The 243,793-nt window shown below is 44.1% G+C and overlaps 3 protein-coding genes across 3 annotated transcripts; all 3 read right to left on the bottom strand.

The window, feature by feature from the left end:
* Positions 1–1,548: 1,548 nt before the first annotated feature.
* On the bottom strand, positions 1,549–137,846 carry NECAB2 (N-terminal EF-hand calcium binding protein 2). The gene is made up of 13 exons (XM_033157236.1): positions 137,498–137,846; positions 123,862–123,886; positions 92,110–92,218; positions 72,866–72,891; positions 67,627–67,724; positions 32,254–32,390; positions 23,754–23,872; positions 22,903–22,982; positions 15,669–15,725; positions 7,255–7,367; positions 6,680–6,757; positions 3,134–3,225; positions 1,549–1,872 (listed from the first exon to the last, which is right to left on the bottom strand). Exons 1-13 carry the CDS (start codon positions 137,720–137,722, stop codon positions 1,844–1,846), a joined length of 1,188 nt encoding a protein of 395 aa, XP_033013127.1. The 5' UTR covers positions 137,723–137,846; the 3' UTR covers positions 1,549–1,843.
* A 33,646-nt stretch (positions 137,847–171,492) lies between these two features.
* OSGIN1 (oxidative stress induced growth inhibitor 1) lies at positions 171,493–185,991 on the bottom strand. Its single transcript, XM_033157234.1, has 6 exons — positions 185,859–185,991; positions 179,544–179,655; positions 176,084–176,220; positions 175,081–175,272; positions 174,089–174,180; positions 171,493–172,888 (listed from the first exon to the last, which is right to left on the bottom strand). Exons 2-6 carry the CDS (start codon positions 179,599–179,601, stop codon positions 171,889–171,891), a joined length of 1,479 nt encoding a protein of 492 aa, XP_033013125.1. The 5' UTR covers positions 179,602–179,655; positions 185,859–185,991; the 3' UTR covers positions 171,493–171,888.
* Positions 185,992–233,416: 47,425 nt separating this feature from the next.
* On the bottom strand, positions 233,417–234,894 carry TMEM30B (transmembrane protein 30B). Its single transcript, XM_033157233.1, has one exon. The coding sequence runs from the start codon at positions 234,563–234,565 to the stop codon at positions 233,483–233,485; it is 1,083 nt and encodes a 360-aa protein (XP_033013124.1). The 5' UTR covers positions 234,566–234,894; the 3' UTR covers positions 233,417–233,482.
* Positions 234,895–243,793: the final 8,899 nt, after the last annotated feature.

Raw genomic sequence — 243,793 nt, 5'->3', positions numbered from 1 at the left:
ATATAATAATCTTATTTCTAAAACAGTACATGTAAACTATCAAAGGTTATAGTCAAAAGTGAGGATAAGTAAGCTTGCTTCCTGAAGATTTTATTATTATTATTTAAATTTTGCCTGCTTCAATCCTGGTTAGAAATGGTTCTTTCAAAAGAAAAAGAAAAAAAGAAGTATGTTTAAGTTAGTGAAGTAACTCAGTGCTGCTACTTACAGCTAAAATTAAAAATAAATCTAAGTACATTGAGGCTTTTTATTATTCATGCACTAGCATTAAAGTGAAGGCAACAGAGGGAAAACCAAAAGGATGGGGATAGGGAAAAATCTGAAATGAAAGGGAACTTTATGGGTGTTTCCATACTATGTATTTCAATCATTTCCTTGCACCCTGGATATGATAGCTTGTCTTGGGGTGGGCTTATGCCAAGAACATCGGGCAGAAAAATCTTGGCATCACAACCAAAATATGGTTCCCAAACTTCTGTGGGAAGCCATGATGGCTATTAGTGCTATAAAACAGATGCTACTTATGCTATATAGAGACCAGTCTTCCCCAATCTGGTACCCTCCAGGTGTTCTGAACTACAGCTCCATCAGCCCAGATGGATCTTCTGAGAAAATGCCAGAACATTTTCCCATCCAGAAACCCTGTCGGTAAGGACATTTGTGTGCAAGGCAGTTTTTCCCCGAGGTTATTCTTTCTCTTATCAGAGAAACTGTAGGTTTCAGTTTCTCTTGTTTGTCTCTTCCCTTTTCCAGAAGTGGTATTGCTGTCATATTTGAACTATTTTAGTGTTTGGGTTAGTGATATTACTAAGTATTTGTGTGGAGAACTGAAGCTCAGTGGTAGAACACCTGCTTGGCATGCAGAAGGAGCCCCATCCCTTCCACATAATTCTGGGGAAGAATCTTGCCTGAAACCCCAGAAAGCTGCTGCCAGCCAGTGTAAGCAATGCTGAGCTAGGTTGACGCCTGACTCAGTCTGAGGCAGCTTCCCATGGAGGAAACAGTATTTCAATTCTTTGTGCCCCACAAATGCTATTGTCACTCATTTGCTGCCTATGTGCTAGTGGGGAGCAATCTGGTGTGTTGGATCTGTGGTACTGGGAGGCAGAGAGAATCCCTCTGCACCAGTTTCTACCAACAAGATGACTACTGTAAATGTTAAATGGTGATTGATTTCTGCCTCCACACATGCCAGGTGCAGAACTAGCAGCAAGGTGCATGTGGGGCAATTCCTGCAGGAGTTGCTGAACTCTCCCCACACACATCCCCCCCCCCCAATTTGGCTTCAAGAATAAAAATGTGCCTGGCTTGAGGGGGGAAACTACTAGGCAGTCAGGGTCACAGAAAGTAAACAGAGGGAAGCGGTGGGGATCCTTTTCCCTTTTGGCAGTCTCTCTCCCCCCCCCCCAATACTTTTCTAGAGGGGCTTCCTTCTGTTCAAGTTACTGGACAGGGCATTAGTTTGAAAACATAGCCCATGCACGAAAACTTTCAATTTATCAACATACTTTAACAGCAGTGTATACTACTGATAGCAGTAACTTGCAGAGTGGTGGCGGCTGCAACAAATGGCAGAGAGCTTTGAGCTCAGAAGGGGAAATGTGTGCCTGGCAGGGTCAGAAGTTAGGCTTTTGGTTTGTTTTGTTTTTCCTTCACTTCAGATAGCAAGCAAGTAAACAACAGTTCCAGGTAGAAACGTTTTTTGGGATGGCGTGGGGGGGGGGAGAGAAAGACAACACCTGTTAACAAAGTCATTAGAAAAGACAGGAGTTTTGTTCTCTGCAAAACAGCGGAAACTTCCAAGAGTGCCTGGTGAAGAGGGAACAATGCCAGCCTCCCCTGATCAGTCTTGGTTGAGGGTGCACCAAGCAGCTGCAAAGGGGGGGAAAAGGTTTTGTTTTGTTTCATCACAAATATAAAAGGACCCAACCCTAACCTCTACTTGTGTTAATGGACTTTTCTGCAATCTGGTGCTACATTGCAGTGTTGAAAACCTGAGCAAGTGGTTGGCTTGGAGTGGCAATTGTGGCATTTAATGCGAGGCAGCAGGGGCGGAGGAAAGAGGGGTGGGGGGCGGGCCACCCCACGTAGCGCCCTGGGGGGGTGACACTCGGGGCGGGGCTCCGCCCCCGCAATCCCCGCCTTCAGCCGGCGGTTTAAAAAGCCGCTGAAAGAGGGGGCTTTCCCCCTTTCAGCAGCTTTTTTCGCCCCTGCGCTCCCTGAGCGGAGCCGGCGGAGAAAGGAGAGGGGAGTGACACCCCCCTTGCTGGCCCAACCCCTCTCCATCCCCCGGGACAGCTCTGCTCAGGGAGTGCAGCGGCAAAAACCCTGCTGCATTCCCTGAGCGGAGCCCACGGGGAATGGAGAGGGGCGGGCCAGCTGGCCCGTGCAGAGCGATGCTCCGCCCCCAGAGGTGCCGCTTGGCTTGCCACCCCCGGCAGCCCAGCGGTTTGCTATGCCCCTGCAAGGCAGTAACTCCACTCTGGTGTTCACCTCTGTGTTATATCCACACAGGTGGCAAGCTGTTCAGTGGCAGAGCCTTTGCTTTGCATACAAAAGGTCCCAGGTTCAAAGTCAATGTAGACAATTCTGAGCTTGGGGAAACCTAAGGCCGCTTTCTAGGTTCCCTACACAAGAGGGGTGGAGGAAGACTGGAGAGAGGCTTGCTAGCTCTGCTCTTGCCTCCCTTTTGGAGAGAAGAGACCTGGAGGTTGACCATCTGCAGTGGGGAGCTTGCTGTCCTCATGCAGGTTCCCCATGTGATGTTCAACCCTGGGGTCCCTATGTGAATAGAGCAGGCTTCCCTCTCGTGGGGGAGAAGGAGAAGCAGATCGAGTGTGCTCATTCCTTCTGTCCCCCTTCGTAAGAGTAGCTGAATCAGGCTAGCGTCACAGTCTGTTGGGATAAAACAACAGGAATGGGAACACCAATACCACTTGGTGGTGGTGGTGTTTTTAAAAGGGGAGATCCCTTTAGAAGGGTGGCTCTTCCCCCAACCCAGAAGGAAGCAGCTTAGTTGCTCCCATCCTGAATTGGCATTCTGCTCTGAGTTGCAGACACAGAACTGCTCGCCAGAAAATCTGTCTCCCAGTTCATTCTCCTCCCTCCTATATATCACATTCTGGATCTGTACCTGGCACTGACACACTGGACACTGCTTCCGGTTGGGTGAGCGTATCCACTTTCACATGCTGGAAGCTTTTGCAAGCAGGACTCTGGAGGTGCCTGCAGGAGAGGGAGAGAAAGAGAGAGAGCGAGAGAGAGAGAAGGTGGCCTTGTTTTTTTCAGAGCCAGTCTCACTTTTACCTGAGCAATGAGCTGATGAAATAAGGGCCGAGCCTGTGAAAGAGGAGCCCTACACTGCACCAGCCCACACCCCAAGTTGGCTGAGGTTTTGGTTTGACCATAAATGTTTCCCCACAGAACAAGTCACAGAACTGAGCTTGGGGGGGTGGGAACCAGTGGCTTTAGCACAAAAAAATCCCAACCACTCAGTGGTAATTTATATCTGTCATGTTTGGCTAGCTAGAATGTGAATTTCTTTAATACTTTCGCCAAAGGAAGAACATTTATCTTTTGAAGTGCCTTGGGAGGTTTTGAAACCAGCTTGTTAACACTTTTCTTGTCTCCACCTCCTTCCTATTTTGCTATGGGGCGAGCAAGACTCTCCCTCTGGCTGATTTTTTTTTTTTTGGGTAGTGCAACAGGAGCTGCGGAAGAAAGGACTATTTGGCACTGTAGTTGATCTGTACAGTGCAGTCCATTAACCAGTGGAGGCAACTCTAGTAGGGCAAAAGGGGCACTGCCTGGCTGCTTACATACTACCAGTCCAGTGGGTGTCAATGCCCACCATTTCCCTCTTCCTTTGTCTTAGTTGTAGCCCTTTCAGAACCTGGCAGGAAAGAGGAGAATGGCATAAAACTAGAATTAGCTGGCTCTGCCTGTTAACGGCTCCATCTACTGTGTTTGGGGACACAAAGCTGGGAGCCTAATGGGCACAGCCATCGCTGCTGCTAGCCAGCAATGATGGCAGGTGAAATGCAAAACACAGCATGCGGCAGCTGCGAAAAAGGTGAATTACATGTTAGGAATCATTAGGAAAGGGACTAGATTTCAAACTTGTTAATATCACCATGCCGTTATCCAAATTTACGGCGTGGAACACACTACAATTTTAGTTGCTCTACCTCAAAAAGGATATTGTAGAGCTGGAAAAAGGGTAGAAAGGAAAAGTAACCAAAAATGCTCAAGAAGCTGAAGCAACTCTTCTATGAGGGAATGTTATAACAACTGGGGCCTTTTAGTTTAGGGAAAAAAGACAAGTAATGGGGGAGGTGAGATCATGCATGGAGTGAAGTCATATATAAAACAGTTTTTCCTCCGTTTCCTAATAAGCTACAGGGAACCAGGCAGAGGGCCTTCTCGGTAGTGGCGCCCGCCCTGTGGAACGCCCTCCCATCAGAAGTCAAAGAGATAAACAACTACCTGACATTTAGAAAATACCCGAAGGCAGCCCTGTTTAGGGAAGTTTTTGATGTATTTTAATTTTTGTTGGAAGCCGCCCAGAGTGGCTTGGGAAACCAAGCCGGATGGGCGGGGTACAAATAAATTGTTGTTGTTGTTTTATTATAACAACCCAAATTGTTGCCATGCAGCTAAACTGAATGTTGGAAGATTCAAGGTAGACACAAGAACAGGGCATGGTTAAACTATGGAACTTGCTGCAACTAGATATGGTGATTGCCACCAATTTGTGGCTTTTAAAAAGAGGTTTAGACAAATTCATGGCTACTAACCACAACCCAAAATTTCGGAGAATCACAGGTGGGAAGAGTGCTGTTGTACTCCAGGTGTGCTTCCCACAGGCATCTGGTTGGCCACTGTGAGAACAGGATGCTGGGCTGGTCCAGCAGACCCTTCTTCTGCTCTTTTGCACCAAACCTTTGACTTACAGGTTGGCAAACTAGTCCCTCATGCATGCTTCAGGAAGGCTGCTTGCTGTTGCAGAATTTTATTTTAAAAAGAACAAACAGCAGCATGCAAACTTTTTAAACTGTGCAATCCTACACACGTCTACTTAGAAGGTAAGTCCCACTGAGATCCAATCGGACTTACACCTACATGAGGTTAAGATTGCAAAAAGTGCTGAGGGGATTTAGGCACCAGCCATTCAATCCATCCTTTCCAGGTGTACCATCACTGCTGCAACTTATATACAGTGGTACCCCGCTAGACGAATGCCTCGCTAGACGAAAAACTCGCTAGACGAAAGCATTCGTCTAGCGGGAGGCAGCCCCGCTAGACGAAAAAGTCTATGGGGCTGCCTCGCAAGACGAAAAAATTTCATTTTTTTTTTTTTCGTTTTGCGGAGCGCGGCTCCCATTGCCGCTCCGCAAGACGAAAACCCCGCTAGACGAAAATTTTCGCGGAACGAATTATTTTCGTCTAGCGGGGTACCACTGTACTTGCAGAGCCAGTTTTTTAAACAAACAAACAAACAAACAAACAAATAAATAAATAAATAAATAAATAGGGAGTTTGCATCAGAGTTGCAGAAACGCACAAGTCCACAAAGCAGTCAAAGTGCCTTGCTGCTCTCAAAATTCTGTGGCTGTACTGTGCCCCAAGAGGGGGCTCCCTTTTTAGCTTTGCTCATCTCCTTCCTTCCCCCGGCACTCTCTCTGATCAGCTGCCTTTGGTGCCACAGAGCTTTGCCCTGCTGCTGACCAGTGATGAGCACATTCAGGGCCTTGTGCTCAGGTGGGCGGCTATGATGAACTGCAGGGCACAAGGCCAGGGGGTGAGGGGAGCAGTGGTGCCCATCCCAACAGATGGCCAAGGAGTTTCATGTTCAGAAGGCTCTGCAGGGAACTGAATGGAGTCATCATGCAGGTGAGACTGTTGGCACAGATCTAAGGCAGATGTGTGCGTGTTTTTAAAAAGTGGAAGCCAAGAGAGCCCGCAGTGGACCCCTGCAACTCCCCTCCTGCCTTTTGCATTTTGAATGACAGCTTTACTAGAAACCAGTGCACTAAGCACTCCTTCAAGCTGTCAAGCTTTGCTTCCCCCATTTTGCTGCTGTTACGCTGGCTGCCTTAAAAATTAAATCATTGTACTGGTTTATGCTGTCGTCTTTTTCCTCATTGATTTTTAGACACATGGAAACAATTTTCTAAGTGCAAAACTTTCTCCGGGGTTTGGGGGAGAGGCCCCTTAGTGACACCGTGTATCATGACACCCTTTTTGTTTCTGGAATTCAGCCCAAAGGAACATTTCATTTAATGCAGAAAAGTTCCTTCCCAAATTGGCCCCAGCACCTAAAAATGTTATATCCTCCTAGGATAGATACACACGTGTACAAGGTTAAACTTTTGTGAATATACAGGTATGTAGGTGTGTGTGTGTGTGTGTGTGTGTGTGTATCTATCTCCCCAACTGTGGAGGAAGAGCATAACCTATGATAGCCCACTCCTCTATGAATTTGTCTAATCCTCTTTTTAAACCATCCAGTGGCCATGACTGAGTTTCATAGTTGAAATATGTGCAGCAAAAAAGTAACAGCTATTGGCTGTTACATGGTGAGCTGCTGCTTATGAATGATTTGCTGCATTGTTTGGGCAGTTTCCTTGTAGTTGCATTCCAAATGGCTGCTAAGAGTCTACTTGCTGTTTTGCCTTACCTCTTCCAGTCATCCTCTGTCTCCCAGAACTCGTAGACGATGAAAGTGACCCCATCAGGAAGCCTGACTGCAGTTACACTGCAAAACAGAGAGAGAGAGAGAGAAATGTGGGCAGCAGTTGAAAAAACTTTGTGGTTAAGGGATACAGCGTGAATGGCCATATATTCTTTGCAGCATTTTGGATGGTCCCCATAAAACTATTTCTTGATGGTGGATATTAGAATTCTTCTTACAATTATTTCCCCCTTAGTGCTCCCACTTGTCATGAAAACAGAAACTATTCAGCAATTATCTCTGTGGTTGATGAACCACAGCAATTCTCGTGAACTGTCTGCCTCTTACAAGAATGTGAAATTAAGAAAAGAATGTGACAGCCACTCTTTAATTGGATCTATTTATAACATTTTATGGGAGCGCATTGGCCCACGATCACAACTAGCATTGGGCTCTTCTCACAATCCCATCCCAGTAGGATATCTGTAAGAAATGACATAGAAAAGGAGGTTGTGGGAACCAGACTCAATCATGCCCCACCATATCCAACATTCCTGCAGGAGCACAGAAGTGGTACTTACTGAAAGCAGTCCCGTTCTCCTGCCACAGTCTTCAAGTACTGCTTAAGGGAGCCACAGAACTCCCCCAGATGCTTCTGGGAAGCTGTCATCTCAGTTCGTACCAAAAGAAGATACTAGAGTGAGAGGAGAGAAAGAAAACCAAAGTGAAGTGAATCTTCACGTAGTTGAACCTTGACTTTGATAGATATACTTTGCTTTGGAAAACTGGTGCAGTAGTGAATAAGAGACTAACAGTGCAATCCTAACCATGCTTACACAGGAGTAAGTCTCACTGAATTCAGTGGTGTGTTCTTTCCAGGTAAGTGGGGTTAGGATTTCAGCCTTGGCCACAATTACAAATCAGGAAGACCTTGGTTCCCCCCCCCCCCGCTCTTAGCTCACTAGAAAGTTTAAAGGAACTGGCCTTCTGTCTGACTTGCCTTTACAGGGTTGTTGTAAGGCTTACAACTAGATAATGTTTGATTGCCTGAAAGTGCTACACAAATGCTGCATACCAGCATTCATTTGGTACATAGGGTTGTATTCCATTTGAATAAATGGTTCTACATTAGTCATATCCATTCCTTTCAATGGGTTCACTCTTGGTCTTACTAGCATTGGATACAACCCACAGTGCTCACTTCCTGGTTGCTACAGGAAGTGTTCTGTCTCTGTTTCTAGCTACCTCTGTCTCCGCAGCCAGCTAGCAAGACCCCAGGTAAATAGGGTGGGGGCCCAACTCTTCTACGATGCATGCCTGGGACATGGAGAATAATCAAAGCTGACAAACGAGTCCATCTCATGCAGCTATGTGCCAAGCAGTGTCACTGTGACTATATCCTGCAATACAAATGAGTTGCAGGCAAGGAAATAAGAAGGCAGTGATTTCCTTTCTGACATAGATGCATCACAATTAGCAATGCTTCCATGCCACTGCAGCTCAGTTTCTGCAAAATACATCCCACTGTAACATAAGATACATAATCGTTTACATAACTTACATTCGCTTTAATGTAAAGGGAATGTGAAAATGTCATTAATTATGAGTTGTTTGTAGGCTTAAAACACAACAATGAAGTAAATGAATACTGATTGTTATTTGCTCAACCGATTTCTTTTCCTGACTACAAAAAATATGCAAACTGGAGGGATTTCTGCTTCTTTTTCTATTTTTGTTGGAATTCCTCAACATCCCTATTTGTAGGTTAACATATTTGCCATCACTCAACCCCTGAGTCCACCCTGTCACTCCTTCTGCCCCCTCCCTCTGGAAGAAAGAGCCACCTGCTGTCAAGAAGACTTAACATACTGGGTACCTACCTTGGAAGAAAACTGGTGACATAAATATGAAAGGAGGAAGAGAATATATGGAGAGATAAAATAGATACATTCTGGGTTCTCATTGTCTTGTGTAATTTTATTATGCAGATTTGCCTTAAAATTGCTGGCTTTGTATTTTAATGCATTTTGTCACTTTGTTTTATTGATACGTTATATTGTTTTATGTAAAATGCTTATATCTTTCTTTCTCCACAAGTTACCCTCTGTTCTCGTTCAGTTTACAAGTAAAAGTATTATCACTTTCTTTGATCTCTGGACTCTGTCTGTGTTACTCAAGTTAATAACAACAACCTTGTGGTGTAGGTTAGCCCAAGAGAGAAAGACTGTTCCAAGCAAGCTTCATACCAGTGTGGGAAATTTGAACCCTGGTGGCTCAGGTAATGGTCACAAATACCATACTAGCTCAGAAATTCCAAATGTTCAAAAACTACGCAATATAGGAAAGAGGATTCCTTCCTCCCCCCTTGACAACAACTGCCTCCAAACATCAAGCAGCGATGAAGCGAAAAGTCATTCTTCAAATACCACCATTTTGTATTAGAGAGCTACAGCCCACCCCCATCTGCAAGATGAAGGTAGATGGATTTTGAATCTTCCCTTACGAAGTCAAAATACTCCTCCACCCCGCCATGAGACACCATACGAAGGCACCCTTGTCAAATGCAGGCAAGCTATTTTCAGGCCCTATTTTCATACTCGAGTTGCTTTTTTAATCACAAGTGGCTGGATTTGATTAGAAAAGCAATCGCCCTGGTTAACCTTGCTCACAACTGGAACCAAACAGCAAAGCTTGACAATGAATGCAGCTTGAAACCACGTCGCTTGTTAATATGGAGGGAATGTGGGGCCCTTGATAGGGCCCGCAGGGTGAAGGAGAGGCAAATGTGGCCCAAGACATTTTGCTGTCTGGGGCAAAAGACAAAATGGCACCCATTCCACACACAGAAGAGAAACAGATTGGCAGCTGACTCTTGCAATACGACACACAGATCTGACCACATGGCTCCCTGTCCACTACCTGCCGCAGGTGGTTGCCTTGCTTTACCTTATGGTGGGCCTGGGGAGATAGAAGGCAATAAAAGGAGGTCTGTTTTCTTTTTGCCCTCCCTCCTTCTACCCCCACACTGCAAATTCCTCACCAAAGGGAGGATTGGAACTCAGCTACATATCAACTCAGAAATGTTTTTTTTTTTTTATAAGAATTTATTGACCTTTTTCTTATAACAACATATACCCACACCCACACCTACAATTAAACAAATACAAAACAAATACATTGATAAAACAAATACAAACAGTGTCAAGTTTTCTTGTTGCATCTTTTCTTTAAAAAGAAAATTTCTATTTCCATATCTTGACCATTGACTTCCCCTGCCCTTTCTCCTTCGAGTTCATATCCTTAATCTATTTTATAACCATTTCTCCTGAAATTCAAATTCAATTATATAGTTACACACAATTATATATTCAACATTTAACTAACAATGCATCATCGTAGTAATATCTCATCATAATTCTTCTTCCATTGAAATCTTCACCAATCATTTATATCATATCTATCTCTTCTATCCTTTAAACTGCTGCTAATAACATAGTAACTCAAAATATCTCCTTTCATATTCAAACAAAAAATAAAACAGAAAGATTGTTGACAGTATTCACCCTCCGATTTCAAAATTCCATGACAGGCTACTTCAAATTTTACTTAGTGTTTCACCCCACACCCCCTCTGTCCATTATTCTTCTCCTGGTGGCATCAACACTGAATTTCCCTGTGGCTTCCCTCTCCAAGCGTCCACAGATCCAGGCACAGTCCAAAACTCTCCTTGCCACGAGCTCCAGGATGTCCATCTCGTCGTCTCTCAGCTTCTCCGGTTCTTTGTAGCATTCCTTTTCTTCTTGTAAAAACCATAATTCTCTGTCCCTGGCCCCCGAGCTCACACCTCGGGGACTGGATATAACAAATCTTACCGTCGCCTTGGGACTGCCACCCCCAAAAGGCGAGTTTCTTCTCCGAAGTAGCTCACTCATTTCTCTCCATCTTCCCAGACACCCTCTCAGCTCTTTGGCAAGACTTTCTTCCAAAGTGTTAAAAGTTTTAAAAGCCTCCTCTGTGGGCAATTGGTTCTCTTTCAGACCCCCACACAAGACTTTGACTTTCCTGTACAGCAGTTCCACCTTCAAAGCAGTGAGCCTCTGTTCGTCCGTTAGTCCAGAGTTCAGTACCAGTTCAAGGACGAAGCCCAGCATACTGGTAGAGGGGGAGGAAGTGAGTATCAAATTTCTACTCCTGCCTCTCTGTTCATCGCCATTTTCCTAAACTGGAGCGCAGATACCGCAACTTTAAATGGAGATATTTTCCACTAATTTACTTCCCAAGAAAAAAGTTTGCCAGTCTCATGTATCAATTTTAAGCACATTGTAGCAGTCCTGTAGCAGCAGTTGCTCAAATTGGTTAGCTTCTTTAACTCGAAGGGAAGAAGGCAGGCTGCCTTTCTCCTTCCCCCCGGATCGTTCCAAAAGCTCGATTTCTGGTCAAATTAGTTACTCACGACCACCGGGTTCCTTTGGCTCCATTCTTCAAAGGTAGAACTAAGACGCTCACCGCGGGCTTTGTCGCCGCATTTGCATCCCGGTTGGGGCATATCCCCGTAAGCCCGGCTCCGTTGTCCCTTCACCCCCACTCCCCCTTTACAGGGGGGGCAAGGGAAGGGTTCGGAGCCTCCGTGGGCGCAGCCGGGGAGCCCAGGGTGCGGGACGCTCTTCCCGCACCCCAACCGGAGCCCCGCTTTGCGGTTGCGGGGCTCCTAACCCCCGGGATGGATCGGGCGCCTCGCAGCCGAAGCAGCCCCGACCACCCGCTATGGCGTCGCCAGCCGGAAGTCATCAACTCAGAAATGTTAAATGCCTTAATTTAGGAAAGAAAAAAACAAAACCCTAAATTTCTATTATCTTTTCCCCTGTTTATTTCTTAGGATTGTTGTTACATTAATCTTGAAAATTAATTTAAAAAATAATATAATTAAGAAAGCATAAGCTAGGCTTACCCTCTGTTAATTTGTCTATCAACAGCTACTAGCCCAAGTGGCTATGTTCTACCTCTGTAGTCAGAGGCAGTATGCCTCTGAATACCAGTTGCTGGGAATTTGTAGAGTTGGAAGGGACCCCTAGGGTCATCTAGTCCAACCCCTTGCAGTGCTGGAATCCAGATCGGCGGAGTGCTGTTGTGCTCAGGTCCTGCTTGCAGGTTGTCCAGGGGCACCCAGTTAGCCACTGCCAGAACAGGATGCTGGACTAGATGGGCCATTGGCCGGATCCAGCAGGGCCCTTCTCACATTCTTAGTTTGATCAAGTGCCAGAAAACTGGAGCAGAGTTAAATCTCCTGCTCAGTGATGCCTAGCATCATTATGAATCTGCTTCTAGCCCATACAAATGCAGATTTTGTTCTAGAGGTGTATGAGTATTAAGATGTCTGCTTGTATGCAGGGGTGATAGGTGTCCAGACTGTCTACACTTTGCGGGAGGGATTTCTGCACATAAAGGAAGGTTAGGTTTGCACACGTAAAGTGGGTTAAAGGGCTCAGTTGCTCTAGTGCGCCAAATCCACTTTCGCAAGGAGCAGGCATTTTGCAATTTGGAATGCGGTGGTGGAATGGACTCAAAGCATAGGACGAACAAATGGCTAATAGGCAGACATATAAGACTCTGTAAGCAAATCAGGACAAATGCCTCATGTCATGTAACTGTCCTGCAAGCAGAATGAATACTTAGTGAAGACTGGATATAATCTAACCATTGAATAAGCTTTGTGCAAGCAAATCAGGATGCTTGATTAACAGATTGTCCGGAGGGAATCAGGAACAGGGACTTGCTTAAATCTTTGGCACAAGACTTTCAATGGCAGCGCATTCTCCAGGCAACAGATCGGTTCACACAACAACAAAAACAGGATCTCAGAGCTAATCTTTTCAAACACATCAGGGACCTGTCACAAGGAATCAGCGGGGAGTCCCTGGCAGGTAGAGGTTGCATTTTCAAGGCATTTTATGCATTCAGCGTGCAATCAAGGCTTAGCCAAGTGTGACAAACATGTCTCTTATTTGTACTGCTCTGCTCTGCAGAGTCAACCAGTCCTGAGCTATAAAGCATGACCCTTCAAAGAAAAACATTAATACATATTGTGTGCATTCTGCAAATAAAGCAAGAATGAATCTTTTTTCTCAAGTTGAAAATCTGCCCGATTAATACCACCCATCAATAATGTGGCGGATCCACTCCTACTACCTGCCCCCAATTAAAGATGGTGCACCCACCTCACGGTACACCAATTGCACAAATTTCTACAATTTACCACAGATTATCTTGCGGGGGACTTAGGTGAGGGAAAATTTAATGTTTTAGAGTTTCAGGCAGGAGATGATTAAACCAGTGTTTTTCAACCACTGTTCCGCGGCACACTAGTGTGCCGCGAGATGGTGCCTGGTGTGCCGTGGGAAAAATTGAAAAATTCAAGAGAATTACTTTATATATAGTCAATATAGGCACAGAGCTAATTTTTTTAACATTTTCTAATGGTGGTGTGCCTCGTGATTTTTTTCATGAAACAAGTGTGCCTTTGCCAAAAAAAGGTTGAAAAACACTGGATTAAACAAACGAGAAAAGTTGTATTAAACAAAAAGAAGTTTATGAAACAAAATGGGTAAGGAAACATGTCCTTTCAGGTAGAAGTTACCGGTAACTTATTTACTTTAACTAACTATAAGATGCCTCAGGCTTAAACAAAGTATTATAGGCACAACTCTTCTTAAACTTCAGTTAGTAAAAATCAGTTGGTACACGTCAGGTAGATAAATATTCAGGTTTCCAGAATAGATGGTAAAATGCCTAGCTTAGTTTCTGTCACTTAGATATTACGGTTAAATACTTTCAACACCATACCGCTTCCTTCACAACTTAATACTTTGGTTCATGAGCAAGGGGCACTTCTCCTCAGTTACTCACTCTCTTAACCATCCCACACCTGAGGTCTTCTAAATGGTATAACAGATCCAGGGGTTCACTGCACCCCTGGTTACTGGGTTGGGAGCCTTCAGGACCTAGAAGAACTCCCCCCTCCTGGCTATACTGAGACCCAGGTAGCTTGTATCCCCACAAGATCTACCTCTCCTGGTTCAGTCACAGCCCTCCCAGAACACTCCTGTCTGTGTACCTTTCCCAGACACTCAACTTGGTCTCCCAATCCAAGCTCCAAGGCCCTGTCCTCTCGCTATGGATAGTCCTCTCAGTGTGGATGTTTAACTTAACTCCGAACCAGTTCTCCCTATCTCCCGGCCTGAAACCTGTCTAACATCTCAAATCAAATCCTAATCCAGCCCTAACTTGCTCCCTTCAGAAACTGCTCCCTTCAGAAACTGCTGTTCCTCCCCCTCTGTGGCTGACAGACTCTATAGCAAATCAGAGAGAGGCTCCAGCACTCTGGTGAAATTTCAGGGGGACGGCATCACCAGACTCTGGTCTGGCTCTGCCGTCTGTCACAGCATCTTTTTTTCTTAAGTTGAAATAATGATTTTGCAGTATTTACCATTTTATAAAATTTAGCTGTGTTTTGCTTGTAGCAGAGACCAGCTGCCAAAGCCCTAGATCTGATCCAGCCACCTCTCTATAGTTTGTGAGGTTTCAAAAGGCATTTCCCGCAGGCTTCAAAACACATATTTGCCACCGGGCTGCAATATTTAGCTGACTCATCCATTTGGCGATTGCACCCGCATATGTTTGCAGGCTGGCCACTGTCATAAAAGGATGTTTTGGCTTGATCCAGCGGGGCTTATATTTTTATGATTAAAAATCTTTAGATCAACTAATAGTTGTGTTCACAATCACAATAACAGAACCATAGACTTTTTAGAGCTGGCAACTGCAGGGTCAAACCAGAACACAGTATTATGAACTGACCTTGATGTTTGTTTATTTACCAGGCTACTGCTAGGTGTGGAGGAGAAATGTGATTCATTTCTCATTTACAGGCAAATCTACCTAAGTGGCACTTTCTGCAATAATATGTGAACTGAGAGACAGTCACCCTGGGAAAGTCACATTCCTCTGAATTTTGCAATGCAGTTTTCCAGCCAAGTAATGTGTACAAAAATGCAGGTACCAAGGTAAAGTGTGCATAAAAAGCATATAGTGGTGGAAATATGCTTTGCAATAATGGGTATGTATGCTAAGGAAAATTGCACATAAAAATGTGTAGTGGGATCATATGACATCTGCACTGGCTGCCAATTGGTTAGCAGGCCAAGTTAAAGGTTTTGCTATTAGTCTATAAAGCCCTTAACAGCGTGAGACCAGTTTACTTTGAAGATCACCTTCCTCCATCTGTGTCTACTCAGCTACTTTGATATGCAGAACCGGCACTTTTACAAGTGTCACACAACATTCATTCTGCAGGGGAAAGAATCGATTTTTCAGTGTGGCAGCACCTATCCTGTGGAACTCCCTGTCCATTGACATTGGGCCTCTGCCGTCCTGTTTTCAGTGTCTGCTGGAAATATTTTTGTTTAGACAAGATGACATGTATTTTAACATGCAATTTTATTTTCCATGTGCGTTTTTAACTGCTCATTTCATCTGTTTTTAGTTTTTTAGGCGAACTTTTTCTTTAACTATTGACTTTTATCAACAATTTTATTGTCTACTTTATGTCAACAGCTTAGAGGTTTTTACAATTAAGTGGTATACAAATTCTGTTAAAGAAAATAAGTCTCTCCTCCAGTTTTAAGCAAGTTGGGACGTGCTTCCTTTCTCGAGGGGTTGCAAAAACAGCGAATGGACCATATGGCTGAGATGGCGTTTCATGTTGATATAAGAGGGGACAGCATGTGTTGGACAACCTAGGATTCCACAGGAGGGGGATGCTCATTAGACCTTCCTCCTGGCTTGCATAAAGAAGAAATGACCTTTCGAGTCATATTTGCGGCAGATGGAGGTCTAAGATGAAGGGGTGGGGGCAAACGCCCCTCCCCATTCCGGTGATTTGCATATGTAAATGTATTTTATTTCCTGAATTGAGACAGGAACTTTTTTGAGTACTCACTGTGCAAGCTGTGTTTTCACTATCTGACAGTCGCTGATGCAGGTCAAACCAGAGAGTCTGTAGTGGGGGAAAACAATTTTTAGAAAGGTTAGAAGCTGCAGTAGTGAAAACCCCCACCAGAAACAACAAAAATCAGTAAAAGCCCCCATTAGTTCACATGAAACAGAGCTTATTTCATATACACACTAGCTAACCAAAAGATATTGCAGCTAAGGACACCCATTGCAAGAGCCAGTGTGGTACAGATGGGCTAATCTATCTATTTTGTTTTTCTAGGTGCCTTATCGTTCCTCTATTAGCTTCAGTTCTCCACATTTCTGCAGCAATTTGATTTTTAAAAAAACACATAACAAAAATCCCTATGGCAATTATTCACAATTGTACTAATTTTGCCTAATAAACACATTTTTTGTATGCACTTTTGACTAAAATACAAATTTTCTGTATTTCTCTAATATAATGCATGTACATTATAGTTCTTTTAACTAATATATGCCTTTTCAGAATAAGGTAAAGGTAAAGGGACCCCTGACCATTAGGTCCAGTCGTGTCCGACTCTGGGGTTGCGGCGCTCATCTCGCGTTACTGGCTGAGGGAGCCAGCATACAGCTTCTGGGTCATGTGGTCAGCATGACAAAGTCGCTTCTGGCAAACCAGAGCAGTGCACGGAAACGGCGTTTACCTTCCTGCTGGAGCGGTACCTATTTATCTACTTGCACTTTTGATGTGCTTTCGTACTGCTAGGTGGGCAGGAGCTGGGACTGAACAACTGAAGCTCACCCCATCGCAGGGATTCAAACCGCTGACCTTCTGATCAGCAAGCCCTAGGCTCAGAATACTTCCACCCAATTATGCGCATTTTCATACACAAGGTTTGCTTGGAAAACTGCACCACAAAATCCAGAGAGCTGAGCTTTGAAGGATAAGTGTGTTTCAGATCACAAGTCAATTTGAAAAGTGTGAATTAGGTAGTTTCTCATTAAAAGGCAAACAAAATCAAATTTCTCCCCCAAGCCCTAGGTAGAACAGATCATATTTCATACACAAAGTATCTAATCAGAATTCACCAAGACATTGCGACTGAAGATTATTTATTTGATATCCATTGCAGCAATCAGTGTCATCTAGGACCGAGGCTCTGTGCTTTTTCTCCATTCCCCATGCAGTCTGAAATGGCACAGATCACTCCGCCAGTGTAGGACTTTACCACTTCATTTTGCTGTGTTTATAGGCTAAGCCTCAGCTGACATGCAGAGGCAGAAAGTTCTGCCTCCTCTTTAATCTGTGTGATTCACACACACATGCAAAATTCACCACTTAGCGAACATTTCACTCTGGTTTGATTAAATGTGTGTATGCCACTTTTCCAAAAACAAAGTTGAGCTCAAAGCAAGAACAAAGCATTAGAAAATAACATCTGCATCAATTAACAGTATGTTCACCAAAATACATGGGAACATATCAAACAAAAACCAAACCATGCACCTGTGGCCTTCCAGAGGTTGTTGGAGTCCATCTCCCATCAGCCACAGCCAGCATGACCAGTGGGCAGGGGCAATAAACAATTTCACAAGTAAAAGAACCTTAGGGCACAATTAAACTAACCAAGCTCCAGAAGTTCCACCCCATCTTTTGATGCTACACAAGGCAAGCCTGCTGGAACAGGCCAGTGGCCCAGCCAGTCCACCATACTGCTCCAACCAGATGCTTGAGGGAAACCTGCAAGCTGGAGTTGAGCTCAACAGCACTCTGCCCACCTGTGATTCCTAGCAACTGGTACTCATAGGCATAAAGCCTCTGACATTGGAGACAGAACATAGACATTGTGGCCAGTAGCCACTGATAGCATAATCTTCCATGAATTTGTCTAACCCTCTTTTAAAACCATCAAATTGAGGAATGAGTACCATAGTTTAAGGGTGTCCATCTGGCTGGGTTTCCCCAGACACTCTGGGCGGCTCCCAACAGAACATTAAAAACGTGATAAAAGATCAAACATTAAAAACTTCCCTAAACAGGGCTGCTTTCAGATGTCTTCTAAAAGTTGGATAGCTGTTTATTCTCTTGACATCTGATGGGAGGGCGCCACCACCGAGGAGGCCCTCTGCCTGGTTCCCTGTAACCTCACTTCTCGCAGGGAGGGAACCGCTAGAAGGCCCTTGGAGTTGGACCTCAGTGTCTAGGCAGAACGATGGGGGTGGATCCAGCGATATGGCAGAGGGAGAAAAACTTCCCTATCCATCTTCTCCAGCCTATGTATAATTCTATGAATTTCTATTGTGTTGCTTCTTCCTTAACTTTTCTGCAAAGTGAAACATCCCATATACTAGAACTTCTTCTCTCAGAGGAGCTGCTTCATCTCCTTGGTTGCCCTTTTCTGAACCTTTTCCAACTTTACAATATCCTTTTTGGGGCGAGGCAACCAAAACTATACCACTATGCTTAAAAACAACAACCCCATATTCCTGGGGTTTTTTTGGGGGGGGGACACCCCCCCCAAAATCCCTGCTTTCTCTCACACACATGGACCCCAAATGTGTCATGCTACTGCATAACCTGAGTCCATTTCTTAATTAGTGGCTCCTGTAAGGGTTCCTATTTCTCCTGTGGTGTTGAGATAGATTAAACGCCTTCATTTGCTGTGTGATGTGCATCAGAGGAAGGGAAATTCTCCCTCCTCCCCATGAATTGTTAATGTGAGAAGGAAGAAGGCTAGCATGTTTTCCTATCCAAATTCCCTAAGCTATAGGTAATGCTGCAGGAAGGGTTAGCCACGGACAGCGCCAGTCTCCCCGTGAGCAGGGAGGGCTGCGGATGAGTGGCTAGGGATTGGGGGTGGGGGAGCATGGAAATTCAGGGTGCTTTGGATTTTAATGTGATCCATACTTTCTGATACAATATTTCAACTGAAACTCTGTAATCCTCTGAAATTTACATTTCTCCAGATTCTGCACTGTAGCTCAGTTCTGTCTGCTCTGATGGCCAGCAGCTCTCTGGGGTTTCAGGCTGACTATTGCTATGCCTATTGAACAATGTGAACAATTCAAGGAGACCTAAGAATATCGGTCACCAAGTATTGTCTATCTTCACTTTAGCAAGGTTCACGTATGCAAAAAATAAAAGAAAAGAAAAGGAAGCCAGGAAAGATGGAGGAGCAAATGACAAATGTTAACAATTAGACTGGACAATGGGAGACAGAAGGAACTGTGATTGATTACATGTTACTATAAAATAAGTTAAGGAGGAACTAAATTTTACTATTTTTCACTGATTTGCTCTATATGCAACATGAATATTTTTGTCCTTAACTTTTTTTCTAAAATGTAGTTAGATAATTGTTTTGTATTGCTTATAAATTGAATTTATAAACATTTTTTTGCATTTTTTTTAAAAAAATCTCCATACAGGACTAGGCAGAGAACCATATTCGTCCCGTCTATCACCACTTCTGAACTGGTAGCTGCAGTTCCACCCTGTCACCACTCACAATGGTGGCACTAAAGTGCAGTCACAAAGAGACAAGGTTCTCCTTGCTCTGCCAAGCCTCAGGGTCCTCCTACTTCAGCCCTTAGTTGGTAACTTCTGGCACTTTACAGGAGCAGAACAGTCAGCAAGTGTCTAGGGCTGAAGCTCCCTTAAATCCCTTGTGTGGCTACGTTGGGGTGGCTTTCTGGATAACCAGCTAGGCCAGGGATCTCCAAACCCCACTAAGTGCAAATATTGCCTGCTTGTTACAGAGACTCCTTTGGAAGAGTCATATACTGGAGACCTCACAGTTATTCTTTTGTGTTGTCATAACAACCCAGGGAAAGGGGCACCTCTATAAAATAATAATCATCTTGGCCACATTTTTAGAAGCTGGTTGTCAAGGTAACTGTGTGTGTGTGCGTGTGTGTGTGTGTGCGTGTGTGTGTGTGTGAATACCAGTCCATATTTGTGAGCTTTAGAATGTGTGTACATTTCTATGAATTATTTTTGGAACAAAATCCACATCCTTTGCTCCTGTTGGCAGAAAGCAAATCCAGGTACCAGCATTAGAATTCGTAAGGTAGACTTAGAACAGCAGGGAAGACCTCTAGCCTGCTGCCTTCATTGCACCCAAAAGGTCACGCCTACCCGCCCTACACAGGATGTGATGCATGATATCAGGGGTGCAGCAGGAGAGGATGGTGCTCAGCAGAAAAGATGCTTGCGGGCACTGCAAATCAGCTGCTTGTGGTGTCTATAAAGTCCCTTTCAAAGTGCAGGGCAAGACAGTGCTTTGACCTGGCTTCTGGAGACATCTTCAAAAACCCCAATTAAGAGTGCTATTATCCAACAACCAACTGATGGTGTAGGTGGAGATGAAACTCAGCCAAAAGTGAGCTTGCAGGCACTCCTGATGAATGGCACCTGCAAAGCGCTGTTCACAAAACCCAACCTTCAGCTGATCATCAGGCCTTGCAAAGCCCATGTGCACAGTGCTTTGTTAGACCTGGCGATCCCATGGCCATCAGCACTTTGTAGGCTATGCCTATGATTGTGACATGGGGTGATTGGACCTGTCAAACTTTCCCTGCGGGGGTGGGGGACATAACCAACTGGCCCACCAGTCAGATCCAGCTCCACAACTCTGAATTTGAAGGACTTCATAGAATCATATAATTTAGATTTAGAAGCAACCCTGAAGGTCATCTAGGCCAACCCTCTGCAATGCAGGAATCTTGACATGTGGTCCACCATCCAGTTTGAAACTATACCAGGCCCTGCTCAGCTTTCCAGATGTGCTAGCAGTTTTATTGCTGCGCCATCCATAAAACATAGCTTCAATACATGGCCCAAGTGAATGCAAGGATTAAAATACTGAGGGCTGCAAATAATATACTATGGATTCTAAGATAAGTTATGGTGCAGTCCTAACCCCACTTACCTGAGAGTAAGCCCCACTGCATTGAATAGGATAGCAGCAGCATGCCATGGTTCACCACTGGCAAACTCCCAAGGTGTGTGTGTGTGTGTGGGGGGGGAGAGGTTGGGTACTTCCCAACTCTAAGCAGAATACCATTCCACCAGGAAGGGCTGAGTGGAAGAAGAAATTGATCCTCGCTCTACTGCCATGCCAACACTGCTTACCTGCTGTTTAGCCAATGAAGTTGTGGCCTGATTTCACCCAATGAAGTTGTGGCCTGATTTCACTGGTGTCTGATTTGAGTTATTTCCACTGCACTTGTGAGCCACAAGTATGCACCTGCCTAGGCAAATGTTCCTACATCTACCTCATCATCCCTGTCTTCCCCCACCCCCCATCTTCACATTACAGCATGGAAGGAAGGATTTCCCCAGTTATGATCCCCAATTGCTTCTCCAGTTCATTCTGCCTAGTGTTTCACTTATCTTAAATTTTGGTTTAAGAAGTAGAACCTGCAACAAAATATTGAAGCATGGAGGGTTCCCCTTCAGGATACTCCATCCCCTCCCTCCCACTCAGTTTCCTATCCCTCCCTCTGCTCCCCTGGAAATTTCAGAGTACACAATCACCAGGGAGAAATTCGTCATGACTGTTGTTGTTGTTCAGTCGTTCAGTCGTGTCCGACTCTTCGTGACCCCATGGACCAGAGTACGCCAGGCACGCCTATCCTTCACTGCCTCTCGCAGTTTGGCCAAACTCATGTTAGTAGCTTCAAGAACACTGTCCAACCATCTCATCCTCTGTCGTCCCCTTCTCCTTGTGCCCTCCATCTTTCCCAACATCAGGGTCTTTTCTAGGGATTCTTCTCTTCTCATGAGGTGGCCAAAGTACTGGAGCCTCAACTTCAGGATCTGTCCTTCTAGTGAGTACTCCGGGCTGATTTCTTTGAGAATGGATAGGTTTGATCTTCTTGCAGTCCACGGGACTCTCAAGAGTCTCCTCCAGCACCATAATTCAAAAGCATCAATTCTACGGTCATGACTATTTGCATTTTATTCATCACTTACAACACGAAATGCCTCAAAGCTACTTAAAACTATAAAAGCATCCAGAGCACAGAATCCAGAATACAAAACATAAAAATAACATAAAAAGGTGATTGACAAAAAAATGCTCATTCTTGTCCCACCCCGCAAAAAGATGAAAACCATTGATTATATTATTTAATAAAATGCTCATCCTGTAATACAACCGAATGTCAGGAGCACACTGTCCTTTTTATTCTGAGCAGAATATAGGACCTTCATGATATCCTCCAGCTTTCCATGATCTTCTGTGCTCTCTCTCTCTTTTATTTTCACAGCTTTTAGTTCTAGCTTGTTGTTTTGTATCACATTTGGGTCTTCCTGTTCACCTCTCACTTTAAGAATTCAAGGGTGATATGCTTCTACTGCATTATGCATTATTTACTCTGAGGTTTCCTCTATGCTCCATTTCCATTCCACGAGTTCCTACTTAGCTTGTCAACAAGCAGGGTGGGTCAAGTGTCCTATTTTTTCAGAGATGGGTTGCTAGAGGAGCTTTCTCTTTGAAAGTCAGCCTGGCCCAAATCTGCTTTAAAGAAAAAGAACTCTAAGGAAGGGGGGTGGGGGTGGGAATTCTTCAAGTTCTCCATCAACAGTTAGCCCCTGGGCAGCAGACTGAGCATGGGCACAATTCATCCCACTATGGTGAGATGAACTGAATTTATAAATCTTACAGTGACCACTGGTACAACAGAGGTGCAGGCGCAGGGCAGAGTTACTGGGAAGGAAAGCAAACAAGACAACTGTGTGCTTACTCTTCACCCAGTCCATCTTCCAACCTTTATTACCTAGGGTCCAAACCTAAAGTCCTCTCAGTTTTTTGGATGCTATTGCTAACCTGGCTTGTGTCACTAAAACCTGGTTGGGGAAAGCAGGAGGGACTTGCTTCTCCCAAATGTGTCCTCCAGGTTTCATGGTTCAACACCAGCTGAGATTTAAGGTTAGAGAGACAGAGACAGCATTGATCTTTAGGGTCCAAACCTCCTCCTCATCTGCTGGCTGAGTTAAGATCTACCTGTACCTGGTGTTGGGAACCTGATGGATTCTGCTGGTGCACCCTACTGTCTAGCCGCCACCCTGACAGAGCTCTTGGAGGGGATATCAGCTGCAGTGTTGGATCACAAGGCTGATCAATCTGGTGTACTTTAATGTCCGAGTGGTATTGTTACGAGTGTCTAATAAAACTGATGGAATCACAATGTTGTTTTCGTCATGATGACACTGTCAAAATAGATTTTTAAAAATACAAGGTCCTCCTTACCTTGTTTTCCAGCCTCCCAATCAACTCTGCTAACCTGTTGATCTGAGCTTCCAAGCCTTCCTCCTTGGTGTCTGAAGAGGCTGCAGAAAGAAAGGTAGTTATGGGGCAAGAAAAGGACATTGGGCAAGAGATTGCAGACATTCTGGACCAGGCTGCAAAAGAAAAAAGTAGCATTGGCCAGAAGGGACAGCAACACAAAAAGGTTTCACAGCACTTGGCAGTCTTCCTTAGCTGAATAGCTGACCTTGTATATCTCCCTTGGCATCTACAAAATTGCCTTATACTAAGGTCAGATTGTTGTACCATCTAACTCAGTGTTGTCTGTGCCAGGGACAGGGGCTGTGGCCTTCCAGAGTGACACCAGCTCTCATCAGTCCCACCCCATCAGCCAGCATGGCCAGTGGTCAAGGATGATGGGAACTATAGCCCAATGGCACCTGGGGACTGCAGGTTCCCCACATCAGGTCCTGGCACAGTGCTCTAGGCTCTTCTCCTAAAACAGAACATTGTGATTTCTGTGTATCTCCATGTTTTTATGCTTTGTTCCTCGTTATGTTTATGTTTATGTCTATATGGGCTTATAGCTGCAATAAAATTTCTGTCTGTCCTAAAACAGAACTGGCCTCTGTGAGCCATGTTTGACAGGGGGGCAGGAGTGTCCAGGGAATAATCAGGAACACATTCTAGGGCCCCTCTGGAGTCTTCCTTCACAGCTGCAGCTTGAATTCAGATTGTGGTTGCAAAGAGTACCCCTTTTTATAGAAAAAAAGCACTGCTTAGCTCCAATTGATGGTCATGCAATCCACCAACCTACTCAAGGCTGGCTTTCCAGCATCTGGAACAACACTCACCAGTCTGGAAGCTTTTCCTGCGTTCTTTGGTTACAATTCTGTTGTTGGGGGGATAATTAGGCACAGGGTTGTCATACCAGGTGTCCATGACACCATGGCCAGATTTACTGTGGAACTGTCTGCAATTGGAGGAAAGAAACAGATTAACACAAAAGAACACATATTCCCGCCTTTTAGATAATAAATAGCTTTTCATGTTGTGAACCGCCTTGAGATCTATCAGTAGAGGGCGGTATACAAATTTTAATGATGATGATGTAATGAAATGCAGCACTTGCACAGCAACTGGGCCACCAATTCTTTCCAGTTCTCATTTTTACCCCCAATCTTAAATTGAGTTCCCCACATTTCCACATCAGTTTGCAAATTTATTTTTAAAGCACCTTATGAAAATTCACAAACATTTGAGTGCAAGTTTCTCTTAATAGACACATTTTTGTAAACAACTTTACCTAATATATACATATTTTTTTTACAAAGCATTTCCCATGACATAATACATATCTGTATGTTATTTCAGCCAATGCACACTTTCCACCAGCATATCCACTTTGTACATATTACTTGTCTGGAGAACTGTGCTACACCTCACCATTGAGAGAAGATTGCACCCCGTCTATGGAATGCCCTCCTCTTCCAGACTTGGTTGTCTTATTCCTTTATTTATTTATTTATTGCATCAATAAACCACCTTTTCCTCCAAGGAGCTCAAAGTGGTGTATGTGTTTCACATTTTATCCTCAAAAGAAACCTGTGAGGCGGGTTAGGCTAAGAGAAAGTGACCGGCTCAAAGTCTCCCTGTGAGCTTCATGGCTGAGTGGGGATTCAAACCCTGCTCTCCCAGGTCACATAACCCAACACCCTAACCATTATGCCACACTGGATGCTGACTGTTTTGGGCCAAGTTAAGACTGATTTGCTCAGGCCATTTAAATTTTGCAAGTTGGTTAGTGCATTTTACAGTATAGGTTTAGGTTTTGGGATTTATTTTTTTTTGGTGCTTTATACTTTCCCATGGCATTTGTTTTGAGAGAGGATGGGTTGTAAATAGTCTGAATAAACAGCCTGCATCAAGAGGTTAGGGCCAGATTATCAAATCCCTAAATAGATAATTTAGCACAGAGTAGCCAAAATGGTGCCCTACAACTCCCATCAACACCCAGCTAACATGCCCAATGGTCAGGGACGATGGGATTCATGGTCTAACAAGACTTGGGAGGGTACCACATTGACTTCTCCCAATTTAACCAATATACATGAAGAACATAGGAAGAGCCCTGCTGGATTGGACTAAATTCCCATCTAATCCAGCAGCATCCTGTTCTTACATTGGCCAACTAGATTTCTGTGGGAAGCCTGCAAGCAGGACCTGAGCACAGCATCCCTCTCCACCCTTGTGACTCCTGGCAACTGAATATCAGCACACTGCCCCCCCCCCCACAGTGGAGACAGAACATAGCCCACCATGGCTAGTTGCCATTGATAGGATTTTATCAATATGGAGGACAAGGATAAGCCTTTCTTGCTTATTCTTGTTAACTTATCATATTGATGAGAGATGCACGTTTTCACATGGACTGGCCCAGCAGATACTGAATTATGTTTTGTTTCAGGTTTGCAGTAGCTCAGAGGCAATCTGCTAGCGGGTGCATAACTTGCCGTTCAGTACTGTTAATTGCCAAGGGAACAATTTCCTATCTATTCTCATCACCGAGATGAGTTGGTACCCTTGACAACCTGTGGAAGATTGGAAAGTTGTAGGAAAGGTTAAAAAAAAAGTGTCTGTGGGATAAGCTGAAAAATAAGAAATGGAAAAGTGGGTGGAGGGGTAGGTAAAAGTATGGTTATAATGGTACTGAGAGGATATTTCATAACAGTGAAGCCACTCACTCCAGCTGATACGCCTGATGCTCACAAATAACAGTGCTTTGTTTGGTATATAAAAGCAGCATGTTGTGGGGGTGGGGGTGGATGTGGGTCTCTTGGCAGCTACCCCAGGGTCTCTGCAGGAAAGCCCACTCCTCCAGAAGCAATCATCTGCTTCTATCTTGTTTATTCAGAGTTTCATAGAATGCAAGTGGAAAGCAAGCAGTCATTGATTATTTCATCTGGAGGCCCATGAGCAGAGAAATAAATCTTTAGCTGCTCCATCCAACGACTAATTGCTTCTTGATTGTTTCCTCTTCTGCTGATTTGGCACCTGCTCAGTACAACTCTGCCAATGTATTAAACATATATTTACTTTACTTTCAAACAGAAGAAAGCTTGGCATCTAAAGCCAGGCCACATCACACACACACACACACACACACACACACACACACACCTCTTTAAAAAAAAAGTTGTCACTGCAATCATAACCCAACTTAACTTAGGAGTAAGCCCGATTGAATTGACTTCTGAGCAGACACATGATTTATACTTTATGGGTATTTATAAACCACCAACTCATAAGAAAATATCGCAGCTGTGTAGTATAAATCATTATTACAATTGCTCTCTTAGGGCTCTTCCACACTTCCACTTGTCTCACCGCTTTCTGGGGGGGACGGGACTGGTTTTCCATGGATCAGAGTTTGTTCCGATTCAATGGCAGAGTGGGTTTTCCTGGTGGTGCAAACTGAAAACTGCTCAGACCTGTGCTTTCTAGGCTTGGGACAAAGCGGAATTGTGAACACGCCCTTTGTCTCCTAATGCAGGACAATGTCTAGGTGCCTTACAAGCGAATGTAAAAACCTGCAACATTTTAACAACCACCAACATTTGACAAATCAATAAATAAAGCTTAAAACACCAGCTCACATTGGCGTGGGAAAAACATACCAGCAACCCAGAGCTTGATAGTTTAATAGGTTAAAGGCAGCACCCAGGAAATAGAAATGGGTAGGTAGCCAATGCATAGATGCATAGGTGCCACCCTGTAGACCAGAAGAAAACAAGCTTCCATGTGACAGCTTTTCAGATATTTGAAGATGGCTATCCTATCACCTCTCACTCTTCTCCAGGCTGAACACACCCAAGTCTCTGAACCATTCCTCATAAGACTTGGTTTCCAGACCCTTTATCCATGCAGTTCTGCTATAGTGTACTAACAGGAGTGGACTTATTTTAGTCTGAGGGCCAAAATGGCTTCCATACAACCTTCCGGGGGGCCACATCCCAGTGGACCTGAAGCAAAAGTGAGTGGTAAATTTTACTTCCTTCTATAGTAGGCTTGCTTCTATACACACACCCCACCCCTACCCTTCTCTACCCTCCATCCAGGCAAGCAGAGTTCACTTTTCAGAGTTCCAAGGACAGATTTCAGCCAGGTCAAAACACCCACAGGAGAGTGCAGAGCAGGCCTGGGGATATGGGGTGTGACTGGAGAGAGCCTGACACAGAGGCATGGAGGGCTGCATTGAGGTCCCTGGCCTGAGGCTCCACACCCTTGCATTATAATACATAAGGTCTGGGGGTGGGTGGGGGGTAAGGCTGCCTGTACAGTAAAAAAGAAGTAATTGATGTGAATGCTAAACCTTCCTTTGATCACTTAACCTGAGAGCAGCAGCTGGATATAGAATCCACCGTCCAGCCTCCATCTGGGCCATGTGCTAGAGTGAAGCAGTTTTAGGCTACTTCTCTGAATCCTTCAGCAAGGGCAATGCTATTCAGAATGAAATACTACATAGAGGCCGCAAGTGAAAGAATCAACACAGGTCCCAAAATGCAGCATACCAGGTGGCTTTGCATCTATATTTAGCACCAAACCCAATTCAAAATAAACACTTACATCAGGTATAGCCAGCACGGTACCCTCCAAACTCATCCTCCTTCACCACTGTCCATGCTGGTCAGGACTCATGGGAACGGGTTCCAACAGCATCATGTTGGTGACCCCTAACCTGGATCCATATGCACAGCTCCTATTTATTCCACTGGCCTGGCAGACCAATCTGATGGGTGTAAAGGACTTTTTTCTTTAGGGAAAGGGCCACAACATTTTGGAAAAGTGGGACAACTATGCCTTGTCTGCATAGTGTAGTTTGGCTACTACATGGCTTCATCGTGATCCAGCACAGCAGTCGCTCAGCAGGTACCTGTCTCATTCACTCCCACATCTCCTTTAGATCACCTTTTAATTCAACATTCATCATGATTTGCTTGCACAAAACATATGTGAAGTCTTTATGCCCAGTCTTTACTGAGAAGTTGCTCTGATTAGTTTGCAGGAAAGTTGTATGACAATCTTCCATTCATCCTGATTTACTTGAGCAGTGTTTTTACACCTCCCTACGGTATTAATCATTCGTTTGTCCTATGGTTTTCAGTGCATTTACCCGCCACTTTTTAAACCACAAAAGTCAGTTTTTTAGAAAAGAAAACCAGATTTGTTGTAGCCACAGCAACAGAGCACTTTAATCCACTTTAATTGGGCAAGCCTAAAATTTCCTTCTTGCAAATGAATCCCTCCCCCCAAATGCTGAGAGTCTGGAGGTAACTGCAGATTGTCACCAAATACAATGCACTGCCTCTTCCTGAGGACTGTGTCTCCCCTGTCCCCCAAACACTGCCAAATACACACAGGCAGAAGAACATAGCTTGCTTGGATATTGCTTGTCCAAGCTTTGTAGGCAGACACCCTGACCCATTTTGGGGGGGCTGGGGGGGGCGGGGCAGGGTTAGACTTGATAATAGCACACTTGCTAAAAATGAAACTGTGGCACCAAAGTGATGGCCATACTCAGAGAGGAGAGAGTTGATGCATCATATCCACCTGCAATGCAGGGAGATCCATTCTGCTCTGTTAAGTAATTCTCATGAATATACATTGGCTGCTGAGGCTGCTGAATATACTGATGCAAAATAAATCAAAAGCAGCAGAAGCAGAGTGAGAACAGAAAAGGAGGAGAAGCTCCAGAAACACTCCTGACTCCAGCATCATGCAGAGGAAGAAGAGGAAGCAGGAAGTCAAGCTGGCGACTGAAAAACATGAACATGAGCTCGGCCTTTTGCTCCTCAGAGCTAAGAACTTAGTGACTGCCTCTCTTTGCTGCATCCTCTCACATGGCACATAGAAACACAGGAAGTTGCCTTATATTGACCACTGGGTCCATGTGGCTCAGAATTGTCTACACCAGGGTTTCCCAAACTTGCGTCTCCAGCTGTTTTTGGACTAAACTCTCATCATCCCTAGCTAGCAGGAGCAGTAGTCAGGGATTATGGGGATTGTAGTCCAAAAACAGCTGGGGACCCAAGTTTGGGAAACCCTGGTCTACACTGACTGGCAGTGGCTCTCCACTGTTTCAGGCAAGGGACATTTCCAGTCCTACCTGGAGCTGCATGGCATTGAATCTTGGGAGATTCTACATTTCAAGCAGATTCGCTGCCACTGAACTACAGCCTTTCATCCTGGAATTGCCTTCCACAAAATGCGATGACCACAAACTTAGAAGATTTTAGAAGGCGGTCAGGCAAACACATGGAGGATAAGCCAGTGGCCAGGACGGCTGTCTTCTACCTCCAGGGTCAGAGGCAGTAGGCCTCTGAATACGAATAGCTGGGAAACAATGGGAGGGCAGGGGCCTTTCATTCATCACCATCTTGTAGACTTCCCAGGGGCATCTGATTGGTGATCGTGAAAAAGGGTGCTAGACTAGATTGGCCATTGGTCTGATCCAGCAGGGTTCTTCACAGGTTCTTTCTTAACATTCATATCTGTCATTTCAAAAGTTAACCTGATGGAACATACCTCACCCATAACAGGTACTTCTGTTTAAGTTTTCTGGATATTAAAAAAGTGGTGTCATCATAGCAGAACTTGGTGTTCCAACCCTGATGATAGCAGTGAAGTTAGAGTGGGAAAGTAGTCTTGTTTCTTGTAGATCCTCTCCCAATCTGATCCTCAAGGCCAATCTAGTCTAGAGTTTTGCAACTGAAATACAATTGCTGGAGATAGTAAATTTAACCAGAGGTGAGCTGGTGCTTAACCCTTTTGCCATATGCATTTCCCCCCCGATTAATCGTCCCCTGCCCTTAGTGTCCACAGGAATCATTTCCCCCTGTGGCTGGGAAAGGAGAGGGTAATATATTTTAATGCTGCAATCCTCTACCCTCTAACCAGGCAGTAAACCTCACTGAACTTAATAGCGCTAAGTAGATATGTAAGGCACACCTGTAAGACGTATTTTCAGAGCCAGGAAATCAGATCCACACCATGTATTCAAAGCACTCTGATACCACCTTAACAGGCATCTGCCCCCCCCCCAAATTCCTGGGAACTGTAGCTCAGCACCTTAAACTTCCGAGACATAAATTTTTGACTTGTGTAAGTTCCCTAGCACCCTGTGGAAGTTGACCTGATACCACATTAACCAAGTCTGTGTTGTGTTTTTGAAGGTGGTTCCTCTATGTATCCCTGGGAATTGGTTTAGAATTTATATAGTAGTCACAAAATTTATCCGTATTTTTAAATTTTTGTTCACTCACACTTACTCCGATTTTTAAATAGAATGTAGGGTATTCATGTATTGGACTTAACAGAGAGATGGTGAGCATTCAGGCTTGATTTCTGCATTTCCCAACCTTCTGGGTCACTTTCAATATGTTGCATTGCATCCGCAGACTTTTATTCGCTTCTTTTTCAATAAATGAAATGCGGTGTGGATTAGACTGTTGTAATTAAGAACGCTCTACTGGTTTCCAGGGTTTGTCACTTGAGTCATTAATATAGGATAGTAAGTGCCTGAGCTGGTAAGTCTCATAATACAGTTTCAAAAAGGGAATACCCCATGCATTGGTTTTTTTTAAAAAAATGTATCTGAGAATCTTAGCAGTACATGGGCATTTTTCTTTTAAAATGAAAGTTTCCATTTAAAACGTTGGACAGGAATTTCAGTGGGGAGAACATCACAAGGTAAGAAGAAGAAGAGTTTGGATTTGATATCCCGCTTTTCACTACCCGAAGGAGTCTCAAAGCAGCTAACATTCTCCTTTCCCTTCCTCCCCCACAACAAACACTCTGTGAGGTGAGTGGGGCTGAGAGACTTCAGAGAAGTGTGACTAGCCCAAGCAGCAGCTGCATGTGGAGGAGTGGAGACACGAACCCGGTTCCCCAGATTACGAGTCTACCGCTCTTAATCACTACACCACACTAGACGAACTTCGGTAAAACCATCATTTCTATCAAGGAGATCCTATCAAATGAAGACAGAGTCAAGCAATTCCAATGTGCTACATTTGTGCAAACATGGAAATAATTAGCAGTAAAAGTCTCGTTTGGATTTTTTGGTCACTTGGACTCCTAAATATCTAAAGGCAAAGTGTACTAGGGAGACACCCACAGATTAGAGACTTTCAGTTGTTCTCATTGGTCTATCTTGTACCATAACCAATCAGGATTCTTTGTGGAACGCCACATGCTTTAAATGTATGGTGTGCATGTAGCCTACGTCAATTCACATGTCAAACTGGTTCACACAGAGCCACTAATTTGCATGTTGCAACTCATATGCATATATGCAAAAACAACAACTAGAATTTATAGAGAAATACAATACAGGGGGAGAGTTTAATACAGGGCTGCTGTTTAGGATCTTGATGAAATCTTCTCCCACAAGACCCCAACAAATGGAAAGATCTTCCCTGACAAGCTGCCTGCTGGAACTTTGTAGCCTGCTGTTTTTTTTCTTTAATTTAGAACACCGGGTGGTGGGTGCAGAGGTCTCTTGATATGAGCTTCTGATTTCCCCCATTTCCATGGCAACCATTTTTGGGTTCTGGTCAACAAGCTCTGTAGAGCTGTGCGACATTTTAACTCCTTGTTGCTGAATCCAGGGTGTGATTCATGGCAACCCTTTTATTTTGGTGGTTTCCCTGCTGCTTCTAGCTTTTTGCAAAGGCTCAGGGGGGTGGGGGGAACAGAAGCCATGGGATTTTCCTGTTCCTGCATTAATCTGCAACTTCCCCCATTTTCTGAAACTTCTGTTGACAAGACAGCACAACTCTGGGAGGGAAATGTTTTGGCTTCTCCAGTGCCATCCCTCCAATAGGAACAATCCCTCACAAGGAGCGGAAGAGTTAAGGCACCAGGGCTCAAAGGACCCACCAATTATGCCTGTCCCAAGGTTCCCTTTAAAATATTTCCCAGAATACAGTGGCTGAGGATCTGAGAGCTGCCATTTTAATTTCCCACAATACCCACAATATCCCATCAGCTTAGGGCAGTGTGGGAACTTAAAATGGCAGCCTTTGGCTGCTTAGCACTGATTAGAGTTAGCCACCAGGTGAACCTACCACTGCTCCAGCCACAAAGCTGGGACTGGCCAGATGGCCTCAGACCTGGCACTGGCCCCGGGGTTTAAGGTATTACGTTGCTAGAGACAGCATGTAGAATGTTTGTCTTAAGAGGGCACCAAAAACAACCATCTTGTGAAGATTCCAGAGCACAACAGTAGACAGAAAACAGTAGTCAGGCTGCTGAACAGGTTAAATTCAATACAGGACAAATGAAAGACCTGACCTTATCTGACTGGTTTGCTCATCAATAGCATCAACGGCACTTTCCACCGAGCTGAGCAAGGACTGAATCTGATTGGCTGTCTCCTTCAGCAGGAAACGGGTCACAAACTGGTCCACATTGGTTCCTCTTTCATACACCTGGGGAGGAAGAAGAAAATAGAATTTTCCCAAGCTGCCTGAATGAACAACATCACCCAAAGAACATTTCCTCCATGAACTGCTGTTTTCTTTTAAGAAAGGTAAATGTGGAAATCTGCAGCCTTAGAAGGAATTTTTTTTTACTCCTATCACAGTGAAAAATAGTTCTGTCCCACATTGCTATGTGTTGTATTCTGTCCAAACAATCATGTGATATTACTATGTGAAGATGCACCATCTTTATGTAACTTCCTCCAGCTTTTAGGATACGTGTGTGTCCATGTGGGGTGCTCTTGCTATTTATACCTCCATCATATTTAGTTCTCACTTTGCTATCAAGACGACAAAGTCACTCTGCAATGACCTTTCCCATCTGGTATATTCCAGGTGATTTGGGCTGCAGCTCCCATCATCCCTGACCATTGGCAATGCTGGCTGGGGCAAATGGGAGTTGCAATCCCAAAACAGCTAGGGGGCACCAGGTTGCGGGAAAGCTGCTCTAGAGATGGTAGCAGTGGGTCTGGCAGCCCTGCCCTGAATAAAGAGCAGCCCCCCCCCACCTCCCTGGGAAGAAGCAGAGTTGGTAACAATGTCCAGGCCAGGAGGAAAGGGCAGCTCCTGGCACACAGTTCCTTTGAGGACAAAGCATTGGAGAGACTTGTGGTGTTTTTGTCATATCTGGCTCTTTACAAATGCACAAGTAAAGCAGACGAGGGAGGCCAGCAGAAACAGCGGCGGTTGGCATCCATAAGTCCCCACTGAAACAAATGCACATGTCTCCAGCTCTCCAAGACTGCATCTTGCCAGCCAGCTCCAACGTTCACCCTTGCTTTGGCTTCAATAATATGTAATCTCAGGCTGTAACTCTATATGCCAGCGGTGGGGAGACCTCTGGCCCAGGGTACAAATGCAGCCCTGCAGGTTCCTTTATCTGATCCTGCCCAAAACCAAATCCTGCTGCTCGCCCCCACAAGTGCCTTTGCCTAGCTGGAATGTGTTCTTGGTGCCTCTCGCTTGTCGGGATGGAAGGAGGTGTTTGTGTCTATATACAGGTCTGATTCACGCTGCACAAAGGTAAAATGCGTTGCTCCACCCACTTCTTCCTCTGGCCCCACCTACCACTTGCATGTGGCCAGGGAATGTTGAAGAAAGGTTCCCCCACCCCTGCTATACACACTTGCCTAGTAGTAAGTGCTCCAGTGAACTCAATGGAACTTACTTCTGAATAGAGGGCACTGTGGAGCCTCCCTGCACCCCATGTGTTTCCCACTGCAGTACTGTTTCTGTCCCTCCTTGGGTCAAAACCTAAAGCCACTTCAGCTCCCTCCCGGACAAGTGGGCTTGGCATTGCCCAGCACTTAGGGGCCATTAGCACGCAGTGGCCAAGCCCAGGGCAAAAGGATCATTGGAATGGCAGGACAGCATAACGGGCCAGAGGAGGAGGTAGGCAGGTCATATGTCATTTTGTTTAGCTGTAAGCCACAACAAAACAAAAAAAAGCAGAAAGAACGTTCAGATTTGAGCCACAAATGCAGCTCTTAATTTCATGGTTGCCAACACAAATAAAGAAAAATGCAAAGTAACACTACTGAACAGCAAGAAGCATGCAAGGTGTGACAATGTTCTTCTCGCAACAAAACTCAACAAATAGTTTCCAAAGGGACATCATGGACAATACCCTCTGTAAGTTTCACAAAATACACAAAGGCACTGTTTCAAGGTTAATTCCTTAGAACTTGAACTTCTTACTCATCCCTGTTATATTCTGTTTCATCTTACTGGGATGCAGAGGAATTCAATTTTGTTTGTACTTTAATCCACATTTCTTGAATCAACGCGCAAACTAAAAAATGGTTGTCCTTCAAAATTTGCACTCCATCAGATTTCGCAATGCCGTTCTCCAACTGATGCATACAAGCGTGCAAATGTTATGGGGGCAATGTGCACAACAATGCCTTAGTTCATAAATGTAACATACAAAAAAATGCTTTGTGTCAGTTAAAACGGCTTGCAAAACTGTATATTAATCAAAACTGCACACAAAAATGTGTTTACTAGGAGAAATTTGCACTAAAATGCTCATGAAGCTTCATGGAAAAAAATTAAAGAGAGGAAAAAAATCAGATTGATTTGGAAATGTGGGTGACTGAGTTTAAGGTTGAAAAACTGAGAAGCAGAGAAAACAAACTTGACAGACCCATCTATCCTTAATCCACTACATGGCAGTTATTTGGCCCTTTCTACAAGGCAACGCCAGATTCCAGCAGGCATCACGAGACCCCCTTGTTCTCTGGCCTCTAGGGCAGGAACCAGGTGTGCATGATCTGTGTAGCACCGAGCCTGAAATGAAAGCCCATCTCTTCTTCTCTTCCTGCCAAGAGATCTGTCTCCTTGCTTTCCCCGAGGAGCTGTTTCTCTGACGGATTTTTCCGTGTGCATATCTGATTATATTTACATGCTGCCCATTCTGCTCGGTAAAGCCAAGATCATCAAAGTTGGGAGGCTGCTGACTCTTGACAAGTTCTCGAGACTTGGCTACCCACAACAACATTGTTTGATCGATCAATGTTGTGTCAGGCTTCTGCTTCCCTTTGCGTTTTCACTCTCTGTCAGGAAGTCACTGTCAACCTTCCAGTTCTTTGCTTCTTTGTGGTTTGCTACTTGATGTATGTGCAGTAAGAAAAGTTTCTGCACAGGTGCAAAGTAATAATACTTTTTGCCGAGATGTTATGACCCATAGCAGAAAAGGGTAGGATCTAAGGTTGCATAAAACTACAAACCTACCGAAACTAAGCAGTTTAGGTCTGGTGAGTGTTTGATTTGGGCAAATTAAGATGATGGCCAGCCACCATGGATGGCAGCCAAGCTTGGCTACTGTCCACTGCCCATTGCTAAAATACCACCTGGAATGTCCCAGCTCTAATATTTTTTAAAGCAAGTTGGAATCCATTTATTGAATACCACTGAGTGAATTTGTTACATGCCCAGAGTTGGCTTTATTTATTTGATCTCATAATGAATCACATTATTTGCATTATTATAATATCTATAGTGGCCTAGTTTGTAAAATGCCAACATTTTATCACAGGGCGATTCCCAGTGTTCATCATACTTGATTAGACCCACTGATTTCAATTAATCTCCTCTAAATATAACTAAATATAACCTAAATTCAGGGATGGGGGTGGCGCTGTGGGTTAAACCACAGAGCTTAGGGCTTGCTGATCAGAAGGTCGGCGGTTCAAATCCCCGTGATGGGATGAGCTCCTGTTGCTCGGTCCCTGCTCCTGCCCACCTAGCAGTTCAAAAGCACATCAAAGTGCAAGTAGATAAATAGGTACCACTCCAGCGGGAAGGTAAACGGCGTTTCTGCGTGCTGCTCTGGTTTGCCAGAAGCGGCTTAGTCATGCTGGCCACATGACCTGGAAGCTGTACACCGGCTCCCTCGGCCAGTAATGCGAGATGAGTGCCGCAACCCCAGAGTCCGACACAACTGGACCTAATGGTCAGGGGTCTCTTTACCTTTACCTTTTAAATATAACTAACACTGAGCATTACTCATAATATCTGCTCGCTTAGAGGCCGAGTCAAACATATAAACAGATCCACAAAGTAATATACACAGAAAAGTTAAACTTAGTAGTTACCAAACTAGGGAAAGTGGAGACTAGGAAACAGGAGACAGAGATCAAGTCACTAAAATTGTGCTTTATATCTGTCAATGGAAGTATCAATTCTGGCAATTAATACTTGTCATGGATGCTTTAGTTGAGATCCCTGCCTTGCGGGGGTTGGGCTAAATGACCCCCAGAGTCCCTTCCAACTCTACAATTCTATGATTCTAAAATATACTGTAATATGCTTTTTGTTGTATTTGATTTGTTACGTGTTTGGAATGTATCAAATAATACTGAGGAGGAAAGATGATGATAATGATAAAACCCAATTCCATTTTGGGGAAATTTTGTTTTAAAATAATGTCATGCAATAAAAAAAACTTTTGAGCACATAAACATACAAGGATTGCTTTGATTTTTGCTTTTTTGTTTTGTTTTAAAGCAGCAGGTAGCTTAGTGGAACTAGAACTTGTACCTGAATCAGGAGGAGACTTGAAAGCAAGTGTGTGTGGACTGTGGTAAAGGCATTGTGATGGCCAGAGGGGGGCAGCTGGATTTGCTTGCTGTGTGGATTGCTGAGAAGCACTATCCAACTCCTGTTTATACATATTTTTATGCAACTTCAGTTACGGATGGGGCAGGGGAACTGGATTTTGTTTGCATTTCAATAAGTAACTACCTAATTCATACTTATTGAATCAGTCCAGGAACCAAAACATAGCTATCCTTCAAAATCCACACTCTTGCGAATTTTGTAATGCAGTTGCAAGACTAAAAAATATGTACAAAAATGCAGGTATTTAGGGGGAAGTGTGCATTAAAGTGCATACATTAAAAAAATACAAAAATGCTTTTTGTTGGGGGGGGAAATGCTTGTAAAAATATTTATGTAGATCAAAACTGCATATAAAAAGTGTATATTGGGAGATATTAAAAGAAAACTCATTAATACTCAATTAAAATTGTGTTATCTGCAGAGCTCCAGGGCAAGCTGCCTGACCTGTTGCCAAGTCTATTGGGAGATACTACTTTGCACTAAAACACTGGTGAATTTTCATGATTTAGTTAATTATCATTTTTCAAATTGCTACAGAACTGACTTTAAGACTGAAAAATCTAGACACCAAGAGAAACCGAAACTAACAATCCCTTCCTGCTTTCTGCCTCACAGCTATTGTTACAAAATGAACAGAATATTTGCAATGCACCTTCAGCTTTAATGCAAACAGGGAGTTTGGATGAGGGAGAGAAACTCTCTAAGAGATTCAACGAGCAGGATTTTAGTCCAAATTAAATATTAACATCCTGCTCAGTGGATGGCTGGAGTGCGATATAGACACATTGTCCTCCCTGCCAGCTGCAGCAAATAGTTCATTATTAGCAGGCATTTTTACAACACCCTCCCCCCTCAGGCTTTTCAGCAAACTCCCCGTTCCAGATTTAGGACAACATATGTGATGAATCTGAGCAGTTCTTTTGAAGTGGAAAACAGAGAGACCATGTTTATTGCAAATTAGCAATGCTTTCCCCTTTGTGCATTGAGATACAGAAGCTGCCTTGCCTTCACCACAGTGGAACAAATCCCTTTGAGTCACTGTGTTTCATCCACCCACTGTCGCCCAGCCTGGTGTAAATTATATTACAATATTTCACATCATTAAATGTTCATATATTTGATTAGGGCTTGGCTGGGGCTCAACCCGCAGGTTACTGCAGCAAACCAATCAGAGCCGAGTGGATCAGAGCCAGAGTGGGTTGGATAGCGACCCATTGACCAGGGAAACAAGACCCACCAATTGCTTTTGAAGCAAAAGCGCCATAGGAAAGAATCACCTGCCTGAACCCACTCCTCTGCTTTTCCCTCCCTTGTGAGTCTTTTTCTTGTTGTTGTTTTGTATGCCCAATGGCAGAACCCTCCACTCCACTCATTACATTTTTTTAAAAAAATGGTGTGAACAGCTTTGGGAAACAATGAAAAGGAAAATAAATATATATATATTAAAATAATAAATGAATGACTGAGTAAGTGAGGTAGACCTCGATTGCATTCCCTATGAAAGAGATGAAGGGCCATCGTTCAGTGATAGGGCACAGGCTTTGCACACAAAATATCCCAGGTTCAATCTGCAGTATAAGCTGGGAAAGTAGCTCACCTGAAATCCACTGCCAGTCAGGGCTCGCCTACACGACCGTTTGCCCGGTGATTTCTAGGCACAGATTTGAGAGGTTTCTCTTTTGTCCCACCGCTTTCTCTGGGAAAACTGTGGGTTTTGCCGAGGAAAGTGGTGGGACAAAACAAAAACCTATCAAATCCATGCCTAGAAATCATGGGACAAACGGAAGTGCTGATGAGGCCTCAGTGTAGACAATATACTGTGACAATACTGTCTCTCCTCCTTCTCCTTCTCCTTCTTTTTCAAGCCTATTTTTGTAAAAGTGTGTCTATTTTCCAGTACAACCCACCATAGTGACCTCTCTGCTAGGGGGTAGCATAGGAGGCAACAATTTTTGTGGTGGCCACCATTTTGAATTTTCCCAGAATGTGCCTCAGACATGAGAAAAGGACTTTCTGGGTACAAAATGGCTGTGATTCAACTCCCTCACACCAAAACAAACAAATAAATAATGCTGATTGCAAACTAATCTCTGTCAGTTTGGTAGAGCCCTAGATTCTGGTTTGTTTGTTTAAACCGAGAAGCTGAATATCCCAACCATTTCACCTTGATCTGTGCATGAAGACCTGTCGATGCTGCCACATGCTTTCAGTCTCCTGTCTCTTCCAGATTTCTTGTCCCTTAGAAGTGAATCAACCCCACAGCATCCTACACTTCAGTACAAATACAGTATCAAACTGCAAATGTGCCACTACATAGATAATTGAATTTGCTCTTGCTGCACAAATGCAACTGGATTTTTTAATATGTCATTTATGTCAGAATAAATTGAAAGGAAAAGCGTTCCTTAGATCTCCAAGATTCACTTAGACAGGAAAGACTTTTCTGATGTGTTCTGGATGCCTCCTTGCAGAAGACTTGTACACTCATACAAGAAAGATGAAATAAGCAAAAGAAAATGGAGGTGACTGAAGACCTACAGATTCTTCAGCAATTAAATGGAAGCTTTTTTGAATTCACACTCTGTTGTTATTAATTTGATGTCCCTCTGGATTCATCTGTGCTTTTGAATTAATCCTAGCCCGTATAACTAAGCAGACAAAAATCCCTGCCCTTCTGCTATTCTGCTACAGCAAAAGCATTTACTGTATCTAACATGCTTTATTTGTCAACTTAGTTATATAGGCTAATATCAGTTCAAAGGCACAGCAGCCCTCAGTGATCCAGAGACATCAATTCAGAGGAGCAGGTAATAAGCCACAGAGTGTGGATTTAAAAATTATTATTATTGTAATATATTTATTTATACCCTACCTTTTTCCCTGACAGGGACTCAAAGTGGCTTACAGATAAAAATGAGAACAGCTAAAGAAATAAACAAAAACCCCAATCATTAAAATACAATTAAACATTGATGGAATTAAAACTACATATAGACACAGAAATATATTAAAACCATACAAATATTTACAATAAAAACAGCACCAGCCCTTTCATTAAAAAGCAGTCAATTTCCCAAAGCCTGTTGGAACAAAAAAGTCATCATAAATTGGTGGAAGTACAACGAGGAGGGAGCCTGTCTAATTTCTCTAGGGAGGGAGTTCTAAAGTCTTGGAGCAGCCACTGAAAAGACCCTCCTCTCAGTTCTGCTATAATTTTTGTTTACCTGTTTATGAATCTGTGGGGCTAGCACTCCAACTGCCTCGAATTATTCCACATTTCTTGCAGGAGTCTGTAGTTCTCCTGCAAGGGTACATTGCCAGCAAACCCTTAAAAAAATCTCCAGAAACCACAACTGGTAGAAAATGTTGTATTTGTTCAAATGTAGCAACATATAGGATCTGAAAACAACCAAATAAATATATTTAGCTGAAAGGACAGAGAAGTTCCCCAAGATGGAAGGGACAGGGTCCCTCCCCAAACCGGGATGGATTTCCAGGCTCCACCTGTGAGCCCGCAGCATAGAATTGGAAGACATTCTTTCTCCCTGCTATGAGAACCATGGCTTTGTCAACCTGCTGTGGTATTGCTGGGTTGGCATTCACCCTGGTGTTCTTGCCAAGCATAAAGGGACCCAATGTCAAGGCATCATAGCGGAATGAAGAACGCTCTTAACCCAAAATTAACTCAGGTACTTACCCCAACAGATCTTAACTCGTCTTTCCTGCTGGGATTGACAGCCAATCAAACCAATAAAAAAATGCCACTCCAAAAACAAGACTCTTAGAAATATGGAGTAGGTAAAATAAAGAGCTCCAAGGGCAATCAGGGACTCTCCCCAAAATCACTACTCAGCTCCCAAACAGGCAACTAGCAATGCCCACACTGAGCAGAGAAAAAAGCAGGAGGGCACTGCAAAGAGCAGGGAGGAGCGTTTGGGGGCGGGACCAATTTATAAATCCTGGCCTTCCCCCCACCCTGATTGGCCTGTTGGCCCACCTGACCCTTGCCCAACTCTTCCCCCATTTTGAGTCACCTTCCCAGGGGAGTTGGGGTGTGGCAAATTTGCCCCCACTTGAGGGTGCGAGTGGCATTGTTGTCAATTCCTTTTTGCAGAACAGCCTTTCTTTTCCCTGTAAATCTAGGAGATCTAAGGAGTGCTATTCCTTTCCATTTAATTTAACCAATATAGTGTGCTGCTGGGGAAGGTATCCAGTGCTAAACAGATATTTTGGACTCCATCACCCTTGACCACTGGCCGCATTGGCTGGGACTGATGGGAGTTAAAATTCAACAAAATTTAATAATATTAAAACTACTACTACTACTTACTACTACTACTGCTACTACTAGTAATAATAATAATCATCATCATCATAGTAATAATAATAATAATAATAATAATAATAATAATAATAATAATAATCTGGAAGGCCACAAGTTCCCTACCCCTGAGCTGAGCTTCTTGGAGAAATATCAGATGTTGTATTCTTTTTTAAAAAAATTACATTGATTATAATTCCCCAGCTTTCTCATGTGTAGCTAATATGATTAAAGATTAACACCTTCAACCCAGATTCCAAAATTGGGGAGAAGAGGCAATTTATTTTGACTGCAATACTTCAGGTTCCAGGGAGCTGTAAGCAGGAAAGGCAGGGGCTTCAGACTAGTCATAGGGAACATTTATTTAAAAGTTTGACTGGGGTGGAGGGTGAGCAGGGAGAAAGTGCAAAGATGGAGGAGAGACGTATGTTTTTATCCTTAGCTATTTTTAATAACTAAACTAAGAGAGATAATAACAGGACAGAGATATCACTCATTATAATTTATTTGAACACATGCACAGGCAATTTGAATAATCAAAGCTTCATACATGCAAATTGCTCTTGGTTTATGACAGAAAAGATTAACGGAGGTCTGTTGCCATGGTAACCTGTGGAGGCACACAGATCTCAGAAGAGCCAAGGCTGCACTTCCACCTTTCTATTTAAAACAAAGCCAGAGAAGAAAGGGAGGGAAAGAAAAAAAAGGCAAGGAGGCGACTGGAAGCTTGCTGAGGAGCACATTCCACATACAAAATAATTCAGACAATTAATTGCACATTCTTTTAGCACTTTAATATCTTGTTGCGGTGGGGGGGGGGAGAGGAGAACTAACCCAACTTTTTCTCTGTGGCGTTAGGTTGTGTGTGGTGGCCTCTTTGGGCGGATGATGCCATCTCAGGAAGTCCATTCTGTACAATGTAGGAATCAGGGCTTAAATGTGGTAGCACAATAACATTTTTCCCCAATGTACACAAACTTTGCAAGCAACCTTCCCTAATTTGATTCATTTTTGTATTTTATTCTCACCAATGTAAGCGTTTATATGCATGTTCTCCTCAAATACATGCATTTTTTTGTAACTGGGGGAAGGTAGCTGGGGAACTACTGTTGCCTCAAGTTCTTCCATGCTTCCTGCCTTTGTAACCTCTAGCTTGACTTATGTTTGGTTGCTGTAGCTTGGAATAAAGTTGTTAATCCTAACAACCAAGTGAGTCCAAGTAGAGAGTCTGAGATAGGGAGTCAGGACAGTACTGAGCATCTGACAACTTAGAAAATGGTTGGGGATTTTGTGACCCTCCAGATGTTGCTGGACTCCAGTTTCTTTCATCCCCAGCTATTGTGGGGAATGGTCAAGAATGATGGGTAGTCTAGGGACATCTGGGTGGCCACAGGTTTCCCATCATTGACTTAGGACATTGATGCCCTGTGACAATCAAAGCAACTGAGTCTGAAATTATATTTTCCCCTGCTGCAGCAGAATGAAATGTAATTCCGATAGTTGCCTTTGGATACTTTTCAGAATTTCAAATATTTGCAATTAATAATATACATAAATGATTAATATGTATTCTGGGAGCTGACTTGGATATCTGAAGATGGATATCTGCATCAGAAAGTTTTAAGCTTCTCATTGCAGTGACCAAACTTCCAACTTTCAGCTCTGCATAACAATATGTATTTCACCATCCTGATTGTATCTCTGAGCCCTGGTCTTTGTTTTGAATTATATTTACTGACTCAAGCAGGAAACTGGCAATGTTGCTAGGAGAGGAAAAACAAATCAACTCTTTTCCCTTTCTAGGAGCAAGATACAATATGCTGCTGTCAAAGGCAATGAGATGCTTTATGCAAAGAAAGATATTTGTGAGAGAATGATGCCCTAAATGTTTTTTTTTTTGAAGGAAGATAGTTTCCATGCATTCAAGGAATGCTCAACAGAGACTAGGGATGGAGCTAGAGATAATCTCGAAACTTAGTTTACCTACATGATTTCCCCCCCTAATTCCTGTTTTGCTCCTTGATCTTGACAAGAAGCAAAGTTTTCCCTTGAGTTCCACTAAAAATACAACCAATTCTTGCATATTATATGCATCATTATAAATATCATGATATACAAATATTCCACGCATATACCGGTACATGCCAGGTTTCCTAAAGTAACTGGCATATAACCAGATACATACAACAATGCATATAACACACACACTCTCTTTCTCTCTGTATCTATATCTATATCTATATCTATATCTATTTCTAAATCTATATATCTAATATTCTTTAATTGTGTGTGTGTGTGTGTGTGTGTGTTTATCATTATACTGCAGAAATATATAACAGCATGGCACTTGAATCATAGAATTAAAGAATTGCAATGTGGGTCATGTGGTCCAACTGCCTGCAATGCAGGACTCTCAACTAAAGCACACATTTGTCCTTACTGAAATTTATCTTGTTAGTTTTTGCCCAGTTCTCCAATCTGTTAAGTCAGCATGAATCCTGTTTCTGTCTTATTATTATTATTATTATTATTATTATTATTATTATTATTATTATTATTATTTATACCCCAGCCACTCAGGGCGGCTTCCAACAAAAGATTAAAAATACATTAAAACACCACTCATTAAAAACTTCCCTAAACATTAGCTACCCCTTTTATACGTATTATACTTAGAATATACTGGGGTGCTTGCATATAATTTGGGGAAAAAAACACAAAACCTGACAATGCCAAGTGGCTCAGACATAAGTAGACTCTTGATGCAGAGAGGCGGCCTAATGTGAACAAAGCGCAACTAAAATAGCTGTATAAATCTGCTTAAAATACACTCCTCTTCCACCTCTAATTAAGCCTAGAGAAATAATTCCAAGCAAGTGAACTGGTGCAGTGGATAGTGAGTGGGATTTGTAACCAGAGGAACCTGCATTCAGATCTTGCTGCTGTGCAATCAAGGGTAGAGTGTGATGACAGCAGAGTGGGGCAAGGAAAGGGGGTGTCTGCAGAGAGAAAACCGAGGATGGAGCTCAGAGTGCTCTTGAACTCCAATGCCTATCAGCCCTGGCCAGTACAGTTGTAGACCAGCAACACAGAAGGTTACAGTTTCCCTATCCTTGTAATAGAGTTACCTCCAAACATTTAACTGTGGTGTCTAAAAGAATATAGGGTTGGGATGAGGCCCACTTCAGTGGGTAAGTCATTCCATGATTGTGGTGCCACCATTGAAAAAGAGATTTAAATGTCATTTCAGGGTATTCCAGGAAAACTTCAAAGATGAAAAATAAATAAATGATGAATTCTTCCCTCTGTTCCCAAGGTTTACGGTCTTGACTCATTACAAATACCACGAAGTAGTAGATGTTAAGCAGGTATTAACATGCAGACAGAAATGAACTGAAATAGTAGAAGGGAGCAGAGAAATGCTCATGTTAGTCCTCAATCAAATTTCAGGCATATTTATAAATTGACAGCACATCCACATCCCAGGAACTAATCTTCTTCATTAGAATGCACATGATAAATGTTTGGAAACAAGGCCAATCTGCTAGGGAGGAAAAAAACATTTGAATAAAATTCATGATTCTCTAAAATCATATCACTGTGGGAATGTTTATCAGGTGCAACTTGAGATAATGAATCGTTTGTATGAATCAGCAAGCAAGAGAATACCAATATCCCTCTACTGCACAGAGAGTGAGAATACACTGAAATATACTTCAAGATTCTTTTTTTCTCATAGAGGCTGGGTTATCTTTGGGAGTTAAAGAAAAATAATATGGATCTCCACCTGATTTTTCTGTTATATTTTTCACATTTCCTTTATGGGAGCTGACCATCAAAGGAAAGAGTGTTTTCTCTACAGTGTTTGAAGTGCCCTGTCCATGGTGCTGAACCTCCACTCAGTAAACAGACCTTTTAGTACATATACTGTACTAGGCTTGCATGAAGCCCTCCAGCAAATTCAGTGTGGATGGCAATGAGAAGGGAATGGGGGGGGGGGTGCTGGAGGGGAGAGAGAAAGGAGTGGCAGAAATTGAGATAGAAAGTGAAAGGGTGTAGCAGAATCAAAGAGGGAAAAGGTGGCCCCATCCATTTTTTGCTCCAGTCGTGTCTATTATTATTATTATTATTATTATTATTATTATTATTATTTTGTTGTATACCACCCTATACCCACAGATCTCAGGGCAGTTCACAATTACAATTTTAAAAACACAAAACAAAACAAAACAAAACAAAACAAAACAACAACAACAACAACAACAACAACAACAACAACAACATGAAGTGGTGCCCAAACACATCGTCCCTGAAGGAAGTCTGCCCTCAGCAGAAAAGAAATTGCTCACTCCTCCCTTATATGATAATAGACTGACAAGGAAGGGAGAGGGCAGATGAATGAAAGAATTTCACAAGTTCTCATCTCTTGCCCCTTCAATTTTGTTGCCAAGGAATGTATGTGGCAAAATTGCCAAGGGAAACATATGGGAGAATTATCATTTATCATCCTGGGAACCTGTGACACTTGAGAGAATTTACATCGTCATCAGAGCTGGAAGGAGATAACTGGCAATCATTCTGCAGAGTAGCACATGTGGTGTTCATGCCGTACTCACTGTATTTCAGATAAAATATTTTAATAACAAGGAACCAAGCCATTTAAAGGTCCAGAACATTGGATACTTGGTTTTTTTTAAAAAAAGTTCATTTTTAAAACAAATATTGAGATGTAATATTGAAATGAAATGAGATAAAATACATTTATGCAAGTTTGGATTAAATTATGTAAAAGCTAAATGACTAAAAGCATAAAACAGACTTAAAATTCTGAAACTCCTTGGCAGATCACAATATTTTCTCCTCAGAAGGTTTCCCCTCTCATTCACACAGAAAACATGCTGTTTTCAGAATTCTCCACTGCACCAACACTCCTCTGAACCCATGTGAAAAATACACTGGCCCAGAAGTTGATGTCATTTCTATCCCTCCCTTTGGGAATAATGGTAATGAAATGTATTTTTAAAAAAATAAAAAGTGGAAGAGGGTGGAGGACTGCAAGTTCACTCCTCTGCTTTCACTTCTGCCTTGCTGGGATAAACCTGGCATGGCACCACAGAAGGATGTTTATCCCCCTGGGTCTCTCAGCCTTCCACTCCCCTTCTGAATATTGCTTCCAAAGAGCAAATGTATATGAAAAGAGCCATACTTTCCATGAAATGGACACATACAAATATGCAACAGAACTGATATTATAACCATATATCTTTTTTTTACTTTCCTCAAAATATTTCATACTCACTTTCTAGAGTTAGTTTTTCCCCTCTAAATCTCACTGTAAGCCTATTTTTCCTCTTGTTCTGTTTTACAGTGTTCCCAATGAATAATAAATCTTGTATTTAAAGGACATTTTTTTTCACATAAAGCTTTTGCTTCCCTGCTTGTCTTTCCTAGTTCTAGAAATATTGGTAAGTTTCCATAAAAGCACCAGACCCCAGACCCTCCTTACCTGTTCTCTCTCAAACGTCTTTATTTGTTCCTTTATTCAAGTTTGTTATGTATTTCTTATACATAATAGGTAATGTAGCAGATTTCTTAGGACTGTAGATTGATAGATTTATGGAAAAGTTGGTATTTTTAAATCTGGACATTACAAAAAAAAGTATGTTCTATCTGCCCCCATACATCCACACATACAAAATTGGCCTTCTCTTCCTGGATATGTATGATGCACTGTGCAATCCTGTGGTGAGCATCCCTTGTGTGCTGGGGAGGTGTCTTAGAAAGCATCAGATCTCTTTCTCCAACAGCAGAGAGTTCTGTCATTGAATTTCTCTTCCCAGCTTCCACAGCAACTTCTACAGCTTTTGTTCTACCAATACTGGAGTTCTGACATCAGTAGAGCCAATAGGTCGGTTGGGAGGCATGAGGTCAAAGAACAGACTTCAAATACAAATGATTAATTGCCTCCTCAATTCCCCTGCATGCCTCCAAACCAGGAGTAAACTAAAGCAAATACATGGTGTGGGCGAACTACCTTTGGTTTTCCATCCATCCCAGACTTTCTCAATCTTTGAGGTGTTAAATACCATCTCTCCATTTCTGGGCCTGCTAGTTATATACAGTCAGTGGTGATATTAAATCTACCCTTTTAATAATGCAAATAAATAAATAAATAAATGTTCAAGCGTTGAGTGCTGTTGTACTTTGCTTTGCAATGCTCTTTAGTCTGCATGATTGCACCCAACCCACCCTCTTTTAAAAATAATAATGAGAAGGCAGATACATCTTTGCAGAGCAGCAGCAAGATCAATCTCTGACAAAAGGAAATGGGCAAATGAACAGAACATATGGTGGGTAGGGGAGGAGAGATTCATTAAGAGCTCACTTCTAACAAAAAGCCAGCTTGCAGGGAAAGGCAAGCAGGGATAAATTTGAAGTTAACAAGGGTGTTCACACATTGCATACAACTACTGTAGAATATTCGGCTAGTTGAGCTGTACACTTGTACAGCTATCCATATGTAATTGTCAATTAGTGCACAACCTGTTCAGCTTTGTGCATAATAGTTGAGCTGTGCAAATCAAGAAATCCACACTCTTTCGCACAAACACTTGTGCATGTGTCGAAACAGCTTCTATCTGTTTAGGCTTGTTCAGTGTAACGTGTGAACAAGTCAAAACTGAGACCTTGGAATTCAGGATGTCTTTTGAATTATGGTGCTGGAGGAGACTCTTGAGAGTCCCATGGACTGCAAAAAGATCAAATTTATCCATCCTTAAAGTAATCAGCCCTGAGTGCTCACTGGAAGGACAGATCCTGAAGTTGAGGCTCCAGTACTTTGGCCACCTCATGAGAAGAGAAGACTCCCTAGAAAAGACCGTGATGTTGGGAAAGATGGAGGGCACAGGGAGAAGGGGACGACAGAGGAAGAGATGGTTGGACAGTGTTCTCGAAGCAACTAGCATGAGTTTGGCCAAACTGAGGGAGGCAGTGGAGGATAGGGGTGCCTGGCGTGCTCTGGTATATGGGGTCACGAAGAGTCGGACACGACTGAACGACTGAACAACAACAACAACTCATTCAATAAAATTAACAGAATGGGGATAGTCAATGTCCAGAGCTCAATGTGCCCCCAAGGCCCCCAACATTCAATGGATTCCAAGGACAACCCCAACTCATGCACTTCACCCACTCTCCTCATATAATGATGTTCTCTAGCATATGCTGGAATCAGCAGTCTGACTGGAGAGACACTGGCACATAGGCGTTTGAATGTAGAGGTGGCTGCAATGCATCCAGACATTTCGTCCCTTTTACAAGAGCGCAGGGATTGTAAAGCTGATTTATTCAGGATGCAGGGAGCAGGGAGACTCTTTGACCTAATTAGTGAGAAATAAACTCAGCTCACGTTCTGCAGGGTAGGAAGAACCAACAAAATAAAGTGTTCAGATGTTAAGGTTACACAAATTTGCCCTCTTTGAATAACACATTCTAGGGACAGGGCAGACTGCAGAAGGGTTTTTTTTTAAAGTGTTATAAAGAGCTCTGTAAGCATGCCTATCATATACCATATTAAGGCATGGGGGCATTTAGGACCCAAGAAGAGCCCTGCTGGTTCAGACCAATGGTCATTCTAATCAAGATGGCCCAAGATATTTTGGTGCCTGAGCAAAAGGCACTGATGCTTTCCTACTCTTCCATGTACAGAAGCCAACTAGGTTGGCAGCTGATTGGCACACCTGAGCTAGTTTAGGGGATGCAAAGCAAGCCATATGGCACACACAGCTTTGTTATCAAACTTCTTGCTTGTGCTCCTTACCCTTCTGCATCTGCTACCCGAGGTAGCTGCCTCACTGTCTAATGGTAGAGCAGCCCTGTTGGCAACTGTCTAATAGCAGGACTGGTCCTGTCAGCAACTGCCTTCTCCATTGTGGTCCCTAAAGCCCATGAGGTCACATCTGTTGCTCAAGCTAAGCAGGTCTAGGTCAGATCAGTGCTTGTGTGGATGACCACCTAGGAACCTCATGCACACCACCTGACATTCCATGGTGGAAGATGGCAGGGGATATAACTGGAATGCAATAAATAATCTACTTTCTCTTGGACCCCAATTCCCATTAACCCTGCTGAGCGGATTTTGGAAGTTGTAGTCCAGCAAAATCTGAGAACTGTGAGTTCTCCATCCATGCTTTGGAAGGGTCAATGTGCTTCACATCACAAACACACATGTAAATTTGCTTGACTGAATCAGTTGTTGGCATTCATCTGTCTTGAGAGACAATGGAGTGCACCTCTAAAGAAATACTGCCTTAGAAAAAGAAAACACAATTTAATTTTACAATATGTGTGTGTGTGCATATATGCTGGGAATAAGCATGTAGCTGTCCCCCAAAGAACTCATTATGCTTAACTGCTTCCAAAAGACACAGCCCATAGTTACAAAATGTGTTTTCCTCCTCAGTTGGATTTGGATCATACACTTACAATTCAGTTGGGTTTGACTATAATTTCCATGCCTAATTGTGCAGATTAACAGCACATTAATGGGGAGGGTGGTAAAAGCATTGACCATAAAAGAAATCTATTATGTTAAGAAATCCTCCATTTTACAAAGAATTATGCTATTGATTTCCTTTCTTATCTGCATTTTAGAAAGTCCACCAAAACAAAACAAAATGCCCTAATAAGGAAGTGAATTTAAATCAGACGTTGCATACAAACTCAGACTTTGTGTGCCTCTTTGTCTGCATGGAGAAACAGTTCTTAAAACTGCAATTAAGATGGGTAATATGAAATTGAAATTCTTTGGCAGACTCGGCTTTTGAAAGCCACTATTGATGGAGGCACAGTAGGGAATGAAACAGAAAAGCAAGTCCCCCCCAGTGAAAGGTGGCAAAGAAAGCGTTTTCTGGCATCTTTCAAGAGAAATATCAAGCATATATTTTGTTCTAAGCAGAGGTGCTCTTTGGTTTTGAATCACCTGTTGTTGTTGTTTTCTAGAATGACTTCAAAATCTGCCCTTCTTCCATTCTGATTTCTTTAACTATGTAAATACAAAACACACCTCCACAATTTTCTGTAGCTGTGGTGTGGTTTCTGAACCTGTGTCCCACCATAAGATGATGTTGGACTCTGACTCCCATCAGCCCCAGTCAGCACGGCCAATCGCAACCACAGTGGGAAAGCCAGTTGTTGACACAGCCAGTGCTGCTATTAGACAGTTGCCAGCAGGGCTGCCCCTACCATTGGACAGTGAGGCAGCTAACTCAGGCAGCAGATGCTGAAGAATGGGGAGCACAGGCAAGGAGTCTGATGACAGAGCAAGAGTGATGGGGACTGGAATCCAACAACAGGTTTGGGGGGGAGGGTGTCACAGGGGCACCATCCTCTGTCCTATAGCTTTAATTTCCATCCTGCATTTTAATCTTTTCCCTCTTCTGCCTTACTAAGTTCCACTCATTTGCAAGGAAGAAGGGGGATGAGAATTGGAAGTTGAGAACAACCGAAAGGCAACACACTGTGGCAAACTGTGCAGGTACCATTCCTGGGATTTTAGATAATCTCCCTCTTAAATTGGAAATAAAAAGGAAGGAAGTTTTAATTTTTATCTGAAAGACAAAACCAACCATGTTATGGAAATGGCAACTACATGTTCCCCTGCCTGCTTTCTCATTAAAAAAAGTCACTCCAATTTTTGAGCAATTGCCTGTATTATATGAATCAACCCCAATGATTTATATACTAATATACATGGTGAATCATATGCAGATATGTGTGTTTTTATAATAATCTGTCTGAATTTCTGTTGCCTTATATCGTTAACTTGTTTTTGCAAAGAGCAGGCCATTAAGATGACAATGATCAAAAAGTGTTTCAGCCCTCAGCCTTATTAACAGATTTGTCAGCCTGTCCTAGGGAGATTTAATGAGGTTTGCTCTGATTAATTCTGCCCTGAATAGTTATTTCCTGTTCAGTTTCTTAAAAACAAGTTAAAATATTTATGCCAGAGGCAGTGTATAATAACTGTTGGTCAATTAAGCCATTTTTAAATAGGAAATCGAGGAGGAACATATTTACATCATCTTTATAACTGATGCCAGTCTTAAGATTGGAGAAAAGCTAAAGAAAGCATTACCATATATCTTGTTAGTGATCCTGTTCAGGTTATTTGCCTCAGAAAACAAAACTCTGCAAGAATAAAGCGGACCAAGTTCTTCCTTCCTTCCTACACTTTCATACACACCAAAACTCTTATCTCCTTTCTGGTGAAACAAAATAAAAAAGATCACCTTATCTCCTTTCTGGTGATTCTTCAACTTTCCATGTGAAGATCTTGACGTGACCTTCATCTTAAAATTTCCCTCACTTGCCTTTAGCATGATAATAACCATGTAGCTGCCACAATTCACCATTTATGGTATTATCATTTGAGACTGTTTAGTTTAGAGAAAAAGCGGGCAAGAAGTGACATGATAGAAGTTCATAAAATTATGCATGACAACCCGAAAGTGGGTAGAGAAGCCATTTTTATCCCCCTCTCGCAGCACTAGAACTTATGGACATCCAATGAAGCTGAATGTTGCAACATTCAAGACCAGGCATAGGCAAACTTGGCCCTCCAGAGGTTTTGGGACTACAACTCCCATCATCCCTACCTAACAGGACCAGTGGTCTGGGATGATGGGAGTTGTAGTCCCAAAACATCTGGAGGGCCGAGTTTGCCTATGCCTGTTCAAGACAGATAAAAGAAAGCTATTCACACAGCACATAGTTCAGCTATGGAACTCACTCCCACTGGAGGCAGGGATGGCCACCAACTTTAAAAGGGGATCATTAGACAATTTCAGGAAGGATAAATCTATCAAAAGCTGCTAGCCACAAGGACTTTGTTCTACTCCATAGTTGGAGGCAGACTACCGCTGAATGCCAGCTGCTGGGAATCATAGGTAGGGGAAGGGTCCTTATTGTGGGCTTCCCATAGGCATGTGGTTGGCCACCTGAAGAACAGGATGCTGGACTAGATGGGCCATTGGCCTGAGACAGCAAAGCTTTTTTTTATTTTTTAGGTTCAGTGTTTTTTTTCTGGGGGGAATACACCGGCATCAGCACACTTCAGGATCAGCAGAGTATAGGCAGCCAGCGTTCAGACTCAGCAGCCCAGCAATTCGGCTAAACTACGTTTATTTCCATATACAGTACACACTCGGAGCATCGCAACTCAGCTCCTTCCTCTTTAGCATCAGACAGCAAAGAGAGAGGACAAAGGACAAAAAAAAATCCTACATCACAGAAACACAGTAATAAAAACATCCTGTCTCCATCACTTCCCACAATGTGGAATGAAAACATACACTGTCATGTGATATAAACAATCCCATGACTGCAACATGGGGAATGAATCCTAACAACACATACCCCTAAACATTTTGTGAATCTTCGTACTTTTGTCCATTGACTGTATTTATTTTCCCCTGATTTGAACTATAAAATGGTGATTTTCTTGAGTCAAAATGAAGTACCCCTAAACATTTTTTAAAAGTAAAAAAGCACTGTTTAGGTTATTATAAAGGCACCAGATTAGGAAAGTTTGTTCCAGCACTCAGTGTTTGAACAGATGCCCTCTGCAGCCTTTCCCAAAACCATGTAAAAACACCCAGTGTCTTTCCATCTTGCTAAAGTAATAAAGAACCCAGCACACTTGGTTCTCACTTTGGACTTTTTCAAGGCCACCCCCCCCTTGTCTTTGCATGGGGAAATGGAAGAGACTTAACAGCCCTCCATTAAAACCTAGGGGTCTGGAGGTGCTAATGTGGCCTCAGGATGCAGCTCTTAAAGGCTTTAGCTTGCTTTTGCTAAGTCCTCTAGAAGTCCACATGCTGGGCAATTAAAAGTGTTTTCTGCCAAGAGTTTAAAGCTCCAGCACAGGGGAGGAAAAATACCCTGGAGACTTTTAATGAGCATTGGATTCAAAAGGCAGCCCGGACCTGAAGTCAACGAGACATTTATTTCTCTTCTTTTTGTCCCTCTAAATTGTTACGCTCAGCATCATTTTAGGTTGCATTCTGCTGAGGCACATTCAGAGGCTAACTATAAAGGTGCCAGTTGAGGGCCTGCTTGTATTCCCAGGTCTCAGGATTTGAGCTGAAGCATTTTGGGTTTTTTTTTAAGCTTTTGGGTTTCTTTGCTCTTCTCCTGGCATGTCCATTAGGAATTCAAAGTGAGGAGCGTGGTAGGGGCAGAAATTTGATTCCATGTGAATAGGATTCCTAGCTCTCCCCTTGACTTATTCGCAGTTGTTTTTTTTTTACATTTAATCTTCTCCTCATCTGCAGTCGAAAGTGGTACAGTCCAGTAACAGGTTCTCCTTCTCACCCCCAGGAAGCACAAGCAGAGAATGGGGCACAGTTACTACATGCAGAAGAATCAAGCTTTCCTTAGAGTCTATTATTTCAGGCAGAGCACAGGTGGGAGTTTGCATGCTGGAAGGGGAAAAAAGCTCCCTACACGCAGAATTAAAAGCAACACAGGGAGAAAGCTAGGCAGAACTGTACTCCCTGGCACACTAGTACAGATTGAAATGAAATGAAGTTTATTACAGTCCCAGATCAGATTCACATACCATACTAAACAAACACAAAACACAATAGAATTAAGTTTGAATTTACAGTCAAACATAACAATAAACAATACAAATATGACAGCCATTGGAAATGTGGTTTAGGTCTTAGTCTCTAAAATGTTATCTAGGGTTTGCATCTGAGGCCTTAGTCTTTGTAATGCACAGCTTGTTCCCTGAGTTTATGGCAGCCGCACAAAATTTGGCACACCCTTAGCATGATCTCTAGGGATGTGGGTGGCGCTGTGGGTTAAACCACAGAGCCTAGGGCTTGCTAATAAGAAGGTCGACGGTTCAAATTCCCGCGATGGGGTGAGCTCCCGTTGCCCGGTCCCAGCTCCTGCCAACCTAGCAGTTCGAAAGCACCTCAAAAGTGCAAGTAGATAAATAGGTACCGCTCTGGCGGGAAGGTAAACGGCGTTTCCGTGCGCTGCTCTGGTTCGCCAGAAGTGGCTTTGTCATGCTGACCACATGACCCAGAAGCTGTATGCCAGCTGCCTCGGCCAGTAACGCGAGATGAGCGCTGCAACCCCAGAGTCGGACACGACTGCACCTAATGGTCAGGGGTCCCATTACCTTTACCTTTAGCATGATCTCTGGATCCTTATCCTCTATCACTAGTACAGATTTGAAAAATAAATAAAAGAGCATTCAGTCATTCAGTTCCTCACTTTCTTTATGAAGTGGTGCAATAAAGGAAAATGTTTATTTTATTCTGCTGCATTGTAAATAAGATCCAGCTAGGTACCTCACTGAGGTCCATAAAGAGTTATCAACATTGTCATAATGATTACCCTTATTTAATTTACATAATGCCCTTCTTCCCAAAGGGTCCCAGGGCAGCAAACATCTCAATAACAATATTGTTAAAAGAGGAGTGTTTTTAAATTTCTCCTGAGCATAATAAGGGAGGCAGACACACTTCACTAGGGATCACCACCAATAAGTCCCTGTCAGAAGTCAATGCCAATCGAGCAGCTACTAGTATCACCACCACCAAGAAGGCATCATTTACCAATTGTAGCAACCAACACGTTTGGTATGGGAGAAAGCGCTCTTTTAGATACTTGGGTCCCATGCCATTTAGGGCTTTGTATGCTAATACCAACACCTTTAACTGGGCATTGTAGCTCACTGGCAGGCAGTGCAGTGATTTCAGGACACGGTCCCTAGTTACCAGCCTAGCATACACTAGCTTCAGCCTGGAGACTGTCTTAAAGGGCAGCCCCATGTGAGATGACCTCAGAGAAACAGCATAACATTTACATCTGCGTACAATTACATTTATATGGGTGCATGCAAATTTAGAAATAATTATTATAATTTAAATAGGTTATGGTGCATCTCACCATATTGGGGAAGGCTGTAACTAGGTGTCCTGTCTGTTCGCTCAGTGCACAGCTAGTTGCTTAATCTCAGAACTCTTGCAGGTCCCTGGACTTAGATTGGACACCCCTTCAGATAGAGGACTATTCTCTGTAAAGTTGGACACAAATGAGCCAAACAAATGCTTAACATCCCCCCCCCCTGCCCCACTGGCGTGTGGAAGTGAATCCATTTCTCATTAAATGGGAAATCTCAAGACCTCCTCTTGCTTCCGTTATTAAGAAACCCTGCAGTTAGAGAACATTAGAGGAATCGAATTCTAAAATGCCCACGGGCCACTTTTGCTTACTCACAATCTAGTTATCAAGACTGCCTACCAAATCAACTTCTGTCGTATCAAAAACAAGACGAGTGCAGATGAATTAAATTCCCAATCCCTTACTGGCCTTTTCAATAAGTATGACTGAACCCAAAGTATTCTGGAGAACTTTTTTTAAAAAAAGAATTGAATTGGAAGGGGGAAGATTCCATTAAAATTCCCCCTTGTCTTTTCCACCAGAGGCAGCTGCCACCTTGCTCTTATTTTTATCTGTCAGAAGAGTTTGGATTTGATATCCCGCTTTATCACTACCCGAAGGAGTCTCAAAGCGGCTAACATTCTCCTTTCCCTTCCTCCCCCACAACAAACACTCTGTGAGGTGAGTGGGGCTGAGAGACTTCAAAGAAGTGTGACTAGCCCAAGGTCACCCAGCAGCTGCATGTGGAGGAGCAGGGAAGCGAATCCGGTTCACCAGATTACGAGTCCAACGCTCTTAACCACTACAAAAACTCAGTTGCAAAAAGGGAGTTCCTGTCTTCACTATAGTAAATTTAGGGTCTTAAAATCTTTTTGTGTCAAAAAGTAGAACATTGTAGCATTTCAGCTTGGCTCAAGATATTTTGGGAGGTGCAGGAGTCACTAAAGCTATTCCAGCAAGTGTACATCAGGAAACAGAATTTGCATAGTAGGTAATCAGCATCAAGGTGATGAGTAAACAATCAAATAGTTGATAAAGGAGACGTATTAACATATGAAAGACGCTTTATTTTTGTGCAAAATGGTTTTTGTTGTTGTTTAGTCGTTTGTGTCCGACTCTTCGTGACCCCATGGACCCGAGCACGCCAGGCACTCCCACAAAAGAAAATGTAAGACACCTGGATCTAAAGAAAAGGAACTGCTACATACATTTATTCAAGAAAGAAGCCCCCCGCCCCTTTTGCCAGAAATCTTTCTTTAGAGCAGTCTGGGATGTTGATTATTTTGTATGTGTGACAGGTTTCATTCTTTATAAAGATATTTCAAAGATTATTTTTAAACGGAAGAGGAAGTTCACAATTTTAAAAATAATTACTCATTCCTGAGTGTCAAATGCAAGATCTCCAGAAACACCCAGGACTGAAGAGGTTTTCTTTTTGTATTTGAAATGAGGATGGATGGCTAAACTTGACCATGAAGATCATGGACCAAACTTGAAATGAAGATGGATGGCTAAATCTAGAAGATGGCTCTTTACCCCCCAAAATCAGAGTAGTGTTGGTATCAAGTTTAATAGAAAATACCAAGTACTTGATTGTGCATTCCAGCTCAGACAGTCTTAATTCATTACTTGCATTGTCAGGTGGGATTCTTAATGAACTCAACAAGAACCTACACCCCATGACTTGCCCCAATTTTAGCCAAATCATACCCCCTGGAGCCTTAAAAAAAACAGCAAAGGGGGCTATCACAAAAGGTAATAGAGAGACAGGCCCCTTCTGTAATTCAAGCATTGTCTTGATAGGGGATGTGGTGGATATTTTTAAAAGTGGAAGGAGAAAGGTTCCTTGTTCAGGTGCTTAAATTTGATCTTTGCAAATTCCTAAACAAAATGACTTGACCCACCTCTTGCATCAGATCAGAAATCAGGAACCCACTGGATTTCGCCCTTCAAATGTTGCAACCCACTTCTCAGCAGTTTAAACATGTGAAAATATGCATTGAAGTACACATTTTCAAGAGAACAAACACATTGAAATGCATACTTTGAGAAAAATGTGTTTGTATGTATTCAAATGAAGGCAGGATGAATCATTCTGGTTCCAGTCATACCAGTTTCTCAGGTATTCATAAGTTCCTTCTTTCTGCATTAATCTGTGGTTTGAAAACAAACTAAACTGTACCTAAATCCATTTTAAGTATTTAGTTATATAAATAAAAATGGTTTTCAATACATATTTAATAATGCTTTTAAATATGCATTTTACCTTAATGCATACCTTTCTAAATATATTTTATTGAAAATATGAATGTTGGTACATTTTGTGAGCCTAGAACTGTATAGCAGAATTCAGAGAAGAGTGAAATCTGAAGGGTAATTATTTTCTGATCAGCTCATTAGCTTAGATGTGAAAAAGTGAGTTCACATAGAATTCACAGAAATCAAATTCCTTAAACATTTCTAATTAAAATAAGTGTTTATATATATATATATATATATATATATATATATATATATATATATATATATACACACACACACAGATTGTTTTTTGTTTTAATTACAAATCAGTTTTGGTTGTTGAGACATTGGGGAGAGAAGGGGGAAAGAGGTGGGGGGGTGGGGGGGATGGGTGAGGTGGGGTGACGATGTTTCTATTTTCCTTAATATATGTAGGGTTTGGTGTCAGTGTTGATTGTGTAGGTTCTCGAGATATATATTTTGAGGTTTTTTTGTAAAATAGGAGTACAGTAGTATGGAAATGGGTTAAAATAGTGAAAAATGGGCAAAAAGGTATTTAAAAGAGAAAAAAATATATCAGTTCTAGATGTTGGACAGATGGCCTGTTTTAGAGGTGGGGCGGGTTATGCTCCCCTTGAAGAAAGAGAAATATAGTCCAAACAGCCTCTGAAACCTGGCCAAGGCACGGATCAGGGCTGACTCCCAAATGTAAGAAAGTCTGCCTTTCCCAACCTGCCTGAGTAGTTCTAGTGTTGTGAGAGAGGGAGAAAAACTGTTCTTTCTCCACATTCTCCATGGGACTACAACTCCCATCATCTCTTACCATTGACCATGTTAGCTGGGCTAATGGGACCTGTAAGGAACAACGTCTGGAGAACGTAAGGTTGGAGAAGGCTTATCAAAGCTTGTAGTCACTTGTGCTCAGTTCATGCTGGAGCTAGTTCCCAGCTGCCCTTCAGAGCTCTTCAGCTGTCCTGGCCTTAAATCAAAAGACAAATGAAGCACTACACAGGAGAGCCAAGGCCAAACGAACTGTTGTTGTCTAAGGGACCACTACATCCTGGAACGGGCACTGCCTCTGGAACAACCCTTCCCCCATTTGTCTCAGCATGCTGAACAGGTGAGTCCATGCCCCTAGTCCAAGGGAGTCTACATCCCACCTCCAGATATTTTGGACTGCGACTCTCATCATTCCCAATCAGCACAGGGCAAAGGCACAAGACTTTTGTGGCCTAGTCTTTATACTGCAGAAGTTATTTAAAAGATAGCAGTTACAGGTGGGTAGCCGTGTTGGTCTGCCATAGTCAAAACAAAATCGAAAATTCTTTCTAGTAGCACCTTAGAGACCAACTGAGTTTGTTCCTGGTATGAGCTTTCGTGTGCATGCACACTTCTTCAGATACCCTGGTATGAGCTTTCGTGTGCATGCACACTTCTTCAGATACTTCTTCAGGTATCTGAAGAAGTGTGCATGCACACGAAAGCTCATACCAGGAACAAACTCAGTTGGTCTCTAAGGTGCTACTAGAAAGAATTTTCGATTTTGTTTTTAAAAGATAGCACTTCACCCTGGAAAGCAAAGGTATTGATTATGGAAAAAAGGAAAGCGGTTTGTCTACTGAAGGAGGGGAGGAAACGTTGCTGTATAGATTCATGCTGCTATGCTGACCAAGACATTTATTGCCCACTCAGCAGCTCATGGATGCCAACAGAGCAGTAAGGCAATGCCACCAAGGCATCCTCCTTTTCATCCAGCCACCTGCACAGTTTGGTTTTGCTCGGCCACTTACTTTCAACTACAATGCACACACAGAAACTAGAGTGTTTCACTGGGCTGGTTCATTTCCTCCTCCACAGATCTTCAGCTAAATCTTGAAAACTGCAGACAGCCCTTGCCTCTTTCTCCTTCCCTGGATTCAGGTTCCCTTTCTTCAGGGGATAAGGATGTTGAGGGCTCTGATGTCTCTGTAGGCAGCTCAGGCAACTCGCTGCAATGGCAAAGGATCCTACTCAAGAGTATGCAGGTCACCACCTGCATACTTACACCACATAGTTACATCCAAAGGCAAGCAATTGCTGTTCAGACTGAACAACCAAAAGAAGAGGACCAGTAGGTTTGCACAGGGTATTCCACACAAACAACTGCTTTCAAACAGAACTGTCTGCCATGTCACCACATTTTCATACTGGGACAGTAGGCTGAAGTTTTCATTGACACAGGTGCATCTGTGAATTTGATGGCTGGGTGTGCATATGGTACGTTCCTTCAGAAGCCACCACTACAGAACACAGCAGTCAAGATATATGCCCGGGGAAGTCCAGAACCATCAATAAAAGTTTCAAAGAATTGGAAAACTAAAAAGAAAGCAAACACATTGATGACACTGTTCAGCCAGTGTGCCTAACACATGGGTGCATTCTCTTACACATCAGAAAGCTAGCTGAGGAAGAGTTAAAACATCTGTAAGAGTTTGACTTCATGAGCAAGTAGAAGGACCTACCCCTTGGGTCTCTCCAGTTGTAGTTTTCCCCAAACCCATGCACTTATATCCTTGGGATCTACTGTAACTGCAATAAATAAAATAAATTAAATAAGAACTTAGAGCGATTTCTTCCCCTGCCAGTGGATTTAAAAGAGTCCACATTGAATGCATTATATGATGTGCATGATTGGTCATCTGCCACACAAGTTGAGCATCAGCTCCAATGGGTGTATGAACTGGGGCGCAGAAGACAACATTGCCAAATGCTTGCTTTCATTCCAGAACTGTAGAAATATAAGAAGCGACATTTGGGCAGAGCAGGTCTGTTAAGGTAACTGAAGTATCTGCAACCTGTCCTACTTGTTCAAAGTGAATATTTATGAATGTTTCTGGCAGGTTACCCAAAGCTCTTTGCTCCTGAAATATATATGAGCAAGGTGCAAACGGCCAGAATCTATTTGCTCCACAGAACTTGGATCCAGTTCTTAAAAGCAGCAAGGGGAATACAGCATTGTTGCCAGCATTAAAATGCAAAATCTAGCTTGATCTGACATTCTCGGTTTGGGTTCTACAGAGCCATGGGGAATCTTCCCCAACTGCTCAAATCCTTTGATTACTTTGCATGCTCTGCTTTTAAAAAGCTTCTAAATGTTTATTCCATTGCCTGCAACATATATTTCCATTCAGAAACATATTTCTCCCCTGTTGTCCCACTATCACAGATCTCCTCCCCAATCCTTCTGAAGATGTCTTTAATTGGAACCTAGCCCACCCAATATCTTGGCTCTGGAAAAGCCTTTGTCTGCAGTTATGTGTTCTTCCTCTCTTGCATTTGCATGGCCCCTATTTACAAATGGGCAAGAGCAACTGGCTTGCCACCATTCATTGCACTGTGCTGCTCAACAGGCTTGGGGGCTGGGGTCTATGCATTGCAGGGATTCTGCTGAGTGAAGCTGCTGAAGCTCAGCATAGCTCACCCAATTTGAAATATAGCTGGTGTTGGGGAACCGGGAGCCCTCCAGCTGTTGTTGGACTACAACTCCTGTCATCATTCTGACAATATAAATGTGGGGTGAACAACCAGAGATCAGACTATCTCCCCCCCAAAAACCTGTGTTTATACTTCAGGATTTAGTAAGGCAAGAAGTTACAAAGATATGATTTTTTTTTTAAAGAAAAAAGATAATTTCAGTCTGAGCAGTTACCCATAAGAACAAAGGATGAAACACATGCAGCTACAGCTGTTTTAGATAGTTTCCCTAACCAAGCCAACACCTTTCAATTTGCATTCCACTGTTCAGCTTTTCGGTCCCTTCATGGTCCTCTTTTCCTTCTCGACATTGTTCAACTAAGCTCCTTAACACTTTCCAGTGCTTCTTTACGATGTTCTCTTGCACAGCTCTTCACCTTTTCAGATTTGTGACTTCACGCTAACTTTGACTCCTCGACTTTCTTCACTAACTTATTTCCCCACACTCCAAGTTATATACAATATTTTCATTCCTCCTCCTAACCTTTCAGCCAATCAGGAGGAAAATAAACCTCTGGTTGCATCACTCTTTCTCCTTAATTGGCTGAATCTTTGACCCTCTTGTTGCACAACTTCCTGAGCAAAGCATCCTCTCATACATCTTACCTTCCTGTGAACCTTGAGCCTTCCTGTGCAGGAGAGCCTTCAAAGCAAAAGGCAACTATTTGACAACCCATGTTTCACGCACAAATTCTGTTCCTTCACACAGTGTTTTTGGGTCAGAATGAGACACGGTCTATTTAAAGGAAATACTTGTAGGAGAACAGGCTTAGTAAAAACCATTTTTGAAATGTGAGTGACAACTATGAATTATTTTCTCCCACTACCCAGCTGAGGTGGGTCTTGTGTGTGAAAGTAACTATAGTTTTGGACAGAAAGAACGTTGATGGCTGTGAGATCTGAAGGCACATTGGGATGTGCATACCTCTCTGGTTGATATGGTGGGCATCAGTGGTTTTGCTATGAGTGCTTATCCTCCACTTATGGTATGTCATACTTGTGAACATATCATGCACAACAAAATGCCACAACTCCCTAATCACCTCTCCTCCAAAACTCTCTGCAGGGAAGTGGAGACCACAAAATAATAATATTCTGGTGGGTGGTAGGGCTGGTGTCCATTGGTGCAAAAAGCCGAGAGACTAACTGTAGGTGACCAATAGAGCACCCCCCATGGGCTAGTTGTAACTAAGAAGGCAGGCAGGTGGGGGCTGGCTAAGGACAGACTGAGCTTGGTGGGGAAGTGCCCCATTTGACTTAAAGGGCAAGCCTCCAATAATAATAATTTGCTTCTGTAAACTTGTACAGTAGATGTTATGGTAGATGCATAGTAGATACCAGTCCAGCACTCTAACCACTACACCACACAGTAGATACCAGTGTGGTGTAGTGGTCAAAGTGCTGGACTAGGACCTAGGAGACCAGGGTTTGAATCCCCACTCAGCCATGAAGCTCGCTGGGTGACCTTGGGCCAGTTGCTGCCTCTCAGCCTAACCTACCTCACAGGGTTGTTGTGTGGATTAAATGAGGAGGGAGAACCATGGAAGCCACCTTGAGCTCCTTGGAGATAAAGGTGGAATAAAAATGCAACAAACCAATAAAATAAATCAATAGATGGCTGTCTTGGGACAGGAGCTGGGGAACTGAAAACACCACCAGGGTTGGTTCTGTGCATGAGAGGATCACAGAGCAACACATGTAAAAGAAATCTGGGGATACATTTGCTATACTTAACAGCAATGCTAGTTAAGTATAGAAGATTAACGACCCCTTTGCCACAATGCAGTACTCTTCAAGGGAACGCATCATATAAAACCTGCTCTCTGCAGGAATGGGTGTGAAAACGAGTTATTACGGAGCTTGCTCAGCAGATTTGAAGGAAAATATATCTATATAAGGGAGAGAAAAGGTAATCATCCAAGGTGAATACAATTTGAAGGGTTATTGCATTCCCCATTCTCCCAGAGTTGAGTCTCATCTTTCTGAGGGAAAGTGCAATACAGGGTGGTTACATGTCCTGCTTTGCAGGGGACAGACATTTCTCTGAAGGGCTGGCCTGCAAGACTATGCACTGGATTTGGGTCTATACAGAGGGATCCAGGCATTGCTCAAGTTGGCTCAGTCTAATGAAAAACAGGTTGACATTCTCATCTGCTGTTGTTTGTGAGCGCCCAAACCAATTCTGCAAGGAAATGAAAAACAGAGCAGTATACAAACACATTGAAACAAGTGCTTGTGATAAAGTCAAGTTTACCAGCTTAGCAGTTTTCCTTTTGAAGTCTATGGGCAGATGGTGAGAATTTTCAGAGGCATAATGAGGACATTATAAAGTTAGCCACCCCACAGTTTTCTGGTGGAATTTCAAGAGCAGAAATTCTTAGCAGAATCAAGAATAACAGAACACACCAGCCAACAGGAGACACTTTCAACTCAACACAAGCTTATCAGGTGGCTCAATCATCATGAGGATAGTTTGGGCTTAAAGGTAAAGGGACCCCTGACCATTAGGTCCAGCCGTGTCTGACTCTGGGGATGCGGCGCTCATCTTGCATTACTGGCCAAGGGAGCCGGTGTACAGCTTCCGGGTCATGTGGCCAGCATGACTGAGCCACTTCTGGTGAACCAGAGCAGCTGGAACGGTACCTATTTATCTATTTGCACTTTTGACGTGCTTTCGAACTGCTAGCTTGGCAGGAGCAGGGACTGAGCAACGGGAGCTCACCCCGGCGTGGGGATTCAAACCACCAACCGTCTGGTCAGCAAGCCCTAGGCTCAGTGGTTTAACCCACAGCGCCACCCGCATCCCTAGTTTGGGCTTACAGAAGTGTGAAATCTCTGTAGATCTTAGGCGCCATTTTCAAAAAGTGCTTCAGCATAGCATTTAAATAGCTGGCATATGTTGTCCAGTCACAGGATCACAAAGCCAAAGGAACACAAAGCCCTTTGGCTCAGTTTGGTCTTGGCAAATCTAGCTATTTTGGCTCCAAGTATGAAAAATACCTTTCCACCCCCCAAAAATTACCTCCATAATTCTGTAATTTGACGAGTGTGTTCCAAAGTCACCTTATTCCTACCTCTTACAGAAACTGCCTGACCTCTGTGCCAAGGTCATATTACCTCACCCTGCAGGGTTTGTGTGTGTGTGTGTGTGTGTGTGTGTGTGTGTGTGATGGAAGCTAGTTTGCACTATGCATGCTACCGTACTCATTCAAACTTCAAGTCCTCAAATATTCCCACACTGTTCTCTTCCATCAGTGTCTCCAGGTCTGACTGCTTTGTCTGCAGCCTGATCCTCTGCCAGCTGCCTTATTTGCTGGCGGCCTGTCACATTCCGCCTTCCCCAGAGGTTGGTGTGTGAAGGCCCCTAGCCACTGCTCACCCCTCCTTGGCAAACTTCTCACCTCCCATAAGAACTGTGAGCTTGATTGGGCAGAAATAGTCTCTCCTCCAAATAAACACTGGCAATTTCCACTGATTTCTGTTTTCTTCAGAATTCTCCAACCTCCTTACTAAGTGCTATGCAGCACTAATGCTATTCAGGGAGTTTTTCTCCATTGCTGCTCACCAAAGAGGCCACCCCTCCACCTTTCTGGCATTAATGCAAGCAGATGGCTCCAGCTGCAGTATAATTACTGCTGTAGGCGAAGTCCACTGGCTCCACAGCTCTCTTCAATTATTCAGTGGTCCACCATCTCAGCCACGGTCATAAATATAATGGGAAGCCATCGAAAGTCACCAGGTAGCTCCCTCCCTTGTTTTCAGACCATCTTATGGCAAACCTGCTTTTGACAATCCATTAGTCCCCCAGACTTATGGGAGCCGCCCTTTTGCTGTTTTTAAGAGTTTCTTATTGAAGATGTGAGACATCAGCAGGAAAGCTTCTTTCCAGTCATGAAAGCAATTAAGAGAACTGCATGGGTTACATTAAGACCAAGTATTTCTTATTCAATATAGCCTTTAAAAATAAAAAAAATTAACAGAAATGCCCTATTTTTAGATCTTCTTCCTACAAATAAGAAAGGATTTGCAAAGTGAGCTTAAGCCCAATAAATTGTAGTTTGACTACAAAGTTAAGTCTGATCTCTCCCGAGGCTGCTTTCAGCCACACACAATGCAGGAAGGAAACAGATGCAAAGTTTTAATACAAATGTTGTCACTAGTTGTTTCCCAAAGTATGTGCAAGTTATTATAGCAGGATATGTATTCTGGGACATTGTTTTGATCTAGGAATTGGGAGTAGTAATACTAAGGGGTGTGAAATCCTTTTGCTTCTCATCATTTGTATATGGTCAAAATCCTGACTCTGGTTTCCCTTTCCCCCACCTCCTCCCTCCTAATCCCTTTTTCCTTTTGTGTCGTGTCTTTTAGATTATAAACCTGAGGGCAGGGACTGTCTTATCACTGTAAACCACTCTGGGAATCTTTCATGGCTGAAGAACATATAAAAAAATTACAAACAAACAAATAAATAATCATGAAGCCCAAGTTGCTTTTCTCCCCGCATAAGTAAATAAATAGGTCCCCAGATCTTGGGAAGAATTATTTTGAGCAAACACATGGTGCATGGTGGGAATAATTCAGCAGCCAACCACCCACCACCTGCCACTCCTTTAATCTGAACAGCAGCCTCCTACAGCTGCTTTTCAATAATACAAAACCTGTCACTGGATACTTCATGGATTTCCCACATAACGTCTAATTCAGTCCTTAGAATTTTGGACATGACTTACATTTTCCTCCTGCAGGAGTGAAGAATTATAGCTGAGAGAACATCAGTTTTCAAGGAGGGAACCAGAGCGCAAGGCCATGCTTATTGACTCAAAAAGATTTCCCTGTAACATTACTTGTCGTTTATATTATTTAACAAAAATTCTATTATCACTTGATAAGGAAACCTCTCAGCTGTCCACAAAAATATAACATGTAACTTAAAAATTATGTTGATGAAAACAGTTAAAACAAGTATTTAAAAATATTTAAAAGATAATTAAAATCAACTGTAGCTAAAAGGAATGGGCCCTCCCCCAGGCCTCTCTACCTGGCCCGCAAGACTCTCCTCAGGCCACACACCCTCTACACATGCCATGTCTCACCAGTCCTACTTTGCACCCTTCACAAGTGTTTTTGCCTGGCTGGAATATGTCCTTGAACCCCCACAATGAAGAAAGAGGGTACTGTTTGGCATTGCTGCCCAGGTCTGTGTTGCAGCTATTCCCAAGGGGTTTCAGACAGGTTGCAATACAATTATCAAAGTTTTTAGGCAAAAAAAGAGATGATTTCTGACCATTTACTCAGTATAAACTGAAACATCATCTGATGCTGTTCACCAGCTCATCCTTTGAAACACCATTTCTAGCCTTACACTGAAAAACTGCACAGATGGCAACACAGAAGTACCATATACTGAACAATCATGACTTGGCTTCCACCACTTCCAGGCAGATTTTATTTAAACACCACCATTTATGAGTAAACACAACAGCTGGGACAATTTTAAGCCATCAGTGGTTCGGGCCCAATATGAAATATAACTTCATACATGGAAGAGAACTGATTATTATTTTAACAATTTTCTGAACTTTCTGCTTCACCTACCAGTTGGATGCGACAGCAGCAGATCTCCCTAAATCAGAAAGTAATTACAGTCCCACACTTTGTTTAGCTTGTATACTTTAGTGCCTAATTACCAGAGATAGTTTACGAGCTTCCCCCACAGAAAATAATTGCCACATGTCTCCTTAAAAGAAACAAACTATCAGCGTTCTTTTCAAGACACAAAGTATAAACACCAATTAAAATGGGTTATACAAGCACTTCACAAGTAAAACAGGCCTATAGCAAAAATGTTAATAAAACGAATCCAATATGCCACATTTAGAACCTCGCACCTGCATTTGCTTTAAAAGTTTCTTTTTAAAAAACAAATTGTGTGTGGGGGGGGGATTACAACAAATAGTGTCTGTAGAGGATTTTCCTTCTAATAGATTAGTTTAGCCTATTTGGTTGGCAATTGAGGAAGCAGGGCTAGAAACACATCTGCACTCAAGGGCATATCAGAGTCTTCCTTTGAAATGAAAAGCAATTTATTTCTTCAAGAATAGGAGAGACCAGAAGGGGGAAAACATATTACACAAACTTTAATGAAAGTCACTCTACACAGAAAGTCTGTTTCTGAGGAGTAAGTAGCCAAAGGAACTTAAAGCAGAACATATTCTTGGCCTTCATTTCCATCTCTCTCTGCCTCATAAGGAACTTGTTCTACCTCCACTGACAGAGGCAGCAAGCCTCTGAAACTCAGTTGCTGGGAATCACAAGTAGGGAGACTGCTCTTGAGCACAGATCTTGCTCACAGGCTATCCAGGGTCATCTGGTTGGCCCTGCAGGGACAGGGACAAGCTGGAGAAGGCAGCAGTAACAGGCTTCTGCCATGGCCATTGGATGGTGGGAGGGCATCTGAATGTCAAATACTGACAAACTAAGCTTGAAAACAGCAGTTGCTGGGGTTTTTCATCCTGCTATCTGAGGAGGGCACACCTTGCTTAAGGGGCTCATCTTTGCCTTGAGGACAGAGGATGAGATGGTTGGACAGTGTTCTCGAAGCAACTAGCATGAGTTTGGCCAAACTGTGGGAGGCAGTGAAAGATAGGGGTGCCTGGCGTGCTCTGGTCCATGGGGTCACGAAGAGTCAGACACAACTGAATGGCTGAACAACAACAACAACAACAACAACAACATATTGCCAGCTGCAAACAGTTGGCATGCCATCTTATTCTCACACGGGCTTACAGTTACCCACGCCATTCATCGTGCCCTCTTTCACTCCTTTGTCTTTTTTCATTTAAAAAACCTATTTCCCTCTAGCATCTGGGCTAGTATAATTCAGCCCCCAGTTTTCATGTTCTGCCACATTTTGGCCGGAATTACCCCAAAATAAAGCAGTCACACACTCCAAGAATCCAGCTTTGACCCACCCAGAACTTTACCAGCTATAGATGTATTGTGTATATATATGACATAATGAACACTCACCCGTTTGGTGTAATCCATGGCCTTTAGAATGGAGAGGTTGAGGGTCTCCAGGGAAGCCAAAACATCTTCATAATCTCCCATGTGGTCGGTAAAATAATCTGGACCCCGAGGATATTGCAGGATTAAAGGAGAAGGGAGGGGAAAAAATAAAGGATGACATTTTAATTATACTTGCTTGCCTCAAGGTAACTGTCCAAATTGATAACTTGCTGTCTCAAAGTGTATCGGCCAGGAAATATTCCAACTTCTAAAAACACTGCACTCCATCGTGTTTAGTAGGTGAAAGGGGTTAAAATCATAGAGCTGGGCAGCGGCGATGGGCTTGTAGGAAATGCAATGCTAGTCCCAACAGGTGGTTGTCCAGCCTCTGCTTGAAGACCTATTCAAAGGGTTGTTAATAGTTGAAGGCAAGTTCTTATTGTGCTGCTACATTTATTTTTGAGGGATAATTTGCATGACCTTTTCTGTACACCAAAATACTGTAGTAGTTGAAGAGATTTGTTTTGTGGCTGGGCCAGAACACCATTAAGCTGAAGGTGTGTTCCACATATTCATTCAATATGCAGAGGAAAGAGGGAGACCACAACCATTTGTCAACCCCCTAACACGTTTTATCAGGAATGTTAGCAGATCTTGCCTGCATCATCTCCTGCCTGTGCTTCCTCTCTTTTGACAGACCCAGATTAGTCCATGTGGACCTGGCTCAAGGTGATCCAGGGCTACCTTGACCTAGTCCAGGCAAATCCCAGATCAGCCTGAGTCATGCTGATTTCGTTCGGGACCTGAAATTTGTCTGGACCAAATGCACAGCCCTCGTAAATATCTGTAAACGAAATAATCCAATAAAACAATGGGATGGCACTAGGTTTAGGAAAGCAGATCTTGATGTCATGGACTGGCTGGATGTAGAGGAGATGTGGGAGGCATCAATTGGGGAACCCCTAAGGAAAACCTCAGGGAAAGAAGGCTCAGAGTGAGGGGATTGGTGGTGGGATGACAGGAGAAGAGGAAGAAGGTATGGTGGAAGCTGAAGTGGTAACAGGGTTTAGTGAGCAGGGAGAGTCTGTGGCAGAGGGCAGTTCAGAGTCAGAGCCAGAAGCAGAGGATGGTGAGGAGGGGAGCCAAGAGGCTGATATGAGTTAGGCTGGTGAAGAAACCAGGATGTCTTCTCCTCCTGCTGTGACCAGTTCCCCTCCCACCCGTCTCACAGGGCCAGAAGAGGTATGAAGAGGGAGGCGCAGAGAAAGACATGGCAATGGAGTATCAGATTGCTTGGGAAGTACCCAGGGGAGGAGGAGACTTAGGCAACTGTGGGGAGGCGGGGACCTTCAGTCCCCACAACTGCCTCAAAGGGGCAAGATCTACTGGGGTGTGTGAGGCTATGAACCTCCACCAGCAGATCTAGATCTAAGTAAGTTTTCTGCCTTTATTATTATTTTTTAGTGCAGAAATTGGTGCTACCATAATCTCTATTAGAAAAGAAGAAGCAATTCATATTGAATTGACATTTCTTACAGAACTCTCCTATAAATAACCTCAAAAGACAGTCCATTAATTAGCCTCCCTTGGCTTAATTAAAATGCCATATATCTCTCTGAACAGCATGCAGGATGAAGGGAACGATAGCAACTGCTGGAAGAGCAGTGAGGAGTCCTTCTACTGTGATCTACAGCGGCTTGAGCCTGATTTTTTTTTTTTTAAAAAAACCCAGCCACCTAATTTCCAGCAGCTGCAGATATTTCCTCACCATACAAGGGAGTGAATAAATAAATAAATAAATAAATAAATCACTTGGCAGAGTTGGCTTTTAGAAGTGAGGAATGGAAGAAGTAAATCCTTTTCTGCAGATGATAAAGCAAAACTTGTGACACAGTCCATAAAACCTGAGAAGAAGAAAAATACGGTTGCGATTTTGGCAAGGGCAGGCACTGAAAAGCTGCACTTGCAAAACAGGATTAAATTGTAATTTTGATTAAAACGCCTTTGCAACCACAAGAGAGAGATTTCACCTGGACCAACGGGAGATTTGAGGCACTTGCAAATAAGTGCTGAGGGTAAGCCTAACGCAAGCCCAATGGCTGCTTGCTGGACAGTAGAAGGTTGGTTTATTTATGCCGTGGCCTTTCAACTGAGAGATTCTCAAGATGACTTAGAAGAGGTTGTAATAGTTAGGGGGCCACCAATGTGACACATGTAGGCACAGTGTTACCCTTGTAGTCTTCCTCCAGCAGCAACAAAGCCTGACAGCACCCGTCCCATTCAGGGGCCTCTTAGAGCTGAAGGAGGAAGTTGGAAGAGTGACACTAAAAGAACATGCACAGAAGTGTGCATTCTAGACAGGGATTGGCAAATCCCTGAATTCTCTCTCTCTCTCTCCCTCATTTCCTCATTTCTCCAGTCTTAAGTTCAGTTCTCCACATTTCCATGTCAGCGTATCTTTTTATTTTAAAAAGTCCTAATGAAAATGAACCAGCATGTTAGTGTGGATTTCACTAATGTACACATTTATATCTCTGCTTAGCATATGAATTTTTGCACATATTACTCAGCGAGAGAAGTCCATCGCAAAATCTGGGAGGGTTGCAAATGGTGCCTGCGTTTCAGTTTGTGCATTGTTTCAGGGAGTGCAAATTAGGCAGCTTCATCTTTAAATGATGACTGAATCTAATTCCATTTTTCATCCCCACCTGGAATACAACAGCTGAACAGGGGTTATGTGTGTTGACATATTGGTAAGAGGAGTTTAATCCTGAGTGGGCTATGTGATCCCTAGGTCGCTGTAGGTCCAATTACTATCAAGTGCAGGTAAGCATTTGCCAGATGTTTCTGTTGTGCCTTTGGGCCAAGAGTTTATTTTTAGCAAAGTACATAAACATCTAAAGATAAAGTATGTATCCACTACCTCTCTCAACTTGATCTCAATCACGATGTCCTAGTTAAGAAAATTGTCTAGCAACATTAATTTCCCCACTTCTGTTTCCTACCTCAGTGTAACAGTCTGAGAAGCACAATCTAATCTACTTGTGACTTGGGGGGTTGGGGTTGGACAAGCACTCCATCTGTTAACTGAAAGCCTCCATGTGTCACAAAGAGGGGCAAGCCAGCCTCACCCCTGCAATGTGAGTCTTTACATGACCCCCATTCATTCATACAATCAACCAACTTGTGAAAGGGCTGTGTGTGAATGGAATTGACTAATGGGGTGCCCAAAGGGTTCATCAACCTGGCCCAACAAGTTCTGCTATTGTATATTCTCTATGCGTTGTGCATAGAGCCCTATCAAACCCTGGGGGAATGGCATTCCAGCCACATATACTTTTTATGAGTGTGGAACTCACCTGAACCCATTTCCCCTCTTTTCTCAGAGATGAGGAGGGGCTTCAGCAAGAAGGGAAGGACAGGAGTCTAGAGGTTAAATCCCTGGCATTTCAAGGTAGAACTGGTAAGGACCCCTGTCAGAAATCATGGAGAGCCACTGCTGGTCAATGTAGGCCAGGGGCAGGGAACCTTCAGCCTGTAGGCCAGTCTCAGACCACAGAGGGGGTCAAAATTGGCCTGCGAGGCTATTTCTCAAAAAACATGCCCAACTGCCAATCAACTGATGTCACTTTGATGAGGGGCACAGACATTCTTCATTGGCTGAGGGTCAGCAGGATTTAATCCCTGCTCATCAGCTAATGAGCAGGGGTTCAATTCTACAAAGTTACAAGGCCAGAGAGGGCTCTTATTCTTGGATTCATGCCAGGATCCAGAGAAATTCCTTCTCAAGAGCAGGATGACACAATCTGGAGCAAACTATGTGAACATACAGAACTGCTGCCAGAGGCTGAGAACAGGAACACACAGCTAAAGCACAGCACAGGGCTGATTGAAAGCCGTTTTGAAAACAGCCCTGTGCTGCTCTTTGAAGCTCATTTTTGGAGGTTTAAAGAGCAGTGCAGGGCTGCTTGCAAAAGGGCTTTCAAACAGCTCATACTGTGCTTTGAAATCCCAGCAATCATGGCTTCAGAGCACAGCAGCACCTGATGTCATAGTGATGTCACATTTGGCCTGCAAGGGGTCGGGAGATAATAATCTGGTCTGCCTGCTAGGAAAGATTCTCCATGCCAGATTTAGGCAATACAGTGGAACCTCGGAAGCTGAACGTAATCCATTCTGGAAAGATGTTTGACTTCCAAAACGTTCAAATTCTGAGGCACAGCTTCCGATTGGCTGATAGCTAGGCTTTTTGCAGATCGGAAGCCATGTTGGACGTTCAGGTTCCAAGGAACGTTCGAAAACCGGAATACTTACTTCTGGGTTTTTGACATTCAGGAGTCGAAACGTTTGGGAATGGAGTGATTTGAGAACCCAGGTTCCACTGTACTGAGCTAGGTGAAGCACTGGTCTGCCTACCTTAGGCAATTATATATTTTTTATTTTTGTCTGGATGAAATCTCAGACACTGCAGCTGGGGTTGCCTGGATAGGTAGCTCAGTGGTAGAGCATCTGCTTTGCATGTAGAAAGTCCCAGGTTTAACCCCTGGCATTGTCTCGTTAGTGTGGACAATAGTGAGCTAGATGGACGGATGGTTTGATTCAGGATAAGGCAGTTTCCTGGGTTCATTTAGGGCTGAAGTGCTGCTGCTGCTGTGCATGTGGGGACACTCTCCTATAGCAACCCACTTTCTTTTCACTTACCATCAACAAACAAGGATAAAATGTGTGACCTTGCTTTTGCTGGAGGTACTTGAACAGGGTCTGATCAGCACTGCTGTTAGAAAATGTGCTCTGCATGCAAAAGACCCCAGGCTGGGGGAAGCCCCTATCTAAAACTCGGGGACAATTCAGAGCAACATGGCCTGATTCCATGTAAGGCTGCTTCCTGTGACTGATTTTAAATAAGGAGGTCTCTTTTTAGGCATGGGGTGTAACTCAGCAGTAGAGGACACACTTTGCAAGTATGAGGTTCCAAATTCAATGTCTGGCCTCTCTAGGTAAGGCTGGGAAGGACAACTGTCTGAATCGCTGGAGATGCTGCCAATATGTCAGTGAAATACTGAGCCAGATGCGTCAATGGTCTTGCTCACTTTCAAATTCTTATTCTTATTAAATATGTACACCACTCTATACCATAGATCTCAGGGCCGTTGACTACATACCTAAAAATGTTCCTACTGAACAGAGGCATGCCAGTGCTGTTATGACCAACAAAGCTGATTGGGGAATTTGCTGAGCTGCCAAAAGATAAGATACTCACCACATAGTTCCTTCGTATCCACGTTGCTTTGAAAGAAAGAAAAGAAAGAGAGGAAAGAAAAAGAATACACAAAGTTAGAAGGAGGGAAAGCGGGAGCATAACTGCAAGAAACAGAGAAAACGTGGAGCCAGAACAAGATCACTACCAATGTTCAAAGATGTTATATATTGCTGTTCTCAATAAAACGTACATTTCAAAAGCCACTCGCCAGGACTTTCACATCAAGCATTCCTGAACCAATTGTAATTAAATACACTGAATTGCACTTTGCACACAGTGCATTTTGCTTTTGTTGTTGTTAACAAATGAATGCAATGAAAGGTAATTAGTGTATAGTAAAATCTCATTTATGCAGATCATGGTAGGGACAAATAGTACTTTCAGGGTTATGTTTTAGCTGTGCATTCCCTGCCTTAACACAAATTAAATTCTGCAGACAGAATCACACAACTTGATCATATCTACATAGTTTCTCTCATTTTGCATAATATTGCAACTTTGCTAAATTTATTGGTATATTAGGTAGTCACAATGTGGGCTAAATATAAGGAAGAACTTTTTGATGCTAAGAGCTTTTCAACAGTGGAATGGACGATCTTGGAAGGTAGCAGGCTCTCATTTGAGTTTTTTAAATGGAGGTAGGCTGACCATCATTCAGGGTTTTGTTTTGTTTTTTTTGTTGTGATTCCTGCATTGCAGGTGGTTGGACTGACAATTCTATGTTCTTAAGAATTGTCTGAAATGCCTTATCCAGCTGCCTCCTTGACTTCTGAAATTTCATCAAGCCTTGTCCACATCCTTTCAAGCCTCTTTTTGCAGCCAGAGGGTGAAAACACGCACTCTGGAATGCAGAGGCAGCAATGACCTTTAAAGGGCTCTTAAAAGCATATATATCTACCCAGGCTTTCCTGGACTCTGCCTCTTAATTTTTAATTCTGTTTTGAACACTGCTGATTTTATCTGTGGAATATATGTTTTCTGTTTTTTCTTACATTTTGGGGAAATTTTATTGCTTCTTATCTGTGCTTTTAAATGTAAACCACAGAGATCCTTTTATTATTATTATTATTATATTAAGCTGTATGTTTTTAAATGAATAAACCTTTTCTAAAAAAGAAAAGAAAGCTGAGATTCTTAGGAAGCTGGTTTATGGCTTTTGACGAATTTCATCTTTGTTTTTCCTGCGCCACTGCAGAATTATGTCATATATGCGCCTCAGGGTTATGGGTGCTGCTGAAACAACATTCGAGCTTTGCTCTTATGCTGGTTCTATCCTGAGCCCTGCATGGAGCTGTCCAAGGTCCTATTAAAATCTTGCCTTTCTACTGCTGTAATCATCTCTCAAAACAGCAAGCAATGAGTCACAATACAGAAATGCCTCTCTTGCTGCACTGTTTTAGAGTTCCTTAGTTCATTTGGTCATTCATTTAGTCATCCTTCATCATCAAGATCTTAAGGTAGCCTATAGCAACTAAACAATAAATACAACAAAACCACATAAGCATTAATGGGAATATTGAAGCCAAACTATTACATTAAAACCACAGTAGTGCATCTGATGTTGAGCAACATCAAACATTCCCAAACGCTTAAGGAGAAGAGATGTATCTTAAGGCTCCATTGAAAGCTCAGCAGTTTTGACTGCAATCAAAATTCCTGGGGGATTCCTTGCTGAAGCGCCACTACTAAGAAGACCTCATACTGCACCACCCATGTGTTTCATCTGTCAACCAGGGTCCCTCAGCAGACATTAAGGCTGTGAGTGGCAAGCACTGGAGGGGTATCCTTCAGGTTTCTGGATCTAAAGTCATAACTACATGATTAAGAAACACTCAAGGAGCTATAGTTTCTGGAATGGACAAATTATTCCAGAAAGGTTGTATGTCTGCTGTTCCTTCTAAACAGCATTGGTCAGAGGCTGAAAGAGGGTCTCCACTATACCACTGTCTGACATGTGCAATGTATATATCCTCTTGTCTTTAATTTGCGCTTCCTCTTGCACATCTACCATATGCTCATATATGCAGAACAAACCTTCTATGGATGTGCTAACCAGTCTATTTGTCACTGAGAGTCTTACAGCTTTATTGCAAATGCTGCCATTGCCTTGTAAGGCAATAAAAAAAAACCACAACCTCCTGTCCTATAATTTTTATTTTACTGGTTTTATTTATATGCCAGAGAACTGTTTTATTAACTCAGATTCATTCTTGATTTGACTGATGGGTCAAATTTTAAGTGGATTATGGAGAAAGAATAATTAAAAAGCCTTTCATTGCTGAAATTCTTAAATTCATAAATAGCTTATGGTGCATTCTTTCAGACTTCTGGCATGGGGTCAATTCCTAGATGCTTCCCCATGTAAAAAATCCCCAGCAGATGAAAACCTTCCTCATCAGGGAAAGAGGTAGCCTAAATTCCTTCTCTCTGTGAGTGGTTGTAGAACTGAAGCCTAAATGTATTTTTTCCATAAAGCACAGATTTTTTAATGTGCTGTCTCTCAAAACATGCATTTTAAAATTAATTTTGTTACATGTTTTTGAGACAAGAACTGTGTTAGAACATTCAGGGAAGTGAGGAAGCTGGCAGATAACCAAGTTCTGATTTTCACATCAGTCTGCAGGTGCTGATAATGTCAACTCATTCACAAAAATCAAATTACTCAAGTATTTCTAAAGCTAAAGGATTATAGAAAAAGGCTTAACTGTGACTTGAATGTGCCCAGCCCAACAGACTCAAAAGCCTTGTGTTTAGGTTTTTATTTTATTTTATTTTATTTTAAATACCACTCTTCACCCAAATATTTGTTTTGCTGCAAATTAGGCACAACATCTTTGGCTTCAAAAGAAGTACTATAGGGCCTGATTTAGCAGTAAGTTTACAACAGGGAGGCAGAATTTCTGGTCTGTGGGCTTACTTTGGCCCACAGGCTGTTTTACTCAAACCACACCCATGTTTCCTGAGCCCTAGGTCACATATGACCACTCCCTCTTGGAACTCAAGCTTGGCTGGAAAGGAAAAACATTCAAGCTGCATTTGTAAAAGAAGAAAGGAAGAATTGAGTGTGTACGTAGAGGGCACTCCTAATTAGTTTATGTCACCTGATATCATGGTGATGTCAGGTGATGGACAGGTGGGTAGCCTGCCCACTTGCCATAGTGGCCAACATGGGGTAGGCAAATTCAGGATTCAGCATGCTTGCCAGATCCTGTTCACCACTCCTGGTTTTCAAGATGCAAGTTACAAAGTTTAAAACAATCCAAGTTTTTTAAACGACTAAGCCAGCATAAAAGTGGATAATAACCTTCCCAATTTTCTGTTTTCACCTTAAATGCATGCCAGCCTTCCTCAAGTACTGTGCAGGTAGATTTGCCCAACATGGTGGCCTCCAGATATTGTTACGACTCCAACTCTCATCAGTCCCAGCCAGCATGTGCAATGGCCAGGGGTGATGGGAGCTGGAGTCTAGTAACATCTGGTGGGCCACAAGTTCTTTGCCCTTGATTTAGATGGTCCACTACATCCAGGGAACCATAGTCTATCTTCTGACCATACTGAAATATTAGAATCTGAGAACAGAAGGTTCATTGAAATTGCAGTCCCAGTCTAGATATTTGTGCATGTCCTGTTTCAAACTGAATTCAAGGTATATTTTTCTCAGAATGAGGCCAACAAACTGCTTCCCTTGGCACTGGGTTTTGGATTAGCAGATGTTCCTTATCAGCTAGCTGAGCAGCAAGGCTATTCTCACCCGCCTTTGGATTTTCTTCACATTTTTAAAATATCGTTTTCATCCTGATAAGGCTTCCAGAATAGTATGTGATTGACAGCACTCTATTGTTGAATCAGTTCCAAGCCATATATCTCATTTTTACACACACACACACACACACACACACACACACATGATTTGGCTTTAAACAGGGGTGGCTAACCTATATGTAGCCTTTCAGTTGTAGTTGGACTCTAGTTCTCAAGAGCCGCAACCAGCATGACTATGATCAGGAATGATGGAAGCTGCAGTCCAGCAACACCTGGCAGGCCAAAAGGTCAACCATCCATGGCGTAAAAGTTATGTCTTTGAGATCTAGCTAATATTTACAGTAATAATTTCTCCTGAGCCTGTTCTGGTTTCCCAAAGCCTGATTTATTTATTTTTTGCAGGACTACTGAGAGTTAATTTCCATGAGCATATGTTACTCTCAAATTGATGCCATTGAAATGCTAAACATGCAAATGCAAAACTTCCTAAATAAAATCTAGCCCACTTTAGCTGAGAACAGTTCAGAGCACATCAGGAGCAAGTAATTGCTTAATCAGAATCCTAACCAAATTTATGAGGAGGAGGACAGTGTAGGCAGAAAACAGAACACTACTTTCTGAAGAGCAGGAGTAATTGAATGTAGATGCAAGTTAATTAATTGGACTTTTGGTTACAGAATTTCCCCTGCAGTTTAGTGTACATCACTAAACTGCATGAAGCAAGGGACTTTTCTACTTGGTTTTATGATGGATGGAACCACTAATTTCTGTATGTATATTGATCATATGTGCAATAATCCCCTGGAAACACCTGGCTCAGGTGTCAAAGGCCAGGGTAGAGAAGTATGTCTTTAACATTTGCTGAAAGCTGTATAGCAGGGGTCAGCAACCTTTTTTCAGCCATGGGCTGGTCCACCATCCCTCAGACCATGTGGTGGGCTGGACTATATTTTGAAGGGGGAGGAATGAACGAATTCCTATGTCCCACAAATAACCTAGAGATTCATTTTAAATAAAAGGACACATTCTACTTATGTAAAAACACACTGATTCCTGGACTGTCCGCGGGCTGGATTTAGAAGGCGATGGGGCCGCATCTGGCCCACGGGCCTTAGGTTACCTACCCCTGCTGTAATGTAAGCCCTACACATCTCTGTGGGGAGAAAATTCCATGATAAGGGCTGCCACAGAGAATGTCTCCTTCTGGGCCACCACACCCTGAGTTTCTGAGGGTGGTGGAATAACCAAGAGGGCTCACTCTGCTAATCTTAACACCCAGGAGGGTCTGTGGGGAAGGAGGCAGTCTTTAAGATATTTGGGGGAAACTGGCAGCCATCTTCCTAGGAATACTAGGTTCCATTTGAACCAGTGTCTATAGACTTGGGCTGTGAGCTCTCCCAACCAAACAAGAGACCCCATCCAGAAAGACTGAGGAACCTCATATGAACAGGGACTTTAAAACCACAATGGAGCAAAAACTGCACAATGAAGCACCCCTATTGAAAAAAGCTTCCTGGTTCAGAGATAGGTCTGCACCCTTAAAAAAGGAACAAGGAACGTTAAACATTAAAGTTTAATATATAAGTGTATATTAGGTGTATTAAATGTATATTAGGCTAGCACTCAGCATGACTACAAATTCACTTTCAATTTAATCAGCATTCCTGTTAGCATACCTAATTAAAGCATTTACTGAAATCATAACTGTGATTTAATGGAGAGAATTATAAAGACCTTTAGAAAAACACATTGTTAAAAACAACTGTTATATAATTCTGGAGTTCTGTAACTTCTCAGCAAGGAAAAATATATCCCCCCAAGGTCACTGACTGAACCTTGATGTTTCTTCTGAAGATACATACTCTCAGGACCATACTTCATCTATTAAATTGTGAAATTAAAGTTCCCATTTCCCAAATATATCCCCCCCCACCTCACACATTCTATTGTCAAATTTCAAAAAATTTGGTGTCAATGGCCACATTCACACCATACATTTTAAAGCATTATGATGTCACTTTAAACAGTCATGATATTTCCCCCCAAAGAATCACGGGAACTGTAGTGTGTTAAGAGTGCTGATATTCCAAACACCACCAGTCTCACCTAGCATGGCCAATGGTCAAGAAGTCATAAGACAGGAGTCATATTCAGCAGCGGCAGTAGGGCCAAAAGTTCCCCAGCATTTCAAGACTTAAGTTCTCCATAAATTTTCCTAGGCCTTTTCATTCATAAAATCGAGCTGTGCTGGATTTTTGTTTTGCTGGTTTTAAAGTGGTTCTGGAGTATTTGACTCTCGTTTTATGTTATTGGTTTACACTGTTTTGATTTACCCCTCTCCAATAGCATTTTATATTAGTATTTAAAAACTGCTAACATTGATGGGTAATAAAGGAAGAAGCAAATAAGCAAGTTAATAAACAAGCAAGCAAAGAGATGATAGATAGACAGATAGATGATGGATGGATAGATAGATAGATAGATAGATAGATAGATAGATAGATAGATACTGATAGATAGCAGCCTAGGGAACAGAATGACAATTAAAAACAAAACAAAAAAAACTACAAAGGTTTTACAAGAGGAAAGCCCATCAAAGGCTCTTCTTTAATATGTGTGAATCTCACATGGATTATGTTCCCAGAGGGCTGTTCAAAATGCCAATCATCACCAGATCAGCATCAGCTGAATCTAATAAGCTTTCACTGCAACGCCCCCCCCCCCCCAAACCCAGCAGCTTCACTGCAGCAGTTGCTGCTGTTGCAGGAGGCTGGTTCCACTGTGCAAAAGAGCCCCTCCACCACTATTGCTTTCCATAAGGGATGTCAGAGCAGGGGCGGAGGAAGGGGGCGGGGGGGCGGGCCATCCCGGGTACCACCCTGGGGGTGACACTCAGGGCGGTGTCCCGCCCCTGTGATCGGCGCCGCCGGCACACGGCAAGTTTTAAGGCTCCTGTGCGTGAACAGTAGCACAGCGTCTGTGCTGCTGTTCGCGCGCTGCAGCCTTAAAACTTGCCGTGCCGTCACACGGTCGGAAGGGGTGCCGGCCGCTGCACCTGCCATCTTGGGTGGACATGCGCAGTCCACCCAAGATGGTAGGTGCGAGTGGCCAGCACCCCTTCCGACCGGGCGGCGGCAGTGCAGCCACTTGCCCCACCGCAGCCGCAAGGTCAGAAGGGGTGCCAGCCGCTTGCGGCTCGCTATGCTCCTGTGTCAGAGAATTCCAACAAAAACAGAAACAGGATGGAAATTAATCTCATGAATATGATTGATATTTTTATTGTTACTTACAATCTGCAAATGATGTGTAATGGATTATAGCCCTCCCTAACACACACACACACACACACACACACACACTCTTGTATTGTTTTTCTTTTGTATTGAAATGAATGGGGTTGAATAACTTAATGACAACGTGAGTACATAAGTTAATTGATTTGCCTGATTAAACACATAAGTTATGTAATTTCACCACAGTGCACAGTGAGATGAATAACTGGGCGAAAGAAAAGGCTTGCCACAATTCCCCCCCCCCATTGTTAACAATCTACTATATACAGTATTTTGGAAAGTGCTTTGCTTGTCTGCCTGTTGATTTGTTATCTATGAGTTCAGCCACCTCTTGAGAAATTGTCATACCTGAGGGGAAGGTGGTGGGCACTGTCCACCATTTTGAATTAAGATGGAGAACTGACACATTCTTTTGGTGTGACTTCACCCTTTGTTTGTCTTTGCTTGTCTCTTGAGATTTTGTCACCAAACTTGGTACAAGGGTTCCTGAGGTGGGGCAACAGAATATGTCACCAGGCACCATTTTGAATCAAGATGGCAGAATGAAATGCCATTTTGGTGTGACATAGGTTTGGCCTCTTCTTGAGATGTTGTCCCCAAACTTGGCATGAGGGTTCACAAGGAAGGAGTGGTGGTCTCCATCAATGTTTGGATGACACATGCCATTTTTATTAAAGATGGCAGACTAAAATGTGAAAAATAAAACTATGTCCCCTATTATGCCTTGATACACATTGTTTAAGATCACTAAATAAAGTATTCCAAATCCCTCAGCAAGGCATTATCTTTATTAGGACCAATCAAATAGTAGCAGACAAGTGAGCAAGCTTTTGAATTGTTCCAATCTCTTCATCAGAAGTTGATTGGAGAACTTGAAAGCTAGTACACTATTTTGGTTGCCCTTAATAAAGTATTGCCTGGCTGAGAGTTTTTGGGCAAACCTAGCTACCTGTGATTTTTGTGTGCACCATTCGATCGCAGTCAGAAATGTATGTTTAAAAAAATAACTTATCAACCTCCAAAACGATGAAAATTGTGCATAAAATAGTTTATGAGTAGCAAGAAAAAGCTACATATAAAATAAATGTATCCGTAGGCAAAAGTGGTAGCCAATATTGTGAAACAGTTGCAACATTTGTGCTAGACACCTTAAATTGTCCTGGATTGCATCCAGTTTTGTACTTCCTGAGAACACAAATGGAGAATTTCTCACAGATGGCAGCTGCAGATCCCCTTATAGGCTCTTGGTTGATTTTTCAAAACTATGCTAATATTGTTCATCTGGTATAGCTCTTCTACAAGAATGTAATCAATGGTGCTCTGCCACAAAGGTTTTGTTGCTCCCATTGTTTCAAAATATAAAAAGGCAAATATAAAGGGATGGTTCCAAAAGATAAAAGGAGGTGACTGCATGTTACTGCTGTAGCAACATTTTTTTAACACAACTTTAGCCACAGCCACACAACTACATATAGGCAGTTTTTTGTTTGATATTCATACATCATTTTTAGGCACGATTTTCACACTTTTGGGGGTCCCTGTGGTTTTTGTTTGTTCCTCTTCCTTATTCGGGGGACCTACTCCTCTCTTTGGCTTGGGCGGTGGAATGTAACCTATTACCATGTCACATAAAATAACTGTGTCAGGTGTGTGTTTGCTGTCTGCTATGTTTGTAATTTATCATTTACCTTTTTGCAAGAAAGCTCTTTCAGCAACAGAGCCGCAGCTGTTAAGCAGCCTAGCAGAGGAGCTTAATTCTGGGAAGTCATTCTAGTTTGATCTAACAGATGAGCTCTGGCAAAGGACCCAAAGCCAATTTGTTCCTCCACTATGGTGATTTTTCTTCCCATTCATGATGGGGGGGGGGCAAGACTCTCCCTTATCCCCCACCTGCTGGGCTTATGAAGTGGCAGTTCTGCTATCACACCTCTGTTATCTACTCTTGCATCAACTTTCGTTTGCTCAGGCTGTCCATGGCACACAGCACAGCAATATATCTGCTCCTTTCCTGCTCCTAAGTGTAATGCAAATTGAAGTTTTATAATCTCGGTTAATAGTTGCTCGAGGGCTTCCTTAAATAGTTTCTGTGCCCTCAGGGCCATCTCAAAGCCGAAACTCTATCATTCAAAACCAAGAGTAATTGCATTTTCTTCACTTGAAATGCACAAGCGTTTCACATTATTAAATATACAGGACTGGTGAGAGGGAGGGAAGCCTTGAGCTGGGGTGGGTGGGCAGTAGCAAACCTCAGATCCCAGGGCCAAACATGGATCTCCAGCCTTTCTTTTTCTGGCTCTCAGGACTCCCACCAAGCTGCTCCTCAGCCTGGCCTCTCCCCTCAAAGTTTTCCCTTTTGCACACCCCCCTTGAATGTTTTTCTCCGGCTGGAATGTGCCCTAGTAATGCTTGCTGGGTGAAGGATGTGTGTTAGCACGTGTAGAAGCTAATCTACCACATAAAGGTAACATTTACATTTGTTGCGCCACCTACTGGTCAAACCAAGCACTGGCAGGGTCTATAAAAGGCGCCACACACCTGGCCAAGGCATATCTGAGGAATCAAAATATTCCTAAAACAAAATTTATATCCTCCTTCCTTGACTGAAAGCCTTCTAAGCAGTCTACAAAGGCAAACTAAAAGATTCATTAAAAATACCAGTAAAAACAAACACCAAAAACAAATGAACATAAAGTTAAAATGCCAATAAAATACGCAATTTAAAAACAATTATACCTTACAAAATTACATGCCGAAATAGAAGTCATGAGTAGGCTTGCTGAAACAAAAAAAAAAAAATAGCTTTTAGCAGGTGTGGAAAATAATGCAGTGGAGGTACCTGCCTAATACCAATACATAGAGAGTTTCTAAGAGTTGGTACCTTCACCACAATGAGGAATCAATTCGGTGCAGGTACAGAATCATTATTATTAGGTGGCAGTTGTAAAGTACCACTTCAGTTGCCACTTCAAGTGAAGCAGTTGAATGGGCACATATAGGCTAGTAAATTTGTCCCACGCTGCTGAAGGCTTTATATAGTACAGTGGTACCTTGGTTCTTGAACGGCTTGGCTCCTGAACAAATCGGCTCCTGAATACCACAAACCCGGAAGTAAGTGTTCCAGTTTGTGAATGTTTTTCAGAAGCTGAGCGTCCGACACGGCTTCCGCTTGAGTGCAGGAAGCTCCAGCAGCCAATCGGAAGCCGTGCCTTGGTTTTCAAACCGTTTTGGGAGTCGAACAGACTCCTGGAATAGATTAAGTTTGAGAACGAAGGTACCACTGTAATAGTACAACCTTGAATCTGGCCCAATAACAAATTGGCAGCCAGGACAGATCTCTGAGCAGGGGTGCAATATGCTGACAAGATCTCACTCCTGTCAGCACCTGTACTGCAGCATTCTGCACTAACTGCAGTTTCTGGATCAAATGCAGGGGAAGTCCCACATAGTATGCACTGCAGTAATTCATCCTTGAAGTTACCAATGTCTGGTCTATTGCTGTCAACCTACCCTGATGGACGAATGGCTGCCGCTAATAAAACGTGCTCCTGGCCACCAAAGCCACTTGGGTCTCCAGTGACCAAGTTGGATCCAGAAGCACCTCAGAACCAGCTCCTTCAGGGATAGTACAACCAAGCAACTGGCCAGCTTCTCAGAAATAGAAGCCACTCAGCCACAAGATTCCTTGAAGTCATACCGTTTATTAAGCTTATCATCCAGATAGTTTCTGTAGGAACAGCACTGACGAGTATTAGAGGTTAGCTGACCTTCATAGCATTCTCTGTGTGAATAATGTCAGCCTGGTTTACATCTACCAGAGTGTAATGAAAGCAAATGGCATCTCTCAGCTTAGGCTGGAAGTATAGATTTTCTTTTTGGTGCATCAGGAGTTCATTCCTTTGCAAGCCAATAAAAAATATTTAACTGCATTCAGCTTGTATGCCAGCTTCTCGCTCCTTGCAGGATATATTTCCCCCAGGAGATCAATTCCACTTATTATCAAGCTGAAGGTCAAACTACACTACGCCTTTGGAGGGTTCTGAAATGAGAAAATGGACCCAAACAGTCCAGAATTTGGGATTAACTCATTGTGGCCTTCAAGAATTTCAGATGGTATTTTACAGGTAATGATGGGTAGATTCCTTTAACAGCTAGAGTCATGGAATAAAGTATTGTGCTAAAGTCCCCATTTAACTGTCAGGCTGGCTAGCCAATCTTAAAGCAACCAGTGTCCTGTTTTAGGGAAAACAAACAAACAAACAAACAAACAATATATTACTTATACCCCACCCATCTGGCTGGGCCTCCCCAGACATACTGGGAGGCTCCCAACAGAATATTAAAAACACAATAAAACATCAAGCATTAAAAACTTCCCTAAATATGTCATAGTTCAGTAGTAGAGCATCATGCAGGAAGTCCCAGGTTCCATCGTTATCATTTCTAGATAGGAATGGGAGAGAACCCTGCCTGAAACCCAGGAGAGCTGCTGCCAGTCAGTGTAGGCAATACTGGGCTAGATAGATCAATGATCTGACTCAGTATAAGGCAGCTCCTTTTGTTCTTCCAGCTTAGGTTCCCAGGAGAGGGTAGATTGATGGTGGGGCACTCAAGAATAGGACAGCAGTGACATGCTGGAGAGCAGGGGCAGAGCAAGGCAAGACCAGCCAAATCCAGGAGACCCTGTCAGCTCCCAGCCAGGGGTGGCAGGGCAAAGAGGCAGCTTTTCAGCACCTTGGAGAGCATACATTGACCTGACACCAGGTGCAGGCTTGCCAATGGGCAATGCTGGTTGGGGCTGATAGGAATTGTCTAAAACAACCGGAGGGCACCATGTTGGAAGGGGGACTGCTTTAAACTAATGGTGCAATCATATACATGTTTATTCAGAATTAAGCCCCACCATCTTCAATGGGGCTTACTCCCTTGTAAGTGAGGATTGTAGTCTTATAGACCAAGTTACAGTAGATACTTCTGATGTAATTTTCATATTAATCATTCAAGAATAAATTACCCTTTTCTTTGAGAATAACTGCTTGATATACAGAAGTTTGAAACGAGTTAATTTGATGCCCAATGAGAGTAATTGGTTTAGCTGATGAAAAACAGTTAGCTCAACGATTCCCCCCGCCCCCAGTATAGCATAAGATGCGGGAAGTGATAATTAGCTAAGCAAATTGATTATTAAAGGATTGAGGATCAGAAAGATTTGTAGTTAACTTGTTAAATTGACTTTGACCCAAGCTTAGCTTAATAAGGGTGGGGAGAATTTATTCATAGCAGCATCAAATAAAGAACGAATGTATGAAATAATTAAAGCAGCGGTAATCAATGTAGGGCCTTCAGGTGTAGCAAGAATCCAACTCTCATCAGCCCCAGCCAGCATGACCAATGGTGGATGGAAAATATAAAAGTGTTATAAATTTTATTTTATTTTAGTAAATTTTATTAAAAGATTTCTATACTGCTTTTCATTTACATAAAAAATGCAACACTGGTTCACATCATAAAACATAACAATACCCACTAAAAAATAAGCTTTGATAAAATCAGTAAAATCCTCAGAATGACCAAGGACCCGCCTTCGTAATACAGTGGTACCTCAGGTTACATACGCCTCAGGTTACAGACTCCGCTAACCCAGAAATAGCGCTTCAGGTTAAGAACTTTGCTTCAGGATAAGAACAGAAATCGTGCTCTGGCGGCACAGTGGCAGCAGGAGGTCCCATTAGCTAACATGGTGCTTCAGGTTAAGAACAGTTTCAGGTTAAGAACGGACCTCCAGAACAAATTAAGTACGTAACCCGAGGTACCACTGTACTAAGGGTCACAGAAAACCTAGGTAAAAAGGTAACTTTTCAGCAGGTAAGGGAAGACCCCCCATGGTAGGTGTTCATTCAAGGGGGAGAGCACTCAGCATGGTAGGTATCACAACAAGAAGGCCCTGTCCACACACTCCCCACCCCACCCCGGAAAGGACCTCTGTAGGTCATGGTATAGGCAGGAGGGTTCCCCCTGCAGACTGCTGTGACCTGGGAGAAAGTGGTCCCTCAGACAACCTGGTCCTGAGTTATCTAAGAATTTATACATCAAAAGTTAACTTCTTAAAAGTTGGCACAGTAGCTAATTGGCCACCAGCACAGCTCCTTCAGCACAGACATCAATTACAGGACAGAAGACAGGCTACTGAGCACATCAGCATTTTAGTGTGAATTTCTCCTAGTAAGCACACTTCTGTATGGAAGTTTCCATAATATACACATTTTTGCAAATGGTATAATGCACCTTTGCATTTTATTTCCAGTAATATATTTCCTTGGCTGGAGAACGGCATTGCAAATTTTTGAGAAGAATGAATGTGCAAGGAAGGCTGTGTTTCAGTTGTGGATTGCTTCAGAAGTGCAAATTAGGTAGTTTCAGCTTTAAAAAGGAACGGAATCAGATTTCTTCCCCATCCTTGGGCAGCCCCACGGCATGTTGCAGTAATGGAGTCTTGGAAGTTACCAGTTAATGGAACTTGGTGGCTAGGCTACCCCCGTCCATGTTTGAATGAATATGATGGAGGCTGCAGAGCTCATTCTCCAAGCTGTCCGCCAGAAAATCTCTTCGTTACAGCCACCATGCCTCACCTATTAAATGGCAGCCAGAGGACTATGAGGCTCTCAAAGGATTTGGCCCTTGGTCCCTAGCTGCAGGTCTCTAATGCGCTTATTTTAAATGCTTTATACACTGCTTAATAGTTTCTAAACGGTGTACAGCTGGGACACAAAAGGGATATAGCATTCAATCAATTAAAATCAACTATAAATTTGTGGCGGGGGGCACACCCCTCTTTAAATGCCTGCTGACATTACCTGTATTTTTTTTTTTAAAGTCTTCACCATGCACTGGAAGCTCAACTGAGGTGTGTGTGTGTGTGTGTGTGTGTGTGTGTGAGAGAGAGAGAGAGAGAGAGAGAGAGAGAGAGAGAGTCCTACAACACTGAACACACAGCTGCAGTTTGATACAAGCCATGTGTCTGAGTCATGGAGGACCACTAAGAGTGAGTCCCCTATGGACCACATTGATAGGGCAGAGTTAAAGGATATCATGCAGTCCTCAAGCTATCATGGACTCAAGTTGTTAAGGGCCTTGTAAATTAATGCCTGGCCTCTTAGAAGAACTAGGGCTTCTCTGATTCAGAATTTATATTTCATTTCTGTAGCTGCACACACATTCTCATTCTTTTTTTATGTAGACCAAAAAAAAAAAAAAAATGCTAGCGCGAGGCAGGCAACACAGCTGCCCCAATTTTCTTTAAACTGATGTCTCTATTTCAAGTCGCTTCCACTTTTGTTTTGCCCGCTCTGCATTTGGGAAAAAAGGGGGATTGTCAATATTATCTGGGTTCACCTCTGGCCAACATGCGATTGTGAAACATGTCAGATGGCTTCCTACAAATTAGATCACTTAATAGCTTGGAGCTTCATTTGTCTGGGGAATGTGTGCACGACTAGTGTACATCAGCAGGTTTCGTTTAGGATGCTGAGTAGCAATTTATTTCCTCTCCTTTTTTTCTGCAGGGGGGGGGGGACCATGTTCCACAGAACCTGAGACACTGAAAGTGTTCCTTGAACAGCTTTATTTTTAGGTTGACGATAGCTATGGATGAATCAAGGCGGCAGAGATATCAGAATGATAAATATACCGGATGATGATACGCCGGAGGATGTTGCTACAGGCAACAATGTGGGGGGAATGTAGAACAAAGTGAAGAAATAAATAAGGGAAAGGGGATCTCTACCCTTGATACTCCCCTCCCTCATATTTTGAAAGTAAACGTATTTTTATGGGTCATAAAAACGGCTAGCAGTATTTCAGTTCATGTATTTTTTCAGGATGCATGAAGTATGAAAGAGAGGGGGAGAGGCAGGATGGTGGGGAGTACAGCACGGTGCAAACACACTAGCACCAGGTTTGCTCCACTGCTGCATTTGTACCACGCACCCTTCCCTGCCGCCTCCCACTCTATCCCAGTAAGAAACAGTGATCCACCTGCTGGGAACCTAGCATTGCAGCTGCACCTCAGCCAGTGAGGGTGCTTATGCATATGACAGATGGACTGTCTTCATTAGCTTGGTAGGTTACCATTTTTTCCACTTCTGTGCTAGGTGGTTTTGGTAACCCTAACACAATATAGTCTTGGATTTGCTAGCTGAGAATTGCAGCTGTTACCTTATGTGTTTAGAGGGCACTGTCTCCTGGGCATTGGCAAGCGAAGTCTAACAAAGCAAGGGTATGCTTGAAGCAGATCTGATGACAAAAATGCCCTTTCAACATACTTTTGTGTTACACCCAGGGTGGTGTGTGTGTGTGTGTAAAAAAAAGAAAAAAAGCAACTCCGAAAAGCAACAACGTAGAAAGATGCCAATTTTGCAAGCCTTAAAGGTAAAGCCTAAAGGGACCCCTGACCATTAGGTCCAGTCACGGACGCCTTTGGGGTTGCGGCGCTCATCTCGCTTTACTGGCCGAGGGAGCTGGTGTACAGCTTCCGGGTCATGTGGCCAGCATGACTAAGCCGCTTCTGGCGAACCAGAGCAGCGCATGGAAACGCCGTTTACCTTCCTGCTGGAGCGGTACCGATTTATCTACTTGCACTTTGACCTGCTTTCGAACTGCTAGGTTGGCAGGAGCAGGGACCGAGCAACGGGAGCTCACCCCGTTGCAGGGATTCGAACCACAACCTCCCGATCGGCAAGTCCTAGGCTCTGTGGTTTAACCCACAGCGCCACCTGCAAGCCTTAGTGGGGCAGAAATGTCATTTTTGAAACAGCCTCAGGTAGATGAAGCTGATCACTGAGGAGATATCATGTCGTCGTCCCCCCCACCCCACCCAAGGACTGATCTTGTTAGATTGTCAAGAAGCAATTTTGTCTGGGCCACTGGTTGCTTTCAAAGTGTCACTTACAGCTTTTGATAGTGCTTTCCATATTTATTCCCCAAGAGTGGGTAGGCGACCTAGGGTTGTCTCCAACGCTTACTCAGCAATCTGGGTGAATTGTAGTGAATTGTGGTGGTGGTGGTTTTCCCTCCAAACTTGGATCTCTCTGTATATTTGGATCTCTTCAGTTTAACCTCCAAGACCAATTTACTGTATTTTGTAGTAGAGTTTACGATGCACCAGCATCTCTTAACCTTATGTATACCATGTGTTTTAATTGTTTTGTGCCCTGAGTCAATAAAGCACTTTACACTGAACCGTGTGGACAAAGGAGTTTTCTTCACCGTCAAATCTGGAAAGGCTGACAACTGAAAAAGGAGAAGACTCTGAAGCTTTGCTGGGCTATTCTGCTGGTCAAACTGGTAGAGGTGCAATATCAAAATGCAATCACCATTATACATTTTTTCTAGTTTCCCTAACTGAGCACTAACTTTGAGGTAGAAGGCACCAACTATGCTTTGAACTGAGGGTTCACTGTTTCGTGTGTTGTTGTTTTTTTTAAAGGATAGAATTGCAAGTTCAAAAGACAGATGGGTAGCCTGCATGCATGGCTGCACTTGAAACTGTTAAATCCTAGGAGGCTGCTAAGTTCAGAGAATTCAGTCAGCTATCTATTCATCAAAACCTTCTGATGTATTATTGAAATTTTAGGCATTCCTTAAGAACACATAAGACATAGCTATTTACTTGGGGTGATGTACTATATCTAGATATCTATCTATCCATATCTATCATTATCATATACACACACATACATACATTTCTCTTTTTAGGATTCTCTAATGCCATTGTTCTTCCTGTCTTTGTTTTATTGAACTTGCCTGTCCCATCTCCAAAGCTTTGCTCCGGTAAGCCCAGCAGAGCAAATTCCCAAGGACTAGCAGCTTTGTTTACCCCAAATGGTATGGGATTTCTCTTCAGGTCTCAGTGGGTCTGGCCAAATACACTATTTTGCTTGGGGAAATTTATGCACCCTGGTTTGCAAGGTGATTCAATGCCTCTTTGCTTTTGAAAGAAGGAACTTAGTAAGATGCCAACAACAACAATGCCATGTATCTAAAAGCTTCATACATGTAGTGGTTAGAGTATGAGACTAGGACCTGGGGCACCATGATTCAAATCCCCACTCACAAATTTTTGACTGGGTGACCAATCGGGGGGTGGGGGGTGGAGAGGCATGTATGCCACCTTCAGCTCCTTGAAGAACAGGGTGGGATGTAAATGCAAAAAATGAAATGAAATGAAATATAGACAAGATTCTCCAGCTCAGCACTTGTACAGAAATAGAATCAAAATAAGAAAAACAAATGTCCCCTAGTTATCCTCAGGTTCTGGTGCCATGTCCCTTGGCATTACCCCTTTCCCTGTTCTTCTTTCGCTAGATTCAACCCAGTTCTTAAAATTCAGGCACTCCACTAGCATAAGCTTCCGTTTGGCTCTTTTTCACATCCTCCTCCAAGCAGTTGAACTCCAGAGGGATGTAAAATCCAGCAGCCTTTATTGATATTCAAGGCAGAATAGAAGGTTCTGTTTATCTAGGGCAGAGTCACGCATACCACCACGACATTCACTCATAGCAAGTAAAGGTGTGTGTGTGTGCTTGTAGGGAAGATGCAGAATTTTTGTTTTTAAAGCAGTTTAAAAAAAAAACAACCCAGTCATGAAAGCCGTTTCTGTTAACAACACAAGAGAATCTACCGTAACACCATACTGCTTTCACAAAACAATATGTACCCAGCGCAAACTCCCACACTGCAAAAATGGAGGGGTGCTTTGAACACCGACACAGCAACTCTGTACCCCGGCAGGAATAATTGGCTTTTCCAATAAAACAGAACTTCAGCAAGTATTCTTGCAGCTGACATTACTGATCAGAACAACAGAAATCTCTCTTGCTTCTGACAAAGCTTTTTATAAAAGAAAAGGCAAATGTGTGGGAGAACTGCATGCTAAAGAGATGTCAGGACTCCTTCAGCTTCTTATTTTGGTGTACACCTCAAAAAGTTACTATTACAGCACAATCAGTAAGCAGCAACAAATGTTTATTGCTTTTGGGGGGGGGAACTGGTGCAGCTGTAAAACTGTCACTGCCCATCCATATGTCTGCATACTTTCCATCTGATCTACCTGTATTATTGTTAAGGAAAAGATATTGCAAAAGCATCAATTTTCAGGACGCTACACTAAAAGTCTTCAGTACTGTCTCATCATGAGGAGCCTGAGCCTGTGACATCCTACTGCTTGGGATACAGGGGCTCAGGAAACAATACAATATTCTAACAACTGCCAACTTTCTTTGATCTGGAATTTTATTTCCATGAAGTGTTTGTGTGTGTGTGTGTGTGTGTGTGTGTGTGTTGGATGCTACATATCATAATACACATTGGGATTCCAGCAAGACGTTCTTGCCATTGTGTACCTCTGCCAACTGGGTGCCTCCAGATGTTTGGATAATAATAATAATAATAATAATAATAATAATAATAATAATAATTTATTATTTATACCCCGCCCATCTGGCCGGGTCTCCCCAGCCACTCTGGGCGGCCTCCAACAAATATCAAAATACAATACAGAGTCACAAATTAAAAACTTCCCTAAACAGGGCTGCCTTTAGGTGTTTTCTGAATGTCAGGTAGTTGTTTATTCCCTTGACTTCTGACGGGAGGGCGTTCCACAGGGCAGGCGCCACTACCGAGAAGGCCCTCTGCCTGGTTCCCTGTAGTTTTGCTTCTCGCAGTGAGGGAACCGCCAGAAGGCCCTCGGCGCTGGATCTCAGTGTCCGGGCTGAATGATGGGGGTGGAGACGCTCCTTCAGGTATACAGGACCGAGGCCGTTTAGGGCTTTAAAGGTCAACACCAACACTTTGAATTGTGCTCGGAAACGTACTGGGAGCCAATGCAGATCTCTCAGGACTCCCTTCAGCCCAGTGGTTGGTGAACTGGCCTACACAGTCACTTACGAACTCACTGTTAAGACAATCTTACTTGGCTATGAGTGACCGCCAAAGAGGAAGAATAAGAATAGTGATTTCTTAATCCACTAACTTTGCACAGATAATTTCAGGTAGTTGCTCTCCTATCATTCCCATGGCCAATTAGCCCATGAAGAAAACCAATGTGAACAAGAGGAATCTTTAAGAGGGCTTAAAGAATTGTTTGTTTCTGTGTGTGTGTGTGTGTGTGTGTGTGTGTGTGAAAGAGAGACTTACTTGGTGTTGTCTGAATCAATGGTATGGAAAAGCTTTTCAAGTTCTTCCTCATTAAGAGTTCCATCGGAGAAGAAGGCCTGGAATTCCTCCAAGGACAATTTCCCATCATCTGTAAGCAAACAGAAGGTATCACAAGCAAGTTAAACACACATACACACACACATCCTAAGGAGGGAAACACATCCAATAAGACCCTAAGAAGGAGCCTACTGGATCGGGCCAATGACCTAACTGGTCAAGTATCCTGTTCTAAGAGTGGCCATCCACATGCTAACCTGCAAATAGGCCTCAAGCACAAGATCTCTCTCCCTTTCTGTGGTTTCCAGCAACTGGTATTCAGAAGGATATTGCCTCCGACCATGGAGGCAGAGCACTGCCTCCACAGCCCATGGAGCATAGCCTCCATTGCTGCTAGTAGCCATTGAAATTAAGTTATCCCATCGTCTTTTAAAGTCATTCAAGCTGGTAGCCATCACTGCCTCCTGATCTCATGATCTGTCCATGACAACTGAGTGAACACAATCTCCTCCACCCTCCAGACCACTCCCGAAACCCATCTGGATGAAACACTGAATTAAGGGTGTGATTTTCCTAATCGGTGGGCCCCTGTAAAACTCAGCATGGATAATGCATGTCTAGGACACCCATTGCAGCACTCAATAGTCCACTCAACATCTCCTAAAACAAAATGAAATGGTTGCCAATTGCAATAATTCACACATTCAGCTGCGAGTCATCAAAAGACAAGATGCTGAGCAATGAGCTTCTACAGATAACTGGAAATCACATGTAATTTGATTTAATTTAAAAGTATTTCTAAACTGCTTAATACTTTAAAAATCTCTAAGCAGTGTACACTATAAAAAATGTCATCCATTAACGCAAAAATACCGGTACAACCTAAAAAAACAAATCAATAAAAGATCATTTGCCTTTACCCTTTTTACCTTATGGAAAACAGGGACAGTCATTAGAAGATATCAGAAGCAAACAATGGTTGCTGCTACATATATGACACAGGGAAATGGTAGTTTTGTGCAAGTAAGATCGGATTTTCATTGAGAAATCAGCATGAAAACAAAGCATTAAACTCTCTTCTACCTCACCACAGTTCCAATCCAATCAACATGCATTTCTATATCAATGCATTAAAGATTCCCTCCCTTCCCATGCAAGTAATGGGTCCTTTAGTTCAGTGTTTTTCAACCTTTTTTGGGCAAAGGCACACTTGTTTCATGAAAAAAATCAGGAGGCACACCACCATTAGAAAATGTTAAAAAATTTAACTCTGTGCCTATATTGACTATATATAAAGTAATTCTCTTGAATAGGAATCAAATAAACACAATTTTTCCCACGGCACACCAGGCAACATCTCGCGGCACACTAGTGTGCCGCGGAACAGTGGTTGAAAAACACTGCTTTAGTTTTTAAAGAAAACATCATCAATAGCTATTCTGAAAACATCAGTACAGAAAAATCACCAACACTTAACACTGATTTAAAAGCAAGTCAGGAAATGGATGGAGAAAACCCTAAAAGCCATTTCCCGTCTGCATCAGTCCAAGATAATTCGAAAGAAATAGAACCAATCCACCCAATGCCTGTGTTTTTAAAAGTGCATTGCGAAGGCAGGCATGTGAGTGTGTGTGTTTGTGTGTGTGTGTGTGTGTGTGTGTGTGCACGTGCATGTGTCTGTTCTAGTGATTCTTCAACATCAACTTTGTTGGACTGGTCATGTTGTGCGGATGCCTGATTATCATTTTCCAAAGCAACTACTCTATTCCCAACTTAAAAATGGAAAGTATAATGCTGGTGGTCAACAGAAGAGATTTAAAGACTGTTTTAAGGCAAATTTTAAAAAATGTAGTATAAACACCAACAACTGGGCAACACTGGCCCGCGAGCACTCCAATTGGAGAACAGCCTTTACCAAAGGTGTCATGGGCTTTGAAGACACTTGTACTCAGGATGCAAGGGAGAAACGTGCTAAGAGGAAGGCACGTTTGGCAAATCCACAACGTGATCAACTCCCGCCCAGAAACCAATGTCCTCACTGTGGAAGAAGATGTGGATCCAGAATTGCCTCCACAGTCACTTACGGCAGGAGTGTCCAAAGTCCATTTCGCAGCCCACTGGTCAATGTAATCTGCCCCCCATGGCAGCATATGACCTGGTGTCAAATCCTTAAAAAACCTCAACAACTCTGGTCGGCCCTCATGCATGTTCACTTCATCAAATCCGGCCCTCTTTGAAAAAAGTTCGGGCAACCCTGACTTACAAACTCATTGTTTAAAACCGTGTTTATGGAAGACAATCTTATTTGGCTACGAGTGATCACCAAAGATTCATAGATTGCCTAGAAATACTTATGTCAATGTATGAGAAACGTCATTTATTTAATCAGATCAAAGGCATGTTTTTCACTCAGAAAATGCTACCTTGTTTCATGCATGTTACTGACTTTGCAGAAAAACATTCAAAAAATGTATAGACAGTTCCTTCAGAGACCTAAGCCTGCAGTGCTCACCCTTTCTTTCATGTGGTGGCATTGTGGGATGGAGGAGGCTTCTCTGGGGCCCTGACGAAGGAATTCAAACTGGCTGGGCCCTTCCTGATAGGCAGAGAGGGCATAATCCCCTTCCGCCTATCAGGAACCGGATCCTGGCCTGCACCCTGCTTTGGCAAATGGGGATGCAGGCTGGGACTTGGACTGTGCTGGGGGGTGGGGCCAATGGTGGGCTTCCCTCGGATCCTCCCCTCGCCCATTTAAGCAGCCAGCACCTGGGGCTCAGCCAGTTTGTTCCTGCGCCAGGTTTTCCCTGCCCAGCCACCTAACCAACTTTCCATGCTCCACCTGAATGCTGCCTTTAACACAGCCCAAATGACTTGATAGGATTGCAGGGTGTCTCCTCAGACTGATCATTTGATGAGCAGACAGGGGGTGATAACGTCCTCTCCTCAACTAATCTTCATAAATCACTGTGTGTGTGTCCCCGGAATGTGGGCGCATTTGAGACTGTGTGTGCGAGAATGTGAGATGACCACATTCTTTTTGAACTTCCATTGTAGCTCTGAAGTCCCTCGATGTTTGGGCAAGTGTGAACCTGTCTCTAAGGCACCAAAAAAGAAAAGTGAGGCTAGCCTCCCCTACATGGAAAAAAACAACAACCCACAATGACTGAGAACATTGTCTCCAATTAAGACCAGCCCAATGTTAACTAACAACAATAACTACCTAAGCTGATCTCAAGTCCTTAAAAGTTTTACCCAGAAGGTTAAATCTTATCACAAAGCATCCTTCACAGCCGACAACGAAGTTTGTACTGCATGCTAAGACAGACATTGCATAAACCTGTTCGTTCAAGCTATATATCTATAATAGATTTTTAAAAAAACATGCACACATCACAGCATTAAGCCAGGTATTGACACAATAGAGAACCAGGACTAAGACCCGAGCAGTTTGGGGAGATAAGACTAGCCAATATCATAGAAACTTGGAAATTGCGATTAAGAGACTTAAAAAAAAAAATCCTTTCCCCTCCCCAAACGACTGGCTGAACAGATGTAATACCCTGCTTACCCAGCCAGTACAAGTTAAGATAAGTGATGCTGAATATGGAAGTCTTTGTATGCTAGCAGCCTTATCAGGAAGGGCACAGAAATGTACGGTGGAAGTAGAGTCACATGGCTGGGCTATGGGTAGGATAAGGTAGGTAATTCTGCTCAAGATATAATTTGATGTCCAAGGGTGCTCAGATGTGCTAAGACCTGATGGCTGAATCATATTAGGCACACATTGATTTAAGGATCAAAATGCACTTTAAAATGAGAAGTGCCAACCTGCTTGGAGGGTGTGTAGCAGGGGTAGCCAACAAGGTGCCCTCTGGATGTTGCCGGACTCTCACTCTCATCGTCCCTAACCATAGGCTATCCTAACTAGGACTGAGGTAGAGCTAGAAACACCGACCTACCCCATGATTGACTTCTCTCTTCTCTCAGTCAGGAGGGGGAGATGGATATGCAATGTCTCCTTCCCCCTCCCAACCATGTGTTTAATCAGAATCTTTAAAAACCCCAATGAAGCATTAGCATCCCTCAAAAATTGATTCAGGGCCAGATTCAGAGTGGGTGGTCCCCAGGCAAGCCTGGATTAGGGTGGGGGGGGGGAGGCTGTGTACAACCCTCATTGAAAGTGATTCTCACTGAGAAGTTTTCAAATACCTGTTTCATAACATACCTGGTACGAACATCCATATTGCAATGTTCTGCTGCATGATGAAGTGAGTGCCATCTCCCTAAAAGAAGCTGAAATTTCACAGCTGAACTTGGGGGCGGGGGGAGAGACACCAAGCGATTTCCAGATATTTTGGAAAACAGCATTGATTGCTGAGCCCAATCCAAGCGACAGAAGGTGATGCCTGAGCTGACCAAGCACATTCATTTGGCCCTTGCATTCAATCACTAAAGTGCCTCTTGTGTCCTGGGTGAGAAGCGATCAGGACACAAACAAGTTCATCTCTATAAAGTGATTATCTTTTTCTGCTCAACACTAAACACACAAAACTCCCCATGATCTCTCTCCAGTAGACTTCAAGATCTTGCTTACGACAAAAAGCCTAACTAGGCACTTCAACAGGAAATTAGAATTCTCTGCCATGGAGTGTGTTCCCACTCCCAATTCTTGAACGAAGTGAGCAGTCCAATTAAAGTTTTACAGAGTTATTCACAGGGTGGGGGGGGGAACTGTGTTGGGAGTCAGCTACATTAATTGTCATTGGATGTACGCTTGCCCAATTATTAGAAGTAGCTGCAAAGTGCTATATGTGACACTTGTAACATGAATTCCCTAGATTGGAAACATCATCAGCGAATTATCTTTATGTCTAGTTGGTGCTTTTCAAAGCCACTCTCCTTCTCAAAAACAGCCACTGCAGCTAATGTTAGTCCTACTCAGAGCACAGCCACTGAAATTAAGGCACAAGCCTAACTTGGGCCTCTTAATTTGAATAGGTCTACTCTAGGTAGGGGTTGCCAACAAGGTGGGGGTGAAGGAATGGCTACCACCAGAAAGATATAGGAAGCTGCCCTTATCAAACCACTGGCACATCTAGCTTAGTTATTGTCTACACTAACTGGTGGTGGCTCTCAAGGGTTTCAGGCAGGGGTATTTTCCAGCCCTACCTGGAGATGCTGGGGATTGAACATGGGGCCTTCTCCATGCAAAGTGGGTGTTCTATCACAGAGTTACAGCCCTTCAAATTTGCAGGTTAGTTACCTCCAAAATGACCTGGCTTTCAGGCCATTGTCTGAAACAAAATTGTGGCCACAAGCAGCCCACCATTATCCGTCTCCCCTAGTGCTCCCACAGGAATCTTAGATTCTGTAAGAAGGGCCCCATGGGGCAGCACTTTGTGAAAGGCCCCCTCAACCCTAAAGCCATCATTACTCCATATAACACTCACAGTATGTGCAAAATTCCATGTTGGGCAAAAGAATTCTATACTGATCTCCTGAAAGTACTGAGCCTTTTATGTGCAGAGAATCTTTTCATGGTGTAGCATTCAACTAGGCATCTCTCTCTGCCCCACAATCCCTACCGCCACTTGCAATCTGAAGCAGGACAGTTTCACGAGCTTTTCTACTGTTTGTGCAAATGTCCTCTTTGATAGCACAGATCTTTGAATGTGAGCACCCCTCTCTCCTGGAAACCAGGCCACCGGCAGTAAGGAACTGCACCACACTTAAGAGTTTGGTTGGGAGTCCTACTTCTACAGATAATTTGGGTCAAGATGAAAGATGGTTTTTCTCATCCCCCCTGTCCTTCACTTTGGATGCAGACAGACACTCGTTAAGACATCAGAAGGCTGCACAATTTGTAGAGAGCAAGAAAATTATGCAGGTGGGCACACAGACACCTTTCCTATCTCTCCCTCTCTCACCCTCCGCAACGCACACATTATAATTCAAACTCTCTATGTCAGAATTCATGAACTGGGTGCCCTCTTTGGACTACAACTTGCATCAGCCCCAAGCATCACAACTGTGGTTGATGGGACTTGTAGCCCCAAACATCTTAAGGGCACCAGGTTGGTGAAGGCTAATGCATAGTGTACTGTAAGAGCATATTAAACCACATCACCCAGAGACACCATTTCAAAGAAGCCTTGTGAATTTTTAATGCTGGTGCTCCTTCATTTTTGCTGAATGCACACTTTTCTTCCACACAATCTTTACTGTGTGTGTGTGTGAAGATATATGCATGCCTTTTATCCACTTGCTATAATTATTAAACTGGAGCAATGGGCTGAGCCTGTGCCAGAACAACGGACTATCAAAAAGGATAGTGACTGAAAAGTATGTACTAGAGCTAAACACACACACACACAAACACCCCTCAGCCGATTCCATTATGACACAAATCCTCAATGTTTTGAGCAGGCACAGCTGGGTTATCCTGATGCAAATGTAACAGGTAAGGCAGCTCCCTGAGAACATAAGAGAAGCCGTGCTGGATTAGTCCAAAGGCCCTTCTAGTCTAGCATCCTATTTTCCCAGTGGCCAACCAGATGCCTGTGGGAAATTAGCAAGCAAGACCTGAGCACCACTGCACTCTCCACACTTGTAATTTTCTGACAGCTGGCATTCAGAGGCATATTGCCTCTGACAGTGGAGGGAGAACACGGCCACACCATGGTTAGTAGCCATTGATAGTCCTATCCTCCATGAATATGACCATGGTTGTCTCTTGCAGGAGCGAATTCTATAGTTCATGTGCTGTGAAAAGAAAACCAATCAAAGAAAACAGATGCTGGGAGCTAATGGGGCACCCCATACGCAGGGAGGGAGGTGAAGAATACAGCCCACAACAGCTGCTACCATTTGGACCAAATAGAACTTGGGCGAAATTGACCTAGCAGAGGTCATGCCTCCCTTATGCTCCAGAATGAAGTCTGGTCAATTGAGATTCTTCCTTTCAGAGATCAAAGGGAGATTCACCTTAATACCAGGTAAGAAACACAGCTTGAATTAAAGACAATGAAGACACCTGTTAGAATTCTAAGGTGTGAAATAAAAAGGAAATGAGTAAAACGCTCACACATGCTTCTAGAGGGAGTTAACGCAACTTTTTAATAGAATATGAGTTTAGCGGCAATTTTACAGCAATGACGAAAAGCTGGAATTCTACCCTGCACATGTGATGCCTCACTGAAGGTTATTCACTTTAGAGAACAGAACCCCTGGTGGGAGCAACACGTTTTCTTGAAACGCTAACCACATTAGTCATTAAGATAGCACGCTTTACAGTCCAGGATCCAGTTTCTTTTTCAAAAAAGGAACTTCATTAACAACAGATGTCATATCTTTGAAAAGTCAATTTATTCACTCAAGAACCAAGCTGCCTAATAGATGAACAAAATTATTTTTAAACACTCTATAAACAATAAAGGGCTCTGCTTCTTGCAAAACAACACAGCTGTAAGAGAAGTGCTGCAGGCATCTGCAGTTGTTCAAAAATCCTGATGAAACTTTCTAGCTATAGGTGGGCTGAACATTTGCTGGAAAGCATTTCTGGTGCAAAAGAAGAATAGCTGGTGAGAGGGATGAGAAGATTTTCCCTAACCCCATTAAAATGTATACTCTGAATCAGCACCACTCACCCCAAGTCCACAAAACAAGAGAAAGCTCCACTGACAAGGGGAAACAAGACCAAGGAACTCTATGTGCGCCTAGCTAAGGCTGATGGAATTTGTAGTCCAAAAAATCTGGGGGGCACCAGGTTGGCAAGGTCCACTATAGTGGTTCATGTGCTTTGTTGAAACAGCTCTCCTAAATGCCTCCTAAAAGGATTATTCTAAAGCACCCTAAGCCTTAAATAAACCTTTCTTCAAGCACCTGGAGTTCCTTCTCTCTCCTTTCCCTCGCTGGTTTTGCTCTATAAATAATTGACATTATAATATAACCAATCAGATTTTACTATGAGACAATATCCATGAGGGCACACAAAATCACTCTGCATTAGCTTCATTTCCCTCAGTGACATCATCATGTAAATTAGAATGAGGGAGGAAAATCTGGGAGCCAGAATCTCCACCTCGCCCTGGCAGGGCAGGTTTCCTAGAGGCTGAGAGAGCATCCTCTCTCCTTAAAGCCAGCTGCTGGTGAGAAACACAGCCAGTCAGGAGGCATGGAGGGAGACTTATCTCTGATGGCAGAGGGTCTTTGATCATGATCTCAATGCAAAGTCAAGCTCATGTGAGGCGAATTCTGTTTGACTCAAAGGAGCGTGCTTCCAATTGCACATGAATACTGTATCACTTAATGTCTTCCTTTTCCTAGAAACAAATGATATTGCCATGTGGTCTGCAAGATTTGCTTACATGAGGGGGCCAGAGACCGCCTTCTCTTCCTCCAATGTCAAATGGAGGTAGAGGCTCCAGAGACAGCACCGCCACCACTCAAGGACTGTGGGTGCCCATTTGACCACTCGCCCCCCAGACAGGACAAGGTGCACGTCACAGGCAAGCACCAGTTGTGCTGCCAATGTGTGCTTCTCTCTTCTTGCTGCCTCACCCTTGGTGCACCTGCCCCCACTATGCTGAGGCAGCTTGTGCACTGCACTCTCAGAGGTGCAAGGAGATGCAGGTGCCCAGCAGTGCCCTGAGGATTTTAGTGGTACTTGCTGGAGCCCGACACGGCTGAGGGCAAGAGTGAGGACTGCTGGGCCAGCTAGATGATCCTCAGGAGACCTTCCAACTCTGCTGTTCTTATGAGTCTATGACCAGTGTGGTGTAGTGGTTAAGAGCGGTGGACTTGTAATCTGGTGAACCGAGTTCGCTTCCCCACTCCTCCACATGCAGCTGCTGGGTGACCTTGGGCTAGTCACACTTCTCTGAAGTCTCTCAGCCTCATTCATCTCACAGAGTGTTTGTTGTGGGGGAGGAAGGGAAAGGAGATTGTTAGCAGCTTTGAGACTCCTTAAGGGGAGTGAAAGGTGGGATATCAAGTCCATACACCTCCTCCTCCTCCTGCTCCTGCTCCTGCTCCTGCTCCTCCTCCTCCTCTTCTAGTGAAAGATGTGTGTCATGTAACTTGACCCCAAAAGATGTGTGTCACGATTTTCCTCTGTGACATACTGGAGGGGATGCACTCTCGGCCTTGTTGATGTGGTCCAAAGCAGAGCAGTATGTTTGGTGTCAGCTTGGCTGCAGAAGTTGCTGGAAGGAGGCTTACAAAGTGCCATACAATACAACTGTCTTAGGGACTACAATTCAGATTTGTGTAGGGTTTACTCCTTGTTTGTTTCTTCTCCTGAAGATGTCCCGCAAGGTGGTGAAGTATATGTCTCATATGCAGAAAGTCTCAGGTTTGACCTGCAACATCTCCAGCTGAAAGGATCAGGTAGCAGGATGGTGGGAAAATACTCCTATCTAAGAGCCACTGCTAGTCAGAGTCAACAGATATCTAAGATGGGGATCATGTGGTCCTCCAGATGTTGCTAGACTAGAGCTTCTGCCAGCCCTGACTATTTACCATGCTGTCTGAGGCTGATGGGAGCTGCAGTCCAGCCCTAAAGAACTGGAGAGCCAATAGGTTCTCAACCCCAGGCTTACATCTTGCAGGAAACAAACACTAGACTGCTCCAATTCCACAGAGGCTGCAAGAACAGATAATTTATGCTACTCATCACCATAATCAAATCTTAACAAACTATTGATTATTTACTAACAAATCATCTAAACTGGTACAATGTGGCTTCCCATTTCCCCTTTGGTCTAGGGGCTAAAGTTGATTCAGCAGGTGTCATTGGGGGCCACCAGGAAAGGATGTAAATACCGGTAATTCTGGAGTTAAAAGCCCCCGCTCCATATTTCTGCTCAAAGACATTATCACACTCTCCATAAATACCACTGAAAACAAATGATGAAAAACGCACAATACATAAAAAGCAGAGAGAAATCCACAACATCTGCATTTAGTGTCGAGGGACTTTGTTCATGGTATTATATCTGACTCTCTTTCTTCCTGGCTTTTAATAGAGAATACCTTTCAAAATGGAAGGAAACCGTGTCAATTAGGCAGCAATTTACCCTGTGACAAATGATGTAGCCAGCCACTAATGAGGAACTCACAGACTGACTTTGCTGTTCAAAAAACACCCCCTTCTTTTCTTCCCTTTCCCCAAATGACCTATTAAAGGCCAGGTTCCTCATCTGAACATGATAAATAGATTTTAAAAGCCAAGTGTCCCTTTTCAGTGTTAAAGCCACACAAATAGCAGATCATCGCACCCACCCCACAATCTGGTAAGCTTTCTTCTGCCATCATGTCAATTAAACCACTTTTGCATTTGTTATTCCGTATCTCATGGATTTCTCATTTTCTAGTAGAAGGGCAAAATCTTAAAACTTGCTCCACTGCCCAGTTCTGGGTAAAATGCACCTTGGGCCAAAACTGGGAGTTTTGATGGTACAAAATTACCGGTATGTACCATCAGCTCTATTATGCTTATCCACGTGGCACATTTTGTATTCTCACACTTTTTCTTTTAAATTTTTAGACTCCCTAGAAGAAATGGGAGTCGATGCGATGCACAATGGTTCAATAAAATCTCATAAAAAATAATAGAACAGTGTTAAAACAGCCATAGTCAAAGCCAAGTATCAATTGGCCAACTAGTTAAATGTTCTCCTTTATTTTCTTAGAACAGGAATGGGTGACCTTTGATATTAGACTACAACTTCCATCGTCCCTGACTGTTAGCCATGCTGGCTGGGGCTGATGGGAGTTGAGGTAAAACAGGTTGTCAAGGTGGGAGTCGGGAGCAAGTCAGCAATACTCACAAGCTGTCAGGGAAGTTAATTCTTTATTCAAAAAACAAAAACAGCCAGTTTATGACACGGGAGTCCTATAGCTTCTAAATGGCCACCAATTCGCCTTCATTTACAATGCAGTCATTTAAATCTAGCTATCCAAACTCTGTTATAATCTTAGTGAGTGATTTTAATGCCCACATTGGCAATAGTAACACAGCTGCTTCTGTTTGAATTAAAGGAGGATGATTGTGTCCTCCGCCCCTGAAAAAATCCACAGGTTCTCATATTGATCTTTCTGGCCTTTTAGACCTTTGAATGAAAAATCATTATTTGAACTGGCTTTTGAAACTTTAAATAGCATATATCCTAGATCTTTGCTATACTAAATCACGTTCAATAATCTTTTTTGCAGCACTGAGGCTGAATCTACACATACATTAAAAAAACACCACTGTAAAATCTTTTTAAAAAACAAACAAACCCCAAAATATGGAATTTGCCATTAGCTCACCAGCACCATCTAGTGTCACATTTGTATAATGCACTTAAAACACAGTTAAAACATATTTGCAGCTGTATAGCTGGGTCCCGAGACTACAAAACCCACTATGAGTAAAATATGAATATACAAAAGCATTTAGAATTTCAACATGAAGCCAGCAATTGCCAATATTAGAAGTATGGCAGTGAAAAGGGATCTGCCAAAATCTGAAAATGCAGATTGATGTTCCATCAAAATATTTTCTTCTGAGAGAGAAAAACTGAATTCAAAACAAAATTGCTCTGGAAGTGGCACATCTCTAGTTTAATGCTGCAATTTATGGCTATGTGCTCAACTCTGTCCCTCCCCAACTAGCTTTTTACTCAGTTAAATATTTTACCCCCGATGTTATTGTTAGTTGTCATTTACTTATATTTTAGTACATTTATAGCCCATTTTTCTATATGGAAGCCAGCACACAAATTACTTCTAACAAGGTGTAAAACAAAATTTATGAAAAATTAGTTTGAGTGGTTGACTATTGCTCTTAATATTAGGCTGAAGTCCATTTGCGTAACACCACCTAACACCATTTGCCTAGAAATAATCCTTACTGAATTCAGTAGGACATTTCAAAGTAGACATGATTAGGATTACATAGTTAGGGCCTAAATAGCTGTGGGAACGCTCTTTCTCCCATCCCTGGTCAACAGCTGTATTCTCTTGGAAATAAGGGAGGAGGGGAGTCTATCCGTAGTAAGTGAGACCAGAGCTGGCAGTGGGAAGAACTAGAACCGAAAGTGGGTGGGAAATCCCCTTTTGCCCCCCTCTCTTTGCCACTAGGGATGGGGAGAAATTTTATTCAGTTCTAATTCCTACTTTCCAAAATTTCATGTGGACCAAAACACAAGTAACCTTCAAAGTGAATTTTGCACTTCTCTTAATTTTGCAGTAAAGCTCTCCAGCCAAGTAGTGTGTACTAAAATGCATATACTGGAGGAGATAGCATATCCCGGTACTGTATATTGAGTACAAAAATATATACATAAGTAGAATCTAATATACATATAAAGTTCTAATTAAAGTTTACAAAATTAATGTAGCTCAGAGCTTTTTTTTTAATTAAAAATGGACCAATATTTTAGTTGTAGCACATCTGTGAAAAATATATCACACTGTCCCCAGGCAACATATGTGTATTCTGAAAAGATCAGAATATCAAACTGGAGGGGGGAAGCCAGATGTAAAGTTATTCGTGGAGAAGTGCCTGGCTGTGGGTAGCTGCAACATTTATCTCCATGTTCACTGGCAGATGAGAGATTAAAGATGCTATAAAACATAGCAGCATTTTAGATCTTCTGAGCATTAAAAAACAAATGCTCTGGAAGACAGAAATGTGCAATTTTTGTCAAGCAGAATAGCCATGGAAACACAGCGGTCCCAAAAATTTCACACCAGCATGCATGGGGGGGAACCTACAGTCACATCTGCAAGGAAAACAGAGTTGCTATCTAGTCTGGGGTGGAATCCAGTTTGTTAATATGGAGGTTTCTGATGCCATTAGCCAAACTACAACTCAAGCAAGAATCCTCAGGAACTCTTCCCACGCAATACTTTCTTGTGCTGATGTGACTTCTTGGTAGAAAGTTGTGTATGCCACACTCAGAGTCAACTCCTTCCATTTTGAAATCCAAGGCATAACATTTAACACTCTTAAACTAATTGGCAAAATCCAAGTAGAGGAGTTCAAAGAGGCCATTTTAAATCAACCAATCAAAAACTGGACTACAGGAAGTGGCCTTATGCCGAGTCAGATCATTGGTTCATCTAGCTCAGTAGTGGGCCTACATTAGGCATGGCAAACCTGTGGCCCTTCAGATAAGGTTGGACTCCAAATCCCATCATCCTGAGCTTGAGTCTAAAAATTCTTGAGGGTCACAGGTCTCCCATCTCTGGTCTACACTGACTCACAGTCCTCTCCAGGACTTTTGACAGGGATCTTCCCCAGCCCTATCTGGAGATGCCAGGGACAGAACCTGGGACCAGATCATGTACTTTACCATTGAGCCATAGTCCTTCCCTACCAAGAATCACAGTACCTTTCTTTTTTTAGCCAGCCACAAAGAAATAATGTGCCTGTTTTGTTTTGTTTTGTTTTGTTTTGTCTTGTTTTTGTTTTTTTTAACTACAAAGGCAGTGACCAACATCTATGTGGCGAGTTACTCATATGCATAATTATATTGCCTGGAATATATGTATTAATTGATTTGCACGAACAATGGGAAAATAGGACTCAATACACCCCCATTTGGAAATTCTACCTATAATGAGTAATTAAGAATACTGAACTTGTACAAATACTGTAATTAGAAATCTGCATGCAAGACTGGAAGGGGGGCACTTATGTGGGGCTCTACTATTTCCTCTCTGACTCACAGCTAAGCACAGAACATGCCCTTTGGATTCTCACTTGCATGAAGCAGTTACCAGATGTTGCCTTCCACGTCAAGGAAACAAGTGGCAAGAAACAGCTGAAATGGGGCTGCCATATGGTTCTAAGGTGCATTCATACCCCTGGCACCTCATTTGTATCCAAATTCAGTTGTGACGTGTCACAAGTGGTATAGGTCCTCTGCAGGACTTTAGCTATGGCAGTAAAGGGGGAAAACCACACTATTTTGGGTCAACCATGCTTGAGAACTGGCATGTTGATCAATTGGCCAATCAGATATGGTCTACCAGGTTCTTATTATTGGACCACAGACAAATATTCCAAGAAGCCAAAAGCAACCTTACCCATGTAGTAGCCCACCTTTTTGTTGCATCATAGGGATTATACAAGACCAAGGGATGGAAGGCGGCCTCTTTGTTCTCCAGCCCTTCGAGGAATAAACATCATACACTCCTCATTTAGGAACCACCACTCCCTGGCCTGAACCTAAGGCTGGATGAATCTTTTCAGTTTTTCTCAGTTCCTCAAATTTTGCAATTTTGAGTTCAATTTTTGCATCAGTTTGCATTTTTCCTTTAAAAAGGCCTCATGAAAATACATATACATTTTCACAGAGTTGTCACACAGGTGATCCCAACCAACCAGAGACTACCTAGTGAACTGGACACTGCGCCGCAGATTTCTATCCATGATAACAGAACCGAGGGTAAATGACACAGAGAGATGGTGAACCTTTTCACAAGCCCTACAAAAAAGGGGTTCAGGTTGACCATGCTGAAAACATTCCTGAAATACAGTTACTACTTCTGACGGAGACCTTATTGTAATTTTATTTTCATGGGCTATTTAAGTGTTCAATCTTATTGTTTCCAGTCCCAAGCACTCTAAAAGTCAAACAATTAATAATCTCTGAAGGGCAAGCAACCTGTTTTGTTTGATTGGCCGCTGTTGCACCAGTTTAGAGAAGAACTCTATATTCTTGTATTATTTCCATCCTTGGAGTCACCAACTTTATTTCATGGGCTGGTAATAACATTCCTGTGATCTTAAATGAGAAAGCAGCTCCATAAATGTTTTATGTTGCCCTTTGCACACTGCAGTAGCCCAACGACAGCAAGGTCAGTTAGGCGATATTCAATTAAGCATGTCAGATGTGTGCAGCACTCCTTTCCCACCACCTGAGAAAGAGATTTCTTTAATAAGTCCTCTTTCTCCGATTGAATGGTTTTTCAAGGCCTCTGAGAAGGAGTGGGGATATGGGGGGCACTGGTGCTCCCTCTTCCTCCTGGCCTCTGCAAATCATACCAAGGCCATTAAATTCCCCCAGCCACAACAATGTCTCATTCATTTCCCTCGCACCTGATCTCTCTAATGAGAATTTGCAAAGAAAAGACACTCTCTCGGCCCACAGTGAAGAAGAGCTGACTGCTTCTGGTTAGCACTGAAGATCACACCTTAATTGGTATACTTCAAAGCAAGCCAGGAGTGTTTGAAAAACATGGCCTTCTGGATCAAAATAGCTGGGTTTCAATGCAGCTCCTGCCCCTTCTGTTTTTCCATCTAGTTCCACCATGGAGCCTCAGACATTGAATTGCCATCGTCTCTTCTTCTGTGAGGTTTCAAATGCCAGCCACAGGAAGGATCCATCAGATTCCCCCCTCCCCCTCTTTTTAATGGGGCATTTACAGGAGACAATTATGGTGCATTGAAATCCCAAACATTAATATGACCAGGCCTGAGCAGTATTCAAATTGTGTGGTTCATCTGAATTCTCTCCTAGAGGATGTTCATTAATTTTAAAATTTGTTGCAAAATTTGTGTATTTAGCCTACAGAGGGTTGGTATGGAACAGTCAGGCTCAAAATTGGGTTCAGAAAATCAAACTCCAACCAACCAACCAAAAGTGAAAACTAGGTTATGTTCCCAGATATGCTGGATCCCAATGCATCCTGATGTCATGAACTGGCAGGACATCGAGGAAGGGAAAGAGAATCCCAATGAGGGGTGTAGTCACAACTGGTACACACTGGGACAAGCTGAAGATGGGGAAGGAGAGGTTGGGGACTTAGGAGGTACTCACAGGACACCAGAGGAGAAGCTGACAGCTCACAGGAGCCAGGGGAAGGGAACACATCACCAGAAGCAGAGGTGCCCACATCTCCGCTGACACTGCAGGCTCTGAAGCATTGGGAACAGTGCACTCTAGAAAACTGAGGCAGGCAAGGGAACACAGCCCAGCTCACTAGTTGATCAGGTGGAGATCATGGAGCTCATTAGGTCTGGGTGGAGGTTTGTGGTCACTCAGCTGGATGAGGCTCAGGGCAGGGGAGGATCACATGCCTTGTCAAGTGGAGAGACATAGCTGCTCAGCTGGAGCAAATCAAGATGCATCAATCAAAAATGGAAGGAATAAAAGGGAAGCAAGGCAGAGGCACTGTATCTGCTTCACTTTCTATATTGATGGACCATGGCTTGACTTCTTCAGGAGCTCTTCTTGACTGTGATTTTGGGACTGACCCAGGCTTTCTGATCCTAGATCTTCTGCAGAGGCGGGAACCTGGCCTTACTGTTTGACTTCAGACTTTGCTCACTGTATAGGACCTGGACCAGTATTTAACCTTTTGGACTGTCTGACTACAGTGCCCTTGGGACTGTGTGCAGCAGTGGGACTTACCTCCAGGTACGTCGGGGTTCATGACATCTGATCATGTCATCAGGGGCACAATGGAGACCAGATCCATCCTGCACCTCAAAGAACTTCCAACTCATTTATTCATTTGTTAAGGATATTCATAACCCGCTCATCACCATAGGATCCCAATACAGAAGAAGACATCTTTCTTCCTCTCACATAGTGGAGGCTGATCCATTAGGGAGAATGGGGCACTATTTGTCATGAGTCCCATAGAGATGTTCCAGAGATGGTGGTCAGATGAGAAGAAATGAGCAGAGCTAGGAGAGTTGGAGGAGACTGACCCAGGGGAAGGTCTCAGTACATTATCTGTATCTGAACTGTGGCTCCCACAGTTGTGTGTTAAGGGACATGTCACACTCAAGCATGTTTGTGTGCTCCATTGACTCTACTTATTCCTAGATAAGGATGTCTAGAATTACAGTATAAAAGACACAACAGACAAAGGGCCATGCAGGGTGAGGGAAAGGAGGTGTCTTCCATGTCTGTGACAGATTGTGAGACATAATGCCTGGACACTGTTGAGAAGGGAAGTCTAGCATAGCCTGGCAATGCCACTCTATGGCTTGCTGCTCCTTTGAACTAGTTAAATGCATCCCTAACTTTTTAAATAGAAAGTACATGAACATTGGCAGTATAATCACTGAGAGAAGCATCAAATCACATACAGCAAGATCACAGACCCAGGAGGCATTAAGCTTTCATCTAGATATCCGTTACTACAAAAGAGGACTCTAGCAATTTCTCTTCCTTCAGGGACTGAGATGCCTACAATCATGAGGGAGTAAATGCAAAAGGTTGACAACAACTATCCTTATGGAAGACAGAGGCACGAAGCAACACTTTGAAATGGTCTTTCCACCCGTCTCATACAGAAGCCTTTTTTTTTATTGCGCATGAAGGAAAAGTGAAGGTGTCACAGCTGCTGCAACTGAATTAAGCTGATGCCTAAAGTGGAACTGTGAAACTAGATGCACGAACATTTCAAATGGATTTCTAGAATGTGAAGATCGGATCTGAGGCTGAAATTTTATCCTAACACAGGCACTGGAACCCTGCAATCTAAATGTGATTTCAAAATCCAAAATGTGTCTGCTGTGAGCAGTGAAATAAACAGGGTATACGGTAGATTGGGTAGAAAGGAGGGCATGGAGCCCAATGGGAGGTGGTGCCAGAGACAGTGGCAGGCAGAGCCAAGTCACCCTAGGCTTGTCTCTATCTTCTGCCTCCCTGCTGAATTCTACAAGAGGAAATACTGAGGCTACTAAGGGCTTGTCCACACTTCCATTTGCCTCACCACTTTCCTCCAGGGAAACCTGCTCTCTGCTGCTGAATCAAAACAAATTGAAATCAGGTTTTCAGTTGATTGCCATTTGTTCTGATTCAGTGGTAAAGAGTGTATTTTCCAGGGGAAAGTTGCAGGGCAAATGCAAAACTGCTTGGACCCGTGCCTGGGAAGCATGGGACAAGTGAAAAACCATTCGGACTCATACTTTCTAGGCATGAGTAAAGTGTGAACGAGCCCTAGGGAAGAGGAAGTTGACACAATCTGACACCCTCCACCCTGGCAGGTTGTAAAAAGGTAGGTAGGTAGGTGGGAGTTGGCTGAAGACAGACCGAGGTTGGCAGACCAATGCCTCGCTACCAATACCAGCTCCCTCTGCAAATATACTTTAAACCACTTTTTGGGGGATTCGTTCTGTGGGTGTCTGGTTAACTTGTTTCAGCTCTAATTGTAAGGAATCAGACTTGTGGGATGTAGAGAGTTACAACATAGGAAAAGAAGAATGTAAGAAGAGCCCTGCTGGACCAGAGCAAAGCTCTCTATCCACAGTGGCCGACCAGATGTTTATGGGAAGCTCCTAAGCAGGACCTATGAGCCGTAACACTCTGCCTATTTGATTCCCAGCAACTGGGATCACTGCCTTTGACACTGGTGGTAGGCATTGCTGGTGGTTAGAAAGTCCAACCTAAACCCAGTCTTGAAAGACAAGATTCTCCACAAGCCTGTTCCTCGCACCCCTTCCCCATTTTGCTTGTTTTGTGCCCCCAAGCAAGAGGTCCTGTGCAAACAGGGTTGACTTAACAGCCCATGGAATGCTTTGCTTTACTTTCAAGGGGCTCAGACTCGTTTGTGCAGCAAAGCATGTTGGTATTTTCTTTCTGAAACCTATGAAAGATTTGAATGCATGCCAAAACCTGTTCCTTAAATATCAGAGGAGACCACCTCTGCCATTTTCATAGTGACTAAAAGGCAAGGAGTTGGAAGCGGATATGGTTGCCTTGACTAACAACTTGATGTCCTTTTCTGCCTTCATCATAAAAAAGTTTTCCAGATTTCATGGTATAGATGAAGGATGATTCACCAGTGTTACTCTACTTGTGTGGGCAATTCTCAAGTTGTCCCCCCCCCCCCACTAAAGCAGGAATAATTGTGAAAAAATATTTCTTAACTGTTGATTTGCTTAGCCACAGTGAGATGTAGAAAACCTTGAGAAGAAATAAAACTTGAAATGCCAAGCAGAAGAGGACTCAGGGCTCACCCACACTTCCGTTTGCCCTGCTGCTTTCCCAAGGGGAAAGTTATGGTTTAGTGCTGAATCAGAACAAATTGCAATTGAATCTTCTGTGGATTACCGTTTGTTCCAATTTTGATCTAAAGAGCAGGTTTTCTAGGGGAAAGTGGCAGGATAAAGGCAAAACCTCTCAGACCCATGCTTTCTAAGAAGAGTGGACGAGCCCTTAGTAGGGAGTAGTTATGGGCATATTTTAAAAATTCAGATTCCAGCTAGGAATGCTTCTGAATTTCTCCTCATCCACAATTTCTCCCTGAATCTTGCATCCGAAGAACAATGTATTAGGAATTGTCTCACGTTTCTTGTGATGTTTCTGAATTTTGTACAGAGAGTTGCCATCAAGACCAGTGTGGTAAAATGAAATGCAGATACTGTTGGAGGGAGCTGTAGTAGCTATTCTGCTTCTAACCAAAATGGGTATATATGAGACCAAGATGCAAAAGCTGGCTTACAGATGATTGGCTAAGGTTCCTGTCCATATGGCTCTCCTGCTTCCAGGATGGCTAGGTGAGCTTGCGATCTGGCCCGCAATCCATATTCCAGCTTTCATTCTGAAATGTTAAGTCCTTGCAAATGGGCACATATTTTAAAATGTAGCTGCTGCCAGGAAAAGTCTACTTAATGACAGATCTAATGGAAAATTAATATCTTTAAATTCTAATCATGCCATATTCTGAACGTACGTCTATAAAATTAGATATGTAATTAGACACTGGTGCCTGCTGGTTTATTTTTAAACTTGGATAAGCTAGACTCTCTGAGGATGATTTTCCTTTCTGGTGATCAAGTAGAACAGTGTTTTTCAACCTTTTTTGGGCAAAGGCACACTTGTTTCATGAAAAAAATCACGAGGCACACCACCATTAGAAAATGTTAAAAAATTTAACTCTGTGCCTACATTGACTATATATAAAGTAATTTTCCCACGGCACACCAGGCAACATCTTGCGGCACACTAGTGTGCCGCGGAACAGTGGTTGAAAAACACTGAAGTAGAATGATAGCGGACGAGAGCACTAAGTAGGAAGGTATAAGAAAGTGGGGAAAGTGGATGGAACAAGGATATGCAAGAGGCAGAAGCACACAACAGCCCTTAGATAGTAATACTGATTAGCAAAAACAATTTAAATATGGTTAGTACTATAGCGTAATGTGACGCGTGCAACTTATATTGTGTTGCTTCTGTTGAGAAGGAAGAAGGAGCACCCTGCATGATTGGATCATCTGATCCACAGAGGTTGAGTGGAAAATTCAATCATGTCAGGTGCTGCTTCATGGGGCAGGGCCTCAGGCAAGGAGGGAGGGACAGGTGTTGCATGGCAATGAGGAGAGGCTGGATAGAAATCTGCTTATTATCTGAAGGCATCCACCAACCCCACCTTTCCCCAAGAAGACACAGCCAGCCTGGTCGGACCCTTTACTCTTCTCTGAGGCCTTTCCCTCCTCCTCTTCCTCCCTCCCACCTGACATCTGCCTCTCCTTCCTGGGTGGGATTAAGAGCTAGTACAAAAGCACATGAGAAGAGCCTGCTGAATCAGACCAATGACCCATGTAATTCAGCATCCTGTTCTCACAGTGGCCAAACAAATGCCTGTGGGACCTCAGCACAAGAGCACTCTCCCCGACATTCAGAATCTGTGGAGGCAGAGCATAGCCACAGTGGCGTAGGAAGGGGGTGCAGTGGGTGCGGTCCGACCCCCGTGTCATCACTGAGGGGGGTGACAGAATGGCAAAAACATGTGTTTTTGAAAAAATAACTCCCGCGCCCACCACATGCCCCTTCCTACGCCACTGCAGGAGCACTCAAGTGATTTCCAGAAACCAGAAGCATTGCTGCCTCCCACTTTGCAGGCAAAGCAGAGCCTTTATGGCTAGTAGCCTTCGACAGCCCTCTCCTCTATGAATCTGCCTAATCCAGAGGCGTAGCTAGGTGAGGCGGGGGACACTGGGCGTCACACCACGGGGCCTGCAGCAATGCAGCATGCCTGAGCCACAAATCCCACCTGAGGGGGAGGCGGCGGGCAGACTGCCTGCAAGCTCCACACTGCTTTTTCGAGCAGTGCGGGGCTTGCGTCTGCCCACCGCCTCAGCTGCCCTACAGCTGAAGGAGAGGCTGTGGAGAGGTTCCACACAGCACGCCGTGCCTTGATTGCCGCACCCCCATGTGCAGCTTGCTCTGCCCCCGGCTGCAGAATGCAAGCACCGCCCCGGGCACCCGAGCGGCTAGCTACGCCACTGCATAGCCATCATGGCTTGGAGTCTTCAACACCCCTCTCCTCCATGAATTTGTCTGATCCTCTGTTAAAGGCATCCTGGTTGGTGGCCATCGCTGCCTCCTGAGGGTGGGAGTTCTACATTTTAACTATGCGCCGCATGAAGAAGTACTTCGTTTTATCTGTCCTGAATCTTCCAAACTTGGACGTCCATGCGTTCCACTGTTACGAGGGGGAGAAAACCAGTTTCTCTATCCACTTTCACCACGCCATGCATCATTTTATAAACTTCTATCATGTCACTTCTTATTTGCCTTTTCTCTAAACAGAAAGTCCCGAACACAGCAACCTTTCTACACAGGGGAGTTGCTCCATCTCCACTCGCTTGATCCCCAAATGCTGCCTTTTTCTGAACCTTTCCCAACTCTACAATATCCTTTTCACGGTGAGGTGAACAGTACTGGACATGGTATTCCAAATGTAGTCACATGATAGATTTGTATAATGGCAGGTAAAGGAAAAAGGTAAAGGACCCCTGGACGGTTAGGTCCAGTCAAAGGCGACCATGGGGTGTGGCGCTCATCTCACTTTTCAGGCCAAGGGAGCTGGAATTTGTCTGCAGACAGCTTTCCAAGTCATGTGACCAGCATGACTATACTGCTACTGATGCATGGAGGACCATGATGGAAGCCAAAGCACACAGAAAGGTTGTTTACCTTCTCACCACAGCGGTACCTATTTATCTACTTGCACTGGTGTGCTTTTGAACTGCTAGGTTGGCAGAAGCTGGGACAGAGAAACGGGAGCTCACCCTGTCACACGGATTCGAACCACTGAAACGGGAGCTCACCCCGTCACACGGATTCGACCAGCAAGCCCAAGAAGCTCAGTGGTTTAGACCACAGTGCCACCCGCTCCCTTGTATAATGGCATTATAATACTGGCAGTTTTATTTTCCATTCCTAGTGATCCCTAACTGCTGCACACTGGTACATAATGAGCCAGCCAAAGCCATTATTTTGACAAAGGAACTGGTTTGGCAAGCTTCCTCTGATACATTCTCCTAGCACAGATATAGAATCCAAAGTTTGGAAGGGGAACCAGGGTTTTATCCAGGCTGACCCATTCCTCAAACTAATAACACCATGTTTGTAAGGAGGGGGAAGAGGCTACGACACACATTTTATTATCTTTTTCAAGTCTCATGATCCACAGACAGGATCATCAATGTATTAAAGTGTTCTCTTGAGAGACAGGCTACATCCTTTCGGGTCCTTGGAGGTTGCCCATCTCAAAAACCTTCTCTTACAGTCCCTATCGCACTATGAATGGAACTAAAGTTAAATAAATCATTATTTCCCAATTTAACTATGTGCATTTTTAATATCTTAATGTCAGAAGCAGAATTTGATTTGGGGGCATCTGTCCAATCTCTCGCAGGGAATGAGTTTATGAATTATAAACGCCACTATCATTCTATTACCTACTCAGCTGGCAGCCCATGGCAAATGATGCCAGATTGGCCTTGCATGACCAACTCTGATCCAGATGTCTCACTTCCAAAGGAAAAACAATCAAGTGCTCTCTCTGTTTTGGAATATATTTTAAAGTCTTGTTCTTCTGACAGTGCACACTGGAATCACGAGGGAAGGCACCAGAGCAGTAGGTCAGTATGGTCACAATATCCTTAACTTGTTTACAACAAGATCAACAACCCTAAGATGTTGTGGGGCTTAACTAAACCCAGGAGCTGCCTTGAGGCTGGACTTTTATACCAGTCTGTATCTGTATTGAATTTGAAATTGTCTTATGTAATTGCTTTATTTTTTATTGTTTTATTGTTCAACCACTTTGAGATATTTTAGAGGAAGTGATTCATAAATGGAAATTAATTAACACTTATTTAGCTCTGTGGGTTTTTATTTCTTTGTTGTTGCAAAGTTTCTTTCCATGTCACTTATGCATGTGTTCGCTGATAATTCTGTGTGGCCCCATTTCCACCTTAATCATCAATATTTTCAAAAATATTGCGCAAATAAAATGTATATTTTTGAATGTATTCATGTTTTCTCTCTCTTTCTCTCTCTCTGTATTTTGGGATGAGATTTGCATTGCAGCATTCAATGCATTGCAGTCTTCCAACATTGAACATAGTGGTGCTTTCCAAAGGAGGTATGTGTTGGACTGGGCTGTAGCCTTCGAATAACACTAGGGAATGCGATGATTTAATATGGGAGTGGGGAACACGGCCCAGCCAATGGGCTACATCCTGAGCTCCTCCATCCCCAGATAGGGCTTCAATCACCTGACGTCACCATGAGCCCTATTGCATTATAGGTTAGGGTGGAGCTGCAAATTGTATCCAATGACACCAGCTGGATTAGCATTTAGGCTGTCCTTGTTACTGTAAATGGGGTTGAAGCCCTGTCATTATTTGAGACACTAAAACAGCTGACTAGTGGGGAAGTACAGTTTGGTTCCAGTTTTGCTCTGTGGATTTAGACTCAGCCAAGACAGGTGGGTAGAGAGCAACTCTACTATGTTGCTTCAACTATGCAATTATGCAGCATTCAACTATGTCACTCATAGCAGACCCATTGAAACGAGTGAACATGGCTACAATAGATCCATTAATTTCAGTGGGCCTGCTCTGAGGGCTCATTCACCCTACCTCTTGGGCTGCTGCTTTCCCTTGGGAAAACTGCTATTTAGTGCTCAATCGGAGCAAATGGCAATTCAGGATTTCTCTGGATTGATGTTTGCTCCTAGTTAGCACTAAAGAGTGGGTTTCCCCTGGGAAAGGAGGGGGCAAAGGGAAGATAGCTCAGACCTGTGCCAAGAAAGCATAGGTCAAGCGGAAAACCACTAGGACCTATGCTTTCTAAGCATGGGATGGGACAAGCAAGTATGGACTAGCCCATTATTTTTCAGAGCAAACCCTTGCCACAATGGGGGTACCTATCGCTCATCCCCAAGAATGCCAGAATGATACATAATGATAAAGCAAGGTTTTTGTCATTGCTACTGCTGTTAAAGAAAGGAGGAGATAATAAATAAATGTTGGCTAATTTGTATGTAAAGGTAAGACCACCTTTGGAAAACCCTTACCGCCCCTTAAAAAAAGTAGCTTAGTTCAATCTTTGGGGTGTTTTGCCCCACTCCTGAAACTTGCAAAATTTAGCTGAGCTGAGTACTTTAGTGCAGTATTCGATTAAATGCAAGCTCAGTTAGTTTATTAAAGCTGAGATACAGAGATTATTTCATTTTGGGGAAAAGGGTAAAGAATGGGAAAGACTGTCACTCTGTCTATTCATGGCAGATGCCATCACAAGAGGGGGTGACAGCTGGCCAGAGACAAGAAAGAATGCATTGGAGATGGTGGCACAGACAGAACCGATCTTCCAAGCAAAGAGCAAATAACAGATTGTGCAAGTCCAGAGATGAAAAGCAGGTGAACGGATTTAATTCTCCCTCCTTAACATAACACAGCAGGGGTCAAAGTGGACACAGAATTCCATTTAGAATATAAAAGCCTTTGCAAAAAAAAACCCTACCGCATAAAACCTGAGCTCTTCGGAGTTGGCTAAAGATTGGGACAGGGAGGAAATTCAGTTCAGTCTGCATTTAAAGAATAACCTATTCATCTGGCACTTTCAAAACAATACGTGAACTGAAACACAGGCATTCTTCTCAATTTGCACCACTCAGATTTTTGCAATGCAATCATCCAGTCAAGTAATGAGTACAAAAATGCATGCAGTGAAGTAAATTGCGCATAAAAATGCATGTATTTGTGAAAATAACATACCAAATGCTTTATATCAGGAAAAAATTGCTTGCAAAAATAGCATAGTAATGAAAGCTGCATACAAAAAAGGTGTATGTATTTGGAGAAATTTGCAGAAGAATGCAGACAAATTTTAATGAGGGCTATAAATACATAAATAAATAGTTCACCAACAGATGCAGAAATGTGGAGAACTGGAGATTGGAAAAATGAGAAATTGAAATTGATAGATTATTCCATCCCTACCCGTAGCAGTGTCAGCAATAGAAAGAGATGTGCACCCTGTTAGTCACTGAGCAGGTAGGTAGTCTATCACTCAAACAGTGGGATGCATAAACATACCTTCATATTGATAAAAAAAGGTATGAAGTTTGAATATCACCCTCTTCTCCCACTCTGTGGTTCTCTGCCACTCTGTGTAGGCTTCTAAATATGAGCCTAAGAAACAAAGCATGTACACACGACAACAAAAAGAAAATGGAGAGGTGTGTTCCAGTCAGTGTGTGCTATGCATGCGAATTACAAGGTGTTTTATACGCCCCAGCAGAAGTTATGGGGCCCCACACAGAGAGCATTTCTGGATATGTTCCTCCCTGTGTTTTACAGATAATAGCCCTATTCCCACATGGCAAACCACTTTTGAAAACAAGAGGTATCTCAAAAACAGCTGATGCGGGAGCTAGTGGGGAGAGCAGTTGCTGCAGCATAAGAAAAAATAAAATGAAAACGAAAATCCCACTGATTGTACCCTTCAGTGTCCTAAATATTTTGGCTGTGCATGCTCCAGTTTGGGGCCCAATTCAGCACCTTGGATCCAACAGGTTCTGAGCCAGGACAGCTTGGAACCGACATGACAGAGCCCAGTCCCCAAACTGAAGCTTTTGCAACCCAAACTATTTAATTAGGGTTTTAAACTCAATTAAATATGTGGTTGGCATGAGGACAAGGAGGACAAGCAGACAGAGATTCTTGCCCTTGACTCCTCCTTCCTCTCCCTGCACCAGATGTTGAATCAGGTGTTTAAACCCTAAATAAACATGTGGTCAGTAAGTGGTGGTGGTGTGGAGACAAACAAGAGTCTCTGCCTGTGTCTTCTTCCCTCCCTCTCCTCATTGACAACTGGGTGTTTATTCAGGGTTTAAACACCTGATTCAACATCTGGTGCAGGGAGAGGAAGGAGGAATCAAGGGCAAGAATCTCTGTCTGCTTGTCCTCCTTGTCCTCATGCAGTCACCCAACTGCCTCTTTTTTTGACAATCCCCAATCATTATTGGCAGATCTGAGCCCATTAGGGATGACCCATTCCAGGCAACTCTCAGTTTGACCTGGATTGACCCTGGATTCAGTTCAGGATCTGGGATTTGTCTGGCACAGTCCTACTAAGCATGGCCTTGTGGCTCTAGTATGTAATCATACGTATGTGAAGAACACAGAGGCAACAGTAGAGTACTTGAAAGGAGGGAGATAAATTTATCCCCTTCCAATGCCTGGTTCACTGCTAGAGCTAGATGCCAGGAGTACTAGGAACTGTGATTTCCCCAGACATTTAGTAGAACTAGGGAAATGACATTTTCCAGAGTCCCTGATATACAGTCCTATTAGTCAGGTGCTGATAGGTGGATGGGGAGATTTACCTCTCTTCTTCTAGCTTACCAATGCTCAAGTAGAAAGAAGGATAAGGAAGTGGATTATTGGAAGGGGAAGGGGGGCAAAGGCTGAGAGGAATGGCTCTCTGAAGAAAACAAAAAGTTCCACTAGGTTCTCTTTTGGTGCAAAGATACAAGCAAGCAAGCGATGTTTGACTTTCTAAGCCAGAAAATGTGAGTTTTGATAACACTCAATCACATCTTCCCATCTCTCTCCCTCCCCATCATCCTCCCTCTCCATATTTTCTAGTGTGCAGCTCAGTTGGAAACAGAAATTTCCTAGCACCTCACTGACATACATCTACAGATTCTACAACAGGATTGAAAGTGCCAACACCTTGTCTCCCTAATATTATGACAATTCAGCTTTTCACAACAGATGTTCTGGCTGGTTAGCAATCAGCTAGAAGCTGAGGAAATATTAACAGGCTTTTTGCTTTGTTGTGTGAAATGCTCATTATCCAAACTGTCTGGCTGTGTGTGCCCATCACTGATGTTTAATAGACAAAAATGCACACTGGGCTTAAGCAATTTGCCCAAAATGAAATGGCATCAGTAGGACAACAGAGTTCAGTTCCATGACTACTCTGCTACCAACCCACTCAATGGACCATCCTTAATGGTCAACTAAGCAAATCCAATATATCCTCTCTACTACGACTCTTAAGTAATCCATGCAAGAGACATTCAGGGATGGATGCACTAAATCCATATATGCAAGCTTGACTTTGCAAACCCATTTTAATTCAAAGTGCCTAGCAGCTGCATACAGAGTCTATTAAGTAATGGCTCACTGCATAGAACTTGCTTTTCCCTCACTCCAGTTTTAACTTTATTTCACCCCCACAAGTCTGACAAGCACAACATGCAAAGGCTTTTAAGAGGCTGGCTGTGTTTTAACACTTTGCCTTCTTCCTTGTTAACATGCAGCCATAATTTGTCAGCTTGCATTATATTTTACAGGTCACTAGTTACAACTGCATGGAAAAGACAAAGCATCACTGCATGTCAACAACTCCATTGGATTAGAGCCATGATTGCGCCCTTCAAAGGTATGTTGTAGAATAGGAATCCAATAAAGCTAAGGGTTCCTTTAGAAAGCAATAACTCTCAGGTACTCCTCAGTGGGAAAACTGTGTGATTCCTGCTAGGACAACATTCTTCTTAACCCTGGGTAGCTCAGAACACAGCAACTGTTCCATCATCACCTTACACAAAGACTGTCTCCATCTTTGAGGACTGTGATATACAAGTAGTTTGTGCAGCATGTATAAGTGGCAGACACCAATGGTTGTAACACAAAGAACCTGTCCACTCCAGTTGATCAACTACCAAACCATTTGCAATTTCTTTCAAAGATTCCAGGTCAAGGATTTGTGATGGCACTTTAATGAAAATGAATAGAGGGTGTCTGCTAGCTACAAGAATACCCACCCACTTAGATGGCAGTTGGAGAATTACAGTCTGAGCTTAGACTGCAGCGAGTGGTCACCCACCTGACAATCAACCGATTTCACAACGACATCAGATGAAGAGCCTCTTTGAAGCTGCGCTCCCAGGGTGCCTTCACAGAGGCTTGTTCCAGGATCATAAAGAAATTGCATTGAAAGCCTGCTAAAATGGAGGGGGTCTTCAGAAAGGGGTTTGCACTGAAATCCTTTCCTACTCTTGGGACACGGCATGCTGGCACTGCCCATCAGTTGATCAGGCTCAGCTGATGGGCAGTGAGAGTGCACCTTGCTCCAGGAAATGAAGGACTGGAAGTTCACTACATCAGTACCTGTCCTGAAGCCAGAGGTGTAGTGGTCCAGGGTCAACTGTCAATGATCCATTATTATTTCTCTTAAGATTTAGTGTCAGGAAATAATGTAGTCCTGGACACAGCAGAGTTAACTGCAGGTTTTCTGGAAGCTTCTGGCTGTAGAGCATTAACTGGACAGCACAACGCAGGAACTCACTTGGATAACTATATACAGTATTTATTGAAGCAACTAGTATCCATAAGTTACTATGTACAGACTTTACAAATAAAAGAAACAAAACATAAAATCTCTCCTCTCTCTCTCTCTCTCTCTCTCTCAACCTTCAGTACACCACTAACAACCAACCACACCAGCTCTCACACAGAGCTCATTCTTTAGGACTCATTGACCAATCACAGGCCATTGCTAAGGGTCTGAAGAGAGAGCAGATCTTGGCTTTCTGCCAACTGGTAATTGCTACAGAGGTGATAAGCTGACTTTCTGCACGTAGGCACTTTGAAATCTCTAACAATTTCTACAGCAGGGTTTCTGTCTCCAGCATCTAGAGCTGCCCAATCAGCATGAAATGAGAGCTTTTTAGCCACTGAGAAGTCTGCTCATCCTTTGTGCTGGTAAGACGCAGTCAGAGTGAAAGGAAGTATGTCAGTCACCAAGGATTGGCTCCTAGGACCACTCTGGGGAAATCACGCAAGAAGAACACCAAGGAAGAGTTGCTCTGTATGCTCCAAAGCTAAGCATTTAGGAACACTGAAAACACAAGCTGCTTCAGTGTCAAGAGAATGGTGTGTGAGTCCTATTATGTACAGTGGAACTTCAAGAAAACACAACTTCTTCAAATCAACAGAAGATCTTGGAATACCCCAAATCATTTGCCTAGGTACATGCACAGAAAATAGTAGATTGATCTGAAAGGCAACACATGGTGATCTGCATTGATTGTTGCAATGCATCCCAAATTAATATTGTATAATTATAAGATTATTGTATAAGCTTCAAAGGGGGCAGGGCTATGAGCAGGTATGGCTGTGACCATTATGAAGGGACCCTGTACTTCTGAATTTGCTACTACACTACTGCTCACAACTGATGCCATATATCATGTCAGGTCTGGGGCAGGTGGATGTGGTTTGTCAGGAATAGCCTCATGGGCCAAAGTGAGATCCATAGCAGCCCAACAGTTGACCCACAGGCTGGAGATTCTCCAGTCTTGGCCTAGAGGGGAGATGCTGTCTTCAAAACAGATTGGTTGTGCACCCGTAACCTACACAGCAAGCTCGTGTGTGTCAGACACCTAATGAATCGGTACTATTGTAGTCTTCGTGGGGGAAATGCAAGTTTTCAAGTGGGCAGAGCTTTTCAGAGTTCGGCTTCCAATTTAGCACAGACAAAAGACAGAACCTTCTGCCCCCATAAAAAGAACATCTACATGCAGCTGAAGACATTTTGTGGAAGAAAATATACAACTCTCCAATTATATAACCATAAAACACACAGCTGCGATTTATTTTTAAATGTGAGGAAAAGTTTCCTTCTTACTTGCGTTTATATAAGGCAGCCTTCACCAGCCTGGCAAGCTCCAGATATTTTGGACTAAAACTCCCATTAGCCCCAGCTGGCTGGCTGGGGCTGATGGGAGTTGTAGTCCAAAACATCTGAAGTTCACCCCAAGTTATGGAAAGCTGATGTAATGACTCCTTTTATCATCTGTACCTCTGAAAACTCTCCTTTGAACCATCAGTATCAAGCTGGGCTGCTACATAGCAACTCAAGGGCTGATTCAGCAGCTTGGTACATGCCGGCATCCTCCTTCACCCATCTCCTCTAATCTCTGCCTCTCTTCCACTGTCAATTTTGTGGGATGGGTTTTAATGGATAGGAGAAGATATATTAATTGCAATTTATCCCTCCAGGTGCCCGTGTGTGTGGTTTGAACAGTGTTTCAAAATCTGGAGATGGATTTGCAAGTAGTGCAGAATCACCTATCCTGTATGTTCCTTCCATTCTTTTCAAGGAACTTCAACTGCTACCTTCAAGCCCGGTTCGCCTTGGAAGCTGCCTTATACAGTTAGACTATTGGTCCATCTAGCTCAGTACTGTCTGGAGCTGGAGACTTTTCTCAGCCCCCTTCCTTCCTGGGTGGCTTTCCAAAGGCTAAATGCCAACAGCTGGTGGCAACAGAGGCAAAAAATGGGTGGGGCCATTAATGTATATGTTTACCCTTCTCCAGTACGCTAGTTTCTGCATATGCTCATGAACCCCTCTACCCTCCATCCACTCAAGAGACATTATCAGAGCTCAAGGACCCAAACCAGTCACAGTATGAAGGCGGGCCAGGGAGGGGTATGGCCTGGAGAAAGGGGCGTGGCTTGGGAGGATACCGAGGACTAGATAGATAAGGCTTGGAGGGCTGCATTTGGCACCATGGGACTGGTCTTCCACACCTCTGGCTGGCACTGATTATGTACTGAACAGTGGTAACTCCTAAAAGAGTCCAGGATGACAGAGAGCTGGGGTGGTACTCAATGAAGTCATTCCATGAGTAGAACGACTTCTGCTTGTGCAAAGGAACTTTCCATCCCAATCCCCCTATGCACCCCAAAACCTGCTTCAGAGAGTTTGGGGAACTTCCAAGGCAGATTTTAGGGGTTCTAGTGGGGGAATGGAGAAGTTCTGTTGCACGATTGGAAGTTGTTCCATGATTTCGTTGGATATAACGAAATGTTTTAATGGAATGTTGTCTTCCTCAAGGTCAATCATTCTGAGTTCCAGCTGTCATAGCATTGCCTTTGTATGTTTAACAAGGACCCAGAATAATTAGGCCTGAGTTTTTCAAAGAAAAGAATTGTGGCTGTGATAGTAGCTGAGTATCACTTGTGCAAAGTTTGGGCTTTAGCTGTAGCTGCAAAGGACATTTCAGTCTTTCTCCCACCAAGGAGTATAAGGAGCACCTGCTGACCTGCAGCAGCATAGTTGTGCAATGGGAACTTCATTTGCATCCTTTCCCCAGGAGGTAACACAGAGCAGGTAACTCCTATGAAATCCAGTGGACTCATATGGGAAGAAGATTTATACATTTGCACAGCTGTGTGGAACATAGATGTGCAAATGTATAAATACCACATAGATGTGAATTGCATTGGCAAAACTTTTCCACCAAGCCGGCCACAGGGGAAGGTCCTTAGCACAGTGAGAGAACACATGCTTTTCACACAGAAGGCTCCAGGTTCAATCCCTGGAATCCCCTGTAAAGGACATATGGCATTTAATTTTACAAGCAAATGAAAACAAGCACACACCCATACTCATCAATAAGACAACTTACCATTTTTGTCAGCTCGTCTGAAGATCTAGAATCAAAGAAAGGCACAGTTTTACTATTTTGTAATAGCTTGGCTGTTACAAATCAAACACAAATATATATCTTTCTGCCATTGTCCTGGTATGTCGGGTTTGTTTTTTTTACCTACCACTTTGAGAACATAGTTCATTATTCCAAATAGGGGTGGATGGAGAACATTCTGAGCCTGGGGCAGCTTCCCTGCCTTTTTGCTCTCTTGCTTAGAGAATCACACAGAGACAGAAGTGCAGGTATTGTTCCTTGGTTACTTTAAACTTTTGCAGGGAGCAAGGGAATGTTACAGGGCAATCCAGGTAGTTATGGAGCTTGCAGCAATTTCCCAATAAAAATTCTCTGCCTCTCTCTCTCTTTGCCCCCTGCCAGCTGCTATTTGTCAACAACTGGACCTAGGTATATTTCCCCTGGTTCACACAGTAAAAGGCAGGCACTGGGCATGGTGTTCCCAGCCTCCTCCCCTATAGGGTGTGCTGCTGCACCTACATGTGAGTAAATTTATTTGCATGAAATCATCCCAGCTTGAGGCTCTAAGTGGCATATTTGTCCTTCAGTGTGCCTTTGTGGCTCTTTTAGCAGGTGCACTGCAGACATTCCAGAGCATTGCAGAAGCAAATGAGGGGCAATGGGTGATCAGGGAGAACTCAAAAGTTGTAGCAGATATAAGCTAATTGCACCGGAGGGGTTCTGTCACATACACTGCATCCCCAAATTTGTTGGAAAACACATTTACAGAGCAAGAGTGCAAGCAAGGGAGAAGTAGCCTTACATAAAAATACAGGTCTGAGCCCAGGGGAGAGAGAACCTTAAGGCAGGAAGCAAGGGCAGTATCGCAAATGAAATACAGTGGAATGATATTTGATATTCTGGCATAAAAAGAGGTTGTCAGCAAGCAGATTTCCATGATCTTGCACTGCTTGTATAATTAATGTACAGTAGTAAAGAAAGAGACGTCGGCTCACTCTGCGTGGGAAGGAGATAAATTTAGATCAAAGCAAAAGCAGCAGAGAGAAGAGGGGGAATGCATAACAACAGAAGACATCTTGCTGCAAATCAGGGAGGAGAAAGAAGGGAGTCGAGTGCAGCAAAACCTGGAGGAAAGATTTGAAAAGTGGTTGGTGCAATTTGACAATTAAAGCTTGGATTGCCATTTAAAAGAAAGAAAGAAAGACAGAAAGAAAACCCAACAGCATACCTGTACAGTGACTGTGTTTCCCAACCACCTCCCCTCAACAAAGGTTCTGTGTCCTTGGCATCTATGCGGCAGGCAGACATTCAACAGGAAAGAACTCAACATGAGATGGTGCCACTTGGTACATTTCAGGGAATGGCCAGACACAGGGGAAGGTGCAGTCATCATGGTGATGCAGTGCTGACTCCAGGGTTTTTTTTTTGGGTGCAGGGCTTGAGCAATATGCTCTCAGTGGACTCCCTCCTTGAATGTGCTTGGCATTTCCTCCTCACCACTCTTGCCACTGCTCACTCATCTGACTCACTGAGCCTTGGCTCACTGGTAGATCATCTGTTTTGCATGCAACCATGTCCCAGGTTCAATCATGTCCCAGGTTCAATCCCTGGCATCTCTCGTTAGGGCTGGGAAAGACCCCCTTCCTGAAATCTAGGAGAGCTGCTGTCTGTCACTGTAGACAATACTGAGCTTCACACACTGAGTCACTTTGCCTGGCTGCAATATGTTCTTGAACTCTGACAATACCTCTTGCTTCCCTGGGTGAAGAGGAGTTTGTGTGTAGAAACTGGTGTGCCATACATAGGTAAAAGCAGGGGTCAGCAACCTTTTCCAGCTGTGGGCCGGTCCACCATCCCTCAGACCAGGTGGTGGACTGGACTATATTTTGAAGGGGGGGAAATGAACAAATTCCTATGCCCCACAAATAACCCAGAGATGCATTTTAAATTAAAGCACACATGCTGCTCATGTAAAAACACGCTGATTCCTGGACCGTCTGCAGGCCAGATTTAGAAGGCGATTGGGCTGGATCTGGCCCCCGAGCCTTAGGTTGCCTACCCCTGGGTAAAAGGAATGCAGCACCATGGTGAAAAAGTTTCCACAGCTCTGCCATAATTAGTTTTAATGACTCTTATGTCCCACTGTCCCTGGAAACATTTTGCACAGCCCAATATAAAGCCATCAAGACACCATGAGGGACTTGGGTGGTTACAAAAATTGCATGTGGCAAATCACATGCTTCTATAGCACAGCAGTGGAATTCTCTCTCTCTCCTGAACTCATTCTCTTCCAAAAAAGAAAATTGATTAAACATATACGAAACAAAGCTGCTGTTATTTCCAGGAAGTGAACAAAAGGGTGTTGTAAAAAAAGAAGAAAAGAAAAAGTTTTATTCAGCCAGAGAACAACATTCTTTATTTTCTAGGTCATAACTCAAAGCATTCAAAGGTAACAATGGTTCAGTAATAAAAATGGTTGTAGGAATGGATTGAACTGGAAAACGTTTGACTCAAAAAAAAAAATTGCTTGAGCAATACTATCACAGGTACGGATAAGCCAATTTGATTTGATTTCAGTCTTTTAACAGAGAAATAGACTCCAATTGATGCTTGAATCCGGGTGAAGACAGTTTCAAAAGAAAAAAGAGAAAACTGATAAAACGCCACATTTCAGCAGATCTACCATTGAAAGCCCATTGCTGAAAGGGCAGCCCATGGCTAAGCTTTACAAATCATTCCTGAATTACAGAGTTTTGTGTTGAGATATAATTTAATTTCACATCCGAAAGGCTAGTTGACTGCATGAAAGATGGATTGAATGGAATGTGCAACAGAGGCGGGAAAACTAGAGAGTTTCATTGCAGGAAATACTGTGCTCATGGTTACAGCAGCCTTCTCCATCCCTGTGCCCTCCCACTGTTTGGGACTGCAACTCCCATCAGTTGCTGGCTGGGACTGATGGGAGTTGTAGTGCAAAACAGCTGGAGATTGCCAGGTTGGTGAAGGCTATCATACAGGGTCCTAGTCCTCCACTGTTTGCATCTTTATTTTTATCCCTCTCATGCTCCCAACAGGAGCCCAACACTAATAAATGCAATACAAATAAAATTATACAGTACTTCACCATGCCATTAACAAGCTAAAACGCATACAGTTTTGAAACTGCAGTCTAATCTTTGAATGGTACTTTAACACCATACTACCAGAAAGGTTATGAAAGAATGCAAACATATCCTTGAATTAGCTGGCCATCCTTGCATTTTGACCCTAAATGCTGGACAGTCACTATAATGACAGCGACTCAATGTAGGAACTAATGGATTGCACAAGTGGTCGTACACAAGGAAGCAGTTTGGAGTAACTCCAAGGAAAGGAAAGAATCCAGAACTGGAGGAGTTTCAGATGAACACTGACATCTATTGAATGGACACTGGGATCTGAAATGCTGTTCTCCTGCACCCATATGGGGGGGCGGAGGGTTTTGACCATGTGGTGTTTACATGAAAACCAGTAAAGGAAAATTAAACCACCATCACCCAAATATTGACATGGGATCACATCCAACTAAGTTTGTAGACCCACAGAAGTTAATGGACCTAAGTTAGCGATGTTCATGATTTTCAATGAGTCTATCCTGAGTAGGGCTAAATATTTGCAACCCATAGTTGCAAATTTCCTTTAGTTCTTGCTTCAGTCTACATAATTTGCAATCTACATTGCTTCGGTCTACATTGCTTCATGATTTGCAATGTTTGCAGCAGTGAACTTTTTTTTAAAAAAAAACACCATGCTTTTTATTGGATTATTACTACAACACACACACACCACACTTAAAAAACGACAACTACAAACAAACTAAAAAGAAAATCCAAACAAACCCAAAAGAACATACACAATAACTGATAAACATATAGCCATAAGTCCTCGGATTTCTGCACTTGGACCTATGTTATCCTATTATCTATATCCAATTGTTATTACTGTATATTCTAATAGACTTCCTTCCTCCCCATCGCGGGTCTGATTTCATACTTAATAAACTGTTTCTTTCTCATTTCGTATTCCTGCCTTTCCTCCTTATATTGCATTTATATTTTATTTTACAAAAATCACTCAAAGCAAGTCCTCAGCGGTGAACTGTTTTAGCCAGTAATCCTGTGGGGCTTTTGTAGAAACCATGGAGAATGTCCTCACACCACAGCAGCAGGGGAGTTCTTTTTCTTGGCATGCCATGTCCACGGCAGTATAAAGAGCATTGCTGCTAGATCAGGCTAGACCTAGTCTAGCATCCTGTTCTCACACTGGCCAACCAGATGCCCTAATGGGAAACCCACAAGCAGGACCTGAGCACAAGAACACTCTCCGCTCTAGTGGTTTCCAGCAACTGGCATCCAAAGACATTGCTGTATCCGACAGTGGCTATAAGAGAAACCAGGTCATGTGGTGTGTTGAGTGGCCTGTGCACATCTAATCCATGCAGGCATGTTGTAAGTGGGCATCACAGCATCTGTACACACACACACACACACACACACACACACACACACACACACAAACTGTCTGCAAAGGGCTAAAGCAAAAAGGGGCTCCAAAATCCAGGAGGGCATTTGGATGAGGAGAATTTCAAATGTACCCCTTTATAATAAAATGGAGCTTTTGGCCAATAGCATCCAAAATGTATATGTGTGGGAGAGAACAGCAGCAAATTCAACTGCAAAGCTGAGCAGCTTTTCTGAAAGTTCCGGGAGAGGAGGAAATCTTGATTTAGACCAGAGCTGCAGTTAGCTAAATCTAAGTTTCCACCAGTGTTGTCAGGTGTCAACACCTCCCAAGCAAACAGCACGTCAGTGTTGATGGGACTAATTTTGCTGTTCAGAGAGGGAATGCGGCATGCTAGGGGGGCTGCTTCTGGCATTTCATCAGGAAGGGCTCAACAATTCTCCTTCGGTCACTATTCCTGCAATGGAGGGTTAGGGAGCCACAGACCTGCAGGTCATGTGTGGCCCTCAGACTCTCCCCAGGGTATGCCTACCTCAAGTACTTTTGCCTGGCTAGAATGTGCTTGAATGGAGTGAGCGAGTGGATGTGTAGAAACCTCTGTAGCTAGAATGTACAGCACCTGTTGCCTCACCCACTTCTTGCCTCTGGCCAGCCTACCAATGTCATGCTATCCACAAGAGAATGAGGCCCTCAGGCTGAAGTCATTTCCCTCCCCCTTCTGCAGAGGGAAACATGGAGCTTCCTCAGCTCTGCTCAGCAGAGTCAAGCAGAGTAACTTCACCAAGGTCAGAAAGCAAAAGCAATGAGTGAATGATGTGGTGCTCAGTTCCAGGAGGACAAACTCACTGGATTTCACTGGCAGGGCCAGGGCTAGGACAGGGATGGAGTGTTGCCCTCCATATCTCCCATCATCTCTGGCTACTGACTAAGGTGGCTGAGGCTGATGGGAGTTGGAGTCTATCCAACAACATCTGAAAGGCCATGGCTTCTGTGGGCTACGACAACAGTGAGAAGATACAAACCTTGATGATAATGCAGCCTATAAATTCTCTCTCTCTTTTCTATTATTATTATTATTAATGTCAAATGTTTACTAAGTGATGATAATGCAGCCTATAAATTCTCTCTCTTCTATTATTATTATTATTATTAATGTCAAATGTTTACTAAGTGCTGCACACATTGTGCAATTTAAAAAGAGAGGTTGTGCAATTTAAAAGAGATCAAGTTGATGGATTATCAATTTTAATAAGGAATGGGGGGGTGTATAACTTATCTTAAAGACCATTGTAAACAGTTACAATCGTTAGTAGGATTGGAATATCACTTGTAGTTTAATGGTGATTTTTGGTTACAATGGAGAGATAAAAGATTTGGATTATTATAAAAGATGCAGGAGGAAATGACTAAAAATAGGATCCACAAAGGGGAGGAGGGAAGTCCAAGAGATTCCTTGGAATCTTGTTTTTATGTTGTATGTTGGACATGTGACTGTAAATTTTTAATCTGAAAAACCAAATAAATTTATTTTTAAAAGAAAATGGCTAGGAAGTTGTCATATGCCGAGTCAGACCACTGGTCCATCTAGCTCAGTATTGTCTGCACGAGCTGGCAGCAACTCTTCTGGATTTCAGGCAGGGGACATTCCCAGCCCTTCCTGGAGATGCCAGGTATTGAGCCTGGGACCGCCTGTGTGCAAAGCAGATGCACTATCATGAAGCTGCTGTCCTTCCCCATCACACACACACATCTAGACACTAATTTACTTCCGCTCCAATGGGGCAAACAGCAGTTTGGGGTGTGTGTGATTTCAATGGGGGAAAGTACCATGGAGGAAAGGGTTAAATCCCCCCCCCCCGGTCCCCTCAGTGCTGTGGTGCAGATCTGAATAAGGGTAGGTGGGTGCTTTTATTACCATTTAAAATAAATGTGAGAGATTATATCCACAGATCTTCCATGTTATGTGCTTCCTTTCGTCCTTTCTTAATTCTTTAATCATTCCAGGATCAAAGCAGTATAATAACCACCTATGGAAAATAAACCTTCTTTTGCAAAAGATGTCATCAGTGAATTCAAATTAACAGTGATATGGCTGGAGGTCAATGACACCGACCTGAAACTGACCTTTTAATTACACTGTATAGTTATTGGAACTGCATCCTTCAATGTGATTATCTGCTTGACAGTCTCTGAAACTGAGCCATTTTAAATAGAGATGGAGAGAGTTTGTTAATAACCCCATGTTGTGCTTGCAGTCCAGGCCATCGCCAACACATCTGAGACATATTACATCTCCCGAAAGCAGAGCATACCGTTTTGTTTTTCATGAAGCTACCCAACCTGCAAGACCTAGAATCAAAATGTGAATAATCTAATCTTAAATGCTGGGTAAAGCATGTGGAATCTTGGCAATAATGGAATAGCTTGTCAAGAGTGGGAAATAATAGAAATCCCAGACAAATTAGGAGGTAATTTGAAGGAAAATCATAATTAACTTCTACAGGAGTTAAGGCGGAAGCAACAAGCCAGAAGGGGGAAATTAGGCCAGAACTGCAAATCGATAGAACATTACACAACAAATGCTTTATTAATGAGGGCTCGAAGGAAGCACGAAGGGCAGGCCAAGGCAGCTATCAACTTTAGCATCACAACTCATTTTGGAGGCCGATCAACATGAGAGAAGTCAGATCACACCCATGAGCTCTGTTTTCAGATTGCGGACTACAAGCTCATAATTGAAATTGGTTATCGTTCAGTAATCAGGAAGCCAAAACACAAGGAACAGGGAATCCATAGTGTCAAAGTTATATATCAAGACTAGAAGAACCAAGTCTCTGCATGTGGTTCAGTTAAAATATGCTCAGTTAAAAGTATAGATGAACACTGTATATCTCTACTCTGCTTTATATGATGGCCAGTGGTGTAATCAGGAAAGACTTTGGGGCAGATGTCAGCAAAATGAGCAGGAAAGAACCCCAAACACAGAATGGCTAACTTGACATATTTGGAAGTAAGCAAAATGATATCCATTACATGGGTGGCCTAGGGCTTGCAGATCAGGAGGTCGGCGGTTCAAATCCCCGTGATGGGGTGAGCTCCTGTTGCTCGGTCCCTGTTCCTGCCAACCTAGCAGTTCAAAAGCACGTCGAAGTACAAGTAGATAAATAGGTACCGCTCTGGCAGGAAGGTAAACGGCGTTTTCGTGCGCTGCTCTGGTTCACCAGAAGCAGCTTAATCATGTTGGCCACATGACCCGGAAGCTCCCTCAGCCAGTAATGTGAGATGAGCGCCGTAACTCCATAGTCGTCCGTGACTGGACCTAACGGACAGGGGTCCCTTTACCTTTACCAACTAAAAAGGGGTACCTCATAAGTACATTAAGTTCAGAGCCAAAAATTACCTAACTGCACCACTGACAACACTTATCTTTTTGAAGGTTTCTACAATTTATTTCCTGTTTGGTCTGTATCTGGACTAGGGATAGGATATCTCCACATCAGTTTGAGGGTTTTTGGTTGTTTTTTTAAAGTCATCACAAAATTTCATCAGCATTTTCCTGCTACTATCTCCTAATATACATGTTTGCATGCAGTTTTGCCTAAAATATGAATTCTTGTAAGACAATTTCCCCAAATATAATGCATTTGTGGGTGTTATTTTCACTAATATGTGCATCATTATGCACACTTACCCTAATATGTGCCCTTTTGCCAGCACTTTGGCAGGTAAAGTGCTTTGAAAAATTCAGAGAAGTGTGAATGTCAAAGGATGATTGTGTTTTGGGTCATTTCTTGGATTGTATTCAGCTAAGTCTTACTCAGAGTAGACCCACTAAATTTTGTTTAAAAAAATCTATGTTAGCCATATCCACTTACTTCAGTGGATTTACTCTGAGTAGGACTAACACTGAATACCATCCATTGTTTCAAAATCTGCAAATCCATTAAATTGAAACGAGAACTTAATTTTCTTTTGCACCTATCCCTACTTGGAACTATTGGCTTCTTCAGCAAGTGGTGGCTAGGGTGCTTCCTATGTGTTTCCTGCATCAGTGCAAGTGAAAATTGTCTAAAATGTAATGGTGAAATGAGATGCATCACAAATTGTGCAAAACCTACATTTGCATTTCAAAGGAAGACACTTTGAGCTAGAACAGCCATTGATGTTATGGACTGGCTGGATGCAGAGGAGAGGTGGGAGGCAGCAGCTGGAGAACCCCCCAGGGAGGAAGGTTCAGAATCAGGGGACTGGTGGTGGGATGACCATGAGTGGTCAAAGGGAGAAGAGGGAGCAGACTGGGAGGAGGAGGTGTCAGAACCTGAAGAAGAACAGGGCTTAGTGAGCAGGAAGAGGGCAGTCTGAAGAAGCCAGGCAGTCTCACCTTCCTGATGTGAATAGCTGCACTCCTCCCTGGTCTCCCAAAGCATGGAGAGCAATGAAGAGGGAGGAGCAAAGAGGGACAAGGCGAAGAGCCTCAGGTTGCTTGGGAAGGACACAGGAGAGAAGCCTTAGAGAGCTGTGGGACAAGTCCCACTGGGAAGTGTTGCTGTGATCACCAGGCCTGCACTGTCTTGGTTTCTTTGAATAGTGAACTTCACTAACACCAGGTGTTTTATCGCTGGCCTGCTCCTGACAGTCACCAACCAGGTGTCCCACAGATGTTTTGGACTAATCAGCCAAGGCCATGCTGGCTGGGGCTGATGGGAGATGTAGTCTAATGCATCAAGAGGGCACTAGGTTGGCAAAGGCAGGGCTAGAGCTTCCCTTGAAATTAAGAGAGGGGCTTTTTGTTGGGAGAGTGTCAGGGAGAGATAGAATTAAACTCCTTCTCCCCACACTCAGAAGATGGAGGCTGATCGGGCTTCCCCCAAGCTGTTGTTTACATCATTTTTATTTTTTTAAATGTTCACTTGAATTGCATGATGCAGCCATGCAAGTGACGTCACAGCTAGATTGGTCCTCAATCTCAAAAAGAATTGCTTCTTCTTTGTTTTCTCTGTCACATTAACAGCATTCCCAAGGGGCATTCCAAACCAAACAGATAACCACAGGAGTACTTGAGAGAAGGGTTGAAAATCAGCAGGGTTGTGTGTGGAAATTTGGATCCATTTGTTGTTGTGTTTTAGAATCCTGGAAGAGAAATTAATACATGGTGGTGGTTGTTTTAAAGAAGTTTTCTTGTGACCAATTTTGGATTAGCCTGCCTCAGCAAGAGGCTTTGATTTGGAGCAGTTATTAAGTCATTTTGCACTACCAGTTTTTCATTCCAAGTAGCATGGAAGAAGATATAAATGTATTCACTAATTAGGCCTGCCTTAATGTAGTACAGATGAATCAGTTGTTGTGAGAGGGGTTGCTTGATGGACAACAGTGTTAAATGAGCCAGCATGATACACTCACCAATAATATTCCCCCCTTAAAAAAATGGGGGTGGTGGTGGAGAATATTGCTATTAAAGTGTCAAGTATATAAACAAATTTTAGGAGAGTTAAATTTACACTCGGTACATTAACTATCAATTCCAGCTGGCACTATTAATATCTCATTTTCATAATATGATTCTGTAAAGCTCTTTAAAAAGGAAAGAGATGTTATATAATTATTTTTCCCTGTGGTTTTTATGCAAACCGTTGCTTTCTCCTCCATCTAAGTCAAATTTCCCAATGCCCAAAATGTACTATTTTTAAATAAATAATAATAATATTGGAAGAACCACTTACCCTTATATATCAGGGATGGTGGGGAGGAGAGAGAAATTGCAAGGAGGCACGTGCAGAGCAATAACTTAGAGACACTGTGGGAACTCTCCTTGTTAATTTGTTCTGGTGCATCTCTGCATTGGGTCCCATGATTGGATCGTTCAATCTTCCCAATGCAGAAAGCCACAAAAAATTACTTGCCTTCATGGAAGGTTGATTGGAAGGCGATCTGGTGAGCCTCGCCTTTGATTACTCAATTTATTTGTTTTCTTACAGTGCAGTGATGGTTCTCTCCAATCTCACTAGTTCACACTTTGGCATACATCTTGGGAATGACCAAATCTGACCCCTCAATCTTTCTTTGCCTAGGGATGGGTGAATCTTTTCAGTTTTCCTTCGGTTTCTCATTTTCCAATATTAGGTTCCATTCTCCACAGTTTCCATAACACTTTATGTGGTTTTTAAATAACCTTTATACAAATTCACTAGTATCTTAGTATAAGTTTCTCCATATACACAACATCTACACATTTTTACAAAGCAACTTTCCTCATTATTCATTTTTGTATGCCATTCTTACCGATATATGCCTTTTATTGCTCAATTTACCCTGGTATATGCAATTTTGTACACATTAGCTGGTTGGAGAACTGCATTGCAAAATCCAGACAAGCACAAATTCTGAAGTACGGCTGAGTTCACATATTGTTTCAAAAAGGTTTGTTGTTAAATGTGATCTGAATCACATCCCCCGCCCAATCCCTATTCAGAACTTAGATTATGGCTACATCATGTTACATTAAGCATTAGCGAAAGCCGAGAAAACTCCTTGCAGATTTTCATTTGGCATCTTTCAGGTAGCCTTGATTTTAAAAGTTGCAAGGATTCACTAGCTTAAAACAGCACTTAGGTAAAAATAGAACTAGCACAGAGTAGGAGAAAAAAACAACAACCCCAGCCTGCTAACATTTTTTACAGCAAACCCCTGATTCTTGTTTTCATCAGTGTAGTGTCCTGGAGAGTGTTTGTGTTGTGTGTATGTGAGAGGGGCGTGTGTGACAAGTAGCCTACTATTAATTTGTAACCAATTTGATACATAATGGTAGTTGACCATATATATGGAGAGCATCAGGGAAGTTAGGCATTCATGTTCATCCCCAGAATTTAATGTTATTTTCTCATGTCATGAGTTTGAGGTTCAATCCCCCTTTGAGGAAGGGGAATTCTGGGAGGAGAGAGGCTGAGCTAAATTTTGTTTCAGAATTCTCAAAAAGATGATTGAACTTTTTAGCTGGTGGGAAGAGAAAACAGCACCAACCAGCATTTATAACTGCCATCATCAGCACATACCTGCCTTGCATATTGTTAAGATTAAATAATAGAAAACATCAATTCTTGTCTTTTTCCAATTGGGACTGCCCATTTGGTAAAATGAGTCTTCAAACCGCCTCACTGAGGTTTGCTGCATATTAATATAAGTTTCAACAAAATATCACATCTTGTATACCCATCAAATGCCCTTCTCAATTGTAGGCACACTGTGGAAATCCCCACTTATGGAAAGGCTCACAGGAAAGCTGCCTTATACTGAGTCAGACATCAATCTATCTAGCTCAGTGTTGTCTGCAGTGACTGCAAGTGGCAATCCACACAGTTTCTGGCAGCAGTCTTTCCCAGACCTACCTGGAGATACCAGGGGTTGAACCTGGGAACTTCTGCACGCAAGGCAGATGCTCTACCATTAAGCTACAACCCTCCCTATTGCATACCATTGCTTTGCCATACTAAGATAGCAAACTCTATGCACAGACTTCTGCATCCATTTGCCACAGAAGTCATGGCTAGCATTGAAAAGAGGTAGGTGTGTGTTTCTCCAGGTCAGGGGAATAACCATCGCAACCAATCTCATTCTTCCAAACCCCTATTCTCCCTGCAATGTCTGCTCATCCAACAGAATTCATGGCACTTCTGAATTCAGTAAAAAAAATTCTAGCCCTGCGACGAGGGAAAATCTGAGCCCAGCCTACCTTGCAGGGCTGTCGGTTAAGAGTTACTGAGATAATGTAGGTGAAAGTGCTACAAAGTACAACAAAGACTCCACGGTGCGACATAAAACACAAAGCGTTAGGATGACATTTTTCACTGTCCTCATCTTCCATAACTGGAATCACTCAAAGCTACCCAACTTAATTACTTTGTATTGTGTTTGTATGTGTGAAATTCAGAGAGCAATTGCCAAAATCTAAAGCAACTCCAATGCCAGCCTGCCCCTCTTTGGGGTGGGGGGTGGGTGTGGCTTCCAATCCTGTGCCCATTAACTGGAGTGGGCTGCACTGCCTTTCCCCTGGGCTGCTTTTAACGGGAATTTATTCTCTTGGGAAAGATATGCCAGGAGAACAACCAAGCCCGGGTCTCTTACTGGGACCCTGCAAGAGTCGTCTGCCCTGCCCTTCCAGGGAGAGATCCCACGGCACAGCCCTGCCTAAATGAGGGCAGCCTCCCCGCCTTGAAAGCGCTTCCTCTGGGGTTGCTAACTTCCTCCCTCTTGACAGAGATCCTCTGCTTTTAACAGCTGCCTGGAAGGCAAAAACACTTATTAGGAAAGGCTCCCACCCCACGGAGAAGATGAAAGCGATTATTTCCTTTGCAAAATCCCAGCCTGGAGCCCTCCTGGAGAGGGGGAAAGTTGCGCAGGGAACCGCTTTCAGTGGCGCAGGGAATGCGGTCTGCACTCAGGGGACACCGTTCAGGACTTCGGTCTATCCCACCTGGAAGCTTTTGCTCTAAGAAGAAGCGAATAAAACCCCTTCTTGACTTAAATCTTGATGCGCGCACACACCCCACACAATTCAGGTTTCCTCTAGTCAGACGCAAAACTGCCTTCCCTTCCCAATATAGTTTTGGGTGGAGAGGGATATACCCGTTTCAAACCAAATGAGACCCCAAAAAACAAAAACAAAAACACCTGCTAGGGAATTCAGGGGGGGGGCGAATCAGCGGGGGGGGGGGAAACATTCCCTCATTGGCCAGCAGAGAAGTCACAACCCTCCTTTGCCGTTTGCCCCCAGCCAAAAAACCGGGGGAAAATGAAAAGGAAGGTTCGGGCTTCTGCAAAGGTAGACTGCGCCCGCACCTGGAGGTTCTACTAGCGCCTCCCGTAAGAGCAGCGAAGGGGACGCCATTCGCCAGGTCATTTGCGAGCCTCCAACCTAGCGTGCTGCAAGGCGCCTGGCCACATAAAGAAGACCAGGGCGCCTTTCAGTAGAAATCGATCTCTTTTTTCGCTGGCAGGCAGAGAGGGGGAGAAAAGGTCCAGGTTTGTTGGGCAGTTTGTTTGTTTGCTTGCTTGCTTGCTTGCTTGCCTGCCTGCCTGCCTGGTCTCCCGCCACCCGCCCGCCCGGGTCTGGGCTGCAGCTCTTGGCTCCGAGAAGGGAACTCACATCCAGGATCACGGAAGCGCCTTTCCGCTGCTCGGGGAAGCAGCCGTCCTGCCCGGCGGCCGCCTGGCCTTCCTGCAGGAGCTCCCGGTCGGGCAGGATGCTCTTGTCGCTCATCTTGGTGACTATCCAGCGGAGCAACCCGTCCAGCCCCCCGATCTGCGGCTGCTGTTTGCGGAGGAGCTTGTGGACGCTCTCCCGGCAGTAGCGCGCTGCCTGCTCACACATCTTTTACAGGAGCCTTCATGCTGGAGCCGGGGGTATTCCCTCCCACACAGGCTACATCACCCCGCCGACGGCGGCTCCCGGGCGAGGAGCGGGCAGGCGAAACCCCACCCCCGCCTGCCACACTCCCCGGAGGAGGGACGAGGGAAGGGGGCCGCCAGATCGCATCCGTCCCACCCCCCACCTAAGGATGGGGGTTGCCTGCAAGGGATGCATCGGGGAAGGAGGGGGTGGCTGGGAGGAGGACGCTTCCTCAAGCACATTTCTCCTAGCTCAGTTTACCTTGCAGATGTTGTTGTTTTTATTGTTACGCAGATATATATATTCTGGAAGTTACAGAATACATAGCCAGGGGCCTTGTGATCCTGTCAGATCATCTTCCCCAACCTGGTGCCCTCCAACTGTATTGCTCTCATCAGCCCCACCCAGCAAGGATTATGGGAGTTGTAGTCCAAAACATCTGGAGGGCACCAGGTTGGGTGCACACTGCCCTAAATATTCTCCCTTTTTCTTTCAGTAGAAGCTCAAGATGTGGCAAATGGTGCCAGCTGCTAAAGATATAGACTTTGAACTGAAGAACAGGCACATTCTGAGAGTAGGAATTTGTTTCCAGTTTCCAGAACTGAGCTCACTAGTCCTTTCACACAAAAGTCCAGTCCTTTCTTCATTTCAGCAGCCTAACTTAAGTGAAACAAGTCCTTCTGTTGGTGCTGTTGTTAAACTGGCAATCACAAATGTTTGCCAAACTACTGCACACCACCCAGAGATCTACTGGTACAGGAGGGGATAATGTGGTACCCTCCAATTGTTGTTGGACTACGATTCCCATCAGTCCCAACCCAGGAACTGTGATCCTAAGAGCAAGTAGCTATGTACACAGGAAAACATTTCCATTCATCATGGAGAACTTAGATGAAGATCAACAGAGCTCTACAAACCTTGACCCATCTCCCAGTGGCCATTGTATATGCAGTCACCAGCAGGCTTGCAACTCAGGGAGACCTTGTGCATGTTACACTTATTGAATTAGCATTTGGGCATCCCCAAATTCGGCCCTCTGGCCGTTTTGGGACTACAACTCCCATCATCCCTAGCTAACAGGACCAGCGGTCAAGGATGATGGGAATTGTAGTCCCAAAACATCTGGAGGGCCGAGTTTGGGGATGCTTGATTTAGGCTGTTTTGCTTACTGCAAATGGGCAATCAATGAGGAGCCAGGGATCTTGTTCTTAATGTCCCTTGATGGCTGGGCATCTCTCTCAAGCCTTTAGAATGCAAGACTCATCAGTCTTTGAGACACTGACACAGTCTGGCTAGTGTGGGGGGGGGAGTGTAGTTTGGAGCCAGGTTTGTTGTTTGGATTTGGACTTCTCCAAAAGGAGGAGGCTCACTTCGCGAGCTAAGGGGAGCCCCAGCTGGGGTGAGGAACAAGCTGTTACACGGAGAATAACAGATAGATGTTTGCAACATAAATAGGTCTGAGGAATTGTTCCAGGAAAAGAAGATTGTGGCAATACGTCATGTGTGACAAATTGAATCATGCAATATTTTGCAGTTGCATGTTCTGCACAGATAGTAAGGAATTTTCACCCAATTTCAGACCCAGCTGTTCGAGACCCAGCTCACTGGCCTCCTAGGGGCCAATCACTCACTCACACTCTCTCTGCCTTACCTACCTCACAGGGTTGCTGCGAGGATAAACATGAAGAAGGACTATGTGCACTGCCTTCAGCTCCTATGAGAAAATATACAGTATAAATGTACACCATGAAGAGGTTGGTGGTGATAATGATGCAAGGAGTTGACCACCATTTACTTATACTACTCCATTGAAACCCAAGGCTGGGTAAAGATTCTTGTCTAATATCTTTTGAGCAGAGCAAAAATCTGGAGTGTTGACAACTCCCTGTGTCTGGTGAAGAAGGCCACTTTTCATCTCCCTTTGGAATAATATTTTCCTCCCCTTTCCAACACTCAGCTGGATGCTTTAACTAATTAAAGGCTTCCAACAGGCAGAACCATCCATTCCCTTTGGAGCCAAATGTCAGAGATGACTTGCTCATATTTGCTAATGACTGACAAACTGTGGAGAGTTCCAAGTGCTTAGCATCCAAAGGGCGTCATAACAGGGCACACACATCACAGATGAAGACCCATTGGTCCAACTAGCTTGATAAGGTCTACTGTGACAGGGAACAGCTCTCCAGAGCTTAGGACCAATCTAGATGAGACGGTTAGCAGTCATGCTCACTATTCACCTGTCTCCCCCAGGGTTGGTGCCATCTGTACAGAGCTGTCTGGACCTGTCTGTAGCAGTTACCCATAGGGTAAGGTATAGGAACATAGGAAGATGCCTTATACTGACCAAGTTAGTTCCCCTTGGAATATAGATTGATTTACTTCCTTGAGTATCCCTAACTGAGAGGGGCTGCTGATTTTGTTTTACCCACAAGAACCTCTGTTTTTCATCACTCTTACATAATACATGACCTGTAATCAATACTCAATGCGACAGTTGTCATTTCTCAATTACATTTTCCCATGTAATAATTTTTGAACCCCTGCCATCCATTTCTGTTGCTCCATTTGCTATTCCAGATTTCTCCCAAAATGTGTGCAGAATGTACTTTCCATGCACAGCCTTCCAAGTTGCAAGACAGCTTCAACTGACATCCTTTATAGGATTTACTAGAAGTCTGCATTCACTTTCAATAGAAGCTTGCAATCAGAATTTAATAGATTGTTCAAATGATATAGAGTGTTTCCAATATTTCATGCAGCAAGTGTCAACAAAATCAATCCTTTAAATGGAACTTTTGCAGTTTGTCTAAAAAATTTTTTTTTTGCTATAAATGCATGCATTATGATTTTAATAGCTATAAACATTTCCCCCATTTCCTGGCAAAAATGGACATATTTATTGTCAAGTAGATTGCTTTCTCTGTTTCACATCCACAGTCACATTTCTCTGTATATAATTTGGACTGGTATGTTATCACATTGTGATGACAGTCTGAGCCACAAGGGAGCACAAAAACCACATGGATTGAGCTGGGACTTCAAAGCTGATCCTTTCAATAATCCACCTCTGGAGGTGGAAAATGGGATTGGAAGGCACTGTCATAACCTCTCCCTCTTTCTCCCTGATACTAAGGGAGGCTTTTTCTGGCAGGTGTGTGTCTTTTGCACATGCACACACACAGAGAGAGAGAATTGGAGGGAAGGGAAGCGAGATAATCGAGTTTTAGTTGGAAGGGATCCTAAATGTCATCTAGTCCAACCCCCTGCAATGCAGGAAGCTCAGCTAAAGCATCCATGACAGATGACCACCAGACCTCTGCTTAAAAACATCCAATGATTGAATGAATTTGAATCCATTGGTTCAGGTCCTACCCTCCTGAGCAGTAGAAAACATGTGTGTTCCATCTTCTGTGAGAAGGCCCTTCAATTATTTGAAGATGGCTCTCATATCTCCTCTCAGTTAAAGGAATGCAAGAAACTGCCTTATATGGTTGGAGGCGGTCCTATTTCTGGATACCAGTTGCCGGAAACTGCAGAAGGGGACTCTTACAGTTGGATCCTGTCTGAAGGTTTCCCACAGGCATCCGGTCAATGAGAACAGGATGCTGGACTGGATTGGCCTGATCCAGCAGGCTCATCTTATGCTTTAATACCAAGCCTGACGATTGGTCCACCTAGCGCAGTATTGTTGACACTGGCTGGCAGTGACTCTCCTGCGTTCCAGGCAGGTGTTCTTCCCAACCATACCTGAAGGTCTTGAACCTGGGGCCTTCTGTGTGCTACACACATGCTCTGCTGCTGAGCTAATCTCTTACTCTATAGAGGAAGCAATATTCTAGTACTTGCATTTCTCAATAAAGGGCTGGTTTGAATAGGAACACAAGAAGAGGCCTTCTGCTGAGTCAGACCATTGAGCCACCTACCTTGGTTCTGTCCACAGTGTCTGGCAACAGTTTTCCAGGGCTTCAGACAGGGGTCTTTTCCAGTCCTAACTGGTGATTCCAGTGATTGAATCTGGAACCTTCTACCTGTATATGCAAAGCCAATGGTCTGCCCTATCAAGAATTTTTCTTGCCCAGGTGCAATTACTCTTGTGCTGATTTGATTAACTAGCAAAGCCAGGTGCTGTTAGCCAGGTTCTTTGAGTGTAAGCTTGTTAGTGGGTTGGCTGGCTGCCAGACTTTTACAGTTTGTCATAAAGACTCTATTAGTTCAGCCTGCCTGGGTGTTATGCCAAACCCCCTGATGTGCTGTTGAATCTGGTTGGGGGTTCCAAGAACGTCTTTTACTCCTCCTTTGCAACTCTGCCTCTTTTGTATGTAGCTTTTCTTGTTTTAATCTCTTGGCCAACAGTTTGAGTAACTGAGAAGTTTGCCTTTTTGTAAATAAACCTCTCTCTATATATATATTAATTGTTCTGAGTTGTCCATGCTAGATTCAGTTACCTGTAATTGTCTTCTACCACAAATTGTTAGTTTTCTTATCTCCAGGGCTGGAGAGAGCTCTCGCTCTCTCCTTGACACAGTCCTGCTCAGAGTTTCCTGAGGGAGGTGGCCTCTGAGACAATGATTCCATTAATGACAGTGCAGGATGGAAGGAAACACTGAAAAGTAATTAACTGAAGTATTGAGTCATTTCATAAGAAAAGACAGATGGAGTGAGCAGTGCCATTTCTAGGGTACAACAAACTTGGAAGACCACACCAGGTCTCATGCTTAGGGTGGCCCCACACAGGTCTGGCACTGGTCAGTTCATTGCCTGCGGAGGCTGCTACCTCCACTGCCCCCCCGTCCTCCTCCTCCTCCTCTCTTAATCCCACCCCTCCCACCCCAGTTTAAAATACCGGTAGTTTTGCTGCCACTAATGCAGCAAGAGCACCAGAGCCATGAGGAAGCAGGTTCTTCCTCAGAATGTGGCGCTCTGAGCAAAGGTGGTTTAGGAGAGTGCCTGCACTGCCGTTGCTTTGCCACCGCAGCCAGAAATCTTCTTTTATAATTAGTTAAATATTTAACCATAAAGATTCAGTATTAGCTCAGTCCAACTTCAGAAGGCAAGGCTGCCCTCCATCAGTTCCTTATGTGATAACTGTGAGAGGTTGATGGAACAGTAGCCTTGAAAGTAACGTCTGCCAAAGTGCAGGGAGTATTATAATTCATTCAGACAACCTGTTTAAACTCATGCAAGATGAATGGCTAGGCTAGCTGCAATCAGTCCAGCTTTCTGACTTGTTCTTGGTCACTAAGTCCCAGGTGCTTCCCACTGTCAGTGATAAAGAGGAAGAGGACATAAGAGTGGAGGGATGTGGGATTTTGCAGTAGGAGGGATCAGGAAGATGGCAGGTTCTCACTGGATGGATTCCTTACAGTTGGTATAGTCACAGGATCCTCTCCTTTAGAAAGGCAGGCAAATAGCCGTGTCCACAGAGGAGATTGTTTAGTTTAAATATGAGTTCTTCTCAGAGAATCATGATTACAACAAAGTCAGCCATATCTTACCTCATCCTTCACCAACCTGGTGCCCTCCACATGTTTGGAGCAACAACACTCAGTGGGGTCAGCCAACATGGTGAACACATGTATGTTCCACAATACATGTTCCACAACAGATCCATAATACAACACTAGGGACGCAGGTGGCACTGTGGTCTCAACCACGGAGCCTCAGAAGATCGGCAGTTCGAATCCGTGCAACAGGGTGAGCTCCCGTTGCTCTGTCCCAGCTTCTGCCAACCTAGCAGTTCGAAAGCACACCAGTGCAAGTAGATTAATATTTACCACTGCAGTGGGAAGGTAAATTGTGTTTCTGTGCTCTCTGGTTTCCATCACGGCGTTCCATTGCTCCAGAAGTGGTTTAGTCATGCTAGCCACATGACCTGGAGAGCTGTCTGTGGACAAACATTGACTCCTTCGGCCTGAAAGCAAAATGAGCGCCACAACCCCATAGTCACCTTTGACTGGACTTAACCATTCATGGGTTCTTTACTATATTTTTTTTTTACCTTAATAGAAGACTTGGAACAGAATTGCAGCACCAGCAAAAAAAATTGCAGGGACCAGCAAAGTCATATTGATTCTCCTGGTGGTATGATCCAAAGAACCAGCCATGTTAAGACAAACTTTGCTGGACTTGTGGTTTTCAGAGGGCAATGCTTCTTGGTGGAATGTAGTAAGATCAAATGACCCGAGGAAACAACAGGATCCCATCTATACTCAGATAATTCCTGTCTGGGCAGGACCTCAGTAAGAGCAACTTGTCATAGGTGAGGCTGTTATGGAAACATGTTGAGCGTGTGTATGTTGCAAGACTGTAATAAAGAGCTTATTCCTGCCATCAGGGAATGCTGGTTTAATTATCTGGATTACTGTCATGCTGCTTACTTAAAAATGGAAACTTGAAAATGGATACACATTGTTACCGATGTCCTTTTTAGTATTATGCCAAGTCTTTGCTTACCAGAAAAGGCAGCTGGTTGGAGCTGAATGGTCTTGGCAAGCTTTGACTCACTGAAGCTGTTGATACAGCGTCGGTGCTGACCTTTCCCTGAGCTTCATCCCCAGTAGGCATATTCTCCAGTACTTGCAGTGCTCCATTATGGCAAGAACAAAGCAAACTGTGATAGCTATAGAGACGGATTATTCACAAAGAGAAGTCTGGAGGGACATGAATGCAAGACCCAATATGAAAGGTTCTTGTGATGCTTTGGGTAACCCACAGGAAGCAAAATAAAAATGGAGTTGGCATGGACTGGTCAGGATTCTCCTTTGGGAATCTCCCCCCAATTAAGCATGGTTGCGGGGATTTGTTCCTAGCAAATTCTGATGGAAACTGGGCTAAAGTGAAGACCTGAAAATAGTTGTGCTTTGCATGTCTAAATTTTGTTTTCACCTCAAAAACTATACAAAAATGCATTTCAGATATAATATGAACTTTGTTGCTTTTGTTGTTTAGTCGTGTCCGACTCTTTGTGACCCCATGGACCAGAGCACACCAGGTGAATTTTGTGAGAAAATGCATTCAAAAATGCATATTTAAATGTGATTTTTAAAAATGTGGGTTTGTCCCTGATGTAAAGATTTTGTTGAACTTTGGTACTGGCGATGGAAGGGAAATTGCAAAGTGAAGGATGCATCTGCCAGATCGGAAAGAGCCAAAAACTTCTCCCATTAAATACAGGGCCAGTGTGTGGTGTAGTGGTTAGATTGAGGAGACCAAATTCCTAACTCCTATTTCTCAATTTCCTGCCCTTCTTTGAAGAAAAGCAAGGATAATAACCTAGTTCAATAATAATAATAATAAATGGAAATGATGAAAGGCAGCTGGAATTGAATAAGTGTTTAAAGTGTCCATTACACAACTGTTTTGCAACACAATTTACCTGAACAGGTAGAATGAGGAAGTAGGGAATGGAACTATTTACATTAAATTAGCTTTATTGTACTAACTTCCAATCTGTGTTAGATTAGCATATGTGTGTGTGATTGTGAGTTTTAATTTATTTTATATAGGAGCAATCATACAGTGTCAGGTGTTTTGCAGTTCAAGCTGTAGGAGCAGGCAGAGGCCTATCTTCAATCTTAGTGCTGTATGGCTATTGTGTTAAGATCAGAGATAAGCCTTTGCCTGCTTTCTCATAGTAAAAGGCAGCAGCAAAGAGTTATCTCCAATCTAATTGTTATAGTCCTATAGCATTAGGATAAAAGATAAGCTTCTGTTGCTGCCTTGGATGATCAACGACAGGCGTGGGGAACCTTTTTTGCTCTGTTGGCCAACTGTCGATTGCCTGACACACTCTGTGTTTTTTTGGTCCAAAACAACAAGTACAAAATAACCCCTCTGCAGCACCACAAATCCAACTCAATGGTGTAACATTGGAAAATGTCAATCACTTCTACCTAGGCAGTTATCTTTCCACAAGGGTCAACATTGATGCCAAAATCCTACATTGCCTGAGCTCTGTGAGTGCAGCTTTCTCCCAATTGAAGTGCAGACTGTTTGAGGACCAGGACATTTGCAGGAAAATCAAAATGCTTGTTTACAAAGCTATTGTACTACCAACCTTACTGTATGCTTGTGAAACATGGACCACTTACAAACGCCATCTCCAACTTCTCGAAAGATTCCATCAACGGTGTCTCCGAAAAATCTTACACATCTCTTGGGAAGACAGGCAAACTACGTAATATCAGTGTTACTGGATGAAGCAAAGATCACCAGTGTTGAAGCAATGATTTTTCAACATCAGCTTCGTTGGACTGGTCATGTTGTGCGGATGCCTGATTATTGTCTTCCAAAGCAACTACTCTATTCCGAACTTAAAAATGGAAAGCGTAATGCTGGTGGTCAACAAAAGACGTTTAAAGACTGTTCTTAAGGCAAATCTTTAAAAATGTAGTATAAACACTGACAACTGGGGAACACTGGCCTGTGAGCGCTCCAGTTGGAGAACAGCCTTCACCAAAGGTGTCATGGATTTTGAAGACACTCGTACTCAGGACGCAAGGGAGAAACGTGCTAAGAGGAAGGCATGCTTGGCAAATCCACACCATGATCAACTCCTGCCTGGGAACCAATGTCCCCACTGCGGAAGGACGTGTGGGTCCAGAATTGGCCTCCACAGTCACTTATGCACTAATTGTTAAAACCGTGTTTATGGAAGACAATCTTACTCGGCTACAAGTGATTGCGAAAGAAAGAAAGAAAGAAAGAAAGAAAGAAAGAAAGAAAGAAAGAAAGAAAGAAAGAAGACTCTCTGTGACATTAGACGATAGGCAGGTTATGTTGTTCCACCCATTTGTCAAAGCCCCTTGTGCAATGCTTCCCAATCACCTGACAGACACTCAGTTGTCAGGTTCTTGGAAACCATAGCACAAGGGGGAGGGGCTTTGCCAGTCACGTGCCCAGCACTTCCGAAGAGTCAAACATTGGGTTTGCAAAGCTACTTTATGCAGGGATCAGCTGTGTGATTTGAGGGAATTCATTTTAATATAAATTCTATGTTATTTTAAAAATACAAAAACATATACATCACATACATTATACTACTTATAATAAAAATTAATACATGCAAAACTAATAAATGAAATAAATGAAAACATTTCAATTTACTTAATAACAACTTCCAATTATTCTCACTGTATTTTATATTATTATATTAATATAGTGTACACTTGTATATTTACGTTTGCTCAATTGCTCAATCTTCTTATCTCATCTTATTTGTGTGACGGTTCAGTCTACCTCTGCCATTAGGATTCTGTTTATACCATTACTCATTAAATATTCTTTAAACATCCTCCATTCTTTCCACACTGTTTGGATCATTTGTCCTCTTATTCTTCCGGTTGTTTTGGCTAACTGTAAGTATTCTAACATTAGATTTTGCCAATCTGTTATACTCGGTAAGCTCTTATTCTTCCAATTTCTAGCTATTAAAACTCTAGCTGCTGTTATTCCATACATACATAATACTCTTTTTGTTTTTGTTTTTATTTCCTCTGGCAAAATACTTAATAATTTGAGGGAATTCAATCACACAGCCTCTTTGTGTTCACTAAACCCTGTCACCTCTTTTGTTGCTGATGCCTCCTTCCACCAGTCTGCTCTCTCTGACCACTCATCATTGTCCCACCACCAACCCCCTGGCTCAGAGTCTTCTTCCCCTGGGGGTTCCCTGACTGGTGCCTCCCACCACTCCTCTGCATCCATCCAATCCATGACAATGAAATGCCATCTTCGTGCTTTCTGATCCGTAGGGGAAATGGCTTTGAAAATGGGATTCATTCTAGGGCACACTAAACACAATGCAGAGGATGCCCATGACTGGTTTCTTCAGTGTTTTTTTCTTTTGCAAAAAGCAGCCATGGGGCAGGGAGGAATGAATGATAGGGATCTGGGCCGCAGCATTTTCTCATATATCAATTCCAAAATGCAAATCCCTCCCCTTGCCTGAGCTGCTTTTAGTCACAAAGGAGAAAGCATACCAGGAAAATGTGAGCGCTTGTGCATGGTAGTTTTCCCACACAAAAAAAGCACACAACAAAAAGAGATCCAGTAGAAGTTTTTTTCTGTGTTGCATTTAGTTTGGAATTTAGTATAACTGGGAACCAATTCTTTTTTTTATTTAAGAATATTTATATCCCCACTATCCAACAAAATAATATATAACTGTCCTGCACACTAAATATATATATATATAATAGCATATATTAAAGTTAACAAATGGCATCAGATCAACGATATGCAATTTATTAATTGAGGCAGAATTTGGCCATCTTATAGCCACAAAAATTCCCTGGGAAAAGGACCTTCAGGTAATAAGATCTAATGCAGGCACCCCCAAACTCGGCCCTCCAGATGTTTTGGGACTACAACTCCCACCACCCCTAGCTAACAGGACCAGTGGTCAGGGATGAGGGGAATTGTAGTCTCAAAACATCTGGAGGGCCAAGTTTGGGGGTGCCTGTTCTAATGAAAAATGGAACACACTTTGACCCAATTAAGGGAATCCTCCTTGAAATTATTGCCTAGTTGATATATTTCCCCCATTCTAATATTCCACATGACACCAGGGGCAACATCAACCAGTTGGAGGGGTGGTAAGAAGACTGGATCATTTATACGTATGTAGTGCTTTTGCATATCTGTTCACCCATTTTGGGTTTTGGTATTTAAGGAACTGGGTTTAATCTACAAAACAATCTTCACCTCAACTTGCTTTACTTGGAATAAAGGACATGTCTACTCCACCAAGTGATCATAAAGAACTTTTAACATTCCTCTTCATGACAGCACACATAGAAATAGTCATGTGATGCCTCACTACCTTGGCCTTGAAAACTGAAGCATGGTCCTGCAGAGCTGGGAAGGAGATAGGGAGGAGGTGAGAAGGTTGGTGCAGTGCAAAAACAGATCCTTGACATCAACCATATCTTCCCAGAAGCTAACAAATACAGAGTCAGACAATGGGCCTTTAAAAAACACAGCTGGCTCCTCCAGGGAGGTCTGGCCAACTACAGTACATAGGACTTCACTTCTCAGCTGCAGCAACATCCTTCTACAGTGTAGTTGAAATAGAAGGGGAACACTCAGCCAGCAGGACCCACAGGGAGCTATCCATGGTACTGACTTACAAAAGCTGTGCTTAGAGAGACTGGCTTCATCTGATCTGTGCCTGACTGGCCCTGACCCTGCCGATCTTCATTGGTCCAGAATAGGCTTGTGGACCCCAAAGTCCCAGTGGCACAGCACTGAGGGTATGGAGTTCCATAATACTGGGGCCACCATGAAGAGAACCCCGCAGAGAGCCCTTGCAGATTTTTTTTTTTTAAAGCAACTGCTCTTAATACTGTTAATGCCAAAGAAGCATTCATGTGGTGTGGTAGAGAGAGCTACTCCTACAGCCAGCCAAAATGTAAATGGAACTTAAGGGCTTCTACACTAAGGTAAGTTGCCTTCAATGTGGTTTTGGATGCCTCCAAATGTAATGTAGGAAATGAAGCCCTGGTCAAGGCATAAAATCCCTCCAGTGTGCAGTCTTTCTCTCTGCAGAAAGAATTCAGAAACAGCAGAGTTGCAGATGTGAAAAGTCCAATTAGAATCCTCAGTTAATCCAGGAATTTCTGCTTCACTATATTCAATTACAAAACCCTGCTGCGGCTTCCCACTGCTGCTTTTTAGAATTAACCAGAGCTCCAAATAGAGTCGACTTCTAATCTATATCAAAAGGAAGCTTTTCCTATTATTTATTAAGTGGCACCAAGGATGGCATTTTAAAATCCTCTTGCTACTTCTGCAATTGATTTAGATGAACATATTCCATCCTTGAGACTGCGCTAGAAGGGCTTCTTAAAAACATTTCTGCTAAATCACAATAGTCTAAAGGTTCTCATGGAAGAAACACAGCCGTTATCCATAAAGCATCCCAGTACAGCGTGGGAATTTAAATCTAGACCTGCACAGGGCTTTAGGATCTCAAAGAATGCTTGCCCCCACCCAGTACAATTCCTATAAGAAAAATCATTACGGTATTTGTGTAAATAGAAGTGTGCATCTATGTGGGAGAGAAATGCAGAAGGAAACAAGGGAAGATTTGAGGTTTTCCTTTTCCATCAGGTCCCGATACAAGAACCATCATCACCTTAGAAGCTCTTTGATAAAGTTGTGAAGCACCAAACTAAAGTAGGCTCCACTTTTGGGGGCACTTGTATTCAAATATTAAAGCTATGGTTTCCCCAGTAGTGATGAATGGAAGTGAGAGCTGGACCATAAAGAAGGCTGATCACCGAAGAATTGATGCTTTTGAATTATGGTGCTGGAGGAGACTCTTGAGAGTCCCATGGACTGCAAGAAGATCAAACCTATCCGTTCTGAAGGAAATCAGCCCTGAGTGCTCACTGGAAGGACAGATCCTGAAGCTGAGGCTCCATTACTTTGGCCACCTCATGGGAAGAGAAGACCCTGGAAAAGACCCTGATGTTGGGAAAGATTGAGGGCACAAGGAGAGTGCCTGGCATGCTCTGGTCCATGGGGTCATGAAGAGTCGGACATGACTAAACAATAACAACAACAACATTCAAATATTAATGACATCCGACAGGATGGGATGCAGCTCAGTGGCTGAGCATCTGCCCTGCAGGAAGAAGGTCCCAAATCCAATCCCTAACAACTCTGAGTAGAACTGGGAATGTCCCTTGCCTGAAGCCCTGGAGAGCCACTTCCAGCTAGTGTAGACAATACCAAGCTGGATGGGCCAGTGGTCTGACTTTGTATAAGGCAGCCACCTATGTTTCTAGTATGGGAAAGGGCTGTAGCTCTTCGTTGTTGTTTTTCGTTTTTTTTTTATAAAAACTTTTTATTCATTTTCACTTTTAACATTTATCATCGTACACAAATCTTAAATCATTTTACAAGTAGGATTCTTGTAATCCCCAAACTTCCCTCAACCCCTCTGTGATTTCCCCAGATATTCTTTTCAAACTGCAATTTATCATATTCTCCATACTTTCTTAAATCTCAATTTTTATCATTATTCTCGCTTCATTGCAAGTGTTTTTTAAATCCTGCCAGTGTTTCCAATTGTTTCCAATGTTATTTCAGGTAAATTATAAAGTTCCCCCCATTCTTTATTAAATTTATTGTCCTCTTGATCTCTGAGTCTCCTGGTCATTTTCACCAATTCGCCTTTGTTTGTTGTAATTGTGATGATTATGGCGTACAGCTGATGAAAACCCCAAAGTTGAAATTGTTAATTTGGGGTTCTCATCAGCTGTACGCCATAATCATCACAATTATAACAAATAAAGACTTGACATATCTCGCTTTGCATGTCATGAGTCTATCTCATATATTAGTTTCACCTTTTAAGTTGAATTACGGAAAGAAATGAACCTTTCCACGATATTCTAATTTTTCGAGTTTCACCTGTATATATATTTGTAATATTACTTGTATTTTGTAGCTTTCTTGTTTTAAGTAGTGGGATAAAGGTAGATCCTGGGTCTCGAAAGAGAACATATTCACAAAGGATAAGGAAATATGCTTTATACAGGAAAGTTTTATTTAAAGTTGCCAGAAGCAACCTTTCAACTACTGTTTCAATTGATTTGTTGGGTTTGAAACTCTGCAAAAGCAATTCTGACATCTCGTGGACATTCAAAATACTGCAAGCTCATGTTCTTACGGTTGGTAAGTCTTTGGATATGTAATATTGATTTGTTTCATGAAATGTATATAGCGCTTGATCGTAAAAATAAAGCAGAATGGCTTGAAGTTGCTTCCCATAGGACTTAAAACAGTAAAATTATTTGTTAAAAAAACAGTTTAAAAGAGTGATTTAAAACATTCGGGAATAATTAAAATCTACAATAAGCTAAAAAGAGTTTAAAATACATGCCAACATTCTACATATCTGGGTAGGCTTTTCTAAACAAAAATGTTTTTAGCAGGCATAAAAAGGGTGTAGTGGAGGCACATGCCTGGTGTCAACAGGCAAGGAATTCCAAAGTGTGGGTGTGTTCTATAGTAGTAGTAGTAGTAGTAGTTGTAGTAGTAGTAGTAGTAATTTATACCCCGCCCATCTGGCTGGGTTTCCCCAGCCATAATCATTATGGGTTGGATCCAGGCTAACTTAAAGTACAATCTTGTACAAAATTTAGGGAGGCTTGCCAAATCTTATCAACATGGGAAATATTAACAAACAAACATCTGAACGCAGGAAAAAAAAATCATAGGTGGATGTATGTAAACTGTCAAACAAAATCAGTACAGACACTAATTCTCCTAGGAAAAAGAAGACATCCTCCAGTACCAAAAGTGACCAGAAAGCAGGCTCAGCTCATGTGAACACCTGCTTAGATTCACCTTTGGCCACTTTCTGATGCTGCATAAAATGTTCAGAAAGAGCCCTAGCCCCTAAACTGTTGAACCTGCTTCCTTTGGATGGCTCCTCCTCCTATTTCCGGCATCTAGCAAATTCAATTCGGCAGCCGTCATAGCTTAGTTTGAAGACAGACTGGCAGGACAAACATGGACGTTCACATTTCAGTTTGGTAATAACCCCTCCATCTCTGTCAAGGATGTCATTGGCGCTTCACCTAGGACAGTGGTTTTCAACCAGTGTGCCATGGCACCCTGGGGTGCCTTAAATGATGGTCAGGGTGTTGCGGGCAACACTGGCCTCTGTCCCTCTTCCCTTCCCTTCCTCTTCTGATGCCCTCTTGCATCTCTGCCTCCCAAAGGCTTGCACAACTGTTTGTTGCAGCAGCCCTGGCTACAAGCTCCCCAGGCGAATGGTGCCTCTGGGAGGCACCTCTCTTTGGGGTGGATGGGGGCAGCTCAGAAACCAAGGACAGCAGCAGTTGCTGCCCAGAAGACTCCCAATGAGAAGGGAGAGGAGAGGAGCCTGAGGGAACACTCCCCAAGGGAGTGTGTTCGAAAAAAGGTTGAGAGGCTGCCAGTTCTGCAGGCAAGGGGTGACCTAACTGGGCTCCTGAGCCCCACAGGGGTGCTGCAGAAATAATGTAGTTGGTTAAGGGAGCCATGGACTCAAAAAGGTTGAAAACCTCTGACCTAGGAAAATGAAAGGAAAGGTTAAGATAGGAGAGGAATAATCAACAACCAGGAGAGGGTGCTGTGCTCCTAAACTGGAGGCTTCACCTCATGGCAGAGAGAGCTGAAATTCTCAATTCTAAACTGCTTGCAAAAATCTAAACAGATGTGGGAAATGTGGTGGTGAGAATGGTTTTTTAAGGGGGGGGTGCATTTTCCTTTTTTGAGTATGTTGGATCTAGACATTTTAATAAAATAAAGTTATAAAATTGTTGAGCTTAGCAAGTTTGTGCTTAAAGCTAAAGATAAATTTACAAATGTATTTTTTTTTCCTTAACAATATAATAAATGAATAAAAATAGAGAAAGGAGAAAGATCAGCAATGGATCACAGCAATTTGTATTGCAGCATTATACAGTGAAAGTAAATACCACTAGAACACAAATCAAAGGGGGAAGGCGGTTTGGTGAGGGAGGGAGGGTGGACAAAAAGAAGTGGGGCTCACCTCCAGGGGAGCAATACAAACATGCAAACAAGTGCAATTATAGATCCCAAACGCCTGAGTGTTTATTCTCTTGGTGCCATCTGCTGAAGGTAGCTTTTTCATACGTTGCAAGAGGAGATAAGTGTCCTGGCCATCCCCAACCGATGAGGAACTGGAGCTCGTGATTCTGGTTTTGCCAATGGATTTTATTTTCAGATAATACCAGTGCATAAGGGAAATCACGGGTTGCAAGGATCAGCAGTTACACAAGAGATCAAAGGAATGGCTAGGCATGAGCTGAGATGCTGAACCAACAAGCAACATGGCACCTGAAACTTCCTTTTGAAGGATAGGGCAGGCACAGCATTTAGCGGGGCAAGCAGCTGGGGTTTCAAGACTCAGCAAGCAAATAGGCACATGTTCTAGTTGGAATAGCCAGGTGAGGTTTGTGTGCACTGCTGCTGGGGTCTCTGTGTTCTAGCCAGCAGAACTGGAGTGGGTGCCAGCTTGGCATCAGATTCACCCCCAGCTGCCTCAGAAAAACCTCTTCACCAATTTTTAGCAGGTTGTCTTTCCAGGTGTTTTTAAAGTTTCAGAAAAGCTTTGCCCTTTTCTGAGATATCTTTGAAACTGTTGGCTCATTTCTTAGTTGAGGAGAATATTAGAAGTTGCTGGGGTTTGTATCTATGAGCTAGGAAATTTGAAACAGCAAAACTACTGATGACATTCTTATGAGGATCCTTAAATATAGACTACAGTACTGTGCAGGTTAGATAGTAGTAAGCTGTTATTGCCACTAACTACCTATTCTCCGCTAAAAGCAAGTGTGTGTAAATCAGCCTGCTGTAAACTTTTTCCATAGCTGAGTTACGAATAAGCCAGTTTTGAAGATTCAAAACCAGCTTTCAAGGTGCCTTAAATTTAGTTCAATGATTAATCTCTCGCTTCAGTGCGTAGAGATAGTGACTTGCTGAGTTGGTGGGTTACTTTGCAAAACATCTGCATGTGTCTACAAAAAGGCCTGCCTGGATTTGCTGAAATCAACATGCACATGTAATGAAATTCTGCCCTAATAACTCGGATGGTGAAAATATAACAGAAGATGCTATGGGCGCAAATATACTGTTATTGGGGGGCGTGGGGGCATGTGTGTTTTTGCTTAAGGAGATTAACGGATGTGGTAAGCAACCGCTCAGGTTAAAGATAATTACAGCTTGGTTTGTAGACACTTGGCTTAACATGCATTAGGCAATTAAAATAACCCCAAAGTAAATCCTTTTAAGCGAAAGAAATGAGACCTGTACATGTTGTTCTCCACGCCTGATATTCTGATAAACATTCTCAATAGACAGTACAGTTTACTGAAAGGCCCAGGAAGGATGCAGGTTGCCAAGCAGGGCAAAGGGGATGTGCAGGGTGGGTGGAGTTCAAGGTTTTCAGTTTTAGGAACATAGGTACAGTAGCGTTGTGCAAAATTCAGAGGTGCAAGCTCCCTTCATGATCACTGCCACACCTTCTCCTAAGATGAGACAATAATCTTATAATGATACAATATTAAGAATTAGTGATGCACGGCAATGACTAGTGAAGATTTCCATGTGCTCCCTTTCAGCTAGATCTTGTATTTTCTGTGCATGTACATGAACAAATCATTTAGAGTGCTTCAGTTTATTCTTCCAGAGGAGAAGAAGATAAGTTGTGTTTTCCAAGAAGTTTCATTTTACGTAACAGAACTTGCAAACCATTCTCTTGAAACTGTTCTTACAGTATGTTCTTAGTTTGGTGTTGCTGACAACTGAACACGGTATCTTAAAACTGTAGGGCTTCTATTACTATAAACCAGCTTTCCTGAATCTGGTACCTTCCAAGTACTGTTGGGTACAACCATGGGTGTACCCAGTGAGGGGCAGGGGGGGCAGCTGCCCCCCAGAAGCAAAAAAAATCAAATGGTTATAAAGTGATGAAACGAAACAAATTAGGTAGGGCGATGGTGAATATCAGTTGTTTACCACACTGAAATGGTGTAAAACCGAGAAGTATCTAGAGGCGCTTAGCGACTGGTAGAGGAATCTATGTCAGCCAGCCAGTGGGATTCAAGGGAGGGAGGGGGTCTCTAGTGGGCTCTAACAGAGAGAAGAGGGAATCTCTAGAGGGGTCTAGTGAGTTCCGCATCACTGAGCCGCCCACCGCTAGTTGATCAGTATTTTAAGTGCTTTCCCATCCACCACGGCTACTGTTGAATGATCTTCAGTACCCTTCGAAGGGTAAAGACCTGGCTCAGAAGTACAATGGGAGAGGACAGACTGACTGGGTTGTGTTTGATGAGCGTCCATTGGAAATTCTTCAAGGAAAATCAGGACTGGATTGAAACGAAAGTTTTGAACAAGTTTTCTTCAAACCCAAGAAAAATGATATTAGTATAAGACATGTAACTAGAATAAAAAAATTTAAAAAGTCAAGCAAATAATTGTAATAACTACCGTAATAAAGCACTGCTATAATTATATATAATTTTCTTAAAATTTTGGTTTCATTCGCCTTTTCCATGCTGAAATGTCACAACCTGAACGACCATGACTTGCGCCCCCCCCCCCCTAGTTTTGATCCTGGGTACGCCCCCTGGGTACAACTCCCATCATCCCTGACCACTGGCTGTGCTGATTGAAGGATGAAAAGGTCGGGAATGGCTACTGTGAACTGTTCACAATTTCCCAAGATTTCAGGAACACCATTAAAGAACATTTGAGCCAGTGGGGATTTTTTTGTAAGTCACACCCTCACAAATGCTGTAATGTTAATTACATGCTTTTATTGGGAACTTGTACACTCAACACTTCAGGGTGTGGGCCCAGTAACTAAACTGTACAGCTGTAATTAATATCTTGAAATGACTGCTAGACAGAACAAAATAAAAAATAAGAAATTCCTTCCAGTAGCACCTTATAGACCAACTAAGTTTGTTCTTGGTATGAGCTTTCGTGTGCATGCACACTTCTTTAACTGGAGCTCTCCACAAAGAGACACAGGGTGGAATTGCCCTAAGGAAAGGGAATCTGTTGAAACAGCACAGCATGTTGACAAACTTCCTTAAGATGTTATCACGGTTTAGGTAGGCAGAAATTCCTCAACTTCTGGAGGACTAAAATGTAGGGGTGATGGAGAAATTTGTTGTACGTGAATTATAATGTGAACTGGCCTGATTCATGCCTCCCAGTCTACCATGTGGGTAATAAAATAGCTACCCAAAGAATTTTGACTCAGAAAAGTATCAAATGCATTTAAAAACAAGGGTTTAGATAAATTAAGTTTAGAAGTGCATATTTTCTGATAAAATGAGTTGTTTACAAATGCATTCTAGCCAGAGAAGACCCATTGAATTAATGGAACCAAGTTATCTTGTGTGGGTCTATCTTGAGTGGGACTATTGTTGGCTATAGCCAATATGTTCAGAAATATATTCTCCCTCATATGCACTAGGGGTATATCTGTATATGTGCACTTTTAAAAAAATAAATCCATTTATGGATCACTTTGATCTTCATTTCAGAGTTTCTGAACTGCTCTGATTAAAGCAAAGCTATTTGTTTTAACATTCACTATACAGTAATGGGCAGTATAGAAACAGCTATCCACTTATTCCCTTGGGGCTAAAGTGGATGAAATTTACAGGCTCTGGAGCCTCTCCAGATTGGATTAAACTTGCCAAATTGCAGGACAAAGGTTCATGGGTTTTTGTGTGTGGAGGAAGTAACAAGGATTTAACTTTCCCCATAATTCCTTATGAGGTGCGGGAGCAGATGTTTGTTATTGCTTTCTTGCCTTAAAATAATTAAGAGTTGACTGGTTTGTGATTCCTGCATGTACATTTAGTGATCATTGTCTTTATCCTCCTATAGGCCACAGGCATCTGAGGGGGCTTTACTTGGTTTTGTTTTGTTTTGTTTTTTTGTTTAAAAGGAGCAACACCTGTTATTTTAAAAGAAAACGAAATGAAGCTTTAACTTTCTTTCTCTTTATTTAAATCATCTTCTGCTGTCCTGTAATAAAAAACAACCCAGAGCGCTTTGGTGCTCTGCAGGCAACATTTTTGACAGCCTCGCTTCTGGCAAACCCCCACAGATCTAGAGAAACAGAGAATATATGAAAACATACAGAGATTCTGTACAGAAAAGTGGAGTGACTAAGAACACTGCAACTTGTCTTGGAGTTTATTGACATCATGTTTTGACAGGGAAGGGAGATCCCTGAATCACCCTGATTTGCCTTTTAAAACCCTCCACAAAGCCAATGCGCCAAGTCTTTTTTGTACATTAAGGTTACCAGAACCGGGCTTCTGGCTAAACATTTGGAAGAACTTTCTGCTAGTTAGAGGTGTTTGACAGTGGAATGGACTCCCTTGGAAGGTGATGGACTCTCCTTCCTTGGAGGTTTTTAAAGCACAGAATGGATGGCCATCTGTCAGGGATTCTTTAGCTGTGATTCCTGCATTGCAGGGGGTTGACTAGATGTCTTTCAGGGTCCCTTCGAACGCTACAATTCTGTGTTCTATGTGGTCTTGGGTAATGTGTGAGTCAGGTTTGTCTTCTTCCTGCTGTTACTGGAGGACTCGGCACTTACCCCGGTCAGGTCATTGGTATTGAGCTGCAGAGTTGGAAAGTTGACTTTCTAAAATGAGTAATGAAGAAAAATGGACAAAAATCTTAGCAGCAAAAACCAAAGTGCAGTCATGTGGTCAAGTTGAACATTACAGCTCGTTTATAGCCCAACAAAAGCCTCTTTTGCAGACAAGTTAATATTGCCTGTAAAAATTGAGAATCCGCTTCTCCATCATGAGTTGCAGCCACAGCTAATCCTTTCCTCTGCCACAAATATGCCTAATTCTCTTTTAATGCCATTTGAGCAGGTCACATGCCTGGGCTAACTCCACCTCTAACAGCCATCTGCTATATATGCAGATGTCAGGGGCAGGGCTAGCTTGGCCCATGAAATGCAGGGGGGGGGGCAGGCCCAACGATGTCATGCAATAAAAGTACCTGATTTTGATTGGCAGTAGATTCAGGACTGACAATAGCTCTCTTCAGCAACTCAGCCTGGGGGAGCCCCATATTTCTCAGTGCATGCCTGCTGTGCCCTCCATGCCTGTCCTTTGTGTGTTTAGTGCAAAGGTCTGAAGGGGGCTTGCAAAGGCATTTGCCTGAATGCACTTAAAAGCCCCCTTAAGATGTTTGCACCAAATATGCAAAGATCAAGAGTGGAAAGGCTGTGCTGGAAAATCTCGAGGATGAGGCCGACATGCTCACCTCATCCCTCTTCAAACTTGAACACCTGAAGAATGTCATTCGATGACCCCAAGTTCTAGTTTCATGGAAGAAGGAAGAAAAGTGCTCTGCACACCAGGAGTAGGGAGCCCCAGCCCCAAGGGCCAAATGTGCCCACCCCCAGGCCTCTCTATCTGGACCTTGGAGCTCCCCCAAGTCATATCCCTTTGTGTCCCTGCATCACACCCCAGGTGTCTTGTCTGACTGGGATGTGTTGTTGAAGTCTGACAATGCCTCTTGCTTCTCTGGAGAGGAGTGTGTTAGCACATGCAGAAACTAGCTTACTGTACAAAGAGGGCAATCACATATTGATTCACTCACTTTTGCCCCTAGCCCTGTCCACTACTGGCATGTGGTCCTCAGAAAGTTGTCTTGTGGGAAAACCAGATATCAAGCTGAAAAGGTTCCCTGGCCCTGCTTTTTACCATGCACAGTTTACTGAATCTCTTACAACTGCAGTCTTTGGGGTTGTTGCGAGAAGGCACACAGATTGTAAATGTAGTTCACAACTGAAAACTGCTACCTTGATAAAGGAACAATTAATTAGGCGCAAAAGTTTGACATTCTCCACGTATTCTGTGCTACTCCTGCTGGCTTCTTCAACCCCACCTTCCTTTACTATTTGATCGTTAAATAAATACCCATGTGAGACTGTAAAAAAGATCCAGTTGATACGTTATGCAACACTCGGCTTGGCACAAACTACAGTATAAATAATGACCAAACCGTGGACTAAATTGGCAACTCCCAAAATGGTAAGGAATTGATAAGGAGCTGCTAAAGGCAGGTCTCATATGTCTTATTGATGACGTGTGATTAGATAGCACATTACTACAATGAAAACAACCATTAATGTTTTTTTATTCAGACTTCCTCCTGTGGAAGCAGCCTCATTTAAAAGGTCAAATAGCTCTTCTCAGGTTAGGGGGTGGGGGAGTTGCTTGGATTAATGGCTATCTTCCTCCCCAAAAACAGCTCAAGGTCTACTCTCACATGATATACTAGCTGGATTTTGTTATAAGATCATTTAAACACACACCACCACCCAAACATTTATTTAATATTAAACAAATGATAACAATACATTTCCCACAAAATCAAGAGTTACTACAGCTTGACTACTGCCATACACCACAGAATGATCACCCCAATCCTCAGTCTTACAGCAATAGCTATTATGTTCACAGAAATCCAAAGCTTTGGGATAAGGGATTAAGGAGAAAGCCAAATGGGCAGGTGAAGTACAACAATGTGGGAAACGGACATATGCCGGTAAAAAGCAACACACGCACAACACAAACGGCAGAATAAATTTAGAAACCTGCAAAATAGACACTAATGGCAAAGACCCATTTATGCAGCTGGGAAAGCCTGTTGGAACAAAAACAGCTTCAGCTGTTTCTGGAATGCTCTTCCACAGAACAGGAGACCCCTGAGTGGGTCTTCAAGGTGGCATTTTTCGTTTCCCACAATGTCCCTGGCATAGCATAATTCTGGGTCCAAGGAGTGGCCTTGCCTATAATTGGCTCTGGTGCCATCTACTATAGGTCTCTGTTTCTTCCATCCATCACAGACCCAGCCTACCAGCCACTATTGAGTGTGGGGAATTTAATGTGTCTGCTTGCAGCTCCTCTTCCCATCCACAATACCAGGTGAGCCAGCAGCCTATGGAGCCGACAGACAACACTTCCCAGAGGGAATTTTTGACCTGGACCTGATTGGGATCATGCATCTAGTTCATCTTCTTTTTTAAACAGCTGAAAAAACATGAGCAATGATAGCGTTGTCACCATACTGCTGTCAGCATCAAGTGTTGTCCACCTCCGTGCATTGATCTGAAAGCTGTGTCTGCAGCAACAAACTTCCCTGCCTCCTTAGTCTCATGCTACTCTAGCACAAAACAAAAAGTGCAAAGTCACGGTCACATTTATTGCCATGCTGAAGCTCCAGCTGACTGGCGATCCCATTTCAGCAAGTTTGCCGTAATAAATAACTCCCCAAACAGGGAAGTCACAAAAGCTGTAGCCAAGAAGTTGACAAGCATATACACCAGAAGACATATGATTTAGGTGGAACAAGGACAGCTTTGTGGTGATGATTCACCAACATTTCACATCATATGGGGGGGGGGGTGCAAAAGATAAGGAGTTAAGACAAGGGTGGAGGACCTTTCTTAGTTTGAGGACCAGCTTTCCTTGTGAGCAACCTTCTGAGGGCCACATGCCAGGGGTGGGAGAGGCCAGAGCCCAAAGTGGACAATGAATGTAACTGTAAGGTCCTCTGTTGGTTGCTCATGAGTAAGCAGGCAAAACTCCGAGTTTCCTTAAGAGTTTTATTGTGCAAACTATGTACAATGCAGAGCTAATAAGTTCATGTCTGTATCAAGCATCGTCAGAATCCCGGGATGGCCCCTTCCGGTTCTGACCCCAACAAAAGAGCTTTGGTATATGGAAACCCCGCCTCCCATCCTTTTGTTTTACCCCTTGATGCCTTTGGGGTGCCGGAAGCTGCGTGCCTCTTTCCTTGCCCCTCGAGCGAGAGGAGTGCAAGGGCTCTTCAGCATCCTCAGAGCCTTCTCCCTCCATACCCTGAAAAGCCTGCCCCTCCCCACTCAAAGCCTCGCTGTTCCCTCGGCTGCTAGAGGAGGTGCTGCTGGTCAGGTGGGACCAAGGCTCTCTGTAGCATCCCAAGAGCCCTTCCACCACCATGCACTGCGCTGACAGTAACCTTTACTTTTATACAGTAGGCTAGTTACCACACACAGAGCCCACACACCCTGCATCCAGGCAAGCAAGAAGCGTGATCAGAGTTCAAGGACACATTCCAGCCAGGCAAAATCATCAAAGCAAGGCCAGTGAGGGATGTGGCCTTTAGGAGAGGAGAGGGTGTGGGAAGAGTCCCTGGGGACCAGATAGAGAGGTGTAGAGAGGTCACATTTGACATCTGGGCCTGAGGTTCCTCACCCCTGAGTTAAAAGATAAAAGATTCAAGTGGGTCAGCCTTAGAAGCAAGTCTGAGCTAAAAAAAAAAATTGCCCATCGTTGTGGTTTAATTATGATTGTCTGGAAGCAGATCACACTATTCAATGGACAGAAGATGAAGCTTAAAATAGCTTGATTGCCATTGATTCCTTGCAGAAGGTTCAATGCCATACAGATTGAGATGCATGTTGTCCCCAGCTTCATCTCTTTCTCTCCCTGTTTCTCATGATACTTGGTCTACTGAGCTATCCCCAGTTTAACTTTTGCACCAATGGCTGTTTTCTCTAAACAACACTTTATTAGGGGAAGTGACTCAGTAGCAGAGCAGCTGCTTCGCATGCAGAAGGTCCCGTGTTCAAGCCAGGAGACATCTTCAGGTGGGGCTGGGAATGTCCCCTGACTGAAAATCCAGAGAGCTGCTGCCAGTCATGTAGACAGTACAGAGCTAGATCCAACCTTGGCCTGACTCAGCTTCCTAAGTTTCCATGTTATTGTGTTGTGTCTTAAGCTTGTACTGACAATAATTTGATAAAAGGTTCAATGCAAAAAAAAAAAGAAGGAAATATATGTCACAGAAACAACATATTGGTAGCTATAGAACCATGTACAATTCCCCTTATTCTGGAACATGGGTCATAAATCACTACTCCACATGTACAAACAGCTAAAATCATAGAACTGGGGTCATGATGGCAGCTACAATGGCATTTTCTTAAACAAAGCATTATATTAAAGCCATAGGAAGGGCTTACAAGAGGAAATACAACCTACTAGCTTAGGCAACCTGGTCATGGTTACTGTTACTGGATTCTTGGGATGATGATGCTATTCGTGACAACTTTTCATAGCCTTGTTACCAGCATGCTCCTCTGCAGTCACTTCTGCCTGCAACCTCATGGAAGCTAATTTTAGAGTGGTGATGGGGAAACACCCCTCCCTCTGCTGCTTTTCCACTGAAACTGCCCCTTCCCAATCTGCTTTTCCTTTTGAAAGAGAAAGAAGAGAGAGAGAGAAGAGAGAGAGGAGAGAGAGAGAGAGTCCAAAATCAACAGCTGGGTGATGCCTTTATTGGGGCCAGCCAACATGTCAAAACAAAAGTGTGGAAAGCTTTTGAGTTCTCCAGAACTCTTTATTAAACAGGATATGGTATTGCTGGAAAAGGTTCAGACAAGGGCATCCAAAATTATCAAGGGATTGGAGCAACTCCCCTGTGGTGAAAGATTGCAGCATCTGGGACTTTAGAGTAAAGGTGAGCAAGAGGTCACATAACAGAAGTTCATAAAATTATGCATGGCATTGGGAGAGTGGATAGAGAAATGTTTTAGTGTTTTAAAACTCATGGACAGTCTATGAAGCTGAATGCTGGACAATTCAGGACAGATAAAAGGAAGTACTTCTCCATGAGTACTATGGAACTTTCCATCACAAGAGGCAGTAATGGCCACCAACTTGGATGGTTTTAAAAGAGGATTGGACAAATTCATGGAGGATAAGACTATCGATGGCTACTAGCCATGACAGCTATGCTCTGCCTCCATGGATAGAGGCAGTAGTGCTTCTGAATACCAGTTGCTGGGAACCACAGGAGGGCAGAGTGCTCTTGTGCTTGGATTTCCTATAGCCATCTGGTTGACCACTGTGAGAACATGATGCTGGACTGGACAGGCTATTGGTCTGATCCAGAAGGTTCTTAACGTTTTATCTGGCAAGATGTTACAAGAGGGTTTGGAGGGCTAGGAAAACAAAACAGTGTACAGCAAATTGTGGGATAACCAGCCTTGTATAACCAACATGCTTAAGTCTAATTGATGCATGAAGGGTTAATACTATAGAGTAAGCTGTCCTGCCTGGCTTAGCTATGCCTACTTCCTCTCACCACGGGAGGAAACTAGGTAATCAGCATTTGTTCTCCTAGGCTAGCAGAGAAGCTCAGGTTCTAAGCTGCTTGCTACTCTTGAGTTCCTATCCACTAATTTAGGAACTTTTACCACTTTGTAAGCCACGTTTTACTTCCTGTGCAACTATTCCGAAGCATGTGAATCTGATCTTTGGAGAGTTTGTCAGCAACCTTTTTTTAACATAACCAAATGTCTTTCTCTAGGCTTGGAGAAGAGAGAAACTTTGGAACTCACTTTAAAGGACATATTTTAAAGTATTTCCATGCTTTACTTTGCTGCATGTTTTGTGATTTTAAATCTCTGCTTGGGTTCTTTCACCAAAGAGTACATGCCTCAACACGCCTCTTGGCACCAGGGAATTCTGCTTTCTATACTAACACAAATTTGGCTGATGTAGCCATGAAATAGCCTCACTTCAGATGTCAAGGAGATAAAGAATGACACAACTTTAGAAGACATCTGAAGGCAGCCCTGTATCAGGAGGTTTTACACTTGATGTTTTATATTGTTTTTAGATATGTTGTAAGCTGCCCAGAGTGGCTGGGCAAACCCAGCCAGATGGGCAGGGTGTAATTTATATTATTATTATTATTATTATTATTATTATTATTATTGTGTTAGTTTGTAGACTCAGTTCCAAGAAGAAGATTGCAGGTTGAATATGGAAAGAAAGAAAGAAAGAAAGAAAGAAAGAAAGAAAGAAAGAAAGAAAGAAAGACAACACCCATTAGCCAGCCACATTCTGTTTCACATGTTTGCGTACAACGTGTAAAGTCTTATGTTGGATTAACCTCAACAGTGTAGCACATGTCTTTTTCAGCGCCTGGGTGTGTAGAACTCCTCTGTGCCTTGACAGACATACCCAGAGATGGCATCTTCCAAAGCATGTATAGACTCATTTCTTTCCTTTGACCATAAAATACACAATCTGTTCTCTTAATCTAGACTGGCTTCTGCACAAAAGATTATATAACCGATGCCCCGCATTGCAGCAGAAATGAAACCCCAAACCAGCTCTCACGTTCTCCCATGTAAAGTCCCTACATTGCACAACTTAACCCCCGGAAGACACTGCTCCTGCCTTCCCATGATGAAAAGCTTGTTGCTTTGTCCTTTGCCAACAAAGTGATAATTGCCTGGGAACAGCCCAGCCTGGGAGGAAACCCATTTTAATCTGCTTTTCTTACTTCTTGTTTGCCAAATATCTCCAATTCCCAGACTACTTATCAATAGAGTGTGGTGGGGAGAGAGAAATCTTGCCTCAAGACGGGCCTGATCACAAGGTGGCCTAAAGCTACATCTTAGGCATCAAAAATCAGAGTACATGGAAAGCCTGTCTTGGGCCTAAATGTCATTGGTTCCACCAGCGGATTGTGCTTGGCTTGGTTAAGATCATAAGAAGAGCCCTGCTAGATCAGGCCAATGGTTCCATCTCACAGTGGCCGGCCAAATGCCCATTATGGGAAGTCTGCAAGCAGAAGCAGATGCAACAGCCCCCTCCCGACTTGTGATTCCAGGCAACTGATATTCAGAGGTAGACTGCCTCTGACAGTGGAGGTAGAAGATAGTAGCCACCACAATGACTCAAACTGGGGATACAACTCCTGGTCAATTTTGCATAAGTCACTTTCTTCCAATTTTCAAATTAATCTGTCAATTCTATTCTAAGATCAGCATAAAGACGTATTTCAAAATGTCAACGGGCAGAGTCAGCATTACTTCACCGCTTTCCTCAGTAGCAATATAGGGTAGTATCCAATGCTAGCCCTGCTCAGAGTGGACCCATTGATGTTAATAAACAAGACCAACTTAGGCCCACTAATTTCAATGGATCTGCTCTGAGTAGGACTAGCATTGGCTACCACCCAAAGTTTCTATGAAATATTAGTTGCCAACCAGAGGGTTTTATTGTTTGCACTAGGGAATAACAATAGGGATGTCATCTGTAGTTGGCATCAGAACTGAGCCTTAGGAAAATGATGGAGCAAGGGTCAGGGATTGAACAAAGTAGACACAATTGTTGTCATGGCCCAGCCTGAACAGAAAGCCACACTAAAAGATCATTTTTTACAGAAGCGGAACAGATATTATGTGGCACTACCGGTTTTCCTTTTCTTTCACTTCTGAGCTAAACTAGCACATGTGTTTGCAGAGTGGCAAAGCTGTCTCTTGTCACTCTCCCAGTTGTCACATTTGCACAGGGGTGGCCCTTTGGTGCCACAACTAGGATTTCCTTGGGAGCGTCAGGGCAGGGCGATCCTCCCTGGGGAACATCAAAGCCTGCAGATGAATGACAGATAGTTGAAAGCATGTTCCAGTCTCTCTGGCTTGATCCCTTTTGTCAGTCTGACCTCCTCCCTTTTTAGCTCCATCCAACTATGCAGCAGCAGTAAAGTTTATATTTCTCTCCCGCTGCCAAGATTGTGTCATAACCATTCCTGGCTCCATCGCTGGCTTCAGATCAGTGCTTCTGCTAGACCTACTCCAGAATACCTCTTCCCTGACCCCCTTGTCATATTACTACCGTGCCAAGTGACACCCTGTGATGTGGTCTCTGCAGTCCATACCCCTTCTCCAACCCCTGAATTCCAGGTCCCTCTCATGCCCTTCCCATCCGGTGTTTTCTTGGAACCATCATAACATTCTTTTGAACAATGTTACAGTGCAAAACCCTTCAAGGGTATCAAGTGCAGGTTTTAGATGGGAAATGTTGGCTCAGCACTTGCACCGTGGAATAAAATGAACACATACCTAAAATGGTACATGCACCACAGTGATCCACTAATGGCAACCCGTGTCAAAAGTCTAGATTTTGGCGAATTTCCTGAAAAATTGCTCAAAAACTCCCCTAGTGTGTGGGGATGGCGGAGCTGGTAACTTTTAAATGCCAAGCTCTGAAATTTCCTTGTATTTGGGTTTCCTGTGGTGGGTATTGTGATCCACATTGTTCTCCCTGTTTCTGAAGAGTCGCCAGTTATTGCCTGACTATAATCTATGCTGACACTGGCTCACTGTGTTTCCCAGTAAATCAGACGTTTTCCTGTAAATGATGCCGATCCATCGACCATATGACTTGGCATCTTGTTCAGCAGTGAGTACACACACGCTGCAATCCATGCCGGGACTGAAAAGCTCTTTTGTTGCATTTTGCTTTGTTGTGTTCCTTCCCTTGGGGAAAATGAAGCCACTTATCTGGCCTCCCATAACCTTCCTGAAAAGCACATTTGCTGTTAGGGAGCAGGGGTGGGGAAACCTGTGGCCCTCTAGATGTTGAAAGACGGCAACTCCCATAAATCTTGCTCCTTGGCCACGCTGACTGGGGCTGAGGGGAGCTGTCCTTTGAAATTCACTCTCCTCCAAATTTTGTGATGCAGTTCTCCAAACAGAAAATGTGTTACACAACTGTGTATATGTGAATGGGGGCATAAGTATGCATACCTCAGTGAAACTCACATACAAAAAAGCATTTTATTTGGGGGAAATAGCTTTGCAAAAATGTGTCTGTTGTGTGGTCTTTGCTTGCCTGCCACTCTTTCTCCTGGAAATCTTCATTTGGGAGACTTGCCCAGAAAATTATCTTGCAGTGCAGCCTTATCTCCTCACTTGGCTAAAGGAGGCCCTGAAACAGGAGTCCAATTACTGCAAATGGCATCTCCATCCAAGTTGAACTGAAGGCCTGGGCCCAGCACACAGGCCTGAAACATGCCCTTGTTTCACTTGAACTGTTCCCACAGAGCCAATAAACAGGCTTGAGAAATCGGATCTTGGCAAATTCCAGGTCAAACCAATCTGATCTGCACCTCCTGGATTAATAGCTGGATCAGAACTCAGCTATCCACCCTCTCACAAAACATACCGAACCAAGTTTTAAAAACGTGTGATGTGAGAGAAAATTCAAGTAGGAATTTAAATGCAATTCTACATGTGAATTACTTTTTAAAAATCACAAAAAAATTCAAAACAGCAATTCAGATTCATGCTGGAACAAAACAGAGCAGCCCACTTGAGTAAGCACCACAAAGGGAAGTGACCCACAGCTGTTCCAGCTTTCAGTGGGCTCTTAGGCAAACTTGGTCCCTCCCCTTTCTCCACTGCCCATTCTTGCTCTTCTTCTGGCCTTAATCTGTGCACTTGCCAGGGCCGGCTCTCCCATTTGGCAGAGTTGGGGCAACATGAATGGGCAGGAAGTTGTTAGTTACTGGTGCTGTATTTTTATTCCCACAGAGAGGGGCTTCTGGGATTATCTTTCTCAGGTGCCAAAGTAACTTGACTGGCCTTGGGTATGCTGCAACTTGCCCTAGGGGCAGGCATGATGTATGTCACCGCAGGCAGCAAAATAGGAATTACATAGGAGGGATGTGGGATTTAACAGTGCAGAATTGTTGGGGGCTTGGCAGTCCCCCAACAATGCCTACTCATGGCACCAGCCCCATAGCTGGTTCACCTATGAATTGGTCTCATGGCTTAGTCCTATGTGATTGTTTACAATGTCCCCAGCTTGCCATCACATAGCGAAGTGAAAGGTTATGCAGACTGCACAAAAGTTTCACCTGTACAAAGAGTCTGCTTTATACATCCTTCCTGAGTGAGTGACTGGTGCAATCTCCCAAATCCGTGATTAGCACTCTTTTTCTCCAACTGCAAAACTCCAGGTGATATAACTTAAGATCAGCCATCAAGGGATGGACAAAGGAACAATGGATCTGTTGGGGATATGACTTTCCCATTTAACACCTTCTTAGTCCCACTTGCATTTTGCATGAAAATATATTTCTGCATATATTGCACTCTGCAAGAAGGTGAGGAAACAGCCGTAGCCTCACTGCAACTATGCACAGGTCTGCTTCTGCTGATCTGCGGCTGCCCACCTAGCTGCGACTTGATCGCTCAGACTGGAATGTTCTGTATGAAGAAGGGATGGCACCCAGCTTCAAGGGCTTGAATGGCAGAGGGGGAATCAGCAAGTGTCATCTCCATAAATACCTCATATCCCCACCCCACTGATTTACACACACCGGTTTACAGTCCCTACTGATGCAGGAATTTGAGAGTTGGCCAAAGCATCTATTTTTAGCAAAGGCCTACAGCCCAGCTATTTATTCTTATTTCTTTTTTAGGCACAGGCAGTTGGGAAGCCAGTGTGGTGCAACGATGGAAATTTACAGTTCGTGAACTTCACTGTGGCTCCTGGAATGGAGATAGGCTAGTATAAAGAGAAAGGGTATTTGCCTAGCTTCAGAACAAATCAGGGGTATGGTTTTGCACTTAGCTTGAGGTCAGGGTGGCCAAGTGTCCTGTTTTACAGAGGATGGCCCTCTGTTTGAAGGAGTTGAATTGGGATTCAAGATGATCTTAACAGGTTAGAGAACTGGGCAAAAACGAATGAGTTTCAATAGGGACACAAGTAAGATTCTACACTTGGGCAGGAAGAACCAGCTGCACAAATATAAGATGAGGGACATCTTGCTTGCCAGTAGTACAAGTGAAAAGGATCTATGGGTCTTAGTAGACCATAAGCTTAGCATGAGTCAACAGTGTGATGCAGCTGCAGCAAAAAAAACTACTGTAATGTTATTCTAGGCTGCGGTAACAGAAGTCTAGTATCCCAATCAAGGGAAGTCAGAGTTCCACTCTATTCTGCCTTGGTCCGACCCCACCTGGAGTACTGTGTCCCCCAAAATAGTTCCATAGTTTTGTGGAGTGCTTGACCCTTGCAGGACTCTGAGGGGCTAAATGTGTCAACTTTCACTTTCAGAAATCCTGGGAGTTGGGTGGGGGCCAGGAGACGGTGCTTGGAGTGCAACAGGCATCGAGTTGCCCAGGGAACCAGAGGTCAGCACAAAGCCGCGCAGCAAGAAATTCCACCTGCTAGCAACCACCTTGCTTCCCAAGCCTGTGGGTGCAGCTGTGGAGCCATTATATAAGCTGTGCTGTGTGAAGTGGCTTGCTGAGTTTAGGGATGGATGAGTCTGCCAATGTCCAGCCAGTGTCATTTTTGCACGCTCCGGCCTGGGAATGAACTAGTTTGGTTTAACCATTTTCACTCAATTGGTTCAGTGATCTCTGAACTGCCCTTGAAAGTAGTTCCTGCCCTGGCTCCCACCTTGGATGAAAGATTCTTGCTCTCAGCTTGGGAAATCCCCAAATCCTTTGCTGATAAAAAATCAACCCATCTTCTCAGCATCAGTTCCAAGTGCAGGATATGTGGTTCAATGGTTCATAAGCCTCGTTCTAGGATATATGGCTAAGGAAATACACTATCACAACACACACACCCCACTCTGCTTTCAAAGAAAAGGGGGACACCAGTTCTCACCTCAAGTGAGTGCTCCTTCAGGCAGTGAGGCGATCTGTTCATGCTGGTGACAGGACCTAAATCCAACCTTCTGAATCTCCCTCTGACTCCAACCCAGCTGGCTCTGCCAATGGCTCCCCCCCCCCCGCATCCTTGCTCTCAGGAGGTGGAGGAGCAGAGCCTGACTTGACCAACTCCCCCCCCCCCATCCTGGCCAGGTCATCTGGTGAAGACAGGATAGAAGCTTCCTCCTAATTTGCTAAGTTGACATGATACAAATATCTAATTCCTCAAGTGTTTGTAGCTGGGACTGAACTCAGCAAACCAGCACCCTAATGTGCATGCAAAAAAAAATACACAAGTTAAAGCATGCACAGTAAGTCAGAAAGAAAACACAGCCAGGCCAAATCTCTCTCTCTCTTTCTCTGTGTTAAACAAACTTTTGGCAACTGTGTCAGAGGTCCAACCACCAGTCCATTTGACCTCTAGCCTGGCAAATTCTGATCAGATTTTCTGTTTCACTTCCCTCCTCTGTATGGCTGGTGGAGATTCATGAGGCCCAGAGCTTGCATGGGTTGGTTGAGTTCCAGCTCACTATAGCTTCTCTTCCTCCACTCAATGTGTAAACTCAGAAGTTAACGCAAGTTCAGGGGTGTTATTTAAGGATAAACCTGTCCAAGGTTGGCTGTGCTAAAGGAGCAATTCAGGAACTTGGGCACAAATAGTTTACTCTGCAGATCTTACCTGATAAAAGGAGATGTGAGCCCTAGATACTTATTTAAGCCACTCAAGTGCATCAGAACAGAAATTACAGCTGGCTCTCCCTGGTTGAAAATGTTGCTAACTGGGTACTCTGTGTCCCAGCTAGGCACTGACCTTGAAAATGAATAATCCACATCCCCATTAAACAGAACACATTTGGGGCAATAACTTTGCTTAAGGGCGGTGAGACTACACATTTGTAAAACACCAAAATATTTTTATTTAAAAACAGTATACAAAAAAATACTCCACATATATATAAAATCTTTTAAAATCTTTTTGAAAAACCTTTTGCTTAAATACCAGCAAAATTTAATTTTATAAAATTCAGCATGTAGACCTAAAGTTAACAAGGGGGTACTGAAGGATTTCCTGAGATTTCAGCTGCTGCATCCACAATTGCCTAGCTAGGCTACTCAAAATCCACACCTCTAAAGGAGAGCAGGAGAGCAGTGGGCAGCAGGCACAGAAGCCTTTGCCAACTAGTGCTCTACTGGTATTTTGGACTACAGCTCCCATCAGCCCCAGACAGCATGGCTGTTCTGCTTTGGCTGATGGGAGTTGCAGTCCAAAACATCTGGAGAGAAACAGGTTGGAGAAGGCAGGGCTACAACACAATATTCAACATCAGGATGCCCTAAGAATACCCACAAAAGCAGGTTATGTCCTTAGAGCCTTTAGGAACTTGACATGCACACAGTGGCAGGGAGAGAAGGATTTGCCAATTATCCCAACCTTGTCTGCAGAACCTTCTTACACTCCTGAAAATGTATTCTAGAGGATCCCCCCAATGTTTGTGGGACTTTGGGGAAATAAGGGGCTACTGCCAAATGGGCCCAAGAAAAACCCGCTTGGCACCATTGGTGTATCAAAAAATAAAATAAAGTTTACAGCTTTGTTCAACTTTGGATCCAAGTCACACACTCTTTTCGAGTGATGCTTTCTATTTCACAGCTGTTCAGAATGGTATTTTTTTATGGGACAGTGAAGATTAGAGAAATCTACATAATAAATGTGAACACTGATCTACATTCGAAGAAGACCCTGTTGCCAATTTCACTCTGAGCATTCAGAAACCAGCAGTTGCTCCAGCACCTTTCTACTTCTTGTGTGCCAAAGCCTGCATAGAGCTGCCTCCCCAACTTGTAAAGCAGGGGGGAAAGGTTGGACATGTGGCAGTTTGAGAAGCAAACGTTCCACAAGCACATTGTCTTCACTGTCTTGAATCTGCAACCTGGCCTTTCAGAGCAGACCCACCGAATGCTACAATGAAGAGACTTCATATCTGGAAGACTTGCATGTGTTCAGTTCCCTTCTTCTCAAAGGCTGATGTGGGTCTTTCTCTAAGGGGAATGCCCGCAAGTGTTATGGGGGGTTGGGGTTGGCCTTCTTCAGCAGAGAGCTGGCCACCGCCAAAGCACCGCCTTGCACAAACCGGACAAAATTGTCCCCAGCTAATGGTCCCATGGCATAGAGTCCCTTCTCGTGAACAGACTCGTAGGTAAAGGGATCAACATCAATGGGGTTCCTCTTGGAGCTGACTGGCTGCTCACAGTCCACCGCCAAGTCCACGCCATTGTTGGGCAAGTAGGTTAGGTTAGGGTTGGAGCCGATGAGGACAAAAGCCATCGAGATGTTGTGTATTTTCTGGCGGCCGCTCTTATCGCAAAAGATGCATTTCCTGTCCTCTGTGAAGGTGACTATGTGGTGCTCGGGAAGGCTGACATAGCATTCATATGGCCCCGGGTAAGGGATGGCCTGCTCTTTCATCATCTGGTGGACTTTGTGGTACTCAGGATACATTGTCTTAGGGAGCTGGTTGAAGATGAGGGCTGGGTCGTTGACCCTCCTGCGGAAGGCGTGGATCACTGGGATGTTGCAATGGTGAGCAAAGAGGATGGCGTCTGCCGCAGTGAGCCCAGCGCCAACAATCAGGATCGGGTCAGACATCATACCAATCTCCTTTTTCTTTACAGCTTCTTCAAGGGCTGAGAGTGTGTGGTGGACAAATGGAAGGTGTTCCCCTTTCACCCCTAAGCGGGATGGGCTGTCGTATGTCCCTGTGGCCAAAACCACATTTTCTGCATACATGGAGAAGGGCTGTGTACCATTGACCGTCGTGAGAAACCCATCAACCTGGAAGAGGCTTCCACTGTCTACCTGGGGGTTGGTTTGTGGTTTCCACGTGGAGCAAGAGTCTCTTGCATCTTGACTGTTGTAGCAGGAGTCCACATCCACACTCAGTTTCTTTATAGACGTCACAAGGGTTCCACAGCGAAAGTTTTTCTTTAACCCTTTCTTTGCCACATAGTACTGATAATACTGGACTATGTCTCCTGCAGTCGCCCTGTTATTTCTGAAGCCCCTGTAACAAGAATATGACTATCAGTACAGACAGATGATCAAGGAACACATTTCCTATGGCAACTTATTCAGGCTAATCTTCACCACCTTGCATTGCTCACCAAGGTGCCATTGAGGCAAATTCAAGGTACACATTTTACCGGTAACTTTTAAAGCAGCCTACTTTCCACATTGGATCATCAATTATCGCTGAACTATAACCCCCATCATCCCTGATCACTGACGATGCTGGCTGGGGATTATGGGGATTGTAGTCCAACAATGTCTTGAGCCTCAAGGTTGGAGCATTATGGTCTATGACCCTTAGCCAACAACCAGGGGTGATGGGGCAACATTTGAGTACGAAGGCTGAAGAACACTGGTGTAGGCAGCATTGAACTAGGGGGACCTATGCTCTGACTTGGTATAAGTCAGCTGCCTATGTTTCTATTTCAAAATACAGCCAGCTTCAGTGGAATTCATAGCTGCAAGGTGCCCAATTCATAATAACTACAGCCCACAGAAAACAACGCCCAGTTATTGGATTCTGTGGATTGTATTCAAGGTTACAGTAGTTCCTTTTGCATCTTTCTTCTACTTATCTTTTGTGTTTGGGCTTGTATACTCAACTGACTGTTTGTTGACTCAGTCTGCACCTGCAGAACTGAGGTGGAACATCCCATTTACAGTTAATCAGTTTTACCCAGAGGGCTTTGGGTGGATTACAAGCAAAACACTAGGCAGAGGCCAAGCCACATTTCCTCCCCATACCAGCTGAATAGTGCATCCCGCAAGACATCCCAAATAAGGCATTTGAAAAAAAAATTCATTCACAGTGACTAGACTGCAACAAGAAGGGCTTTTTTACATGCATTTATTTGCTTTTGTGCAGTCAAAAGGGTTCTTTGATCATGGATGGTCATAATAGGACAGGTAACACGATGCCTTGGATCTACTGGGCCTACTAAGTACAGAGCCACTGTGAGGCAATGGTTAGAGTGTGGGACTAGCATCTGGGAGATCAGAGTTTGAATCCCCATTCAGCCATGAAGCTCACTAGGTCAGCCTGGGCCAGTCTCTCAGCTTAGCCTACCTCACAGGGCTATCGTAAAATGGGGGAGGGAGAACTATGAGCTCCTTGGAGGAAAGATGAGATATAAATGCAAAAAAAATAATAAGGAAAGCTTCTCATTTGATTATTTTCATCCAAGAGCAAGCGTACCTTTTCTTCTTACTCAACCAATCTTTGAACTGCAGGTCAGGAAGCCCCATCCAGTCCCCCTGGCTCAGTGTGAACATGGATCCCTCGATAGACTAAAAAAAGAACGAAGATAGCACATCAATCAATTAATTATGGTTGGAGGTGGATGAAAACTGCACTGCAGTGTAGCAAGTCTCATGGGGTCTCTGGACACCCCTTTAATTCATTTGCCTATTCTAAAAATAAATGTGGGTGTTGCAAGAGATTAAGTGGAATGTTCAATCTTCCTTTGGCTTGTCATAAATATGCAGAGCCACAGAGTAGCCTTCATCAATGGAGTGTCCACCATCAGTCCTAACCCACATGGCTGTGTTGGCCTGGGCTGATGGGAATTGTGGTCCAAAACATCTAGAAAGCTGCCACAGGGACTAAACTGGTTTATTTCTAGCAAATCCAGCACATGCTTTCTACCATTATTTCTTCCTGCTGGAGTTTACTGTCAGAGCAGGAATACATATAAACAGCTCGGAACTTGTTCAGATAAATTGCAGTTCAAGCACATCCCATAACTTCATAGTTAGTTGACATATTTCAACCCTGAACTGGAAAAGTCTAGCCATCTTGCAGATTGCAATAGGCCAGGGGTGGTGAACCTCAAACTCAGGGGCCAAATACACCCCCTCAGGCACTTGGGATTCTTCCCAAACCAAGCCTGCTTTGCTCTCCCCCTTGAAACTTACCCTTATCATTCAAAGGTAAGACCCATGCCCACTGCCCTGACCACTTTTGCCTGTGGTCACACACCCTACAGACATGTGGTCCCTGGAAGGTTCTCTACAAGGTAATGTGGTCCTTGGGTGGGTTGTAAAAGATTCTCGACTCCTGTGATGAGTCATCCCTCATGGATGAAAAGATCAGCTTGGGTTGAGCCTTAAGGGACCAACCACTTCTAAGATGGGTCAACAAACTGTTGCCAGTGTTTTAAAGGATCCAATATACAGAATTGCACTTACATGCCAGGCTCCTCCAGGAAGGTTTTTGCCAAGAACCAGATGAGGAATGGCTCTGTCAGGTTGGTATGACCAAGCAAGGACCGAATCTGCAGTCCCGCCAAAATCAGTATCTGGACGCATCAGGGCATCAAAAAGGAGAGCAACTGGGCTGGAGGATCGCCCTTCCAGACCTTCAGATAGGTACTCAATATCCTGGAGGGAAAGAGAGAACTCTTGATGAACACCAATCTTCTAATCATCACAAACTCTGGATTCAGAAGGCTTAGTTGTGGACAGTCATCTGGAGAGCCAGTGTGGCATAGTGGTTAGAGTGTCAGACTAGGACCTGGGAGACCAGGGCTCAGATCCCCACTCAGCATGAAGCTCACTGAATGACCTTGCGCCAGTCACAGAGTTGTTGCAGGGGTTAAATGAAGAGGGGGAGAACCATGTGTACCACCTGCAGCTCCTTGGAGAAAAACGTGGGCTATGAATGAATGAATGAATGTACAATCCCTTTCCTGTTTATTCTAAGTGGCACTCCTTATACCCTGGATGCACTATTTAATGCAAGGATAAGGAATGGAGGTCCTTATCTCCTTCACACATAAACACATCATGGGCCAAGTTGGACAGGTGGGCCACCCCATCCACCTGTCCATCCCTTGACAGCACAGTGGCATGAGACAAGCCATTTTTGCCATGTGGGTGATCAGACAATTGTCCGGGCTTGCATAAGCACCATGCACCTCGGCAAGCCTCTCACAAAGTACTGGTGCCACCAATAAGCTGATTGATGGTGCCTACAACCCTTGCTTTGGCCCAGCTGTGTCTTTAGTCATCTCACACCTGACATAGGGGAGATGGGTGCCTCATTGGTGCCTACTGGGCAATTGCTTTAATATACAAGGCTGCCCCTAACAGGGCCAAGATCATGCTTCACTTGCTCTAAAGTAGAGAATCGTTTTAGAGCCCAAATTCCCTCTGTTGAAGGATGAACCTAGAGTGCTGGACCTGTACCAACCTGGTCTAAGATGGAAACCTCAGGTGTCTCTTCCAGTTTCCTTTGTAGAATGGGATTCGGATGAACAGGGCTCCTTCGGACATAGGGGATGTTACCAGACAGTAAGTAGGATAAGCAGATCCCCGAAGGGCCGTTTCCTGAAAGAGAAATTAGATGGCTCCATAAGGCACAGTGTTTTATGCAGAGATGGAGGCCCAGGTCCCAGGTCTTGGGAAGGTTCTTCTGCTCATCAAACAGGCCCAAGACATTCTGCTGCTGGAGGCAAAGCATCAAATGTTCTCCCTCTAAGTCACAGGGTTCTAGAAGCTGATCCCACATAGTTTGAGACCTGCCAGCCCCTGTTATCCAGTGTGGTTTGGCAGGTGGCATAGTGCCACAACACCAGCTTTCCTGGGGAAGGGTTGCTGTTGCTTACCGGAAGAGGAAGAGGTGAGACGGCATGGAGGTGGGAAATTGTGGTGGCAGCTCTGTATCTACTGTATGACAACTGTGCTTTTGGTCCAACAGATTAAATCTCATATGTTCCTAAGACAGCCACTTTCCTAAATCTACATAATTCATGAAATACACTCCAATTAAAGTTTACATCCCAACAATTCTCACACTCCGAATTCTGCTGTCAAATGTTTGCTGCTGCAAAATCTTTGAAAGGCTAAGGCTGGTGCTGAAAACCAAATATAATTTCTGCTGTGTGTTTTTTTTAATGTGTTTTTAGTCGCCAGCATTTTAAAATTGGTTTTCCTGCTTGTGTTGTTTTCAAGCTTCGTTTTTGCAATCGTTCAACACTGCCTTCATGTTGCACATTGTCAGGTTTTGCCATTTTTATCCTGCTTTTAATTTTTTCCTCCACGGCGCCTAAGGAGCGACAGCTGTTGGGCACCTAATGAATTTAGAACAAAAGTAACAACATCTTCAGCCAGCCTTGGAAACCAATAACTATTTCAGGCAGAGTTTCCACAGGGTTCAGTCTCCCAGCCTCCTTTCTGGGTTGGATTAATATTTTACAGGGCCTTTGTCTAACCATCTGCCCCTTTTTGAAGCTCAGTTCCTCGCTAGAATGTGTCCAAACCAACAGCTGCGTAATGCAAGAAAGCTGGTTAGGGTGACACAGCAACCTATCAGAGCATTGGTATCCCTATGCCATTTGGCACAGTCACCACATTGTAAAAGCCAGCTGGGAGGAGAGATTTCTCAAGGAGCTATATTTAAAGTGCTCCCTCTCCCCTCCCTGCTTAGCATCAACCAAAGAAGGTCTCAGGCACGGACACTTAATATTTGCAGAGACAACCCCCCCACACACACACCCCATGCTATCCAAAGCCTGTGGGGAGTTCAGGTGACCACTTGAAACTTCTGAGCCCACACTGGTACTTCTTTGGCTGCAAAGAACATTTATGGCCAATTTGGTCCAGTAAAGTTGATGGGTAAAATCTACTCCATTTACTGTAAGTACCTGCGTCTTATCTGAAGTTGAGCCTGCATAGTACAGGTTATGTAAGGCTCCTCTTTGCAAAACAGAAACAAACAAACCTCTGAACAGCCAGCAGCTAGATGCTCACAGATAAGGGCCGGCAAGCTTTTTAAGCTACTGAAAGGGGAGAGCAAGAAAAGGGAATGAGGGGAGGTAAGCAGGTAATTAGGCTGCAGTCAAGAACCAGTGGGCAGAAATACTCGAATTAAAGTTCCCTCTCTGCCTTCTGGGCAGGGGAAAGAATATTTACAACCTGGCTCAGGGCAGCCAGTGTGGTGCCCTTCATGTGTTAGGGACTACAACTCCCTTAGGTAAAGGTAAAGGGACCCCTGACCATTAGGTCCAGTCGTGTCCGATTCTGGGGTTGCAGCACTCTCATCTCACTTTACTGGTTGAGGGAGCCGGCGTACAGCTTCCGGGTCATGTGGCCAGCATGACTAAGCCACTTCTGGCAAACCAGAGCAGCGCACGGAAATGCCGTTTACCTTCCTGCCAGAGGGGTACCTATTTATCTGCTTGCACTTTGACACAATTTCAAACTGCTAGGTTGGCACAGGGACTGAGCAATGGGAGCTCACCCTGTCACGGGGATTCGAACCGCCAACCTTCTGATCGGCAAGCCCAAGGTTGTGTGGTTTAACCCACAGTGCCACCCGCGTCCCTTAATCCACGGCTATTGGCCATTTTGACCGAGGATGATGGCAGCTGTAGCCCAAAACATTGGCTACTCCTGAGCATGCTCATACAATTAAGATGAGAAGGGTGGTGAAGTATTTGAGCAACAGAGGTGGAATAAGGGAAGCTTAGACTTAGTCAGACCATTACCACCCCCTGTATTGGTAATTGTAGCACTAACGAGCAGCAAACAGTTTTCCTACATAATGCTTCCTTAATATAAAATCCACCTAATTTCTCTTTCTCTACTAAGGAACCTTTGTCTTCCATAGGGATGGACAGAACTGTCAATTTCTGTTTCTCTCAGTTGCTGTTTTCCAATCTTAAATTTGGTTGTCACATTTCCACACCTGCATGGGTTTTTTTTAAGGACCTCACAAAATACTTGGCAGCATTTTAGTGTGCATTTTTCCTAATATGCATACTTTTGCACATAATTTTCCTCTTTATTGCAATCAGTTTTGCCAATTACAATACAATTTTCATGCCATCTTCAGAAATATATTCATTTTTGTCAGACCTGCCCCTCATATACACATTTTTGTGCATAAAATGTATGTAAATTGGAGAGCTGTGTTGCAAAATTTGGAGAAGTGTGAATTTCAAAGGACAGCTGTGTTTTGCTTCACATATAGTTTTGGGAAGTGAAAATTCGGTGGGCTCACATTAAAATAGAACCAACCCAAATTTCTTCCCCACTCCTGTGCCTAACAATGGAGACATCTGGAGTTTATATTTCCAAAAATATGGAGGATCAACTATTATTTGCCTCTCCTTCCCAGCAGTCCCTCATAAGACCTCAAAACACTCAGCAAAGCCTCATCCGAATGCCTCCACTCTCTCCTCTAACATTCAGTCTTAAGGCTGTTGCTGAAATGCAGATTCCCTCTGTGGCTCCAGTATCAGCCAATTCCCATCCCCTTATTGTGATCAAGGGATCTGGAGATCTCAAAACTCTGCATGCTCTTTCATAACATTTTGGTTTGCTTAATAAAAGGATTGCCCTAATGTGGATGTTGTTGACATTTCTCTTTGGGGGTAAAACCTTTGCATTTTTATATAACTCTTATGTTTCCCACAATCTGTGTCCCTGTAGGGGGAAAAATTCCCGCTTCATGCAAAGAACTGCAACCCCATTTGTTTCCAGTAAGCAAACTTGTGTTGGCAGCGAAAAGGGAGGGGGGGATACCAGGACACTTCTTGCTTTAATTATAGCTCTTGGAAGAGCAGCTTGAGGCTGCTGAGCACATGGTGTGGCCTGGCGAGATAACTAGCCCTGGCCAATGTAGATTACTCCCCAGAGTGTATATTTACCTATGATCACTACAGGAAGAGGCTTGGCACTGCTCTGCTCCAGATGTGCGTGCAACATGGTTGTGCGCTCGCTCACCCTCCGCCAGCAAAGTTCGAGTACCTCCAAGTCAGTCTGCAACAATAAAGCCAAGCAAATATTTGTTATCACCAGAACATTGTCCTCTCCCACCACCCTGATAATGGTGGAAAACTACTTATGTGCATATTCAAAAAGAGCAGAAAGAAATAACCACCAGCAACCAAGTTTTTAAAATTGAAGAATTCTGCATGCTATGTCCACTCCACTTTTTGAATTTGCATCTTGGGTGCAAACCTCTGTCTTTCTCCCCACTCGGAAAGGTGAGATTCAAGTGCTTTTTAGGAGGCCTGTGACAACCCTAGCTTTCTGCAACCTGCAGTTCCTCATTGTCAGAGGAAGAACTTCTGAAGAACTGCTGAGAATCCTGAGCAATTTAGAAACCTCATCTACACACCAACATGAGTAGGGTCTACAGTGCAGACACTGTACAACAAGGACAGCAACAATGGGGGGGGGGAGAAGCTAGGAAGGTCTCAACCCCAAACTCCCTCGTGCAATTCTATTTGCATGGGAAATTAGAGCTTATATGATGCCCAATATCACTTCTATGAGGAACTACCACCATGACCACCAGCCAAGAAGCCGGTCATTCTTTCATCTACAAGCAATGTTTAAGTCAACCCAAAGGTATTAATGCAACCAAATTCAAGCTATAGGTTCTCCTGGTTTTCTTCTCTTTGCTTTTCCGGAGTTGTTGAAAACCAAGAATCTTCAAAGCTTCAAGAATGGAGGGGGGAGTGGGCAGAGAAATTCTTGAAATAACTCTTCTTTTTGGCGGTTCTTAGTCACCAGAGCACATCCCATTGAATCAGGCACTTCTGGCAAGCTCATTGAGTGGAGAAAGAACTTTGACAACTTTCCAATAACATTTCCCCATAAGTTTGGCAAGTAGCCCTGGGCTTGGCATGTGGCTTCCTCAAACTCATTGCATCACTGTAACCTGGAGGCAGAATGTGGTGTCCTTCAGGGCTACCAGATTGAAAAATACAGCTACTGCTTTAAAATTGCAGGAAGTCAAGTTCTAAACTAGGTGTGTGACACAAGCCCTGTTGAGGCACTATGCCAGGGGTCCCCAAACTAAGGCCCGGGGGCCGGATGCGGCCCAATCGCCTTCTAAATGCGGCCCACGGGCGGTCCGGGAATCAGCATGTTTTTACATGAGTAGAATGTATCCTTTTATTTAAAATGCATCTCTGGGTTATTTGTGGGGCCTGCCTGGTGTTTTTACATGAGTAGAATGTGTGCTTTTATTTAAAATGCATCTCTGGGTTATTTGTGTGGTATAGGAATTCATTCATATATATTTTTTTTCAAAATATAGTCCAGCCCCCCACAAGGTCTGAGGGACAGTGGATTGGCCCCCTGCTGAAAAAGTTTGCTGACCCCTGCACTATGCCCTTCACAAGATGAGGGGAAGTTTGGGGATGAGCTACTGAAATTCTGCAGATGAAAGCATGCCATGCTCAAATAGGCTTTCCACACTCACAAACTAGACCCCTGATTATCCAGGTTCTAGATCACACTGGAATACCAGTTGCTGGAAACAACAGCAGGGGAGAGTGCTCTTGTGCTGGAGTCCCACAGGCATCTGTTTGGCCACAGTGAGAACAGGATGCTGAACTAGATGGGCCATTGGCCAGATCCAGTAGGCTCTTGTTACGAAGCATACATTTTTCTTTGACGAGATGTATATATTGCTTAATTGGAAAAAAACCCTCTAAGTAAAATTCTCTGTATTATTTTATAAACTATTTAAAAATATTCATAAGAGAATGCTGATAAAATCAAGCAACATTAAAAGCAGGTAGACATAACAGAAAGATTTCCGAATGTAGATAAAATCAGCACTCATAAATACATAATTTCAAAATCATGTCTGGATAGACTTGCCTAAACAAAAAGGTTTTTTAGTGGGAGATGAAAGCAGTATAATGAAAGTGACTGCCTGGCATCAATAGGCAGCGCATGCCAGAGCAAAGATACTGTCATGCTAAAAATTCATTGTGAGGGCAGAATGCGCATTAAGACGCAATTGGAGAAGTGGGAGTACTGCTGATCGAAGCAGTCAAGTGGGCACATATGGAAATCCCCACAGACCCTCTTGGGGATTTCTTGGTAGTTCCACCTTCCTCAGAAGTTCAGGGTGGGTTTGGCGGCCTGGAGAGGGCTTTCTCTGCGGCAGCCTCTAAGTTGTGGGAATCCCTCCCCACAGATGTGCTGGGCACCTTCACTATACAATCTCCATCATATGATGAAGACCCACCTCTGGCCCCTGAGAAATTATATTTTTTAGGACCTGCCCTATTCTTGTGACTGTAATTCATTTTAAACTGTTTTTAATGGCGGGTTTCAAATTGTTACGACTTGCCCTGGCACCTCAGGCAGAAGGGCAGGGAATAAATCAGAACCATCACTCATCAAGTAAAATGGTCCCAAGGTGTTAAAAGCTTTAAATACTAGCAAAAGCAGAGGAGGCTCCTAATCACATGCTTCAGCCCCCAACATGGTGGGTTCCGGGGATGGGCAACAAGGAAGTGACAGGAGAAATGGGGCCAGCACCACACAGTTCTGTGGGTGTGTGCATGTGAATGGTTGAATAGGCCTACACGAGATCTTCAATGCATTGGTTTCCTATAGCTTCTTTGAAGACTGGGGAAGTAGAGTTGGGAGAGGAGGTTTAGCCCTTTCCTTCATTGCCCTTTTCCCAATCTTAGCCATTCCTTGCCCACCTGCCCCATCCTTAGACCTCACAGCTAATTTGGAGGAGAAGGTGATTTCGATAAGGGCAAGGGAAGCCACTTCCTCAGTCTTTAAAACAGCCACATGGGGGTTTCCTTTTCTCTTCTCTCTCTCTTTAAGAAAAACCCAAAGAAACCACAAGAGATCTTAATCACTGGTCACATCCAATATAGCCTCAAGAGTCTGGGGTAAGGAAAATGTCCCAAAGCTTCTCAGTTTGTTGTGCTCAAATCTATATATTTCATTACATATAGAGATTAGTTCCTTTTCCTCAGTCTGTGTAAGAGATGAAGAACAAATAACTTTGAGTAGTATGAACTGTGACTGAACATGCACAGAAGGCATATTGTAGCTGTGATTCACTTTCTATGTTCTCTTTGGGGTGCTTTCCCTGTCTGACTCATCTTCATAAAAGGGACAGGTGAAATATATTAATCCATTATGTTAGAATGATTATTGTTAGTCACATGTAACTTAATTGGCAGATTTAGTCACAGTCCTAAGGCTTTCTGCCAGAACCATCCAACTGAAAGTTTGTTTATACTCTCTCTCTCTCTCTCTCTCTCTCTCTCTCTCTCTAATAGCAGAGATCAATGAAACTCATTGAGTGAAGGAGTTTGGGGGAGAAAAAGGAAAGTGCTTTCCCCACAGAATGCCTAATTCACTAGTGGAACTTACTGCCACAAGATGCAAAGGCCACTGGCTAGGATTACTTAAAAGAAAGAGAAACTAAACAAATGCTTGGAGGTTATACTGATCAGTGGCTGTCAACCATAAGAGAACAATAGATTTGCCATATTCAGAATCTGCTGCTCTCTGTGTTTCAGATTCCAGAAGTTGGAGGCAAGCAGGGCTCTGTTGCCATCATACCGAGCGTGTCAACTTTCCAGGGACATCTGGCTAGCTGCTTTTGGAAGCCAAGCTGGACTATTGGTCCACCAAGCTCAGTATTGTCCACAACAGGGCTAAGAGCATCTGTCCCATTCCAGATGTTGGGACTCCTATCGTCCCTGACCATTGGGGCTGCTGGGAGTTGGAGTCCAATAACATCTGGAGGTCCACGGGTTCCTCATCCATGGCAATAGCTCTCTAGGATCTCAGGCCAGCCCTACTGGGAGGTACCAAAATTGAACCTGAGACTTTAGCATGTAAGCACATGTTCTACCAATAAGTTACAGTCCTTCCCATTTTTTTTGCCTGATTCAGCAAGGTTCATCTTAGGTCAAGGACAAGAATGTATCTCTCCAGGTGCTTTGGACCCCAACTCACATCAGCCTGGCCAACAAAGCCAATGGTCAAGGGTTAGGGGTGTTGTAGTCCACAGCAACATCTAGAGGGCCACCAGTTCCCCACCCATGCTTCAGGTTCTTAATCAACTACATGCATCCCACAAGGACAGCTGCCTATGTAAGATTACGCTACAATACACGGTCACAGCAATCTGCCATGTTGCCCCATCACTCTTATCTCTACGGCTTAGCTTCTAATTGCTTGTCACCTTGTAATCAGAAGCACACACTAACAAATTTGACAACAATTCAATCCTGTATCAACAACAGTTGCTTTGGCAGGAGGAGTGTATATCACTTCAAGAAAGGTCTCTTATCTAGGCCAACCTTAACCCCAAACAGCCTTATCCCTCCTGGCCCTTTAGCTCCTGGATATTCATTTCTCATCGCTGGAGGCATGCAGGTTGCCAAGCAGACAATGCAGCGCCTTATTGCCACTTTGCAAGGTCACACACCAGGTTCCCATGATGGTTTCAAGGCAAAAGAGGTTAAGTAAGGGGATTAGAGGGGAGCATTGAGGACGAGCATTTGGAATAGGAGAGGAAAGGACTGCACTCATAGCTCAGTGGTACAGCAGCAGCTTTTGCATGCAAAAGGTCTCAGGTTCAATTCCTGGTATCTCTTGGTAGGGCTAGGAAAAACCCCTGCCTGAAACTCTGGCGAGCCACTACAGATCAATGGTCTGACTCAATATAAGGCAGCTGCCTATGTACCATATACAGTGAGCAAGGGGTGGACATCTACAGTCCCCATGGGGTATTCTGGTGAAGGGCAGTGGGCTCAAGCTAGGGATGGAGTCAAGGTCTGCAGTGCCTGAGCTCAGCCCTGGGGAAGGACCATAGCTCAGTGACAGAACATTTGTTTTGGATGCAGATGGTCCCATGCTCAAAGTCTGGCGTCTTGAGGTAGGGCTGAGAAGGTCCCCAGTCTGAAACCCCACCAATCAGTACAGGCAATGCGGAACTAGATGGGCCCTGTTTTCTGGGTCCTTGTGGCTTCACCTAGCTGCACTGGCAGAGCTCTAGACAGCACTTTAATTTCCCACAGTGCCCTTGAAACACAAGATTGAGTGCATTGTGAGAAATGAAGAACGGCCATATTCAGCCATCTAACTTCAAGAAATTTGTTTCCTGAGGCATCAGGTCTTAACGGAAGGAAGATAAGCTAAGCAAGAGGTGACCAGCTTAAGAAAAGAGATCAGATCATTTGAAAGGTAACAAAATAAGGCCTTGAACAGAACAAAGAATTCTATCTTTTGTCCAGCTGTAGCATATAGCACTCTGCAAACATCTTAAGAGGGCTAAGTCTTGCCGTACATTAAGAACACGGTCTGAATGCAAAATGCATGTGAAATATTGCCTTGTCTGTCCTCATTTTGTGGCATGCCGTAGTTGCCAGCAGAGAGAAAGTGTACTAAATACATAAACCTGAGTTTATTATTCAGGATGACTTCAGAGTTCCATTGTGAAATTGGCCTTTGATCCCTTGAAATTGCTCTCTGGTATCTTTCCACTTCTTTGTAACTGATCTGCAGATTCCATATTCATGCTGCCAGCACCCAAATCCCGCTGTGGTGATAACATTACATAACCGTACTCAGCAAAGAGACCTCCCTCTGGCCAAACCACACCAGGCTCACCCATGTTTGGCCACTGGAGTCAGGGAGATGCTTCCAAGTTGAAGAAACTATATCTTAGAAATCCTACACCAAAGGTAAGCGATAGCATTTCTGCTAGAGGATCTACCAGTGATTTCATTAGGACCCAAATAGCCTTATACAAAAGCATCCCCCCCCCCTGCACACAGCTATTTTGAAGCAGAGGCAAGAGGGTTAAAAAAGTTCTGCCAGCCATACCAGTCTGACAGGTGTGTCCCAAGAATGCAAAGTCACATGCCGCCAGGCACTCCTTTGATTCCGGTCACTTCAGTTTTGAATATACAGTGGAGAGACTGTCCCCTTGGCATTTTCCCACGGTTCCACACCACCTTCTGCTTTCTAAAAGGCAGAAACATCTCTGCTCCCATTTGTCAAGAGGAGTGCTTCCCTTCTGCTGGGCTGATTCATACCCCAAAAAAATTCCCTAGCATGAACGAGGGTGAATTCTCGGTTATCTGATGACTTTCTCTTTTTAAAACACTTATTTCTTACAATGCGGACCGAAAGTCAACTTAGCAAAGCTTTTTGGCATCCTTCCAGTGTCATCTTACCTTGGAAAAAGTCTGCTGGATCTCAAGGAAGGCCTGTCAGTCACAGGTGCCCCTCTAGCCAGAAGAGAATGAACCAGCCGGCTGTTTCGAGAAACTGCTTCTCTCCCGCCCGCCCTCCTCCAGCTGCAGTTTAAATATACAGTATTACAGGCAAGTCTCCCTTCCAGAGGAGGCGGGACTCAGGGCCTTGTGGGCAGGGCTAGGAAACTCTCTCATAAGCATGAGTCAGCAGCAGCAGCAGCAGCCGAGTCATTTGCGCACTTTTATGAATGGAGCTACACAGTAACTGTTGCTGCCGGTGGGGGGGGGGGCAGACTCAGCCTAGAATGAAAAAGAACTGGATAAAAAGTAGCCTTGACACTCCCCTGGTGCCAAAGGGACAGGAAACCATTTTGTAGATTTTGTTATCTAGAGCCAAAGGGACAGTAACAGTGCAGTGCCGGGATTACTGAACACAACAAAGCGGGTATATTCCCCCCAAAACAACAACAGCAACACAACACTGTACAGCTAAGATGGTCTCTGCCATCTTCAGCATGACAAAAAAGGAGAAAGGGGTGAAGAGGGTAGAGGAAAAGCAAGCTCCCTCACTGGCCAATGGATCTGGCCAGGCTAATTTTTACTATGGTTCGCCGGAAGCGGCTTTGTCACATGACCTGGAAGCTGTCTGCGGACAAACGCCGGCTCCCTCGGCCTATAGAGCGAGATGAGCATGCAACTCCAGAGTCGTTCGTGGCTGGATCTAACATTCAGGGGTACCTTTACCTTTTTATTTTCCTTCCAGGGTGACCCTAGGTCTACTCAGAAGTATGTTCCTCTGAGCACAGTTGGACGTAAGTCTCAGGTACCTGAGCATAGGATGGCTGGCACACTGACCTGAGAGCAAGTCCCACTGAACTCACTGGAACTTATTTAAATCACTTTAAAACAAATGTCAGTCAAGAGGTTAGGGTGGATTTTCTTTTCTTTTCTTTTCTTTTAAAGGAAGTTGCTCCAGAAGTAGAAATACTGTAAAACTGCAGTTTCATTATTATTATTTTTACTGGTCTTTAAAAGCCTGGGCAAATAACTGCACACAAGCATCAGTCACTGGAGTCAGGGCTGCACCACAGGGGAGGCTGTTTTCCTAGTTGAAACCTATCTAACATCTGGAGAGTGGGGCACAGAGGGCACTCCAGAAACCATGATCATAACAATACATGCAGTATTCTTAACATTTTTGTTTCAGATGCACCAATTTTCTATAGGTGCCAGGTGGCATGCACCAGTGATGGGGGGTGTTCTTCAGCCCCAAGGCCACTCTCCTTCATGAGCAACCTTCGGGGGGGGGGATTTGTGTGCCAGTGGGGGGCAGAGCCAGAGGGAAAATGTGGGCAGAGCAAAATATGTGTCTCCTCCTTTTGTATACTGGATATTGGAGAGGGGGAGAAGGTGAGAAAAGGTGAAATATAAATGTCACCATCATCATATTATTTTCTTTTAATATGGTGTGTATTTTTGTGTTTTTTATTGTAAATCACTGTGTGATCTTTGGATGAAGGACAGTATAAAACATTAATAAATAATAATAACATTCTATGCATCACAAAAACTTAGCAGCCCCCATTCCCCTCTCACTTTCAAAAATTGCAAAATAGATGCAATCAGCTGACTTGCTGAAATCTCAGGTGCCTTTATGCCTAGGCAATGGCTTGTCCAGAGAACTTCCCTCCATTGTGAACACTGCCCACATTCTTCCTGTTGCACTGTGGAGTTGCAGTGAACGGTTGAGATCAGCGACAAGAATTTCATCACACCATGGCCAAGAACTTTCACCTGGTCCCATGCTGTTTGTACAGTGGGGGAAATTCCATTTATGCTATGAGGTAGTTGCAGCATACCTAGAGAAGAGGATGTTGGGCTGGTTCCCCATGCCCAGCCCCACATGCTTCTAAAAATCTGCTGCCTGTAATGCTGGTAGGTTACGCACTCATTACAAAATACAGAGTGAGGGCGCTGGTTGATGCTTGCCACAGTGTACATTCCAAAGCGCACCCTGCCTTGGCCCGTTCAGTCCTGCTAATGAGAAGTTTGCTAAATAGTTGCAGTAAGAATACATGGAGTGCCACCTGCACTCATTGCTTCTTTCGCTGGCTGGGCTGGGCCCCTCCACCCCACACAGAGGGCCTGCCCTGTGAGGAAAAGCAGCAGGGTCACCTTCTCTAAGGGCAATGAGATCAACTGGGCCACACAAACAGACACCAGGGTCAACATCACACCAGACTTGGGCAGGTCTAGGCATGGCACTTTTTGCAGCCACTCACCAGCACCACCCAACCTGCACAAGGTTCACTCTACATGCCTACTCTTTCACTTCTGCTTTGGCAGCAGTACCACTCCCCTCTGCCCAATACTCCCACAATGGGCATGTGGTGGCATTTTTAAATGGGAACTAAGTTTGGCTCCCATTCATGGTACCATCTTAAGATACCCCATTGATCTATGGAATCCCATCCAGACTTTAGATCTATGAACTCAGTAAATTTGAAAGTCGGTGCAGTGTAGTGGTTAGAGTGTTGGATTAGAACCTGGGAGAGCAGGGTTCAAATCTCCACTCTGCCATGAAGCTCACATGATGACCTTGGGCTAGTCCAGGCATAGGCAACCTTCGGCTCTCCAGATGTTTTGGCCTACAACTCCCATGATCCCTAGCTAACAGGACCAGTGGTCAGGGATGATGGGAATTGTAGTCCGAAACATCTGGAGAGCCGAAGGTTGCTGACCCCTGGGCTAGTCACATTCTCTTGACCTAGTCTACCTTGCAGGGTTGTTGTTAGGATAAAAATGGGGAGGAGAACAATTTATGCCATACTCAACTCCTTGTAGGAAAGTTAGGTTAAAGATTTGATTGATTGATTGATTGATTGATTGATTGAAGACAGATAGATAGCTTTACTGGAAACATCCAGGGGCTCAGTATGAAGGATGGGGAATGGTGGTATGACAGGATCAGGCCAGAGGGGTGCCCTGAGACCCTTGGCCAGTGCTTAACTTGGCCAACTGCTGGTGCAGGACCTGCTCCCACACCAACAAAACAGTTGGGAAAGAGAGAGAAGAAGGGTGCAGATTAACTAGTACAGTGGATAATAGAGATGACTTTTTTTAAAACCACAAATCTATTTAAGCCCCGGAGCTGACTGAGGCGGAGGGGTGCAACTTATGATGAAACTGATTGTCCTTTGGGAACCCTCATCTCAAAACTTTCTTTCTGGAACAGTATATGACCCGAAAAGCAGCCATCTTTTGAAATTTGCATTTTGTAATGCAGTTCTCCAGCCAAGTAACGGGTACAAAAATGTATAAACTGGGGTGGTGTCTGCATTTTAAAAATGCATATATGCCACCAGAAAGCAAAGCTCCGTGGGATCAGCTGTTCTAACTCCTCCATCAGCCAATCCTTGAAGGCTGTTTGGAAGCCCCTGGCTCCTTACAAAGAACTCTGCTCAGTGCTTTGAAGCACCAATGATCAGCCGATTGGCAGCCATGGGCATAGCCAAGGGGGACGGGGGCTGCTGCCCCCCTAGATCATGTAAAACAATAGGAATACTTAAGTATTGCCCCCCCCCCCCACAAAAATCCTGCCCATGCCAATGGCACCAGCACAGGATTCTTGACAACCAGAGGGACCTTATAGTGCTCCATCACCTGACAGCATGGTGACATCTGGCGACTGGCCTGCATGGGGCAGGTGAGGTAAAGATGTACACACGGCCTTTGTAAGATGCCTATTTTCAGAGGCATCTGTGTTTTTCTCTCTGCTGTGGTTGCCATGATAACCCTATACAGTGGTACCCCTGGTTACGAAAGCTTCTGGTTATGCACGCTTTGGGTTACGAGCTCTGCTAACCCAGAAGTAGCTGCTCCTGGTTGCAAACTTTGCCCCGGGACATGAGCGGAAGTTGCGCGCCAGAGGCGCATGTGCAGCAGGAGGCGCCATTAGCAAAAGCGCACCTCGGGATTTCAACTTAAGAACAGACCTGCGGAACGAATTAAGTTTGTAACCAGAGGTACCACTGTACTGTATCTGATGTATATGGTCTACAGAGCAAATACACACAAGTTAGTAATAATGGTATTGGAATTTCACTGGTGTCAAATTACCACACGGAAGGGTGGCTGTTTACTGGAAGAGGTGGCTGTGGCCTCAAGCTAATGCAAATAACCAGATTTTGGCCTCAGGCTCTTACACTTTAGTGTCTCAGGATGAAAGTATTTGTTATTTCATTCTTGTGCCTCCCTTCCTCCCAGGAACTGAGGAGGGTGTACATTGGGGGTTAGGAACCTATGGGCCTTCTTTGGCCCAGCATGGGTTTGAATTGGGCCTACGAGGCAGTTTTCCCTAGACGACACTCACCTGCCCCACACCTGTCGCCACCTGTTATGTCAGGTGAAGGGCAGCAGTAGATGCGGCTGCCAGTGCAAAATTGGGAGCCTTAAACTGCACTCCTGGCTGTGCATTGGCAAGGGATGTTTGCTGGGATCAGCTGTGCTATTGAGTCACCCACAGGGAACTCCATAGCATCAGAAAGCAGAACTTGGAAGCCACTGCCTGTCAGCTGACTAGTGCTGACTTGAGATTAGCTGCGCTAGATAGTTACCCATGCAGTTGGCTGATCTTCGAAGGGACTCGCGAAAAGCCAAGCTGGATGCTTTGCAAGCCCCTTGTTCATTGCAAAGAGCCCTGCTTGGGGCTTTGAAGCAGTGACCATCAGCTGAGAAGCAGCACTCCAAAACACCACACAGGCTTCTTTGTTGTTTATTTATGTATAAAAGCATTTATGTGCCACTATTCATTTTTTAAAAAAAATGGTAGCTTTTAAACAATTATATATAAAACATTACATTAAAAAGCATGTTAAAATCAGAAACCAGCTAATTGTATTCTTACTTGCCTGCATAAGCCTGATGGAACAGAAACATTTTCAGCAGACATTTAGAAGTTGGCACAGAAGGTGCCTGCTGAGTCTCTATTGGCAGAGTGTTCTCGGGGACTGGGCCACTGACACTAAAGACTCAGTTGCTTCTTGTTGTCAAATGAACCTCACCAACTCAGGGAAGGTCTCTGCAAGTCCTGCACGGTGCTTTGAAGTCCTCCTCCCCCATCACCTTGAATGTGCACCACCTTGCATTTGGGCATCTCTGCCTTGTTTCCCAGCTGACCTGCACAATGCTTTCCAAGAGCATTGGTGTTAGAGAGAGGTACCTATATTGAAATCTTTTGGTTCATTAATCAGCTCCTTGCTGCCCAAGAGCTTCACTCGAGAAGCTTGGAATCAGCAAGCAACCTTACTTGAAACTCATTGGCTGCAGGGGCTATTGTGGCCTAGCATTGACTTCCCAGCCAGGTAGAATAACACTGCAGACCAAGAGCAGTGCAGAGAATGATAATCCTTACACAATTCCATGTCTGCTAGACACCTAGCAGCTGCATTTGGGATGCAGGGCAGGGGGACACAGCATCTTTATCCTTAAGCTGAAAGACTTTGTGTTTAGAGGTGATTTGAGATTGGGTGGCATGGAGAATCCAACCATGTTTCTTTTTCTTTTTTTAGGCAGAACTTTGTCCTGTGACTGTCTTACCCAGAGCGCTATCTGATATCCACATGAGGACTGAACTTTCCCAATCACACAAGGCAAAGTGCCCTGGGGCGTTGAGTTCACCTAAAGGTGGCCTTTCTGAAAAGCCTCCTACTTGTTTGGTTGCATACTGTCCAAGAATGTGCTCTCTGCACACCTGTCAGTTAGGTCAGTTGGGGAGGTTGCAAATTGTAGAAGGGGGGCCATGAGAGAAGCATGGTCCTGATTACTCAGAAGTAAGTCCCACTTGCTCCCAGTTCAGTGTACATTGGAGGAATGAAGCTTCGGTTCGGTGGTGGTGAAATCTCTGGCTCACTGGACCTTCCAGTTTGAATTGTGAGGCTGTTTTGAGCTGGCAGCACCCACAAGTCTTCAGCACCCACCTGACTTCAGGTGTGGGACACAGGCAAAGGCTATCCTAATGGGAGGGAAAAAACCAATGGGAGAGCACACTATTTGCAGGAAGAAACTCCAAGGTTCTGTTCCAGGCATCTCACTGCAGAGACGCTGCCAATCCATAATACTGAGCTAGACTGATCCATGGTCTGACTCAATATGGCAACTTCCTGTGTGCAAGGATGAATCTGTCATAAGACAAAAATAAGCTCATTTTCAAACCAGGGCTTAGCAAAAATGGCAAGCCGAAATTAACCCTACTTGCAGGCAAAGAAATTGAGGCATATCACCAAATATTCTCAAGGATGTCCTTCTCCCACAGTATTTCTGAGAAAACACTCCAGAAACTATCTTTCCTCAACCTGTTTTTATTGCAACCAGCGCTGTTTCTAGTCCACTACAGTTCAGTTTCCATGAAATAATACAATGCACGGTTGGTGGACTAGAGTGTTGGATTAAAACCTTGGAGACCAGTGTTCAAATCCCTACTCAGTCATGGAACTCACTGGGTGACCTTGGGCCAGTCACCCACTCTCAGCCAAACCTACCCTGCAAGGTTGTTGTGAGGATAAACTGGGGAGGAGGAAAACTAGCTGTACCACCTTGGGCTCCTTGGAAGAAAGGTGGGATAGAAATATAATGAATAAATACAAAATATATAATTTCTTTCAGAGGCTTGTCAGCCAAGATCTTAAGTTTAACAGAAAATGTTGTCTAGCTTTCTCTCATGATCTCCTGGAACTGGGTGAAGGGTCACCCAAATCGCTGCTGTTTTCCCCTGGCACCTTACGTGGCTTTGCATGTGGGACTTTGCCACTGATGCCCTATAGGGAGGGCACTCAGGGCAAAGTATCCCATCAGTTCACTGTCCCAACCAAACTTAAATACAAATATTGACTTTGGAGATTGCAGACACTTGGCTGCTTCTGGGGGAATGGAGAAATAAACTGGAAGAACCATTCAAGCTCAATATACTGTATATACTTGAGTATAAGCCTAGTTTTTCAGCACATTTTTTGTGCTGAAAAAGCTGCCCTTGGCTTATACTCGAGTGAGGCGGGCAGTGGGGGGCGGCGAGAAAGAAGCCCTTTCTCTCCGCTCATGCCGCCACCCGCTCTCCCCAGTCAACCATTCCTTAAGAAGCGTACAAGAACGGCAGTTCTTTACTCTCCCCAGGCAGCTTGTTCCATTCCTGAACTGCTCGCATAAATGCAAACTTGGCAAAGGAGGAAGAGGAAGGAGCAGCCCAAAGGGCTGCTTTTGGGCTGCTCGTTCCTCCTCCTCCTCCACAGCGGCAAAGGTGAACCAGCTTATACTTGAGTCAATAAGCTTTCCCAGGTTTTTGTAGGAAATTTAGGTGCCTCGGTTTATATTCGGGTCGGCTTATACTCGGGTATATACGGTATTTCTCCTTTCCGCATACAGGATCTACACACTGTAGGAAAGTGGATACAATCAGGTTAAGTGATTCAAATGACATCAGTGACTAGAGATGCTTTTTAAAAGCCAAGGCTGTTCATGTTGAAAGAAAGTATTTATTCACACTGTGCATAGCTAAACTATGGAATTCATCCCCACAGGAGACTGTGGTGGCCACCAACATAGATAGCTTCAAAAGAGGTTTGGACAAATTCATGGAGCAGAGGGCTCTCAGTGGCTGCTAGCTATGATCTACCTCCACTGTCGGCTGCAGCATTCCTCTAATTGCCTGCTGTTGAGAATCACAAGTGGGGAGAATGCTGTAGTGCTCAGTTCAAGATTATGGGCTTCCCATAGGTTGTCCATCATGAGAACAGGACGCTGGGCTAGATGCGCTGTTAGCATGATCCAGCAGGCTTATCTTAAGGTCTTAAGCCTGGTTCACCACTGCAACCCAATCTGAGGAAAGCATACTGGCCTCAGTTACACACATACTTGTTACTACTGTAATGCTTTCAATGTAGGGCGGCCCTTAAAGGCAGTTCAGAAGCCTCAGCTAATGCGCACAAAAAAATCTAGTCACTAGAATGCTTGTGGGGACTGGGTAATAATAATAATAATAATAATAATAATAATAATAATAATAATAATAATATATTTATATCCTGCTCATCTGGCTGAGATTAAAATACATTAAAACATCAGTCATTAAAAACGTCCCTAGTTTGATAAAAAAAAAAGTTAAAACAATTGAAAGCAATTGTTTGCCCAAGCATTTCCTAGAACTCCCTCTTACCTGCTCAGTGGCTCCCTGTATGCTGTTTTATTGTATTTTTAATGGAATTTTAATGTATTTGATCTTATGTTGTACACTGCCTTGATACCTGAGAGAAAGGCAGTACGTATATATTTAAAAATAAAATAAAATAATGGTTGTTTCCAATGTTAGTCATAGAGTCGACTCATTGAATTTAATGGCTATGAATTACTTAGGTCCATTAATTTAACTAGATGCTATCCATCAAAGTAATTCTGTTACAACAAGGGTTTCCATTTGTACCAATGGAACCTCCCCTCCCCCTCCCCCTCCACACATCCTATCCCCAAATTTGCTCTACAAAAGGGGTTGGGGGGGAGCCAGAACAGATTTAGGGATGGGGAGGGGGAAACAAGGAAAAGTTCCATTTTGTAATTAAAAGTCCTTGCACTAATGGAACTCTTTCAATGGATGCTGCTCAGTGTGTCTACTCTGGGTAAAACAGTGCTGCATGCAATTCTAAACAGATATAATCAGAGATCCCTGGTTTTCCACTTCATCTATCCAATATTTTATTGTTTGCAGATGTGCACCATTTTTGGTTACAGTGCTTCTAGCTGCCTCCATTCAAAGCAGAGACAAAGAAGCTCATCATTTGCCGTTGAAAAGGGGTAACACCCTTTCCTCCAGATAATTTGAAAGGCTGTTTAACCCTCCAGCCCTTCTTTTGAGGAGGGAGAGAAAGGAAAACAAAAACTTCCCGGAATTTGTCAGGAACGTGTTGTTTTATGGACTTAAACGTGTTCAATCACACCTTCAGAGCAACACGTTTTGGGCAACAGCAAATTCGCAACACTCTTGAGAATTGCATCACTCAGTTGGCTTGGTCTCCTGACTAATTAAAATACAGGTGGTGGTTAATCCTCAAGTTAGCTAGCAAGAAACACACCTTGGGCACCTTGTGGCATGAATCGGTGCTGGAAATGCCATGAGCGAATTAGTGCAGCCATCCTGAACCTCATGCCCTCCAAAAGTCTTGGACTACAAACTCCCAGGACAAAGCCAGACAGAGAGGCCTGGAGGGGTGGATTTGGCGCCCGGGCCTGAGCTCTCTCTACCCATGTTTTAAGCAACTGCAAATCAGAAATCAATGCCTGTCTGTGTGATAAGTGCTAATCTTAGCATGCTTTTTTGTTCGTCTACTCTGCAGGGCTGCAATGACATGTTTCTCATAAGGCCCACTGAATAAGAGTTTGGTAAAACATGTTTGGCCTACTGAGGATCTATAGTGTTCACCTCGTTCTGCCTGACGGCAGGGTCGGCCCAGCTTGGTACCTACCTGGTCCACCTGTATGGTAGGACATGCCCTGCTTCTCAGTTTGTCAACCAAGAGTGGCATGCCTTTCCTGGCACCAATGCCTTGTTTGTTGTTCGGGGGTGGGGGGAATCCAACATACACTTTGAAATCCAACCGCCTAATCAAAGGTCAATCCTGTAATGCCTTTGGAAAGATGTGTTCTTTTCCTTATCGCAAGCTGCTTGTTTATAAATACAAGAGCTCAAGGTAGCGCAGTCCTGAGAACTACAAGCTATCCCAGCACACTTGCCCTTACAGGGAGTTGAATTAGCTTTGATGCCCTCCTCCTTATTGTTTTAATAAAGGCAGGTGGCACTCATAGCAGTAAATCAGATGAACATCACAGGGCCACCTTCCTTCCTAACTAGGAGATGTGCTGAAGTTAATTTACTAACATTGCCGAAAGAGCTGGCACATGCATGCCTCACTATTATGCAACAGCTTGATAAGAGTTATTGATTAACTGTAGAAGGTAGAGTCAGGTGCTTCTTATTGCTATTTTTTGCTAGTGACATGAGATGATTTCATGGCTTGGCATGCTTTCGCAGTAAGGAATGAACTCTTGGTCCTTTGCCTATTTCCTTCAATAGTCGGGTTCAGCCAGTCAGTGGAATGGAACGTTTGGTTAGAACAGCCTTCGTGAATGTTCGATTAGAGTAGCCTTTGCCAATCTGGGGCCCTCCAAATATTTGGGACTACAATTCCTATCAGCCTCAGCCAGCATTAACTGCTTGGAGCTATAGCACAAAACATCTGGAGATGGTACCAAGTTTCTGAAGGCTGAATGTGGAAGCATCAGATACAAATAGATAAATGTATAGCTTGCTCTCTCCATTACTCTCTCCATTTGTGCTGGTCCCAAGGGTAATCCAAGAAGTGAGATCCAGGTCCAGTCCGGAGTCCAAAGATTCAGCAAGGAGTCAGTCCGACAAAGCCAAGGCAGGATACAGGGCAGGAAACCAGGCAAGGTCAGGAACAGGATCACAGGCAGAATCTGGCAAACAGCAATGTTGCTTCCACAACCTGGGGCGGGGTCCAACAGCCTTTTATCTCTGACAAGGTAATGGCTGGTCCCAACCCCCCAATGACTCACCACCCTGTCTCGCCCAAAGGCGAGCACTCCTGCGAGTACTCAGGTCTCTCCTCCTCTCAGACCTGAGTCTCTGCAGCTCAGGAGACGCCGGTGGGTTACTAGACCCAGGGGCTGCCTCAGCCTCTCCTGCCCCAGCCGGTAGTGGAGCAGCTGTCAGGGATGACCCAGCTGACGGCAACGAGTTATTCTCCGCATCTGGAGCCGGGACAGGCTCAGGCCCAGCTGGTGCTTGTTGCAGGGGAACGTGTGCAGACTGGGGCTCTTCAGGAACAGGCCCCAGACTTGGTTCAGATGATGTCTGAGGCAGAGGATCCGGTGCAGACTGAGACTCCTCTGGTTCTGAGTCTGAGCCCAAGTCCCAGGCCATCACACCATTTAGCATTCCCAGGATCTCTGCCTCTGCCAGTGGAGCTAGAACATGGCCGCTGTGGCCAGTAGCAATTGATAGCCTTATTCTCCATGGTTTTGCTTAATCCTCTTTCAAAACCACTCATGTCAGTGGCTGTCACTACCTCTTGTGGGAGCAAATTGCACAGTTTAATTATGTGCTGTGCTAGGTTTACTTTTGAGTTCTGCTTGCTTGCTACATTTCAATGCCACCCACTGACTGAGGTCTCATCCACACTTCTGCTTGTCCTGTGTCTAGGAAGCACGGGTCCAAGCAGTTTTCCGCTTGACCCACACTTCTAGGCACTGATCCAAGCCATTTCCCCCTTGCCCTGCTCCTTTTCCAGTGAAAAGCCATTCTTTAGTGCTAAACTGGAGCAAATGTTAACCTGGAGAAAACTTGGTTCCGCCCATCCTACCCGAGGAAAACCGTGGTAGGAATTGTGGATACAAAACAGAATCAGAAAAACATTAACATCTTATAAACAAGCCATAGACAAATAGCACAAAATGATGACAATCTAAAGGTCAGTATAAACACAAGCAGTGTAAAACCAGAAAAGGGAAAAGAAGTTGCTGTAATAACTGAAAAAACCACATTTAAAAATCAGTTTTAGCTATAATAAATTGGCAACTAACAAACGACTTTTGTATATCCTGTGCTATTCATTAATCAACATCTTCAGGCATATTTACAGATTTTTAAAATGTTGTAATTGCTTCCCTTATCTTCTCTTTGACTGTCTAATCCACTAATAAACTTACATATAATCACCACCATTTATATTTCCTGCATTCTGCTAAGACAAACTTACAAATCGTACAGTCATGATCCAAGAGTTCCTGATTTCACATACCTAAATTATCTTTGTTGACACAAAAATATAATCTTCCCTTGAATATGATCTGTAGATCTGCAAATAACATGTATCATCAATTGTAGCCAGATAGGGCTGAATCATTTAATCACTCCTGACACAGTGACTCAGCAGAATGTTGTGACTGAATGAGCTACTTCTCTGCACTTGTTGCTTCCTAAACTAGGTGGTTTAGGAAGTAGTGTGCTCAGAGCAGGATGCTAAAACTAGGTTGTTAAAAGAGAGGAAGCAGAGAGAATGACAGCAAACCTATTCCCATCTCTCTTTCAGTGATGCAGCAGTAAATTTTGAAGCGTGGAATCTCATCACCAGAGCTGCCAGAGCCAAGGCCCCAGGGGAATCCAAAAACACACACAGCTATAGGAGTAAGTGCCACTAAATTCAGTCGTGCTTATTTCTGACTGCATGGGTTCAGCTTGTCAAAACACATGGAGCTTCAATAAAACATGTTTAGTCAGCTAAAATGCAATCTTTAGATTTGAATTACACATGACCAGAGGTGTTAGCCTATAAACTGCTGGCATGAAGTGGCAACCTCATCAAATAAAAGGAAAGACGTACCCAGCTTCTGTTTCATTATTTATTTTCCTCATGCTCTGACTTTCTCTATGCTGAATTGTCACAAACAATAGTAAAGCATGAAAACCTTGTTATGCCCTTAATCGCTTGCCAAGGCAAAGAGTTACCATAGGACTCAGCTAGACTGGTAAAGAAAAAGTGTTTTATATGCGTTGTATACGCGATATAACACTGTGACACTAGATGGCACTGTGAAGTCCCGTCTTTCTCTACCAGATATCCTTGTATAAGTTTACAACATGTTTCACTGAATCACTTATTTGATCCAGTGTAAGAGTTGACAATCATCAGACTTGCTATGGAAAAAATCCTGGAACTGTGTCCTCCTCACCCCAATTCCTGATCCACTGTCCTGTCCCATCCTTGGACACACTCATTGCTTACAGAAGAGATGCTGTGCTCTTACCCCTAAATGAGGTTTCAGTATCATGCAGAAGACAGCACGTGATAGGGATCTGCATCCTTCCTTTTCTGAGCATGCATCAAGGCCCCTTTGCCTTCTCTGGTTTGCTTTGCCTGACGCTTGCTGCATTTTTCAGAGATGGTGGCGTCATGCCAGCCATGATCTTATCTGCAGCCCTCATCCTGAGATATGACTTATGACTGCTGCAAGGTCACTTTGAGAAAACACGAACATGGATACAATCTCCTTGACTGCTATTAACCCTGGCTAGTCTGGGCGTCATGGAACAGAGGTTTCCTTGCCTGCATGCATGAACTAGCTCAACAGCCCCAAACAGTGAATAACCCTCGATTTAAACCCTTGATACTGAAGTCTTCTTGACTGTGTACTAAAGGAGACTGACACACTTGCTGCCTTTTTAAATTCTTTCTGTACATAAGAAAAGCCCTGCTTGATCAGACCAAAGGCCCATCTCATTCAGCATCCTGTTCTCACAGAGGCCAATCAGATGCAACACCATTCTCTCTACTTGCTGTTTGTAGCAACCAGAATTCAGATGCAACCTGTTCCCAACAGTGGAGGCAGAACATAGCCGTTGTGGTTACTGCCATTGATAGCCTGAATTTTTAAGTGGCCGTCGCTACTTCCTGTGGAAGCAAATCCCCGAGTTTAACTAAGAAGTCCTTTCCGTTGTCTGTCCTGAATTTTCCAACTTTCAGCTTCATTGGATAATTGTGCAGTCTAGTACAGTGGTACCCCGGGTTGCGTATGTAATTGGTTCTGGGTTACAGTTCGTAACCCGAAAATTATGCAATCCGAACAAGTGCACGAAAGACCCGGAAGTAGCGGTTTGCGCATGCGAGAACGCGTCTGCGCATGCGTGAACTGCGCAGAACGCTTCTGCACATCCATGCGTCACACGCACTCCAGGTTGCACTTCCGGGTTACTGGAGTTCATAACCTGAAAAGTACGTAACCCGGAGCATACGTAACCCGAGGTACGACTGTATTAGGAGAGAAGGGAGAATGTGTACATGTGTCTCTCTTTCTCTCCCTGTTCAAATCCTCCACCCTTAACTCGTTTTTCCTGCAGTGCATTTGGCTGGATCCCTGGTTCCCTGTCTCAAAAAAGAGCAATAATATATATATATATATATATATATATATATATATATATATATATATATATATATATATATATATATATCCCCCACCCTCCCTGGCCAGAACTGGGCTCAGGGCAGCTCACATCAAAAATCAAAATATACAATACATTAAGACATAAAATTCAGCAATACACTGAAATACAGCTTAAAACCGGATTAAAATCAAAATAGGATCAGATGGCTACCCACAAATTATAACTATAAGTATAGGGGTTTACTCATTTACTCATATCCGTCCTTTGTTTACTTGAATGCCCATTCCCCACCCACCCCAAAAAAGTTGTAATTAATGCTGCCCAGGGCAGGGGACTGCATTTTTAATAAACGTGTATTACTCTACAGAATCATGTTCATTGACTAGGTCGGGGGTCAGCAACCTGCGGCTCCGGAGCCGCATGCGGCTCTCTGACAGGTCTCCCGCGGCTCCGGCATGCCCCCTTTCAATGCCCTTTCAATAATAATTAAATGGTTATCGGCAAAAAAGGGCCAAAAAAACCATGAATAATCCGCATCAACGTTGAACAGCTGGGCGGTCTTTCTCAGCCCTCTCGGGGTTCTCGAGGACAGACCCAAGATTGATGTCCCAAGATTGATGTCCACCTTGACCACTCCCAGAGAGAGGAAGCGACTTCTTCACACCAATAAGCGTGTGGGGAGGGCTGAGCTTTTACCACCTCGGCGTGCCGATTGGCAGGACAGAGGCCTTGGCGCATAGGCTCGGAGCCGGGGCCTTACCGCCGAGGTAGCCACAGAGGATGAAGGCGGGAGGCGGGCACGAGAGAGCGATGCTTCGTCCGGCCAATGAGCCGCCGGGATGCCTGTTCCTGTTTGAGGGGAACATGCCAATGAGGGTGGCGTTAGGGCGGGGAGAAGAAGGAGCTGGGCTTTGCGAGTTATCGAGAGAGAGAGAGAGAGAGAGAGAGAGAGAGAGAGAGAGAGAGAGAGAGAAAAGTCAGGATAATAAAGGCGGCGGGAGGTGGTGGCGGCGATTGGAGCGGCCCCTGTTCTGAGCGGCCCCTGTCGGGCGGAATCCTTTTCAAAGCGGCCATGCGGAGGGCGGAGCAGGCGGGCCAGGCGTCGCCGTGACGGGAGGGCGGTGATGGTCGCCGACAGGATGAAGTAGAGCTGCTTTGGGGCGGCGGCGGCGAAAACGTCCGGGCTGCTTCTGAAACCTCCGCCAAACGGTGCTTCACCAGCGCTCGCTGCGGGCGGTGTACATGCTCAAGACGGCCCCAAGGGCGGCTCGGGGGCCCGGAGCCCCGAGGCCGGCGCGCTGCAGTGCCTGGAGTGATTTCCTCCCCCCCAACCTGTTTTTTGCTTTTGGGCTTTTTGCCTTGCTCTCCCACCCCCCTCTCTTTTTCTTCCTCCCCTCCTTTTTTAATCCAAGGGGAGAAATCCCATTTTTAAAACAATCAAACAAACGAAAAACAAACAAACACCCCCCACAGCTGCTGCAGCCACTCTATTTGAATTTTTATTATTACGCTTTTCTCCCTCTATCCCCCCTTTTTCTTTTCTCTTCCCCTTTTGTTTTTGTTTTCAAAAAAAGGAAAAAGAAGAAAAAGATTTCCCCCCTTTATTTTTATTTTTTAAACTACTACATATTTTTAATAGATATTCTCCCCACCCCACCCCACCCCCAATTTATATTTTTCCACCCCACTTTTCCATTCCCACCCCCCTTTTTCTTTCTTTATTAGTTTGCTTGCCAACCTATCTTAGAAGGGGAAGCCCTCTCTCCCACCCACCACACCCCCAAAAAAACAACTTTGAGCTGAACCCCAAAAAAAGGGGGTAGATCACTGCTGAAAGTAGATCACAGTTTCTTGGGAGTTGGCCACCCCTGGTATAAGACATGTAACTAGAATAAAAATTTTAAAAAACCAAGCAAATAATTGTAATAACTACTGTAATAAAGCACTGCTATAATTATATATAATTTCCCTAAAATTTTGGTTTCATTCGCCTTTCCGTGCTGAAATGTCACAACCTGAACGACCATGGCTTGCCCCTCCCCCCTAGTTTTGATCCTGGGTACGCCCCTGAGTCAATGCAAAAAAGTAAGAACTTATTCTTGTTGTTTTTACTAATTATACTTTGCATTGGCTCCTATACATTATTTATTATTATTGCATTAAGGTAAGAAACAATATATGCAGCGTTATATTTGTTTTAAATGTCGCAATGGTTTTGCGGCTCCCAGTTGTTTTTTCCCCCTTTGGAAACGGGTCCAAGTGGCTCTTTGTGTCTTAAAGGTTGCAGACCCCTGGACTAGGTTGTGCTATTTAGGAACATAGGAATCTGCCATGCCCCTAACTCAGGCTATTGGTCCATGTGGCTCAGAGATGTCTGCACTGACTGACAGCAGCTCTTCAAATGGTCAGAGACACAGATGTCTTTTGCAGCCCAATCTGGAGATGATAGGAATTGGGTCTGGGCTCTGGGGCATTTCCCATGCTACACAAATGCTGTACCACAGAGTTCCAGCCCTTCCTTTGAAAAGTACGGTAGATATTTCTATATCTGTATATGAATGCAAACATTACACACAATTTTGCTTTGTTGAGTCTTGATTACAACCCTAAAGTCAGTAGGACAGAACCTGGTCTTCCTGAGCCAGTGTGGTGTAGTGGTTAAGAGTGGTAGACTCATAATCTGGGGAACTGGCTTCGCGTCTCCGCTCCTCCACATGCAGCTGCTGGGTGACCTTGGGCTAGTCACACTTCTCTGAAGTCTCTCAGCCCCGCTCACCTCACAGAGTGTTTGTTGTGGGGGAGGAAGGGAAAGGAGAATGTTAGCCGCTTTGAGACTCCTTCGAGTAGTGAAAAGCGGGATATCAAATCCAAACTCTTCTTCTTCTTCTCCTCAGGACATTGGATGGGGTGGGGGTGGGGAGGACTTCCTACCTGTCAATCACCAGAAGTTACACTGAGGTCAGGTGACCAAAGAAAAAGTCTTTTGTGGGTGAAGTTTGAGCCATGTCTACATTTGCATTACATGCTTCTGAAATATCCTTATAATTCCCATATTTAATTTTGTATCTTTATTAAGGCTTTTATTGTCATTGATTTTTAAATTTAATGTGTGTATTTGTCTTAGTATTGTTTTATATGAGCTTAAAGCTGAAATATGAGCTTAAAGCTGATGGAAGATTACATGCTTCAATTCAAGCTGAGCTTTGGGGTTCACTGTAGGTGTAGATTCCAGTGGGCTTCTTGTTCAACACTTACAGTAAGCCTGCTGTGATTGTCTACATTATGAAGTTCCCGGTGGAAAATTTCATTGTGTGGCCAATTGCTGCAGGCTGTGGGACACTGTTGCAGTTCCCCAAGGTTTCTTGCCAGCCACCTCTAAGACCCCAATTTATTGTCCCTCTTCCCAAATGCAAAAGTGTGGCTCTACTATTAAGACTTTCATCCAATGCTCTCAAGGTAATGCAACGACATTCCTTTCCTGCGGAGTGCACACCTACGCTACTTATGTGAATGGTCATAAAGATCACCATCACTTATGATGTGTTGCTACAGGCTGAAGACCTAGAGATTACTCCTAAGTAGCATGTCAGAGGAGACAATGCGGATCCAGCTTGTCTCTGCTGGAAGGGTTGTGTTTGAACATATAGCCTGCTGGGACAGTGTTGCAGAGGAGGGAGAGCTGAAGCAGGTAGTCCATTAACAATGATCTGTGAGACTGGAGGTTTGCAATCACTTCAACCAGCTTTTGGAGTGAAAGAGTTAGAAGCATTGATAAACTAGTAACTGTGACAGGAGTACTCTTGCTCCATGTGGGCAAAATATGAGCATAGTTCACATTTCCCACTTCCCTGACAGTTAGGAAGTTCCACTTCTGCTTTATAAGGTTAATTTTATTCTGAGGACTTATCCACACTTAGCTTTCCTTGGTGCCTTCCAAGCATGATCCACACTTTAAAGCTCCCCTCTTTTTTGCTCATGAGCTTTCCTCATGAAAGCCCACTCTTTAAAGCTGAATTGGAGCAAATGGCAATCCACAGGAAACTCGAATTGCTGTTTGCTCCGATTCAGCTTTAAAGAGAGAGTTTTCAAGGGAAAAACTCTGGAGCAAAAGAAAAGGGCATTTGGACACGGAGCTTTAAAGCACACACTAAGTGTGGATAAGCCCTAAGAGAAAGGGGAACTAATAAACTGGGGGTTTGTGATGTTTACATATATACACAGACTGAGCAGGTGGTAATCAAGTGGGCACGTGAACTAGCAGTACTAGTTCCAAAACAGCAACAGTCCTCTGAAATAAACAATATGCCATTGCCACTCCCCAAAAGTGGCAAGAATCTTGTAAGAATCAGGCTCAATGTCCTCTCAAACAAAGTTAAACTTCCTCTTTTCTTGTCTCTTGATGCATATGTGGTGCCACTAATAGCCAGCAAGGAGAGAAGGTCACATCATATTCCAGCAGGTAGATATTATGTTACCTTCCCTCCTAACTGGCTTTGACTACACATTAATTAGCATTTGTTATATGTATTATGTCACTCTGCAAAGCTCTATCTATACTGATAGTGCCATACATTTGTATCTAAATAAAAATCATATGTAACTGATGCAACTGGATTCAATGAGGGATGGACATACTAGGTTTATTTCCATTTGTTTGCCCCAAGTCCATTCGGTTCCATTTTCACATTAATCTGCCAGTTTCTTTTTTTAAAAAAAAAATCTGCATGAAAATTTGTGTGTAAATACATATTTCATTCTTAATTGTACTCATTTGTTGTCCCCATATATATTTTTCTAAACACTGCTTTGCATGCAGAAGGTCCCAGTTTCAATCCACAGCATCGCCAGATGGGGCTGGGAAAGAATCCTGCCTGAAACTCAAGAAAGCCACTGCCAGTCATTGTAGACAATACTTGCTAGATGGCTCAATGGTCTGATTTAGAATCAGACAGCTCCCTATGTTCTTATATTTTCTCTCAAAATACAAATTTCTATGCATAGTCCAACAAAGTTAAGGTGTGAGTTCTGCTCACACAACAGAACCTCTCCTCCAACTGCAACTTTCCCTCCCCGCAAAAAAAGCTGCTCAGGGGTGGGTGTGTATCTATATTTATCTGTCTATCTATCTATCTGTCATCTATCAATCTATCATCTATCTATCTATCTATCTATCTATCTATCTATCTATCTATCTATCTATCTATCCACTGTGTCAGAAAATTTACGATGTTCAAAAGCCAGTGTATAGCTAACCTTGCATTCACCTCTCCTCTTCAACATCACTCAGTCTTAGTGCGATGAGGGCATGGCCAAAACTTGGCTCTTCAAAGTTGTACTGCTCTGAGGCATAAGCACAGCTCCCCTCCACCCACATCAAGATGGATTTCATTTAGATACTGGAAGAAAAACAAAGTCAGAACATTGTATAAATAAGTCATGGGTGGGATAATGCCGAATGACAGACAGTTTTGTTCTTACAAGCAAGCAACGGCATGCCGCTCCTATACACAATGTAATGACTGCGATGATGGAAATTATGTAAGGTGTTTAATAATTCCTTAGAAATGCAAGTTGTTGATCCTATCACAAAGTGGCTTGTCAGGGTTGTGCTTGAGGAACAGCTTCACCTGAAGCCATTAATTCATCAGTGCATCCTTGCTGGATACAGGCAGAAATAGCAGGAATACTGGAGAGAGCGTTAGGGGATCTTTGATTTCCCCCATTGTATAGGATCTGCTGGAATCGGTACCCAGAAACCCTTGGGCAGTACCTTCCCCCCCCCTTTGGCCTGGCAGGGCCCTGTACTGGTGTGTGTGCTCTGCTCTGCTCCTACCCCACCCGCATGAAAAAAGCCTGGCCCAGCACTGTGAGCAGCAAGGTGCCATTTTGATTTGATTTGATTTCCCAGAATGCAGATTGGCCTTGAGGCATTGTGGGAAATTAAAATGAGCCCTCCGTGAGTGGTGCTATTTTGGAGCATTGTGGGGAATGGCAAATGGCAACTACCTGGAGATGCTTGGAGTGCCACTGCCTCAAAGGCTGATTTAGAGCCTTTGAATTAAGCTATTTATTTTGGGATCTAAATTTGAGTAGGTGTTTTCCCCTCACCTACTCAAGGGTGAAGTTGATTGAACAAACAAATGAAGTTAAAACAACATCCACGGAATGCTCTTGCAAGCCAACTATCAGATTAATATTTCATGCAGCATCGGAGACTATCATACATGGATGGCTGCTTCTCTTGCGGGTCAGCTAACGGAAACAGCTAAACTAAATATTAAAAGAGATAAAAATAGGTGAGGATAAGAGGCAAGCATTTATTTATTTTACAAGTACCCATGAGAAAATAATAGTGGCAACAGTACATTTTGATCAAATCACCTCTTCCTACAGATTACAATGATATTCTGGTTAACCAAACAATCCTACAATTATTAAAATTTTCTCTCGGCAGAATCTCAACATGTGAAAACATTCCACTACATATATGGTCTCTGTACTCTGTTTAACCAAGTTTTGATACTCGACCTATTTCAAATGTAAATTAACAATTTATGATTCAGTACATGTTGTCACAATCAAAAGTAGAAGGATGGTTGGCCAGTTCTCTTTCAGTATTAAGAGCACAATCTTTACTCAGCGCTGGCTCTGCTATTAGGCAGAGTTAATCATCTGACTCCAGCGGCAGATGCTGGGTAGTGGCAATGAAGCATTGGAGGGCAGAGCTGCGTGTGCCACATGGCTGGCCCAGCTCCCCCTAAGAAACTGCCAGTTTGGGTCTATATCTAAGTCCCAAACCACCAGTTCCCAATGGGCCAGAGTCCTCTAGCCTGTCCCAGTTGCTGCCTTCCACCCTGCCAGGCTCCTCCTCTGGATCAGACTCTGCCACATCTGCAAACTTTCCTGGTCCTCCCCTTCCCCATTGGACTGCTCCCTCCAAGTCATCTCCATGGGGCCATGGCAGTGGCCCTAATTAGACATGTGGGCTAGAGGTTCCCCACTAGTGTGCCATTAGACTTCCTAGAATCATAGAATCATAGAGTTGGAAGAGACCACAAGGGCCATCCAGTCCAACCCCCTGCCAAGCAGGAAATACCATCAAAGCATTCCTGACAGATGGCTGACAAGCCTCTGCTTAAAGACCTCCAAAGAAGGAGACTCCACCACACTCCTTGGTAGCAAATTCCACTGCCGAACAGCTCTCACTGTCAGGAAGTTCTTCCTAATGTTTAGGTGGAATCTTCTTTCTTGTAGTTTGAATCCATTGCCCCGTGTCCACTTCTCTGGAGCAGCAGAAAACAACCCTTCACCCTCCTCTATATGACATCCTTTTATATATTTGAACATGGCTATCAGATCACCCCTTAACCTTCTCTTCTCCAGGCTAAACATACCCAGCTCCCTAAGCCATTCCTCATAAGGCATCGTTTCCAGGCCTTTGACCATTTTGGTTGCCCTCTTCTGGACACGTTCCAGCTTGTCAGTATCTTTCTTGAACTGTGGTGCCCAGAACTTGACACAGTATTCCAGGTGAGGTCTGATCAGAGCAGAATATAGTGGTACTATTACCTCCCTTGATCTTTTCAATTTAGGATGCACAGGCAGTTGTGGAAGCTGTGGCATGATGGGACGGATGTGCGATGTGAACAAAAACACACAGGCATTACCCTCAACCACTTTGTATCGACGAGATAAGCTGAGCCTCACACCCATGGAAATCACAAAGAAATTCGAAAGCACTGTGCAAATGTGCTAGGAAGAGAAAAGAAAGCTTTCGTGAAATCTGAGGACAGCACGACCTCAGAACCAGCTCTGTGAGGCCTCATCTAGAGTAAATGTACTGGGCAGGCACACAATGACAGGTGTGCCGTACCACTTTTTGACCCCAATGCCAGACAAACCTGTTTTCCTCAACAAATGCTGAATTAGGTCCAAATTCTCTTTCTCCTCCATCTAAAAATCTAAAAACAGTAAAATAACTTGCACAATTTCAGCTTTTGCGTTTTGATTTAAATAATAATAATAATAATAATAATAATAATAATAATAGGTTACTACTGGACATAAAATGACCTTTGTGATCTCCATTAGCTGAGGTTACTCATGCCTTTGACATCTAGAGCTTAGGTCTCACCAAGATGGTAAACCTTGGGGTGGGGCTGCACCATCTGAAACTGCAGGTGAGGGCTTGTGGCAGTGAATGCTACTTCATGCAGTAAAAAAATCCCTGCACATAGGAAATGAGCAATGTCAGGGAGAAGGCAGAAAAGGGCAACCACAATTAACGCGAGGTTAGAGCAACTCCCCTAGGAGCGAAGGCTCTTTTGCTTAGGGGGGGGGGGAGTCAAGGAAGGTGGTGGTGGAGACTTGGAGGTGTGTAAATTTTTGCATGGTGTGGAGAAAGTGGAGAGAGATTCCAAATCCTCCTATAATACTAGAACCTGGGGGAATCATCCAATGAAGCTAGATTTTGGAAGATTCAGGACTGACAAAAGGAAAAGACTTCTTTGCGCAGCTCACAGTTGCTACCACCAGGGGCAGCAATGGCCATCAACTTGGATGACCTTAAAGTGGAATCAGGCAAATCTGTGGTGGAGAGCTATCAATGGCTATTAGTCACAATGCCTGCATATTTCCTCCAGTATCAGAGGTGGAACGCCTTTGAATACTAGTTGCTGCAGAACACAAAGAGCTACTTTTACCCAGAACCTTTAGAAAAGCAAAATGTGTACATGTCTCTTTCTTCTCTTTCTGTCTCTTGAGGGGGAGAGAGATTAACTTTCCCAACCTTTGCTTTTACAACCATGTGCGTCACAGGCAAGACAAGTTAGAACTGCAACAGAATGCTGTAGTGTGGAGTTGCAACACATGCCAGCTAGGCAAAAGCACTCAAAGAGACCGTGGAGCGAGGCCAGTTGGGTGGGGTGAGGCTTGGGGAGAGAAGATGGCTAAGAGAGAGTCTTGAGGGCAGGGGCAGCCTGCTCTGTTTTGCCACCTGAGGCAAAACAGGAAGCTGCTGCCCTGCACTTGAACCACATACGCCCCTTGCCAGCCCCACCAAAGCCTCATGGGGGGCGGGGCACAGCTGCAGCTTCCAGGCCACTTGAGAGCCCCGTGATATTGTGTAGAGGCCTCTGCATGGGGCTCTTGCCAGATTTTGCAGGGCTCTCACGAAATCTTGCTGGAACCCAGAAGCTGCAGTAGTCGCTTCTCCTTGCAACTGCATTTTAAACCACCGATGTGTGTATAGCCAAACTGTCAAGACATTTCTCCTAATGTTCAACCCAAATCTACCCCCTTGCATCTGGAGGTCATTAGATCTCTGCGACTAGTTGAGGAGTGTGCTTAGGGCCCCATTCAGCCTTCTCATCAGCAGGCTAAATGTGCCCATGATGTTTAACAATAGTAGCTTTATTATAATTATTCTTTACATAACACTATCAATGTAAATGGAGCTTTTTAAAGCTCTGTAAGCAAATAGGACAGGCATCTGCTGAAAACAGTTTGCAATCTAAATGTTGATGCTTGGGGAGACGATGGAGGGGAGAGGGGGGAGAAATGAGTGTCACAATGGATAACAGACAGAAAATGCCATTCCCAGTGTGCAGGTGGGGACTCAGATTGTGATGTGGATTAAATGATTAATTCAAGGGCTTTGCAGAAAAGGAGGGATCTGAAGAAAGAAAAGAAAAGCTTCTCGAGTGAAATCTCCCAAAACAGAGATAAATTTGTATCAGCTATTGAATGTAAGCTGTTTGAGGCAAAGACCTGCCATTCCTCTCTCCTGCAAATATAACTCTGCAAAGTGCAATGTACATTGGTAGAGCTGTATAAACAAGTCAAAGTCCTTTGGAAAATGTTTACACTTGAGCATACCAACAATGATATTCAATTTTGTAGCTCTATAAGGTCTAGGTGAAATGCAGCCAACGAACTGCAAATACTGTAATACAACTTTTCAATCTTTACATATAATCTTCTGGAGAAGGACATTTGCCCTGATCCACAAGGGAGATACATGCACAAAGGAAACTTCTGGTGTGTAGCTGATGCAGATACTTAGCATGTATCTTAGTGCTCATCTGAGCCTCATTGAATAAGCTGGATGGTACTTTTAAATGCATATGAGATGTGCCTCTAGCAGCTCCATGTACAAGTGTGCTAACCCAAAAAGGGTATTGCCTGAGTTGTCCAAGGTGGCAACTGGGACTCTAGGACTCTGTTCTTCATTGGTCCCATAGCAATTTCCTGTGCTGGGAAACACTTGTTGTGCCCTATGGCAGTTATGCCATAGTGCTCCACGGGGATTTATTTTGTTCTCTCTGCTGTTCTGCATTGCATCAGGGATCGGGAACCTCAGACCTGTGGGGCAAATGCGGCCCCCTAGACATCTCTATCTGACCCTTGTGATTTTGCCCAGGACGCACCCTCCCAGACCTCAGACCTCCCTGACCCTGCTCAGTGCCTTCCTCTGGTGATTTTACCTGCTGGAAATGTGTCCATGAACCCTGATAATAAGCCTTGCTTGCCTGGATAAAGGATGAAGAATAGTGTGCGTCTGGGCACAGCCACCACTGGCACATGACCCCCGGGAAAGACTGTGGCCCTTGGTCTGAATCAGGTTATCCACCCTGATCTACAGAAAACTTTTGAGTGAGATCATTCAGCTATTTGGAATCATGTATAACCTATAACTTGATGTAACCCAAGTTTATTGCAGGCTTGGTGAGGGAGGTGGTCAGCCTCTTCTGGACAGGGATTGTACTTCCATTTAAACTGGGTTGGTTTCATAGCTTGGTAGTGCTGTGTCAGATTGTAAGGGTAACCTTGGTGCAAATCCCCACTTCTCCATGGCACTCAGTAGAGGCCCCAGCAACATTCTTGACAAATCTACCTAATGAGACCCGGGCAAGATAAAGAGATGGGGAAAGAGGACACCATGTTGTCTGGTCTTTGCTCCTTGAAGGAAAGGTGGGGTCAAAAGGTGAGAAACAAATAAACCTTGGAAGGTCCATGGCTTCTACCCTTGGGGAGCATTTATCCTCCAGGGCCAGCTAGTCAATTGTTAACAGAGCCGGGAATAGGGAGGGCTTTAAGGTGAATGTGACAGACCCACCACATCACTCCATCTAAGTTTGTTTAGAATCAAAGAACCATAGAAATGTGGAGTTGGAAGGTACCCTAAGGATCATCTAGTCCAATCCCCTGCAAAACAGGACTTTTTGCTCTGTAGAGATATGCCAAAAAAGAGAGAGGAAACATACACACTTATTGGGGAAAAATGCCTTGTTGAAGTACAAAGATCATGAAAAACTGACCTACACAGCTGCAGTCATTGAAGAAAGTCAGCTTTGGCAAATGCACCTTCTTCCTCAGGGCCACAGAAGCAAGCCAGGCAAAGAACTTCAGAAGCACCACCAAAGCACCCAGCTAGCTAGGCTATTCAGGGGAAAGGGGGAATACCGGTACTTGGAAATACTTGCTTGGATCAGAGCATCACGGGGTGGGGAGCCCCAAGCTCCTATATAAGCTCCCAGAATGAGTTGCTCTCACCTAGGGATGGATGACGTTGATTTTGGTTTCTCACAATTTCTCATTTTTCTGGTATGAAGTTCAGCTTTCCATAATTCCACTTGAGTTTGTCAAGATTCTTTTTTTTAAAAAAAGCTCTCCATGAAAATTCATCAGCATTTTAGTTTTTCTTCAAATCTATGCATCTTTTGTTGGCAATTACAACAGGCACATTTATTTATTTTTTTGCAAAGCGATGTATCACAATATAATGTGTCACTGCCTGTTACTTTCACTAATGTATATATTTGAATGCACATTTCACTCTGTTAGACACACTCGTGTACATAATACTTGGCTGGTTGACTGCACTGCAAAATTCAGAGAAGTGCGGCTTCCGAAAGATGGTTGCGTATTGTTTCAGAAGGCTTCCAAAACATGGGTTCATGTGTTGTTTCAGAAAGTGCTAATTTGGTAGGATTACCTTTAAATGCGAACTGAATTGGGTTTCTCCTCCACCCCTACTTTCATTCTGCCTCTGCTCGACTGACCTGAGGGCATTGGCAACAACTCTGCCTCAAGTGAAGCAGGAACATTTTGCTTTTTCATAATAATAAAAAAAGGTTTCCTAATCTTGTTATGTCACTGAGTGCTCCACCCTTTTGTACTGTGCCACGATTTGGATTTCAAGGAACTTGGCTTTGCCATGAAAGGAGGCAAGCAAGTTATGTAAGACATCAGAGTCTGGTTTCTTGGTTAGGGATCACGGAGCTACGTTTGCTCCCATGACAACCACGTAACAAGACACCTAGCGGCAGGGAGCTGGACAAAAGCTTCTTCGGAAATCTTTGGGGTGCGTGCGGCTCAAAGATGGAGCTCTGAGGTCAGCTGAGTTCATTGATGCACTCAGTTTCGTGTTTTGTTTTCCTAGCAGCGGCACTGATGTTTGCTAAATCCAAAGCACAATAAAGCCTGTATACAGAGGAGAGCCTTTTCTGTCTCAAAATAAGGAAAAGGGGTGGAGGTAAAGAATTCACCGCAACCATGCAAAAACTGAGGCAGTAGCATGTCTGGGCCCATGCAAGGACCTTCTTTCAACCAGGAAACTGGTCCACCTAGCTCAGTATTGTCTACACTGACTGGTAGTAGGGATTTCAGACGATTTTCTCCCAGCCGTACCTAGAGATGCTGGGAACTGGGCCTGGGACCTCCTGAATGCAAAGCCGATACTTCACCACTCAGCTGCTTCCCCAGTAGGCACAAAGCTCGGTCCTCTAACATCTCGCCATCATTTGCATTGGGACTTGAGAGAATCTGGTCTGAGAAAAAGATGTCAGCAAAAAGAAGGCAACCTGTTTGCTTTAAAGGAAAAGACCAGAACACATTGTTTCAACTCTCCCACATGTTTGGCTTTCCATGGTGGCCTCGTTCTCACTGAGATGGTCAGCTTCTCTCTAAGCTGTACCCCTTTGTGCTAATGGTGGGGGCTCCAATGACTGGACATTGCTCAGTTTTTGAAGCGGAATCAGTTTCCCCGAGAACAAACAACACCCACTTGGAGCCCCACGGGCCTACACATGTATAGCATGGCATGTGCCATGTGCACACATAAATCTCTAGTGAGATATAGATGATATAGATATAGATATATAGACACACCCCTAAACATGGTTTAAATCCTATTCATTTTTAATAGCGCCTCATTTGACAACACCTGAACACAAGGGGTTAATGAAAGGGCAGGCAGATTAGTCCATTCAGACAAGGAGAAAGAAAAGGATACAAAACTGACAGTCCTTCACTGCCGCCCAGTGGTAAAAAAAAATACAGCACAATTTCAAAGAGCTGCTTGCGAACAATAATGGAAGTTAATGGGGTTGTGTCGGCTCATTGGAATGAATGGGCATTACTAACTCAGAGCCATCATTTTCAATGGGCTTCCTTTGATTTCAGGCTAGTTTCCCTTTGCACCTCATCCACACTGAAGCGATCCTCAAGCTGACCAAAGCTACTTCAGCGTATAGGGCTTGGTGTCACTTTACAGAGGGTTGAACTGGCCCCCCTTGGTGATTGTTAGGCCAATATCTGTGTTCTCTTGTACCCATAGCTGTCAACCTTTCCTTTTTTTGCAGCGGGAAATGGCGCTGGAATAAGGGAATTTCCTGCAAAAAAAGGGAAAGTTGATAGCTATGCTTGTACCTATTGTTTTGCTTTTTCACTATCAAAAGGGTACCGGTAACTGATTCACCATTTCCTTTCCTCTGCAGCAGGTCAGTGTCTGTCACATCCAGCCACCCCAGGAAGGCACATGTCACATAGTTAACTCTTTATCGACAAATGAAGCACTTATAACAGCTTCCATAATGCTCTGGATACACACATGCATGCATGCTTCTAGCCTCTAGCCAGCTGTCCACAGGTCTAGGCCCTGTGGGGCAGTTGCAGCAACAGTGCCCCTCTTTCCAGCTTAGATACCCTCCTCTGACAGGTCGCACCCATGACCTGAGAACTGCTGTTCTTCTCTCTTCAAGCTCCTCCTGGTTCTAGGAGACAGCAGGGCAGGAGAAGGCGGGGAGCTGACTGGCCCTTCTTTTGCCTGGATAGCTTCTTCTTCCTCCACCACACCCCGTGTGGCTTCCTCCATCTCAGACTGCCCTGACTTCCTCCTCCCTCTGGCTTGGCTCCTGCCTTGCGGGTTGCACCAAGCCCCATAAATCACTGGGCCCCTCTCCTGGGTCACACTCCTGGCCCCCTGACTCCCCCACATATTCTTTGGAGCCCTGCCAGTATCCCACTGGAGCTGTCTGGCCAAACTGAATGAACCGCTCACATGATGGGTTTTAGCCAGGTAGTGGGGGGACCTGTGGGCCTCCAGGCACTACTGAACTCAACTCCCGTCAGATCAAGAGGATGGCACATGGTCAGGGGTGATGATGGGAGTTGGAGTCCAGCATCATGTGGAGGGCTGCATATCATCTGGAGGATCACTGGTGCCCAACTCCTGATCTAAACTAACCTAAAAACCATCTAGTCTAAACAAAAAAGAGTTGTGCGTAGGGAAAAAGAAGGGGGCAGGCATGCAGGGATGGGGTAAAGTCACAAGAGGGCTCTGCAGCCCAACAACTGAGGGTCAAGGCAGACTTCAAAGCTAAGATCACATTATTCTGTTACTCCAATGATGAGCCAGGCTTCCTTTTTCTGAACCAAGACAAGAAGTATTGGGAACTTCAGCACCACTTGATGCAAGTGGAGCACTGCAGGCATGTGCTCTTAAGGCAACAGCTCAGCCAGGTTTTTACTGGCATACAATTCTTCCACCCCAATGGTATGGCAACAGAAAAGAGAGCGTGAAGAGCTCTGAAAGACTACAGACTGCTGCCTGCCATCCCTGGGATTCAGTAGGGTGAAGAGACCTACTTCAGGTGGCAGGCACCACAAGGGAAGGAATAGGTGAAGGCTGGAACTGGTTCTCTCTGGAGAAAAAGGGGGTCCAAGACTCGGAGCATTTTTAAAAATAGAAGTCAGTCTCTAGCCCTCCTAGAAAGAAAGTTATCTAGCAAAATGTCCTTCTAAGTGATTTCTGTGAAATGAGTTACAGACCCTCCAAGTACCCCTATTTTCCAAGGACAGTCCCAGATTCACAGAAACATTCCCAGTTTCTGATTTAATCCAGGAATGTACTGCTTTTCCTTAGGATGTCCCTATTTTCATTGGAGAAATGTTGGAGGGTACAGTGGGATGTTTCTATTTTCACTGGAGAAATATTGGAAGGTATGGAGTTATCCAATTCCCCCCCCCCCCACCAGCAAGCCAAGGAGACAAACAACTATACAACCTTTAGAAGACATTTGAAGGCGGCCCTGTATAGGGAACTGTTTTAGTGTTTTATTATGTTATATGTAGGAAGTTGTCCAGAGTGGCTGGGGCAACACAGTCAGATAGGCAGGGTAGAAATAATGAAATGATGATTATGCAGGAGGAATAGGATGCTCCTATTTTCATCTGATAAATGTTGGGGGTTTTGGAGTCAGCCTGGTGGCTCCTGGATTTCAGAGATTTTAACCAATGAGTAAAGAGTTGTGATTGATGGGAGAGTTGTTTAGACACCAGATGAAAGGAATCCCCGAGGTCCTACAAAGCTGGCAGACCCTGGACCTGAGCAGGGTTCCGGTGGCTTGGGAGGCAGTTAAAAAGGGGGTAGGGGAGGGGGTCTCAAGACCTGGGTCACCCCCTGCAAATGCCCTCCTTTGGAAGAAGGAGGAATCATAGAATCATAGAATCATCGAGTTGGAAGAGACCACAAGGGCCATCCAGTCCAACCCCCTGCCAAGCAGGAAACACCATCAAAGCATTCCTGACAGATGGCTGTCAAGCCTCTGCTTAAAGACCTCCAAAGAAGGAGACTCCACCATACTCCTTGGCAGCAAATTCCACTGTCAAACAGCTTTTACTGTCAGGAAGTTCTTCCTAATGTTTAGGTGGAATCTTCTTTCTTGTAGTTTGAATCCATTGCCCCGTGTCCGCTTCTCTGGAGCAGCAGAAAACAACCTTTCACCCTCCTCTATATGACATCCTTTTATATATTTGAACATGGCTATCATATCACCCCTTAACCTTCTCTTCTCCAGGCTAAACATACCCAGCTCCCTAAGCCGTTCCTCATAAGGCATCGTTTCCAGGCCTTTGACCATTTTGGTTGCCCTCCTCTGGACACGTTCCAGCTTGTCAGTATCCTTCTTGAACTGTGGTGCCCAGAACTGGACACAGTATTCCAGGTGAGGTCTGACCAGAGCAGAATATAGTGGTACTATTACTTCCCTTGATCTAGATGCTATACTCCTATTGATGCAGCCCAGAATTGCATTGGCTTTTTTAGCTGCTGCATCACACTGTTGACTCATGTCAAGTTTATGGTCTACCAAGACTCCTAGATCCTTTTCACATGTACTGCTCTCAAGCCAGGTGTCACCCATCCTGTATTTGTGTCTTTCATTTTTTTTGCCCAAGTGTAGTACTTTACATTTCTCCCTGTTAAAATTCATCTTGTTTGCTTTGGCCCAGTTCTCTAGTCTGTTAAGGTCATTTTGAAGTGTGATCCTGTCCTCTGGGGTATTAGCCACCCCTCCTAATTTGGTGTCATCTGCAAACTTGATCAGGATACCCTCAAGCCCATCATCCAAGTCATTGATGAAGATGTTGAATAAGACTGGGCCCAAGACAGAACCCTGTGGCACCCCACTAGTCACTTCTCTCCAGGATGAAGAGGAGCCATTAATGAGTACCCTTTGGGTTCGGTCAGTCAGCCAGTTACAAATCCACTGAATGGTAGCATTGTCTAGCCCACATTTTACCAGCTTCTTTACGAGAATATCATGGGGCACCTTGTCAAAGGCCTTGCTGAAATCAAGATAGGCTACATCCACAGCGTTCCCTTCATCTACCAGGCTTGTAATTCTGTCAAAAAATGAGATCAGATTGGTCTGACATGACTTATTTTTCAGAAACCCATGCTGACTTTTAGTGATCACAGCGTTCCTTTCTAGGTGCTCACAGACCGTTTGCTTAATGATCTGCTCTAGAATCTTTCCTGGTATTGATGTCAGGCTGACTGGGCGGTATTTGTTTGGGTCTTCTCTTGTCCCCTTTTTGAAAATAGGGACAACATTTGCCCTCCTCCAGTCTGCTGGGACTTCGCCTGTTCTCCAGGAATTCTCAAAGATTACTGCCAGTGGTTCTGAAATCACCTCTGCCAGTTCTTTTAATACTCTTGGATGTAGTTCATCTGGCCCTGGAGACTTGAATACATCTAAACTAGCCAAGTATTCTTGTATTACCTCCTTACTTATTCTGGGCTGTGTTTCCCCTGCTGAATCATCTGCTCCATGTTCTTCAGGTTGGGCATTGTTTTCTTTTTTGGAGAAGACTGAGGCAAAGAAGGCATTGAGGAGTTCTGCCCTTTCTCTGTCTCCTGTTCGCATTTCACCATCTTCTCCTCTAAGTGACCCCACTGTTTCATTGTTCTTCCTTTTGCTACGGACATACCCATAAAAGCCCTTTTTATTGCTTTTAACCTCTCTAGCAAGCCTGAGTTCATTCTGTGCTTTAGCTTTTCTGACTTTGTCTCTACACTTGCTGGCTATTTGTTTGAATTCCTCTCTGGTGACTTCCCCCTTTTTCCATTTTTTGTACATATCCCTTTTAAATCTTAAATCAGTTAAAAGTTCTTTAGATAGCCACCCTGGCTTCTTTAGGCACCTTCCATGTTTTCGTCTCATTGGTACTGCTTGAAGTTGTGCTTTTAATATCTCCCTTTTAACAAACTCCCATCCATCATGAACTCCCTTCCCTTTTAGTATTACTGACCATGGGATCACACCCAGCATTTCCCTAAATTTTCTGAAGTCGGCTTTCTTAAAGTCTAGAATTTGAGTCTTAGTATGCTTGGTTGCTCCTTTCCGCTGTATAATAAACTCCAGAAGAGCATGATCACTCCCACCTAATGATCCTGCCACTTCTACCCCACTTACCAAGTCATCACTATTGGTTAAGACCAGATCTAAAATGGCTGATCCTCTTGTTGCTTCTCCCACTTTCTGGACAATGAAATTGTCTGCAAGGCCAGTGAGGAATCTGTTCGACCTTGTGCTCTTGGCTGAGTTTGACATCCAACAAATATCAGGATAGTTGAAAACCCCCATTACTACTATCTCACTTCCTTTTGAATGCTTGGTCATCTGTTCCAGGAAAGCATCATCTGTGTCCTCAGTTTGGCTTGGGGATCTGTAGTAAACTCCCACAATGAGATCACTGTTATTTCTCTCTCCCTTAATTTTGACCCAGATACTCTCAGTTTGGCTTTGAAGTTTTAAATCCTGGATCTCTTCACAGGTATACACATCCCTGACATATAATGCCACTCCTCCTCCTTTCCTGTTTGGTCTATTTCTCTGAAATAGATTGTATCCCTCTATTACTACATTCCAATCATGAGACTCATCCCACCAGGTTTCAGTGATGCCTATTATGTCATATTTAGTTTGGTGTACCAAGAGCTCAAGTTCATCTTGTTTATTTCCCATGCTCTGTGCATTAGTATACAGAGCATGGGAAATAAACAAGATGAACTTGAGCTCTTGGTACACCAACTAAATATGACATAATAGGCATCACTGAAACCTGGTGGGATGAGTCTCATGATTGGAATGTAGTAATAGTAAAGTGAGGAGATTGTTAGTGCAATCAGTCTAATGCTTATTATAGTCAGATCGCAGCCTGTGTCAAGTTAGGAGGTGATGATCATTGTGAATCTCAGGAATATTATGACTTTCAGTTGTCACTCAGGATAGGTCTCGGCCCTTTGGCAGGTATTTTCTGCCTGATGTCTGCATCTCCTTCCCCTCTAATTCTCTGCCCCCTGACAGCCACAAATTGCTTTGATCCACCCAACCTGACCTGTAGCATAGCAATTCATGGCTTTCTGCATTCAACTCGTCCAATGCCCCAGTTCCTCCAAATGTGCCATATTTGGCTCTGGCCTTAGACAAATCCAGTGCATAACAGAAGATAAATAATTCAATGTTCTCCATTCTTGCAAGAGTCTGTTCCAAAGGAACTCGTGTAAGGCTTGTGGCTATGTTTTGCAACCTCACATGCTACTACCGGTATGTTCAGACCATTTTCTGTAAATGTTCTCTAATCCTGTGGTCAAGCAAGAGTTACCACACTACAGAAACAGTGGGGAGGGGAGGGGGGGAGACACAGAGAAATATAAAACTTTTCAGATTGCATCACCTAGTCAGTCTTCTTCTGTGTTTAGTGATGTCACTCTCTTAAGGTTGTGAGTGTTGCTTTGGTTGTTGTTCCTCCACTTGTTTTCAGAGAGACTGAGGGAATTCCCATGGCCGATATAGCTGTAATATGGCTGATATGTAAATAATTGTGTAAAACAACTTACAAACTCAGAAATAAGGTGAGTTCTTCCTTTCCTTGGGCCGGCAGACACAGTTTTAAGGTGGAGCACCCAGATCAGTCACACTACCACACTGTAGGGGGTGCCAAAACAATGCTGTAGAATGGAGCAGGTGAGGTGGGGAGCCAAATCTTAGTACTACACAGGGCCCCACTGAAATCTGAGAGTCCAAAGTCCACCACTGGGTACTGATCACCGACTGTAACAATGAAGATTTTATTTGGATCCTTCCTTGTTATGCTGAGTTAATTTCTTACTTCTTGCCCTCCCTAAATATTCTTATCCTGTTGTCTATAAAGCAAACCCTACTCCTGTTTCTTGGAGGAGGGAACCTAGTTGGCTTGAATGGGAATCTGCTTCTCCACTACATAGAGGCGTAGGAAGGGGGCAGCGGTGGTGGGTGCGGTCCTCCCCGGGTGTCATGACTGAGGGGAGTGGCAAAATGGCAGGCGAGTGGGCAGCACACTTTGCACCCGGCAGCTCTTCTGACCCAGCGGCAGAGAGCAGCCCTCCTCAGCTGGAGGAGAGTGAGCAGCAGCTTCTTGGCCCCTCTCCTACCCTGAACTGTGGCGCTTGGGAGGCACCCTCCTTGCCCTGCCCCCCCCCCCTCGGGAACACGCCCACCCTGGGCAGCACAGGCATATGCTCCATCTCTGCCACTACACACCAACAACTTTTCATTTGTGCTTTTTCCTGGGGTGTATGATGGACAGATACGCCTACTCCTTCAAGGTTTCCAATCACATACACAGCCAAACTGGAAAGCTCAGCTTATCAGTTTATGTTTGCATCACCGCCACAAACAACAGCAGAGACTCTAAGACACAGTAGCTGTTCCCACACTGCTACCATGGCTCTCTTCAGCTGGCTGCTGGTTATCTCCTTGCTATTGTATGGTTTCTGGAAGAATATCCGTCCAAAACGATTTCCCCCTGGACCACGGCATCTGCCATTCATTGGAAACTTGCTGCAGATCAATTATGTGGAATCCCTTGAAGGGATTCGAAAAGGTAAGGTTCCTTCTTCTCCATGACCTCCACCACCACCGTTATCTAATAAAAGAGCTGATGTAGAACAAAGGAAGGTTGACTACCATTTGCAGGAGTAAGTGTAATTGGAAGAAAGGGCGCAGCAGGAGGGTGTGCCTGGAGCTCACTTTTTTGCATGAGACTAAATATTTACTTTCCACTGGGCACAGGGAAAGTCACTTGGAAGCTATAGCAGGTGGCATTTTACTACCTGCTAAGTTACAAGGAGCCCAAGGTGGAATACGTGGTTCTTCCCCTCTCCATTTTACCCTCACAACAACCCTGTGGTGTAGGTTAGGTTGAGAGATAGTGACTGGGCCCATGGTCGCTTTGTGAGCTTCGTGACTGAGTGAGGATTTGAATTCTGGTCTCCAAAGTCCAGATTGTTTGGGGCTGGGGTTGCCTGCTTTTTTGTCCGCGTTTTATCTGGGGGAGGCATTTTACCTGTATTTCTGAGCATCACCAGCTCAGTATTTTGGGCCCTGCCCAATGACTTGGAATTTAGAGTGAAGTCAGAGTGGTCCTAGCCTCAGTTTGAGAATTTAGGGTTGGACAAATTTTATTTGTAAAATACTTAATATACAAAGCTCATATAATTTCAATGCTGTTCTCATGAGTCTGCGGTTATTTCCCCCACCTCCAAACAAATGCATGTATAAGCCTTATATGGCATTTTTATGCAGAGGCTATTCTAACTTTTGAAGGCGGTGAAGGTCTCCCCACCTCCTACCACTCCATTGTGTGAGTGCCTGGAGGCAGTTGGAAGATGGATGGCGGCTATCAGATTGAGGTTGAATCCTGACAAGACAGAAGTACTGTTTTGGGGGGACAGGAGGCAGGCGGGTGTGGAGGACTCCCTGGTCCTGAACAGGGTAACTGTGCCCCTGAAGGACCAGGTGTGCAGCCTGGGAGTCATTTTGGACTCACAGCTGTCCATGGAAGCGCAGGTTAATTCTGTGTCCAGGGCGGCTGTCTACCAGCTCCATCTGGTACGCAGGCTGAGACCCTACCTGCCCGCAGACTGTCTTTCCAGAGTGGTGCATGCTCTGGTTATCTCCCGCTTGGACTACTGCAATGCGCTCTATGTGGGGCTACCTTTGAAGGTGACCCGGAAACTGCAATTAATCCACAATGCGGCAGCTAGACTGGTGACTAGGACCGGTGTTATGTGGTGACGGGACCACATAACACCAGTCCTGAGAGATCTGCATTGGCTCCCAGTATGTTTCCAAGCACAATTCAAAGTGTTGGTGTTGACTTTTAAAGCCCTAAACGGCCTCGGTCCTATATACCTGAAGGAGCGTCTCCACCCCCATTGTTCAGCCCGGACACTGAGATCCAGCGCCGAGGGCCTTCTGGCGGTTCCCTCACTGCGAAAAGCAAAGCTACAGGGAACCAGGCAGAGGGCCTTCTCGGTAGTGGTGCCCGCCCTGTGGAACGCCCTCCCATCAGGGGTCAGAGAGATAAACAACTACCTGTCATTTAGAAAAAACCTGAAGGCAGCTGTAGTGGATTTCTCACAGCCCCTCCTCCTCCCCTCGGCTATTATCTGCCTCTGAGCCCCGTAGAGCTATTAGCTAGGCGGGGGAAGGTCTGCGGGAACCCAAAAAGCATGACCAAATACATACAGGTACGCTGCCACCACTCCCTTGCTGTGAAGCCGATAGAGGTGTCAGGGAGTCACACCTCCACCTTAATTACACAGGCTTCACACCTTGGCCCACTTTACGGTGTAGCCAAAGGATACTCAAGAACCTGGTAGGGTCCGAATGGTCAGACGCTGGACTCAGCTTCACTATTAACCAAAGGCAAAACAAGGCAACAGAACTAAAGTTCAAAAGTTTATTTAAAAGCAAAGAAGTTAAAACAAGGTTACACGTTTCTTAGAAAAGAGTACAAACAGAAAATAAGAACGTTGTAAAATATAACTAACTAAACATACTCACACAAGGCTTGGTTAAAGTAACAGACAGTTGTTCTCGGCTATCCAGCACGAACACAGAGTGAGTTTTCCCGGGGCAGCTAACCGCTTGCCCCCAGCTGAGAGTTACAGCCTCCTGGTCAAAACCAGCCACCGGTCTCTGACAATTAGCATCTCTAAACGCGGGACTAATATACATAATAATCCCCCGTGGTATCCCGATAATTATCCAACCCGATTTAAGCTTGAATATACATCCTCCAATCCCTAAGGACCTCAGGCATAATTCACAAGTGTCAGGTAGTTAACGCAGCTGTATGCATGTTATTTAACAGCGGCTCCGGGTGTCTGTATACTCCCCAATTTTCCCAGCCTCGCTGCTTTTCTCTAATGGTCACTGTTTGATCTTTAACTCTCCCTCCCAGCTGGGCAAGGACACCAATTAGCGTAAATCTTGGTTTGGCTAGATAGCCCCTTAAGAAGGGTAAGAGGGGAAAGTTTATCTTTAAAGGGAGCGCCAGGCACGGCAAGCAGGCTCACATTCTCAAGATGCCGCTTTTATTATACTTAGCAACCTCTAATTCACCTAGGAGAGGCCCACTCGCACTACACCCTCCCGTCTAAGATGAAATTTGGGGTGAAGTCCCGAAATTTCAGCACTATTTACACAATGAGGAAGATCTGGCCAAGCTGTGAGTGACAAGCACCCTTAAGTTTAGCAGCATCACTCTCCAGCTTGATACATACGAGAAAGAGCATCAGCAACAATATTTTTCTTCCCAGGAAGATGGGTCACAGTAAATTGGTAGTCTTGCAGTGTCAGACTCCATCTCAACAGTTTTTGATTTGTATTTTTCACCCTCTCTAACCAACACAGAGGTGAATGATCAGTTTGGACCTCAAAGACATTTCCCCACAAATATGGGCGCAATTTTGTCAAAGCCCACACCAAAGCAAGGCATTCCTTCTCAATAACTGCCAGATTGCGTTCTCGAGGAAGTAGCTTTTTGCTCAAATAAACCACTGGGCGCCACTCCCCCGCTTCATCCTGCTGAATTAAAACAGCCCCCAATCCTGTCTGACTGGCATCAGTCTGAACCACGAAGGGGCGACTTTGGTCTGGAGCAAGCATCACACGAGAGCTCACTAGGGCTCGCTTTAGCAACTGGAAAGCCTGTTGACACTTATCAGTCCAATTCACCTTAAGGGGTAAGGACTTTTTACACAAATCAGTCAGAGGACTGGCCAGTGTGGAAAAATGGACAATAAACCTTTTATAGTAATTAACCACACCAATGAAACTCTGCACGTCCTTCTTGGTCTGAGGGCGAAGCCACTCTTGCACACTCTGGATCTTAGCTTCTAAAGCCTTGATGTTTCCAGAGCCAGCTTTGAAACCCAAGTATACAACCTCCCCCTGAGCAAACCGGCACTTAGCAAGCTTGACCGTCAGGTTGGCTTCCGTTAGTCTGGACAAGACTTTCTGTACATGCTCCAAGTGCTCCTGCCAAGAATTGGAATAAATGGCAAGATCATCCAAATAAGCACAACAGTACTCACTCATATCATGAATTAATGAGTTAATTAACCTTTGGAAACAGGCAGGTGCGTTTCGGAGTCCAAACGGGAGAACTTTGAATTGAAACAGCCCCACATGAGTGGTAAAAGCTGACTTTTCAGCCGCTTCAGGGGTCAGAGGGATCTGCCAGTATCCTTTGGTCAAATCCAACACAGAAATGAACTTGGCCCCTCCCAGTTTCTCAATTAAGGTATCAACCCTGGGCAGGGGAAAAACATCTGGGGTAGTCACCAAGTTTAACCTCCTATAATCTGCACAAAAGCGAATTCCGCCCCCGGCCTTGGGCACCAAAACTATAGGAGACGACCACGCACTCTTACTAGGCTCTATGACATCTAGTTCTAACATTTCTTTCAACTCCGCCTCCACACTGCGGGCATGCGCCTCACTGACCCTATAGGGACGAGAGGCAATAGGAGCGGCATCCCCTGTATTAAAGTGGTGCTGCGCCAAATGGGTTCGACCAGGCTTGGTGCTGAAAGTATTTTCAAAGGGCTTGAGGGCCTCATACAGCTCCTCAGCTTGCCGTTCTGACAGTCCCGGCAACCGTAAAACATCTGAAATAGCACCAGCCTGCTTGTATTCTTCCAAAAGATCCAGAGGTGCAGAAGGGGTATCCCCTAAACCTCCTGAAATGGCTAGGATAGGGACCCCGGGCTCAAAGTACCGTTTTAAGGAATTAGCATGGTACTCCTTTGGGCGCTCGTGCAACTCAGAACAATCCACCAAATAGCGCACAGTACTTAGCTTAGCTGTAACCACCCCTGGTCCACTCCATTTAACATCCAGTTTATGTGGGCGACCGGGTTTCAGGATCAGGACTTTGTCTCCCACCTCAAAATCCTTTTGTACTGCTTTCACATCATAATCCCTTTTCTGGGTCACACGTGCCCCTTCTAAATTCTCTTTGGCAAGTTCCCAGATCTCAGACAGAGTTTTTCTCAAGTTTACAAAATATTCTGACACAGAGGGTAACTTAATGCCTTCTTCTCCTTCGGTCCCCTCCCACTCGCTCCTGAGCATGGACAGAGGAGAATTCAAAAGTCTCCCAAAAACCACTTGGTTTGGGGCAAACCCCAGGCTTCTCTGGTAAGAGTCATTATATGCAGCTACTACAAAGGGCAAGTTCTGATCCCAATGGGGACCATGAGCCAAGGCATATTTCCGTAACATCTGGCCCAGGGTTCGTTGTACCCGTTCCACCGCCCCATTTCCTTGGTGTTGAAAAGCCACTGCAGGGTGATGGGAAATCTTAGCAACCTGCAAAACCTTTTGGGTCAGTCCTGCCATAAAATTCGTACCCAGGTCTGAAACAATGACTCTAGGCATACCCAGAGTGCAAAAAGCCTGCATCAAAGCTTTCACTAAACTTTGGGCGGAGGTATTAGGTAGAGGCACCGCCCACAAATAACGAGAAGCATAATCCAAAACAGAACAGATGTACATCTTCCCGCCTTTAGCTTTCGGCAAAGGCCCCAATAAATCAATTCCCCACTTTTCAAACACATGGGCCTCCAAAGGGACACTCTGCAAGGAGTTAGGTCTAGCATCTCGAGCATTCCCCACCCTTTGACACACATCACAAGACCTTACATAATTTTTTACACTTTTATGAACATCAGGCCAATAGAAATAACGAGAGACACGTTCAAGAGTCCCCTTTACCCCAAAATGTCCAGCTAAAGCATCAGAATGAGCTAGAGTTAAGACTTTCTCACGCATGGACATAGGGACTACTAATTGCAAAACACAGTCCTGGTCTGCACTCCTCTTCGGCCAGAACTGTCGATATAACAGATCTTTCTGATACGAAAACCCCACACGTTTCTCCCCTCGAGAGGGTTTCTTTGCTGCCTCCCGACAATCTTGCAAGGAAGGATCAGATTGCTGCTCAGCTGCAAACACTTGTAGATTTTCCAGCACGGCCGGAGTCCCAAACTCAGTCACTGCGGCCTGGCTGGGTGGAAAGGGCGGCCCCCCTTCCTCCTGAGGGCTCTCAGCCAGCTGCTGACAAGAATGGCTCTGTTCCTCCCCCTCTGGCATTTCAGCTAGTTGAATCTCCGTCTTTGGGGTACACTCTGATAAAGTTTGCAGATAGGCTTTGTACCCAAGATCATTCCCAATCAAAGCCGCTGTCTTACATTCCCCAGGATCATGCAGGATTACGAAATGATCCCCCTCATATCCTTGGTAAGACACTGGCACAATCGCAGTAGGACGGTAGATAGCGTCCACCCCATATGGGGACACTTTCAAAGGCTTTGGCTGGATCTGCTGTGGCAGAACCAAGTTCTTTGCCACGCTGGTGATATCAGCTCCAGAGTCACGAAATGAGTTAACTGTAATGCGATTAATTCTAATGGGTGCAGAATACTCCATATTCGCCCAATCTATGTGTGGTGCCACAGCCACATTTGTCCCAGTCCCAACAGGTCCCACACTAGGAGCAGAGGCAACAGACATAATACTTCTAGGAGCCACAGCAGGCGGCTTCAAACCCTGCTCCCTCCCGTCCAGGTCGGTGGTCTCCCTTGCCATCTGGGCTTGGATTTCTGCATCCCAGTCTTCCTCAGGGAGTTGGATCACACGGACCGCCGGAGTGGACGAAGCTACGGGGCCCCGCTTTTCTTTCAGAAGCGGACAAAATGCTTTGACATGGCCCTCGCGCCGGCAATAAAAGCAGAGTCCTGAGGCAGGGGTAATTTTGGCCTTGTCGCCTCCCCCCGACACAGAGTCCTTAGGCACCACTCCAGGTTTTTTCTCCCACTCTCTGGGTTGAAAAGCAGCCTTCCCCGCCGACCCTAAATTAGCAGATCGGCCTCCGGCCGGCTGGCTTTTATTGCCCAAATTAGTCCTGTTCAAGCGGAACGATTCTGCATACTTCGCAGCCTGCTCATAAGTAGTTGGATTTTGGTCTGCCACTAAGCTAGCCAGTTCTGCAGGCAGATAGCGCATAAATTGTTCCAAAATCATAGTTTGTCTTAACTTCGCAAAGGTATCCACTTCTGCGGCTGACAACCAAAAATCAAACTGCTGCGCAACTTTTGCTGCAACAAGAGGAAAGTTCTCTGTGGACGCTGACTTGTCCACCTTTCGAAAGGCGCGTCTATAGCACTCTGGCTGGCGGCCATAACGTTGAAGCACAAGCTCTTTATAAAGACGATAATTTAAGAATTGTTGCGCTGGCATCTGGCCCAACAAATCAGCCAGCTCTGCTGTGACTAAAGATCGCAAAACAGTCATATACAGACGCTCAGGCACACCCACTTCTTTGCAAGTCAGTTCGAACAGTGTTAAAAAACTTAACACATCATTGGGTGGCTTGTAAGTAGGAAAGAGCTTCAAATTAATGTCTTGCAACGCCACCTCGCCTGGTGATCGTCTTGGGGCAACCCGGGGACGCTCTCCCTGGCTGTATTCTCGAGGAGGGGGGTAATACGCCCTACGTCCCTCCGGACGCTCTGCCTGTTCTTCCCAGTAGTCCTGCCGGTTCCTTGGGCGTGGCAGATAGACTTCCCCCTGCTCAGTCCATTGAGGCAGCCCCCTGGGTCCCCTCTGTCCATCCGGCGAATATGCTCTCCCAGGGCTACCCTCTCGATAAACAGGGTGCCCCATCTCCTCTTCCCGCTGGGCAGTGGCTCTGCGAGCCCCTCTATAGTCCCCCACATCCGTGGTCTGCCCTCTAAACTGTGGTCTCAAACCCTGATAGTCACTCACGTCTTTGGCACGGCCCCTGGGCTGATGTCCCGGCTCGCGGTAGTCATCCACATCCCTGGCACGGCCCTCCTTGAAGCATCTCGGCAGCTCCTGCTGAATCCGCTCCCCCACGCTAGCTGGTCCGGCTGCAGCAGGGTGACGCTGACGCGCTCTCTGGACGTCCATAAGGCTGCCTGAACCCCAGCCTCGACCTGGCACACACACCGTCTGCTTAGGGCGTACTGTCGGCTCGGAAGTTGTGGAATATCTTCCCTCTAAGTGCACCTTGGCTGCACGAACCTCTTCCTCCCAACAAGTTTGGAATTGCTGCTGCACCTCTTCCCTGGCTTCTGCTAGAGGCCCTCCGGAACGGTGAGCTTCCTCCCCCTCCGAGTCGTCATCTGAGAACAACGGAGCCTCCGCTCCCTTTGAAGTTGGTCTCTTTGGTAACTCTGTCCCATAAGGCGGGGGACTGAGACTTTCTCTCGACCCCCATCGGTCCAGAGTCTGCAAAGTCTCGGTCGGGTCTGACACTCCTGCCATCCCTAACTTACTAATCCAATTAGAAAACGTTTGTACTCTTCACAAGAAATACGTGCCTACACAATTAGTGTTTCTTAGTTTGCCTTTGATCAGCGAAGTCGAAATCCCACCGCTGCCACCATGTAGTGGATTTCTCACAGCCCCTCCTCCTCCCCTCGGCTATTATCTGCCTCTGAGCCCCGTAGAGCTATTAGCTAGGCGGGGGAAGGTCTGCGGGAACCCAAAAAGCATGACCAAATACATACAGGTACGCTGCCACCACTCCCTTGCTGTGAAGCCGATAGAGGTGTCAGGGAGTCACACCTCCACCTTAATTACACAGGCTTCACACCTTGGCCCACTTTACGGTGTAGCCAAAGGATACTCAAGAACCTGGTAGGGTCCGAATGGTCAGACGCTGGACTCAGCTTCACTATTAACCAAAGGCAAAACAAGGCAACAGAACTAAAGTTCAAAAGTTTATTTAAAAGCAAAGAAGTTAAAACAAGGTTACACGTTTCTTAGAAAAGAGTACAAACAGAAAATAAGAACGTTGTAAAATATAACTAACTAAACATACTCACACAAGGCTTGGTTAAAGTAACAGACAGTTGTTCTCGGCTATCCAGCACGAACACAGAGTGAGTTTTCCCGGGGCAGCTAACCGCTTGCCCCCAGCTGAGAGTTACAGCCTCCTGGTCAAAACCAGCCACCGGTCTCTGACAATTAGCATCTCTAAACGCGGGACTAATATACATAATAATCCCCCGTGGTATCCCGATAATTATCCAACCCGATTTAAGCTTGAATATACATCCTCCAATCCCTAAGGACCTCAGGCATAATTCACAAGTGTCAGGTAGTTAACGCAGCTGTATGCATGTTATTTAACAGCGGCTCCGGGTGTCTGTATACTCCCCAATTTTCCCAGCCTCGCTGCTTTTCTCTAATGGTCACTGTTTGATCTTTAACTCTCCCTCCCAGCTGGGCAAGGACACCAATTAGCGTAAATCTTGGTTTGGCTAGATAGCCCCTTAAGAAGGGTAAGAGGGGAAAGTTTATCTTTAAAGGGAGCGCCAGGCACGGCAAGCAGGCTCACATTCTCAAGATGCCGCTTTTATTATACTTAGCAACCTCTAATTCACCTAGGAGAGGCCCACTCGCACTACAGCAGCCCTGTTTAGGAAGTTTTTAATTTGTGACTTTGTATTGTATTTTAATATTTGTTGGAAGCCACCCAGAGTGGCCGGGGAGACCCAGCCAGATGGGCGGGGTATAAATAATAAATTATCATCATCATCATCATCATCATCATCATCATCATTATTCTACTCCCTTGCACAAAAAAGGAAGAGGCTATGTGGGAGCAAGTACATCTCATGATACTATACCTCATTTTTCTTTGACTCTGAGTAATGTTTATCCACATGACATAGTTCTTCCATTTCAAGCTGGGGTTGTGAAAGTCTCTTATTCTGCCACATGTTGCAAGTATTTCTTTAAAAAAACAAAAAACAAAACCCATAAAAAGCAGAAAAGTCCCTTGGCTGATTTGCATTAGAAGAAAGGGAAATGCCCAGAGTTTTTGTAAAAAAACACATGCTGCTTACATTCTTTCCACAGGACATATAGAGCAGTTCTGTGGAAATGATTAACTTCTGGATACTGCACTTTGCTAAGGAATATATTTATTGCGTAACTGAAGAAAAGAGGGGGAGTACTTGAGTGTGAAAAGAGACTTCCTAACCTGAATTTTATTTGTAAGCCAGGTGGGGTGAGGATTTTGTTTCCTATAAAAACACAAAGGAACGAGAATGTACATAACGTTATCTGATGGATCAGCAATTATCAGGCAAAAGGGATTTTTTTTTAGGAGCAGGGGGAAAATTCCCAAGTTGCATGAACAAGTCTTCTGCTCTGTCTGAAGTAGGTGACAGCATGGGTTTGTTTGTTTTTCCCCAGTAGAGGGGTGGGCCAAACTTTTATCATTCGCCCACTCCGTTTTGCAGCTGATCATGACCAAAGATTTTGTTATTTCAATATAACTCAGTTTATTTTATTTATGGAAAAGAAAATAATTACAAACTGAACATCCCCCTCCCTCCCTTTCCCCAACCCAAAGGCAAAGTTTAGATGTAAACAATAATAGTGAAGTTAATGCAAGCACTGAACTGCATAGAAACTGAAAGCTGCAAGTATCAATATGTAGGAGACTGTTAACACAATCATATATTATGGAATGCAGGCATCAGATACATTCTGTTCTGGAGATACTTTTTTTGCATGCTGTATGAATTACCTCCTGTCTCCCATGAGGGAATCATGTTTGTTGCCCTCTAGCCAAGTTTTGCCCCAGTTTTTTCAGAGTGCTATGTCCCAAATTATGTTATACCATTTTTGTGTATTTAAACCCTTTGCTTCTTTCCAATTTCTAGCTTTCCATATTCTTGCTGCCATTAATAAGTAACCAATGAAACGAATTATCCAAGCAGGGTAGACCTGGATATAAAGGGTCGCAGCCAACTAAGTCCTACTCAGAGTAGACCTAAATTAGCCATGTCTATTAGTTTCAGTGGGTCTAGCGCTCTCCCCACTTGGGAGAGAAACTAGAATTCGGAGAGAGAGTGACTTCAAGTCTGGAAGTAGAGCAGAGGTGGGGAACCTCAGACACAGCAGCTAAATATGGCCTTCCAAATCTCTATTTGGCTCTCAGAACTCTCTGCAGGCCTTGCTGCACATCTTCCTTGAGTGGTTTTGCTTGGCTGGAATGGGTCTTCTCTGCTTTTCTGAATGGAGGGCAATATGGTGCGTGGGTGTGCACGCGCACAGAAATTGGTGTACTATGCAAAGGTAACATTTATATTCATTGCTTACTTTTGGCTCAGGCTGGCTTGCTAACAATAACATGTGATGTAGCTTTCAAGTGTATGGTAACCTCTGTGGCTGTATTGGCAGCTATTGTTACATCTTGACCCTCTGGCTAACAAAGTCTGATGAAGTTACAGGTAGGTAGCCATGTTGGTCTGCCATAGTCAAAACAAAACAAAATAAAATAAATTCCTTCCAGTAGCACCTTAGAGACCAACTAAGTTTGTTCTTGGTATGAGCTTTCGTGTGCATGCACACTTCTTCAGATACCAGATACTTCAGATATACCAAGCTCATACCAAGAACAAACTTAGTTGGTCTCTAAGGTGCTACTGGAAGAAAGTCTGATGAAGGCATTCAAGCAACATCAGCGTTCAAAACTGTTCTAGGTGTGTTTTGCAACAGGGAATTTCATTACTGCGAGCAATTTCTGAGCTCTGGGTGCAGTACTACGCCTAAGATTTCATATTTAAGCTGCCACTGCTGGAAGGAAAGGAGGACCTTTTGCTGCATCCCCACTTCCAGCCACTTTCTGGCTGGAGAAGGAACCCTCATAAGAATATTAGGGGGGTGGGCGGGGGAATTAGGGCTTTGTTTTTTGCAGTCTTCAGATGAGGACTAGACCATGTGAAAAATGAACATCAGATTTTAGCTGCATTTCATTCATTTTCAGCTTTGTATTCTTGTTATAAAAAGTGCGCCTACTACGATCCCATCTACTTGAAGTTAAAAAAGGAACAGACCTGGAAATTCTGATCATGAGTCTCCTGTACCATGTCCATTTCAGCCACTTGAGAACGAGTTAAAACCATTAGCCTCTTTAAAAGACTGAATACATGTGGTCAGGCTCACTGGCTACCTCTTTTGGTCACAGTGGCTGGAAAACAGTGCCAAAACTTGCCAACAACCTACAGGTATGTTTGGTTCCCCACTACTGCTGCCATTTCTCCTGGGTGCTGGAAGAAAGAAGCCTTTTGTGGATGTCAGCAAATTGGATTTCTTGCATACCTCACACATGTAAAGTTTTCTTTTCACTCTACATGCTGGAGGATGCACACCTACATCTAAAGCTTTTGAGTTCCCCCTTGGCAGAAGGGCACATTTCACATCGTCCATGCCTAGGGCTGTTCAGGTGCTATTTCCACTCTTTCTACAAAATGGGCAAGATCAGGAAGGGTCCTTGGGCTTGGATGCTTCAGTTCCATCCTCCTCCTAGGCATCACACTATATGCTGAAGGTCACACCCAAACTGGGATGTCCCACAATCATTTTATCACTGGATGGGGTGGGAACAGGTGAACTCAAGTGTATCTCCAAGCAACGTGATTTCTTATCCATTCATATGTCACTGAAAACCAAGCGATCTTTTAGTGTTCTGTCAACTCTTAACAACAAAGTCCTCCTCCTGACTACATTTTGCTTAGCTGCAGTGAAATAAGTAGGACTTCCTGCTTGTTGGGTGATTTTTTTAAAAAAATGGAATGACACTAAAATATGTTTCAGTTCTCAGTCATTCAGATTTATTCAACCTTCTATGGAATGAGAATTTTAAAATGGGATTAGTTACCAAAAAGCAAAGATATTTCCAGTCAGTTGTCTGCAAGCAAAACAGAACACTAGAAAATCAGCATGGGTGGATTTCCTATGCATGCTACTTAATATTCTCCCCCCCCCCCCAGTAGCATGCTTACCATCAATCTCAATGGGCATGTCTTCATATGTGAAAGAGAAGGCTAAAGTAACTGATATCCTAGAACCCAAGACATCCAAAGATGGTTGAATCCCAACAAAGAATTTAAAATGCATTATTAAGCAAGTGCAGCTGGCTCATAGTCAACACAATAAAGTATGGAGAATGCTGTAAACCCCACCAGTGAACACACTTTGTGTATCACTGCATGTAGAATCCCCCAGGTATTTATGCATCACTTCTGAAGTTAGCCAGATAGCACATCCACAGAAGACTGCTGTAAAATAAGACACACGAATGTATGATACTACATTCAAGTCATTCCAGCAAGACTCTCAACCTGGGAATAATTCTGCTGGAGAAGAAATCAAATTGCTGAAGTATGTTCTCAGTATTAAAACTTTGGCACGGTACTCCTTTTCAAAGGACATGTCTTCTCAGTATTCTGAAAACAGGCCATGTTTCATAAGCACTAAACAAGAGGAGTCTCTCCTGTATCCTTAATTAAACATGGATTTCCTTGGGGGCATCTCTGTTGTGAATAAAGAAAACCATGCAGTGGTTAGCTATTCTTGGCAGAAATACCCTATATGTCTGAAATTATAGTGACCGAAGATGGCAGCACACACATTCTCACACACAATTAGAGGCATCTATTTGATTCTCGACTACTCTGAAGATGAGGGTTCTTTAAAAAAAAAAAAAAAGGCTACAAGCTAAGTTTAATTCTAATACCAGAAATAGAAAGAATCTGGCCAGCAAACTTTCTGCAGCAGTCCTCCCCTAAACCTGTTGACTGTCAGAGTCTGCTCTATTAATCTTCCTCATTTTGTTGCCGATATTTCAAATGCACAACTAGCATGACAATGCCAGTGAGGATGCAGGCCGAACCACAAACGAGATAAGCAATGCCCAAGAAAGGATTCTTTCCCCCCATCCAGGAAAGTGTGCTGAAAATGACCTTCTTGCTGCCACTGAAAGAGAGGACAGGGTAATTGTAGGTGACATTGAGCTGGTACGTGCCACGGGGCAACCCCACAGAGAAATTCCCCTGGCGGATGCGGGCGTACAGCTTGCGGAAGGTGGGCAGGGCGGCGATGCGCATCCACACAATAAAGTCCTCATTGACAAAGCCCGTGTTGTTTGGGCCCGTGTTGTTGCCCAAGTCATAGACTGGGTAGGGCCAGTTGGGAGGCTTGATGGTGTTCTTGAAGGCCAGAGCCAGGCTCCCATTGACCGGTTCAGGGTTCCGGAACTTGACGTTGGTGTCGGTCCACCAGGAGATGCCTCTCTTGTCCAGGGGCACAGAGACCATGGAGCCATTGCGAAGCACATGGTACAGGGCGAAGGTGTCATTGAAGAGGCTGTTGGCAATGTTCCCACAGGGGGCGATGGGGAGCTTGTGGTTCCTTTGGTAAGGCTGACACTCGGTGATGGGGTTGGTCAGCGCCCAGGAATCCCCGCTGAGCTGCGCGTTGTCGCGAGAGATGCTGTAGCGCCGGTTGTTTTGGTAGTAGTTGGAGAGCTGGTAGTAGAGGCAGACGGGCGCAGGGTAATCCACGGGCAGCTCGAAGCGCAGCACGCAGGTGCAAGGTGCATGGCGGGTGGGGCTGCTGGTGACGTTGGCGCAGCGAGCGCAATTGGAACCTGTCGCGCCGGTGTAGTCGAGCTCCAGCTCGCGGATATCCTCCGAGGAGAAGTGGAGCCCCAAGCCCAGGGCCATGAAGGCCGCGCCTAAGCAGAAGAAGAGCGGCAGCACCGTACCGGCCGACAGCAGAGGCTGCCAGGCCGGCAGTCGCTGCTGGGTGAACGCCGTGTTGTCCGGCCTGTTTTGCGCCGTCGGGCCCACGTCCTCCGGGGCTTGGCCGCCGCTCACGTCGTACGAGCCCGAGGCCATGAGGTCGTCGGGGTGGTCGACCTCAGCAGAAGCGGCAGGCAGGCTCGGGGGGAGCCTGACCTGCTTGTGAGGGGAATAATTGCGCGCCAGCCTCTCCCGCGGCCACCCGGCGATGGGCTGGCAGGGCGGAACGCGCGCTCGGCCCTTCTCCGGCCAGTCAGTCCGTCTCTTCCGCTAGTCCAGGCAGGAGCGAGTGGCCTCGGTCTGCCTGCGACACCGCCCCGCAGGTGAGCGGGGCCACGCCCCCAGGCACGCACAGGTGAGGGGGGGCGCCAGCGCGCGTACACCGGGCTACCACCCAAAGGCCTTTGCGCTTACCCTTGCTAAAGTGCGCGAGACTCCTGTTCAGCCTACCCAAGCCCAGGTAGCGGGGCTTGGTGGACCCCCGATTCCGTTCCCGCGCTTTTCCCTTCTCAAGCTCCACACCTGGCGTCGGGCCAAGGGAGAGACCTCGCGGGCGCCTTCTTACGCACCTGTGGTGATCTGGCCCGCTGGAAAGTGTGGGCGCAGCGGCGGCAGGCAGGTACTGCTTCTCCAGCCCAACCCTGCCAACTTCCACCTTCGTGGCCCCGCCCCGTCGGGACTGAGGTGCTGGCGCTGCTCAGGTAAGAAGGCGCGCTGCGGCGGAGCCAGGGCCCTTTCGGCTGCGCTCCTGTACCTCGTTGGGACTCAGGAGTCGGACTCGGAGGCATGGTGGCCACACGCGGTCCGCCCCCGCCCCTCGCTAAGAGGAATATTTATATTTATTTTGAATTATTTCCTCTTAAAGAGAGCATATTGATATTTTGAATAAACAAACATTTGCTCACACCTAAGCTAAAAAGCTTCTGAATATACTTTCTATATGTTTATAAACCACCTTTCTTCATTATGAAACCCAAGTTGGCATACATATGCTTTACAGACACTGACCAGACCCAAACCTGCTTAGGTTTACCTAAATGGTGACTTCACCTGTCTTCAGACCAGCCAATAGAGGGACCTGTGGCCGCCTTCATGCAAGGTTGACACCCAAAGAGAAATGCTACCTGTAGCAGACAGAAGGCAGTGTGCTCCCATGTTGCCACCAACAAAGCTTTTTGCCATGACTGAATCTGCTTAGTGAATAAGTTGCTGCTGAGTTTCTGCTGCTGAGCATTATTTATTTCTAAAGCATTGCTTTTGCAATATAGGAAGCAGTCTCAAGTCAAACCATTCACCCATCTCATTCCATGTTATCAATGTCAAGAATGAGCAGACTTCAGACTTATTGGATCTTCTTTGTATGTTTTACTGAAACTCAATTTCTGCTAACCAGAGCCATGTGCAAAAGACACAGCAAGAATGAAAAAACAGTGTGCCTTTGAGTCTCAGGATTTTTTTTCGGTACTAGAACTGAATTTACCGGGTAGCTCCCAGTTGTTGTTCAGTCGTTCAGTCGTGTCCGACTCTTCGTGACCCCATGGACCAGAGCATGCCAGGCATGCCTATCTTTCCCTGCCTCCCGCAGTTTACACAAAAGTCTACTCCTGGTTTGTCATGTCAGCAACCTGATTCAGGTGGGGGAAAGTTGTTTTGTTGTTGCTATCATTAAACAATTGCAATCCCTTGCCAATCTCCTGCAAGGCAGCCAGAGATCAGCCAGTAGGTTTCATTCAGCCAGGAGCTCTTTCTCAGCCTTACATGGAGATACTGGGGTTTGGATGTGGGGCCCTTTGCAGACACAGATGCAAAGCACACACTCTACCAGTGAGCAATGTTCCACCCAGCCAGTTGGATATGTGAGTCTTGCAGGGTTTTCTCTCCCTCTCTCTCCAAAAGTTGGTGCCATGTATAAACTTTGCTACAGATGGAGAAGGTGTGTCTCACAAAGAAAACAGAATGTTTAGGTTTGAGTCTGTTGTCATGTTTCCTGTTGCTGATCTTTAAAAACTTCCTCTTTGAGTTAATGCCCTTGGAAACTTTGCAACAAAATAGGTTATATGCAGTTTTGCTTGGTTGGGTTGAGAGTTCAATAAACAGAAAGCTGTATTCCTGTTTTTAACTCTTATCGGGGAATTACCTTTTTAAAAGAATGATATGGAGAACTCGTGTCACTGTAACTTTTGTATGAACTTGCAGAATCACTTCAAAAACCCATTGTGTGAATAGAGAACAGTTTGCTGGAATTGGCTCCTGTTACTTGACCCGTTCCTACATTCTTTATGTCCAAATGCTAATGAACCTCAATATATTGTAGAACAGAAAGTTTTCAGTTCTATATATGTCTGTTTGGAAAGTGCCACCTTAGCTTGGAATAACTCACATTGAAGCCACTGAGGTGTAGTGGTTAGTGTGTTGGACTAGGACCTGGCAGACCAGGGTTCAAATCCCCACTTGGCCATTAAGCTAACTGGGTGACCTTGAGCCTTGGGTCTGTTTGTTTCTCAGCCTAACCTACCTCAAAGGTAGGAAGAAAAAATGGAAGCGGGTGAACCATGTGCAGCCATGTGACTCCTGTAGAGGGCAGCATTCCTACAACAAAAGTTCTGGTCTTGTTTGTACTGAGGAGCTGTTGTGGCAGTGGTGGACTTCGGGCCCTCAAATTTCAGCATGCCCTGTGTGGCACTAAAATCTGGCACCCCTCCATCTCTTGTGCTCCGTTCTACAGCATTGTTTTGACACCCCCTGCAGGGTGGCACCCAGTGGGACCACACCAGTCGCGCCACCCTAAAACCGCTTCTGGTTGCAGGAGGGCTGCTAGCAGCATTTTTCCTCCTTGCTTTTCATTTTCAAGTGGTGTACCTTTTGCTTTTCTATGAAAGTGGAGGAAGAATATCATTCCAGACTACATCACGCCAGTTCTAAATTCCAGGAGCATTAGATCATTTTGAGTTAATTACCACAGGAGGTGAATGAAAGGTCACTAAACAATGAAATCATTTGGGGCTTTTCCTATCAACAGATTGCTTGTAAGTGTAATAAAAAATTGCATTGTTTCCTCAAAATAATGTGCATTTACACAGGGAAAGGCTGTAGCACCACAGCAATATTGTTTATAAAGTTTCTTACAGAACCTGCAAGGTCTAGTGGTTATTCTCAAGCAAATGCGTTTAGCATCAAGACAGCAGAAGCAAGCTCCATTCTATTCTTGTAGTCATGAAGGTACTAAGTGAGCCATCATGGTGTAGGGGTCAGAGTGTGGGACTAGGACTTAGGAGACCTGGGGTTAAAATCCCCTTTCAGCTGTGAAGTTCAGTGTGTGGCCTTGGGCCCAGTCACTTTCTCTCAGCCTAACCCAGGCACCCCCAACCTGCGGCCCTCCAGATGTTTTGGCCTACAGCTCCCATGATCCCTAGCTAACAGGACCAGTGGTCAGGGATGATGGGAATTGTAGTCCAAAGCATCTGGAGGGCTGAAGGTTGGGGGTGCCTGGCCTAACCTATCTCATAGGGTTACTGTGAGGGTAAAAGTGTGGGTTATAGCCAATATTAGTCCTACTCAGAGAAGACCCATGGAAGTTGATGGACTCAACTAACTTAAAATACATTGATTTCAATGGCAAGTCCACCAACTTCCATGGGTCTTCTCTGACAATGGAGGAGTGCGACTTTGTGGGTGAAGTCAAACTGTTGGAAGGTTGCAGCATGGTTGTAGAGGCAGATATGGGAGAGGAATGTTTTATTGCAGGTAGGACATGAAGGCATCCATTTGTGCTGCTGTGGATGCACCATGGCATTTCTTCTCTCTGCGCTCCTCCCAGCAGTCATTCCTCCTCTGGTCACTGTTAAAGATACATGACCTGACTTTGGTCGTTTGCAAGGGATTCCCACATGGCAGGGTTGGTTTTTGAGTAAAGGGATCATGAAGGTCACAAGTGGTCATCCTGTGCCCACTCCACCTATACTAGTGTTAATAATATATGACACTTTTCACGTGTAAAATAATGTTTTACTGTTGTGTGTTAGCTTGTTCTATTCTTTTCAGCTGTGGCACACTCATGGAGACATTAGGTATTTAAATCTAGGATGTATAGGGCCAGGTTTGAAAGTCCAGTCACTGTGCCTGAGCTTGGGTTGTTGTAAGAGAATACACTAGTTCTTCATTTTCTCTCTTCTTTCTACTTCCCGCAGTCAGTAAATAAGAATATTCTCTCATTCATGTTATCTGTTATATACCCTACATACCATTTCCTCTTTCCTTTGAGTTTTCAAAATGTTTTTTTTTCCTATATTCTAAAATTAGACAGTTAAATTTAATAGTGGTTTTGGGAAAGTCCCTTTCATCATTGCCACTTGCTCTGCCAAGAGCTGAAAGGGATATTTACCGGTACTTGCTTTGGGCAGTTTAGCATTGCCTGGAAAGCACCCTAGAATCACCACTTCACTTTGGGTCAGTTTAAAAACATAAGCAGAGTATAGCAGAATCAGACTTAAGGTTCAGACCTGATAGAGGTGTGTATAATTACGCACAGTGTGGGGAAAGTAGAGTCATAATGATGGAAGCTGGGGATCATCCAGGGAATCTCATTGTTGGAATGTTCAGAAGAAACAAAAGGAAGTCCTTGGAGCAACTTGGAAGTCCTCCCTTCTTTCTCCAACCTTTTAACCTCCAAACCCAGAGCAGAACCTCTGGTGGCCATTACTAACAGGCAGAGATACAAGTCAAAAACAGTACAGTACTCTGAACTGGCCCCAGGAAGAACACAAAAACTGATATCCAGTGCTGACAACCTCCTTTTAATATGCTAGTATTTTAGGCATGTAATTTTAATGTTGCTAAATAATGGCATGAAATTGGAACTGTGGAAGGTTTTCCTATCATGTTGATTAAGGTTATATAGGATGGTGTGTACTAAGGCAGGGCTGGGGAATCTGAAGCCCAGGAGCCAAATGCAGTCCTTAATGCCTCCTTGTCCAGACCCGGGGACTCTCCATAGCCCCACCACTTTTGTCACCCCTGCTCTACCCCAGGTGTGGGGAACCTTTGGTCTTCCAGGTGTCTCTGAGCTACAACTCTCATGTAGTTGCACATCTCTCTCTCTCTCTCTCTCTCTCTCTCTCTCTCTCTCTCTCTGTGTGTGTGTGTGTGTGTGTGTGTGTGTGTGTAATCACTGACTTTTGCATGGCTGGGATGTAGTCATACCCATTGCTCCACCCACTTTTTCTTCTAGCACTGCCCACCACTGGCATGTGGCCCCCATAAAGAATGTGACCTACAAATTGAAAACGGCTCTAAGCTCATTCCAGAATTGTGAGCTGTTGGAGAAGCTGGTGAACCACTACTGTGTCTTCATTTTCCCTTATGAGAGTATCACAGCTCTTGCATTTATTGAAACCAGGGAAAGGTCTGGGAGTCCTAGTGCTTCTCATGAATCATCAGTGTTTCTTAAATCATCAAAGACTTCGTCCTGGAACTAGGTAGGCCTGGCACTTGATGTGCCGAGGGTGTGGACGTTAACAATGGCTTGTGGACATTAATGAGGGGGTGTGGACATTAACAAGGCCCGTGTTCTTCCGAGGAGATGGGAAGTATGTGTTTCAACATCTAGATGACTTTGAATATAAATATTCTGCATATTTTGACTAAACGCAGCAATGGAAGGCTTTGCTTGGTAATGTTAATAAAGTGCTTCAGGGTGATCAAAGTATGCTATCTATATTACCACGCTGTTGTCTATACAGCAGCACTGTAAGGTTGGCTGATGTTGTTATTCCTGTTTTACAGATGGGGGGCTAAGATTGAGGGAGAGTGACTTGCCTAAGCAAGTTTATAGTAGAGGTGAAAAATGAACTTGAATGTTCTGATTCATAGCTGCATCATTAGGCTACAGTAGCATAGTGTTTGTTTTTTGAATTTATATAGTGCCCTTCTGTGATCGCTTGTAAAAAGCTTTGCAGTTTGTGAGCTCATAGTTTGTGAGCTCTTGATGGATACAATGCAAAAAAGGAGAAAGAGATGGGGAGGGAAGAGGAAAACACACAAATCCAAGTTCATGTGAGTCTGCCATATATGCATCATAGCATTGCAAGGACTCTCTGGGGTCTTTCATTGAAATCCTCCTGCAAGTGATTATGGGAATTAATCTTGCGACCTTCTGCGTGCAGAGCCTATACTTTGCCATTGAGTTCCATAAGACTAAGTGGAAGGGCCACTGCAAAGAGTCCACACTGGGATGGGAGGAGCCTACCCCGCTAAACCAGCAAAGGGGGCTTCACTGTCTCGCTTCTCCCTCTGATGGAGCCAGGGGGGATGGATGCTGATGGAGGCAGTTCTCGGAGGGGAGGTGCTAAACAGGTGGTCCTGCCAAGTCAGCCAAGAGGGCATCACTGTTTTACTTCTCCCTCTTGATTTACATTTGGAGGGCTCATGCCTTGAATTAAACATGACTGCAAGGGCGCAAAGCTTTTTTGCATAAAGCATTCACAAAGGGGCAGCTCAAATGGACAGAAGCTGAACATGGTTCTTATTTCGCTACTGCATAGTATCAGATCAGACTGCAGATTGTGATGCATGTAAATGAATGGTGGTGGTGGTTGTTGTTGTTGTTTAGTCGTGTCCGACTCTTCATGACCCCATGGACCAGAGCATGCCAGACACTCCTGTCTTCCACTCCATATTAATCACACACTACTATGCATGCAAAAACTAACATGTCATGGAGGAAACCATAGGCAAGGCTTCTAAGCAATACACTTGGCCAGCCTGGTGTCCTCCAGATGTTTTGAACTACAACTCCCATTGGCCCCTGACCAATGAAGCTGTGGGCACCACGTTGGAGGAGGCTGCTGTTGGCTGTGGTACACCTAAATGGCATGAGCTCACAGCTGCCGGTGGGAAGCATACCTGTGAATAGGTGAAGGTGGCAGCTCTTCTAGGCCTGAACAGCTCATCATTTTAATTGCTCGGTGCATCATTTCATGCTCATCTTCTCTGTGCAGAGACAAATAACAAAGAGCAACAAGGCATTGTAGCATAGGTCTGTCCTCAGTCTCTGTCAGATCCAGACAAATGAAGGTGCTGCCCAACCTGAATAACCAGAACAACACTGAAAGTGTTCACTAGAACACCTTCCTAGCATTACCACAGGCTTTCTGAACAGGGATGTGCAATGGCTGTGGTATTTGGTAGCCTACATGCTGCTTATTTGCAATGTTTTGCCGCCTGATACTCTGACTCATTTATTTCTTACTCAGAAATACATTGCTCATCCACAATATTAGCCTTTCTGAATGTTGTTGATGAGACCAACTCAATTAATCTATACCCCACACTGGCATTTGCATATCATTTTCTTTCACTGAAACTCATACCTGTTGATTTTTTATTTTCTTCAAACCTGGGCACCTTTTTTTAAAAAAAGTATATTTTCTTCAACCTTTCAAGAGCCAATGAACCCACCAAAAGCTGAATCCTTTATTAAAGATGTAACACCTGACAGTTTTTTTTTTTTTTTAAGGAATTGCAGTCTTATCTGCAACAGCAATGTGTTGCTGTTTGGTTTCTGGTGTCCTGGCCAGATCCCATTTTGAGATATAACATTTTGTTATGTTGCTGTTCTTCAGTCATGTAATATGTAGCATGTCAAGCCGTTTTGCACACAGCAGGCTTGTATTTAACAACTCACCTGGTAGTTGACAAAGAATTCAATGCAGGAGAGTGAGTGGGTTGGTGGAGGAGGGACAGATCATAGGAATGTAGGGAGCTGCTTTAAAATGAGTGAGACCATTGATCCACGTGGCTTAGCTTTGTCTTCACTGCTTGGCAGCAGCTCTCCAGGGTTTCAGACAGGGGTTTCTTCCAGCTTTACCTAGACATACAGGGGGGTTGAACCTGGGACCTTCTGAATGCAGAACAGATGCTCTGCCAGAGAGCTGTGGTCCTTCCCTACTGATCGCTACTTACTTTCTTTGCTAGTCATGGCGGACGGAAACAGTGGGCTGGCAAAGGTGAGCCAGATTGTACCACCTGTACTTTGCCATCCTGCTTTGTAGAAGGCAGTTTCATTTTTTTTTTATAACCCCCCCCCCCCCGCATACCAAGGGAATTCCCATCCTCTGTGGCTCTGGCTTCCTAGCAGACTGGATTTTATTTCTCCAAGCTAGTAACTCTTGTGGGTTTATTTAGAAGTCTGTCTCATGACATACAGTGAAAAAAGGTGCTGGTAGCATCATGCCCCCCCCCAATCCCACCACCATTTGCCTGTTTGCACACCCCTTGCCACCACTGCCGCTTGCCCGCCCACCCACCCGCTCCTTCCCTTGCACCTTTACCTGCCACAACCACAACCACCACCTCCTCCTCCTCCTCTGCTGCTTCCTAGGCACAGCCTCCCAGAGGCACTTTGGCACGACCCTTTTACGATTGCCAAAGTGCCTTCCTGGAACTTTCCTAATGATTGTAAAAGGGTCGCACCAAAGCACCTCCAGGAGGCCATGCCTGCTGCTGCAGCAGTGATAACAGGCAAACAAAAAAGAGGTGATGGTACGGAGTACTGATGCTTGCCGCCTCCAAAAACCCGACTGGTGACATGATATGTTTTAGCCATGCTCCCAAATGTGGCTTCTGCCAGTCTCATTAATGCTGGAAAGCTATAATAACAACAAGAAATCTTTAGCATTTGAAGAATGAGCAGGATAGAACATTTTTTTCTTTAATAGTAATAATATTAATTTTTATTATTTATAACCTGCCCATCTGGCTGGGTTTCCTCAGCCACCCTTTATGCTTCTGAAGCCAGTGCAGGACAAGCTGCTGCATAGAAAATGAATACAACTGTGCAGCCCGCTCTGTACATTCAGTGGAATCAAACGGTGAAGCTGTTGCTGCAAGCCAGCCTGCAAGTGGCCGGCCAGCAATTTCAGCCTTCAGGTGGGACTTCATACTAGGGCTGGGCAGGAGGTAGATCAGGGCTTGCCGGTAGATATTTGGGTGAAACCCCATCAGCTGCCGCCGGATACCAAATGTCTAACAGGCCTGGCTACCTCCTTTATTTCAATGGCAATCCAGAGTTACTAGTACAATGGTACCTTGGTACTTGAACAGTTTGGCTCCCAAATGCCGCAAACCCAGAAGCAAGTGTTCCGGTTTGTGAACGTTTTTTCTGAACCCGAACATCTGACATGGCTTCCACTTGAGTGCAGGAAGCTTCTGAAGCCAATCGGAAGCTGCACCTTGGTTTTTTAATGGTTTCGGGAGTTGAACGGACTCCCGGAATGGATTAAGTTTGAGAACCAAGCTACCACTGTAGTCACATTCTCTCAGTGCAAT

Source organism: Lacerta agilis, chromosome 8 (assembly GCF_009819535.1).
Source record: "Lacerta agilis isolate rLacAgi1 chromosome 8, rLacAgi1.pri, whole genome shotgun sequence".
Lineage (NCBI taxonomy): Eukaryota > Metazoa > Chordata > Lepidosauria > Squamata > Lacertidae > Lacerta > Lacerta agilis.
This window is presented reverse-complemented; position numbering and strand designations above follow the sequence as displayed.

Bases quoted from the DNA above. Each gene is read 5' to 3' on its own strand.
- OSGIN1 (XM_033157234.1), bottom strand. From the start codon at position 179,601: ATGTTGCACGCACATCTGGAGCAGAGCAGTGCCAAGCCTCTTCCTGTA. The intron at 176,221-179,543 runs GTAAATATACAC...TTTCTCTTTCAG, and splicing joins TCTTCCTGTAGTGATCATAG to GAAACGGCCCTTCGGGGATC. The intron at 175,273-176,083 runs GTTGGTACAGGT...CTTTCCCTCCAG, and splicing joins AGGTTTCCATCTTAGACCAG to GATATTGAGTACCTATCTGA.
- TMEM30B (XM_033157233.1), bottom strand. From the start codon at position 234,565: ATGGCCTCGGGCTCGTACGACGTGAGCGGCGGCCAAGCCCCGGAGGAC.
- NECAB2 (XM_033157236.1), bottom strand. From the start codon at position 137,722: ATGTGTGAGCAGGCAGCGCGCTACTGCCGGGAGAGCGTCCACAAGCTC. The intron at 67,725-72,865 runs GTGAGTATCTTA...CTCGGGGTCCAG, and splicing joins GGATACGAAGGAACTATGTG to ATTATTTTACCGACCACATG. The intron at 6,758-7,254 runs GTAAGTACCACT...TCTGTTTTGCAG, and splicing joins GGAGAACGGGACTGCTTTCA to TGTAACTGCAGTCAGGCTTC.